General features: G+C 48.6%; 1 protein-coding gene across 3 annotated transcripts; it reads left to right on the top strand.

Moving 5' to 3' along the window:
- Nucleotides 1-55,668: 55,668 nt before the first annotated feature.
- Nucleotides 55,669-286,838, top strand: SYNPR (synaptoporin). Of its 3 annotated transcripts, none has more exons than XM_075938487.2 (6): nucleotides 55,669-56,064; nucleotides 56,161-56,226; nucleotides 232,432-232,556; nucleotides 268,075-268,273; nucleotides 281,379-281,570; nucleotides 285,043-286,838. In XM_075938487.2, exons 1-6 carry the CDS (start codon nucleotides 56,047-56,049, stop codon nucleotides 285,268-285,270), a joined length of 828 nt encoding a protein of 275 aa, XP_075794602.1. In that variant the 5' UTR covers nucleotides 55,669-56,046; the 3' UTR covers nucleotides 285,271-286,838. The 3 variants fall into 3 exon arrangements, with proteins under 3 accessions (XP_075794602.1, XP_075794601.1, XP_075794603.1); XM_075938486.2 differs by having other exon boundaries at nucleotides 55,684-56,064; nucleotides 284,986-286,837; XM_075938488.2 differs by lacking the exons at nucleotides 55,669-56,064; nucleotides 56,161-56,226 and adding an exon at nucleotides 191,598-191,895 and having other exon boundaries at nucleotides 284,986-286,837.
- Nucleotides 286,839-288,358: the final 1,520 nt, after the last annotated feature.

Below are 288,358 nucleotides of genomic sequence, written 5' to 3'. Positions count from 1 at the left end.
CCCACTGCTCGGTGTGGGAATGTCAGTGAACTATGGAACTTGGAATTTGAAGGTGAGTGAAAGGCCCCGGGCATGGGACCAAAAAGAATGAGATCATGAGAAAGAGGAATTGTCTGTGTGAAATTTAAAGTGACCATGGAAATACCAGTGTCATCTTAGACTAAGCTAAGCCATGCCAATTAAGAAAACATGGATCACTAAGCACCAAGTTCAATAAATAAATGCTTAGTGCAGTAGCTGGGAGAAAATACAAAATGAGGGAAGAGGAAAACCTTGAAGAGAGCAGCTTGCATCCCTATACTACATCAGCTGCCTTTAGCAAAGCTCCAGTAGTGAACAATGGCATCACTTGGGCATTAGCATCTAAAAAGCGAGACGTTCTAAGGGTCGTGGTGAAATTATTTCCAATATTAGAGTAACGCAATAATAATAACAACTCATAGCAATGCATCAGTTACTGGGTCACATTCCCAAGCTCTACTACACAACCTCACTAGCTCACGTCTTCCTTCATTTGGAAACTTTAAATAAAACCGTGAGCTCCAGATGTGATCACATGACTCCAGGAGCGGAGTTCCTACACATGGGCCCATACTGCCTGCCTTCATTGGGCTTTAAAAGGGGTTTCACTTTAAACCTCTTTAAGGTATACATTAGGCTATTTGTACGATTTTAACACTGTGCCTGGATGTAGAATGAACACACACACGCTGCAGGATTTGTCGTCCTTCGAATGTGAGGATCCCTACATTCATTTGTGTTTTCAACACCCCTGTAAGACAAATCTAATTTCTCTTCTAGCTTATCATTTGGTTATTAAAGAATCAAAGTATCTCACTGAAAATATACAGTCTTCTTTTGCAAGGCAGTATGGGAAATAATGTAAATCTGTAAGGTACGCTTGCTTCACTGAACTCACAGTGTAACTTTCTCTCTCCGAAAAGGAAACTAGGACATTTGGCCCCACCAAGTGGAGGCTGAATAAATTGCAAGGGGAAAGATAACCGGCTTAGCAGTGATTTTCCATTGAATGAGTCGAGAGAGCTATTTAAATAATCATGTATTTCCGCATTTCTCAAACTGTGGGTCCCGACCCCCAGAGGGGGTCATGAGCAATTTAGAGGGAGGTTGCAGTATCACAAAGTTTGAGAACCCTTGAGGTATTTAATTTCCTCGTCCCCGTGCTCAGCATTTTGGCTACATCTAGACTGCCGGCTTCTTTCGGAAGAACCTTTTTTCAGAAGAGATCTTCCAAAAAATCTTCTTCCGAAAGAGTGTGTCCACAGACCAAAGTGCATCGGAAAAGTGACCTGCTTTTTTGAAAGAGAGCGTCCACACTGAATGGACACTCTCTGGAGTGTAAGCTGTGATGGCTATGGGCCGAGTGACCACCAGGGCACCTGTGCTTTTTCCTCTTTCCTCTTCTTTCGAAAGAACTCCCTCTTCTCCATCCACACACACCTTTTTGCGAAAGAGCTCTTTCGGAACAAGGCTTCTTCCTCGTAGAAAGAGGACTACCAATGCCAGAAGAACCCCTCTGTCCTTTCGATTTCCTTTCGGAAGAACGTGATTGCAGTGTGAACATAACTCAGGTTTTGTCGGAAAAACGGCTGTTTTTCCAACAAAATTCTGTAGTGTAGACATGCCCTTTAATAACTGCAGGGTTGCTGTTGGCTTTCCAAAAATCCCATTCAGTGTTTCACTGGGCATTTGACCCATTTCTATTTTATACATAATGTCACTGGAACAAAAATAAGAGGTTATTTCAAAACAATCAGGGCTCAGAGACATGTGAGAATTTAAATGGTACTTGGGTGACCTTTCTACCCTGGGGGAGAGACAGACACTGGTTTGAAAATTCGCTCTGCTCTACAAAACTGCCCAAGATTTGATGGTTCTCTTCTCCTAAGATTTCCCCTGTACAAGGTTTCAATCTTTCCCTCTGGAGAAGGATGGATGCAGGGAAATAGTGTGACAGGATTTCAAGTGGACGAGATTTTTCTATGGATATTTCTAAGGGAAGGAACTACAGCTCTAACACAACGTGACAACACACCATGGGTGGGTCAAGCAGTCCTGGGGGCTGTATTTAGACTGAACCAACATGAGTCTATTTGTGATTAACAAGAATATGATCAAATCCGTACTCTCAGGTGGGTAGGGATTTTCTCTAGCAAGTAGCTGTCAATAGCTGAATTGGGCAATTATTTTCTCTGTTCTGCGCCATCTGTTACATTCAATTTCAGTCTAACAATTACCTCTCCCATGCAAATGAATGCAGCAGTCCAGAGAAGCGGAGATCTGCTGACATACAGCTGATTTGCTTCTGCCTTGGCAGGAGACAGCCCAGAGGGAAACGGCGGTTCTACTGCAAAACGTCAAGTCTTCCCATAACCCACGTTTGTGCTGGGGTGATGCACTGACCCCACTCACAGAGGGTTTGCTCTACAGCTGTGGTCACCAACCAGTCGATCGGGATCTACCGATAGATCTTGCAGCCTCTGACGGGTGATCCTGAGAGGTTTGCCATGTGGCTATCAAGTGCGGGTGCTTCAGCTGCTCCTCCTCCCATGGCTGCCCATCTTTGGCCCTTTGCCTTGGCGCTGCTCCCCCAGGATCCTCCAGCTTGCTGGGCAGGGGAGGGAGAGGAGGGTGCTAATGTCATGGTGCCCCTTTCTCCCACCCTGTCTCCTTTCTGCACAGAGCAGAGAGGGGGCACCACAGGACTAGGGATAGAGCAAGTTTCTTGGTTGCTTTTGGGAGTGGTGCAGGGCTAGGGAAGGGGAGAGCCTCCCTTAACCCCACTGCACCACCACCCAGGAGCCACCTGAGGTGAGCAGTGCCCAGCTGGAGTCCAAATCCTGAGCCCCTACCCAAGTCATGAATCGCCTCCTATACCTCAAGCTCCTGCCCTAGACCTGAGCCCCCCTGCATCCAAACACCCTCCCAGACCCTGCACCTAGAACCCCCTCCTGCAACGCAACTGCCTGCCCCAAGCTCAGCTCAGGGCCTTTCACACCCTGAATCCCTTAACCCGAGACCAGAACCTGCCCCCCAACCCTCTGCCTGAGCCTGGTGAAAATGAGTGAAGCGGGGGGGAGGGCGGGAGAATGGAGTGAGTGGGGGCAGGGCCTCGGAGAGAGGTGGAGCAAGAAGCACAAAGGGAGGTGGGCCAGGGTGTTTGGGTTTGAGGTAGATCTTACATTGCGCTTCAATTCCAAAAGTGATCTCGTGCTTAAAAAGGTCGGAGACCCCTGCTCTACAGCCTTAGCAGGGAGTCAGCTGCCTTTATAGCTCAAGCAGCGGAACAGGGGTAGGGAAGCTTTTTTTGGGTCGGGGGCCACTGACCCACAGAAAAATCAGTCGGGCAGGGCACAGTGGGGACTGCAGTGCCAGCGTGGGCTCCCTGTTGTGTGCGGGGGAGCTCTGAGCCCCAGGGGTCAGATCCAGGCAAGCCAGGCACCACATCTGGGCCTTTGGTTCCTCGCCCCTGTGGTAGAAATTCATGCACTAAGCTCCCGAGGTCCCTGGTTTGGTTCCATCCAGCAGCATTACATTCTGTTTCTTAAATCCAAACTAGGGGGCCCTCTTTGTTCACCCCAGCTCAACGTTATGGCTTTTGTCCTGAGCTGCACTCCGGGAAGGTTTCCACAGAAATGTTTCACCTATCAACGCGGTTCTTCTCCATTCCACACGTCTGTAATACTCATCACCTGGAAGGCCCGCCGGAGGTCACAAAACAAAAGGCAGCTCTCCACTCGCCCCCATACGACCTTCAGTTTGCTTTCAGTGGCGTGCGAGAGGCTCGCTGAATGAGGAGTCGATTCAATGACAGTGGAGAGAACTTTACTGGCCATGAGCTTGCGCTCTCCACCAATTAACTTACCATGTGAGGCCCTGTGCCCTGAAAGACAAACCTCAGGCTGGAAGCTCAGGCACTGTTCCTATGTTTATTTAATTTTTGACATAGAGAAGTTTCAACCTGTGGAACTCCTTGCCACAGGATGTTGTGAAGATCACAACTTTAACAGGGTTCCATAAAGAACTCAAGAAATTCATGGAGGTTAGGTCCATCAATACTTAGCCAGGAATGGGATCCCTGGCCTCTGCTTCTCAGGGGCTAGAAATGGGCAACAGGAGAGAGATCATGTGATGATTCCCTGTTCGGTTCCCTCCCTCTGGGGCATCTGGCATTAGCCACTGTGGGCAGACAGGATACTGGGCTAGATGGAACTTTGGTCTGACCTAGTATGGCCGTTCCTATGTTTTTATGTTCTTTCGTTCCCCTGAGGCTGCCCAGTTAAACAGTGCATAGGCCTTGGTCTCGACAGGGATAAATTTTGACTTCTAGGATCCATTGAGCAGAAAATTGCTTCTTCAGGTATATAGTCCATGATGGTTCTGCATTCACAGACCGCTCCCTCTTATGGGGGGAGGAGGAGGTCTGTCTCTTAGGAAGCAGTTGCCCAAAGCTGCTATGTGATGATCTTTGACTGCTCCTTCCCGGGAGACAGAATCACATGCTCTGTGCTACCCAATTGCAAACATTGAAAGGTGCCAGGTGTTTTAGGGGGTCTGTCAACAGTCCAGTGGGAGTGTGAGATTGCAGCGGAGGTAGACATACCTCAGCTAGCCTGGGTCTAACTCAGCACTCGCTTGGATATGTTAACACGTTCTTCAATCACACCTCCACGCAGGGCCACCGTTACGCTTTATGGGGCCCTACACGGTATTATTAAACTGGAGTTCCTATGCTTACCGGCAGCCTGGGGAAAGGGAGATGACTTTTAAAGATGTGATTTTATAATCTTCAGCAACTCGCTAAGATTTGAAAGCAAATGTTAAGCTAAGGTCCTGTAGACTAACACAAAGTAAATTCAGAAACGGACAGGATACATCCTCGATTGTCTTCGTTACCACTTTAATGACTCGCTTACAGACTCAGTGTTCTGGTAATCATAGAATCATAGAATAATAGGACTGGAAGGGACCTCAAGAGGTCATCGAGTCCAGCCCCCCGCCCTCAAGGCAGGACCAAGCTCCGTCTACACCATCCCTGACAGATGTCTATCTAACCTGTTCTTAAATATCTCCAGAGAGGGAGATTCCACCACCTCCCTTGGCAATGTATTCCAATATTTGACCACCCTGACAGTTAGGAATTTTTTCCTAATGTCCAATCTAAACCTCCCCTGCTGCACTTTAAGCCCATTACTCCTTGTCCTGTCCTCAGAAACCAAGAGGAACAAATTTTCTCCTTCCTCCTTGTGACACCCTTTTAGATATTTGAAAACCGCTATCATGTCCCCCCTTCATCTTCTTTTTTCCAAACTAAACAAGCCCAGTTCATGAAGCCTGGCTTCATAGGTCATGTTCTCTAGACCTTTAATCATTCTTGTCGCTCTTCTCTGTACCCTTTCCAATTTCTCCACATCTTTCTTGAAATGTGGCGCCCAGAACTGGACACAGTACTCCAGCTGAGGCCTAACTAGTGCAGAGTAGAGCGGCAGAATGACTTCACGAGTTTTGCTTACAACACACCTTCCAGAGGGCTAGTTCACTTTTAAGTTAACAGAAACATCGCCAGACTGCAGCAGCCGCAGAACAAGGGAAAGGAGCGGCAGGGGGTGGCCATTAAGACCCAGCGGTGCCCCAGATTTTCAGGTGCCCTACGCAGCTGCACATTCTGTGTATGGGTCAGGACCGCCTTCCCTCCAGAGTGGCAGGCCCTGCCTCCACGGTTGTGCTAAGTACGTGGTTGTGGTACTGTCGCAAATCTCGTCTCGTGGGACGATGCAGGTCGGCGGCGCCCTCCGTGTGCAGCCTGGCGACGATGTCGTCGGTCCTGCTCCAACCTGGTGCATGCTGGTCTTGTCAGAGAGCGCCACTAAGTCCTGCTGGAGATTGCCCTGCAGCTTATCCTGAAGTGCTTCCGCTCAGAACCCTGCCGGACCACAGATGTTGCCGGACCAGAGAATCCTGGCGAAGGCTCCGAATCGATCTGGTATTCTCGTGGGGTGGGGGAGGGGAAATCAGCCAGATAGTCAGCACACAGTAATGAAGCAGGGAAGAGATGCAAAGAGCCCCCTCCCACATAGAGTACATGAGCTCTCCTTGACCACATACAGCCCCTGACACCCATGTCCCAGGAGGGCAAAACCGAACCTGTGGCAGCTGAGTGATGCCATGTGGGTAGCTGTGAAGAGAAGGGGCGAGAATGGGGGGGGTTGTTCCATCTCTCTTTTCCTCAAGCACAGTTACGGCTGATGATCAGAGCGCGCCCAAAGCAGTCTGGCTCTGATCCTGATTGCTAGGCGGGCCGGTGGAGTGATGCTACTGGAGGATCTAGCCTGTCATGTTTTAGGCATGCTCTGCTAATCGCCTACACCAGCTGACACCGCTGGAAAACCAGCCCTTCATTTCATTTGCTGGGTAGCAGGTGACTTCTGCCCCTAAAATGCCCGCCGTGGCCCAGGTAAAGCCTCCATGTCTCTCATGGTCAGATACTGAAGCAATAGCCCAATTTCCGCCGAAAAAGAGCCCATTGCTTTCACGTTCAGACCAGGCAAATGTGCAATGGCTTTAATATGTTCACTGCCTCTCTTCCCGTTCCTAAGGATCTCAGGCAAGACCTCTGATCCGCCACAATAAGTAGAGCATGAAAATTAGGTTTGGGCTTGAATTTGATCCATGCCGTTAACTCTGCCTCCTTCCTTCTCCTCTCCTGCAGGGAAAAATCCTAGTCGGAAAGGGAAAGTCACTGCTAATACATTGGATGTGGATTTCGTCCCCCCCTCCCCCAAACCTGTGCAAAGTGCATGACAAAAATAGAAAGGATTTCTAGTTCAGAGCTTCAATGCCAGACTGATTAACCCCTCCGTTCCTTTGCAACGGTTTGGGCTAGATCATGGGTTCCCAAATTGGGGGTGGTGCTGAAATTCCAGGGGGGGCAGTCCCTCTCCCCTTAATCTCCCGTCCCTAAGTTTTGCTGCTATTTTTGTTTTTCACCCCCAGTCACTTCCTTGCTTTTCTTTTGCTCAACAAGTTTTGCTGCTATGGGGAGAGGGCGTGAGGATTTCTCAAAAATCAAAAAGGGGGCGTGACGTTGAAAAGTTTAGGAACGACTGGGCTAGATTGTCACGTGGCAATCTGTCCAGGGTCTCAGTTCTGTCCTCTGCTTTCAGCCTCCCTCCAGGGGGACGTGGTCTGCTGCCAGCCCTATCCGTGGGTGAAGGAAAAGACAAGCTAGAGGAGCAACGTATCTATCTGCTCTATACGATATGGTCGCTTTCCCTAGGCACTCTCGGTTTGACGGACTGTCCTATCCTTTGCCAGAATATCACCTGCGCTGAACAGATGCTGAGTAGTCAGCAAAGCAAATGTTGGGGGGAAAAGTTCACTCTTTTTATATACAGAGCTTGGATGATGAGACACAGAACTTGAGGTTTTTACTAGACTAGTTTACTGCTGACCCCATTTGATAATAAGATGAAGTGGGGGATTTCATATCCCAAGTTCTGCTTGTTTTTCTTTTTAACTCAATGTGTTCTAGTGGCGTTTCGGTTTTAGGATTATTAATCATTAAAAATTATTTTAAAACAAAGTCTAAATCTGGAGAGAATGGCCCTGGATTTCCCTCTAAAGTCTTCTATTGGAGGTGGGGGTCACACACACACACACACACACACACACACACACACACACACACACACACACAAAAGTGGTGTTCAGCCTGTAAATCTCAGAGCCACATGGAGATCACACGTTTCCATGCCATGTCCAGGACTTCCTGCCGTATCCCCCACTCCTTGATAGCCTGTCACCACTCACTTACCTCAGAGGGCTGGGCCTTCTCTGCCATCTGTCCACAAAACCATTTTCAAGAGTCAGCACAGCTCTCAGCAAACAGTTCCGTTCCTGAGGGGGAAAGAAAAACCTCTTGGGTCAGAGTTTGTCCTTCCAATTCCCCCCAAGCCAAGAGCCGCAGGGGGAATGGAACTTCTCCCACACTTGGAGGAACTCCACACGGAGGTATCTCTGGGTTACCTCTGGCTGGAGACGCTCCCAGCACCCTTCTCCAGAGACAGCAGAAGGCTGGAGGAGCCTCCTTTGCTCCCGCACCACCACATAGGGGTTAAAAACAACACTGGCTGGAACCTTCCTTTCTCCCCTACTTAGGGTTATGCAAGAGGACAACTCCAGCCCCCATTACACAAGAACACAACTCCAGCCCTCCTTACGCAAGAACACAACTCCAGCCCTCGTTACGCAAGAGGACACCAAATGAAGTTAATGGGTAGCTGGTTTAAAACTAATATAAGAAAGTTCTTCTTCACACAGCGCATAGTCAACTTGTGGAACTCCTTGCCAGAGGAGGCTGTGAAGGCTAGGACTATAACAGAGTTTAAAGAGAAGCTAGATGATTTCATGGAGGTTAGGTCCATAAAAGGCTATTAGCCAGGGGATAGAAATGGTGTCCATGGCCTCTGTTTGTCAGAGGCTGGAGACAGATGGCAGGAGACAAATCTCTTGATCATTGTCTTCAGTCCTCCCCCTCTGGGGCTCCTGTTGCTGGCCACTGTCAGCAGACAGGCTACTGGGCTAGATGGACCTTTGGTCTGATCCAGTACGGCCGTTCTTATGTAGACTAAGGGGGAATATGATAGAAGTCTATGAAATCATGACCGGTGAAGAGAAAGCAGAGAAAGAAAAGTGATTTACTCCTTCCCATAACACAAGAACTAGGGGTCACCAAGTGAAATTAATAGGTAGCAGGTTCAAAACAAACAAAAGGAAGTTTTTCTTCACTCAATGCACAGTCAACCTGTGGAACTCCTTGCCAGAGGATGTTGTGAAGACCAGGACTTCTATGGGTTTCAAAAAAAGAATTAGATGAATTCATGGAGGTTAGGTGCATCAATGGCTATTAGCCAGGATGGGTAGGAATGGTGCCCTTAGCGTCTGTTTGTCAGACACCCAAATCTTGGGGGTGGAGCCAGCACCACACCCAGGACCTTCACCCACTCACTGAGTCAGAGCCCAGCAATCTAACCTGACCCACAGCATGACTCCGGATCTTCAAAAAGCTTCTGAGACATCAGGCTGCCCTGGACTGCCTGGAGAGTCATTTGCAAAGCCTTTAATAACATTCTTCATTAAACAAGGCCATAATCCCCCCCCCCTCAATTCCGCTTGAGCAGCCCCCTCCTGTGAAAGAGAAGCTCTCGCCACCGTGAGAACCCCACGACGGACTGCATCAAAGGGATGCCAAATGCACTCCAGGCAGCTAATTCATTTCTCACAGCAGCCCAGCAGGATGCCATCCTGCGTGCCGCTCGCGCCGCCAGTGACGGGATCTGCACCATGGCTACAAAAGAGAAACGTGGCTCTCTCCAAAGAGCTGTCAGACCCAGTCAACAGCCCAGTGAATAGCTCTGGGTATTTCCATCATCTAACACCTCCTCCAAACCAGCCCTTCGCGAAAGCCTCTGTTGCTTGGTGAACATGAGAATGGCCGTACTGGGTCAGAGCAAAGGTCCATCTAGCCCAGTATCCTGTCTGCCGACAGTGGCCAATGCCAGGTGCCCCAGAGGGAGTGAATCAAACAGGTAATGATCAAGCGATCTCTCTCCTGCGATCCATCTCCACCCTCTGACAAACAGAGGCCAGGGACACCATTCCTTACCCATCCTGGCTAATAGCCATTAATGGATTTAACCTCCATGAGTTTATCTAGTTCTCTTTTAAACCCAGTTATAGTCCTAGCCTTTACAGCCTCCTCAAGCGAGGAGTTCCACAGGTTGACTGTGCGCTGTGTGAAGAAGAACTTCCTTTTATTAGTTTTAAACCTGCTGCCCATTAGTTTCATTTGGTGACCCCTAGTTCTTATATTATGGGAGCAAGTAAATGTTTCCTTATTCACTTTCTCCACACCACTCATGGTTTTACAGACCTCTATCATATCCCCCCTTGGTATCCTCTTTTCCAAGCTGAAAAGTCCCAGTCTCTTTAATGTCTCTTCATATGGGACCCATTCCAAACCCCTAATCATTTTAGTTGCCCTTCTCTGAACCTTCTCTCATCTCATATCTTTTCTGAGATGAGACCACATCTGAATGCAGTATACAAGATGTGGGTGTACCATAGAACATAAGAACGGCTGTTCTGGGTCAGACCAAAGGTCCATCTAGCCCAGTATCCTGGCTGCCAACAGTGGCCAGCACCAGGTGCCCCAGAGAGGGTGGACCAAAGACAATGATCAAGCGATTTGTCTCCTGCCATCCCTCTCCAGCCTCTGACAAACAGAGGCCAGGGACACCAATTCTACCCCCTGGCTAATATCCTTTTATGGACCTAACCTCCATGAAACACACTGCCACTTAATAAACACACTCCTTGTTAACCTCGTTGTATCCCTGGCCTGTTCTCACTCGCGGTAAAACTTATGATCAGGGTCACAGTTCCTTTTTCCCTCCCTGTAAGCTGCCAATGAAAACAGCACGTAATGCCGATTCGACTACAAACCAGTATACAACAGGGGCGGGTATAGTTGTATTCGTCACCTGCTCATTCATATTCCTTGTACGGGAGTTAACCTTTCTGAATAAGGGTTTAAGGAAAGCAGTGGTAGATGTGTGACTACATATTAAAATATATAAAGGAGAGGAACTGCCGCCAAATCTTTGCCACTTGGAACTGTGCTGGGGATTGGAGGTCAACGCGCGTGGGTGATAACGTGGTCCATCTACTCTTCTCCCAACACTCCTTGGGCGCATGGACTCTCCCGATGGCTACCTGCCCCCGGGAGTCCCACTCCAGTAAGGGGAGGTGTGACGGCGACGCCCAGGTGCCCCGCACGCCAGCCGCGCCATCCCCAGCATTCTGGGGAGAAGTGGCAGTGTCGTTCCAGCCCCGACTCTGCCGTGCATACTCCACGGCTGTCAGGGATGCCGGCCAGCGCACCTGCCCCCAGGAGCAGGCAGGGGGAGGAGCCGAGGACAGCGGCGCGGTGGGATGTTCAAAAGGAGCGACACCGGCGCAAGGAGAGGAGGCTCGCACTACGGGACAGACGGAGGAGGCAGTGAGCGGAGAAGAAAGGTAGGAAGCGGCCCAGGGTGCGACTTTTGGAATAGCCCGTGGGTTGGTGCATTGCGGGTCGTCACCCCACCAGCTGGACCCGGGAGTACGTCTAGGTCATTAGGGCCCTGCACCGGGGCTCGGAGGGTGGGCCCAAGCCCCCCTGCCTTTCCTCCCTGTGTATCCCCTGGTGAGGACTTCGACCAAGAGGACATAGCGGGCGGGTGCCGGCGGACCAAGCCCGTTTATTGATCAGCGGCCCCATGAACTCCAAACATACTGTGTGACGCCGGGAGGATGGGGTTATGGGAGGCGGGGGAAGGGCCCCCCTCGGAGTACCTTCCCCCCGCCTGGCTGCAGGAGGATACAGAAAAGAGACACGGCCTATTGGCTGGCCTCTCCTCCCTGGCCCCGCCCCCACCCATCAGTCTGTTTATGTGATGGGCAGAAGAGTCTTCAGTGAAGCATAGAGCCCCCTCCACAGGGGAACGGGTGCCCGGCCCAAGAGGCTGCGTGCAGAGCGCTCGGTGGCTGGGTCTGAGGCGCCTGCCTGGGCCTTGTAGGTTCTTTCCCCAGGGGGCTGGTAAATGAGGCTGGTTACCAGCGTTCCCCACACAGACCAGCTCGCGCGGTTGAGAGAGGAGCTGCTGAGGCAGGATTTCTTTAAGCCCGTCTGCCTTGAGGAAAGGCACAAAGCCAGAGACGGCCGCCGCCCGCTGGCATTTCCACGTGCGCTGCGGCGTGTTCCCGGCGAGCCAGCTGGTGGCGCCGAATCCAGGAAGTGCAAATCCGAAACGATTTTGTTGAGCCACAGAACAAGCGCCGGGGTCCTTTGGATTTGCAGGCTGGTGTCAACGCCAGGCTTTCAAGCTGGCCCCACACGGCACTGGCGCCGATGAAAAGCGCTTTCTCGGTGTATCTCCGTTTAGCTCTTGATGTCTCCTGTTCTGTCAGCCATTCTGCCTTTCCCCGGGGGTGCAGGCACAATTTGTACAGGGGGAGGGGGAGCCAAACTGTAATCCCTGCATGGAATGGGAACCACGTCCCCCAGCCCCTCTGGCCTTTCCTGTCATGTCTATCCTTTCGCATGAATCAGTCTGGGTGCAGGGCAAAACGCTGCATCGTGGGCACGCTCTCTCGCTTGGAGACTTTGCCCAGAGACCGTGGTCAGAAAGCATCTGTTCCCACTGAAGAGCCGTTACCCCGAGGAGAAAGAGCGGGGGCGTTTGTCACAGCAGCAGGGTCCTGGAGCTGACTGGGAAAGGTGGAGGACAGGGAAGCAAGTGGTGGTATACAAGCAAGGCCGGCGTGATTATTCGCGGGGCCTTAGTTCGGATGGCTCGAGGCTCCAGTTCTGCCCACGTTGGGCTGTGGCGGCTGCTCCCCCAGCAGCGTGAAGAGTTGGCAGCACGGTAGGGCAGGAGGGGACACCCTCACCAGCGGCACCCACGGCAGCTTCCTCTTCTCCTGTGGACTGAGGGCCCCGCTAGGCGGGGGAGGGGCACGCCATGTGCCGCCTGCAGCTTTGAGACGCACCTCAGGCAGGATGCGCCATCCAGGCAGGGGAGGCCAATCATAAAGCACGGAGCCTAGTGCGGGGGAACCGACTGCACATGCCTCGCGCCAGCTCAGCGTGAAAGCACCTTCGCCGAACACAGAACAGCACATCCACTGCTGTGGGCTACGCCATCAAGAGCCAGCAGTGCCCCGCTGCAGTGGATACTGGCCACACCGGACAGTCCCTACAACAACGGCTATACGGACACAAAGCAGATACTCAAAACGGTAACACACAGAAACCTCTTGGGGAACATTTTAGCTTGCCGGGTCGCTCACTCATGGATCTCAAGTGGCCATTCTCTGACAAAGGGACCATCGTGGAATAAGGAGCAACAGTTAATTCGAACTAAGGACTTAGTTTGAATTAACGTGTCGCTGCCGCGTGTAGCCGCGCGGCAGTGAGTTCGGGCTAGTGAAATTTCAAAATGGCGACCAGACGGGAACATGCAAATAAAGCCCAGGATATTTAAATCCTGGGCCTTATTTGCAACTCCGGTCACCTCATGTGCCTAGCTAGCTTGAATTAACGAGCTAGTATAGACATACCTCAACTAAAGAGAGAAACCAGGGAACTGGCCTTCACATGCAAATCTGACACGTTTAGCCAGGGACCGGACAAAGACTTTTCTTGGATGCGCTGTGATATTCATCACCCAAATGACACCGAAAGCTAAGTATCCAACACTTACAGCTGGCTCTATTAGCCTCATTTAGAGCGGGCACTTTAACTGACCAGGCTTTCTCCTCCTTCCCATCTCTCCTCTTTTTCTGCTATTGATTTGCACCTCTGGACCCCTTGCTCCATTTATCTGAAGAAGTGGGCTGTGCCCATGAAAGCTCGTGCTCCTGTCTATACTTTGGGGTTCATCTCGACAGTACTACAGGACCATGTGTTGGTTTTTTACGTTTTTTTCAAACCCAAAGCCGTTAGCAAGGTGTAATGTGCAAGTGGCAGTCCTAAGGGCACAAAGACCCTCCTTAGGAATGAAGGAACGGCAACTGATGACCCAAGGCCCAGTCAAAGATCTCAGCAGCTGCTGAGGTCCAAGGAAATGCCATTTACCAAACGTGGGGGGTGGAGGAAAAGGAATCTTTGAAGAACCCCCCCTCTTCCTCCAGGGAACAATCAACTGGCACATGTACATTGGCCTGGCCCGGCCCAGCTCTGCATCCCATCAATGGGGAGCTCTGAAGGGGTCGTGCTATCGGTGGGCTGAAACCGCTTTGAGCTCCCTGGGTGGGTGCTGCTTTCTACCGCCTATATGTCTGGCCTCACCTCTTTGGTGGATCCCAACGTGCAGCCCCTGCACACAGCATGTAGTCAACCTGTGGAACTCCTTGCCAGAGGAGGCTGTGAAGGCTGGGACTATAACAGAGTTTAAAGAGATGCTAGATAATTTCATGGAGGTTAGGTCCATAAAAGGCTATTAGCCAGGGGATAGAAATGGTGTCCCTGGCCTCTGTTTGTCAGAGGCTGGAGAGGGATGGCAGGAGACAAATCACTTGATCATTGTCTTCAGTCCCCCCTCTCTGGTGCTGGCTGCTGTCGGCCGACAGGCTACTGGGCTAGATGGACCTTTGATCTGACCCAGTATGGCCGTTCTTATGAGGACTGGGAGCTTTCCATGACTTTCCCCCTCAACCTTTATTTCCAACCCTGGACGAACCCAGGCCCACCTGTAAAATCCACACCTGTAAAATCCACTCCCCATTAAGCACTGCAGGAGCCACCCAGCCCTCCCACGGAAATGATCGCTAGGGAGCTGGCTCAGTCCACATCTCCAGTCCAGCCACCCCTCTGGGTAACTCATCTCACATGATTCAGAGGAACACCTCAGGCGCCTCAGATATACCAGCTCAAGGCCTCAATCCGATTGACGGGCACACTTGGCGCTGTCTGTTACTATGTTGCTTGACTTGATGTTGGCAACCGTGACTGGGGCTCTAAGGTGCTAATGTAACCACCACCAGGCAGATTTGAACCTGGGACCTCTGGAGCTCAGTGGAGGAGCTTCTGCTCCTGGCTCTCAGCTCCCATGTTCTTATCTCTCGCTGTAAGTGGTCAAAGTGCCACTATATGGGAGAGTGAACCACACTAGGGCTAGGTCTACACTCGCGGCTTCTTGCGCGAGTAATATGCAAATGAGGCTAAGCGTGGAATATCGCCGAGCCTCATTTGCATACCTAATGAGCCACCATTTTTTTTCAGAAGAGGCTCTTGCGCAAGAAGGGGCAGTTTAGACGCTCCTTCTTGCGCAAGAGCCTCTTCTGAAAAAAATGGTGGCTCATTAGGTATGCAAATGAGGCTCGGCGATATTCCACGCTTTGCCTCATTTGCATATTACTCGCGCAAGAAGCCGCGAGTGTAGACATAGCCTAGGGGTGTGGGTTACACTGCAACAGCACAAATACTTTACAGTAACCTTGCCTTGCCCTCGCTGCAAACTTGCCTGTGCACATTGCGGGTGGCGAACAAGGAATAGGTAATACTCGGCTGTGAAATGACCAGGTGGATTGTCAAAAATGCTTTCCTGTTGGGAAATACGTTTATTTCCAGAGAAATTCAGGAAGCCAAGGCACCTTTGTACAGAACGAATGCATGAGGGTATACTTCATAGGGGAGCTAGAATGTTATAGGATCGAATGCACAGGAAAGGAAGGTACCATTAGCAGTCTAACTCATGCGCCACACTTCAGAGAAGTGGATTCAGATTCTCCGAAAGCCCCTTCCTTCCCCAAAGCGTCCAGGAGTGGATTGCGATGCTGCCAAGTGCACTGATTTGCTGACGCAGGAGAGGACTTCCCATTGGCTCTTCCTCCAAGGCTGAGGTTGACCTTTTATAATGCCAAAGCCAGCAACGCTCCCCTTCCATTGTACTTCAGCGACGGGAGATGTTTCGGTTTCGCTTCTCATTCGAGGCTGACCCGGGCAGTTTACAGGCAGCTGGCGTGTGAACTGACATCACGATCCATCTTTCTTTCAACGCACCCTGGCTTTGCCATCTGAGAGCTCTTCTGAGAAGCATGCGCGTCACTTACGACTACGCAGTGTATTTGGGTTCGAGAATACAGAGGCCATCCTGTACCAACTGTCACGCCCAGGAGCCATGGCCGGAATATAAAAATAGCTTTTGCTGTCAGCATGGCTTTTTCTTATTTGCATTCCAAGTCTCATCACTTTGGCAGGCACAGGAAGCTCTTCTTGTTTGCATTTTGTTTTGCCTGCAGAAAATTCATCGTTCAAATGACTTCTGTATGCTTCATCGGGCTAATCGGATGACAAATGGGTTCACACTACCGAGACCTCAGACACTGAGAAAACTGTAACAGAAGAAACACATTCAATTATATTGTTTTGGTCAGAGTGAAAGATTTTTGTTCGGTGGCCACTATTCATGATTTAATTAATGACTTTGTCTGGCTTTGATGCCAAGAGTTGTGCAAAGCAAATCAAGTTATTTACTCCAGTTGCAGGGTTCTGTTGACTCAGACGATGCATCCTCCAGGGAGACAAAGCCCTAAAAATGTCCCCCATCCCTAACCAACAGGAAACAGCCACATGTTCTCTTTGGAACTGCAACTTCCTACTTTATGTCAGGTATATTTTAGTGACAGGGTTGGGTGCTGTCAGGATTGGGGGGTTAGCAAAGCCTGCAAGAGTGCTCTGTATTTTTGGACGGAAGATAGCAGCCGAGGGGTTTTTTTTGTCTTTCTTGTCATGCTGGTTGACCTTGCCTGGAGTAATATAGATCAAAGGCAGTCATGATACATTGCCCCCATCTGGAAAGAGCCGTCACACTGACTAAATGCTAGCATTTGGGCTTTGAGCTGCCTTTGGGAATACATTCACTCTTGATTTCTAGGTAGTATTAATTTTCTGATATTTCCTCCAACCAAGATTCCATTTTGGGCCTGCTGTTTGTGTTACAGACAGAATCGTGGCACCATCTTCTGGAGGAGTCCTCAGACAATTCGAGAGACAAGCTCAACGAAAGAGCTTTCTGTCTCGTTCCTCCTGACAAGAAGGGCTTGAATAGTCATTACATGCACTCTCCTGATTACAGTCGACTTTCAATGATGTAATTATGCAGTCCATTTTGGAAACAGTGCTAAGAGCTACAGTCAAAACACTTGATTACCAAATGGTATCCCAAGGGAAGCAAAGCGTTTTGCTTGTGACAAGCTACTTTCAACACAGAGGCTCATAAACAGGAAGAACCTCTTAAAATTTATCCCTTGGGATAATTTGCTAGTAGTTCAGTAAAAAAAAAAAAGACTTTTTTATTATTATTATACCAAAATGAATATTTGTATTGCTTTTTTGGCTGGCTATTGCTAACTCATGAATGTGGGTTTTTATTTGGATGGATAAAACATTAGCCATTAATAAAGTCAGCACTGCACATCTAAGGTATCAGCCTGCATTGAAGTTAGTGAAGTTATATCCTATTATAATGAGGATAAAGTCTAACAGACTCTTCTGCAAAAGCGACAAGGAGTCCTGTGGCACCTTATAGACTAACAGATGTATTGGAGCATAAGCTTTCATGGGCAAAGACCCACTTCGTCAGATGCATGTAGTGGAAATTTCCAGAGGCAGGTATAAATATGCAGGCTAGAGATAACGAGGTTAATTCAATCAGGGAGGGTGAGGCCCACTTCTAGCAGCTGATGTGGAGGTGTGAACACCAAGAGAGGAGAAACTGCTTTTGTACTTGGCTAGCCAGTCACAGTCTTTGTTTAATCCTGAACTGATGGTGTCAAATTTGCAGATGAACGGTAGCTCAGCGGTTTCTTTGGAGTCTGATCTTGAAGTTTATTTTCTGCAGGATGGGTACCTTTAGATATGCTATTGTGTGTCCAGGAAGACTGAAGTGTTCCCCTACAGGTTTTTGTATATTGCCATTCCTAATATCTGATTTGTGTCCATTTATAATTTTAACCTCGTTATCTCTAGCTTTTGTCACTCCTTGTCGCTTTTGCAGATCCAGACTAACACGGCTACCCCTCTGAAAATAGACTCTTCTGTATACATTGAAGTCAGTGGAGCTATGTCATCTGATATTAATTGTTAGTTTAGTTAACAACTAATGTGGCTTGTTTGATGGTTTGAACATAAAGTCAGTGGGTTTGTTACAATTTTTTGTTAACGATTTCAATATTTTCCCCCATAATATTTTATTTGTTTAAATAAAAAAAAAAAAAAAAGAAAATCCAAAAACTGCCACGCGAACTAGTGCTGCTTGGATAAAATAAAAATTTCACTTCCAAAGAAATTAAAAATGTTACATTTGGAATTTTGAAATTTCATGACATTTTGATTAATGTTCTTTTTGTAAAATCAAAAAAATCTCAAAGCAATTTGATTCCCAGTGGCCGGGGGGAGGGGGGTGGGGTGTTCTCTGAGAGCTGTTATGCTTAAAGAATCACACGGGATCTTTTTTCAGGGGGATAAGGCAACACGCCGCATGTATTGATAACATAACAAAGTAGCATACGTGTTCACACACATACACACATGTCCTGCTGATGGAATAGTTACCAGTCTGTTGCACGACTCAACCTTTTGGCCAGATGGATCGAGTATGAGGGGGAAGCCGGGTTCTTGTCAGTCCGGACTGATGCTCCATAGCCTTAGCAGGACAGAATCCGAAGAACCATAAACGACACCCCATCCTTTATAGGATTTTTCTTCCATCCATGTCTATGCATTTTGCCTTGGCAGGCCTCAGTCGGTCATTCAGCATCACAATCAGTTTTTCTGCAACATATGTTTAGCTGGAGGTTGTTCTAGCATTCATCTGATATCAGTGTGCTGAGGACCCCTCCTGGGTGTTATCTTCTGGTGAAACTTATTATCAGCTCCCTATCAAGGAGTGCTTGCCTAATATTAACATCACTATGTATTACAATATTCCATCTCTTCGCTTGAACATCAGAACATGCCAACATCAAACAGGGCAAAGCTACCTGGCCTGTCTGAGGCCTCCATCTTGTGTTTAAGTTTAATCCAAACCTTTTGCTGTAACATACATTCATTATGAAGCAAAATGCAGGACTATGTAGCACTTTAAAGACTAACAAGATGGTTTATTAGATGATGAGCTTTCGTGGGCCAGACCCACTTCCTCAGATCAAATAGTGGAAGAACTAACCAGACTAACACGGCTATATTCCTATTACTATTATACATTCATTATAACTAAATGACTTATTACTTACACAATTACAAGGCAACGGAGTTTTAAAATGGCAACAATTTCTGCCCTCTGATTGGCTAACGGGCATCCTTCCTTATTGTCAGGTTTTGTGGTGTTATTATTCTTTCTGGTTTCTATTAAAGCTCACACCATTACATAATGTAACAATAAAGCCCTGGTCTTCACAACATTCTCCGGCAAGGAGTTCCACAGGTTGACTGTGAGCTAACAACAAATTAGCCTTCTTTGGAAATGCAAACTCTCATCTGTCCAACATACTTATTTGGTCCGCATAAGCACCTTATAATCTGTAATGTATTTAAATTGATGACATCCCTGCAAGGTAGGGCAGTGACATTACCCCATTGTACATATAGGGACTTGAGGGACTAAGGGACTTGTCCAAGGTTGCTCAAGAAGTCTGTGGCAGAGAAGAGAAATTAAATCCAAATCTCCCAGGCCCAGGCTAGTGTCCTGATCATTCTCATCCAAGGGTCCACAGAGCCTCACTGCGAAAGCCTGGCTCCCCTCATGGCTGAAACTGGGAGCAGAGCTGCAGAAAGCCCCGTGCCTCAGTGCTCCCCACAGGGCTAAGCCCAGCCCCCGAAGCACCGGTGCTCCCTGCGGGGTTGAATCTGGGAGGGCAGGCTACAGCACAGGAGATGTAACGCCAGGCTTGACACACATACACCTCCCCTCAGCCAGAGCTACAGGCTATCATCTGGGCCCAATTCGGTAGCCGCCATTGTGCTTTTGAAAGCCAGGGCCCCTCTAGCAGCAGGGAGACAAATGGAAACAGGCCTGGACACCAAGGCTCCGTCTAGACTACAAGGCTCTTTCAAAAGGGAGCGTCTAGTTTACAAGAAGATTTTTCGAAAAAGCGAGCCGCTTTTTTGACAGAGCCTAGCCGCTCTTTCGAAAAAGCACAGTTTGCATGCGATGGCACCTATTTTCGAAAGGGTGTGTTCGAAAAAAGGCGTTATTCCTCGTACAATGAGGTTTACCGTGATCGAAAAAAACGCTGCGTTCTTTCGATTTACTTTTGAAAGAACGCGGCTGCAGGCTGGACGCAGGTGACTTTTTTCGAAAAAAGCCTGCCGTCTAGACACACCTCAGGCTGGTAGTGTATCAAAAACACACAGGAGGATAAAGGCCTGAGCTCTCTTATTCCCACCCAAAGAGCAGACGCAAACACGCACTGGCAAGGTCCGCCTGCACTGAGCGTCTCTGGCAGGTTAATAAAATATACTTAGTTACTACTTCTGCTCCTTCAGGGACTCCAGCCAGAGACCAAATTCGGCTTTCACTGTCCAGCTCCGCCACCTCACACGCCGAGGATGTATTATCGTTCCTTCGTAGCAGCCCCCAGTCTCTCCTTGGCAAGGCGTGCGCTCGTGTTTCTCGTTTCCATATGCTGAACAGCAGCAGCCGCAATCTCTGATTTCTACGGGTGGCTGTTAGGGAACGGGAGCCGTTCCTCACTCATCTTTTGGGTCGAATCATTGGGCTTCGAAATCGGAAAATTCCTCCTTTGCAGAGCTTGGCTTATCCTGAGACATGACTAAGCTCCCAGGCGCTAACGGTTGTCAAAATGCCCAGCCGTGAGTGCAAAGACCATGAGCCCATGATGATGAACAAAAGAGTTGGGGAGGCGAGAAGGCAAATCTCTTCCAGATTAAATAAAACCGATGACAGGAAAGGACTCTGTCATGGTCTCTCTCACTCTCCTGCCACAACAAATACAGCGGTGTCTAGATGACCCGGCTGAGAGCTGGGTCCCTTTGTGCTAAGTACTATACAGAGAGGCTGTGTCTACATTGGCACCCTTTTCCGGAAAAGGGATGCTAATGAGACACTTCGGAATTGCAAATGCCGCGCGGGATTTAAATATCCCCCGCAGCATTTGCATGAACATGGCTGCCGCTTTTTTCCGGCTCGGAGTTTTGCCGGAGAAAAGCGCCAGTCTAGACGGGATCTTGTGGAAAATAAACCCTTTTCCGGAAGATCCCTTATTCCTATTTTCAAGGGATTCCTACTTTCAAGTAGGAATAAGGAATCTTCCGGAAAAGGCTTTATTTTCCGCAAGATCCTATCTAGACTGGCGCTTTTCTCCGGCAAAACCCCGAGCCGGAAAAAAGCGGCAGCCATGTTCATGCAAATGCCGCGGGGGATATTTAAATCCCGTGTGGCATTTGCAATTCCGAAGTGTCTCATGAGCATCCCTTTTCCGGAAAAGGGTGCCAATGTAGACACAGCCAGACATAGGATGAGATCAACCATCGCCCCCTTCCCCCCTGTCTTGAAGAGCCTGTTTCAATAGACAGACCAGCATGGGGAAAGAGTATTGTCCCTGTTCGGGAGCTCAGCACAGAAAGGTTAAGTGACTTGCTCGAGATCACACAGGAAGTCTGATTTAAATCCCTGCTTCATGAGCAGTTTCGATGTGTCTCATCTACATCTCTCTGTCGACCGAGAGGTGTAGTCTAGACACAGCCCCAGTGTTTCACTGCCCTCCTAGGGAAATCGTTTTTCCTAATATCCTCCCCGACTGCAACTTGAGACCATTACACCTCATTCTGTCATCTGCCACCACTGAGAACAGCCTCTCTCCATCCCCTTTGGAACCCCCCTCCAGGTAGTTGAAGGCTGCTCTCAAATGTCCCCTCACTCTTCTCTTCTGCAGACTGAATCAACCCAGATCCCTCAGCCTCTGCTCATAAACCACATGCTCTTTTGTTGCCCTCTGCTGAGCTCTCCCCAATGCCTCCACATCCTTTCTGTAACTGGAGGCGTAGAATTGGACGCAATCTTCCTGTGTCATGTTGTGGACTGACGTACCCAATACTGACCTATTTCTTTCATTTACCATGCAGTTGTACACTTCTGCCATGGTATAAGAGACGTAAAGGCTTTAGCCAAGAGCACTGATTTTCTGGAATTGTCTCCAGCTTTAAAAATAACCCTCTCGGGTAATGCATTGACATTTTACCAACCAGCAAAAGGCTCTATCCTGTGACAAAGTCAATCCTATGGAATTTAAGCATCCCATTTTCTTGTATTTCTAATAACGGAAAACTTCAGGAATGAACAGCTGTGCCACAGATTGTGGCAAAATACCATGATTAGACAATCGAAATGCATGACCCTGGATTATGAGCTACAACTGAGGTATGCCTCGGATATTTGCAGTCCTCCCTTTTGAGTTTATACTCATGCACAAAGGTGGAGTGGATGGTCTTTAGAAATAGAAGTCCAAACAGATTTTTGCAGGTCTTAACTGTACAACGTGTAATGATAGGTTGGAAAAGCATAGCATCATAGAATCCTAGGGCTGGAAGAGACCTCAGGAGTCATCGAGTCCAACCCCCCTGCCCAAAGCAGGACCAACCCAACTCAATCAGACCAGCCATGGCTTGGTCAAGCCAGGACTTAAAAACCTCTAGGGATGGAGATTCCACCCCCTCCCTAGGGAACCCAGCCCAGTGCTTCCCCACCCTCCTAGGGAAAGAGTTTTTCCTAATATCCAATCTAGACCTTCCCCACTGCAACCTGAGACCATTGCTCCTTCTTCTGCCATCCGTTACTACTGAGAACAGCCTCTCTCCATCCTCTTTAGAACCCTCTTCAGGAAGTTGAAGGCTTCTCTCCAATCCCCCTCACTCTTCTCTTCTGTAGTCTAAAGAAGCCCAAATCCCTCAGCCTCTCCTCGTAGGTCATGTGCTCCAGCCTCCTCATCATTTTGGTCGCCCTCCACTGGACCCTCTCCAATGCATCCACATCTTTTCTGTAGTGGAGGGCCCAGAACTGGATGCAATACTCCAAATGTGGCCTCACCAGAGCTGAATAAAGGGGAATAATAACTTCTCTGGATCTGCCGGCAATGCTCCTCCTAATGCACCCTAATATGCCATTAGCCTTCTTGGCTACAAGGGCACACTGTTCACTCATATCCAGCTTCTCACCTACTGTAACCCCCAAGTGGTCCTTTTCTGCAGAACTGCTACTTAGTCATTCGGTCCCCAGCCTGTCACAATGCTTGGGATTCTTCCGTCCCAAGTGCAGGACTCTACACTCGTCCTTGCTGAACGATGTATGGCATGAATGTGAGCAATGTCTGAAGAGAATCGTTCATGGTTCGCGTAAAGAAAAGTCGTGAGCTCTTCACCCAGACAGCCTTTGTTCCCTCTCTCATCAGATGTACGTTCAGTGGACATATGGCTTATTTTCCTCTTCAGACTCTTCATCAGCTAAAAATCCAAAGGCTAGGTTGCTGCCTTGTAGTGAGAGCTGAGACAACTGTGAGGAAATTAAGTGCAAAAACAAATTTGTGAGCTCCAAACCGTGATCTGTGAATCACACGCCTGCTTTTCCACAAAAATGTGTGCCCGGTTTTTGTTTGTGCAAATGTTTGGAGAGGAGTTTTCATGTGAGCAGCTGCAGGGATTCACTCCCACATGGGCATATTCCTGCAAAAACAAGTGTATTTGAGCCAGAGGGTCTCCCCCGGCTGTTTTCTCAGTCTGTTTTGGCACCATTATGCGCAGGGAATGAGAGAAGGAAAATTAAATGTGAAATGAGCTAGACAATAAATACTCAGATGGTAACACTGTGAGATCCTGCAATGGGGTATACCAGGTCCTTGGAGACCCCCTGCTGGAGGCCTTTGTGGTCCTGCCACACCACACCCCAGAAAAGGAGCAGATAGGTCCTCCAGGCTTGCCTAGAAAGGCTGCAGGGAAGCAGCCAATCAGAACACAGCAGGCTCAGTTAAAAGGCGCTGCAGGGTCTGAATTCAGATGCTGGCTGGGACCTAAAGGGCTAAGAAGGACTAAGGAGTTGTGAAAACCCAAATGCCTGTTGCATTTGCCCCTTCTGCTTCTGGTTTGGCATCTTTCTGCGCAATGGCAATGAGAGAAGAAAGAACAAGAGAAGAGGCTGGAGACATGAGCAGCCTCTCCCCAAGACACAGCAAGACTCAGGCCTTGTCTGCATGGCCGAGTTTTGTTGCCACAACCTGCCTTGTGGCAACAAAAAAGCAAGAACATGCACACTGCCATGCGACTTTGGTCACAAAACACACCCCGTTTCAGCGACAAAAAAATTCCACCCTTATGAGAGCCTTTTTTTCTTTTCCTGTCCCTTTCCTGTCAACAAACATCTAGCGTAGACACCATGCGGCTTTTTCCCACTTTCATTCACCTTCAGGGAGTGTCCCACAAGCCCCGTGCTGCCACTCTGGTCAGGAGTTTGAACTGCGCTGCCCTGCAACCAGGGAAACAATCCACCCTTGCAAGCCCTGCGAATTTTAAACTCCATTTCCTGCTGGCTGGCCCAGCATGGAGAGGTCTCATGGCATCTATCCAGGTGACCACGGCTGGTTATGGTACCAAACGCTCTCCCGCTTGGAGCTGTTGGATCTGATCATATATGAGGAGAGGAGTCTGTGCGGTCCCAGCTGCGAGTGACCCACAGGTAGTGGGACACGTTCGGGCAAATGTCTTGAGATTTGTGCAAAAAGGGCTGTGATCAGGACACACTGCAGTGCAGAGTGAAGATAAAGGAGCTAGGCAAACCATCACTCTGATGCTGCACCTAAGACCTGCCATTTCTATAAAGAACTGGATGCCACCCTTGGTGGTGACCCAAGCTCCACCACCAAGAGCCCCTGGGATACTTCTGAGGGCACAGAGGCAGCAGAACAAGGACCTAACCTGGAGGATGAAATAATAGGTGAAGAGGTTGAGCTAGATGAGGATGCGGGGTCTCAGACAGCTAGGAACTATTCTCCACTCCTGAGGTTCATAGCCTGTCTCAACAGCTGCTTCCCAGGGAGCAGGGGACAGGAAGGAGGAGACGAGGCACAGGGTAAGTGACTATGGCTTGTGGTGTGCGGAGGTGGGTGAGGGGTATAAAAAAGTGGGCAGTTGGCTGTGTTTCTGTGAGCTGGAAACATGATTATGCCAAAATTATACCAAGTGCAGCATGTGGCTATGACCGTGGGAATATTATCCTCAGTAAGGTGTAGCCTGCCATGGAGACATCACCATCTCATCTTCAATCTTCCAAAGGTACAGTCGACCGCCATGTGGCACCTGCTCAGCCTGTTGTTCTAACACTCCTTACTGCTGTCCAGGTGCCCTGTGTAAGTTTTCACGAGCCGAAGCTGTAAGCTGGGTCTCCTAGGACTACTATGGGCATTTCCACATCCCCCACTGTAATCTTGTGGTCTGGAAAATAAGTCCCTGCATGCAGCTCCCTGTACAGACCAGTGTTACTGTAGATGCATGTAACAAGCACCTTTTCAGACCACCTGTGTAGATGTCTGAGAAACACCCATGGTTATTAACAAGCACCGGCAACTCCATGGAGAGGTATCCCTTCCTGTAGAACAGTGGTCCCCAACGCGGTGCCCAAGGGTGCCATGGCGCCCGCCAGGCCATTTATGTGCGCCCAAGGAGCAATCTGGGCTGGCTCCACCCCCAGGCGAGTAGCAGGTGCCAGCTCCAGGCACATGGGTGGCTTCTGCCCCGGGGTTTTGGCACATGCTGGTGCCGGACCCTGCCCGGGGTCGCAGCACATGCCGGTGCTGGCCCTGGCCCTGGGCGTGCGGTGCATTCTTGGCTCCACTCCCAGGCACGTGGCCTGTGAGTGGCCTTGCCACCGGACGCGCGGCGCGAGTGGCCCCGCCCCCAAGCTCCTGGCAGCCCCAAAACGTTGGGGACCACTGCCGTAGATGTACTCTGAGCAAGGCGGGTGTCAGCTTACGAGGGCAGGGCCCAACAGGGTTGTGGATTCACTTCAAGATAGAGTCAATTAGGGATAGTTGCTTTTATGAATCTGTCAGATGGTTACACAGCTACTGCAAAGTAATACGCCAATAAGCATAGGCAGAGCAATGCATAAAAGAGTAACTGGCACTTGGAAATGCTTACGCCCCTTCATTCTGCAGGGCATCCCATTCCGGTCACCTCAAACCCGGCTGCAGTGGACGTGGCTCCAGCTAGGGGAATCCAGGGTACCCTTCGAGGTCTAGGTCCCTAGTGAGACTCACCAGACAGGGGACTCCCTACACTAGTTATACTACAGTTGTTTACCGGGTGTGCACATACTGGCCCAATGCCACTCAACGTTCCCACAGGGCTGAGAACCGAGGTCCAGTTATTTAGCCCATACTTGGCTCTCAGCTAGCAAGCATAGGGAGTTGCAGCTGATGAAGGCCGTCTGATAAAAAACACCTGGTATTTTTGCCAGCAGGGCTCATGGCTGGCCTAGAGGAATACACATTTAACCCCTGCAGGCCTACGTATGGCTTTTGACAGCGGGCTGGAGGTAACATCGGAAAGTGTGTGCCCTCTATTACCCCTCTCCTGACACACACACAGTCCTAGAGTCACCGTCCTACGTAGCAGAATGTGATTCTCTGTCCCTCACACTTGCAGCACTGCAGCCCCAGCAATCGACTTCCTTACTGCAGGCTGATTTGCAACTGACCAGTAGCTGTCTGGACTTGCAGGCTTCCAGACAGCAATGGCCACATCTTGTCTACCGAGAGGGCAGCTCTCATTCTGGTGTCCTAGCGCCACAGGTTGGGATCCAGCTCAGCACATGGCTCCAGGAAGGCTGCTTTCTGCACCCTAAAGTTCTGTAGCCACTGCTCTTCATCCCACACCTGCATGATGATACGTTCCCACCAATCAGTGCTGGGTTCCCTACCCCAAAAGCGATAGTCTACACTATGCAGCTGCTCTGGGAATACCAAAAGCAATGCTAAATTGCTGCTGTCCATCTCACGCTGGACATTGGGTGTCTATGAGCCTTCCTCTGACAGTAACTTCACGATTAATGGTGCCACTATGCATGATGTCCTCACGACACGTAATAGAGCATAGGAGAAAAATGGAGGATCCACCTTTTCTCATAGACTCATAGACTCTAAGGTCAGAAGGGACCACCATGATCATCCAGTCTGACCCCCTGCACAATGCAGGCCACAGAATCTCACCCGCCCACTCCTGGAATAACCCTCTCACCTATATCTCAGATACTGAAGCCTTCAAATAATTTAAAGACCCCAAGATGCAGAGAATCCTCCAGCTGTGATCTGTGCCCCATGCTACAGAGGAAGGTGATGCTGGAGATGCTGGAGTGCACAGCAAAGACTGGTGCAAAAGGAAAATGGAAACCACCCAGCGGTGCCTGACGGGACTTTTTGCCCAGTCCTATGATACGCTGGGCTTCATACCGCCATCCCAAAACACCTGGAGGCAGATGCTGTTGCTAGGAACGGTGGGATACACACCCACAATGCATTGCTCAAGCGGTCGAGGATGGTGTCAATGTGGAGATGATCTGTCAACAGAGCGAGCAAGTGTGAACACGCTTTGGCCACTTAGCTATGGTCGATTTTTTGCATATCAACAGGCGTTTCATTGACAAAATGGTTGTTGTGCAGACAAGCCCTCCCCATGCTAGTGACTGGAGTCTCCTTAAGATTATGAATCCTCAAGGACTCTGACATCCTGTTCATGCATCACAGCCGCACAGCAATAGGGCGGAAACATCGGTTTTGATGAGGACAACCAGGGAGCATGGAGCTAGGGATGAAGGTGATTTTCTTACACCCTACAGATTTCTAACAGCCCCCAGCAGGGCCCAGGAGAGAAACAGCTGTGTATTTTCAAAATGGGGGGGTGGCCCATTATTTGTAATCCAGGGACCCAAAGGTAAATCAAGGCAGAACCCCACTGTGCTCAGTGTTGTCTAAGTGCAGTAAGAGACACAATCCTTGGCCCAAAGACCTTGCAGTCTAACTACCTTCTCCTGATGAATGTTTTCATTTTGCCAATACAAAGTAAAGGTCTGAAAGGGTCATATAGGGCTCAGCCCAAAGCCTACTGAAACCAGCGGGAGCTATTTTGCAGGTTTCAATGCCTTTGGATCAGTCCCTGGCATTTGAATAGATCAGTGGTCACCAACCAGTCGATCGGGATCTACTGGTCGATCTTGGAGCCTCTGAGAGCCTCTTGGCCAAACCTCTCAAGGTCACCTATCAAGTGTGGGCACTTCAGCTGCCCTTCCCCCCACTGCTGCACAACTCCTGCTCTTTGCCTTGGAGCTGCCTCCCCCCTCCACCCCCAGGAGCCTCCTGCTTGCTGTGCAGGATAGGGGACGGAGAAGGGGGATGCTGATGTCAAGTGCTCCCTCTCCCACCCTCTATACTATTTCCACAGAGCAGATTGGGGGCACAACAGGACTTGGGAGGGAGTTTGCTGGATGCTTTTGGGAGTGGTGCAGCCACCTGATGTCTGCAGTGCCAGGTCGGAGCCCAAATCCTGAAACCCTACCCCAGTCATGGACTCCCTCCTGCACTCCAAGCCGACCCTAGCCTTGAGTACTGCCATCCCAGCGCCCGCACCTAGAAACCCCTCCAGCACCCCAACTGCCTGCTCTAAGCTCAATTCAGAGCCCCTCTCACACTCCAAAACCCTTCATCTAAAACCAGAGCCTGCACCCCAATCTGCTGGCCCTGCCTGATGAAAGTGAGGGAGCATGGGGGAGAGGAGGAGGATGGAGTGAGCGGGGGGGGGGAGCCTCAGAGAAGGGGCACGAAGGAGGTGGGGCCAGGGTATTTGGGTTTGAGGTAGATCTCGGAATGCACTTGAATTCAGAAAGTGATCTCCTGCTTTCAAAGGTTGGAGACCACTGAAATAGATGAACGCCAAAGCGAGGGGGAGGAGGTTGACTTGTGAAACTGACGCACATGTGACAGAAGCGTCTGTTGGGAAAGGCCTGAAACGTGGCTGCAGATCCGCCTGTTCCTTAATCCACCCCGGGCCGCGACTACAGCCAAAGGTGCCCTCTGGGACGTGCGGTAGCACATCGTGTTCCCAACAGGCAGGCTAAAGGCTGTGTTTGCAAAGCAATATCCCCACTGCAAAGCAAGCCTGCCTGAGAGCCTTTGGGCCCCACATTCCATTATCACCGGCATCGGGAAATACCCTCGCTTCACGTCCTCTTCGTCACGTGTCTCCCCCCGACCCGACGCACAGACCGGTTAGAAACTACAGGTGAAAAGTGCCTCTCCCAGCCCTTCTCTGTCTTCCTGAGCAACAAAGAAACAAGGCCGAGAATGATTATTTGTTGCCAGGCTTGTCAAGTCAATGTGATGTCAATTTAGAGGAAGTTCTGCTAAAAATAGCCGCCATGACAAATTATACCGGTTCCAGAGAGCGGATGAATATTTATCAATGTTTCGGCGTCCCTGATTTTCACTGAGCACACTGCATCGTTTTGCCAGCTCAGATTAACATGTAAATATGCATATAATCAGGCAATCATATGCAAATATGCCGCTCGTCACCGGTTAACAACAAGGGTTTTTTCTTACCGCTCTGCTTTTCTGTAAGGGCTGATATATTGAACTCCCCTTACACTGCTCCAGTAAATTACTCCCATTGAAAGGCACCCTGAGGTCATGTGTTCACTACAGAGAAGAGCGACCCTCCAGGGGTCGATCTTCGGGCATCCGATTTAGCAAGTCTAGTGTAGACCCCCAAATTGAATGCTGAGGGCATCCCACGCCGGAGTCCTGTACTCCTCATTCTGGGAGGAGTAAGGGAAGCTGATGGGATTGTGTGCTCCTAGCAGCCTTCCACTGTGTAAACGCTGTGGTGGCTTCGCTTACGGTAATCCGAATCCAGCTACGCATTTTGCCTTAAGCCAACCTGCCAGGTCTAGTGTGGACCAGGCCTAACAGCATGGTGTCAAGGGACCTTAGCATAAAGAAGACTCAGCCACTATAGCCGATTGCTAAAATAGAACTAGCATTTCATCTTCATTCTGGATTATTGTTAAAAGCCACAGACAGTAGAAAGCAATTCATAATGTCCCATACTTTGCTTTGTTATAAGCACAAGCCAGTAAAACCTTTTCTTTAGCTTTATTATGGAAATAGACCAAATTTGTATTTTTGCAAAGCTAAAAAGCCTCTGAAGACACGGAGAATCATCATTCATAGATATCAATATCTATATCCATCTCTCTTAAATACAGCTCTTACAATGTCCAAAAGCACGCCTTTTCTTTCTGTCTTTCTATCTAATTAATACGAGCATACCTTTGTAAGAATTTCCTCTGTTGGAACAGAGTCTGGACACCGTGTTTGAAGCAAGCATGAGGGTTTATTAACACACAGAGCTGGTGGAGTGTCACTTTGCTTGATAGTCTTGATGAACACTGCCAGACAATAGGTTAGAATTAATTATATAGGATGCTGATAGGCGGAGGAAGAGATTGGGGGGGGGAGAGATCCCAGGCCCCTGGATAGGTGCTAGCCCTGAGGCAAAATGAGAGTAATAATCTAAAAGATGACACAGTGTTTTCTGCCCATAGCTTACAGAATACCTTATATATAGTAAAACAAGTACTTAAACATAGCAGAAGCAAAATGCAGGACAATGTAGCACTTTAAAGACTAACAAGATGGTTTATTAGATGATGAGCTTTCGTGGGCCAGACCCACTTCCTCAGATCAAAATCTGGCCCACGAAAGCTCATCATCTAATAAACCATCTTGTTAGTCTTTAAAGTGCTACATTGTCCTGCATTTTGCTTCAGCTACCCCAGACTAACACGGCTACATTTCTATCACTATTAAACATAGCAGACATCAATTGTCAATTATGTGTTAAGAGGTGATGTTAGCATCAGGATGGTATCTTTGCATGGATGTGATCCGTTGGTGTTGTGTCTGGGGAATTAAAGCAGAAGGCAGTAAGGGTAACATGACAATTGCACATTTGTTCCTAGCACCATTGAATGTGACAGTGTTATGTCCTGTCTTTCACCCATAGGGCCTTTCTCTGGAATGTGATTGTCTGGGTAGTTATCTCTAGGATGACCTTCCTCCAAAGGGCTAAGTGAGGGGGTGGGAAGGGCGGATGAGGGAGGTGCAGGGGGCGGGAGGGACCCTTCTACTCATGCAACTGTGCCTTTGACCTGTGTGTTTGTAGGCCTGTTCCAGACTTGAGATTTAGAATAGGGGTTTTTAACAGAATATCATAGCCTGCCTCAGAAATTTTTACCCTACACCTCCCTTGGATAAAATGTTTTTGTTTGTTTTGTTTTCCAGAATGTTTTCCAGAATATTTTAAATCAGTCAATACAATCATGGCCCCCTTCAATACTGGTTTAGCTGATCTGGGAGAATTACATCTGCAAGGCATTCAAACAAGAAAAATATCCCTGCTAGGTTCCTAACAACACTCCGAAACGGATTTTCCTCTTAGTCTGATGATTAGAATGTTCTGAAAATGCTCCTTAAATGTCTTGACTTTTCTCTCCCTGCATGCATGTAATTCCCATTATCGTTAACAAGTTTAACCAAAGAAAGAATATACCCTTTAGAAACATTGAGGAGGATTTTATTTTTATTTTATTTTTCTTCACTTAATACCTTATTAAAGTGCATAATAATTCTGAGAGACAGAGAGTTTGTGAAAGCCAAACAAGCAATCCTCTGTTATTTCAGATAAAGAAAAATGAACATGTTTTGAAATAATTCTTAAAAGTGCCTTTAATTGCCTGAACTTATCTTTCTAAATGAACGCAATTATTTAAATCAATAGAACGTTTAATACAATGACTGTACATGTCACTCCTGTGTTCTCTGATAAGCAATACATATTGTCAGGCGTTTAAATCAATAAATCATAGCAAGAATGCACTTTGTGCAATTACCATGGTCTCTAATACTCTCCAGAGCTTTGGAGAGGAAATAAGTCCAGGGCTACATCTACACTGGCAGCTTCTTGCGCTAGAACTGTTTTGCGGAAGAGTTCTTGTGCAAAAAGTCTTCCACAAGAGCGTGTCTACACTGGCATGTGCTTTTGTGCAAGAGCATCCATGGCAGTGTGGGCGCTCTCTTGCACAAGAAAGCTCTGATGGCCATTTTAACCATAGGGGCTTCTTGCGCAAGGAATTTACGTCGCCTGTCTACATTGCACTCTTGTGGAAGAGTTCTTGTGCAAGAGGGCTTATTCCTCATGGGGAGAGGAATATCTCTTCTGGAAGAAGCCCTGTTTTACAACGCTGTACTGTAAATTTACTTGCACAAGAACGCGCGTGCAGTGTAGACAGCCGGCAAGTTTTTGCACAAGAACAGCTGTTCTTGCACAAGAAGCTGCCAGTGTAGACATAGCCCTAGAGTCTATGAAGCTGTGTGTGGGGAAGTCTAAAAGCCCTGTGAATCAAGAATAGCATGGAGCAGGAGCTGAAAACGCATGTCCTTTCTCTGCTCTGTGGCTACAGCAGAAATAAGTGTTTATTTATCATTCCTTAAGGACAGAATTTACATCTATTATTTACCCATTGGCAGCCATTCCCTCGCTGTTAATACCTTTGATTAATTAAACAAAGAATTTTAAAAATCGAATTTACACTCATTTAACTGGTGCCAGTTTGTTCACTTACAATGTAAATAGTCCAGTCTGATCACAATGGCTCTTTCTGACCCGAAACTCTCTGACAATATGAATTTTTTGCACAGCAAAGACATGTCTGCACTACAGAGAAGATTGACCCTCCGGAGGCCGGTCGTCTCGATTTCATGGGTCTAATGTAACAGTATGTGAACGCTTTCTAGAGCTTCAGTTTTGTGATGCTTGATTTCTGAGGGAAACGAATTCTAGTGATACCAAATCTGTGGCAAGTGGATGTCACTGGAACTATAATGAGAGATACTCGGGAGGTCCAGATGCACTTTGATTTGATCCTTTGTATCTTCATCTTTTTGACCTGTAACAGATGGATAAATATTTGCTAGGTGAGCCTCGGGCGTAAGTTGAGGCAGGATCAGTGGTGGCCCGTCAATACAGGTGAATGAGGCGGTCGCCTAGGGCACCAAGATAAATGGTTGTTGAGGGCCAGGGGTGGATATAGGGCAGGGCGAGCGGGGCAGCCGCCCCGGGCCCCACGCTTCAAGAAGCCCTGCGCATGCGCCATGGCTCCACCGCGCATGCGCTGTGTCAAAGCGGGGGGCCCTGTGAAATTGTGCTGCCCTAGGCCCCACAAAATCGTCATCTGCCCCTGTTGAGGGCTTTGGAGGTGGGAGAGCCGATCGCACACCAATCACGCATTTCACCTAGGGCACCAGTTGCCGGTAGCTTGTCTAGGGCCGTTCCTGGGCAGGATTGTAACGAGCCTGTAAGAATCATTTGAACCAGGCATAAAGCCTCAAACCATTAGCATAAGCAGCTAACCAGCGGTAGCATGTCATCCTGAGAGATCCCAAGCTAGAGTGCGGTGGTGACTAAACAGCTGACTGATGGGATGCGAGTTTATAACAACTCTGGATATTTTAAGTTAGGAATATCAGCAGATACCTGGCCACAGGCGTGGCATGGTGACTTTGGTGCATGGGCTATTAAGCTTAAGGTAAAAGGCCTAGTAATGGGCCTTCTGAATCAAAGAAAAGAAATTTTGCTGAGTCTGGTTTTAGTGTTAAGTGTGTTTTAGTGATCTGGGGGTACAGCATGCACTGCCCCTCGTGACATGGAGATTCATAAGGGAACCTACTGCATAGATAAATATCCTTTATCCTATGCACCCACATGCGTCAAGAAACCAGCCACTCGGCAGAGCAGTGCTAAGCCAGAATGGGAGAGCCCTGAGTGCTATTTTACACTTGAGCCATTTTCTTCTTTTCTAATTCTCTGCAAATTGGTATTCCATGGACAAAGTCTAACACTCAGTTAACCAGCACCCCCCCTCCCCGCCCATTTTCCCAACATGCCGGCTAACTGAACTTTTACTGCGCACGGCTCCAGATAAACACATTCCAGATTGTCTCGCTGTACATTGCTGGGTGGGAATGTTTATAATTTAATTAACTGGGTCAATAAAACTATTGCCAAGGTCAGAAAGTTTTCCTAAGTGTGGCTGTTTCAGTCATGCCTATGGGGGTTCCCCACTGAACAGAAATTCAAATAAAACCAGGCCTGAGCTCAGAAGACGACCCCATAAAACCTGAGTGTTGAATGGGCAGTTTTAAGTAATCAATGGTTCAGGAAACTGCCCCCTTAGAAATGGCAGCTAATTAACTTCAAGGTACCTGTTCTGACAATCAGCTTCTCTGAACCCCCCCAGCTGTTCCCCTAATCTCCCCCTACCAAACCAAACCAAAAGCTGCCAGCAACCCCCAGGGAGCTATATATAGAGGCCCTAACTCTGCCCCGATTGGCTTGACCCTGCCTGTGGGTGGAGCTTCTTTTATAAAACTGCATCCTCCATGTTGAAGCTCTTCTGTATCTTTTAATCATGGCTGCACCTTCCGCCTGATTCCAGTCTCCCTTTCCTTTGCTGCTAGCCTCCTCGTCACTCATCCATTTGCCTTCTGCTGGTTTTCACTTCCCTGGTCTCTCCTCTTGCCTGTAGGCCTCGTTCTAGTCTCTCCTTCTTCATAGAGTCCTCCGTCCTATTATGGCTTTCACTGCAGCTTCTCCTCTACTCAGGGGTGGGCACCTGCCCCCCAAGTAATCATTGGGGGCACAGAGCTCCTCCAACCCCAGAGCTTCAGGGGGAGGGGAAGAGAAAACTCCTCTGGGGTGGGGTTAGGAAACAAAAACAGGCTACGGCAGTTGGGACTGGAGGCAGAAAAGAAGAGGGGAAGGAAGCTCCTGTCGGTGAAGGTTCACACAAAATATACCCCTTAGCATTAAATTTCTGCCCCTATCTCTGTTCTAAACAACCACCCTGTAGCAGCTAGCTGGGTTCCCAAGTAAGATTCCTTTTTCTTCAAAGTCAGGGAATGTCCCAAATGAAGCCTAGAAGTGATTTCCAATCCGGTCTGACACCTGACTGTCCACCGATAGCTCAGGCCAAGAAGGAATGGCTTTTGGAAACCATTCTGAGCCACGGGGCTGAATTTTCCACCCAGTGGAATTCCAGATGGGTGTTTTGCCTGGTTATCCTGTGATGTATGATTAATTAATTAATCATCCTCTCAATAAAGCTGCTACAAATATCTGGCAAGTAAAAATTGTACATTAGTTGCTTCCCCTTATGGTTTTATTTTTTAAATCTTTTGTGAATAGCTATTAGGTCCCCACAACAAGGGTGTGAGTGGTTTAGCTTCATGGGATCAAGAAACTGATTCTGAATAAGGCCTTTCTCCAGCCTGGGGACTATTTCCTGGAGGAAGGACAGCTTTGTGGATAGAGCATTGGTTTTGTAGCTAGGAGACCTGTGTTCATTTCCTGCCTCTGGGGGTGTCATGATTATGAAGGTTAGCCAGCAGCCTGGGGATTAAGGGGTTTAACTACACCTAGCCAGGTGGAGTGACCAATAAGAATGTAGGTGGGACTTTTCAAACTGGGACAAAGGAATTTGGGTTTTTTTTTTCTCTTCTCCCTTTTGTCTCTCAGAGAGTTCTCTGCAGCTACAGAGAGGGACAAGCATGTCTCTCTCTCTCCAAGACACCATTCTTCATTTTCTGTAAGTAGGGTAAAGTTTAGGTAGTTTCGTTAGGTTTTATTGTTTTAAGGATTGGGTATGGGATCTGAGATCTGGCACTGCTTAAAGATGTTTTGGCTTTTCTTTGTAACTAAGTTCTAGGCCCATGGAGTTTCTCCATGAGTATATTTTGTTACCTCCCTATCTAGTCATTATGTTTGCAACAGGAATATTGTTGTAATAATAAAAAGTTCTTTCTTTTCTTTTATTAACCTGGCAGTGGTTAATAGTGTGTCCTGATTTTTATTTGAGGGGTGAGATTTCCCAAATGATCTTTCCCCTGGTTTCTTTAGCAACATTTGGGTGGTGGCAGCGGAAGTTTTATTCCCAAGATCTAGGTTTTTAAGATCTTGGGGGAAGTTTTAGGCCAAAGCCTGGTAGATAAGGCTTTGGGGTACACTTGCTGGCCCCCACTTCTGCATTTATCATGCCAGAGTGGGGAAGGAGCCATGACAGGGGGTATTTCCTGAGCTGGGACTCCCCTACTGTAAAAGTGAAGGGATGGCCACTCTATTTTCCCACCTTCTGCATTCATAGAATCCTAGGGCTGGAAGAGACCTCAGGAGTCATCAAGTCCAAAGCAGGAGCAATCCCAACTCAATCATCCCAGCCAGGGCTTGGTCAAGCCGGGACTTAAAAACTTCTAGGGATGGAGATTCCACCTCCTCCCTAGGGAACCCATTCCAGCGCTTCACCACCTGCCTAGGGAAATAGATTTTCCTAATATCCAACCTAGACCTCCCCCACTGTAACTTGAGACCATTGCTCCTTGTTCTGCCATCTGTCCCCACTGAGAACAGCCTCTCCCCATTCTCTCTGGAACCTCCCTTCAGGAAGTTGCAGGCTGCTCTCAAATCCCCCCTCACTCTTCTCTCCTGCAGATTAGACAAGCCCAAATCCCTCAGCCTCTCCTCATAGGTCTTGTGCTCCAGCCCCCTCATCATTGCATTGTTGAATTCAGTGTGTAAGAGGGGGGATTGTCTTACCGGGTGTGAACATACCCAGCACAGTACAGCCGTGAGGCAGGTTACAGCTTCTAGTTGCCCCCCTAACAGAAATAATAATGCTGTCACTGCCATAAGCCTACAGGTTTGCTGTGAGGGCTCTCAGTTGACCCCTCCCCTGCTATGCAAGCTGGTGCTCCATACCCGGCAAGCTGAGAGGGGTGATGGTGAGGAGGACCGGCTTTGTTTTTTGTCCACTTTGTAAGTAGAGCAATTAATGGGGTTTGCTTGGCCCTTTACTTTTTCAAGGCTTCCTGAGAAAATGAGGAAGAACGGCTCGTGCACAAGAGGGGGTTTTTGCGCCAAAAGGATCTGTGTCACCGGCTCCTTTTACGCAAAAGCCTCTTGCGCAAAAACAGCCCCTGATTAATTATGCAAATGAAGTGTGGCAATATGCTAACCCGCACTTCATTTGCATAGGCTTTTGTGCAAGAGGAACGCAATGTAGACGTAGCCTAGGTGTGTGGGTTACACAAGGCTGTCGTGTCGCTGCTGGCTCAGAGCAGCGTTGGATGACAACACCGTAGATATATCCTTCTGCAAACCAGCCCCCAATGGATCTCGTCTGCTTGGAAAATAGGTGTGAAGCAACGTTTGACAATCCGCTCTTCCACCAATTAGAGCTATATTAGAGCATCCTTTCTTTGTTTATACCAGTGGTCCCCAACCTTTTGAGGTTGTCGGGCGCCGGGGGCGTGGCCGTTTGCCCGCCGGGCGCCAGGGGGCGGGGACACTTGCATGCCCAGGGGGCGGGCCCCCCCCAGCCGTGTGCCCGGGAGCGGGGCCCCCCCAGCCGTGCGCCCGGGGGCGGGGCCCCCTCGAAGGGCTGCGCGCCCGGAGCCGGCGCTCCCGCCCCTCCCCACCGAGTGCCGCGCGCTCCCCCTCCCACCGAGTGCCGCGCGCCCGGGGCCGGCACTCCCCCCCGCCGCGTGCCCGGGGCCGGCGCTCCCCCCTGCCCCCCCCACCGCCGAGTGCCGTGCGCCCGGTGCTCCCCCCAACCAAGCGCGCTCCCCCCGCAAGCGCCCGTGCGCCATGTGCCCAGGGCCAGGCCAGCCCCAAGCACCTGGCGGGCGCATTGAAATGCCCCCGCGGGCGCCATGGCGCCCGCGGGCACCATGTTGGGGACCACGGGTTTATACCATTCTTCCTCGTATCAAGAGCTTCACCTTCATGTAAAAACAAGTGGTTCTGTGGCACCTTAGAAACAAACAAATATATATGTATATATATATATATATATATATATATATATATATATATAGTACCATAAGCTTTCATGAGTAAAACCCACTTCCTCAGATGAGCTGGAGTGGATGATGAAGTGGGTATTACCCACGAAAGTCCATACCATATATATATAGATATATATGGTAGTCTCTAAGGTGCCACAGGACTACGTATTATTTTTAAAGTTATAGACTAACACAGCTACCTCTCTGAGACCCTCATTTATAACCATGGCAAAACATGCTAATTTTCTATCCCCTTTTTAGCAGTTTGCAAACATGGTTTTGTCCCAACGTTTCACCTCAGACAACTGAGGATTCCTTCTTTACCATCATGCTCATGACAGGGGGCACATCTACACAGCAGGGCTAAAGCCAAAATAAGCTACACAACCTGAGCTATGTCAACGGTGTAGCTTATGTCGAAATAGCTTATTTCGGCTTTTGGTGCTATCTACACGGCAGGAAGTCCAAGGGAAAGCACTCTTCCTCCCACTTCCTTTCCTCCTCATAAAAAGAAGGTCATGGGAGTTGGAGTAAAAAGTCCACCAGCTCACCATTATTTTGACATTATGTTGAAATAACTGCTTGTAGTGTAGACGCGGACTATGTTATTGTGGAATAATGTCAGTTACTCCAAAATAGTGCTGCTGTGTAGACATAGCCAGGGTGTACGAAGACCAAGCAAACTATCTCTCTCCTGCTACCCTGTGTGATGTAGTGGGGGTACCTGGCTGGTTTCTATGCTGCTGGCTCTGGGGTAACCCTCACTGGCTGCCGTGGGTACCGCAGCCCAAAAGGACAGGCCATGAGTCATTATGGAAAGAAGGTCTCAACCTGTCTGACCAGCCCCCCCCCATGGAGAGGGACAAAGGAAGGTGGATGCTGCCCTGGCTGGGGGGCAGGGCTGGAGGAGAGGGAGTTAGTTTCTGTCTGGGAGCATGGAGGAAGCAGCCTCAGCAACAGGCTGGGGGGTTTAGAAGCCGAGACCCCCTCCCCTATATCAAGGAGGGCTGAGGCATCCTAAACCTGCCCTGTAACCTGATGACATCTGTGCTGTGCTGTATCTTGGAGAAGCAATAAACCACCTCTATTCTACTGGCTGGTCGAGTCTGTTTGTGCCATTTCAGGGGTGCAGGAGGTGGGGGACCCCCAACGCGCCGTCACACCCTGGACTAGTTTTTGTGTGTGCTACTTCTTGTCTTAGTGGATTATGTCCAGTTGCTGGGCACGACATTTCAAGAAAGGTGTGGAGAAATTGGAGAAGGTCCAGGGAAGAGCAACAACAATGATGCAAGGTCTGGAAAACATGACTCGTGAGGGAAGACTGAAAGAACTAGGTTTGTTTAGTTTAGAAAAGAGAAGATTGAGGGGGGACATGATAGCCATTTTCAGGTATCTAAAAGGGTGTCATAAAGAGGAGGGAGAAAACTTGTTCATCTTGGCCTTGGAGGATAGAACAAGAAGCAATGGGCTTAAACTGCAGCAAGGGAGGTTTAGGTTGGACATTAGGAAAAAGTTCCTAACTGCCAGGGTGGTGAAACACTGGAATAAATTGCCCAGGGAGGTTGTGGAATCCCCATCTCTGGAGATATTTAAGAGCAGGTTAGATAAATGTCTATCAGGGATGGTCTAGATAGTATTTGGTCCTGCCATGAGGGCAGGGGACTGGACTCGATGACCTCTCGAGGTCCCTTCCAGTCCTAGTATTCTATGATTCTAAGAGAGAGTCTCTGCCCCAGGGAGTCTACAAAGTAAAAAGCAATGACAGGTGAAGCCAAGTCGCTGTTTCCTTATTTTTACCCATGAGGAAAGGCAAAGCAATGTACCAAAGGTCCCACAGTCGGTGGTAAATCCTAGAACTGAACCCAACCCTCATGAGCGTGAGCCCACTGCCCTCCCCACAAAACCATCCTGCCTCTGTTATTTTAGTTAACTTTAAAACTCCAGTTTTAAAAAAGCACAATGTAAATAAACAACCAGTGTCCGTAAGAAAGGCCAGCCTGGGTCAGACAAAGGTCCATCTAGCCCAGTGTCCTGTTGCTGACAGTGGCCAGTGCCAGGTGCCCCAGAGGAAGTGAATAGAACAAGAATCCCTCCCCTGTCATTCATTCCCAGCCTCTGACAAACAGAGGCTAGAGACCCCATTCCTACCCTTCCTGGCTAACAGCCATTCAGGGATCTAACCTCCATGGATTGCTCTTTTGTGAACCCTCTTACCGTCCCGGCCTTCACAGCAGCCTGTCTCCAGCAGCCAAGTGGCTCACAGCGGTGAAGCGGTTAGGCTGGGGAGCTCAGAGAGGATGAAATGTCATGCTAATTCACATGGAAAGGAATGCCTCTTGTGTTGTGGGTTTTTTTAGCAGCTGCTGTCTATTGGTTAAGTAATTCTCCCCGTGACGGATAATAAGTCTTCAGTTCTGAGGCACTGCTGATAATCTGGCCTCTAGATGAACTGGCAAATTACTCATCTTGCGAGCGGGATCGGAAGTTAAATCAAGCAGAGGCCCTTGCTAATACCTGGAGACACACAGCCGCCAGTTACTCAGCGAAACCATGCTTGTGAAGGCCGCTGGAAAACGGTAGCTAGTGCATGAGAAATAGAAGCACCACAGCATAGCAAATTAATTGCTTACAGATAAAGCAACCGCGGTGGGTGCTTATCCTGCCTGTCAAGGTTTTTTTAAAAGCTGCTTCTCTGTTTCCTTGTCTCAGTCCCATTTTCTGTGCTGCTCCGGGGCTATGGAAAAGAAGCTAATTGTGGCATTGGAGAGTTACCAGCTATTGGGGAGAACAGAACTCAAGGGCAACAGACACATTCTTGCTACCTGCAGGCAGGGACGGACGGAGCCGTTCCGGCACCCCGGGCAGACAGTTTAATTGCACCCCGGGTTGGGGGAGGGCGCGTGCACGGCTCCGCCCCCACCCGGCGCGAGGGGGAGGGTGCGCGGAGCTGGCGGCGGCAGGACGCACGTGCCCGGCCCAGCCCGGCTACCACTGCAGGCGCACAGCCCGGGGCAGGCCAAACCTGGCCGTGCAGGGCCCCGCGGGGCGAAGGGGGCAGCTGGCCGGTGCTGCAGGGGTTAACGCAGCCCCCGCCCCGGGCGGCCTCTGCAGGATGGCCGCTGGGAGCTGCTGCAGCCTGCGATCCGGGAGCCAGGCGCTCCAGGCAGCTGCCCGGCTAGCCTATGCCTTAATCCAGCCCTGCCTGCAGGCCTGTATGCAGGATATTGGGGGAGTGCGAAGGGTGCAAATCCCCCCCCTCATGGTCCCGCAAGTAAGCATGAGAGGCTGAGGGAAGGCAGGGGCGGGTTTCCCCCCCTCCTCTCCCAGGAGTGAGGCCAGGGGTGGGGCTGGGCCACCGTGGCATTGGTGGATATTTTTGCCCAGAAGTTCTCTAGAAGACTGGAGCTTCAAACTCTCCTTAGGGATATAGGTGGGGCTGCCTGGGGGCTGAGCGATCCGTTGCGGGGAGAGTGGGTTCGTCTCGGCTGGGTAGAATGAGAGACTGAGAGCAGGAAAGGGGGGTTCAGGGCCTGTGAGCCCCCCCAAGAGGAATAAGGCGTCTGCTCTCCATGTCTGTGCTAACATTGCTCCTATGGCCCCTGAGAACCAATAACACCTTCTACTCTACAGGCTGGCTCAGAGTCACATCTGGCTGTGGATGGGGGTGCAGGGTCGGGGGCTCCCCAACACACCGTCACAGCCCCATTTTACAGAGGTGCCACTGAGGTACCAGGGCCCCAATCCTACAACACTGTGGCTCCTAACTGAAATCAATGAGCGCAAGGAGCAGAAACACCTCAGAGGAGCCGAGCATAAGGAACTTGCTCAAGGCCAAGCAGGAAGGCTGTTGCGGAGCAGGGAATTAAATCGGGGCTCCCGAGTCCCAGGCTAAGCACTGAGCACGGATCGGTTTTGCTGCTCCGCAACAGAATCACGTTGGATTCCAGATAGCCTGTGTGCAAGAGAGGGCCGAAATGTGGCCCCGAGTGCCTGCCTGTACGGATAGCGAAGAACAGATTCCTAATCAATAATTCCTTGCGAGGTGCCTTTTGCCCCTCTCTCTGCTCTAAACAGAATAAGCAAGTTTGGGAAACAAACGAACAAAAAGGCCTCAGGGATTTGTGACTTTTCTCACTTTCTTGCTGCAACCAGAAGGTTTAAAAATACCCCGGCCCTGATTTTAAGGCTAGATCATGGCTTTAAACTAGAGGCAGGAGGGGTGCCAGAGGTGGATCGCACTGGCGGCATCTTGACAGACCAGACACATGCATTTTGTGGTGCTAAGGGGAGTGACTGGAGCAGTATGCGGCTGATTCTTTAATCTAGTCCACAGCAGGGCCCTTTATAGGGTTAAGAGCAAAAGGTGAGGCTACAGCCCTGCTCAGCCATGGTTTCCAGCAATGCTCCTTCCAATCTTGTCCACTCATGTACAGATTTTTTCCATTGTGTGCAGAATAAATTTTGTTAACTGCACCGAGGCATGTGATAATGTGCACCACCAAGAGAAACACAAACCTAGCTGTGGGCACTCTGCTAATTAGTTGGGCAGCACTGGAATCTCTCCTGAGCAGCTGCACAAGCACACGTCTTTGCTCCCTCACACACACAGGCAGATCGATTGCCTCTCGGTGCTCCTTGGCCGGACCTCCTTTCCTTTCGTTCAAGAAAAACGTAGCGTTTCAATGTTTGCTTTCACTAAAGGATTAAACAAGAAAGTAGGTCACATTTGAGGCTACCCGCCTTGACAGAATCCCTGGTCAAATTCAGAGAAACATTTTGAAATGTAAGGGAAAACGACTGTCGTTGTGACTGGACTTCACGTTCACGTGTTGCTTTCCCAAACACACGGCTCTTGTTTTTTTTTTCATTCTGCTATGAAAACCCTAACACAACTTCAGGATGGCTCATGGTCAATTATTCTCCAGTGCCTTTAATGAAGGCCTTTGATTAACAGTAATACTCTGTGTTGGCAGCATCTGCCTTTGCTAAGTGATAATTATATAGTGGTATTGTGATTGCTTATTTTGAAATTTAGCCTGATTTTACTAAAAAGAAATAGTAGCATTAATTTTTGCTTTGAAGTAGCCAAGGGGCAAGTCTTTAGCTAAATTAGCTGAAATTTACTAATTACAGAATGCTCTTCTTTAAAGTACCAGAATAATATAATCTGGAAACTAATATGTAAAAAGATACGATTGATTTAGCCAAGGGGTTGGATTTTAATAGGGAAGGGAAATGGATTGAATTTAAAATAACTGATCTCAATCTTTGCCTAAAACTGAACTTGAAGCAACTGATCTTTGGATTTTGAAAAAATGATCGATTGTGTCACTTTCCATTTAATTTCACCAGCATCGTAAATTGAGTTACCAAAGAAAAACCAATATGGCTATTTCAGGTTTCCCTAGGAAGCTGGAAAAAGAAAGGTAGCAAAAATCTTCAGACTAATTGTGAGGCTGGCAGTCTGTAGGCATTAGCTAAGAATGGACAAATTAACAGTTGGAGACCAGACCAGTTCACCTGTGGGCTAGTTTTCCTCAAAGTAGGTATTAGTCTTATAAAAAAAACAATGTATTGGAAAATAACAATTTCCTGAGACTAATTTGAATTCAGAAATACGTGATTATGTCTCAGGAATGTACAATGGTTTTCTACCAGATCTGCATTTCTGGTGTTCTTTTGCCTTTTGTTTGTATTTGTTTTTTGTAGAGTTATAGCAGCCTGTCTGCATCTTCCTATTTCAATACTTGCAGGCTGTCTGGTGGTCTTAGTACATTTCCTATTACAGGTTGTCTCTCGGATGGTTTGACGCCTTCTATTTTAACACAGATATTTGCTGCATGTTTCACGTATTGAATAAAAATGTGTAATTACTGACCGCTCTTCAAATCATTGTCCAAAAAGTTTCTTAGAATGACTATCCTGACCTGCCTCATCCGAGAGTTGTTGCCAAAAGCACATCGAGTTTTGTAAAGGGGGAGCTTGTATTTGGCCTTAGTGATTGTGGCATCAAGAAGAAACCCTCTGAAGCCGTTCTGGAGTTCTTGAATTTTTACTGACAGATGCTTGAAACGAACACGGAGCAGCTATTCCTACTTCATATGGCCAGAGGGCTTAAGCCCTGGAAAGACATTGTGATCCTTGTCTGACCTGCTGTCATGACCATGAGGGTTAGCCAGCAGCCTGGAAACTAAAGGGTTAATTGCATCTTAGCAGGTAGCCAATAGAAATGCAGGTAGGAATTTCAAACTGGGACAAAGGAATTTTTGTTTTTTTCCTCCTTTGTCCCTGGGCAGTTTTTCTCCAGATACCAAGGGGGACAGACAGACTGTCTTACTCCAAGAAAAGACTCTTCACCATCTATAAGTAGGGTAAAGTTTAGATAAATCCATTAGGTTTTATTGTTTTATGGTTTCGGAATGGGAATCTGATGTCTGTGCATTTAGAAATGGGTTTTCCTCTCTTTTGTAACTAAGCTTTGCTCCCCATGGGAAAATTCCCCATGAGTTTATTAATTGGTGGCTCTTATCATCTAGCCAATCCAACTATGCCTGTAACAGGAGTATTGTGGTGATAATAAAAGTTCTTTTTTATTAACCTGGTATTGGTTCATTTTTGTGTCCTGGTTTTACTTTAGGGCTGAGATTTCTCAAGTGATCTCTTCCCTGATTTTCTTACCATTCCTTGGGTGGTGGCAGCGGATTTTTATCCCCAAAATCTACATTTTTAGGATGGGGGGGGGGGGGGAGTTTTATACCAAAGCCTGGAAAGAGAAGGTTTTGGTGTACTTTTGCAGGCTTCCACTTCTGCATTCAGCGTGCCAGAGTGGGAAATCAGCCTTAACACCTGCATAACCCAGACCAAAGAAAATATTACTATGGGTAGCAGGTTTAAAACTAATAAAAGAAAGTTCTTCTTCACATAGCGTGTAGTCAACCTGTGGAACTCCTTGCCAGAGGAGGCTGTGAAGGCTAGGACTATAACAGAGTTTAAAGAGAAGCTAGATAATTTCCTGGAGGTTAGGTCCATAAAAGGCTATTAGCCAGGGGATAGAAATGGTGTCCCTGGCCTCTGTTTGTCAGAGGCTGGAGAAGGATGGCAGGAGACAAACCGCTTAATCATCATCTTCGGTCCACCCTCTCTGGGGCACCTGGTGCTGGCCACTGTTGGCAGACAGGCTACTGGGCTAGATGGACCTTTGGTCTGACCCAGTATGGCCGTTCTTATGTTCTTATATACATTAGGGGCCAACAGAGTAGAACCACACCGAGGATTTAGGGCGCCTGGATCAAAGTCTGAACCTGAAGGTCCCCTGCCACTCCATTAGAATTGACTGATGGAAGGCTGGGGGTGTTGAGCATTGACGTGTGAACCGGCACGGCGAGCACCCCGCAGCAGCAGCTCCTGCCCCGTGGGGCTGAGGCTGGCTTCCTGCTCGGGGCATGGTGATCTGGCGGGTGGAGCCGCAGCAATACTCAGGTTTGGCTTGTCAGGCCCTTGATGGAGCAGCTGCCACGTGATTCGGTGGCCCACTCAAATGGGCCAAACTGTCCCCTTTGCTTCCCCTTCTGGGCAGCCCCATAGAAGGAGGAAGCTGCAGGAGGAACCCATGGCATGGTGCGAGCATGGGAGCCGGATGTCTCTGTGCGTGTTAACAAGAAGGGTTCCCTCGACCTGTTTGTCCATCTTTTTGGATTATCCATCAGGCAGGTTCAGAGGTTGTGTGCTCTGTCCGTCCGGAGAATGAGGTACGGGCTCATGAAGCTCTGTAGACGGGTCTGATCACTAGTTTTCCTTAAACAAACAAGTCCTTGGTCCTTACGTTGGAATGTTTAACTCTTAAACCTCCAAGATTAGCATTTCTGCCATTTGAAATTTACCTTGATTTCTGACTCCAAGAAGGAGCAGAGATAAGAAAATAGTAACGACCTGATTGTAATTTCCCTCATCCGAGGTAACGGCGAGCTGGCACGGACAGTTCTCTGACTACCCTGTGGTAACGGGGTGGCACTCACCTTCTGTAAGTACCTCGTCTGGGCGAAAGCATGTGCCTGCACTCACTCTGTTCAAAGCCTTTTTGGCTACTCAGCCGTCTGGTCGAGTCACACAGGTTGGGATGAGTCACTCAAAACCCCTTCTGGGGAACACGCCGAACAGGCCCCATCCCAGTGCCCTTGCTAGTGTTCCTTGTGTGTGTCAGTTTGTCTCCCCACTCGGACAGAGAGTGGTGTCTTCAGAACTTCCTCTCCTGGAGATAGTGTCTCGGCCAAAGTACATCATAGTCTCTATTCAGTGCTCCACTTGGAGCTGTCTGTGGTGCTGCTGTTCCCTCAGCCAGCCAGTCATCACCCTGGTCCTCACTCCTTCAGGGTTCCAGAGACACTGAGCTGACTTTGGTCCTGTAGCTTCTTCTTATAGGCCTTCCTTGCCCTTAATTTGTTGGTTTCTCAGCAGCCTTTTTAGCCTCCTTGGAGGACTTCTCTGTGGCCCTTTTCTGGCCTCAGGGCCTGGTTTGTCCTGTCACACCTGTCTTGTGAAGGAGTGAGCAAACAAATTGGTTGGGTGAGAAAGGCAGAGCAGGAGAATTTTGGTCCCTATATTGTGAATGTAATCTTGGAGCAGTACGTCCATGTTTTGACACCCCCCTCCCCCGAAGGAGGTTTCATCTCTCTGAAACATTATTTTAACTTCTTTAGTCTCTCTACCCTTCATCCCAAAGATTTATAATTGCACCTCTTCTGCATTTATTTTGGGCCATGCTTGCCAAGCACAGTCATACAGGTGTGAAAACACAGAGAAATATAATTGAGCACAACCCTAATTTTAGTCTCTAGATCTTTACTCTCCTCTGCAGAGTTTCCAACTGCAGACCTCGCACATCTGCTTGTTTGAACATAAGATAATTTTGGTTTGAGAATTTTTTTCATGGAGTAGCAAAAGATTTGTGTCTTTGTTTTTTTTTTATTTTTAAGACCACATTGGTCAAGTAAGATTTAGTTTGGGAGCTTCAAAACCAATGAGATATTTCTACGGCTGATATGTGCAAGTTGTTCTGTGCAAAAGATCACCTCTGCGACAGTCAAAAAAAAAAGTATTTGTGCTTCACTGTGGCAGGATGTACCAACAATCATATCTGGAAGACTCAATAAAGGATAGCGCAGGATTTGACCTCTAAACCCCAAGCAGGCTCCATGGTTCATCTAAGAATGTCCATTCAAAGAGAGATCTGAACAGGAAGGTTGTGTCTAGACTATACCTCTCTGTCGACAGAGAGATGTAGATTAGGCACGTTGAAACTGCTAATGAAGCAGGGATTTAAATATCCCGTGGTTCATTAGCATAAACATGGCTGCCGCTTTTTTTTCACAAAGGAGCTTTTTCGGAAAAAAAAAGCAGTGTAGATGGGGATCTTTTGAAAAATAAACCCTTTTTCAAAAGATCCTGTAAACCTCATTTTTTGAGGAATCCAGGATTGTTCAAAAAAGGGTTTATTTTTTGAAAGATCCCTGTCTAGACTGCCGGGTTTTTTTCCAAAAAGCTCCGCTTTGAAAAAAAACCCAGCAGCCATGTTTATGAGAATGAAGCACGGGATATTAAAATCCCTGCTTCATTAGCAATTTCGACGTGCCTAATCTACATCTCTCTGTCGACAGAGAGGTGTAGTCTAGACATACCCGAACAGGCTCCAGGCTGGAATCGCGTCAAATGACCACGAACCACAACAATTCAAAACGAATGAAAAAAAAATTTCTTTCACATTTTAATTTCAGTAAAAGTTATTTTGCATTTGAACAATTGGTTTGAGGAATTATTTCTTCCACTTCTGTTGCTTCCTACTGATCTGGACCCAGGCTTATCACGGGGGAAGGAGGTAGAAGGAAGAGGGGCCCAGTGGTTGAAAGGGGCCCGTGGCTCCCAGCCACTGCCCCCACAATGACTGTGGCAAGGGCACAGACCAAGGTCGCAGGCCCTTTAAATCGCCATGGGAACGCCCACGGTGTGTGTCACCTCTCTGAGGGCTGGGGGCGGGACCAGCAGCACACTCTGGGTGGTCCTGAGAGCTGCCCGCCCCTGGTCCCGCCCACTCCAGGAGCTAGGCCCTCCCACTCCTGGTCCAGGAGTCCGCTGAGAATATCGGTTCCCCTGTCTGGATCAGATACAAATTGGTGGCCTTTAGATGAAAGAGTGTAAAATTACCATGCAGCTCTAAACAATTCTGTCCCCCCCTACTGTTCCTGACTCCTAGACTTGCCACAACCATCTTTTAATGCACTTTCTGTATTTGTTTTACAGCTCTTGATGGAAAAGGGCTTAGGGTTGCCAGGTGTCCAGTATTGGCCCGGACAGTCCGGTATTTGTGGTTTCAGTCTGATAGAAAAACAACCAGAAAATACTGGACATGTAAAATGTCCGGTATTTTCTGTTTTTCTCAGATGGAAGGCCACTTGGGACACTCTTCCCCTGCCGGGTCTGGTGGGGGCAGGAGGAGCATGGGAATTTAAAGGCGCCATGACTTTGTTTTGAGCCGTTGGTTTTTTTTTTGCTCAACAACTTTGGTCCCCATGGGTTTTTTGGCAGGGGGCTCAACCCATTTTTTTCCATGCCATGTTCGGCACTTGTGAAACTATCTGGCAACCCTAAAAAGGCTAACCAAATTACTGAGTGAAACTTGGGGCTGGGATTAGTTCTGTATGTGAACATAAGAACATAAGAACGGCCGTACTGGGTCAGACCAAAGGTCCATCTAGCCCAGTAGCCTGTCTGCCGACAGTGGCCAGCACCAGGTGCTCCAGAGGGGGTGGACCGAAGACAACGATCAAGCGATTTGTCTCCTGCCATCCTTCTCCAGCTTCTGACAAACAGAGGCCAGGGACACCATTTTATCCCCTGGCTAATAGCCTTTTATGGACCTAACCTCCATGAATTTATCCAGCTTCTCTTTAAACTCTATTATAGTCCTAGCCTTCACAGCCTCCTGTGGCAAGGAGTTCCACAGGTTGACAACATGCTGTGTGAAGAAGAACTTCCTTTTATTAGATGTGGAATAACAGCTTCCGATATTTAAAAAATGAAAATGTTTGGAAATGTGCTTAAGGCCCTAGATGGAGGAAACTGTAATGTGCTCAACTTGACTATCATTAATATTGAGACAATGTGTGGTAGTAAAATAAAGCAAGTGCCTCTATGTGTGCTGGACTGGGCCCTAGATCTGAGCATGTGCAGCTGTTATGTAACAGGATGCCCCTCCCTCCTTCCCTTTATTTTTCTTTCTAGCACAGGGGTGGGGAATTTAAGGCCCGGGGGCCAGATGTGGCCCCCAGCATGCCTGGATCTGGCCCCTGAGGCTCTGGGCTCCGTCCCCAGCATTGGGGAGCCAGTGGCTGGCGCTCCTGTTCCCCCCCCCCTCCTCCTGCCCCACCACATGGCTGGAGCACACAAAATCTACCAGCCTGGACATCCGTAGGCTCTGCTGTGTGAGGGGAACATGGGGAGTATCTTTCTGCTTCTCAAATGGGGGCCAAGTCAGTGAGGGGGTGGGGTTTTTAATGTAATTTAAATGTAATGTAATTAATGTAGTGATTTATGCTGCTTCTCACTTGTGTGTGGCCCCGACTGATTTTTCTGGGGGTCAGCAGTCCCCGACCTAAAAAAAGGGTTCCTCACCCCTGTTCGAGCAGGACATAATTCCATCACCCAGTTCCCTTTGGGATGTTTTGGTGTCAAAAGGAAATGAAACTCTGGCTGTGTGAGAGCATGATGTAAATGAGGGAAGACACAGGGAAATGCTCTCCACGCAAGGTTATATGATAAAGAATGTGTCAGGAAATGATGCCAAAAACATGGGTCTGCTGTCAAGGAAATGATTCAAACATGTCAGTGTTAGACGATGGGAAACATACATGTGTGTGGCACGAGAATTGTTTTGCCACCCTACCAGTGTCAGGCTAACATACTATGTGTTATGGGGCTGGGAATTATCTTGCGTTTTACCTTTGAAATGTCAGATGGTGCCTTAAGGGAACAGGTTGGGTGAAGATTTTTAACATCCGTGGATCAAAACGGGGAAAAGACGCAAAGAGCTGAAAACATTTTTTCCTCAACATTTTTCCCCACACAGAAAAAAATTTCAGATTTTCTGGCAAAACTCACTAAACGTGGGTTATTTTCACTGCTTTTCTTTCCTTTTCTCTTTCATAATCCTCCTCCATTGACCTTCCCCTCCCTTTACCTTTTCTCCTTTGGCAAGGAGAAACATACATCTGGGAAGGACTGAAAGCGGAGAAAAACAATTGAAGAAACAATTTGTGAACATTGGAGGGTTGTTCTGACAAACAAAAAGCAAACAAAAAAACCACACACAAAAACCACCCCACAGCTGGATCATTAAAATAACCCCTCCAAATATGTTGGTGAAAATATAATTTTTCATTTTAACTCAGGTTTTGAATACCCTTTCAGCCAGCTGTCGGGCAGCAGCCTCTATAGGGCCACGGAAGTGAAGGGGAGGAAGCTGGCTGTGCGTTTGCCGGATGGAGAACCAGGTGTTCCATGTCTCGCTGGCAAACCCAAGGGGCTATTAGATGGGTCGGTTTGTGGCTGGGTTTTCTGGAGTTACAGCAGATCGAAAAGGAGCCTGACCAATGTCTCAAAGCTCCAGAGCCAATGTAGCTTATCTCCAGGCCCCTGCATGTGGCTGGAACGCCCCTCCTCCTCCCCCCAGCCGAGCTACCGGTACCAGTGCCTGCTTCCCAACTCCACAGTGGGCTGTGAGCCAATGTCAGCTGGCCCCCTGCACTCCAGCCTCTCCTGTCGCGAAGGCTAGTGCTCCCCTAAGTCCCTCTCAGCCCTAGGGGGCCTTTCCCCACACCCCTCAGCAGGCATATAACCCCACAACCTCCCACCCCAAACGCAAATCTCCCTTGCTCCCCATCTCTGCTCCTCCACACTCTGAATCCCTATGTCTGCTCCTCAACCCCTGCAACTCAGCTCAGCTCCTGAATCCCCCGGCCCTCTCACCGGGCCCCTTCAAAGCTCCTGAATCCCCCGGCTCTCTCACTGGACCCCTTCAAAGCTCCTGAATCCCCCGGCTCTCTCACTGGACCCCTTCAAAGCTCCTGAATCCCCCGGCCCTCTCACCGGACCCCTTCAAAGCTCCTGAATCCCCCGGCCCTCTCACCGGGCCCCTTCACAGCTCCTGAATCCCCCGGCCCTCTCACCGGACCCCTTCAAAGCTCCTGAATCCCCCGGCCCTCTCACCGGGCCCCATCACAGCTCCTGAATCCCCCGGCCCTCTCACCGGGCCCCTTCACAGCTCCTGAATCCCCCGGCCCTCTCACCGGGCCCCTTCAAAGCTCCTGAATCCCCCGGCCCTCTCACCGGGCCCCTTCAAAGCTCCTGAATCCCCCAGCCCTCTCACCGGGCCCCTTCAAAGCTCCTGAATCCCCCGGCCCTCTCACCGGGCCCCTTCAAAGCTCCTGAATCCCCCGGCCCTCTCACCGGGCCCCATCACAGCTCCTGAATCCCCCGGCCCTCTCACCGGGCCCCTTCAAAGCTCCTGAATCCCCCGGCCCTCTCACCGGGCCCCTTCACAGCTCCTGAATCCCCCGGCCCTCTCACCGGGCCCCTTCAAAGCTCCTGAATCCCCCGGCCCTTCCGCCAGGACCGGTCCACAACATTTCAGCACCTGAGGCCCCTTCTCAGATCCTACCCCTGCCCTCTCACCCTGCCCCCTCCTCAGATCCTGCCCCTGCCCTCTCACCCTGCCCCCTTCTCAGATCCTGCCCCTGCCCTCTCACCCTGCCCCCTTCTCAGATCCTGCCCCTGCCCTCTCACCCTGCCCCTTCTCAGATCCTGCCCCTGCCCTCTCACCCTGCCCCCATCTCGACTCCTGGCCCCCTACCCTGCGCCCATACCTTCTTGGCCTGCCCCCTTCTCAGATCCTGCCCCTGCCCTCTCACCCTGCCCCCTTCTCAGATCCTGCCCCTGCCCTCTCACCCTGCCCCCTTCTCAGATCCTGCCCCTGCCCTCTCACCCTGCCCCCTTCTCAGATCCTGCCCCTGCCCTCTCACCCTGCCCCCTTCTCAGATCCTGCCCCTGCCCTCTCCCCCTGCCCCTTCTCAGATCCTGCCCCTGCCCTCTCACCCTGCCCCTTCTCAGATCCTGCCCCTGCCCTCTCCCTCTGCCCCCTTCTCAGATCCTACCCCTGCCCTCTCACCCTGCCCCCTTCTCAGATCCTGCCCCTGCCCTCTCACCCTGCCCCCTTCTCAGATCCTGCCCCCTGCCCTCTCACCCTGCCCCCTCCTCAGATCCTGCCCCTGCCCTCTCACCCTGCCCCCTTCTCAGATCCTGCCCCCTGCCCTCTCACCCTGCCCCATTCTCAGATCCTGCCCCTGCCCTCTCACCCTGCCCCCTTCTCAGATCCTGCCCCCTGCCCTCTCACCCTGCCCCCTTCTCAGATCCTGCCCCCTGCCCTCTCACCCTGCCCCTTCTCAGATCCTGCCCCTGCCCTCTCACCCTGCCCCCTTCTCAGATCCTGCCCCTGCCCTCTCCCCCTGCCCCCTTCTCAGATCCTGCCCCTGCCCTCTCGCCCTGCCCCCTTCTCAGATCCTGCCCCTGCCCTCTCACCCTGCCCCCTTCTCAGATCCTGCCCCTGCCCTCTCACCCTGCCCCTTCTCAGATCCTGCCCCTGCCCTCTCACCCTGCCCCCTTCTCAGATCCTGCCCCTGCCCTCTCCCCCTGCCCTCTTCTCAGATCCTGCCCCTGCCCCTTCTCAGATCCTGCCCCTGCCCCTCCCCCTGCCCCTTCTCAGATCCTGCCCCTGCCCTCTCGCCCTGCCCCCTCCTCAGATCCTGCCCCTGCCCTCTCCCCCTGCCCCTTCTCAGATCCTGCCCCTGCCCTCTCGCCCTGCCCCTTTCTCAGATCCTGCCCCTGCCCTCTCCCCCTGCCCCTTCTCAGATCCTGCCCCTGCCCTCTCCCCCTGCCCCCTTCTCAGATCCTGCCCCTGCCCTCTCACCCTGCCCCCTTCTCAGATCCTGCCCCTGCCCTCTCCCCCTGCCCCCTTCTCAGATCCTGCCCCTGCCCTCTCCCTCTGCCCCCTTCTCAGATCCTGCCCCTGCCCTCTCCCCCTGCCCCCTTCTCAGATCCTGCCCCTGCCCTCTCACCCTGCCCCCTTCTCAGATCCTGCCCCTGCCCTCTCGCCCTGCCCCCTCCTCAGATCCTGCCCCTGCCCTCTCGCCCTGCCCCTTCTCAGATCCTGCCCCTGCCCTCTCACCCTGCCCCCTTCTCAGATCCTGCCCCTGCCCTCTCGCCCTGCCCCCTCCTCAGATCCTGCCCCTGCCCTCTCACCCTGTCCCTTCTCAGATCCTGCCCCTGCCCTCTCCCCCTGCCCCTTCTCAGATCCTGCCCCTGCCCTCTCACCCTGCCCCCTTCTCAGATCCTGCCCCTGCCCTCTCACCCTGCCCCCTTCTCAGATCCTGCCCCTGCCCTCTCACCCTGCCCCCTTCTCAGATCCTGCCCCTGCCCTCTCACCCTGCCCCCTTCTCAGATCCTGCCCCTGCCCTCTCACCCTGCCCCCTTCTCAGATCCTGCCCCTGCCCTCTCGCCCTGCCCCTTCTCAGATCCTGCCCCTGCCCTCTCGCCCTGCCCCCTCCTCAGATCCTGCCCCTGCCCTCTCACCCTGCCCCCTTCTCAGATCCTGCCCCTGCCCTCTCCCCCTGCCCCTTCTCAGATCCTGCCCCTGCCCTCTCACCCTGCCCCCTTCTCAGATCCTGCCCCTGCCCTCTCGCCCTGCCCCTTCTCAGATCCTGCCCCTGCCCTCTCACCCTGCCCCCTTCTCAGATCCTGCCCCTGCCCTCTCACCCTGCCCCTTCTCAGATCCTGCCCCTGCCCTCTCCCCCTGCCCCCTTCTCAGATCCTGCCCCTGCCCTCTCGCCCTGCCCCTTCTCAGATCCTGCCCCTGCCCTCTCCCCCTGCCCCTTCTCAGATCCTGCCCCTGCCCTCTCCCCCTGCCCCCTTCTCAGATCCTGCCCCTGCCCTCTCACCCTGCCCCCTTCTCAGATCCTGCCCCTGCCCTCTCCCCCTGCCCCTTCTCAGATCCTGCCCCTGCCCTCTCACCCTGCCCCTTCTCAGATCCTGCCCCTGCCCTCTCACCCTGCCCCTTCTCAGATCCTGCCCCTGCCCTCTCACCCTGCCCCTTCTCAGATCCTGCCCCTGCCCTCTCCCCCTGCCCCCTTCTCAGATCCTGCCCCTGCCCTCTCACCCTGCCCCTTCTCAGATCCTGCCCCTGCCCTCTCCCCCTGCCCCCTTCTCAGATCCTGCCCCTGCCCTCTCACCCTGCCCCCTCCTCAGATCCTGCCCCTGCCCTCTCCCCCTGCCCCTTCTCAGATCCTGCCCCTGCCCTCTCGCCCTGCCCCTTCTCAGATCCTGCCCCTGCCCTCTCACCCTGCCCCCTTCTCAGATCCTGCCCCTGCCCTCTCCCCCTGCCCCTTCTCAGATCCTGCCCCTGCCCTCTCCCCCTGCCCCTTCTCAGATCCTGCCCCTGCCCTCTCACCCTGCCCCCTTCTCAGATCCTGCCCCTGCCCTCTCACCCTGCCCCCTTCTCAGATCCTGCCCCTGCCCTCTCCCCCTGCCCCCTTCTCAGATCCTGCCCCTGCCCTCTCACCCTGCCCCCTTCTCAGATCCTGCCCCTGCCCTCTCGCCCTGCCCCCTTCTCAGATCCTGCCCCTGCCCTCTCCCCCTGCCCCTTCTCAGATCCTGCCCCTGCCCTCTCCCCCTGCCCCTTCTCAGATCCTGCCCCTGCCCTCTCGCCCTGCCCCCTTCTCAGATCCTGCCCCTGCCCTCTCCCCCTGCCCCTTCTCAGATCCTGCCCCTGCCCTCTCCCCCTGCCCCTTCTCAGATCCTGCCCCTGCCCTCTCGCCCTGCCCCTTCTCAGATCCTGCCCCTGCCCTCTCACCCTGCCCCCTTCTCAGATCCTGCCCCTGCCCTCTCGCCCTGCCCCCTTCTCAGATCCTGCCCCTGCCCTCACACCCTGCCCCTTCTCAGATCCTGCCCCTGCCCTCTCCCCCTGCCCCTTCTCAGATCCTGCCCCTGCCCTCTCACCCTGCCCCCTTCTCAGATCCTGCCCCTGCCCTCTCCCCCTGCCCCCTTCTCAGATCCTGCCCCTGCCCTCTCCCCCTGCCCCTTCTCAGATCCTGCCCCTGCCCTCTCGCCCTGCCCCCTTCTCAGATCCTGCCCCTGCCCTCTCGCCCTGCCCCTTCTCAGATCCTGCCCCTGCCCTCTCGCCCTGCCCCCTTCTCAGATCCTGCCCCTGCCCTCTCGCCCTGCCCCCTTCTCAGATCCTGCCCCTGCCCTCACACCCTGCCCCTTCTCAGATCCTGCCCCTGCCCTCACACCCTGCCCCTTCTCAGATCCTGCCCCTGCCCTCACACCCTGCCCCTTCTCAGATCCTGCCCCTGCCCTCTCGCCCTGCCCCCTTCTCAGATCCTGCCCCTGCCCTCTCGCCCTGCCCCTTCTCAGATCCTGCCCCTGCCCTCTCGCCCTGCCCCCTTCTCAGATCCTGCCCCTGCCCTCTCACCCTGCCCCCTTCTCAGATCCTGCCCCTGCCCTCTCGCCCTGCCCCCTTCTCAGATCCTGCCCCTGCCCTCTCGCCCTGCCCCTTCTCAGATCCTGCCCCTGCCCTCTCACCCTGCCCCCTTCTCAGATCCTGCCCCTGCCCTCTCGCCCTGCCCCCTTCTCAGATCCTGCCCCTGCCCTCTCGCCCTGCCCCCTTCTCAGATCCTGCCCCTGCCCTCTCGCCCTGCCCCCTTCTCAGATCCTGCCCCTGCCCTCTCGCCCTGCCCCTTCTCAGATCCTGCCCCTGCCCTCTCGCCCTGCCCCTTCTCAGATCCTGCCCCTGCCCTCTCACCCTGCCCCCTTCTCAGATCCTGCCCCTGCCCTCTCGCCCTGCCCCCTTCTCAGATCCTGCCCCTGCCCTCTCGCCCTGCCCCCTTCTCAGATCCTGCCCCTGCCCTCTCGCCCTGCCCCCTTCTCAGATCCTGCCCCCTGCTTCCCCAATCTCTGCTCCTCGCCCCCATCTAAGCTCCTGAGTCCCCTCCCGACCTCCCCGTCCTTAGCTGCCCGCCTCCCGCCAGCTCCCCGCGCTGGCCGGAGGGCGCGCCCTGGCCTCTCCAGCGCCTTGCGCCCCGGGCGCGGGCAGCGCGCTCCTGCCCAGGCAGGCGGGGGAGAGGCGCCCGGTCCGCCCCTCCCTTGCCTCCGCCCAGCGCTTTCGGCTGGCGTGTGCCACAGCCCGGCGTGCCTGTGTGGGGGGAGCGCGGCGCCCGGCTCCTGGGTGGCTTCTCCGGGCGCGCAGCGGCGCAGGCACCGCGTCTCCAAGCGGCCTCTCCCGGCAGCTGCGCCCGGGCGCTGGGACGCGCTCGCTGGGGAGGGCGGTGAACTTCGGGGGTCGGGGGCAGAGGCGGCGGGGCAGCCATGGAGGCGGTGAACCAGGTACGGGGAGAGGGGCAGGGGCAGGGGCTGGGGCTGGCGCTGGCTCTCGCTCTCCGCCTGCTCCCTGATCCCGTCTTGTGTTTGCGTTCTCCCCAGCTCTCCTCCACGGGCACTTTCCGGGCGCTGAAGGAGCCGCTGGCTTTCCTGAGGGTGCTGGAGTGGGTAAGTGGGGAGGGGGAGGGGGATGTGTGGGGCAGGCCCAGGGCGGAGGATACAGCCTGGCGGGGTGTGGGGCCGGCCGTGGGGCTGGGGGCTGCGGCTGGCTGGCTCGCTCCCAGCGGGGGCATGGAGCTGTCCGGAGGGGGCGAGGCGTTTGCTGGCAGTGGTGCCTGTTTGTGTGCTGGGGTCCTGGGGATGGCTCCCTTCTGAACAGGCCCTTCCCCCCCTTCCCCCAGGGCTTGGGGGGGGAGGGTAGAGACGTGCCTTAGTGATGGGCTTGCTGCTTATCAGCTCGCCCCGAGCCTGGCCCGCCTCTGCAGTCCTGGGTGGGCTTTTGGCCATGGGGAAGGTGCTGTGGTCTGTGTGCGCACCCAAACCCTTGCTCTCTCTGCGGGGCATAGCCTGGATCGCCTCCCCCACCCCACCTGGAGCGGCATGCTGCAGGCAGGAGAGACTTTCCCAAAGTGTAAACACAGAGCAGGTTGTGGGCACATGCTCCCCTGGCAGCGATGGGCGAGGGCGGATGGGAATGGAAAGGAGACATGGATCCGGGGGAGAGATCGCGAAGGGAAAGGCAGATTAAGGCTGAATTAGCCCCCCCTCCCCCCACACACACCCGAGTGGCTTCCCTATTCGACCCCTGCAAAGTTCTTTGGATGTAGCCCTTCCTGCTTGGTGGGTTTCCCTCCCTACCTAGGAGATGTGTGTGTGTTCCCTTCCATGCTTCGCACGCCTAGAGGCAGGGGAGAATTGTGCTGGGTTTTCCCCCCCATCCTCTCCCATTTCAAAAACCAAAAGCCCCCTCCTGCAGTGAGCAAGTGTGTGTCGCTGAGGAGCAAAAGCGGCAAGTCATGGGTTAGCGGGCGCGGTTTCGCTGATCTTTATTCGGAGTGAAATCTGCAGGTCAGATGACACCCATGGCCAGTAGGTCTGGAGGAGGAGCAGAGGCTGTCTGAAGGGAAAGTTCCGAGCATGTCTTATGGGATTAATCACATTCTCCTGATGCTACTGGCTGGGAAAGGCTGTACGATGCATAGCGCTCTGTGTGTGTGTGTGTCTGTGTGTGGGGGGGGGGGTACCTCATTGGAAGGGGGATGTTCTGCTGTTTCATGGGGCTCTCGTGTCTCTGAGCCCGGCGTTATAATGTGCTGCCAGGGGACGCGTTGCTGCTGAGAGATGTTCTCTGCCCTGATTCTCTGCCCTCTGCTCTGGGATGTGTGTCCGTCCCAGCCGTGCTGGGCATTTGTACTCCAGGAATTCTGGGGCACTTGGAGCATCCGATTTTGTCCTGCCTGCATCGGTTTGTAACCAGGGGCTGGGCACTCATGGAGTTTTTGAGGAGAGGGTGTTTCCTGCTGCCGAATAAATACGATGGGTGGTTCTGAGTCACTGTGGCAGTGTCACTCCTGGCCCTTTTTCGGTGTGGATAATTCAAGGCCCGTCCGGGGATGCAGAGTGGAAAGCTTTGGGCGCTTTCACAACATGCTTTTCAAACCATACGGTAGTTGTGAGTCAGCTGGGTGCAAAACTTTACAGCTCCCCTGGAGGTACCGACCCAAATGACCATCCTCTGTCCGGAGGCCTGTGGGATATGGATGGGGGATCTTAGTCCATCCTCTGTCCGGAGGCCTGTGGGATATGGATGGGGGATCTTAGTCCATCCTCTGTCCGGAGGCCTGTGGGATATGGATGGGGGATCTTAGTCCATCCTCTGTCCGGAGGCCTGTGGGATATGGATGTGGGGATCTTAGTCCATCCTCTGTCCGGAGGCCTGTGGGATATGGATGTGGGGATCTTAGTCCATCCTCTGTCCGGAGGCCTGTGGGATATGGATGTGGGGATCTTAGTCCATCCTCTGTCCGGAGGCCTGTGGGATATGGATGTGGGGATCTTAGTCCATCCTCTGTCCGGAGGCCTGTGGGATATGGATGTGGGGATCTTAGTCCATCCTCTGTCCGGAGGCCTGTGGGATATGGATGTGGGGATCTTAGTCCATCCTCTGTCCGGAGGCCTGTGGGATATGGATGTGGGGATCTTAGTCCATCCTCTGTCCAGAGGCCTGTGGGATATGGATGTGGGGATCTTAGTCCATCCTCTGTCCGGAGGCCTGTGGGATATGGATGTGGGGATCTTAGTCCATCCTCTGTCCAGAGGCCTGTGGGATATGGATGTGGGGATCTTAGTCCATCCTCTGTCCGGAGGCCTGTGGGATATGGATGTGGGGATCTTAGTCCAGTTTCTTCTGGAAAAGTGCCGGCTTCACCGACACTCCTACCTTGGCCGTCTCAATAAATATCCCAAACAAGAAGCAGCCTGGCCTAGACACCGGGCCCTTCCGGCTTCTCCGAGTGGTTCCTCCCAGGTTGTCTGGCCAGTGAGTGTCATTGGGCTGTGACGGAGGAGCAGACTTCTAGGGCAAACCACCCAGCACTCATAGAGAAGAGCGCTTGTGTCGTTGGAGACATGAAAACTGTTTGCCCAGGGCCGGCTAGATTTGCCAGCTTGTGTGTGTGACAGAGACACGTCTCTTGACTCCACTGATGCACATTAGATCAGGGGAGCCCCTTGCGTTGAGAGAGCGGGCAAGTGGTAACGATTTTGCTAAAATGTCAGAGGGTTTGGGGAAGGACTGTTCGTTCTAGACAGGTGTGTGTGAAACTCACAACGTTTCCCGACGTCTGATGTCTACGAGAGCGGGGCAGATTGTAAAAACCTTCCAGATGACTCATTTTTCTGCTTTTCCCAGTTTGCCCTTCTTTTCCCTCCCCCAATCTTTTTCCTCTTCTCCCCATCTCCCCTTACAGTCCTTTCTCCCTGCTCTCCATCTAGTGCTTCCGTATTCCCTTTTTCTCCACATTCATTTCTTCAGGATCTTAATTAAAAAAAAAAAAAACCCACTCCTGCAGATTCTGTGGTAGCTCTTGAATTCCACAGCAGCTACACAGCCTTTGGCACACTTGATCAGAACAGTCAAATTACAGCCCTAATTGCTGGATTTACAGCTGTTTCATTTTGGGTGTTAAATGGCGTGTGAGTGGTTTTTGTTTTATTCGAAAAAGGCTGACCACAATGGGGTTGATCAAAGCTGCTCTTGTTGGTAGTGATGAGTTTTTCTGGACTTTGTAAGGGATAGCTTATAAGGAGGTGTGCACAGTGTTGTGTGTTGGAGATTTGATAATGGACTTTTAATGTAATAAATTGGACTTTTGAAATCTTAAAAGAATCCTTTAAAGAAAATTTAAAGGACGTTCTGGGGCCTTGTTTTTGCTCCTTATGGTGCATAAAGGAGGCCTACATTTTTTTTTCAGTCACCATAAATTCCGTAGCCTTTTTTCTGATTGTGGGTTTTTGTTTAACCTTTGCAATATTAAAAAGTCAAGTCTGGTTCCCCCTCCCCCCCCCCCCCCCCGGTTTTGCTAAATCGGATATTACAGATGTCTGTTGTGAGCTTCTTCACCATTGAATTGAATAGGCATTTGGAATGTTAGCCGAAAACATCCTTGTCTCCCAAAATGTTGCTCAGTCGGACTAGCTGAGGTAGATGTGTTTTTATTTCTAGAAGTAGACTGAAAATGGAATTTTAAGCAGTTGGACTAGCAAATTAGCAGCCCTCTTGTTTGTTTCACTTTTGTGATGTCATGAGGAGTGTTCCGGGAGAGGTAAGGTTTCCATTTCTAGTGTGAAACACTAACAGGAAAAATATTGAGTTGGGGAAAAGCTCTTTATATGTCATAAAGGAGCCAAACAAAAAAACAACCCAAAAGGAACCAAACTCCCTTTTCCTCCTTTGCAGGTCACCTCTGAATATGCCCCACTTGAATCAGAAATTACATTTGTGCATATGATTTTTCTTAGTTCACTTCCTGCTCTTAGTGGTGTTGTGGTCTTACCGTGGGATGTCAAGGAGCTGCCATGTTTCATCTCAGAAGCACCTGCCTTCTGGGGAAAAGCTGCCAATGCTCCCAGCAAAAGTGGTAAAGAAATGAATGAACTGGATTGATTTCAGTAAATTATCTCTCCGGAACGAGCTTTGGGAAGCCTTGAGAGTGGACAGTGCTGCAGTAACACTGGGTGCAAGGCTTAGTTATTGGGATGACTTTATCTTGAGCTTATGGTAGACAGGTGGAATTAAATCTTTTTTTTTTTTTTACTGGGATGGATACAGCAGCCACAAGTTTAGATGAGCACATTTTAAACATTATTCAGACTCCTATTTTGCAGTAAAACCCTTTCCGATGTATCAGTTAGGCCCCTAGAAAGAATGGCTCATGGGCTAACTCTTGCTAATCAACAGATACATTAATTATAAACACTGATTATGACAGAACTTTTGGAAGGGCTAGCAAACTCAGAAAGCCCATGACTGCTGGAGAGGTAAGCACAATATTTGCAAATCTCAGTGGAATGGGTTTAGAATCAAAACGGTGAAACTATGTCCACATCGAAAAACCACCACACAGCTGGGCGAAATTCAGCGTTCATGTCAATCATTTCTAAGGAGAAGAGACAGATCTTGAAAAGCAGGGCACCGGTAGATCGGTACTGGAGACACTTACCCAAAGTGTACTTGATGCATGGTTTCTCTCTGTGGTCCAGTATCATCTTTTGACCAGCACCAAATATCCAAAGAGATAATGCTGTAAAAGGAGGGATGTTTAAAAGGGCTGGTCTGTTTGGATGCCAATGCAAGTCTGTGTGTAATATATTTTCATTTATATCTCTCATGTGCATCATCAGTGCTGCTTTGTAATCTCATTTCAAGTCAAATTATGGAGTTGGGATTTAGAGCCTAAATTGGTTTAGGTCCTGAAAAACCAAGGTGAGAAAAGAGATTTGCAAAAGTTTTAAACTCTAACAAGCTATTCCTCAGCGGAGGTGGTATTACTGCAAATACAGAACACTAGCACTATAACACAACATTTACAGATCTGTCATTCATTGTGCAGTAAGACAATTAGAGATGGACAGTCTGGATTTTAAGTGTTTTGCTTTTTGGAATCAGTGTCAAAATGTTGGAAAGACTTACTAAAAGGCAGTTCTGTTTGCCATTCTTTAGACCCTTGTTTGTTGCCATTAGAAACATTTGCCTGAAAATAGGATATTTGTCTCTCAAGGGATCATCTGTTTCTATGGCTTATTTCTTTCACTGCAAGCCTCAGCAGCCAGTTGTGATGTTACAAACAGAGCCTTGCGTAGTCAGCTGAGAAATGCCTGTCTTGCCCGTAATGAACAATTTAGGGGGGTAAGGAAAAGCAGAATTCTCTCAAGCTATAGATATAGACACACAGTCTCACACCCACATGCATGGGTATATGCACAAAAATATACAGCATGTATTGTTGGCAGAATTGTTTTTAAATACATGGTGTTTCCAAAGTGCTCCTTAATTTAGCCATATCCGGAAGGATTTCTGCTGTTTCTCTCTCATTGGCGCACATGCAAAAAGTTCATCCCCCAAGGTGAAGTTGGATTCTTGATGTGTTCATAGTTCTGTCTATCAAAAAGGTCTGAGCCAACATAGCGCTTGTAATATCTACACCAAAATCCTGGGTAAACTGCGGAGAAACAAAAGGGTGAAATTGCTGTGGAGTTAAGAACACTGGGTGCTCTGATTGCCTTGCTAATCACGTTTCTGTTGTGTTTGTGGTTTTCAAAAGCTAGGTAGTAAGCTCTCCAGTCTGGAGAACCGAGTGTCATGTTGGCCTCGTCTGCACTAGGTTTATTTCTCAGTTTTCCCACCCATTCCCCTTCACCAGTGAGAAGGTGCAAAGTACCTTCCTGATTTGAACAGGATACAGACAACACCTGGCTACTTACAGCCCCTTCTACACTAGTATGACAGCAACAATGGGGCCATTTTTTGGGGGGGGGGGAAATGTAATGTAGATATCTTCCCCCCTCAGTGTAAGCAGGGACTCTTTTTACCAGGGATCACATAGGCCAGCTCTACGCTAGACCCTGCAGGTCCACTTAAGGTATGCAACTCCAGCTACATAGAATATGTAGAATACGTAGCTGGAGTTTGCATACCTTAAGCTGAGCTTGTCAGCATCCCCACAGCAAGAGGCCGACAGGGGCAAACACTCCCATCAACTTTCCTTGCAAGGAGTAAGAGCAGAAGTACCAGATGCCAGCAGAGGCACCCTCTGAGTTTGATTTAGCAAGTCTTAACTAGACTCACTAAATCAAACTCCAGAAGGTCGATCGCAGCCGTGTTGATCTTCCGCAGATTAAAGACAAGGCCTATGTCAATTACACGGAAGGACAAATCATTAGGCCAGAATTTCAAAAAGGCGTAGCATGTAAACCCTCCTCCCACTGATGTCACTGATGGGGTTATATTGACGGTGAATTAATTGGTATTTTTACAGCCTGTTAATTAGTGACAGAAAACCCTGCAATGTACATATGACTGGGAATGCCTTTATGACTTTAATTTGCCCACAGTGTAATGTTCTAAAAAATGTTAGGTTTAGTTTGGATGAGAGAGTTGGCATTTGGATCTGAGATCTTTCAGATCCAACCTGAGATCTTTCAATTTTTATCGTTGTTCAAAACTAAACTACTTGCAGGATTTCTGTGAGCACAGGGAGTTGTTATATGTGAGCATCTTTATTATATGTGGATGAGATTTCCAAAGGGGTCTAGTGCATTTGGATATCCAGTCCATCCCATTTCTCTTGGGAATGGTGCATTTCAATTCCCAAGATATCTTCAGAACTCTCAACCTCTATATGTTTACTAGCCAATTTGCCCGCCATAAGACGGGATTTTCAGGTCTCTCCTCCACGACGGTCTTCTCTCCTGAGCCTCCGGTCTCTCGCTCCGTCTCTCTCTCTCTCTCCTCCTCCTAATGCCTCCCCCCTCTCTCTCTCAGCTCTCCTCCATCTTCTGCCTCTCTCTCTTTCTCTTCTCCCCCTCCTGCCTCTCACTCTCTCTCCACTCTCCTCTGTCTCCATCGGGGATGCACGCTTGTCCAGGCCCCGCTCCCTGGGCATGTACGTCACCGCCCCACCCCCTTTCATCTCCCGCTGCATGGGGGTGCTGCATGGGGACCACGGCGCCCAAACGGCCGCTTGCTCCCCTGCGGCGGCCCGGCTGAGCGGCACAGAAGTCAGCCGAGGGCCATGGCAGGAGGCGAAGGACGTGACTCAGGCAACAGCGCCGCCCAGAGGCAACAGCCAGCATTTCAGCATTAGAGTAACAGACATTGGGCTACTATATATATGATAATGAAAACATTCCATGGGTCAGCTGACTGGTCAGCACAAAGAGAAGGGAGAAAGCTGCTTCTCTCAGTCTGTCACACATCACATTCGCCGTGGGTGTGCAGACTTTTGACTATGCCTTGCAAACCTTCCATAGCTCGCTAGTGTATATTTTAGAGAGTTTGTCTGTCTGTTAAAGAACTCGGAAATGGTAAAAACTAGAAGCATGGCATTCGGAATACAGCTTCCTCTTATCGTAACTGAAAGCAAGGTCAGCGGTTGGTTGTGCCAGGACAATGGGCTGTGCCTGGAATGGGATTGCTTCAGAAAACCAAACAGAAAAGAGAATCACCAGGCAGGTGAAAGTGGCTGGTTGTAGGTGCTCACCCCACCCCATCCAGGACTGCCCCAGCTCTGAGCCTTTCACCCCTGAGCTGCCCTTCAATGGGGGCTGAAGCGTACTCCCCCGGATTTGTACGGGGGCAAATCCTGTTCCCCTTTGTCATGATCAGGGAGCGAGGAGAAATGGACAAACGTAATTGAGTTAAGGACCTGAGCAACGTGGGGCGAATGTGCTGATGTGACAGAAAGTCAAAGCTCTTGACAAATTGGTAGCAGCAGCCTTGCTTTTGTTTCGGTGCCAGGGCTTAAATTCAGCAGGAGCTATTTTCAAGCCCCCTGAAGTTTTATAGCATGTTGGTGGGGGGAGGAGGGGTCTTTGGAAAATACTCAGAATTCAAGCCCGGCTCCGTGCTGTTTGTCAGCTGACCCACAGCATGTGTTCGCTTTGCTTGGTATAAAAGACATTGGTAGCGGAGTGTTCCCAAGTGTGTGGACATGACCTACGAGGAGAGGCTGAGGGATTTGGGTTTGTTTAGTCTGCAGAAGAGAAGAGTGAGGGGGGATTTGAGAGCAGCCTTCAACTGCCTGAGGGGGGTTCCAAAGAGGATGGAGAGAGGCTGTTCTCAGTGACAGATGGCAGAACAAGGAGCAATGGTCTCAAGTTACAGTGGGGGAGGTCTAGGTTGGATATTAGGAAAAACTGTTTCCCTAGGAGGGTGGGGAAGCACTGGGATGGGTTCCCTAGGGAGGTGGTGGAATCTCCATCCCTAGAAATTTTTAAGTCCCGGCTTGACCAAGCCCTGGCTGGCAAGGCCGCATTATGACTTTCGTGGGCCCTAGGCACTTTTCGCCTTCGTGGGCCCCTTCCTCCATACAAAAAAATTAAAAATTATTTTTGATATAACTTTAAATACATCAACATTTTTTTTTCTGTATTAGGCAAAATGTAATAGATTTTCCTGGGCCCTAAAAGTTTCATTTTTTTCTGATGAGAGAAAAAAATTAAAACATTTTCTTCAACCCTAAAAGTTTTTTTTTCTTCTGATTTTAAAAGAAATTAAAACCTTTTCTGGGCCCCTAAAAGTATCGTGGGCCCCAGGCACTGTGCCTACTGGATAGGTCGGCCCTGCTGGTTGGGACGATGGAGTTGGGGTTGGTCCTGCTTTGGGCAGGGGGCTGGACCCGATGACTCCTGAGGTCTCTTCCAGCCCTGGGATTCCCTGTTTCTAAAAGCCATCAGGAGGGATGGGCCCCTAGATAAACAGGGTCATCCGGCCCTTTGGGGTCACGTGGGTAAAACCTTAGCACCTGCTTTGAGTAAGACATTTCTGTGCTACAGGCCCACGGGTTTGAAATCAGCCTGGGTGAGTTGGATTTCTGCCACTCACCTGAGCTCCGCAAAGGGGCGGCTTAGACGTGGCGGGCCAGGAATGGGAACTGTGTCAGCTGGATGCAGAGATTTGATCCCAGTGCAGGGCCAGGACCAGCCCTTGGCCCTCGGCGTCCCAGATGAGGAACATCTTCACTGCCCCCCTCCATGTGTTAAACGACTTATTTTTGTGTTGCATGTGTAGCCCATTTCATGCCTTCTGTGCCAGGTTTGCAGGTGCGATTTAGCCCGGCCCTATCAGACAAAAGATATGCATGCTAGGAGCTGGTGAGTCTTGAACCTTGCACCCAGCCTCTTGTGGCAGGAGCCTTAAGAACAGATTTCGTCCTGATAACGGGCACCGTGACTCTTGCATATAACTTCCTTCGGAGCTCCCAGGGAAACTCTGCCACTTGCATTATTTGTGTGATTTGGGAGGGGCTGGCAGCTGGATTCTCCATTTAGAATCAGGGCTCTGTTACAGACCGGTCAGTTTAACATCTGTCCCAGGGAAGATAATGGAGCAGGTAATTAAGGAAATCATATGCAAACACTTGGAAGGTAATAAAGTGATAGGGAATAGCCAGCATGGATTTGTGAAGAACAAGTCACGCCAAACTAATCTGATAGCTTTCTTTGATAAGATAACGAGCCTTGTGGATAAGGGAGAAGCGGTGGATGTCATATACCTAGACTTTAGTAAGGCATTTGATACGGTCTCGCATGATATTCTTATTGATAAACTAGGCAAATATAACTTAGATAGGGCCACGATAAGGTGGGTGCATAATTGGCTGGATAACCATAGTCAGAGAGCTGTTGTTAATGGTGCTAAATCCTGCTGGAAAGGGATAACAAGTGGAGTTCCGCAAGGGTCTGTTTTGGGACCCGTACTGTTCAATATCTTCATCAATGATGTAGATATTGGGATAGAAAGTACGCTTATTAAGTTTGCAGATGATACCAAACTGGGTGGGGTTGCAACTTCTTTGGAGGATAGGGACATAATTCAAAATGACCTTAGCAAGTTAGAGAAATGGTCAGAGGTAAACAGGATGAAGTTTAATAAAGAGAAATGCAAAGTGCTCCACTTAGGAAGGAACAATCAGTTCCATACATACAAGATGGGAAGTGACTGTCTAGGAAGGAGCATGGCGGAAAGGGATCTAGGGGTCATAGTGGACCACAAGTTGAATATGAGTCAACAGTGTGATGCTGTTGCAAAAAAAGCAAATATGATTCTAGGTTGTATCAACAGGTGTGTTGTAAGCAAAACTCGTGAAGTCATTCTGCCGCTCTACTCTGCACTAGTTAGGCCTCAGCTGGAGTACTGTGTCCAGTTCTGGGCGCCACATTTCAAGAAAGATGTGGAGAAATTGGAAAGGGTACAGAGAAGAGCGACAAGAATGATTAAAGGTCTAGAGAACATGACCTATGAAGCCAGGCTTCATGAACTGGGCTTGTTTAGTTTGGAAAAAAGAAGATTAAGGGGGGACATGATAGCGGTTTTAAAATATCTAAAAGGGTGTCACAAGGAGGAAGGAGAAAATTTGTTCCTCTTGGTTTCTGAGGACAGGACAAGGAGTAATGGGCTTAAAGTGCAGCAAGGGAGGTTTAGATTGGACATTAGGAAAAAATTCCTAACTGTCAGGGTGGTCAAATATTGGAATAAATTGCCCAGGGAGGTGGTGGAATCTCCCTCTCTGGAGATATTTAAGAACAGGTTAGATAGACATCTGTCAGGGATGGTGTAGACGGAGCTTGGTCCTGCCTTGAGGGCGGGGGGCTGGACTCGATGACCTCTCGAGGTCCCTTCCAGTCCTATGATTCTATGATTCTATGTGAGGTGGAGTAAAAACACACAGGACAGTCTAGGCCAGTGGTCACCAACCAGTCGATCAGGATCGGCCGGTAGATCTTAGAGCCTCTGACAGGTGATCCTGAGTAGTTTGGCTGGGAGGTTATCAAGTGCCAGGACTTCAGCCTCCCCTCCTCCCACGGCCCTCCTGCTCCTGCCCAGAGCCGCCTCCTGGGAGCCTCCTGCTTGTTGTGCAGGGTGGGGGAGACAAGGGCAGGGGGCGCTGATGTCACTCTGTCCTCCATCTTCACAAAGTAAGGAGGGCGGGGCCTCAGAAAAGAGGCGGGGCAGGGGCGGAGCCTCGGAGAAGGGGCGGGCCAGGAGTGCTTGGGTTTGAGGTGGATCCAGGGCTGGCTTACATTCAAAAAAGTTTGGAGACTGCTGGTCTAGGCCCTCAAGTGCCCGGAATCTATTTTTAGACAAGATGCCACAGTTCCTAGGCAAGGTTAGGGCAAAGGAGGTAAAAGCAAGCAGAACATGTGTCGGGCTTCCGACTCTCAGGATATTTAGTGTTTTTTCTTAAAGCCTCAGCTGCTGGAGTCACGTGATTACATGTGATTTTTCAGCTTTCCCTGAAAAACAAAGGAACATTGCTAGTCTTCATGGCAACTAGAAGATGCAAACGCCCACGGATCAGACACCACAAGACAGGAGGACTGCAAAGTTCATTCTGGATAACTATCTCATTTCTGTGAGAATTTCAGGCTGTTTGAACAGGTGGGGCTGGCACACTGCACATGTTGACGTAGTTCAGCTCCATATGGGCACAAGCTGAGCTTCACTCAGGCCTTGCCGATAGGAGCTGCGCCAAGTTTTTTTTTTCCATCTGAAAATTACTAAGAACCTCTCTAGTCCGGCACCCTCGGGACCTGATCAGTGCCAAACCAGACAATTTGCTGAACCCTGGGAGGTCAGTTTTGTCTAGCTGCATCACCAACCCTTCCGCTTCTTGCTGGGCTCTGAGAAGACACCACGGGGTAAATCAGAGCTAAATCACAGCACAGAACACTGCGAGCCAGGACTGGTGGCTGTAAACAAACTTTATGGGACCGCGGGAAACTTGGCCACATCCATGATAAGCAAGACATCCGGCTCACTAAAATCATGCCAGACCCCGGATGGTGCTGAACTAGAGAGGTTCAACCTGAATTACAAAAGGAGCCTAGACAAAATAGGATTTATGGCTTTCAATTTTTTTTTGATGACTTGGACAAAATTTGGAGGCATGGGATTGTTCTGAATGGTTCCCTTTTAATTAACTACATGCTAATCTCAAAAGTACAGTTGACAAGAAACATTGGACCCAGGATTGATGTAATTGTGTCAGTAACTTTAGAATTAAAATGATCTGGGTACAGATGTCTTTGTGCTTGATAATTCAGTATTTGCTGCATTATTTCATCTGTTTTGAGATGGGAACTGAACATGTTTTTATCAATGGAGACCATAGTTGCTTAGTGTATTTGTCTGTGTCTCAAGATGCAAAAAAAATTGGCACTGGTTTTGATGGTGTTTGTCCGAGAGTTCAAAGAAGACCCTCAGCTTCCAGCAGAAAAGCCTATAATGGGAGAACAGAGACAAAGAGTCTGCTAGCATTAGCTACGTTCCCCTTTGCTTTTGTGACTCTAACCTGCAGGCAGCAACCGTGAGGGCAGGGGACTCGACTTGATGATATTTCCAGGTCCCTTGCAGTTCTAGTTTTCTGTGATTCCAAGTAAAGACTTGCAAAGATCAACTTTTAATGGGGATATGCTGTGCCTCTACATAGAAACGCATCACAACTGGCGATAAGCATTTCCTCGGATAGCTATCTACCTGCCTTGAAGGACCGAATTAGCCAGACCGTCTATAATAGTGCCCTCAGGTGATTGTTAATAACTTTATGATTAGAGCGGGTTCTGAATTTTATGAGGGGGCATATCAGTTTTAATGAATCTTCCGTTAGGAAAGTAAAGGTCCAGGATAAAGTCTCTTTTTCCAAGGGGTAGGAAAGGATTATAACACTCACATGTGTGTCTAGACTGGCAAGGTTTTCCGCAAAAGCAGCTGCTTTTGCGGAAAAACTTGCCAGCTATCTACACTGGCCGCTTGAATTTCCACAAGAACACTGACTTCCTACTGTCTGAAATCAGTGCTTCTTGCGGAAATACTATCCTGCTCCTGTTCTGGCAAAAGTCCTTTTGCGCAAAAGGGCCAGTGTAGACAGCTCAGATTTCTTTTGCACAAAAAAGCCCCGATCGCGAAAATGGCGATCGGGGCTTTTTTGCGGAAAAGCGCATCTAGATTGGCATGGATGCTTTTCCGCAAAAAGTGCTTTTGCGGAAAAGCGTCCTGCCAATCTAGACGCTCTTTTCCGCAAATGCTTTTAACGGAAAAGTTTTCCGTTAAAAGCACTTGCAGAAAATCATGCCAGTCTAGACGTAGGCACATGAGTCTCCCACATCTCAGGAAATGCCAACCACAGAGTGAAGAAATGGCGCAAAACAGGAAACTCTTTGGAGTTATGGAGTTTGTCTTCGAAGCTGGCGAGATGCGTTCTTGGTTAGGCTTCTTTCTGATGGGAGAAAAGCTGGTGTTAGAGTGTGTGTGTGTGTGTGTGTGTGTGTGTGTGTGTGTGTGTGTGTGTGTGTGAACGTTATAAGCATTCAAACGAGGGGCTGGGGAGAGAGGCTGATTAATGCTGAACATTTATTATATATGCAAGTGAAGAGTCTGTGAAGGGAAAAGCAAAAATGATTTGACTTTCAAAGTAGCATGAAGAGGCATGGAGACAGAACTGTGCCATTAGAGAGACACTCCAGCAATATGTATCAGAAGGATTCCTGCCAATTTATATCAAGGAGATGCTTCAGTCATTCCTTTCCTATAAATTGGCAGCTGGATAATTTCAGCCCCAGGATACAAAGCCCTGCAAATGGCCGTGTGGGTGCAAATCCTGCAGAGTGGGTTGGGAAAGGCTGGGAAGTAAGGGCATGTCTTCACTACACTGACGATCCGCTGCTGCTGCGATTGATCTTCCGGAGATTGATGTAGCGAGTCTAGTTAAGACTCGCTCAGTCGAACTCAGAGGGCACCCCTGAAGGCATCCAGTACTACTCCTTTTGTGAGGCATAAGGGAAGCCGACAGGAACATTTCCTCCCATTGGCCTCCCGCTGTGGGGACACCGCCAAGGAGACGCTTCACGTGGTGAGCAAGAGCTACTGTTCCCATTTGACGCCTGAGTTTTGGATCCCTGACTTGAAGGCCTTGGTAACTGTGGTTCCATTAACATTTTTTGTGCAATCACGTAGCAATCCAAAGAGAAGACATCAGTTCCTCCCCGCCTCTGAATGTTCACCGGTCTTAGAGAAAGGAAACCTTTAGTTTCGGGATGTAACAATCCCTTTCATTAGTTAACCCATTAAACGTTAATATTAAACGGTGGGCGGGCGGGTTGGAGTGGCCCCTGCACCGTGGACACAGGCTGCTCCAGACCAACTGCTTCTGACCCCATGCTGGGCTGCTAGCTCCCAGCCCATGCAGGCTTGCAGGCTGGGAGTCGGCAGCATCATGTGGGGCAGAAGTGGCAGCGGGGGAGAGAGGAGACTGCTGCATCTTGCCCCATGCAAGGCTGCCGACTCCCAGTTAAGGGTGATGCTTACTGAGTAAGGGTATGTCTACACTACAGCGCTAATTCGAACTAACTTAATTTGAATTAGTTAATTCAAACTAAGCTAATTCGAACTAGTGCATCTAGACCTAAAAACTAGTTCGAATTAGCATTTTGCTAATTCGAACTAGCATGTCCACACAGAGTGGACCCTGAACCGAGGTTAAGGATGGCCGGAAGCAGTGCTGGCAGGGCATCAGGTTAGGACTTAGAGCGTGGAGCTGCTGTCTCAGGCTAGCCGAGGGCTGTGTTTAAAGGGATCCGACCCCCACCCCGGACAGACAGTTCTCAGGGGTTCCCCGCTTGCAAAACAGTCCTGGCTTGGAGTGCCCTGAGTGCCCACACTCGGCACATCACAGCACTCAGCCATCAGCTCGGCTGCACTTGACACAAGCTGCCATCCAGGGGGGGTGTAAATCAGGGGGCTGCAAGAGAGCTTCCATCCCGAGGAGCCCACAGAGCCAGCCCAGTCCTCCCCATTGGGGGCTCGTACCCCATTCCTCCCTCACCTCCTTCCACTTACCCATCCCTAGCCCCCCTTCCTGATGTACAAAATAAAGGACACGTGTGTTCAAAAATAGAAACTCTCTTTATTGAACAAAACTTGGGGAGACTGGGAAAAGGAGGTGGGAGGGGGAAGAGAGAGGGTGGGAGAGGGGAGGGCAACTAAAATGATCAGGGGTTTGGAACAGGTCCCATATGAAGAGAGGCTAAAGAGACTGGGACTTTTCAGCTTAGAAAAGAGGAGACTGAGGGGGGATATGATAGAGGTCTATAAAAGCACGAGTGGGGTGCATAAATAAAAGTTCTTCATTAGTTCCCATAATAGAAGGACTAGAGGACACTAAAGGAAAGGAATGGGTAGCAGGCTTCAAACTAACAACAGAAAGTTCTTCTTCACAAAGCAAATAGTCAACCTATGGAACTCCTTGCTGCAGGAGGCTGTGAAGGCTAGAACTAGAACAGAGTTTAAAGAGAAGTTAGATAAATTCATGGAGGTTGGGTCCATGGAGTGCTATTAACCAGCGGGTAGAAATGGTGTCCCTGGCCTCTGTTTGTGGAAGGCTGGAGATGGATGGCACGAAACAAATGGCTTGGTCATTGTCTTCGGTCCATCCGCACCAGGGTCCCTAGTGTTGGCCGCTGTCGGCAGACAGGCTACTGGCCTAGATGGACCTTTGGTCTGACCCAGTACGGCCATTCTAAGCTCAGGGTTCAGGGTCGGGGGTCTCACTAGACCACCCTGATTTTCATGCAAACCTGCTCCTGGGTGGCCAGGCTGGCAGCTCTCCTGCCCTAGACAGCCACTTTCCTATGCCTAGTGCGGACGTCGTGGATGAGGTCCACGATCTCCGCACTAGACCAGGTGGGCACCCTCCTCTAGCAGACCTGGGCAGGCTCCCGGGAGCAACCAGCCTGGTCCCAGGAAGAGGCGGAGGGCTGGGTGGCAGCGGGTGGCTGGCTCGTGCCGTGCCAGGTGCAGGGTCTGCTGGCTGGGTGCTGGCAGGCTTGCACCTGGCACGGGCACCGTAGCCAGCCCGTGCCCCTTTAAGGGGTCCGGGGCCGAGAGGGGGACAGATGAGTTTCCCTGGTGGTGCCCAGAGTGGCCACTAGGGAAAGCTGGGGAGGGCTAGCCTCCCACTAGTTCGAATTAAGTGGCTACACAGCCCTTAATTCGAACTAGTTAATTCGAACTAGGCGTTAGTCCTCGTAGAATGAGGTTTACCTAGTTCGAATTAAGCGCTCCGCTAGTTCTAATTAAGTTCGAACTAGCGGTTTGCCTGTGTAGCGCCTATCAAAGTTAATTCGAACTAACGTCTGTTAGTTCGAATTAACTTTGTAATGTAGACATACCCTAACAGATTAATCGATATCCCTACTTTAGTCACTTTTTACTGAAGCGATCATATGATGGTACAGAAAACACATGATACTGTCCCAGGCACTGTAATCTAGGAAGAGGTTCCTTCTAATTTTTTTCCATCCATGTGCAGAATAAATTTTATGTGCACCGAGACATGTGCGGATGTGCACCACCTGTAGAAACGTAAGTTTCTGGCTGTAGGTGCTCTGCTAATTTGCTGGGTGGCATATGTATCTCTTCTGGAGAGCTCAAGTCCTCAGCTCACAGGGAACAGGGCTCAGTTCCACACTTATGCAAATGCACGCTTTCCCCTTTTGCATGAGAGACAGTTAAATGTCATAACAGGCCTGGCAAACAATGCATGAACTAGTGCACAGCTACCTTTGTGAGCAGTCGCACACCTTGCTACAACACAAGAGTACATGTCACTCGCATATTTTTATCTTGCCAGAGCATTTGCCGTGACTACAAACAGTGCGAAAGGTCACCGGAGATGCCATGCGGATGTGCTGCTTTTAACGTGTCTTGTTAAGAAAGGCTTGTGTAGGGCAAAACGTGACCTTGTTGCTAAGGTGACGGCATCTTGGGTTTTGACAGACATTGAACATAGGCGAATTGTAGATTGTTGCTTCATTTAATCAGCATTGTTTACCTTTGTGGCCATTTTGACAGAAGAAGGTTTTTCACATTCAAAAGATGTTACTTTGTTAACTAGAGTGGCTCCCTCCTTTTTCCCCCCTGCCATCCTCTTTAAGAAGGTGCTTAGAGTGTATATAATTATGGCTTTTTCAGTGGCTCTGGCTGTGATGCAGAATACGGCATTATACTCTTGGCAATGGGGTACTTTCAGCTAAGGACGTTTTTCTGAAGAAGGGCCGTACTGCATAAATCAAGAACTGGAAGCATTAGCAGCCCATGCGTAGCTGTGCATGCTCAACCGCCTGTCTGATTGGTGTGGGTGTGTCAATCTCTGAGTCTTAGCCGGATGCATGTGCAAAGCCCAGGTTGAATATGGACTTGGAGGCGCATACGTGCTAGGGATGTAAAAGGTTAGCTGGTTAACCGGTGGGGCTGGAGCAGGGCTCTGCTCTACCCCCCAGAGGGCTTGCTGGAGAGCCCCTGTCCAGGGCAAGCATGCCCCCCGGCGCCCCAACAGGTTACATGCTGGTTCCCTGGGAGCATGGTTGACAGAGGCTGCTGGACTGTTCCCAGTATGTCTGTGTGTGTGTATATAATTTATACATTACTACAGACCAGTCAGTTTAACTTCTGTGCCAGAAAAGATAATGGAGCAAGTGATTAAGGAATCCATCTGCAAACACCTGGAAGAAAATAAGATGATAGGGAACAGCCAGCATGGATTTGTGAAGAATGAATCATGTCAAACCAAGTGGAAAGCTTTCTTTGATAGGATAACCAGTCTTGTGGATAAGGGAGAAGCAGTGGCCATGGTACACCTAGACTTTAGTAAGGCATTTGGTACGGTTTCATATGATCTTCTTATCAATAAACAAGGCCAATACAACTTAGATGGGGCTACTATAAGATGGGTTCATTACTGGCTGGATAACCGTACTCAGAGAGTAGTTATTAACGGTTCACAATCATGCTGGAAGGGCATAACAAGTGGGGTTCCGCAGAGGTCTGTTTTGGGACTAGACAGTGCTTGGTGCTGCCGTGAAGGCAGGGGACTGGACTTGATGACTTCTTGAGGTTCCTTCCAGTTCTGGTGTTCTAGGGTTCTATGATTCAGAGGTCACACGGTTACATTTGAACCACCTTTTTACATCCCTAATGCGTGCTAAAGCACCTCGCTTCCCAAGGCCGTGTGCAATATCAGCTTTGACCGCTATGGTCCAGACTTCCATAGTCCAGCAACGTCTGTGGTCCGGCTTTTCCATGGGTGCTCCCAGGCTGGTGCACTCCTGGGGCAAAACTGGGCCCTGTGCTCAGCAACTCTTTTCCTGATCTCCTAGAGTTTCCAGAGCACTGCACATGTCTGTGCAGGGAAGAGCAGGGACAGTGGACACTCATGGGAAGAGGCAGGATGGCTGGAGAGCCCTGTGGCCGGGCACAAGGAGCACAGCTCAGCACAGAGGCCAGGAGCGCAGCCCGGCTACCATAGTGCGCAGTGTGTTCCCACGGGGCTGTGCTCCTGGGGCTCCACGTCCACCCTGCCTCTTCCTCTGAGCATTCCCCAGTCCCTGCTTGGTCAATGCCAGTGGCAGCAGAAGGCCAACACTGACCCCTCTTGGTTCAGGACCGGTCAAGTCTCAAAGGTGCCAGATCAGGGAGGTACAACCTATACAGTCCTGTACTCTCTAGTCCAGGACTCTTCTCTGGAAACATCCATGGCCCAGCATGATTTGAGTTAGCCAGATATCCACTTTCATGGGTGTAGCCAAGTATTCCACGGTCCCATAAAGTTTGTTGACAGCCACCAGTCCTAGCTCTCAGTGTGTTGTGCTGTTATTTAGCTCTAAGGCTGTGTCTAGACTACATGCCTCTGTCGGCAGAGGCATGTAGATTAGACAGATCAGCAAAGGCAAATGAAGCCGCGATTTAAATGATCGCAGCTTCATTTACATTTACATGGCTGCTGCGCTGAGCCGACAAAACAGCTGATTAGCTGTTTGTCAGCTCGCGCGCTAGTCTGGACGTTCCCCCTGTCGACATCAAAGCCCTTTGTCGGCAGCCCCGTTATTCCTCGTGGAATGAGGTTTACTGGGGCTGCCGACAAAGGGCTTTGATGTCGACAGGGGGAACGTCCAGACTAGCGCGCGAGCCGACAAACAGCTGATCAGCTGTTTGTCGGCTCAGCTCGGCAGCCATGTAAATGTAAATGAAGCCGCGATCATTTAAATTGTGGCTTCATTTGCCTTTGCTGAACAAACAAATCTACATGCCTCTGCCGACAGAGGCATGTAGTTTAGACGTACCCTAATTTACGTCTAAATGTCCTCTAAGCAGTGGAAGTGTTGGTAATGCTGCTAGACAAGGTTGATCTCCTATGATCTGGAAATTTCTCTGGCTCAGGACCAGTTAGGTCCCGAGGGTGCCAGATCAGGGAAGTACAACCTATAGTTGCAAACTTCCATTGTTCAGCATACATCCTGTCCTAGGAACCATATTGAACAAACTGAAGTTTAGCAAAGCCACCAAGTGCCTGAGGAGGGGCTGATGGTGTACAGGTGTAAGTCAGTGGGGTCATGTCCTGTGTTGTGAAAGGGGAACAGGGCACCGAAAAAAAGTTTCCAAAGAAGGGCCATAACCTGGAGCATTAGGCCAAGATGCGGGAGCAGAAATCGGCAGCACAGAAAGCTCTCTCACTGGGTTCATGCTCAGTTTCAGAAAGCAGGAAGTATGCACTTCCAGAACCAATGCTAGAAATAAATCAGATATGACTTGCCCTGTAAAACTGGTGGCCTGTCAAAGTGATCTTTATTCCAGGAGAAATACCAGAAAGTGCTGCAGACATTCAAGTCAAATATTAATTTAGAAATACATGAAAGCAAAGTACAGAGGGAGAAAATTTCCCCCAAACTTCACAAAGAGAGGAATCCTGTCTAAAATCCCTACGCTCTTTTATACCTGAGTGGAGGATCTACAGTGGCACTTCAATGGAGTTTTGAATTTCAGATAAACGTCGGTTGCATTCTGGCCTTCTGGCTTCCGTTTCTGCTCACCTTAATAGTTTGCCTTAATGTCCAACTCCTGGGATGATGCAAATCCAGCAGTTCTGTGGCTTGAAATTATAAAATGTAGCTCATAGCTCCTTATACTGCTGTGCAGCAATTGGCTAACTGAATGGGACCCAGTGTTTGGCTGTAGGGTTTGTTACGCATTGACTTTTCCCCCATTGTCTCTTTTTATTGTCATAAGGAGTTGAGCAGATGTGTAGTTCTTGAGTCACACCCTGGATGTAGGAGAGTTGGTAACATTGACAGGCGAAATCAAACCTGGGACGTCTGGAGCTTAGTGCGTGAGCCTCATCCACATGAGCTAAAAGCCAGCTGGCTCTCAGCTAAGGCTGTAGAGCAGACTCATTATTCTCTCTGTAAGTGGTCGCTGTGTCTCTAGAGGGGTAATACATCACACCCATGGGAGGACACATCTCTGAGCTGGGATGTAGCTGGAATACCAGTGTACTATGGAAAGCTAATTGGGAAACATGAAGAACATTTCCCAGATGCCTTCAACTCGTGGTTTCCTGTCTGGGCTAGTAAGCTTTGTGCCCTGCTAGTCACAGTTATATGTGAAGAGCTCACACTGGCTGCTCTTTGGAAAGCAGCCTTACTGTTATTGAGCCTACAAACCCTGAGAGCAATGCTGCATATTCTTGAGTATCTTCTACCGGCACCTTATCTGTTACCTAACATTGACCTCTATACAGGTGCCTGTTTGTGTGATGTGTAGCTAATAATGCCTGGCGGGACAGGCGTGGAGTGTGGCTTGTAACTCCTGGCGGGACGGGGGCGGTGTGCAGCTAGTAACGCCTGACGGGACGGGGGCGGCGTGCGGCTGGTAACGTCCGACGGGACGGGGGCAGCGTGCAGCTAGTAACGCCCGACGGGACGGGGCGGCGTGCGGCTGGTAACACCCGACGGGACGGGGGCGGCGTGCAGCTGGTAACGCCCGACGGGACAGGGGCGGCGTGCAGCTGGTAACGCCCGACGGGACGGGGGCGGCGTGCGGCTGGTAACGCCCGACGGGACGGGGGCGGCGTGCGGCTGGTAACGTCCGACGGGACGGGGGGGCGGCGTGCGGCTGGTAACGTCCGACGGGACGGGGGGGCGGCGTGCGGCTGGTAACGTCCGACGGGACGGGGGGGCGGCGTGCGGCTGGTAACGCCCGACGGGACGGGGGCGGCGTGCGGCTGGTAACGCCCGACGGGACGGGGGCGGCGTGCGGCTGGTAACGCCCGACGGGACGGGGGCGGCGTGCGGCTGGTAACGCCCGACGGGACGGGGGGGCGGCGTACGGCTGGTAACGCCCGACGGGACGGGGGCGGCGTGCGGCTGGTAACTCCCGACGGGACTGGGCGGCGTGCAGCTGGTAACGCCCAACGGGACGGGGGCGGCGTGTGGCTGGTAACGCCCAACGGGACGGGGGCGGCGTGTGGCTGGTAACGCCCGACGGGACGGGGGCGGCGTGCAGCTGGTAACGCCCAACGGGACGGGGGGGCGGCGTACGGCTTATGCCACCGGATTCCTGGCTTGAGATGAACTTTGTGCTCTGGAATCTTCATCCAAATCTTCTACTGACGGAATAGAGGCCTATGTTTCTCCTACATAAGTCGCACCAACGTGTGTTAGTCTTGCTTTCCAGGCCACTAGCAGCTTGTGTTATGCCCCCGAAAACTATAAGGCAACCTTCATCTCTCTTATTTCCTTGGCACTGCAGGTGGCTTGTGGTGGATCGATGTCACCTATCATTGTCCCAGCTAATTATGCACAGACGGTGGTAGTGTGCTCAAAACCCAAGCTGTAACACTCAAGGAAACGTCGTGTGGTTTAGGTTCCTACCTGGCCAACAAACCTAGTATTTCCAGGAATCAGAGCCCAGCGCCATCCCCGATGTGAAGTTTGTCGGTTGGAACTGCCCATGAGACATGGTGTGCAAGTTGGGTGGTTAGAAGCACTCGGTATTGAGCATTTTTCCCCAAACCCAAAATGATACCATGCCCGAGACAGCTTTAAAACTCCTTGGCTCAAAGGCCAATGGCAAATGAACCTGTTTCGTGGGACCTGTTCTGTGTGACCTTTACAGGGCTTAAAGATGGATGCAAAAGTTCTTTCCCAAAGTTTGTTGTCTCCTTGTTTTTAGCCTTAGACATATCTGCAGTATTAAATCCCCACTTTCTTGTTTTCCCTAGAAAACCAAAGAAATGGGGTGGGATGGTTTCATTGATATGGATTGAAATTAGAGAGGCCACTCCTCTGTCAGCTCCACCAGTGAGACTGGAGGATGCTGAGTTTTGCAGACAATTCATCTCCCACCTCTTGGGGACTTGGAGGGGATGAGGTTTCTTATTACAATGCACATTCAAAACAGGGGGCTCCGAACTGTCTAACTAACCAGCTTCTCGGCTCTCGAAGGAGGCCTGGGAAAGTTACGGCTCAGCCTTCAGTCTGTGCTAAACGCATGCGGGTTTCTTTCGGTCCCCTTTTTTGGCTCGCTCCCATCAGAAGTGTATGAACCTGCTAGTGCACCTCCTGTAAGGGCTTTGTTCTGTAGCCCATGGTAGAGCTCACAGAGGCTGTGCTGGGTTCACACCCCACTGTCAGTGCAGGAAGTCACTTTATATTGTCCTAGTCCCGCCTGTAGCAGTCAGGCGTCACTGGCGGGGTGTTGACCTGACACGTCTCCTGCTCCGCCAGTGATGATCACCGTCTGGCTGCGTTTGCTTCCCCTGTTTACTGCATTGACCAGGTCCAATTAGTCACACAGCGGATTTAGAGAGACCCCAAAGACCAGTGCCAGGGATGAGACGCTGCCCCCTAAGCCAGACAAAGGCTCCTCTTTGGGGTTCACTGTTACACACAGGTACAAACAAGTCACACATCACTCCGGACATATCAGGTTGCCACCTCCTGTCGCTTAGTTACTACCCTTTACCTCATACAAGGGGGGTTCGATCACTAGCATGCTGTCAGTTTAGACCCAGTCCTGAACCTGGGAGGGTATGTTCCTATTATCTGGGGGGTGGGGTGTTGGTACTGAGATGTTTCTTCATGAGGTGGTGTGTTACCAGCCCTCTGGAGTGTGTGTACAGCCTGTGCCTTGTACCTATTAGCTCTGAGTGTTTTATCAGCCCTGTGCTTGCCCACTTCTGTGCACATGGCCTGTCTCTTGCTCACAGCTTCACTCTGCTTTACATGAGCAAAGTCTGAGCATTGCTAGGTAGGCCTCTCACCTGGCCTGTGATAATGGGCTTATGTTTCAAGCCCTCCTCTTACTACACCGCCCACCTGCCAAAGCACCCACTTGCAAAAATAAAACACAGGACTTGAGGTGTCATCGTTTGAATCTTTAAAAAGAAAATTACAAAGAAAATCAAATTACAAAATTAAAAAGCGGTGTTTTGTATGTGGCAGGGGCCTTGTTACTCAGGCCCAAGGATAGATCCAAGGCCTTCTGCCCAACAAACATCAGCCCTGGGAGGCAGAGTGTAAGAACCAGGCTCTGTCGCTGGGGGTTATAACACACACCTCATGTGCGTTGGACACGGAGGGGTATGTCGCTCTCTCTGACACATGTTTTATATGGCGCTTTATCCATCCATAGTGTGGCACAGTTCTGGCCACGTTCCATGGGTCTCGTGTGACTGGCGGATAATATTAGCCTCAGAGATTTGCTGTGGTCCTATACACAACCCCTTCCTCGTTACAGGAGGCAGGGTCCACACCTTAGTGAGCCATACTCCTCATAGGCTAGTCTGTGGTTTGGGGGTGAAAATCCCTTGATAGTCCTGCTCTCCCTTCTTGGGACAAGCTTCTTGGCATGGGGGAAGCCCGGGCCTGCCTCCTACTCTGGGATCCGGCCCAGGGCCCCTAAAGTAACAGCAGCTGTCAAGGTTGTTTTTCTGTCTGACTTGGCTTTTTCCCCTGGACCCCTTCCCCAAACAACCCCTCCAAAATGTCTCCCCCTGGTACCTGTTGACCAGCTCTCAACTCGCACACAACTTATTCTGGTTCCTCCTTTTCTCCTTCCAGTATGTCCCTCTTTGTCTTCCCCCTCTCCTTAGCTAGGGAAGGCCTTTTAAAGCAGCCCCCCTGGCTGTAATTGGCTACGGGTGTGGAGTGACTTGTGTGAGGGTGCAATCTAGTTAATTAGCCCCAGGTGTTTTCCTGCCTTCATTTTATTGCAGCGGGTTCTGGTAGTTTACTCTGGAAGGAGAAAACCACTCCAGTGCCCTGTGTACCTGCCGCCACCCGAGTGTGGCAGGCTGCTGGGTTGAGTCTGTCACAATAGATTTTAAAATGCTTTCCAAAGGACATAAGGTGCCTTTGCCCCTGCAGTGCTGCTGTAGGCAGATTGAGCCCAGCCGCCTAGAAAGGCAAGGTGGGCGAGCGAACACCGTTTACTAGACCAGCTTCTCTTGGTGGGAAAGACAAGTTTCCCTGCTCGTCTGAAGAGCTCTGTGTGAGGTCAGACTTGCCTCTCTCGCTGACAAACACTGGTCCAATGAAAGACATTACTTCAGCCGCCTTGTCTCTCTTGTCCCCATTGTACAGCTGGGGAAACCGAATGACAAAGACACAAGTGACGAGCCCAAGATCTCACAGTACCTCAGTGGCAGAGCAGAGAAGTGTGTCGTGGCCCAGGTGTCATAAATAAACACTACAAGCAAGAGCCCAGACACATTTTTTTCTTTGCTTTGTAATTCACCATCAGCCAGTTTTAGCCACGAGATGTCGTTTGTGTCAGCGATGGTGCCACAAATCCATACAACTCTTTACTAACTTTGAGTCTCCTCTTCACCGGCAGCACAAATTACTCTTGATTTGTGCTCCTTGTTCTTTTGTCTTTGTCTTAGGCTACGTCTACAGTACAGACCTTCCAGCAGCACAGCTATAGGGCCATAAGGCCAGGCTTACACTCATAGGGAGCGTCGGCGCAAGACACGCAACTCCAGCTAGGTTAATTACGTAGCTGGAGTCGATGTACCTTGTTTCGCATTCCCCCTCCATCCACACAATGTGAGGCCAACAGGAGCAAATGCTCCCATTGGCTTCCCTTATTTCTCACAAAAACAGGAGTACCGGCACCAATGGGGGGCGCCTCTGAGTTTGATTTAGCGAGTCTTAACTAGACCCACTAAATCGAATGCTGGAAGATCGATCGTGGCAGCGGCGATCTTTCATTTAGTGTAGACATGGCCTAAGGTTTCCCGTATAGCCACTCTTTGCATCATTAACTGACTCCCAATCAGTGACATTAGCTTTGTCAGCCCGGGAGCTCTCTCTCTCATTCAGTCTGTGAAGCTTATATCAGTCCGGATGTGCTTTTTTCATGGTCCTGACCAACAAAAGTGCGAGTGTAGACAAAACCTGGATATTCACGTGAATGAAAATCTACACGGGAATTAGTGTGGTCTCCTGAACACCAGCCACAAATTCTGGACCGGGCTCTGACACAGCAGTGGTGGCTGCCTGGGGCCAGGGCTGTAGAGTCGGAATGATTTTGGTCACTGCCATTCAGACTTAAGAGGGAAGAAATGCTTCTGCAGGACTTGGCCGACCTCACCCACAGCTCGCGCCAGCACACCTGGGGTGTTAGCAATAGCAACCGGAAAGGGAACCATCCTGACTTCACCACCCCCTACCCCCCCACACAGACACACACACAGACACACACACACTCTCCCCTCCCCCCCCCCCCACTCTCCTCCCTCCCCTCATGCTTGTTCATGAAAGGTTATGAGCTCTTCTTGGAGGTGCTGAGCACCCAAGATGAAGCTCACCCTAAAACCAGTGAGTCCTTTGATTCTTGTAGGGTGGGGCCCCAGGCAATGAGGAGTTATTCAGCTGAGGACTCGTTTTCTGTGTTAAGCAGCAGGGGAGAAATGACCCAGGCTCACTCCTGCAATTAGCTGGGTGTTTACAAGAAATCACTTATGTATTGTGGCTAAGTGGGAGCAAATTGCTGCCTGGAGCACTGCTGAGGCCTGGCTGGTCCTGGCCTTTCCAGCTCTGGCCCTGTCCCTTCCCAGAGTGCAGAACCAGCCCCCCGCCCCGTTTTCCAGCCGCTCATGGAAGCTGTCAGCCCTTTGGACTGTGAACTAGTGTTGAATCTTAAGGCGTGTTCAACCCTCGCACTCCACCCTGGAGCCAGAGTGGCAGGTGCTCAGAAGCAGGGACTACCTGGGGAAGATGTCTGTATCAAGGAGTCCAGGACAGATGGGGGCCAATCCTGAGGGCATCATAGTGCGGGAGACTTAGACTCACCAGGATCACAGCCCCATGTTGGAGACTGCAATCACTCTGTGGCAGGGACTGCCTCTTGGTGTTTGTACAGCACCCGGCACAATGGGGCCTGGATCTCCCTTGCAGGCTTTGGCTGCTCCTGTAACACAATTGTGTGTGAATGAATGAAAATCCAAGAGGGGTCGCCGTGAGAGGCTGTAACTTTAAAAACGAATAATCCTGCAGCACCTTAGAGACTAACATAGTCACGAGGAGTCATTCTTCCGCTCTACTCAGCACTGATTAAGCCTCAGTTGGAGGATTGTGTCCAGTTCTGGGCAGCACATTTCAAGGAAGATGTGGAGAAATGGGAGAAGGTCCAGAGAAGAGCAACAAAAAGGATGAAAGGTCTAGAGAACATGAGCTGTGAGGGAAGACTGAGAGAATTGGGCTTGTTTAGTTTGGAAAGGAGAAGACTGAGAGGGGACACGATAGCTGTTTTCAAGTATCTAAAAGGGTGTTACAAGGAGGAGGGAGAAAAATTGTTCTCCTTGGCCTCTGAGGATAGGACAAGAGGCAATGGACTTAAATTGCAGCAAGGGAGGTTTAGGTTGGACATTAGGAAAACGTTCCTAGCTGTCAGGGTGGTTAAACACTGGAATAAATTGCCTAGGGAGGTTGTGGAATCTCCATCTCTGGAGATATTTAAGAGCAGATTAGACAAACATCCGTCAGGGATGATCTAGATGGTGCTTGGTCCTGCCATGAGGGCAGGGGACTGGATTCAATGACCTCTCGAGGTCCCTTCCAGTTCTATAGCTTTGGTGGGCAAAACCCACTTCATCAGATGAGCTTGAGTATAGAAAAGAAGGGTGACCCTCAGAATAAGAAGGGAGAGGGAGAAAAGAAAAAGTCCCCGTCAATTATAGTCCCGGTGCTAATGAGGCTAACTGAGTGGGCTGGGTGCCCCATACTTACCTTTTGATGTCAGTAGGGTGCTGAATGTGAGGGAAGCTGGTTTTATAATATGTTAACCAGTACACAGTCTTCTTTGTACAGGCCAAGGGAGACTGTGTCAAATTTGCATATGAAGATTAATTCCTCTCTCTCTCTCTCTCTCTCTCTCTCTGTCTCTGCAGTTGGTTTGTGAAATTCCTTTGTAGGAGAATGGCTGCTTTAAATTCCCTTGATGAGTGCCTAGGCAGGTTAAAATGTTCCCCTAGAGGTTTCTGTGTGTTACTCTTTCTGATGTCCTATTTGGGACCATTTATAATTTGTAGCAGAGACGGTCTGGTTTGGCCAGTATCCATGGCAGAGGGTCTTGATCGCATAGATCCCATGAGAAGCTGTGCAGTTGTCTGAACCTCTGATGTGGCTTATGTGGTTAGGTCCTGTGACTGTGTCGCTAGTATAGTGCAGACAGAGTTGGCACTGGGGTTTATTGCAGGCTTTTGGGCGAGTGTGTCTGAGGTGTGATGCGTGACTGCTGGAAAGAACTTGCTTGAGGTTGGGGGGGGGGGGTCTGTAGGCGAGGATTGGCCTTTCTCCCAAGGCCTATGAGAGAGGGATTGTTCTCCAGGATAGGTTGTGTATTGTCAAGGTGCTTCAGGACTAATCAATGAATGTTTTAAAACTGAGCGGTTTCCACAACCGCTGTTCAGGCCTGTCATTTGAATAGGTCCCTCCAAAATCAAAGGCAAATATGTGGTGGGTTTTTTTTAAATGCAGCTTCTGATAAATCCAGCCAATCTCTTGTGATTATCGTCTACAAGGAGGGCAAGAGCATCTGAGTCGAATTTCGATCCCCGTTTGAAATCAGATGCCTGCCAACAGATTAAACAATAGGCGCCTGCCTGCTTAATTTTAACATTTTAATTAAATTCTTTGTTGCTGTGTCTCTTTGATCTCAGCGAGCTGATAAACGTAGTGTGTCTCATTGTATTGGAATAGTGTTTTATGCTAATCCTGCCTAAGGAGCAGGGATACATTTGAGTGTGGATGGTTCTGAAGGTACAGAAGATCCGCTCTGTCAAGCATTGAGTGGGGGCACAGAGGGACCTTTCAAACTGATCCCTAGAATGGTGCACTCCAGAAATTGTTCATGAATGTTTTGGAGACGTCTAAGGCTACGTCTGCACTACAGTCTTACATGGGCCTATGTTAGGTGGACTTAGAGACACCACATTAATTGCTGTAGGGGCGAGGCATGAAAATCCCGAGGAATCAGTTAACAGGTTAAACGTTAACATTAACGTGACATTAAACTGGTTACCCGGCCGGGGGCACGTCTAGACTAAGTTCTATTTCCGATCCCTTTTTCGAAAGCGGGTCTTTCGAAAGTGAAAGTAGTCTGAACGCGGTTTTTTTCGGGAAATAAAAAGAAACCTTTTTCAAAAAACGGTTCAAAAAGGAGGTTTACATGGTTTTTCGAAAAAGGGGGTTTTGCCCCGAAAAAAACTGTGTCCAGACTACTTTCACTTTCAAAAGAGTCGCTTTCGAAAGAGCGATCAGAAGAAGATGCGCAAATTCCCACAGAAATTGCATATCCTCTTTCGAAAATAAAATGTCGTCTAGACGTGATCTAAGCGGGACCTAGCCCCGGGGCTGGGGCTGTCTCTACAGCCAGTGGTGGCAAAAGGCTCCCAACGCTGTCCCTGGAGATGGGGCTGCCTCTGGCTTCCAGCCCCACTCCGGGATAAAAAGGGTTAAAAGCGAGCTGGGGAGGGCCTGTGGAACTTGCCAGTCAGGGTGGGGAACAGCCAACCAATCAGGGCCAGGCTGGGCTGTGGGTGGGGGGCTGCTCTCTGGCAACTGGCCCCGGGTAAGTCAGGGCTCTCTGTTCCGTCCAGATCCACCCCAGTAGCCCACCTGCTCCTTGAGGGGTTGGCCTTGGAGGAAGAGAAGATGCTGGGGAGCCAGCAGCCGCGTTCTTGTTACTTCACAGCTCCACATTCCACCCGTTTTTCGCTGGAAGCTGATTTTTAAAAGCAGGCCGCAGAGAGCCTGCACGACCCTGGCCAATCACGGTAGGGAGCAGCCGGCCAATCAGGGTGGGGAGCAGCCAGCCAATCAGGGTGGGGAGCAGCCAGCCAATCAGGGCCAGGCTGGGGCCTATAAAAGGCTGTTGAGTTGAAGGAAGCTCATTCTTGCCCTGACCAGTCAGGGAGAAGAGCCTTGAGGAACTGGCGTAATTCAAGCTCAATAGACGGGACTAGCAAGTGGCTGTAGTTATGCACTATTTGGCCTGCTGTGCCCGTTGGCTGGGTTTTCTCTGCCCCCCTCGCTCCAGCGATCAGCTCCCATTCATGGCCATTTGCTCTACAAGAAGAGTGACTGGGCCAGCCCAAACTCTGCGGGCCAAATTGCTCTTGCCCTGGCTTCAGGGAGAAGCTCAGCTCGCCGCATAACTGGAAGCCTGCTGCTTCGGAGAGAGTCCGAGATTCCCAGGGAGAGGAGAGGTCACGTAAATGTGCCCCCTTGCTCCCGGCTGCAGTCCACTCTTGCCTGGTCAAAGGCCACACGTCATGCCCTGGGGGAGATGCATGGGAAATCAGTTGGATTTTTTTGCCATGCTACGCACATGCTACAAAGAGCAAGCCAGAATCCTCACATCCCACAGATGCTCAGAGATTCCAGGGTTGGAAGGGACCATTTTAGGGGTGGGAAACCTAACACCAGAGGCTGGATGTGGCCCCCAGCATGCCTGGATCTGGCCCCTGGGGCTTTCCCCCCACCGCTCTGATTGGCCATAATCCTGGCCAATAGGAGCAGCAGGGGGCGGCCCCTAGGGGCAGCGGGGGCCAGAGAGCCATGTGTATCCCTGGAGAGCTGTGCCAGGTAAGCACCCCTCCTTTGCTCAGGCTCCCCATCCCCACCCTGCTCCTGCACCCCCTTTCTGCCCAGACTCCCCACCCCCACCCTGCTCCTGCACCCTCTTTCTGCCCAGACTCCCCACTCCCACCCTGCTCCTGCACCCTCTTTCTGCCCAGACTCCCCACCCCCACCCTGCTCCTGCACCCTCTTTCTGCCCAGACTCCCCACCCTCACCCTGCTCCTGCACCCTCTTTCTGCCCAGACTCCCCACTCCCACCCTGCTCCTGCACCCTCTTTCTGCCCAGACTCCCCACCCTCACCCTGCTCCTGCACCCCCTTTCTGCCCAGACTCCCCACCCCCACCCTGCTCCTGCACCCCCTTTCTGCCCAGACTCCCCACTCCCACCCTGCTCCTGCACTCCCTTTCTGCCCAGACTCCCCACCCTCACCCTGCTCCTGCACCCCCTTTCTGCCCAGACTCCCCACTCCCACCCTGCTCCTGCACCCCCTTTCTGCCCAGACTCCCCACTCCCACCCTGCTCCTGCACTCCCTTTCTGCCCAGACTCCCCACCCTCACCCTGCTCCTGCACCCTCTTTCTGCCCAAATCTCACACCCAAGCCAGCATCCTCCTCCACACACTGAACCCCTCATTTTTGGCCCACCCCAGAGCCTAGGCGAGCCCACAAAATCGACTAGACCAGCCCCCTAGGCTCTGGTGTGCAAGGGGAATGTGGGGAGAGTCTTTCTTCTGACTGATTTTTCTGTAGGGCAGTAGCCCCTCACCCAAAAAAGGTTCCCCACCTCTTCTAGTCAGATGTGCCATGCAACACAGACCAGAGAACTTCCCAACAGGCCTGCCGCTGGCGGGGGAGTGGAGGGGAAAGATGGTAACTGCTCCAAGGCCCACGACACAAAAGAGCCTGGAGCTCGTGGCTGGTGCTGCTGCTACTGCAATAGCAATGCCAGGAGCGGCCTGAGGCCGGCTGCAGCAGCTGGCACCCTAGGCGGAAGGCGTGATCGGTGCCCCCGCCTGCACGGCCATCAATGGCTGTGACGTAATCATGGGGCACCCCAGCGTTCCCTGACGTCATCATCAGGCGCCCGGGCCAGTGGCACCCTAAGCAACTGCCTAGTTTGCCTAGACTCACGGGCCGCCCTGGCAATGGTAGCCAGAGCTCTGGGACCTTTACATTGCTGATGGAGCCCTGCATGGCATATTTCGGGCAGCTTTGAGCAGGCCCTATCGGGGAGGCCAGGAGGGCCATTTGGCCTAGGCCTCAGGAGACAAGGGGGCCTCAAAAGCTGACATTTTTCTACCAAGTCATTTCCATTTATTATACACCTTTCAGTTATAATAGATACAACAAAACAAGTGAGATATACCGGCAAAAAATGATTTACATCTTTGTGGGACCTCCGGCCTTCACCAGTTTTTCAGTCACATCTGAGTTTTCATCTGCATGACTGGAGTAGCTTCTGTGATTAGGGTTGCCAGGTGTCCAGTATTGACCCAGACAGGCCGCTATTTTCACCTCCTGTCTGGTAAAAAAAATTCAGAAAATACTGGACACCTAAATTTTCTGATTTTTTTCCCCCCCGGCCAGGACGTAAAAATACCAGACACCTGGCAATCCTAGCGGTTGGGTCCGGGCCCAGCCCCTGGCCATCCATCCTCCCCCCCCCCCCCCCCAGCCCAGGTCACCCCCAGGCTCCTGCCCCCAGAAGACCCAATGCTTACCTGGTTCTGTAGGGAAGCTAAGTTCTGGCTTGAACAAGAACACAAAATGGCCGCCAGCAAAAAAGCCTAAAGACCAAGGGGAAGCAATGCCTTCCCTGGATCTCAGTGTTCAACCACTCCCCTGTTCCTAGCCCTATTCTAACGCTGCACTCACTCTGAAAGGGACCATGCTGTTTTAATGCTGTTTTATTATATATTTATTTATTTTATTTATTGCTTAATAAGTCCCCCCCCCCCTTTTTTTTTGCTAAACAACTTTGGTCTCCTCCCCCTTTTTTTTTCCTCAGATTTTTTTCCCTGGTTTTTTTTGGGGGGGAAGGGGGAGGAGAATGTTCATTATTTTGGGTTCAACCATCTGGCAACCCTATCTGTGATTTGTGATTCTACATTATGAAATGCTGTTTTCAGTCTTTGCATAGTTTAGAGGTTTTGAAAGTTGTAATTAATTCTGTTACTGTAATGTGAGTTTGCTTGGTCTGAGGGTGAGTTTAACCTTTAAATTAGATGTTTATCTCTGCATAGGAGATTTTCGTATTTGTTTTTTCTCATGTCTCTTCATATACAATAACCATATCAGGCTCAGTTGTAAGCTACCTCTTTTGTCCAGTTTTAGATTAAACTTTAAAGACTTTTTGGGATGATTAACTTTTAATTCTAGTTGTTTTAATAAACTTTATATCTACTCAGGCAATCACCCTGTGTTCATATTCATAATAACGCACTAGTTATTAGTGGAATTTAATAACAGGAACATGTTAACAGACAAAATTTCAAGACTTTGAAATAAGGCTATAAAGGCTATAATAAATAACACCCCCAAACCGTTATATAATATTCATTGCAAAGTATATACAATTACATTTGTTTATAACCAATAGCCTTGATTGCGCTGAATCATGCAAGGAAACAACCACTTACTTTGGAACAATCCAGCAATTGTACAACCTCTTCAGTAGCAGTCCTTGAGAGTGGGAAATTCTGATGCAGCATCTGCCTGTTTTCCTTCATAGCATGTTGACAATGAGATGGTCCACACGAATTGATGGCTTTAAACCAGTTGCACAACATTTGGATTCTGTGAGAGAGGCTTTAAGTGAGCTTGAATCTCTTACTCTCACAGCACAGGCTTACACTGAGCTTAAGTCAATTCAGAAGTATACATCCAAATTTGAATGCTTTTCATGTCATCCATGTGGATGAAACTGCTAAAAATGATAGACAAAACTAATCTTGTAATTGAAGTTTGCCTTGCTACATTAGATGTTGAGCGGGCTAACATTGAATGACTTCCTAAAGATATTCAAAAGATTTGTGATGAATGAGAGGCAATCCTTTCTGACTCCAAATCAGTCGCACAGAGTATTGACGTTACATCTGAGTTTTCCACCAATTGCAGCTTAACATGTCAATCTGCTGCAGAAAGGCACTATCAAGTCAATGTGTTTTTTGTTATTGTTGACTCCATCAAATCTGGTGTTACACATAAATTTGTACCCTTTTTGGATTCCTTTGGGAGTTCAGAGAGAACTAAGTGATGAAGATCTATATTCAGTGGCTAAGCAGATTCAACAAAGGTACAACAACAAAATTTCAAGAGATCTCTGTGACGAGATCATCTTCCTGAAACGTATACTTTCCACCAACTTTAAATCAGACTGCAAGCCAAAAGAACTGCTTCAAGAAATATTCAATCTCAGCCCGTCAACTGTATTTCCTAATATCACAATTGCGTTATGTATCTTTGTCAGTCTCCCTGCGTCCGTGGCTTCAGGTGACTGCACATTCAACATGTTAAAACAAGTGAAGAACTATCATCATTCTACAATGGGACAAGAGTGTTTGAATGGGCGCTCAGTGCTTAACATTAACAGTGATGTTTCACGTAAATTAGATATTTCTTCAATTATGACCGAGTTTACACACCACAAAACCAGAAAAGCATTCCTAAAATGACAAGTGTTGCTTTCAGTGGACACCCACGATTACAGTTACATTTTTAACATACATGCTATTAGCATAACGAGTTTATTGTTAATAAATAAATGTCTCAAGGGTTCATTGTCATATATTCTTTTGGTTTTAGTAGGACCCTGTGGATGAGAAGTTAAATACGTCGGGGGACTGGGCTGGGGCCTCTAAACTCAAAGTGGCCTGGGCCTCTTCCATTCTCTGAGAAGGCCTGGCTTTGAGGCCTGCTTGGCATAGGCACGGTACTTTCTGGGCACCTCTGAGAGCTGCCTAGCCCCGCCCCTTCTGCCCAAGGCCCCGCCCCTTCCAGGATCACAGACAGAGGCCCCACTGCTTTGCACTGGAGCCTGGCGAGGTTGTTGGCCCTGCTGCTTCCCAAACATCATTCCTAGAACATGCGTGTTAAAAAAAATCCAATTTCAATTTAAAAACCATGAGCGATGGAGAATCCACCATGACCCTTGGAAAACTGTTCCAATTTGTCTCATGTGGTCTCTCTCTTATGGTTCCATGTAACTTCTCAGGAAAGAGTTGTAGTAGGAGTGCTGAAGCAAGAGGTTGTATTAAAAAAAATTAAAAATTAAAAAAAAAATTAAAAAAAGAGGGCGAGAGAAGCTACACTGCTGTACATTTCTCTGTAGTATCTGAAATATCCTATTCTGTGCTTGTTGAAAGAAAAAAGCACAGCCTGAGATTTGGCTCTCTTGGTTTTCATTGGTAGCTTTGGCACTAATTGAAAAATTTTTCAGTGGGGTAGCCAAGTTAGTCTGTAACTGGAACAACTTAAAAAACAACCAACAGTCCCGCAGCACCTTAAAGACTAACAAAGCATGTTTTGATCGTCTTTAAGGGGCTCAAAAAAATTTTTTCATTGTTTTGATTACTCAATTTGCAAGTTTTGCATGTTTGCACTGGGGCTCCCCAGTTGTTCATGTGAGCAAGTGAAGTTTTATTCTGTAAAAAAATGAGCGTGGCCAACTTTCAATACTAGGGGAAAACTACCTACGATTACAGAGTACACGTGCAAATGCATTCTGCTGCTGGAATGATTCGAGGTAGGGGAGCTAACCCCAAGTGTGCGCTTTCTCCTGTCTCCCGCAGGCTAGCTGTCGCCAGCTTTACAAAAGAGGGCACAAAGATGTGGCGGGGGGGGGGGGGAGAGGAAGTCCTGTCTGACCAACCCCAATTGTTAAAAAAACCCACACGTGATTGGCATTACAATCTTGAGATTGAAAACAAAAAAAAATCCATTTTTCATGCTCTTTTTTGCCTCCAGGTTTGCCTCTACAGACTGTATTTGGGTTACAGGCAGTCCCCGGGTTACGTACAAGATAGGGACTATAGGTTTGTTCTTATGTTGAATTTGTACGTAAGTCGGAACTGGCTCCAGATTCAGCCGCTGCTGAAACTGATCAGCGGCTGACTACAGGAAGCCCTAGGCAGAGTTGCTCTGCCCCGGGCTTCCTGGAATCAGCCGCTGATCAGTTTCAACAGCGGCTGAATCTGGACTCCTGGGACAGAACAGCTGGGGCACTGCCGGGTAGGTCCCCGCAGGACCAACCCGGCAGCACCCCAGCTGCTCTACCCCAGGCGTCCCGCAACAAAAGCCTGGTCTGCTGGGGGGGGAGCGCACTAGCTGCGCCCCCTGCCCCCCAGCAGACCAGGGAGACCCGAGCAGAGGCGCGGAGGTCCCGCCGTGTCTGTGGCTTTGCTCCTGTCTCCCTGCTGTGCTCTCTCCGCATTCTGGCTCTTGGGGATGGATAAGTTAGGGGAAGAGACACTGAGGTGTTCTGTGCCCCACAAACATTGACTAATATCTCTACATTCCCCAGTTGCTACCATTTCTGTCGTACCACCCCCTGTTTGCCGTGGCGTAGGAACTATGGGATCTGTGGAAACAGGAAGGCCGTGGCCTGTCCCTCGACTTCCTTGCACCTCAGCCTTCTTCCAGAGTCTATGAGAGGCTGATACGTTCTACAGTACATAGGGGTGGGACAGGCCCACATGCAGGCAAGGGGGATGACAGAATTGTCGAGGTGGAAGGGGGCCCGACTCCATGCTCCCGGAAGGGGCGGGGCCTCAGGTGCAAGGGGCGGGGCAATTGATTCCTTTGCCACTTGGACCATACCATGCTTCCCACACCCAGCCAGCCCTAACACTGCCCTGAGTGCACCATGCAGGGCTCCAGTGGCAATTTAAAGGGCCCAGAGCTTGAGCTACTGCTGCAGTTGTGACAGCCGGGGGCCCTGTGCCTTTTTGAATTACCAGGCCCCAGGGAAGTTGCGTCTTTTGCCCCTCTCGCCCACCTCTCCATTGGCTGGTCTGTATGCAGGGCTTAAATATCATAGCAGTCCTTTGCTGCTGCCTGCCCCCGGGTGACTTTCACCCTGACTGCAGTCATGATATCAACGAACTATCGTATAGTAGAACCTCGGAGCGCCACATCTGGGAAATGCAGGTTGTGCGTAACGGAAATGTTCGTAACTGTGAACAAAATCTTATGGCGGGTCCTTCCAGCGTTTACACCCGAACACTGACTTCATACAGCTTTGAAACTGTACTCCCCAGCAGAAAAATGCTGCCTTTAACCTTCATTTTAAATGAAACAAGCTCAGAAGCCGTTTCCTTACTGTAACAAATCTTTTTTATTTTGTAATGTATTTTGTTCCCTTTATTTTGAATACTTTGTTTAACACAGCACTCGACTGAATTTGCTTTTTGCAAGGGATGGGTCCCCGCTGCCGCTTGCTTGCATGCTTCTGCTTCCACACGAGGGGTGAGGTTGACTGGTCCGCTCGTAACCCTAGTGTTCATAACTCCGCAGCTCTGCTGTCTGAGGAATTAAACTAATGGGACAGCGATGTAGCAGGCAGGTGTGTGGCTTCAGTTGTCGTGTTCTCCAGTGCGATAGCTCTGGCTGCCTATTCGCCGCCAAGAGGTAAAGCAACATACACGATGTAACCCGATTGCATTTAATTTATTTTATGTCCATGGGTCAGTAACTTTAGATAGGATCTCTGGTGTGTTGCATCCTTTCATGCGGTGCTTTCTTTTGACGTCAGTAAAATGTCGTACTCAGTCCCACATTCTTCTGATTTGGAAGAAGAACGAAAAGCTACGAGTGCCCCTTCAGGTGTTGCTCGATGTACAGGAAAAATCTGATCCTCGAGGTAGCGACAGATCACAAGGAGACGGATTGGTGTCTGGAAGGAGTCAGACCCAGTCAGTACGTTGTAGCTGGTTACACAACAGAAGATAGCCTGTGTTGGAACCTTCTTATCGCACCTACAGCCGGCCAGCAGAACTGACATGAAATTTGTCCCGGATGTTCCAGACCAGCAGACAAGGACAGTTTTCATGTCCGTTCTGCTGGGCAGCTGTAGGTGCGATGAGAAGGTTCCATCTGGGTAGCAACATAGGGTAGCCTGAGGGCTGCTCTCAGTGGTGCTGGCTGCAACAACCGGTCCCGTCTAGCTAAAAGCTAGGGATTGCTGATGTGTAGTGTCCCTTCAGTCCTGCCTTTTAGACCCAAGAGAGACCTGCAACACTAACTTCCAGCCCTTAGCAGAGTGGGCTCCTGGTCTATGACCCGACAGGAGTACAAAGGACTAATAACTGGAGGATTCACGTGGCCAAACTCCCAGCTAGGGTTTTAAGCTGGCTCTGTCTGTCCTGTGCGGCTGGAGTGCCTCACACCAGGCTTAACATGGTTTCAGATCCAGCCTGTGTAGTTGCCTGGGTCGCCTGATCCTTTGTAGAAAGACTCTACAGAGCTGAATGAGAAAACGCTCCCATGAGCACTGCAATATCTGACTGGTATCCGGTGGTCAAGATTCAGAGGGGGAGCTGTGGTAGTCTGTATCAGCAAAAACAACGAGAAGTCCTCCGTGGCACCTTCAAGGCTTAAAAAGGCCGATGTTCAAATAAACGTGTTAGTCTTTACGTGCCACAGGACTCCTCGTCATTTTTAGTGGTCACGATGTGTTGCACGTCTTTGCCCCCGCCCCCGAAGGATCCACCCACCCAGGTCGAGTCTGTTAAAGCCCCAGCAACACAGTCTGGCTTCAGCAGGGAAAACTCATGCGTTTTAGGTGTGGACGTTTCTAGTTCAACCCGTGGTATTGGCCAAAATGGCAGTGGTCAGACACATGATGCAGCATTGTTAGGGGGAGAAGGGGAATGAACAACCTTCTATTTTCAGGCTACACGTGTTCCTAAAATCATTGCAAATGATTAGTGTGAAGCAGTTTTGAAACCAGTTTCTTGCAAGTGTATGTTTCCTCATATTGCTCCTCTGGAACACAGCTGATTCTAGGGCTGAACTTTGTTTAGGTACATAAACATAGCTGTGATCTTACTGTATATTTAGGCTTTGGTAATCAGAATGTACATTTAAGCATCTTAAATCCAAGTGGTCAGGGAGTTTATAATATTAAACATATTAAGGTCTTTAACCCATGCAAAAAACTGGTTGTGTTTTCCCTCCGTCACTCTCTCAATTGGCACTGGGGCTAAAATTAGATCAGCTGCGGAAAGAATGCCTCTCCATTTACCCTTGCTTTACTTCTTCGGAAATGGCTGCGTTATAATCTTAGGAGATCTCCCTCTGTCCCAGGGAGCATGAAAGTTGCATTATTTGCACAGCAATTCACTACAGACTTCACCAGCAAAAAGCGTGATGGTGTTAAAGCGAAGTAAAGGAAAGACGGCGGGTCCCATACGTGCCTTCTGCATTCTCTCTGTAAACAACTGGGTGCAAACATTGCAAACCACCTATTCTAAAGCATTGCTTCTACTGTGGGCAGGAGAGCATTCTGCTGAGCTTGAAAGCGATTCTAGTGATTTTTTTCTCATCCCACCAAGCACTTTGGGATGTTTTCAACCTTCTCTGCTGACTAGTGCTCCGGAGGAAGGAAATAAATTATCATAAATTAGAATAGATTACGCTCGTCAGCATCATTACATCTGTCATTGTTTCTCTAACAGTTCAATTTATTTAACATTTCGACACGCTTTTGACAGCAGTTACTCATGTGTCTGTTATAAATATTGGCGAAGTAGCAGATAGCAACCCAGTTCCAGGTAAATGTTAGATTCCGTTTGCTGTGACAGATTTGTAGGCTGGTGTGCGGAGAAGTATTAAAGGCATCGTTTACAGTACTGCTGTAGTACTATATTTGCTAGGCAATGCGCACGGGCATGCCAATGTGTTACTTGGTAATGGTGTTGCTGAAAAGTACAGATGGCCTCAAAGATAAAATGCCTGTTTCTAGCTATTCAGTTCTTTCATTTCCTTCCATTTTGAGATCATTCCCAGTACTTTGCTACACGTAGATAAACTAGCAAATAACTAGCAACTAACTAGCAAATAAATAACTAGCAACTAGCAACTAACTAGCAAATAGCTAGCAAATAACAAATAACTAGCAAACAAATAACTAGAAAATAGCAAATAACAACTAGCAAATAACTAACCAGCAAATAGCTAGCAAATAACTTTTTCTAGAGTTTTAGCATTTGTCTGCATTGTGTTATCAGACTGCAAGGTGGAGAATGTTTGACCACAGAAGCAAAGGTTGTATGCAGGGTTTGTGACACCAGGAGAGACTCAAGCAAGGCAGGTCGTTCACGCAGCTTCTCCCTTGGGCGTCATCAGAAAGAGATGAGAGATCGGAGGATGGCTGGGAATTCCCCCAGCATAGACTCTGAAACCAGTAGCTACAGAAACATGCTGACAGCCCCTTTGGTTGTCCTGTTTCAGGGTGTGTGAGCGAATGCAAATCACTTATTAGACGTGTCTCTAATTAACATTGCTTGAAAGCTTTGCACAACAAATTGGTCACAGTGAAATCTGTTTAGGTGACTGATCCAGGGGTAACGTCAAAGGGCACCAGCGAGGGGAAATGTGTGTGCTTTGAGGTATGGTGGGACGGTGGGTGGAAATACATTCTCGCAACAGTGAAGAGCAGGCTAATGAGTTTTCGTGGGCTCAGCCAGCACTAATGAGACACACCTGTAAGGCCTGCTCTGTCTGGGGGAGGGAAGGGTCAAAAGGGAAAGTCTGCAGCAGGACCGGGTGGTGGGTGCAGGAGGAAGGGAGGAGGGGAACAGCTGGTTTCAGGACAGCTCAGCGAAAAGAGAGATTTGCAGCCCCTGCAGCCCATGAGCTTCTACGGACCAGGTATACAGCGTATTTGGGGGTGTTACCAAGGAGGGTCTGGAAGCAGACCCCAACCAGCGTTCCCTGGAAGCTGTGCGCTTGTGCGGCCCCCCAGGAGAGAGTCCAGTGCTGCCCAGATGATTAGCAGAGCCCACAGCTAGGTTCTGTGTTTCTGTTGGTGGTGCACATTCACACATGCCTCGGTGCACATAATAAAAACGTACCTCGCACATGGATGGGAAAAAATCTGCACTCGGATGGCAAAGATTAGAAGGAACTTTAGCTGCCACCTCGATCAGGGATGCTGGAGCCCACAGATCAGCCAAACCCTAAATGGGTGACCAAAGAGTCCCTAGGGAGTTAACCACCTGTTACTCTAATTCTCCCTCTCCCGGGTAAGGGGAGGGGGAGAGAAACGTGCTCGGTTTCCTTTGGAGAATCCCTTGTGTGCCTCAGACTGGGGAAGGACTCTAAGCAGCCCGAATTGTGGTCCAGTGGAGACTTAGAGAGATGGGATGTGGGGAGGTTCCCTTCTACCCACTCGCCACAGGTGGGTCCTAAGGTAGAAGGCTGCCTTGCAAGGGTGATGGTTTGTATTTCACTGCCCTTGTGTTTGTCAGCTGGAGCCTCTTGACCACTTGACTCAGTGCATGGCAGGATTCTCTAGGGTGCCTGCATGTCTTGGGCCTCCTGTGCATCCCTGCCGTGGGCTACGGGTCAGCACCAGCTGCATTGCCCGGGGGAGGGGAGGAAGGGAGCTGTGGCAGCAAAGTGCTTAGCTCATCTAAATCTTGGTGAAACATCTGCCTCGTGCCTTCCCCAAAGTAGATTTTCCTGCCGCCATGGTAGCACGCTTCTGAATCTGTAGACGCTTTACTTCCTACTTATAATGCAATGTAAGTTCCCTAGGAGGGTGGGGAAGCGCTGGGCTGGGTTCCCTAGGGAGGGGGTGGAATCTCCATCCCTAGAAGTGTTTAAGTCCCAGCTGGACCAAGCTCTGGCTGAGATGATGGAGTTGGAGTTGGTCCTGCTTTGGGCTGGGGGCTGGACTCTGACTCCTGTGGTCTCTTCAGCAGATTCTATGATAAAGTAACCTTGCTATGTGAGCCGATGCAAAGCTTGACGCAGATGGGGACGTGCTCTTCAAACGTGGCCTAGCTCACTTTTAGCAAAGCTTTTGATACGGGCGTGCATGACTTTGTAATGGACTAACTAGGGATATGCAACCTAGATGGAGAAGCTTTGTAATGGGTGCATAACTGGTTGGAAAAGTGGTCCTAGAGAGTGCTCCTCCACCCAGAGGCTAAGCCTTCCTGTGGCTGCATGGGAAACGGGATGAGTGCGGTTCCCCTCCTGCAGGCAGGCTAATTCCCCCCCTGGTCCCAAGAAGACCCCCCCAGGACAGTTTGAAATGCAAGGCAAAAACAAGTCTTGTATACCCCGCGGGTTATATTTGTGTGCAGGTTATATTAGCTAATTTACGGTAGTTATCAATGGTTCAGTCATGTTGGAAGGGGATAACAAGTTGGATCCTGCAGGGATCAGTTCTGAGTCTGGATCGGGTCAATATCTTCACCAGAGATTTAAGTGATGGCATAGAGAGGACACTTCTAATGTTTCCAGGTGATACCAAGCTGAGAGGGGTGGCAAGTGCTTTGAAGAACAGAACCACAGTTCAAAATGATCTGGACAAACTGGAGAAACGGTCTGAGCTGATTAGGGTGAAATTCCCAGGGACAAATGCAAAGTGCTCCATGCAGCAAGGAATAAACCATTTTCCCCTTAACTTGCCTTTTGAAATCAAAGCCAGAAAATGACCGGATAGCTCCCCCTTTTGTGTGGATCAGCAGCGGCTGGGCCAGAGGGCAGGTGGGGAACCCGCAACTTGGCCAGGGAACTCCTGGTGTCAACGGGGCGAGGTGCCGGCTGGGGAGCTTCCGTCCCTGTTGGGGAAACCCCGTTGGGGAAACCAGCCAGCCAGGGAGTCCCACCCTGAGCTGGCGCACCCCTGGCTGCAGTGGGGCTGCCAGCAGCAGGCAGCCCGGCTGGGGAATTCTGGGAAACCCCTTTTGGCAGCAGGGCTGAGGTGACCAGGAAGCCCTGGTTGGGGGACCCCCCCACACCTGATGCTGATGCTGGCAGAGATGGGCGGCCCAAGCCAAGGAACTTCAAGGAGTCCCCAATAGCAGTGGCGCCAGCAGCAGCCAGGCAGTCCTAGCCAGGAACCCCGGGGGTCTCTGAGGCACTGGCGGGCAGCAGGGTGGGGAGCCCATGCCGGGCCAGTATTAGCAGGGCCAGCGGCAGGATAGGGAGTCCCAGGGGGAGGAGCCTGGGAGGAGGGCAACCAGCAAGGGAGCACTGACCTCCCGTAGTCGGGCAAACTCCCTGGTCTGGGGCAGGGCAGGTCCCAAAGGCGCTGGACCAGGGAAGTCCAGCCTGTCGAAGTTTTCGGTTGGTCCTGAGTAGAGCTGTGTCAGTAACTGACTTTGTGGCAACTCGCTGAACTGACAAATAACAATCAATGTGGGGCTGACGGGAGAGTTTTGTTCAATCCAGTCGGTTTCGGTTTTTGAGTTTTTCACCTTTTATAACATTGAAACCTAGAATTTGCCACAAAATTGTTTAGATTCTAAGAGTTGTTTTTCAGTGTTTTGGAAATGAAATCTCTCATTTTTTCTGATTTTTCCTCCAAACCTCCATTGTAACAATTTGGCAAATTTGCGGCACATTTGCAAAATATTTCCATTGAACCAAATCTACGTTCTTCAGAGAGAGAAAGAAATCTGTCTGAAAAATGTTGCCCAGTTCGGGTGCGTCTACACAGCAGCCTTACCTCAAAATAAGCTACACAATTTACGCTGAGCAAATTATGTAGCTTATTTCAAAATTTGGCAGTCTACACAGCACTAAATTTCAAAATAAGGCGCTATTCCAAAATGTTCCTTAACTCTCATGAAATGAGGTTTACAGGAACGTCAGAATAATGAGACCATTATATTCCAATATAACGGGCTTGCTCTTAGGACACGGAATAGCTATTTTGGGATACCAGAGGTATCCCCGAAGAGCTCGACTGCGTAGACATAAATTTCTGAAAATATAGAATTTTAATTTTCATTACCCTTTGCTTTTGTAGGACAAATTCTCTAGTGTGTTACTGCTTCAAATATATCATTTATTTTCCTAGGGAAAGTGCTTATATATTCTGTTTGTGTAAACCTGCTAAATCTTCACTTTTCCACACTCCTACATCTGTGTAATAAAGTGATACGGTAGGTGTGTGTAAATCTTATTTCCTTTTGTAAGGGCCTAGAACTTCTCCCTCCTTCTCTCCCGAGAAAGCTTTGATAAATGGCATTACCTATCTATTTCTCCTTTAAATTTTGGGGTGTGCTTTCTCTTTTCAAATCAAAAGACCATAGTACGCTGTAGCCTCCTGGTATGATGAGAGCTCTGCATGCCTTTTGGACTCAGATCAATGCTAAATCTCAGGATTTAAAAATATTGCAAGTGAAAAGGGCACCTGTTACTCATACAAACCAGCTCCACAACCCATTCATTCTAAGGAGAATGTGCCTATCACAGAGATTTTAATGAATGTGGTGATAGACGCATCTAAGGTTTCAGTTTGAAGTATTTAATCATAAATATTAGACTCTTGTCAGATACACAGTGAGATCTAACACATGACAACTAAATGTCACTAGTTAATAGACTGTGTAGAAACAATCACAGCTTGAACTTCTCTAGTTCGGCGCTCTGGAGACCTGAGCGGTGCTGAACCAGCGAATTTTCCAGACCACTGGAGGTCGATATTGTCTAGCAGCATTACCAACCTTTCCACTGCTTACTGGGGTATGAGAAGACATTGAGGGGTAAATCAGAGCTAAATCACAGCACAGAATGCTGAGAGCCAGGACCGGTGGCCGTAAACGAACTTTATGAGACCACGGGAAGCTTGGCCACACATGCTAAGTAGACATCCGGCTAATGAACATCATGCCGGATCACAGATGGCGCCTGATTAGAGAGGTTCAATTTGTACATTTGCTTCTGTAAAAGGCAAGAAATCCACTAAAAACTAAAGTGTCGTTGTCTGTGTTCATGTGCTCCACTGATTTCAAGCTGGTCCTCTTTTAGGGCGGGATTTTAAATCTAACCACCTGTCTGTCTCAGGATCTGGTACTGTAAAGATTTCTCACGAATGCGGAATCATGGGACAATGGACTAAAGAAATAGATTAGCTGAGTGTTTATAATTCTTTCAGTGCTTTCTTGCCCTCTGGTTTGGGTTGTTGTTTTCTTGTCACCCTCCAGCAGGTAGAAAGCCTTGATTTTGGGTCAGTGAGACGCCCCGATAACTAACTTGCATCCCTCGTTCAAGTCTTGAAGCACATTAAATGGATCCGCATCCCAGTTTCACCGTCCTGTGCAAGATTAATGTTTTAAAAGGGACACTGGCTACTTAAGTGCTGAAAATATATTTAAATCTGGCTCCCTGTCGCAGAGATCAGAGTGTTGCGATAACCCAGACGACTGATAAAATCACATTAGGGAATGCGCTTCACTTTTACAGGACTAAAAGGTTTGTTGGAGGGATAATTTTGCCCACACTTTAATGTCTTCATTAAATAATCCCTTTAAATATTGGGATGCTTTGGGTATTGCTTGTAAGTCAGGGTAACCTATCGCTTGCATGTACGTGTGACTCGCTGGGGAGCGTGTGTTTCGGATCCCTCTTGACACCTGCTCTGCAAAGGCTAGGAATCCATCACAGCTCCAGCTGGAGCGCCATGGCTCTTGGGTGCAAGATGTAGCAGCTGATGCTTTTAGCATGGGAGATCCCCAGTATGTCAACCAAGATGGCGACATTGAGGCTCCGATTCTGGCATCTGATCCATTTGGGCAGACCACTGCCCCTCAGCAAAGCCCCGTTGGCTTCAGCGGAACTCTGCTGGGGAGAACAGTCTTGTGTGGGCAGAGCCGGAGATTGGCTGTTCCCTTCGTGCACAATTTTAGACTCGTATTGAAACCTTTGAGCCTTTCTCTCACTTGCTCCGTCTCCACTGCGAGCCTCTTCCGCAAGAGGAAATGCAAATGGAGCGCTCATTTTCTGAGGAAGAACGGCTCTTGCGCAAAAGGAGGTTTTTGCGCAAAAAGGAGCTGTCTACACAGCGCTTTTTTGTGCAAAAACCTCGTGCGCAAAAGGGAGCCGAGGAGGAAATGCAAATGAGAGTGTGACATATGCAAATGAGCACTCCATTTGCATTTCCTCTCGCGGAAGAGGCTCGTAGTGTAGACGTAGCCTAAAAGGACAGAAATCACGGTGGCTTTTTTGCAGTATTCTGGAATAGCGTGTGTACTGTGTTCCCGCCGTGTCGTTCATGCATTCCAAAGGACGGGGGCTTCTTAACCAGAAATAACGCCTCTTCTCGCACATATCTGTCCTGCATGGCCTTTCGAGGGCCTAAAAGCCTGTGCAACGTGATATGAAATACAACAGGGACTTAGTTGCTCTTCATTTTTAGAGGCCGTGGTCTCGCTACCAGTGCCCTTTGAGGTGTGCCTGATAGGAAAGCAGAAGAAATTCGCATACTAAGCCCACCAAATAGTTCTCGCCTAGGTCTGAAATCTGCATATGGGTCTTAGCGGGAACATACCTGGGGACACGATGCAAAATTAGCTTTTTTTTTTTTAAAAAAAAGATGGTTGAAGTTTTCTCAATTATTTCATTATATTAGGAAGGAACAAAGCGGAAGAATCGGTCTGCTCAGTTATTACATCTCCATACAGAGAAATGAGTGAGTCTCTCACTTCTCCGAGGAGGATTAATCCTCCTGTGCTCTATTTCAAATGTCTCCTAGAAAAAAAGAAAGAAAGAAAGAAAGGCTTATCTTCTCGCAAACACATGGTCGTAATCGCCCAGGTCTGGCACGTTCGTGAATGTACAGCCGGCCAGTAGACTCTTAGCTGGTCATTTGTAGCACACAAATCCTGTTCAGTTTATTTTTAATCACTTTATCTTGGTTTTGGCATTGGAAACCTTGAGCCTCCACTGTTCTAGGCTCCAAGAGCGGATAATGGGATTGTTTTGCTGTCATCTGGAGGCAGTTGCCTGCAGGTAGGCTCAAAGGGCGTGTGGCTTAGTGGGTGTCGCACTGGACAGACATGCCTGAGATGGGTTCTAGTTCTGGCTCCGCCACTGGCCTGCAGGGTGACATTGGGCAAGCCTCTTTGTGCCTCAGTGTCCCCTTCTGTTGTTTGTGTCGTCTGTTTAGCTGTGTAAGTTCTCTGCTTAGCTTGCCTCTGGTGGCACCCCGACCATATAGATCATTGAAAAAGAGCAGAGCTCTGGGAAGACCCGCACTGCCATTGGCTTCCTTCTGTGGAGAGCCAGAGGACATGGATCCTACAGGGCTCCCACTGGGAAGGGGTGGGAGAATTGTCAGGCCCGGAGAAGGTGCAGGACAGGGGCAGAGCCTCAGGGGGAGGGCTGGGACTAGTCTCCCCCGCCATCCCTTCAGTGCCGCTGGGAGCTGCTGCCCAGGGCTCCGGCAGCAATCACCACTGAGTCCTGAGGCACCCTGGCATGCCGGTTCAGTGAGGAGCTTGTATTGGTGTGTCGGGGGTGGGTAGCCTGTCCCCTCTGGGAGACCGGCAGGGTGCCTCACCTGAAATCTGACCCTGGCTATAGCCTCTGTCGGCCAGGCATTACGGCTCAGCGGCCTAGTCTGTAGTGCCCCCAGTCAATAAGGCCCGGTGGCCAAGTCTCTAGTATCCTCCGTCAGTGGGGCTGTAAGGTCCAGTGGCCAAATCTCTGGTACCCCAGTCAGTGGGGCTGTACAGCCCAGTGACCAAGGCTCTGTCACGATAGGTTTACCCCCCTCTGGGGATCAAGGGGGGGGATAAACCTCCCTGTCTACCAGGCCCCAACCCAGGGCTCTGTCAGTGGTAGGCGTATCCCACCGCTGGCTCTTCGGGAAAGTTGATAGAAACACACTGAGCTCACCGGGAGGCCTCCAGCTCCCTGCCCTGGGCTATTTCCTACCTTGTCTGCCAGCCGGTGTCTTCCCCACCTGTGTCCTCCAGTTAATTGCTCTCCCAGTCGTCCTTTTTGCCATGGTATCTGTGGCGGCAGTGGCGGTGGCAGTGGCAGCTGCTCCTATCTTCAGGCAGGAGCTCCTTCCCCTCCCGTGGTCAGCCTTGACTGAGCTGTTCCCCCGGCTTTTATACTAGGCCTGCAGTTGGAGCATGCCCAGCAGGGCTGTGGGGGAGGGGCCTTTTTAGCCAAACAGGCCGGGTTAACCCCTCCCGGGCCAGTGTAGAGTTGGTACATCCCGTTACAGTGTGCAAAACCAAGAACCCAAATGATGCAGGTTGAGAATCAGCATCTCTGAAGGATTCTGGTACAAATCATTGCACTGAAATTCAAAACTCTCTTCCCATATGTGTTCTGTAGTCTCCCTCCACCTTCCAGGTCCTAACCCTTCCCTGTTAGAATAACGATCGGGAGTGCAATAAGCACAGACGTGAAGAGGATTTGTTGAAACGTCGGAAAAAGTCTGTGGTCTTTTCTTTTCAGGGAGTCCTCCAGCCCAGTTAGATTAATTTCTAGGTAACCAATAACACTCTGGAATGCACATGGGTAAGAGCAGAACATTTTAAATATTATGCTTATTACGGGCTTGTGAAGAGTAAATATGTAGCTGCATTGTGGTGTTCTACGTACGTTACATTTCACGTATTCAAATTCCACATTGGATTTAAGGGCCTGGTCCAAATCCCACGCAGGTCTTTTTGTTGATTTCAGTTGAGTTTTGGATCTGACGTCAAAGCTAAATGTTTGTCTTTCAACTGCTAAAACGTGCAATTCAATGTCGCTCGTTAACCGAATTGAAGGGAGCATTTTAAAATGCCACGGTTCCTTTTCCGGGGGCAGGCCAGAATGGCATTTTATTGGATGTTCACAGTTGACTGGATGGATACATGTCTAGCTGAGCACTGGTGCAAACATCAGATGCTGAAAGGGCAAACATTTGTGTGTGCCGTACACTTCCTGCCCCCCCAAACCAGGAGTGCACTTTTGCGGAGGCAAATAACATCTGTGAGCTACGGAGTTGGACTACTGCACCAAAAGCCCACCTCTTGGTGCATAAGAAACCCACCCAATAAAACATGAGGCCCAGATAATGAAGGACTGTTCTCTTCAGTAATGATGGGGAAATCAGACGTGAGTTTTGAAAACCAAAGAATGACAGCTAGCAAAGGGGGAGTGCTTGATTCTATCAATTATTTTGCGTTATAGGGATTGCATGACTCCTAGCCATTTATTAAATAGCTACTATTTTATACTTTCCATCAAAAATACAACAATCCATACAACTCACTATGTGTCATGCAGTTCCCAAACCTCTGTCCTCAAATTGTGGTCCGTTCGTGTTGCCTGTGGCTAGACATCTTCTTATTCATGATGACAGTAACTGGGGGGCATGGGACAGGCTACTGATAAATCACCTGATTACGCGGCCAAAGAAAACCCGGAGGTAAAACCTCTGTTATCAGAATAAATTGGGATTTTTCTGCCAGCGAGTGGTTGGTGAAGCTTGCGGTAATGTTAGTTTCTGCTAGATGATGCATTATGGAAGCCAATTATCCTTTGCTGTGATCAAGTAGGCTTTGATTAAGCAAATTCAGGTGCTTGCGTTGCAAGTACCATGGATTACTCCTTGGACGTGCAAGAAGAATATTGTATGTGAGTGACCTATTTAAAAGCCGGATTTTGGTTCACTCTCGCTCGTCAGTTGCTCCGGCAAATGCATCTAATTCAGCAAACGCAATTGACTGGCTTCAGGAGTTAAAATAACGGAGCCTGCTGTGGTGGGTAGGGAAAGAATTGAAAACGCATCGTGCTCTCTAGCAAGTTTGGGGAGCTCTGGACTGGCAGTACTGTGATTCCAAACCTGACTCAATTGGGCAGCGATCCTGAGCTGATCACAAGCTGTGCCGATAAAATGTTTCTCTGTTGCCATGGGCAAAGAACTCTTCTTCTGCTGAATGTGCAGCTCCGAGCACTTGAAAGGAATTTGTTCATTGACCCAATTAGCGCCCAAACAGTTTGCAGTGTGATCCTGGATGGAACAGTGTAATGCAAAGGATGACTGATTTAATCCCTTGACTTCGGGATCTGGGTTTCATGTGCTCCTTATTCACTGGATGATGGGTCCTGGTACACCCAAGAAGTTTTATCCTCTTTTAAGAAGACATTGTGATGCGTGTGAAGTTGTCTGGCTTTCTCAAACATGTAGCTCTTTGGAAGTTACCCTTGAACCTCTTTAATCCGGCTCCCTTAGGAAATAAACCATGCCGGATTGTGGAATTTTCTGGATGATGGGTGTTTTCAATAATGAAGGGTAAATGAAGCCTACCTTTGAGGGAGGGAGAGTGCAGGAGCATGCTGGGGGTGGGAGTGTGGGGTGTGGGAGGGAGGAAGGGTGCAGGAGCACGGTGGGGGTGGCAATGTGGGGTGTGAGAGGGAGGGAAGTCGCAGGAGCACGGTGGGGGTAGGAGTGTGGGGTGTGAGAGGGTGGGAGGGAGCAGGAGCACGGTGGGGGTGGGAGTGTGGGGTGTGAGAGAGTGGGAGGGTGCAGGAGCACGGTGGGGGTGGGAGTGTGGGGTGTGAGAGGGTGGGAGGGAGCAGGAGCATGGTGGGGGTGGGAATATGGGGATGTGAGAGGGTGGGAGGGTGCAGGAGCACGGTGGGGGTGGGAGTGTGGGGTGTGAGAGGAAGGAAGGTGCAGGAGCATGGGGGGGTGGCAGTGTGGGGAGAGAGGCTGCGTGAGGGAGTTGGGGGTGGGGTGCTTACCTGCTGCCCCAATCCCAGGGGTACATGCGGCTCTGCACCCCCTGCCGTACCCAGGCATCACTCCTGGGCACTATGGGAATGGTGAGGGAAAAGCCTGCAGAAGAGCGCTTTGCTGAGCTGCCGTTCCACCAGACGGGCAGAGGGAGTGGCAGTACACAGAGCCCCTTCCTCCTCCGCCTGCCAGGCTCCGGATCAGCGAGCCCCAGATTAAGGAGGCCCACGTGTAATTTAGACACATTGTTGCACTTCCGAATAGCTGACCTGTACTATGCCGGGTCAGGTTACTTAACACCAACCTACAAATGGTTCCATCCTGCCCTTAGAAAAAATGGGCAAGCAAAGAAAATGTGCTTAGAAGCAGGAATTCCTAGATGTAACGAGCGTATGGGTCTGGCTGTAGGAGCACTTGTGTAGGGCCTTTTGCACAGGTTAACGGCTGAAGGTACGGGGCAGACTTCCAGCTGACAGCCTCAGAAGCTCTCTCTCTCTCTCTCTCAGGGGCCCCAGTTCAACGAAGCTCTTAGGCACATTTGTAACCTTAAGCATGTAATTAGGCAGGAGAGGGCTCTCACTGAATTCAGTGGCATTCAAGTGACACATTGGCTTAAGAGCTGAGCTGATCAGGAAAGCCCCACGTGGACACAAAATTGGCATCCGCAAAATGAGCCGCGGATACCTGCATCGACATCCACAGATCCAGACGCCCACGGCTATAAAGTAAATATCTGCAAATGTTCAGGGTTCTGGATATGAAATTTGTATCTGCACCCACATCCATGTCTGCAAAAAGCTGTGGATATCTGCATCCACATCCACGGATGCAGATACCCGTGGATATAAAGCGAATATCCATGGATATGCAGGGCTCTACTGATCGGGACTTGAGCATCCCCCGTTCAAGGTTTCTTGTTTACCCAACCTGGCAAAATCCTTTGTATTGGGCAGAGAAAAAAGATAAATTATCAGCTTTCTTCTACATTCTATCATAGATCCTTATACAGTACAATTCTAAAAAAATCATAGAGGGCCAAAATTGAGGTATATAAAGAGTACTCACACTCTCTTAATCATGATAAATTGGTAGAAAAGGTATAATTTTAAGCAAATTGTGACTTTATTCATAAATGGATAAAGTGTGTATATTAAAGCCAGCCACAAATTATGTTTTGTGTTTTGTAACATACTCATATTCCTTAATCAAATAAAGACGATATAGTTATTTATTCTGCATCTTTTATAATGAGCTGATGTGTGTGTACTTGCTTCTGTGCACATAAAACCGGGCATATACATCTGTCTCAGGTCATGTCTTCACTTCCCAGATTTTCAACACTGTGGCAGTTGATCTTCTGGAGTTTGATTGAGCGGGTCTAGTAAAGACCTTCTAAATCAAATGCTGAGGGCACCCCCATTAACACCAGAACTCCTACTCCTCCCAAGGAGTAAGATAAGCTGATGTGAGCACTTCTCCTGTCAACCCCGGCTTAAGGTATGTCGACTCCAGCTACATTTTTTAAGAAGCTGGAATTGCGTACCTTCAGACGACCTCCGGCTGTAGTGTGGACCTGGCCTTAGTCTCTACTGAATTCAGTGCTTTGCAACAGAAAGGATTGCATGTGGCTATAAAGGGCTTGAAGTGAAATAGAGTTTTGCTAATTATAAAAGTGTCTTACATAGAATCACGGACAGTGACCCAATAATACATGCTGGAGCATAATTAAGATTCTGAGAATTATTTCCTTATCAGGAGAGATACTGTTCTCTGGGGTATTGGTGCAAATATGTGTGCTGTGCTGTAATGAAAGAATAGCAGAGCTATTTACAGAGAACAATCTCTTTATTTCTGATGTAAATAGCAACCACTGATTAGAGTACATCTATTTCTTTGGAAAATGTTTGTCTGTTTTGGCTCTAAGACTTAGCTTTTGCCCCCATAGGTTATAGATGATTAGACAAAAATCTCTTAACTTCAGTAGATGAATGATTTTGAGACAAAATGTAGTTAATGTGCAGCTTCAGCATATAATGGTTGTAATCCTAGAACTGGAAGGGCCTTGAAAGGTCATCGAGTCCAGTCCCTTGCCTGCACGGCAGAACCATGATAACATAGATGATGATATGCATTGGACCAAGGAACACCCAAGTTCTTAGGCATTTTGAAGATTTTCAAAAGGGCAGATGTTTTCAGAGCCAAGGGCCATTCATATAGTGTCTGGATCAGCCTGCCTACTTTTACCGGTTTCACACCATAAAACTCATAGACTCACAGACTTTAAGGTCAGAAGGGACCATTATGATCATCTAGTCTGACCCCCTGCACAGTGCAGGCCACAGAATCTCACCCACCCCTCCTAGAATAATCCTCTCACCTATATCTCAGATACTGAAGCCTTCAAATACTTCGAAGGCCCCAAGATACAGAGAGTCCTCCAGCTGTGACCTGTGCCCCATGCTACAGAGGAAGGCGAAAAACCTCCAGGGTCTCTGCCAATCTACCCTGGAGGAAAATTCCTTCCCGACCCCAAATATGGCGATCAGCTGAACCCTGAGCAAGTGGGCAAGACAGACACCCAGAAAGTTCTCTATAGTAACTCCTATCATCCCTCCATTGACCTATTTCCCACTGATAATGAATGGTCAATTAGTTACCAAGATCATTTTATCCCTCAGCTTCTCAAGGCTTGAATGTTTTGGTTGTTCACTGCTATATCTGTTCAATGTTTATTTTTTTTATCCTGACCAGGTGGACCATAGGAAAAACGTGCTCTGAAAAAAATGTTTCCACTCTTTTTTTTGTAAAATGTAGTAGTGAATTGCTGTTTGAGAGTCCCTTGCTGCATAACACCTTTCCTCTGCAATTAGTCCCATCCCATTCTATGGGCATGATTAAGTATTATTCAGGGTCACGGTGGCAAAAGCTGACCTATTATTACGCTAGGAACAGAACGCTGCTTTAAAGCATGTTAAGTGTTTATGAAATGGATCATCCCTGCTTACCACGTTTCACCGACACTGCCCTTCTATCAATTACACTTTCCCTCCTGCTCCCATTTTCTCGGTGAGACGAGTCTTGGTAGAATTCCTGCCGGGTTGTTGACTTGGGGGTGTGTGCATCTGCTCATCTCTCCGCATGGTGATTTCAGATGATGTAGCCAGGGTCCAGAGATGAATTCAAGTAGACACGCATTTTACTGTCTGGTTTGCTGAAGAAAAATAACACATTCTCCAGCCATCATTGGATGGTGCAGGAAATTGGTATTCACGTATTCACATACACGTCACAATTAAAATTGCATTGATCCCTCATTAAAAAGGTCTTAGAAGCAGCATGTTCGTTACTTTTTAATGCACGTATATACTGGGGCTGTTAAATATTGATTAATTGAATAGTGGATTAACCTCATGAATTTTTAGCAGTTAGGTGACTATTCTATAGTCCCTGGGGGCGGGTCTGGCAGCCAGTGTGCTCCGGCCTAACTCCTGAGGAGCCCCCTCCCACTCTGCGTTGCTGCCTCTGTATCCGAGGCAGCAGCACAAAGTGCCAGCAGGGAGTTGGCCTGTGAGCGGACCCAGTTTAAAAACCAGCTCCCCTCACGGACTAGCTGCCTTTTGCCCAGTGCTGCTGCCTCTGATAAAGAGGCAGCAGCATGGGTTGGCAGCAGCTCCTGTCCAGGGGAGGGAGTCAGCACGAACTGGAACTGAGCCAGGCTGCCTGCCCATCTGACTCTTAATACACTTTAAATGCAGAGTCGCATCAGGGGTAGGTCCCGGACTGGGGGCGGGGGAGGGAAATGCGGGTAGTCTCTAGCATTAACCTATAAGCTTTTGCTTGTCAGTTAATTGGTTAATCGACTACGCTATCACATCCCTGCCATATCCATAATACAAACCAGAACAGAACTATAGCATTTTGACGGCACTGCTGGACCTGTTTTATCAGTGGGTATTTTCAGAACATTAACGATCCCATTTTCCATTCTCTTTTCAAATCCACTCTGACATATTTTGTGTTTTCTTCTGTGCTAGATTCAATGCTGACCTGTTATCTATTTTTTTTTTTTTTTTTTTTTGGCTCATGGCAAACTCTTGGAAGTTAAATGAGGAATTTCTGGTTGCTTAGAAATACAGGGTTATTTAAACCTGTTTTGACTCGTTCTGCACTGAAAATATTTGAGTCTCTCCATGATGGGGAAATGGGCGATCTCCATAGACAAGGCTTTACTTCCTTGCAACTACATCATTAATAACTATGGGTCGGGCCTTCCTGGGACGGCCCCGTCGGGATCTGAGCAGTCCGAACCAGGGAAGGTCAGTCCTCCCCTGGGTGGCCACTGGCCCTGCTCCCGACCGCCAGCCATGCAGGCCCCCTTTTGTCCAGGAAGGTTCCTGATCATTGGTCCTGCACCTCTGCGGTTGCATCTTCCTGGCCCGGCTGGAGCTCCTGGCGGTGGCTTCCCTGCACCAGCCCCCCACCAGCCCCCCTGCAGCCGGTTTGGACAGGAATCCTCTGCTGCCACCAATTTCCTGGCTGCTGCCAGCCCCCTAGTGCCCACCCTACTGGGGCTTCCAGCTGCCACCAGATCCACTGCAGCTGCCCCCTTGGCCACACTGCTGCTGGACTCCAATGGGCTCCTGCTCCCAGACACCGGGGCGCTCTGGTCCAGCAGCATCCATGGTCCTTCCAAACCACCGATGTTGCTGGACCAGAGAGTCCTGGATTTCAGAGGTTCAGCCTGTACAGTGAATAGCATTTACAGTTTTATCATTGGACAAGAAGCAATGGGCTTAAATCGCAACAAGGGAGGTTTAGGTTGGACGTTAGGAAAAAGTTCCTACCTGTCAGGGTGGTTAAACACTGAAATAAATTGCCCAGGGAGGTTGTGCAATCTCCATCACTGGAGATATTTAAGAGCAGGTTGGACAGACACCTGTCAGGGATGATCTACATAAGCATTTCTTAAACTGTGTTCTGCAGCACACCGGTGTGCCGCGAGGCAGTCCGAGGTGTGCCGCAGAGATACAGTGACCATACATCCCTTTCTTTCCAGGACAGTCGTGGATTTAAAGACATCCAGCGCTAGCATGGCGCAGCAGCAACTCCCCGCCTCCACCCAGCACCTAAGCGGCTCCCTTGGTGCTTTGCACAGGCACCCAGGGCCGCTGCCGGTGACACTCACTGTCTAGAACTTCGAGCTCCCATGTAGTACGCGCTGCTGTCCGGCAAGCCCCCACCATCGCGTGGCCCTTCTCTCCAGTTGCGGGACTGCCTCCACTGTGTGCAGCTGCCAGCCCAGTCACACCTCCTCCTCCATACACTGGCGGCTGCCACCGCTGCCAGAGAAGAAGGGGCACTGGTCGGAGCCAGTGAGCCACTCTTGGGAGCTCCCACTGGAGTCCTGGCAGAGACCATGCAGAGCCCAGCTGGAGCACTGCAGAGCGGGGTACATTTGGGCTCTGCCGGTGTGCTCTGTGCATGGCCCTTTCTCCCCCTGCCCCTTCCCACCCCGCTGGGGGAGCGGCAGTGCATGTGCCCCCTCGCTCTGCCATGCTCCACAAGCCAGATCTGGGAGAGTGGGGACTTTCTCCTCTCCCTCCCTCTCTCTCCCCCCCCCCGCCCCAGCGCTCCTCCTAATGGGAGCAAAAGCTGGTGTGGGGACTGGAACGCAGCACTAACATTAGCACCGTGGGCGGCCCAGCTCCAGGCCTGGCAAGTGGTCCTGCCTTGGAAACATCTGGGGCCAGGGCTGTGGGGACTTCGTAGGCCCGACCACAGACTCCAGCCCCACAAACTGGAAGGCAAAAGGTAGGGGAGGGGCTCGGAGAGAATTAGGGGGAAGAGGGTGGGAGAGGAAGGGACTTGCGCTGAGGGGAGGGGGGCAGGGCAGGAGAAGAAAGGGGAAGGCACCAAGGGACAGGGTGGAAGAGAGACAAATGCCAGGGGGCCAATGGAGACAATGAGGAAAAGGGCAGGAGGGAGGGAGGTGTCAGTGCGGGTGGGAGGGTGGAGGGGACAAGGTGATGCTGGGAGAGGAGAGAGGAAGGGCATGGGGGGCAAGAGGAAGCAAGGGGAGGGGGAGATGCTGGGAGGAGAGTTGAAAGGGGGGGTGGGCATGAGGAAGGTAGGGATGCAGCCAGTCGTGTGAGGGCACAGAGGGGCATGAGAGGAACTGGGGCAGAGGTTTGTGAGGAGATGGGCATCAGGGAGAAAGAGGGCAAGGGGGAGGGGCAGTGAGGGAAGGAGGAAGCACCAGGAGGGTGCAGGGGTAAGGGAAGGTGCAGATGCCAGGGGATTCTGGGGGTGAAGCAGAAGGGCAGACACCTGCAGGGGAGAGACCAGCACCAGAGGCCAAACTCATCCCCTATGGGTAGGAGGACGGTGGGAAAAGTTCTTAGAGGGGGTTACTTTTACTTCTGGACATGTGTCCATCTTGACCCTGAGAATCAGGGGCATAGCGAACAGAGGTCAGGGAGTGTCCCTAATTCAGAAAATATGGTCACCATACCCAGAGAGAACAAAGTTCAAATGGCTGTCCTTGGTTAAAAAGTTTAAGAAACACTGATCTAGATGGTGCTGGGTCCTGCCACAAGGGCAGGGGACTGGACTTGGTGACCTCTTGAGGTCTCTTTCCTTTCTATGGTCATGTTGGTTAGGGTGGGGGAGGGGAGGTTTGCTTTCAGGTTTCCAAATGAGGCTTTTTTACTGTCTGCGCTAGCAGACTTGCGTCGGTTTCACTATGTAGCACCTGCAATATATAAGACTTTCTGATGACTGGGTGTAAAATGTCAGACTCTCTCGTTCAGTGTGTAGATGGATGCATTTGGGAATTTTCTTGCATATAGCATTCAGAACAGCCTTCCAAAAACAGTGTGTCATTTCAGGGGAAGAAGGTCCTTGGGTAAGTATTGGAAAAGGCAACATAAAGAGACTATGGCTTAAGAGTGTCATGTACAAACTGTGGATGAATTAATACCCACTAGTAGATAGCAGGATCCTGGAGCGGGAATGGTTGTTTTTAAAAAGTCAGCTTTTGAGAATATCTACTGTAGAATGGTATGTTACGGTGCGTTGACACTGCACCATAACTCGAAATAAGATACGCAATTTCAGCTACGCAAATCATGTGTCTTATTTCAATGCTTTTTCAAAATAGCTTATTTATAAAGCACTACTCCGAAACATCTCTTACTCCTCATCGATTGAGGTTTACGGGGACGTTGGAAGAGCAAGCCTGAAATAATGGGCTTGCTGTTCAGACGTGAGATCTCTCTTTCAGGGTACTCTGGTATCCCGAAATAGCGTTGCAGTGTAGCCTTAGATTGCAAGGTTGTTTGCTGTTTTTAGAAGGCAAGTTCTCTAGTAATGGTGTGATAACATTTGGTAAATGTTGACTTTTGATTGGCTGCTGCTGGGGTGTGACGTAATGTCAAGTCACATGCTTCATTCATTGCATGGCGTGCACATCTGTATATGTCCGAATTACGTGTATATAAAAAGCCTGCTTGGCAGGTAACTGTCACATCAGCTTGCTTTAGGAACCAGCAGCTGCTGGGACCGGTACAGATGCTAATACCATTGCCCCTAGGGAAGGATGATTAAGTGGTATGGAATTGGGGGCCCCTTCTAGCAGTTGCTGGTCTATGTTGAGTGCAAGCAGAAGTATGTTGAAGGAGGAGAACGTAAGAAGAGGCATAGCGAGCCCAATAGCCTGTCCTCCAGCAGTGGCAACGCGTTAGATGGAATGAGCAGAACAGGACAAGTACTGAGTGATCCCACCCCCAGTTTCTCGCACGCGGAGGCTGAGCGGTTGCCGAGTGTGGTTTTGTACCTCTGACCATCTTGGCTAACAGCCATTGACAGACCTATCCTCCATGAACTCACCTAATTCTCTTTTTCTGCTCATGCCTGTTTTTGGTTTTCACCTCACAATAAGTTCCCCAGGAGGAGTGTGTGGTGTGCGAAGAAGCACTCCTTTTTTGGGGGGGTGTTGTGTTTTCTTTAAACATGCTGTCCATCATGGGCGGCCGGTATGCTAGGCTAGGGGAGGCGTTGCCTTCTCAAACTGCCCACATGGCCCTGCCCACACTCTGCCCCCAGAACGCCTGCTGTAGGTGTTCTGGGGGCGGCGTGTTGCTGCCCCCTGCGTCTGCTCTTCCTGTGCTCCGAGGCCGGGGAGGTTCAGGATGCGCACCAACCACCCTCCCCATGCTCCTGGACCGGGGAGGCTGCTGGGGCATTCACATGCATCCGCCCGCCCTCCTCCCCTCCCTGTGGCAGGGGCCGGGGCCCTGGCAGAAGGGGCGGGGTTGGAGGGTTGCCTCTCCCAGCCTACCTTCACCGACCTCCCATGCTGTCCATTAGTGTCATCATGTGACCTCTAGTTGTTGTAGAATGGGAAGAGATAAATAACATTGCCATATTCACGTTCTCCCCACCATTCATTATTTTATTGTATAGATCTCTAGCAAACCCACCTCCCCCCCAGTAAGCGTCTCTTTTCTAAGAGGAACAGACCTAGAGAAATTTACATGGAGGGAAAAAGTCACTGAGGTGGTTTCTGAAAAAATCTGAAGAACACAAGCCTGTGTGAAACAACCCAGTCTCCTGTCTCAGGGAGATAGCCAGGTCCGTTGGCGTGTGTAACCCACACATCTTCTGGGTGTGGATCACCGTTCCATCGAGTGGCACTGAGACCTCTTGCCAAGACAATAATGAGCCTGCTCTACCGTTTTGGTGAGGGATGTACGAGTTTAGCCAATTAACTGATAAGCTGACCTTATTGGTTATCAGCAGGCCCGTGGTATCGAATGCCCAGATAGCCAAACAGGGCCGGGAGCCATGGTGGCTCCGGCAGCCCCTGTTACCGATACCAATTTTATCGGTCACACCGTTAATATTTTTTAAATTTTTGTACACCCCTCGTCTTAGCGGAGAGCCAGCTGGCTTTGAGCTCATGTGGAGGTTCGTGCACTAAGCCCCATGGTCACAGGTTCGATTCCACTAATCGGTGTCACAGGCAGGGGATCACTTGTCACACCACTGACAGGCGGAACCGCACTGGGGACCTCTGGAGCTTAGTACAGGAGCCTCTCCCGCAGGAGCCAAAAGCCAGCTGACTCCGCGAAGGCTGTAGAGCAGACGCATTATTCTCTCTCTAAGCGGTCTCAGGGCCACTCAGTGGGACAGTGCACGACCCCATCAGGTCTGTGGGGTACACACGTGTTTTTTTCCATAGTCCGCTGAAAGAGGAAAAACTCTTGCTCTGATGCAAAACAGAAAATCCATAGGAAGACCTGGTGGTTAGGCTTTACTGAGACATGATGGTGTCCGTTGGTTTAAAATCCAGATCTTAATTTTATTTTCCCTGAAACTCTCATACCCCTGTAACCGAGTGGGCATTCTACAGGCTTGTGCAGGCAGGAAGACAATGCAAGAATGCAAGGAACGTTTACCGTATTCTTGCTAGTATTTGAGGCGGTGTAGCTCCTCGAAGTAGGGCTCAAGGTCCCATTATGTTAGGCACACAATACAAATCAAGACGGACATAGTGCATGCCCTGAGAGAGGTTTCATAGAGCAGATACACCATGTGAACATCTGGCACTTGGAAGCCGTATCACTAATTATTTGTTGTTGGGTTTTGTACGGGGAGGGGAGGGGGTTAAAAGTGACACTGTGAAATCTCATTAATTGGTACAAAAATCGAGCGCTGACAGGAAGTTGAAGCCAGGAATACTAAAAAGACAGAGACCTCACTGGAAAATGCTGGCCAAACAGCTGTTCATGCCCCCTATTTAGTGTGAATAGAAGACAGTTCTGACTGCAGCTGCTACCTAGCATTTTGTAACAGACTGGGGCTGAGGATTACCAGATGGTTAACTGTGATTAACTTGTCTCCATGGAGCAGGGAGGGGACGGAGCGGGGAGAAATGAAATATCTTAAATGTAATGCACATGCTAGGTACGCAGCTTTTTTTTAAAAAAGAGAACGAATGTGCCAGATTTGTTTACATGCTTTTCAAATAAAATATGGCTGCTAGTTTGACTGAAGACAGACATCTTTACTAAATACGCCGTTGCAAAGCCTTGCTCTTTTGGTGGTAGGTGTGGCTAATTTTTCCCCCCCAAATGCTGTGATACATTATAAAACTGGCTGACAGAATGTTGATTCCTCAGCGCCGAAAGAAACGGCACAGAGGGGAGTCAAAGAGTTGCCTTGTTAGGGTGGCCAGATGTCCAGTTTTGAGCTGGACAGTCCGGTATTTGAGCTTTCTGTTCAGGAAACAAATTGAGAAAATAGAAATGTCCAGTATTTTCTAACTCAGATGTAACGTCAATGGTGATGTCATGTCAAGTGTGTCCGGTATTTTTGTTGAAAACATCTGGCAACCCTAGCCTTTTATGATGCTAACATCGCGGCCACAGTGATGTAGAAATGAAAACGGAGCTTGGAATCCCTGTATTTCTGGAATGGCTATGAAGTAATAAAATGAGCCCCTGGGAAAAAAAAAGGAAGATAGATGAAACCATGATCTCCATAGGTTCCCTGTAGTTTTTACCACCCAAAGGAAAGGCACAGCCACTTATGGCAAATGCAAATCTATGGCTGTGTCTACACTGGCAAGTTATTCTGGAAAATCAGCCGCTTTTCCGGAAAAACTTGCCAGCTGTCTACACTGGCCGCTTGAATTTCCGGAAAAGCACTGACGATCTAATGTAAAATCATCAGTGCTTTTCCGGAAAAACTATGCTGCTCCCGTTCGGGCAAAAGTCTTTTTCCAGAAAACTGTTCCGGAAAAGGGCCAGTCTACACAGCACAGTAGTCACGAAATAACGATCAGGGCTTTTTTGCAGAAAACCGCATCTAGATTGGCCACGGACGCTTTTCTGCAAAAAGTGCTTTATTCAGGGCGTCGTCTTAGGCAGGTGCCTAGAACACACACATGCGCTTGACTTTTCCCACTTGCTATCCGCTCATGGTGGGTACAAAGGTGTTTTAACCTCGTAGCTCAGGACCCGGGCCTAGGTGTGTAGGGGCGAGAACCAACAACTTCCATTTGCCTAGAAAGCAGGGAGCGGGAGGAGGGACTAAACCAATTTTTATAGCGGGGCGGGGGGGGGTGCGGGACATCATTGACCCAAACTGCAAACCCTTTAGAGCTGTGGTTCCCAAACTTAATGGCATCACGCCCCCTTTTTGATTTTTGAGAAACCCTCACGCACACCCCCCCATAGCAGCAAAACTTGTTGAGCAAAAAAAAGGAACTGACCTGTGCCAAAAAACAAACTAGCAGTTTAGGGGGAGATTAGCGGGGGGGCTGGGTTGCCTCGCGCCCCCCCCTTAATTTCTTCACACCCCCCAGTTTGGGAACCTATGCTTTAGACGATGGAAACCCCTTCCAATCAGGAGATGCGGCAGCCCCCTAGCTCCAGCTCCTATGCTGGAAAGATCTGGAGCTGTTGAAAGAATCCTCTGAGATGTAGCAGGATTCAGTCCGGACCAGTGAATAGTTGCCCCACCATGCCCTGTAACAGGTGCCTGTTACAATACCTTGCTGTTGTAGCCTCCAGCCTAGGGTGCTCACAGGCAGCCGCCGGGATGTAGGTCTGTGTGTGCTGCAGCCAGCCACACTTGAGGTCCTACCAGCCTTGGTTATGCTGCAGGATGTCCCCCACACTCTCTCAGGTCCAGCTTTTCCCCCAGAACAGCACATCCCGTATGGCCCGGCCCTCGGCTGGATGGTACAAATGGGTTAAGTCTGAAACAGTTCAGAGAAGGGCAACAAAAATGATTCAGGATTTGGAACAAGCTCCATATGAAGAGACATTCAAAAGACTGAGACTTTTCAGCTTAGAAAAGAGGAGATTAAGGGGGGATATAATAGAGGTCTATAAAATCATGACTGGAGTGGAAAAAGTGAATAAGGAAAAGTTATTTACTTGTTCCCATAACATAAGAACTAGGGAGACACCAAATGAAATGAATAGGTAACAGAATTAAAACAAACAAAAGAAGTTTTTCTTCACATAATGCACAGTCAACCTGTGGAACTCCTTGCCAGAGGATGTTGTGAAGACTAGGACTTTAACAGGGTTCAAAAAAGAGCTAGATAAATTCCTGGAGGTTAGGTCCATCAATGGGTATTTGCCAGGATGGGTAGGACTGATGTCCCTAGCCTCTCTTGGTCAGAGGCTGGAAATGGGTGACAGAGGAGGGATCATTTGATGATTACCTCTTCTGTACACTCCCTCTGGGCACCTCGCATTGGACACTGTCGGCAGACAGGACACTGGCTAGATGGACCTTTGGTCTGACCCAGTACGGCCGTTCTTCTGATCTTTGAAGGAATAACATAAGGAATAATAGGCACAGAACTTGTCACTGCCCACAGCTGTACCCAGACATTTCAACGGGGACGCTCCGCATGAAATCCAACAACAAAACAGGTCTGTTCACCACAAAGTGGTTTGAAGCGAGGACGAGCAATGGAGTTCTCAGGGCTGTTCTCCATTCTGGCACTGCAAGCGCAGAAAGTGCAGGCCCGCCAGAGATTTACAGATATCCTGCCACTAACGGCTTGTGTTCAACTGCCCCCGGCCAGAGGTTCCCTGGCCTTGGAGCGGTATCAGTGCCACCACCCAAAAGCAAAACCCCTTTGCGAAATCAGGCAGGTGCCCTTGGGAATTCCAAGTTCCTTTAACTCTTCCTCTGAAGCAGGGGTGGGCAAAAGGGCCTCCAAAGGCCGGATCCGGCTTGCCAAACGGGTGGATCCGGCCCGGGGAGGCCTTGCTGGTCCCGCGCCCCCCGGCCTTAATTGGCATGGGGGCGGAGGAGTGCGTAAAGCTTCCTCCTGCTCTGCCTGGAGCACGTGGCACTCTTGCGGGGAGAGCAGAGGAGGCTTTGCATGCTTCCCCACCCCCAGATCCTAATTGGCCTAGGGGAAGGGAGCTAGGGAAGTCTCCTCCCACCCCAGGGGCACCTGGGGGGGGACACAGGGTGGGAGCAAAGGCGCTCCCTCACCCCCAGACCAATCATGGTCTGGGGGTGGGGAACCTGGAAATATTTTGGCCCTGCCCCCTTCCGCTCGATGCCCCGCCCCTTCCTGTATGGCCCAAGGCCACTTCAAAAGTTTTCAAAGTGGCCCCAGGCAAAAAAATATTGCCCAGCCCTACTCAGGAGAGAGCTTGAAAACTTAGCTGTTGCGATGCGCTGAAAAGGAAACTTCAATTTCTTGGAGTAGTTTGGCTGAGTAGTGGTGTTTGTCACACGCTTGGCAGAGCACTCCGTGGTTGCTGGGCGTTGCAGAGCAACTGCAAAAGAATTAAAAACACAGAGAATTGCATCCCTGGGATCCAGTCGGGAAGGTTACCGCATAAGGGGGGAGTTACCTGTGCTCAGCACAGAGCAGTCCAACAAGCTCAAAAATACAGGCGATAACCATGGGCAGTGGGGGAAGCTGCTGCTTGGGAAGACAAGCTTCCCAGCCTGTAGCTCCTCCTGTACCTCACCCCTGCTTCGTCTAGGCCCTGCCTATCCCCACTATCCTACCCCATCCCAGGGGTGGCCCTAGACTAGCTGCTAGCAACTGGAGCCTTAGGGAACCACGCTATCAGTGCCCCTACCTCCAAACCCCTCGATGATATTCTGCTTGAATTTGGCACCCCATTTAACTTGGCACCCTAGGCGACTGCCTAGTTTGCCTATATGGATGGGCCACTCCTACCCCTTCCTCACTGTCTTCCTCTTCTCTCTGCACACCCATTCCAGCCAAATCCCTGATCCCAAATGTAGCAAACGAGGAGTTGAGGGAAAAAACCTCACTTTTCTAAAAATTCTTGCTAAAGAAAATGAAGCATGTTTTCCTCTGTATGCCAGATTGCAATAATTGGTCATGTCGAAAGTACTTAATTAAAAGCACTAAATTTGGGAGTAAAACATGTCAGTCACACAGTGAAACAGACATTTTTTTAAACTACAGGGCGTCCCCTCTATAAGTCGCCCCAGTATACATCCCTTTTGTACTCAAGTCGTTGATGCTTGTAGGAACTGATGCATTATGAGTCCCCTTATTCCGTGCTCTTAAGTCGTGCAAAAAAAAAAAAAAAAAAAAAAAAAACCTCCACAATTTGCACCAATAGAAGTCAGCCGTGGGGAAAAAAATTCCCCGCTTTAAGTTGTTTCACTATACGTCCCAAAAACCTTGCACTTATCTTGGACTTTCAGCGAGGACGGCCTGTGTGACGTAGTGTGGGTACCCTCTATTCTACTGGCTGGTGGAGTCTGTTCGTGCCACTACAGGGGTGCAGGAGGTGGGGGACCACGCCGCGCCGCCACAGCCTGTAATCGGTCAGAGCAGTTTAGTGTGTTCGTAACTAAGTTCATTGCTTTTAGAAAAAGGGAACAGTAATTTATTTTGTGTGGTTTTTCATAATAAGGGTTGTTTATGACATTTCTCTATATGTTTACCTTAAAATATATTTCCAAAGATTTGAGGCATATACAAGGACTTTATATCTTAATAAGATACTGATTTTGGTGAAGGGTTCTCTTAACACGTTAAGTTTAACAGTTAATTGATTAAATGGGGGCAGGGGGCAGCGGCTTCTGTATCCTGGGTAGCGGCTGTTCCAGGCCCAATGGGGCCTCAGGCTCCCACCCACATAGGTGGGGAGTCGGCAGCCTTGAACAAGGGGGCTGGAAGTGGAGGGGAGGGCTGCCAGCTCTCAGCCCACGTGCTCCCTGCTGCTTCCACCTCCTCCCTCCTGTGCGAAGCTGCCGACTCCCAGCCTATGCAGGCTCGGAGCCTGCAGCCATGCAGGGCTGATGCAGCCTCTACTAGTGGTACAGAAGCTTCTCCCATGCAGGCTGGGAGCAAGCAGCCCTATGGGGCTGGAGCAGCCTCAGCCCACAGTGAACTGCAGGCAGGGGGGCTGCTCCAGGATAATGGTTATAAAATCATGATGGGTGTGGAAAAAGTGAGTAAGGAAAAGTTATTTACTTATTCCCACAATATAAGAGCTAGGGGGTCACCAAATGAAGATAATAGGGAGCAGGTTTAAAACAAACAAAAGGAAGTTTTTCTTCACTCAGAGCACAGCCAACCTGTGGAACTCCTTGCCAGAGGATGTTGTGAAGACTAGGACTTTAACATGGTTCAAAAAAGGGCTAGATAGATTAATTGAGGTTAGGTCCATCAATGGCTATTAGCCAGGATGGGTAGGAAAGGTGTCCCTAGCCTCTGCTTGTCTAGAAACAGATGACAGGAGAGGGCTCAGATTATAATTATCTGTTCTCTTCCCTCCCTCTGGGGCATCTGGTATTGGCCACTGTCAGCAGACAGGATGCTGGGCTAGACAGGCCTTTGGTCTGACCCAGTCTGGCTGTTCCTGTGGTGTTCATTACCCAGTAAGCAGCACTCGTTAAGCATTGCTCATTCACACCCCTACTTCAAACTTTGGGGCTGTTTTATGAGGCTGAGTTGCTCTTTGTCTAAATTTTTCTGTTGGATATTTCCGTCAGTTTTGGGGTTACATTTTGTGAAACCCTCCACACCAGTGGAATTACGGGGGAAGTGTTGTGCTCTTTGAAGTTTCCACCGGATGATTCCCCAGTGTAAAATGAAAATACTTTTACGCATGGGCAGCGGGTAACAAGGGAAGGCCTTGCCAACCCAAAAGCAGCTACGTTCTCTGACAGACGCACGGGAGGGCAGGGGCCCCGGTCTGGCAGCCCGGCTCTCCAGGCACACGGGAGGGCGTGGGTCTCAGTGTGGCAGCCTGGCTCTCGAGCCACACGGGAGGGCACGGGTCTCGGTGTGGCAGCCTGGCCCTCGGGCCACACAGGAGGGCAGGGGCCCTGGTCTAGCAGCTCCGCTCTCCAGCCACTCGGGAGGCCGCAGGTCTCGGTGTGGCTGCTTAGCTCTCCAGCTTGTTAGGAAGGATTGTGCTGCTGTGCGATCCCATGGACTCTGGTGCTAGTTGCTACATTTCAAAGGAAAAAGCACTGTGGGGAACACGGGGCCAACGGTGGCCTCAAGCCATCCCCCGCTGGCCCCATGCCTCCTGTGGGGTTTCAAAGCAGCAGCACTGCAGGGAGCCCAGGGTCAGCGGGGGAATCTGAGTTCCCAGCTGATCCCAAGCTCCCCACGGCACTGCCACTTTGAAGCACCCCTCCTCTTCCCACCCCCTTGCTGCCTCTTTCTGATAGAGGCAGCCAGAGGGATGGGGAAGCGACAAGTCGACTAATGTGTCAACTAAGCAAATGCCTATTGGGTAGTCAACTAGTCGACTAGTTGTTCACTTCTCTAGCAGCAAGGGCTAATATTTGGCAGTTCATTTAGTGCCTTCCATTCAAGAGATTGGAAGTACGTTGCAAAGAGTGATGAAATAAGCTTCACAGCACACCTAGGTGATAGGTCCCTGTTACAGGCCGTCCTCACTAAAAGTCCAAGATACGTTCCAAAAACTTGGACTTATAGCAAAACAACTTAAAGTGGGGAGTTTTTCCCCCCCGGCTGACTTCTATTTGCACAAATGTTTTTTTGCGCGACTTAAGAGCGGGGAATGGGAGGACTTACAATGCATCAGTTCCTGAAAGTGTCAATGACTTTAGTGCGCAATGGATGTATGCCGTACTCCTATTTCACAGCTGGTGAAGTTGAGGTACCAAGATTTTGATTTCCATGGTAAGCGTTGGATAGCGCTGACTTTTGACTTCGGACTTCAGCTGTGGTTTCTGAGTGAACTATAGTGCTGAGAAATGTTTGTGTATGGATTTCTTTGTGCTGCTGTTGTGATGGCAGCCGCCAAGCATTATCCAAATGTTAACAACGCTTTGGCAAGTGTTTCAAGGTAATTAGGAAACCTTAATGTTCAATATAAATGCAAGAGTCTAAGTTTGTGCTGTGTTGGGGAGACCCAAGCCAGTTGGAATAGAGAATGTCAAGCAAGTTGGGTGGTATTTACTTTGGAGACACTGAGGCTACAGCTACACTGCTGTTTTTTGGCGGAAGAAGATGTGCAAATTGGATTCGCATTTGCATATCTTCTTCTGATTCTTTTTGTGGAAGAGGTTTTGTTGCTATTTGGCCCCGTATAGAGAGGGCCAAATGTCGCAAAAAAAAAAAACCCTCTTTCGCAAGACCCTGTAAACCTCAATTTACGAGGAATAAGGGGTCTTGTGAAAGAGGGGGGTTTTGCAACATTTGGCCCCGTCTAAATGGGGCCACATAGCAGAAAAACCTCTTTCACAAAAAGAATCGGAAGAAGATGTGCAACTAAGAGCGTGATTTGCATATCTTCTGCAAAAAACCCAACAGTGTAACCGTAACTTGAGTGAGAGGAATCATTGTAATGGTGCTCTCTGTTGGTGGAAAAATCAATGATGCAAATCTGTTTTCTACTCGCTCATGAACCTGCTGCATAATCAAGTACGAAGGGCTGTTAGAAAAAAGAATCATTTGTTCCCTCCTTAACGGGACCAGATCTATCCCCTCCCCCCCCCAACCATTTTTTTTCCATCTTTAAACTTTAAAATATTTATGTGACCGTAACATTCCTTGAAAGCTGTTGACTTTAAAGTTCTGGGCTCGCATTTCACGTGTCCGTAAAGAAATCAACAAATCACCTTTTTGCCCTTAATGTTGTGCTTGAAAGAAGCACACAAGATCTTTTTCAGGGGGATAAGGCAACACACCACGTTTACTGAGCATACATAGATCAATCAATACTTTATCATATGCATATGAATACATTACGCTCATGCACACAAGCTCACTCCATCTCGCTGTTACCAATAGTTGCTTCCCCTAACTACACTGGCCAGGTGAGTTAGATGGGGGAAGGGTGGAGCCGGGCTTTATCGATGCTCCAATGTTGACAAGACAAAAACTCAGCCCCCCCCCCCCCCCCGCAAGATTACCTCGTATTCTTATTGTCCTTGGATCTGGCTCCCAGCACCTCTCCACCCTTGCAACTGCTTCTCCATTCATGCCTCATTCATTTCAAAGGGGAGAGATCTATTCCACTCTTAGAAAAAGACATTTTTCTTTACCTTAACGATTCCTAAAAGCCTACAACATAAAGGGCTTGATACAAAGTTTCTATGGAAAAGACTGGATACAAGGTTTCTCTTAATACAAGGGATTCTATAAGAAGGCTTAACACAAAGGTAGAAAAGGACTTACAGAGTTTCTCTTCATACAAAGTTATAGGAGAACGATACATGATCATATGGCAATGTTACAGAGATGTATTCACATTAGCATACTTCTCTAGAGTTTTCAAACTTTTTTTCTCAGGACTTTATTGGAGAAAATTGTTGATGCCGCAACCCAACATAGTTTGACTAAAGTGTGGGCCCTGGGGTGGGGCTGAGGATGAAAGGAGGGGGGCCAGGGCTGGGACAGGAGGGACTTACCTTGAGCAGCTCCCCAGTGAAAAGGGGCTGCTAAGGCAGCTTCCTGCCTCTCCTGCCACCACAGCCCAGGCTGCGCCCAAGAAGCTGACAGCAGCAGGAACCCAGCCAATGGGAGTTCAGAGCTTGTGCTCTGGGCAGGGGCAGTGTGTGTGTAACTCACACACTTAGTGGATGTGGGTCACTGTCCCATGGAGTGGCACTTTTAGACCACTTACAGTGAGAAGCAGCTGGCTTTATAGCTCAAGGTGTAGAGCATGGGTTCCCAAACTGGGGGCATGAAGAAATTCCAGGGGGGACCCAGCCCCCCTCCATCAATCCCCCCCCAAGTTTTGCTGCTGTTTTTGTTTTTCAGCCCCCATCCGTTCCTTTTTTTCTTTTGCTCAACAAGTTTTGCTGCTATTGGGGGATGGGAGGCATGAGGGTTTCTCAAAAATCAAAAAGGGGGTGGGATGCCAAAAAGTTTGGGAACCACAGAGACTCCTACACTAAACTTCAGCAGTCCCAGGTTCAAGTCCACCTAGTGGCGGCTACACAGAGTGCCCTGTGTGCTATTTCCCTACCCCACCTCGGAAACAGGCCTGCTTCGGGGGGGGCAATGCAGGTAGCTGTCTTAGCACTCCCAGTACTGGGTCATGACCTATTGATTGAAAATTGCTGCTCTAGAGAGATTTGAATGTGTGAATCCCCTACTAGATGTGAGTGTGGAGAGCAGGGGAAGCAATAGCTGAAAAAGGAGACCCGCAGAATATTGCCTACAACTTGCTGATGACACTGATCTGAGGAAAAAATATTCTCCTGTTTCCTCAGACCAAAACCCGACAAACAACGCAAGATACGAACTTCTCAGGTGCGCAGGAATTCTAAATGTCCCAGGTATGGCTGTGCAGTGCTATTGAAACAATACTGAAAAAGAAATTGCCTGATTCAGCCGCCCCTCCCAGACGATTGTGGAAGCTCAAAAAAAAATTCTTCCACAGTCAAGCATCAATCAGGCTCTTATTCGGTTGATTGAAGGGGGATCGAGGGCCTCGCATTGCCGCACCGCTTGGTAGAATTCTCAGGAAATTGTCTCTCCACATCTGCATCCAATTAGCAAGAGAATGTTGAAATTTGCCCGGCGCAGGAGGAGGAGGGGTCAACACGAGCATGTGTTTTACACAAAAAGAGACTGCAGCGAGGCACTCCATGTACCAAAGCAACTCGACGGCAGTTTCAGGGATTTGACGGATGACGGGCTGATGACCCTATTGTCAGAGTCTCTGGGGAAGAGACGGCGTGATCGGCTTAACAACCCAGGGCGATGGACCCGCAGAGGGACAAAACCAAAACATAGGTCAGAGGAATGGTGGAAGTGCTCCTTAGCCTGCCCGACTGGTCCCACAGAGAAAGGGCCACAATTGGAGCCTGAGAGATTGAAACATGTCTGGGCTGACTTTTAATGTCAGTCTCTCATGCTACCACGAAATGAGCACAGGGGAAATTGCGTTAACTGGATCCTGAATTTTTCTAGCTTTAGGACCTGACATTTTATAGGCAAGGGAAGTAGTGGTACATAGGGTGCTGTAGCACCCCCAGGTTAAGAACATAAGAACGGCCATACTGGGTCAGACCAAAGGTCCATCTAGCCCAGTATCCTGCCTGCCGACAATGGCCAGCACCAGGTGCCCCAGAGGGGATGGACCAAAGACAATGATCAAGTGATTTGTCTCCTGCCATCCTTCTCCAGCCTCTGACAAACATAGGCCAGGGACACCATTTCTATCCCCTGGCTAATAGCCTTTTATGGATCTAACCTCCATGAGATTATCTAGCTTCTCTTTAAACTCTGTTAGGGTACGGCTACACTAGCTCGTTAGTTCGAGCTAAGTAGGGTAATGAGGGCAAGCGGAGTTGCAAATGAAGCCCTGGATTTAAATATCCTGGGCTTCATTTGCATGTTCCTGGGCGCTGCCATTTTTAAATCCCCCTTAGTCTGAACTCCGTGCCCGTGGCTACACGTGGCATAGACTAGGTAGTTCGAATTAAAGATCCTAATTTGAACTACCGTTACACCTCGTGGAAGTGGCTGGACTGAGGGGCTGTGACGCTGTTTCCGAGAAAGGGGGAGCATGGAGCATGGCGCCACTGGAGGGCCATGTCATGAAGAGGAAGCCACGGCCCTTGAAATGACAAGAGTTCAGGGTAGAAGCAGTGGTTGTGAGGCACCACCAGAAAAGGGCGCACTGGTGAGCAGAGCTAACCCCTGGGATAGCCAGCAGGAGGCGCCACAGTAGTGAGTGGACACCCTCGACACAGTCCACCCAGATCGTGCCCTCTCCCCTCACCACGCTGCGTGGGGCTCTGGCGGCGATTTAAAGGGCTCGGGGTTCTGGCCGCTGCTGTTGCCATAGTAGCGGTGGCCGTGGGCCGTGGGCCTCTTCAAATCGCCGGGCCCCAGGGCAGATCCTCCCCTGTTGGTGGGCCTGTATGTAGCTGTGCTGTATAAGCACCGCTGTTATTTATATGGTTCCTGCTTGGCTGTAGATCATACAGCAAATCCATGTTAATAAAATGCCACTGAATCTGCCCTGGAAGATCAGTGTCTGTGGCTTTCATGTCATTTGTCTGTTGTAAATACCAGCAGAAACGAAGAGGCATTTGTAGCATGTTTCTTCTGTGTTTTATTCCATCCCATCTCACGTTGAGGTGGGATCGTCCAGTGCCTGAGATTTTATTTCTCTTTCATTTGAAATTAAAACAGTGGCTGCTCATCCACAGAAACCATCAATCAGGGGCTGCATATAAGTGAGAAGCAAAACATAAAATAAAACTCACAAAACCAAACCCTCGACGGAGAAGGAGAAAGACGCTCCCCATGTTCCCCTCACACACCAGAGACGAGGGTGGTGCAGGCTAGTAGTTTTTGTGTGGTCCAGCCCTGGGGTGTGGCAGTGGGGGCGTTGGAGCGCCAGCACAGACTGCTCAGTGTTGGAGAGAGCCCTGAACCTTGGGGACCGGCTCCGGATGAGGTTCCTCACCCCTGCCATATAGTTTTAATTTCAAATACTGGTCTAGCTATTACCAAAAGCTTAACAATTAACTTGCTCTATGCAGGAAGCAGAGTAGACGTGACTGTTTTTATTTACTGAGCTCCATCCTTGGAAAAAACCCAGCTCCCCTGTGGTTTTTACCTATTTTTTATTCAACTTTTTTACTAGCAGCATTACAAACCCATCAGCTCCATGTCATCTCATCCCGGGCAGCTGGTTGTGAGACATTTTACTTGCAACGTTTCTGAGCAGAGGTTTTGCTCCCCCGGCACCAGCAGCAGCGTGGAAATGGATTTATGCTTTCTTAGCTCAAGGCCGAGCACAGAGTTGTGGATAACAGTTCACCATAAATAGCAGCTCGATGGCAAAATGTCATGTGACGAGGGTGTTCAGCATTCTAACCCCTAAATTGGTCTCCAAAAGCATGTCGTGAATTAATTTTCCAGCTAATACTGATAAGGGGACATATCTTAGTAGCAATGAGACTTATCAGTAGCAAAACCTGTCTGACTCCAGATTGGACCTCCCTGGCTTGGCACTCTTGGGACCTGGGAGATCACAAACAAGGGAGTTTGCTGGGCTAGGGGAGGTCAGTTCTGGGCCCTCTACTGATGGACTCTGGGCTGTGGAACTCATACGTGGAACTCCTCGCCAGAGGATGTTGTGAAGACCAGGAGGGTTAAAAAAAAATTAGATACATTCCTGGAGGTTAGGTCCATCAATGTCTATTAGCCAGGATGGGTAGGAATGGTGTCCCTAGACTCTGTTTGTCAGAGGCTGGAAATGGATGATAGGAGAGGGATCACTTGATGCTTACCTCTTCTGTTCACTCCCTCTGGGGCATCTGGCTTTGGCCACTGTCAGAATAGAGGATCCTGGGCCAGAAGGACCCTTGGCCTGACCCAGTATGGCCGTTCTTATGGCTCTCTCTGGGTTCCTCAGCAGATCCTCCCGGGTTCCCCTCCTGGCCGCCAGCCGGGCTCTGCTGCCAAACCCGGCTGCCGACCCAGCTCCACTGCCAGCCCTGGCATCCGCACCCCCAGGCTCTGTGCCCCTGGCCCTCCGGTTTCCCTGCTGTGGGACTCACAGCCACTTGGCTGTCTGGTCCAGGGGCTCTCTGTTCCAACATCATCTGTGGTCCTGCCACACCATGGATGTTACCGGCCCAGAGAGTCCCAGCCTGGAGAGGTTCAACCTGTAGTCAGATAATGGAAATCCAGACCAGCTCCATGTGATTCCTACTGGCTGAAAGTAACATCGGGCTTTGTTCATATTTAGAGCCACTCCAGTGTAACGGTAAATTTGCTTACAACGTTAACTTCAACTGGTGCAAAAAGTGCGGGCATTCTTTGTTGGACGTAGCTCATTCCGTTCGAGTGTGGGGCAGTCTTCTAAAAGGGTTCCAGTGACTTGGAAGCAAAAAATACTTTTGAAACTTCTGCCTGGTCTTTTCTTAGTAGGGAACTTTGGGTCCAGCCCCAGCCCTTTCCTCTGTCAGTATTTAAGCAGAGCACGTCGGAAGTTTAGCAGAAAGCGATCGGCTTGGGAGGTGGCAGGCCTTTGCCCTAATCTTAGTAGGAATGGTGACTGGATCAACTTCAATTCCAGATTTTCTGGATCTATACTGACCAGCCTTTGCAGAATGGAGGGGGAGGGGTTGGTAGGAACACATAGGGTTGCAAGGTGTCCGGTATTTTCGGCTCCTGTTCGGTAAATTCAGAGAATACCGGACACCTAAAATGTCCAGTATTTTCTGATTTTTTTCCCCCCTGGACAGGCGGCAAAAATGCCGGGCACCTGGCAACCCTTCAAACACTCAGCGCCTGGCCTCCCCTCCACCCCCCCGAGTTCCCCTCTGGCTCCCGACACCCCTAGCCCCCCGACCACAGCCCCCATGCTTACCTGCTTCCCCAAGGCTGCCAGCACAAAATGGCTGCTGGCTAAAAGACCTAGGGGAAGGAATGCTTTCCCCTGGGTCTTAGTGCTCAACCGCTCCCCTGTTCCTATCCTTGCACTCACTCTTAAAGGGGACATGCTGTTTTATTTTAACTTTTGGATTTGGGGGCAGGGTAGAATTTTTGGAATCCTTTTTTTTCTTAACAACTTTGGTCTCCCTCCCCCCCTTTTTCCCCTTCAACAGAATTTTTTCCCAGTTTTTTTTGGGGGGGGGGGAGTGTCGGTATTTTTGTTTCAATCATCTGGCAACCCTAGGAACACACCTTGTTGATTTTTAAAGTAGACAGACCTCACACCATTCCTGGGGGCATAGCGGGTCTCAGCAGACAAACCTAGCGGAGTTACACTTGGTAAATAACTTCGGGGGTTGCCTTTTACAGCAACATTCTTTAGCATTTAGAGCCGTAATGCTCAACACGCGAATCTCTTTTGACATCTCTGCCCTTTCGGTGACGCTCTTGTCAATAGTCGGTGCTCAGCCAAACTCCATCCATCCAGGCCAGGTTGGGAATGCTTTCCCCACCCAGTACACTTCAGATGCTTAGACCCCTGGAAAACTTAGAGCGGCTTTCAGGCATGAATCTGAATGGCCTTTGGGGAAGACAACCAGATCACATTGCCTCACCAGGCTGCCTTTGACTCCAAGGCTGTGTCTAGACTACATGCCTCTGTCGGCAGAGGCATGTAGATTAGACAGATCAGCAAAGGCAAATGAAGCCGCGATTTAAATGATCGCGGCTTCATTTACATTTACATGGCTGCTGCGCTGAGGCGACAAACAGCTGATCAGCTGTTTGTCGGCTCGCCGCTAGTCTGGACGTTCCCCCTGTCGACATCAAAGCCCTTTGTCAGCAGCCCCGTTATTCCTCGTGGAATGAGGTTTACCGGGGCTGCCGACAAAGGGCTTTGATGTCGACAGGTGGAACGTCCAGACTAGCGGCGAGCCGACAAACAGCTGATTAGCTGTTTGTCGCCTCAGCGCAGCAGCCATGTAAATGTAAATGAAGCCGCGATCATTTAAATCGCGGCTTCATTTACCTTTGCTGACAAACAAATCTACATGCCTCTGCCGACAGAGGCATGTAGTTTAGACGTACCCCAAGTGGAGGTACACATTTGAGCTGTTGCCGAGATGTCTAAACAAGCAGCCTAAGGAAGAAGGGAAAGATGTGTAGGGTTGCCAGGTGTCCGGTGTTGAACCGGACAGTCCAGTATTTTCACCTCCTGTCCGGTAAAAAAATTCAGAAAATACTGGATATCTAAAATGTCCAGAATTTTCTGATTTTTTCCTGAGCAGGAGGCAAAAATCCCAGGTGCTTATCGGGTTCCGCAGGGGAGCTGTCTGGCCCGGCGCAGGGAGGTAAGATGGCAGGCAGCTGCCAGCAGCTTGTTAGGGCCAAAAAGCAAAGCATTTCTTAAAGGGGCCACGCTGGGTTTTTTGTTTGTTTTTTTTTTGCTTAACAACTCTCGGGGTCCTGTTTTTGTGGGGTTTTTTGCTCAACAACTTTGGTCTGCTCCTTTTTTTTTTCTCAACAGAATTTTTTCCCTGTTTTTGGTTTTTTGAGGGCCGGTGTTCGGTATTTTTTGTTAAACCATCTGGCAACCCTAAAGACGTGCGAGCTGGAATACGGCAGGTGGGAATTTCAAAGGCCTCTCTGGGAGTTTGGTGCCCGGTTCTCCTTGAAAGGGTGGGGAGTTAGGCCTTGAATGTTGACTCAGAAACTTTTATTGCAGACTCGCTGCTGTGGGCCATTAGCCCTCCCCTCTAACCATCGGCCTGTGGGTTGGCATACGTGCAGTGCGGAGGGACGCATGCTGGTTCAACCTGCTCTGTAATGGGACCACGCTTTCTCCTTGAGCGCTGCCGTCCTTTCTGCCTGCAATACTCTCATGGATGGAAAGTTTGGCTATCTGCCCTCCCCAGCCCTTTATGTAAACTACCGTATGCGGTTTTGCAATGATGCACCCCTTTACCATTGCACAATGCCGTGTGGTTCAACATGTAGTCCCTGCAGACCTGGGTGCACACACCTCCTTAAGCTCATCTGTAAAATCCGGCTGATTGATGCTAGCCACCCAAACGGAAACATTTCAGACTTGGGTTTCAACACCCGTAAGCAATTGTCACCGATAGCCCTATAGCAGTGGTGCCCAAACTTTATTACATCACGGACTAGCAAACCTATTCACAAACTTTGGACGGATAGGTAACATTTTATTTGTGTACAGGCAGTCCCTGGGTTACATGGATCCGACTTACATCAGATCCCTACTTACAAACGGGGTGAGGCAACCCCGCACTAGTTGCTTCCCCCCCAGCAGACCAGGGAGACGCGGAGCGGCTTTTCTCAGCAGACACCTCAGCTTGAGAATAAAGGACTGAGGGAAGTGAGGTGTGGGAGAATAAAACTGAGCTCTGGAGAAATGTTTGGCTAGAGTTTCCCCTATAATATGTACCAGTTCCGACTTACATACAAATTCAACTTAAGAACAAACCTACAGTCCCTATCTTGTACGTAACCCGGAGACTGCCTGTATTTGCACACTTCCCTAGTGTGCACAAAGGGCCCGATCCTGCACTTGTTGCATGCGGGCACAGCAGTGCTCCTACGCACAAATGGTTACAAGACTGGGACAGAATTTGGGAGATTCTTGCATCATCTCCACATGTTGATATAGCCAGAGTCAGGGTACCAACTAGTTCCGGACACTGTGGAAGTAGGGTTTGCCATGGAATCCGCATCTTGCTTTTTGTGTAGCAGTCTTGTGTTTCATTACAACAAATGTTTCTAGTCCTTCATAGGTTGTAAGAGTCTCTTCCAAGGGTAAAAGTGACATTCCTGAGACTGCAGGCAGGCTGAAACAATATGACCACATACTTTTGTCCGAACATGCACCCTAAAACCTAATAATAAATTAACAGCAAACGTTGATATCAGTATCTCTACATTGAGAGCTATATGACCACAGCCATTCAGCTAAAGTGTTTCTCCAACGATCACAAACCATCCTCTGTTGCTTTCTGGCTGTAGAACGTTCTGGTTGTTGAGCAACCTGAGCCTACAGCTTTCCCCCCATAACGTATTCTACAACGAATTCTAGAATGTTTGCATTGCAGATGCCTTTTGTATATATCACATTTGCAGGCTGCATAATATCTTCATAATGAATATAGATCTAGTTTGTGTTGCTTGAACAGCTTGCGTTAGTCATTTTCATACTGAATTCAATACAAATCTCCAAACGTTTTTGTATGTGCCTGCTACTATGGCACAATTTTCATGTCTCTTGGTCAGGGCTGGGCAAAATACGGCCTGGGGGCTGGATCCAGCCTGCCAAGCCACCGGATCCAGCTTGTTGACCACCCTGCCAGGACCGTTAGGAACACAGCTGCCACAGTTTAAAGCACATTCCATGAGGCTCTTTGCTCTGTGCGATCTCTCCACCCCCAGCCCAAACCTCAGCTCCTCTTGGCTGGAAACAACCAGCCAATAGGAACTGATTCCAGCCAATCTCTCAGCTCCTATTGGCTAGAGACAACCAGCCAATAGGACTTGAGAGATTGGCTGGGATATGAGAGCAATGCAAGCGTCTCTCTCCCTCCTGGAGCTGAGAGCCATGTGGAGGAAGCAGCCTGTATTTTCAAGCAGTCCGGGGCTGAGCAGGAAGGGAGGCCAGCCTGCCTTGGCGGGTGCTGCAGGGCTGCTGACCTGGAGATACGTACGTAAGTGCTCCCCAACCAGAGCCTGCCTCTGACACCCCAACTCCTTCCCTCAGGTCACCATCCAAACCCACTACACCCACTTGCCCCAGGTCACAACTCTGTCCCAGATCCTGTATCTCCTTCTACACCCCTCCCCCAGGCCAGAATCCTCTTCTGCACCCAAACACCCTCCCTGACCCAGGTCACAACTTCTCCTTCACCCAAACTCCCTCTCAGACCTCAGACTGTCTCCTGCACACCAGTCCCTTACCCCGGGCACCTTCTGCACCCAGCCTCCTTCTAGACCCCACATCTCCACAGAAAAGTGCGGCCCTTGACCACTTTCCAAAACCTTGGAGTGGTCCCCCACCAAAAAGGATTGCCCACCCTGCTCTTGGTGTAGAACTTTGTTTAAGCTTGTCCCAGGGAACTTGGGAACATTGGTCAGGGTTGCCTTCCAAAAGGGAAACATTTCAGCAGGCTGTGACCCATACCTCGTAGTTGGGTTCTTTGGGGTTTGGTATCTGTTTCCGTAACTCACCATCTATATGTGAGTCTGCACAAATTTGTGGTCTCCTTGGGTGTCTTCTACAGAGCTGCTCCTGACCTTATCTGTGCCTTTCCCCAGCAAGGCAGCTTGGTAAGTTACCCAAACAATAGCAAAGAACATGGCGAAGCTTGGCAGAATTTGCTTTTTTATAATGGTAATGGACAGGGCTCAACAAACAATACAGTCTACTCACCTGTGGCGAGTAGATTTCAGCCACGCGCCCCGTTCATTCCTGGCACGCGCCTGCGCAATGCGGCTCTTGCACATGCGCAGTACGGGGCTGGCGAGCGGTTTTCGCCACCGTTCATCAAGCCCTGGTAATGGATAATCCGTGCCAAGCATTTTTTTTTTAATTTTTATAAATGTAAATTTCACAGTTGTGCAGAGAGCACGTTGGGGTTGTAAGACAATGGGAAGAGGAGACATCGGTTGTATGACAGTAGCTGCTGAGATACAATTAACGTTTTTTTTAAAGGTACACAAATTGTCAACCTCGTCTGTCAAAATATACTTTGTAAATATCCTTAAATCAAACTCCAGTCAGTTCAAGTAGCACTTTTTGCCTGTCAGTAAATTTCTATTGATGGAAATTTTGTCTGTGTACAGTGAAATTGAGTTTTAAATAATAAAACAGCCTAAACACAGCAGTGTTAACCATAGCAAAAAGTTTACCCTCACTCAAGAGATGAGTGACAAGCCTCTTTTCTTTGAAGCTGGCAGGATTTCCATTCAGAGAAAGAAAACTGCTTCTGAAAGGGAAAAATGAGCATATTCCCAAATTGGGTTTGGCCTTGTTCTGCAAGATTTTATTCCCTTCCGCAAGGGCTCTTAGGAGGGAAAGTTACAGGCCCTGATAAACTTCTTTATCCATGATAGCACAGATCAACACTGAACAAACAAAGAGGTCTGAGCTCCTAGAGGGAGCATCTTTCCTCTGACACGACCGTCAGGATACTGCAAAAATGATCCCTTGCTGATCATCTTCAAAATGGCTTCTGCATAGCTGTGCCTTTCAGCATTTAGTGCCAAGGCAACATGTCCGGAACGGGTACCATGAGCCTCTTGCATGTATGACCTCCCTTTGTCTTTTCTCCCTGTGCTAGTACAGACTGGAAAATTGCCCCTCTTCGGATGCTGCCTCTTTTGCGGATCCCCGTGAGGTTACTAATACCGTCTCTTCCGTATATGAAGAGAACGGTATTTTAGAAAGGTCACGTGGACTAATATAGAAGAATATCCAAAGGATGCTTTTCTTTTCCGGTCATTGCTTTTCCTGGTGTTCAATGATCCCATTTGTTGCTGTGTTAACTCTTTGTGCTTGAAGCTTGGTTTGTCCTGGAAGTACCAACGACTGTGCACACGGAATAGATTTGAGCACACGTGGTCACCATTTTTTTTCTGAAGTGCCCCTAAAGTTGGTGGGTGAGGCTGTTACGCATTGCTTTAGGCCAGGTCTACACTATGGGGCAATGTCGAACTAAGGTACGCAACTCCAGCAATTTGAGGAGTGTAGCTGGAGTCGACATATGTCAGTTTGACGTATCTCACTTACCTGCGAGGACAGGTGAAACTCCCCTTGCTCTCATCAATCTGATGGAGTACCAGAGTCGACGGGAGTGCAATCGGTGCTCCATTTAGTGGGTCTTTACTACACCCACTAAATCAGTCCCTGGGAGATTGATCCCTGCAGCACTGATCTCCTGGTAAGAGTAGACCAGGCCTCAGGACCCAACTTGCAGGACTGGAACGGCAGATGTTCCGCACCTCTGAAAATCTTCTAAAAGTGGACTCCCAAGATGAGTCCACTCTGCCTCAGTTTCCCCATGCAAAGCATGACTAATAATACTTGCGTACCACACTGGAGTGTTTTGAGGTAAACCAGATAAGAAATATGTTTGAAAAAAGAGATTAGAGCGTTAACATCTTGCGGGCGAGGGATGCCTTAATGTTAAAATGCTTTTTAAAGTGCTTATATACAAACACCAGTGTGACGTAGTGGGGGTACTTGCTGGGCTGTGGTGACCTCTGCTGTCTGGAGCAAGACCCGGCAGGGAAAACCTCATTATGCAAAGGTGAGGCCAAACCTGTTGAACCAGACACCCCCCATTGGAGAGGAACAAAGGAAGGGGGAATGCTACCCTGGCTGGGGGGCAGGGCTGTAAGAGTGTGGGTGAGTTGCTGTCTGGGAGCATGGAGGAGACAGCCTAGGGAAAGGGGCTGGAGTTTAGGGGCCCAGTCTCCCCCCCATCTCAAGGGGGCCTGAGGCATCCTAGCCCAGCTCTGTGACCAGACTACATCTGTGCTGTGCTGTATCCTGGAGAGGCAATAAACTTCCTCTATTCCACCGGCTGGTGCAGTCTGTTTGTGCCATTTCGGGGTGCAGGAGACGGGGGACCCCCAACGCGCCGTCACAACCAGAAGTCTAAATAATAAGACGGGTGAACTAGAGTGCTTTGTATGAAATGAGTGTATTGATATAATAGGCATCACAGAAACTTGGTGGAATGAGGATAATCAATGGGACACAATCATACCAGGATATAAAATATATGAGAAGGAGAGGCCAGGTCGTGCTGGTGGGGGAGAGGTGCTATAGAATCATAGAGCTGGAAAAGACCTCAGAAGGTCATCAAGTCCAGCCCCTTGCTCTAGGCAGGTCCAATCCCAACTAAATCAATCCAGCCAGGGCTTTGTCAAGCCGAGACTTAAACACCTCTAGGGATGGAGACTCCGCTACTTCCCTAGGGAACCCATTCCAGTGCTTCACCACCCTCCTAGTGAAATAGTTTTTCCTAATATCCAACCTGGACCTCTCCCACTGCAACTTGAGAAGAAGGCATATAATCAAATTAAGTGAAAATCTTAAATGGACCAAAGTGTTCCATAGAATCTGGATAGTAATTCCGTGCTCAAATCCTATGAATATAGCAGTAGGGTTATTCTACTGACACATGACCAGGAGACTGATAGTGACTGTGAAATGCTAAGTGAGATTAGAGAGGCTAGTAAAATAAAGAACTCAATAATAATGGGGGATTTCAACTATCCCCATATTGACATCACCTCAGACTAGGCTATAGAGATAAAGTTTCTTGACTCCTTAAATGACTTCTTCTTGGAGTAGCTGGTTCTTGAACCCATGAGGAGAGGCAGTTCTTGATTTAATCTTAAATGGAGCGCAGGATCTGGTCCAGGAGGTGAACGTAGCTGGACTGCTTGGAAACAGTGGCAATAATATAATTATAATTAAATTGAACATCCCAGCAGCCGTTTAATTTCAGAAAGGAGAACTGCACAAAAAATGAGATTGGTTAAAAACAGAAATTAAAAGGCCCAGTGCCAAATTCCCGCAAGCTGCGTGAAAACTTTTCAAAGACACCATAATAGAGGCTCATGCATACCCCAAATTAAAAAACACAGTAAGAGAACCCCAAAAGTGCCACTGTGGCTTAACAACCAAGCTACAGAAGCAGCGAGAGACAGACATAATTTAAAAAACGAAAGTCAAATCCTAGTGCGGAAAAGAGAAAGGAACATAAACTCGATCAAATGAAGTGTAAAAATATAATCAGGGAGGTCAAAAAAGAATTTGAAGAGGTTAGCCGAAAACTCAAAAAGAGCAATTATTTAAGTACATCCAAGCAAGAAGCTTGTTTAGTTTGGAAAAGAGAAGACCGAGAGGGGACATGATAACAGTTTTCAGGTATCTAAAAGGGTGTCAAAGGGAAGGGGGTGGGAATTGTTCTCCTTGGCCTCTGATGATAGGACAGAAGCAATGGGCTTAAACTGCAGCTAGGGAGGTTTAAGTTGGGCATTAGAAAAAAAACCTTCCTAACTGTCAGGGTGGTTAAACACTGGAATAAATTGCCCAGGAAGGTTGTGGACTTTCCATCACTGGAGATATTTAAGAGCCTATTAGACAGACATCTATCACGGATGATCCAGATGGTGCTTGATCCTGCCATGAGGGCAGGTGACTGAACTTGATGATTTCTCAAGGTCCTTTCCAGTTCTAGTGTTCTAGGATTCTATGATTATAGAAGCTTATCGGGTAGTCAAATAGTTGATTCTCAAGGGATGTAAGTGAGCAAAGTGGAGTTGCCTTATCTCAAAAAAAGATATCTAAGCACTGGAAAAGGTTCAGAAAAGGGCAACAACATTGTTGGGGGTTTGGAACATGTGCCGTGTGTAAAGAGATTAATAAGACTGGGACTTTTCTGTTTGGAAAAGAGATGACTAAGGGGGAATATAATAGGGGTCTATAAAATCGAGACTGGTGTGGGAAAAGTGAATAATGAAGCCTCAGAAGGGTCGCCATATTAGTCTGTAACTTTAAAATCAATGAACAGTCCTATAGCACCTTAGAGATCTACAAATATATTAGATCATGAGCTTTCATGGGTAAAACCCACTTCATCAAATGAGTACATATAAAACATATTTGCTAATCTATAAGGTGCCTCAGAACTGCTCATTGTAAATAAAGAAGAGCTATTTACTGCTTCCTAGAGCACAAGAACTAGGGGCCACCAAATGAAATTCATAGGTAGCAGGGTTAAAACAAACAGAAGGAAGTATTTCTTCACACAGTGCATAGTCAACCTGTGGAACTCATTGCCAGAGGATGTTGTGAAGGCCAAGATGTTGACAGGGTTCCAAAAGATCTAGATAATGTAATGGAGAATAGGTTCATCGATGGCTAGTAGCCAGGATGGGCAATAATGGTGTCCCTAGCCTGTTTGTCAGAAGCTGGGAATTGCTTGATTGATTCCCTGTTTTGTTCATTCTCTGTGGGGCACCTGGCATAGGTCACTGTCAGAAGACAGAGTAGTGGGCTAGATGGACCTTTGGTCTGGCCAATTTTTGCCGTTCTTGTGTTCTAAAAAAAATACTTTGAAATGGGCAATGAGTGTGTGAGGGAACTTTGGGGACATTAACTCCAGTCAGAACCAGGAAACTTGTGCTCTGTTTTCCATGAAGCTTGCTTAGAACCTCTGACAACGTGTGTTCCAACCATTAGCTGAGCTTCCTTAGCCCCTTGGGAGGTAAATAAAGCAAACTGGATCTTTTATTCTTTTTGTAACTGGTGAAAAAATCATAGAAATGTGGCATGAACAAAATAAACAGCCAATAAAGTAGCTGCCAGGACACTCAAATAACGAAAACTGTTGACAATAAACCCCCACAACTTGAATTTAATAACAGAGGGAGGAGGGGTTATTGCTTTTAATTTGTAAATGTGGAAGATAAGACCCTTAAATACGGTAAAGAAACACTTGAGAATTTGATCTTTGTTAATCTAGAAGTTGGTGACACCTGGTGGTAGACTATATAATGCCCTGTTGTAATTAGCTTTCAGACAAACGTATCTACTATTAGTTGACCTGCTTTAGCCAATGGATCCCTTTTCATTCCCTCCCACAAAACGTTTTGTTGTTGAGAGGGAGGATAAAATGAAGCAAACAGTATTTCTGTTGACGGTTTTGCAGAATCAAAACCTGGCGTGTTTGCAGAGCTTGGTAATGGTAGATAGCAATAACCGAGTTTCGACTTCTGCGTGGTTATTTATCTTGTGTTCATAGGGAAGATTATGCATCCGAGATTGCCTGAGTTTGTTCCCAGCTGTTTCAGTTGAGATGAGCACCCCAGTGGCCCATTGAATGTCTATACTGTAGAAGACGACATGTGAGGAAGAATTTCACGAAACTGAGTCAAACCTCAGCAGTGTTAGCACCGGAGATACTAGGGCATAAACTGGCATAGATAAGTCCTACTTATATTAACCTCAGGGGTGAATTACAAATGACCAGGGGGGAGATAGTAGGTGCTATGTCTCTTAAAAACAATAGCCTGCTCCTCCACCAATGTCTGCTCAATTTTGGTCAGTGTCTGACTGCTCAAGGAGTGCCTTTGTGCTGGAATACAAAGGCTCTGATGCTGCATCTCTGCAGGTTGATAGCAAAAGCAGTGACAGGGCCTGAAGTCTCTGGCAGCTCAACGTGAGCACACTGATGGCAGATTTTGAAAAAAGCATGGAGTGAGTAGGTGGGAGATGGTTTTTTCCCCCTAGTTTCCCTGATTGTGCTTGTGTCGCTAAGGAGACCAGATGGCCCAATCTTAGGGGCTTTGTGTTACATACACAGCTGTCCCCCATGCTAGTTTTTCATACTTCGTCTCTGATCACCCTCACCAGCGATAAGGGAAAGGATTCGAACGGGGCTATAAACACAGCCTATGTGGAAATTAGAACCGAGGGCCAAATTTGAAACACATAAATAACTGGAAGACTCCAATGTCTCCCCTTTCTACCCAGACCCTCACCCTCTTTGTGCCCAGGAGACTGCTCACAAACTCAATCACACATGTAAAGAACCAACCCGGCAATAAATGAAGAATACACTAAGGGTACGTCTAAACTACATGACTCCGTCGACGGAGCCATGTAGATTTGTTGTTTTGGCAAAGGTAAATGAAGCCGCGATTTAAATAATCGCGGCTTCATTTACATTTCATGGCTGCCGCGCTGAGCCGACAAACAGCTGATCAGCTGTTTGTCCGCTCAGCGCGCTAGTCTGGATGCTCCCCTGCCAACATCAAAGCCCTTTGTCGGCAGCCCCGGTAAACCTCATCCCATGAAGAATAACGGGGCTGCCGACAAAGGGCTTTGATGTCGGCAGGGGAGCATCCAGACTAGCGCGCTGAGCGGACAAACAGCTGATCAGCTGTTTGTTGGCTCAGCGCGGCAGCCAGCCATGTAAATGTAAATGAAGCCGCAATCATTTAAATCGCGGCTTCATTTACCTTTGCCTATGTGTCTAATCTACATGCCTCTGACGACAGAGGCATGTAGTCTAGACACAGCCTTAGTGGTGGAACATAGCACGTTACATCTTGCTCTCTGTTTGGATGAACAAGAGGCTCTTGCTGGTAAAAATGAGTTGCTTGTATTTTTGTGGGGAGCATAGACACAAAAAAATCTAATTTTGGAGTATTCACAGAATTGTATAGGGCCTGCTGAGATGACCAGACACCTCAAAACTATTGACAGATTACTGGATTCCCCCTATATTCAAGTCAATTTTCAAGGTTGAAGTGCCTGCACTGTAATGAAAATCAGCATATGTGGATGGGGTCCCGTACGGTCCAACTTGGATCCTACTGAAAGACCTGTGGACTCAAGTGGTATTTAAATGGGTCAGGGGCCTTGTGGTAATCCACTGTCCAGAGGTGAATTTCACCCTACCCCTATCTGGTGTGGGATAGGAACGTTAAAATTAGACGAGGTTCGATTAGTCGATAAGGGCACTTCCGCCTTGGAAATATAGCAAGAGCCCGGCCGGCTGCTGTTACATTTCAAAGGCGGAAGTGCCGCGCAGCAGGAATCTTGTACGTTTCAAAAACTGAAACTCCACATGGAGCCTGGGGCCAGCGGGGAGTCTAGTCGATTTCTAATGTGGAACGCCACCGCTGCTCCCCTGTCCCCTCCCATGGCGCTGGAGCCTTCTTTCCCCCACCCTCCCTCCTTGCTGCCTTTTTCTGATAGAGGCATCAAGGGGGGGAAGCGACTAGTCAACTAGTCAATCAGTCGCTTACATCCCTACTATGTGAAGTGGACAGGGCTGTGTAGCTGGAGTATGCAAATGAGACTCACAGTCAGTCATTCAGAATATTCAACGTGAAAACCCCGTCTACAAACACTTTGCATTTAATGTAAAATATGTGCAAAAGCAAATGTTTGTGTCATGAATACTCACTGGCTTATGTAACTAGTTTGAGATGCTTGTTTTCCAGCCACAACGGAGAGAAAATTGGGAAGGACGTGGAGAGTCCATAGGTGTGTGTTGTGGCCTCGAGGTGAAAAGAGACAGTCAAGAAGAGCAGGCCTTGAATTTGACGTGTCTTTTAGTCATATTTTGATTGTGTCCTGAGGTTTTGGTGGGCTGTCCGCCATCAAACCCACCCTGCTTGTACAGGATCTTTCTTAAAGGACACTATAATTGTCACAATTCATGCCATTATTTGTGCTCTACTATGGCACAGCCAGACGAAGGCTGGCTTTTTTTAGCCCTTGGAGCAACTTGGTTTTCATCAGGCCTGCTCAGATTGACCATTCCCCTCCCTTCACCCCAGTGTAAACAATTCCCATCCATCTAGGGTTACCATACGTCTGGTTTTTCCCAGACATGTCCTTGTTTTCACTTGTGAAATCTCCGGCCAGCCGGCTTTTTGAAATGGCAAAACATGTCTGGGATTTTGCCCTGCAAAAGGGGTTGGGGAGGGGGCAATGGCGGCGGCATGTGCCTGTCAAATGGAATGTTCGGAGCCGTGCGCCCAGACCGTTTACGGACGCTCTACACTCACGCCCCAGTGCCTTGTGGGAAAAGCACGTGGCTGCGGCGGTGGCAGCTCGGGTGAGACCCAGAGCAGGTCCGATGGGGGGGGGGGGGGATGTTGCCTCTTCCCATGGAGTCACCGTGTTACCCCCCCGTCCTGCTAGGTTATGTCCCTGGCTCTGAGGGAGAGGTGGGGCATTAGGTTAGAGCAGGGGGGCTGGGGATGTCTGGTTCTAGGGGAGGGGTGGGATGGAGCAGGGAGATCTGGGGGTGCCTGGTTCTGGGGGAGGAGTGGGGACCCAGTTTGGGCCTAAAAACTGGGGAGCAGCAGCTCGCGGGGGCAGGCTTTTCTTGGGAATGGGTGATTTCTTTCTGGAAATGAGCCAAACCGCGGCTGCTACTCGGCGAGTGAGCCGAGGGCTGGCACGCACCTGCAGCTACTGGCTGCACGACTCCTAAGGGAATAGGGCAACTTATGCACATACTAGTGAGCCTGAATTTGAAACTTAAGATTTGCTGTTTCTACCATAGCTCCTGCTGCTAAACCGATTAGCTGAGAGATGCGCACACAGTGAATACAGAAGGGGTGTCGGCTACTCTTCTGCAAAGTTCCGGGGGGGCAGCTTGCAGCACTGGGGGTGTCTGGTTCTGCAGGAGGGGTGAGGGCATTGGGTGCCTGGCTCTGAGGGAGAGGTGGGTGCATTGGGTTACAGCAGGGAGGTTGGGGGGGTGCTGGTTCTGGGGAAGGGCAGGGGCCCTGGGTTAGAGCAGGCAGTGGGCATTAGAATGTCTGGCTTCTTTCCTTCCCTGTCGGTGGGCAGTGGGTCTGTTGGTTACAGTTGGGGGGTCTAGGAGGACTGTGGGAGCGGGTGCCTGGTGGGGCAGGCAGGGGAGAGGAAGGGATTCTGGGAAGCAGGATGTCTGGATTCCTTTTCTAGCCATGTCACTTCTCCTCCCGGTGCCGTTAACTTCATGCCCCAGGACGGGCCCCGACCAGCAGCCTCCTCGCCCCCCACTCTCTCTTCCTGGCCCCACAGCAGCCCTGGCTTGTTGGGCTGTCGGGCATCTCGGGGCGGTGCAGCAGGGAAGCGGGAGCCTGGCATGAGGCGTCCCCTCGCACCATGAAAGCCAGCGGGGGCGGGGGCAGCCCCAGCAGCAGCGAGGCGGCGGCCAGAGCCCCGAGCGTGGCGTGCGTGGGGACGGGTTTGCCGGCTCCCGAGCCCGGCCACCAGGTGAGTGGATCAGCTGCCGCCACCATGGCATCAGGTGTCCTCTTGTTTGAAAGTTCAAATATGGTCACCCTACGTCCATCCCCTGCCACAGAGCTGCCTTGCAGAGTAGGGAAAGGTACAGGACATGATTGTGTTGGACATCCCCTCCGGGGAACAGGCTGAGGTGAGGCTAAAAGTGTGCTTTGTGAGGGAGGGGACTGAGAAGGGGAGCGCGGAGCTAGCGCCTCATTTTGCTTGTGGCTTTTAGGTCTGAAGTTTCTATTCTCACGCTTCCCACTTCGAGGGCGGCAGAGCACTGCACCCCCGTAGCGCTTTTTTGTCTTTCAAAACATGACGGCCACTGTTAAAATTCCAAATATTCGCCTCGTGTCAATATGAGCCGATTTTTAGTCGAGTGCAGGGGGAAATGGCGACAGCACGTTTCAATGAAGTTGGAGATGGGTTGGCATTCCCTTCCCCCCTCTCTTAACATGTCTGTAATTGAAGAGTAAAAACGACTCTGGCTTGTCAGGGCCCCAGGAATCTCAGAAATCCATGACATGCACGATGAATGTAAGGCTGTGTCTAGATTGCAGGTTTCTTTCAGAAGAAGCTTTTTTGGAAGAGAGCTTCTGGAAAAACTTCTTCTGAAAGAGAACGTCCACACTGCAAAAGCTCATCGAAAAAGTGATCCGTTTTTTTTCCGAAAGAGAGCATCCGCACTGAACGGTCACTATCTCGCATGTAAGCTGTGATTACTCTGGACAGAGTGGCCACCGGGGCACCTGTGCTTTCTCCTCTTTCCTCTTCTTTTGAAAGAGCTTCCTCTTCCCCGTCCACACACGCCTTTTTCCAAAAGAGCTCTTTCGGGAAAAGGCTTCTTCCTCGTAGAATGAGGATTACCAATGTCAGAAAAACCCCTCTGTTCTTTCGATTTTTTTTCTGGAAGAATGCAATTGCAGCATGATGTTGTTGAAGTTTTTTCAGACAAACCACTGTTTTTCCGAAAAAAAAACCTCTGTAGTGTGGAACTCCTTGCCTGAGGAGGTTGTGAAGGCTAGGGCTATAACAGGGTTTAAAAGAGAACTAGATAAATTAATGGAGGGCTAAGTCCATTAATGGCTATTAGTCAGGACGGGTAAGAAATGGTGTCCCCAGCCTCTGTTTGTCAGAGGGTGGAGAGGGATGGCAGGAGAGAGATCACATGATCATTGCCTGTTCGGTTCCCTCCCTCTAGGGCATCTGGCATTGGCCACTGTTGGCAGACAGCGTACTGAGCTGGATGGACCTTTGGTCTGACCCAGCATGGCCATTCTAATGTTCTTACCCTTAATGACAATAGACGACAGACCAATCTGGATTAGATTCTGAGCGGTGCAGCATGAATCTTTTCCTGGGTGTGTACAGCCCCTAGCACAAGGAGGGCCCGATCCTGAGAGGTGCCTGGAAGCCTTGCCACGATACAAATAATAGCCACTCATAATGCCCCTAGGTAGGGCCTCCTGGACATGGTGGGGAGAGATTGAATGTGTGGCAGGCACAGCCAGGAGCAAGCAGTGTCGTGTGAGGACGCCAGATCCTTTGACGTTCGTCCTCCGTGGCTCAGGGGAAGCTTGGGCCAGCGCTGGAGAGCAGCAGCTCTCCGTGGTGGGCTTTTCTTAGGAATGGGTGATCTCTTTTTGGAAATCAGCCAAACCGCGGCTGCTGTTTGGCGAGTGAGCCGAGGGCTGGCATGCATCTGCAGCTGCTGGCTGCACAACTTGCAAGGGAATCGGGCAACTTATGCGCACACTAGTGAGTCTGAATTTGAAACTTAATATTCACCGTTTCCACCATAGCTCCTGCTGCTAAACTGATTAGCTGAGAGATGCACACACAGTGACAACGGAAGGGGTGTCGGGTACTCTTCTGCAAAGTTCTGGTGGAGGGGGGGGACAGCTTGCAACATGCTGTGAACATGCCGTTTGGCTATGGCGGGGCTGCTCTCTGGCATGGAGAGTGTGTTTAGCTTTTTTTCTTTTTCAGTTGCACCTCTCTGGTCCCTAAGGGTGTGTCTAAACTACATGGCTCCATCGATGGAGCCATGTAGATTAGGCTGATCGGCAGAGGGAAATAAAGCCGCGATTTAAATCATCATTTAAATTTAAATGGCTGCCCCGCTCTGCCGATCAGCTGTTTGTCGACAGATCAGGGCAGTCTGGATGCTCCCCTGTCGACATGAAAGCCCTTTATCGACCTCCCCGGTAAACCTCATCCTACGAGGCATAACGGGGAGGTCGATAAAGGGCTTTCAGGTCGGCGCGGGAGCGCCCAGACTAGCGCGCTGAGCCGACAAACAGCTGATCAGCGGTCGGCTCAGCGTGGCAGCCATTTAAATTTAAATGAAGCCGTGATTATTTAAATCGCGGCTTCGTTTCCTTCTGCCGATCAGCCTAATCTACATGGCTCTATCGATGGAGCCATGTAGTTTAGACACTAATAGCCATAGGTTCTGATCCCAGCTCCACTGAGCACAGTGAAACTAACAGGGAATGATGGATTCTGTTTGTCCAGTTATTAGGCACATTAAAAATATATACGTTCCCTCTGCTAGACTCCATGCACTAATAGATCATCATATCTCACATGAAAATACCTGAGCTATCCGTATTATCTTTGCACATCTCGTCAAAGAAATTTCACACTGCGAAGAGCATGTTCTAACCTGCGATACAGACATTTGCTAAAGCCTTGTCTATACTCACCTGAGAGGTCGAAGTAAGACACATGACTCCAGCTGCATGAATAGCATAGCTGGAGTTGATGTACCTTAATTCAACCTTCAGTGCTGTCTCCACAGCATTCGATTTAGTGGGTCTCGATTGAACAGGGGCGCCCTCAGCGTTCGATTTACTGGGTCTCGATTGAGCCGGGGCTCCCTCAGCATTCGATTTAGCAGGTCTCAATTGAGCAGGGGTGCCCTCAGCGTTCGATTTAGTGGGTCTTGATTGAGCAGGGACTCTCTCAGCGTTTGATTTAGCAGGTCTCAATTGAGCATGGGTGCCCTCAGCGTTTGATTTAGTGGGTCTTGATTGAGCAGGGACTCTCTCAGCGTTTGATTTAGCAGGTCTCAATTGAGCAGGGGTGCCCTCAGCGTTCGATTTAGCAGGTCTCAATTTATCTGGGACACCCTCAGCGTTCGATTTAGGGGTCTCGATCTTCTTGGTAGTGAAGACGTGACCTATGCAAAGCTGACTTGTCCAGAGCTCTAGATTTGAAAGATCATGTTATAAATCTGAGGCCTGGATTAGTCTCCATGGGCCAGAATTTCAAATATTTGGCCCCCAGAAAACAGGGCCAGAGTTCTGTTTCCATTGTGACAATGCACTGGGCTTTTCTGAAAATCTATCCATTTGAGGGGGGCTCAGATCTTTTACATACCTGGTCCCATCTCTCTCAGACAACTCGGCAATCCTAAGGGAACAGGAAGGATACTGCTGCGAGGATGTGGAGTTGGGGTTCTGTGTCGTGTCTCTTGAAGAAATAGTGAGATTTGTTTAATCAGACAGAGGGCATTATTCTCAGTGCTTGGGGATAACAAATGCACAGTTCAGAACGGTACAGATGGCTGTAATGGTGAATCAGGACCTTGGAAAGCTGCCAAAGAAAGAAACCTTCCCTTCTGAAAAGCCTGGAAATCAGCTCAGTCATAATTACATACTTCGCCATGATGTAAATGGATCCAAGCTCTTAATCTGAGGGCTGTTTCGCAGATGTCGGTCATTAGGAGGTTTAGCTGTTTTTCTGACTTGCAGTTTGCTGTTTCTTCATTTGCAATCAATTTGAACAGTGAAGGGACATATGAATAATGCACATGCCTCACTTTGGAATAAGCTTTTTTCCCTATATCATTGTGATGTCATCAATGGGATGAATTGGCTGCATTCTGAGTGTGAGCCTCTTATCATACAAGAGCTGACCCACTACATCCGCGAAATGGAATTCGTTTGCCTCAATCTGTGCATACAACCCCACTGACAATGAATTTGAATGTTAGGAAACTCAATGAGGTACGAACGGGAGTATCCCCCATTAAAAATGTTGCCTGTGGGTACCACACAGTAGCATCTGACAGTGTTGTCTTCAAGTCGTCATTGTCAAGTCCAAGTCGAGACTCAAGTCACTACAGTTCAAGTCTCAAGTTGAGTCTCAAGTCCCTAAAGTCACTGTCGACTCAAGTCCCAAGTCGAATCTTGAGTCTTAATTTAAAAATGTTAAGTCGCTTTTGTACAAGCCATCAGTATCGGCATTTTCAGACCATTTTTTCACCAAGTCGATTTAACAAAATTAGCAAGTCTCAAGTCGAGTCTCAAGTCACAAACAATGAACCCGAGTCGAGTCTCAAATCGAGTCACCTAGGCAACTTAAGTCGGACTCGAGTTTAAGTTGTGGGACTCGAGTCAACAACTCTGGCATCTGAGAACCGCAGGTTTTCCCTGTACACAGGCTATGGGAGACTCCTGCAGACTGGGAGTTAATGTTGATGTTTGAATGGCTTTTCCATACACTACTAAAAAGACACCACTTTCTTTGTGTGTATTGCCAGGTGGATATTGCAAGTGATGATTATAGTGCAGATATCTGAAAAATGGGCTTTGCTGCTGGGCACATCGCATTCTCTGTTCCAAGATCATAGCCCGTGGGGTGTGAAGGAGGGAGGAAAACCTCCTATTTGCTGCATTTTCCTATTGCAGCAGCCATGTGTATGTCATGAATTCTTCTCCCCCTCCTCTCACTCATCTATTCCCCAAACTCCCCTCCAAGCTTTGTTAAAAGAACAGACCTGGAAGAAAGAACCTCAAAGTGCTTATAAAGCAGGGATGGGAAAAAATACAGCCCAGGGACTGGATCCGGCCCACGGACTACCCAGCCGTAAACCCCAGGCACGCAGCCACTGTGGTTTAAAGTGCAGTCCTTATGTTTCTTTGCTCTGCAGGGAGGGGGGAAGCTTCGTGTGCTCTCCCTGCCCTCACTCCAATCCTCAGCTCCTATTAGCCAGAAACAAGAGGCCAATAAGAACTCAGCTCAGCCAATCTCTCAGCTCCTATTGGCTGGCTGTTTCCAGCCAATAGGAGCTGAGAGATTGGCCTGGGAGATGGGGACAGAGCAAGCCTCTTCCCCCACCCAGAGCTGAGAGCCACGTGGAAGGAGCCTGCTTGTGGCACCCCTGCCCCTCCGGCACCCCAACTCCCTCCCCCAGGTCACCAGCCAAACCGTCTGCACCCCCTGCCCCAGGTCACAACCCCCTCCTTCACCCAAATGCCCTCTCAGACCCCACCGCATCTCCTGCCCCCCAGTCCCTTACCCTGTGCTCCCTTCTGTACCCAGCCTCCATCCTAGACCCTCACCCCCTCCACAGAAAAGTGTAGCCCTTGACCATTTACCAAAATCTTGGAGTGCCCCCCCCCCCCGCACCAAAAATTATTTCCCACTCCTATTATAAAGGAACGGACACTACTTTTGAAGAGCAGTGGAGCTAACGTTTTTTATAACCCTTCCTAAGTTTCTCTGTGCTGGTAAATTAGTGGCCCAAAATGGATAAGCCATTCTGAGCACTTTCATGTTGCATGACTCTCATGCGGATAATGCATCTCCTACATGGGAGGTAACCTTTTCAGTACAGTACAGTCCAGATTATCCGACCTTCGCTAATCCGACATTCCATTTGATCTGACATAGCCGTATAAACCCTGGAGTGCCATGCCGCATGCAGCCTCCCCGGCTGAAGAGGGCTCCAGCAGCAGCCCCTGAAAGTAAAACTAAAACCCCACGCTGCCCCCGGCCGCCTGCCATGTGACCTGGCCCGTTTCTCCTTCCCCAGCTGCTGACGTCCCTTGAATTGCAGCACCCGGCGGGCGATTGAGAATCTAGCCCGCGGGTTCGAGACTCCTGCTGGTGCCTCTCGGTCCCCATTTCTGCCTGGCCCCTCCCCTCCCTGCAGCCCCCGGGCGTGGGCCGGGAGAATGGCCCCGCTCGCTGCCACGTCACTCCGGGGGCTGCAGGCAGGAATGGGGACTGAGCAGCTGTGTCAGGAGGAGCAGCAGCAGTGGTGCCCAGGGTGACGGGGCAACGAGCGGGGCCATTCTCCTGTCCCCGCGCCCAGGGACTGCAGGGAGGAAAGGGGCCAGGCCACCCGAATCAACTACAGGTACAACTAATACTCCCTATTACCTGACATTTTCGTTAATCCGACCACCTGTCGATCCCATTTAGGTCGGATAATCGGGACTCTGCGGTACTTGGATTTTCTCTGTCCAGAGCCTCGCACAATGGGATCCCAGTCTCATTCAGAGTCACTGGGGGCATGTCTAGACTACATGGCTCCGTTGACAGAGCCATGTATATTAGGGTTGTAGGCAAAGGGAAATGAAGCGGCGATTTAAATAATTGCCACTTCATTTAAATTAAAATGGCTGCTGCACTGTGCTGATCAGCTGTTTGGTGGCACAGCGCTATAGTCTGGACGCTCTGTGGTTGACATCAAAGGCATTTGTCAACCTCCCTGTTATGCCTCATGGGAGTAAACAAATCTACATGGCTTCATCGATGGAGCCATGTACTCTAGATGTGCCCTGGGTGCAACTCAGGCCTTGTCTACACAGTAATGTTTTGTCACCAAAATCTGCCTTTTGGTGATAAAACAGTGAGAGCACTTACACTCCAAAGTGACTTCTGTCGGGGAAAACACCCAGTTTTGGTGACAAAAAAACTTCCAGCCCTGAGAGAGATTTGTGGCTTTTCCCCTCTCTTTACTGTTGACAAAGAGCCAGTGTGGATTCTGTTGCTTGTTCTGTTGAAAGAACTGGCTTCCGCCAGTATCCCACAATGCCTGCCCTGATGGCTCTGCGCAGTGTCTTGTGATCTCTGCTGCCCTGCAAGCCTACACCCCCCCTCCCCTTTCAAAACCCCATGAAGTATCTGACAGATGAGTGAGGCGACTACTTTTGGGAACAAAAACCAAATCATTGGAATTGTTCCTGTTTTGCTTCTGCAGAGAGAGGGCTGGAGAGACGGCTATGCTGCTTTGACATCCCTCAGCACGGAGCACGCACAGAACCACGAGGGAATCCCAAGAAGCGCACGGATCAGCTCTGCCTTCTCACCACAGTACTGTGGGATGCTTACCCACAACGCTTTGCTCTATCTGTCCACAGGGGAGCTAGCAATGTGGCCATGAAATGTTGACAATGGGAGGCAAAACCTGGTTTGACCAGTTTTCACTTTTGACAATTTTTGCATATCAACAGCACTTTTGCCGCCAAATCTTCCCAGTGTCGACACAGCCTGATGCACCATGAGATATAAAGATTAAGTGCACACCTGGGGACAGTTGAGGAACCTCGGGAATTCAGACAGAATATTAGTGAAATGAGGCACACTATACAAAACTGAAGGAATAGGAGGAAGAGAGCCTGACCGAATCTGACAGAAGAGAATTGGCACAGGCAACTTTAAAAAAACCCACACACTACTGAGAGAATGATCTACCCAAAATTCCATGAGAAGGATATCCTGTTTATCGTGCGCAGGGAGTGTTCCCCCAGAAGCACGAGTCTTAATTTTGTGCTCTTAGCAACCGAATTAGGGAAGAGAAATGTGCTGGTGATCTTGTGTCTAACCAAGGTTTGGGATACTTTGGCTATGCCTAGACTACGCGGACGATTCGAAAGAGGAATTCCCATGGAATTTGCATATCTTCTTCTGCTCTCACTTTCTAAAGCAGAGCTTTCGAAAGTGGAAGTAGTCAGTATGCGTCTTTTCCTCAAAAAATGAGGTTTACGCGGCTTTTCAGGAAAGGAGGGAGGTTGCTGAAAAAGCCACGTCCCAACTACTTTCACTTTTGAAAGTGGAGATTGGAAAAAGATATGCAAATTCTGCAGGAATCCTCTTTCTGCAGATCCACTTTCAAATCTTCTGTGTAGTCTAGATGAGCCCTTCATGTTCTCAACATTCATTAGTGCTCACGAACAGGTGACAGCCGCATATAACTTGCTGGAATCATTCTGCCAGTAATTTAGAGCCTATCTCGGAGAAGGTCGCAGTCCTGTTTGCGAACAGGAGGACTTCCCTTTTGCTGGACAAATGGATTGTTTATGCAAATCGATGGCTGGACATTTAGAAGCATTCATGATTGACAATAGAGAGTTATGATCATTTTATGGCGCTGTGGTATCACAGCCTTTCCAACCAGTGGCACGTGGGAAGATATGTATAGTGGGTTATTCGTGAGTAACCTTTAATGTGTCCAAGAAGAAACATACGAAGGTAAGAAACTGCCAATAGCTTGGCTCTCTATCTTTTTGCTCTGCGTATAGTCAGCTCTGATGAAGGTATCTGTCTGTGCCAAAGCCCTCCTGGCCCTGAGCCATGGCTGGATGCAGGTGCTTTTAGCAGGGCTCCTTAAATTCCCTTTCCGCTGTTCATAGACATTGCTGGGTCATGGCACACATGCTGCTGGATTTCTCCAAGCTCATCAGCTGTCTCTCTGGCTGGCCAAGAGGTGCTTACAAGCCACGCCCAGATGCTGAGGCAGGGATTTTCAGAAGGCCAACATGGCTCTGCTTGCGGCTGCTCTTGCCAAGGAATTCAGTGCTCAGCAGCTTCCAACACGGGGCTGCCTATTGGGTGCGGTGGCAGATTTACGGGCGCGAGCTCCCACTCTCCAGCAGGAGGGCGGGGCCCTGCGAGTCCACCGCCTCAGTTTACCCATGGGAGATGGGCTGAAAGGCGCAAGCTTCCACACTCTGGCAGGAGGGTGGGGTCCAGCGAGCCCACCATCTTAAATGTCTGGGGGGGAATCTCTGGGGTCTCTCAGCCCCTAAGTCCTGCCCCTTCTTGGGGCTCAATAATGATAGTCTCTGCCCACTAGGCCAATTGACTGGCAGTACTCAATACACAATTAGAGTGCAGTGTGGGGGAAGGAGAGGGTTTAGGGGGACCCGGGCTCTCCCTCTCCACCGGGTCCCAGCCCGGGGCCCTAAGGGTTCAGGGTGTCTGACCCCTACTCAGCTGACAGGGTTCCACCCCAAAGCGCATCAGCCCATGGGCACCAAAAGCACTCTGCCCGGGGCTGCTTCCTGTCCCCCTCCTGAGTACTGACCCCCCTGGGTTTGTCCACAGGGCTTACCAGTCCAGCGCCTTCTCCGGCACTTTCGTTTCTGCTCCGAGCTTCCGGGGGACACGGGCTGGTCCTCCACTGGGGTGGAAGATGTCGCTCCCAGTTAGAGGGGTGCCCGGTGACTCCAGCTCCGCACGCTGCCCCGCTGCCCTCTCAAGCGGCCCGCCGATGGCCACTGCTGGACGTTGCTCCGCCCCCTCAGCGTCCCACCGCTCTGGGGAGGCGCGGGTTTGCATTGGGGCCCCGGCCCCGCACACTGCAGCCCTCTGCCAGCCACACAGCTGTGGCAGTTGCCGGTCACTGCTTCCCGGTGTTGCGTTGCCCCGCCCCCTTGCCGACAGAGCAGGCGGAGTCCCGCCGGACCTAGTGTGGGCCTTAGCGGGCCCATTTCAGGTACCTAAATGGTAGCTGAGTCTTTCTGAAAATCAGACCCTTATAGGCCCTGGGTGCTGGTGAAAATCTAATCCTGAGCCTGTGAAGTCTGCCACCCCTCCTTCCTCCTGGTACGTCTGAGCGCTTGCGGGTCCCTTCCAGTGCGGCAGGGGACACCTGACCACATCAGCCAGGCCACTGCGCCATGCTAGATTTGGGCTTTTTTTCATTCTGAAGTGCAAGAATTAAGTGAAGAATAATATGTAATGTGGAGAACAAAACGAGAGCATGGACTGATCTACAATTTTCATTGACATTCTAAGTTCTCTCCAGGCTCACTTAGAAGTCTTGCTTCTGCTACAGCAACGTATCCTTCCTGTTGGCCAGCAAGCCTTTTTGCTCCGTGACTCATTAAACCTCCGCCGTTGCCAACGTTGTAGTGCAGTGACACCTCTTCTTCCCAAGGTGCTGCTGCTGAAATCCAAATTAGCATTGTTTCCACTGTGTTGGAATATGCAAAGTTATTTGATTTAGGACTGTCTCTGTACATGAACGCACAGTTCTTCCAAGGGGCATGTTAGCTGGTCTAGATATTTGCTTAGTTTTCCATCAGGCTATATTAAAAGCACTGGCAAAGTCAATCCAAACTACAATTTCATAGATCAAGGATTTGTTCATACCGCTCTATACACCATACACTAGAAAGTAGGCATGCTATTTATATCCCATCTGATTTATTTTATAATTATACCAGCAGATGTACCCGGCATTGCTCAGGTCTTGAACAGAAGTAATTTTTTTTAAAATAAATGAAAAATGTACATGCTTTATTTCAACCATAGTATTTTTTTAAAATCAAGGGAAATGAAGGCTGGAGTGAGAGTTCAGGGATGAGGACAGGCAAGGGGTGGTTGGCTTGGGGCAGAGAGTTGGGAAGTGTGGGAGGGGGGGCTCAAGGCAGGGGGCTGCCAGACAGGGGGAAGGAGGTGGGAGTGCAGAAGTCAAGGCAGGTGAGAGGCAGGACTCAAGGTAGGGGACTAGGAGAGAGGGCTGGGAGGGGGACGCATACCGGTAGGGTTGCCAGATGGTTTCAGAAAAAATACCAAACAATAAAACCAAATAAAGAAAACACCAGGAAAAAGTTTGTTGAGCCAAAAAAAAAACCAACCCCAATGTGGCCCCTTTAAAAACCGCATGGTGAGGCTTTTTGGCCCTAACAGGTTGCCGGCAGCCGCCCTCCATCTGACCTCCCTGCGCCTGGCCAGACAGGTCCCTAGTAAGCACAGGGATTGCCAAGCTGCCTCCGTTTTGAGCCAGGCAGCCGGGATTTTCGCTTCCTGGCCAGGAAAAATCAGAATGTACCGGACATTTTATGTGTCTGGTATTTTCTGAATTTTTTTACCAGACAGGAGGTGTAAATACCAGACTGTCTGGTTCAATACCGGACACCCGGCAACCCTCCTTACCGGGGCTCCCATGGTGGAAACGATGATGCTGCTCTGGTGGCAGCGCCTCCCAAAGGGCCGGAGGTGTGCTCCCTGGAGGGTTGCGCCTCCCAGAGGGGAGATCTGGGTTGGTGCATTTGTCAAGAGGAGATGGGGCTCTGCAGATGGACCCTGGCTTCCAGCTGCCGTCCCCACCCTGCAGCTGGTCTGGGGAGGGGGCACGTCAGGGGCTATCGCTGGCCTCCAGCAGGCCCCTCCATCATGCAGCCTGTTCTGGGGGGTGTTCCGGGGGCTGCCCTTGGTCTTCACCCCTCCTCCCTGCAGTCTGCCCTGGGAACGGATAAAGCCGGCACCTGTGGTCTCTAATGTCTTTTCCCAAGTATTCTGATTTGCTTTGCTCTCGTGTTGGATTCCCCGAGTGTGGAAGCCAGCCTTGGAGACAAGGTCTCAAGCTGAGCTGTAGCCCAGGATCCAGCAGGCTAAAAATGTGGATTTCTTCTTCAAATACCAGGTTTTTTGCCCCAAATCTGAAATATTTTGATTCTAAAGTGCTGCTGCCGTGTTTCCTGGGAGTGGTCTCTGGATGTCTCCAGCTGCCATTCTCTACTGGACTGTCTCTCTCTTGCAGGGGAAAGAGCCTGGCCCAGGAGCTCCCGCGCTGAGGGAAACAAAGCACAAGGCCCTGCCATCGAAACACTGTTGGGTTTTGCCCAAACTGGTTTATTCTGAGCATTTTTGGTGTTTTGTTAAAAAAAAAATCTGCAGACAGCTAATTCCAGCAAAGTCCCAAATGGACGCTTCTGACCAAGGATGTTTGGTGGAAAGCATTTATCCAGCCCTATTCTGGGGATGTATCTGAACATCTCTGCCTGGAGAACCTGCTGGAGCCTTACACCTCAGCATGTCTCCTGCAGGCTGGAATGCTGTGAATATTGTATGGTTAATTTGGGACCTTTGCAAACTCCATTTATTGTAATGTAATATGGAGCTATGCCTATCTCATAGAGCTGGAGGGGACCTTGTGAGGTCATCAAGACCACTCCCCTGCCTTTACAACAGGACCAAGTGCCATCCCTTCAACTTCCTGAAGGGAGGTTCCAAAGAGGCTGGAGAGAGGCCGTTCTCAGTAGTGATGGATGGCAAAACAAAGAGCAATGGTCTCAAGTTACAGTGGGGGAAGTCTAGGTTGGATATTAGGAAAAACTGTTTCCCTAGGAAGGTGGGGAAGCACTGGGATGGGTTCCCTAGGGAGGGGGTGGAATCTCCATCCCTAGAGATTTTCAAGTCTTGGCTTGACAGAGCCCTGGCTGGGTTGATTTAGTTGGGAGTGGTCTTGCCTTGGGCAGGGGCCTGGACTTGATGACCTTCTAAGGTCTCTTCTAGCTCTGTGGTTCTATGATCCCTGATAGATTTGCTCCTGATTCCTAAACGGGCCCCTGAAGGATTGAACTCACAACCCTGGGTTTAGCAGGCCAATGCTCAAACCACTGAGCTATCCCTCCCCGCTCTATGTGGTGTAAGTTGTGGATGTGCAGAGTCCACAGCCATAGCGACTATTGTACGTCCCCAGCTGTCCATACCCGTTTTTCGCCTCACGTCTTAGACTTAAATTGTAAGCTCCTTGGGACCTTTTTATCTCTTCTACAGCGCTTAAACCCAATAACGTTTTGCTCCTTGACTAGGCTCCTACGCGCTACAGGAACACAAATAATAATCTACCTTCCCTTGATGGCATGGTAACTAGTCTAAAAAATGTAGATGGGAAGCCTTTCTAAAATACTGTCTCTGTATTTTAATTGGCTATGGCAACATATTTTTTATTTCAAAGTTGCTGTTTTCTGACATTCCAGCAGAGGGCACGGATGCCTTTTGGATGCTGCGTATGCAGGCATCCTAAGATTTTCTTCCTGAAAAATGCAGCATGCCACATGTGCAGCTATTAACTCCTGCTGTGTCAGAAAAATTCTCAAAATGCATTTTTCGTAGCCTCTGAAGCCATTTTATTTTGAACCACATAACGCATGCTTTGTTGTACTCACAGCATTTGATTGGTGAGTTATCAACGTGTATCCCGAAATCCAGCTGACATTAACACTGGAAATATACCACTTGATGCTTTGAAAATTCACCAATGAATATTCAACTGGCAATTGAATTTCAGAGAGTGATCCACTTAGCGGTCCACTTAGTTTCTGGCATTTTACTATGTCTGTATGTATACACGTGGTCTTATAAGCTATTGTATGGACTCCTTGCAAAGCTGAGGTAGTTTTAATCTTGTTTTTTTTTTAAGTCAATGCACCCAATGTATTTATTAACAACCTGACTTATAATTCATGAAGGAGTTCTGGTTACAGTGTCATTGTTCATTTAGGCCATGTCTACCCCACTCAGAAAGTCGATGCTGCTGCAGACAATCTTCGGGGTTTGATTTAGCTAGTCAAGTGAAGACCCACTAAATCAAACTCAGAGGGCACTGGTACTCCCGCTCCTCACAAAGCCCTTCTTTGAGTCCCTGTATGTAAGGCGTGACAAAGAAAGTCCAGGTTCCTGCCTGCTCCTGTGGGCCTCCTGCTGTGTGGACAGCACAGAAACTCAATTTAAGATACGTCGGCTCCAGCTCTGTAATTAATGTAATTATCTTAATTTGACCTTCTGCTGTAGTGTAGACCAGGCCTGAGACGTAAAAGATCTACCAAGTCGCTGCTTGATTTTGTCCATCAAATTGTCAGTAGTTCTTTCTGCTTTCTTGTGGTTCAGTGCGGTTTGTTTATAGGCCAAGACTGGGGGGGGAAAATTGCTTCCATTTAGTTTAGTTCAATATCCCATTATGAAGCATGTAGGGTTGTCAATCAAGAATAGAGGCCTACTTTGGCCTAATTATTAGACCTGATGTGCCCAGACCTAACCTGGAGCAGATCGAGTTGTTTTTCCATCACCACGCTGCCCTGAGTCAGAACTGCCACCCATCGGGTTGGCATTAAGGACCTCACTGGAACAGCCCTGCCCCTCATCCCCCTGACAGGGCAGGGCGCCACTACAGTCTGGTTGGGCCCATGGCACGCCTGAGGCTGGGGGGCTCCAACCCAGCCAAATCCCACATCCATGGTATCCCGGGTAAGCAGATAACTGGTTAAATGTTACGTTTAACTGGTTAACTGAGTAAATGGGATTTTACATCCCTAGTTAGCACTGCAGCAGCTGCCTGCGTGACGGGTTCCCCCTGTGCACTCCTGTGCACCACCTAATGCATTGGGATACGACTGAACCTTCCTGTTCCTACTGCCTAGGCTCCCTCACCCTGTCCTGCGGAGCCAGGCCCTCAAGCCTCTTCTAGCGCACAGGCAGGCAGGGACGCACCCGGCTGCAGAAAGGCACAGACACTGAACTCAGCTTTGCATGGGAGGACTCGGCGAGAGGGTTGCTCAGCACTCAAGTGCCCGCTGCCTCTGTGGTGAAAACCCAACATTGTCTTGTCTTGCGCTGCCCAGAGAACTGTACAACGTGAGCCCATGGACTTCGCCCCCTCCCTCAATGTGGAGGAAGACAGGCGAACTACCTGTTAAACCTCATTCCAGGAGGAATATAAAGTAGTTCGAACTAGGGCTTTATTTCGAACTACCGGGTCCCTGCCACGTGTAGACGCGGGCAGTTAGTCCAGACTTGTAAATTTAAAAAATGGCGACTGGCCGGGAAGATGCAAATCAAGCACGGGATATTTAAATCCCGGGCTTGATTTGCAATTTCGAATGTCTACATTAGCCTCCCTAGTTCGAACATACCCGTAGTGATCTTCCTACAGCATACGCCTTGAGACAAAAGGTAGGTGAGATAATACATTTTAGTGCTCAGAAGTTGGTCCAATATTTTCTCACTTGCATTGTCTCTCTAATAACCCTGGGACTGACTTGGCGACAGCTACACTTCAGAAGTAGGCCTTGTACGAAGCACCTGTTCTTAAAGTATCGTTTGAAAACTCATTGTTTGCTTTTCAGTATTGTCCTGGTAACGTGTGGCAATGTGATATGAGGCGTGAGACGATTTCCATGGATGACGTGTTTACCCCACGTGTTCCAACCCACGTGTTCTGCTGAGGCAGGTGTCAGGTGTGCCCTAAACAAAAGAAGGGATGTCTGCATGCCATAATTAGCAGTGATTTGCATGTAAACAGTAAACAAAAACTCATCATGGACAAGGGAAACAAAGGAAGTTCGCACAAGTGAGAAAAAACCAGCAGGGAGCATCCTTCCCCCATCTCCTGGATCTTAGCCAGGAATGTTTTTTAAGGAGGGGACAAACTGTAAAAAGGAGAGACAAGAAACCAAGCAACTCTCTCCCTACCCTCTTATTCAGCACACCTAGAAGAGGAAAGGAACTAGCCCTTGGACTCTGGGGAAGGGGTCCTGACCTGAAAGTTTGGTCACTAATCTGCTGGAGCAGGTGGTGAGTTTGCTTTACGACCACGAGAGTTTCCTAAGTAAATACTAATAACCACTTCTCTTTATTATGCCATTTATGACGGTCACACCTCATTGCTTGCTCTCACTTGCAATCTGCTTTTGCGGTTAATAAACTAGTTTTACTGTTTTATCTAAACCTGTGTGTTTAAGCAGGAGTGGCTGGAAAACTCTAGTTAAAGGCAATAAACTGGCCTATTATTGCCTTAAAAGAGAGGGCTGTGATAGCCCTCCAGGATAACCCAGGCTGGCGAGAGCCAGGGTGGAGCTGGCAGGTGGCAGCTATACATAGATGTTCAGGGTGTGGCTTGACAGCAAGAAGACTGATTGTGAGTGTCCCAGGAGGGAGCTCTTACATCAAGGTGTTGAGAGAGCTAAGGGTGTGGGACAGAAGTAACACAGGACCCCTCTAATATGGATTGTGGCCCAGTGTGTCACAACAGTACCTGGCCCAATGGAGCCCTGATCTTGGCTTAGGACCCTAGGTGTTCCCAGTGTAGAAAGAATTAGTAGTAATCAGCATATCTCTGTGCATTGAGTACATGTGATAAAGCCTTGCAAAGTTATGTATAAAACACTGTAGCCATCGTCTCCTCAGATCTCATTTTCCTGTGTCCTCAAGTGCAAGAAATAGCAATCGCACAGCAACATTTCAGTACCTCGACTTCGGCGAGCCTTTCAGCTCTCAGTACGGTGAGAGGAGGACTTTCCTCGCAACGCTACTTGCAACATCTGGTCTGTGACCAAACTGCCTGGTCGAAAGGGGACTCTGGCCGCTCCGGTCCTCACAGCTGACTGGGCTAGTAAAGTCCAGCCAGCAGCACAACGGGGCTCAGGTAGGCTCCCTGTCTACCCTGGGTCTGTGTTGCTCCCAGAAGTGACTGGCATGTTCCTGTGGCCCCTAGGCTTAGGAAAGCTCCATGAGCTGCCCATACAGCAAGTGCCAGCTTTGCAGCTCCCATTGGCTGGGAACTGTGGCCAATGGGAACTGCGGGGGCAGTGCATGCAGGGGTGGGGAGCCTGCACCACACAAAGCCACCTGGCCATGCCTTTGCCTAGGGGCTGAATATGTTGCCCGCTTCTGAGAGCAGCATAGAGACAGGGCAGGCCTGGGAGCTGCTTGAGGTTAGTGCTGCCTGACCAGAACTTGCACCCCAACTCCTTACCTCAGGATGGAACCACCTCCCACACCGTAACTGCTTCCCAGAGCCCGCTCCTCCTCCCACGCCCCAGTGCCCTGCCAGAGCCTCCACCCCAATCTGGAACCCTCACCCCTTCCCTCATCTCAGCCGCCTGCCCCGGCCCAGTGACAGCATAACTGGGAAGACAAGAGAGCAGGAAGAAGTAAAAGTTTCTCCAGTGTGGAAATGAGGCTTGAAATGTTTGAACGTCTCAGAGAGACTGGACTAGGTGACCTCTTAAGGTCTCTTCCAGGCTTCCGTTTCTGTGATTCTGGGTTGCTAGAATGCGAGCTTTGTGGATGAATCTCCCTCGATAAAGAGGACTCTGCTATTCTATTTAGGGAGGAAACTGGTCTCCCTTTGGCTGGATGTAAAGCCTTCCTTGCAGAGGGGAAGAGTCGTGTCCTATGACTCAAACAAAACTTATCCGGAACAGAAGCCTAGAGGGGAATCTCAAATAAGTGTTACAGCTCTTTTCCTTTCTGGGCTTGGAGACTTGTAACGCAACATGAAAGAACAGAATCTAATTTTTTCTAAAAAGTCATAGCTGAACGACTTGAAGCATCCCTAGGCTAGTCCAAACTCAGCTTGGTTACAACAACTTGAACTTGCCCTTTCAGGATAACAGCGCTCCAAAGAAAATCAAAGCAGGGACTGGAGAAAATTAGTCTGTGAATTCTGAAAGGCCAAATGACTACAGAGTTATTCAGGGTGTTACATTGCCTGGGGCTGAGATCTGAGTTCGCCATTTAACAGGCTTTTATGTGAACTGGTATTTTGTGCTCCTGTTTCCCCCATCCTGTGCGGTGTCCGTGTGTGAACTTGCTGTGCAATTTTAAATAGCTTAAGGCTCTTATGTGTGTGTTGAAAATGTGACTCACTGAGTTTCCTTTTGCATTCCATTTTATGTTACAGTAGAAAAATTGCCTCTAATTTTACTGTATCACATGTATTGCTAGTCTTCCAGTTATACTACATCTTGCTAGGTATTTTAGAACTGTGCGTCTGTCTGTCCATCTGTGAGTCTGTCTGTTGCAGAACTTCCTCCTGAATGGGAAGAGCTAGAACCACCAAATGTGGTATGCAGCTTCCTCTTATCCTAACTTTAAAGCAAGCTCAGGGTTTGATTGTGCCAGGACAATGGGATGTGCCTGGAATGGGATTGCGTCTCATAAAATAGAAAGGGAGGGATCCGGTAGGAGGAACAGTAATACTGTAGAATGACCACAGGGGGGCATTGAGTGCTCTACCAAGCAGCCGGTAGCACTCACCACCCCGGCCTGCCTCAGACAGCAGCAGCCGCATGACCCCACCGCCGTGGGCCTGCTCCAGAGCACGCCAGCAGGCAGCCTCCCCTCTCCTCCGGGGTGGCCCCAGGGACCGCTGTCGGCTCCAAGCTCCCATGCCGGCCACAGGAAGAAGTCAGTGGGTGGGGTGCACAGCCCCCTCCCATGGCTAGGTGGGCCCCAGGGAGAAGCCAGTGGCCACCCTCTGCCCTGGGTCCCCCTTCTTCCAACCCTCTACCCTGACTCCTGCACCCCACACCCTGCCCTGAGTTCCTCCTCAACCTCCAATCCTGACTCCTGCACCCCCACACCACCAGCCCTCTGCCCTGAAGGACCTGAGCAATGATAAGTCTTCTAATGTCTGATAATTGCAGGTTTATTCTTCCTTTGCCGCCCCAGACTTGCTGTATGTCGTAATGAAGACATAATATGACACTTGGCCCTTATATTAACTGCTTCTGTCCATAACAGGGTACAGTCGCCTTTTATGTGTATACAGCAGTGAAGGCCTTTGCCCCCCTATTCGCCTAGCAAGATTCACTTACGTTGCGAGGGCTTACGTGGCATGTCGGCCTCGTTTTGGCTCTCTGCATCCGAGTGAATTTGACCTGCTGTCTGGAGTGCAGCACGATCAGTACTAGAGAGAGCTGAAAACAAACTCTAGCACAGGGGTCTGCCCCCCATGGCTCTCGAGCCAAATATGGCTCCCTACGGAACCAAATACGGCTCTCTTGCCATTCCCAAAATACAGGCAACTTTTTAAATTAAAATGAAAACTTAATCATAACATTTAAAAGCGTGTCGTTCCTTGGGTCGCTTGAATGCGCGCCTGAACCTGAATGTGACCAGTTATTATGTCAGCTTCAAAGAAATGTGAAAAAGATGCAGCAGCAGAAGTCCCATTAAATAAAGTCTGTGAAGAGAATGTTTCGTTGATGCTATTATTAATCGTCATGGCCATTATCCATAGTATTAAGTTGTATATTTCCAGTCATGGCAGTGGGCGTTCTTAGACGGCCCTTTGTGGAATCTGAATTTTGATGTTGTTTGGCTCTTCGGTTTGAAAAGGTGGCCGACCCCCGAGCTAGCATCAAACTCCTCTGAACTGCGAAGAGGCTGACCTTGGTCCTCAGAAACTGCCTCCGAAGTTTCCTAGTGGCTGCTAGTTCTATAATGGAGCGGGAGGGAATCTCCAGAATTTTCCCACTTGGGCCCATCTCCTGCGAGCAGACCCAGGGACGGCTGCTGGATAACCGAGACAAGGAGCGGCTCGCCCTGCAGCACCCCCTGCTGGCTGCCCCGGAGATTCGCGCTGCTCACCAGCATGCCTCTCTTCTGGCGGTGTCTCACTGCTGTCTCTTCTGCGCAGGGCCGTGCTCAGACATAGGCAGCTGTGTGTGCAGCAGACGCCTAAGGGCCTGTTCTCTGCCGGCAGCGGGGCTGCTTTCTCCCTGCCCCCTCTCCCTCACCCACTTGTTCTTCTCAGTCAGCCAATCACTGGGGTTGGAGAGCAGCCCTCAGCTTCTGCGACTTCGCTCCAGCTCCACTGTCCCCCTCCAGACTTGTACCACTTGGGGGCACGAAGGGGGGATGGGAGAGCCTGGCACAGGCCTAGGGGCTTTAGCTGCTGCATCAGGGCCCATGTGCTTTCAGGCTGGTGCCAAGCAGTGCTGGTGGGAGGGGGCTGCCTATGGAGCGCCTCTGGCTCCCGCATGCACCCACCATAGCCCTGCTGTTCTGCAGAGGTGGAGGCCGGGGAGTGTCTGGGCCCCAGTCCTGCAGGCACGGGGTGGCACCGGTACCCAGTGGTCAGACACTCCGACCCCTGGGTGCTCCTTGCTCCAGTAAGCCCCCTCAGCCCAAGCCCCACAGAGCAACCCGAGTCCCTTCACTTTACCCCCACCAGCACTCCTGGGGGACACACAGGGTGTGTCTAAACTACATGGCTCTGTCGACGGAGCCATGTAGATGAGGCTGATCTGCAGAGGGAAATGAAGCCGCGATTTAAATAATCGCGGCTTCATTTAAATTTAAATGGCTGCCACGCTCTAACGACCAGCTGATGATCAGCTGTTTGTCAGCAGATCGGGACAGTCTGGACACTCTCCCATCGACATGAAAGCCCTTTGTCAACCTCCCCAGTAAACCTCATCCCACGAGGCACAATGGGGAGGTCGACAAAGGGTTTTCATGTCGACGGGGGGGCGTCCAGACTGCCCCGATCTGCCGACAAACAGCTGATCATCAGCTGGTCAGCAGAGCACGGCAGCCATTTAAATTTAAATGAAGCTGCGATTATTTAAATCACTTCCCTCTGCTGATCAGCCTCATCTACATCAACGGAGCCATGTAGTTTAGACACACCCACAGTTTCCTCTGCCCCCAGCAGCACCCCTGGAGGACACTGGACCTTCCCTAGTTCATCCTGTCCCATCCACCAACCAGCGCCCCAGGTTTAGGGAGGGATATGGGTCTGGTGCTGATTGGTGCAGGTAGGGATGGGGGTGTGGTCTGATGTGGAGGGATGGCCAGGCCTTTTGGTCCTGAGCCTAGTCCCTCTGCCTCTGCGCGGAGGGAAGCATGAGCAAGACTCGGAGGAATAGTGATGCTGTGACCAAACATTTTCCAAATGGTTAAACGAGGTTTTTTTAACTTCCCCCCAATTTCCCCCCGAATGGAACCCGAGCCCTGGTAGCGCATGTGAAACACACAAAGGATGAGCTCGCGGGATGGGTCCCAGGTGGAGAAAATGACCTGGACACAGGATGCCCTGGAGTTGCTCCTTGCTCCCCACTCATAGCCCCTAGGGGAGTGCGGGGCAGATGTGCAGCAGTTCCAGGGGTAGCTATTGCAATGTGCTTTCAGGTCAGTGTCCCTATGTGGGAGCGAGAGGACATGGTGGAGTAGGAGTGAGCAGTACAGGCATTGGGGCACAGGAGGGGAGGCTCCTTTTGACCTTTCTTTGATTGGCTGCCTCCTGCTCAACTTCCTTCAGGGCTTCTCTTAGTGTAGGGTGAGGCAGATGCCCGATCCCAAAAACATATTACCAAATTCTGTGGGAGGATACATTTCTTCAGGGCTTGAGTTGTGTTCTGACTCAGCGATTTGTGCAGAAATGCAATAATAAGAGTGTTTAAAGAAAAGACTCAGTGCATGTGAACGACATGACTCAGTGAAATCTTTAGCATTGCAAAGATTTTTCTATCGTCTTTTTTGCTCCTGACTTTTTTTTTTAGGCACAGAAGAGCATGCTTTCAGCATCAATGCCTCTGATCTACAGTGCACGTATGTCATCTATTCCAAGTGCAATGGTTGCCTCAAAACACGCCTCAAAATCCCTTGAAATGTCTCATGCACAACACTAAGGTTGTGTCTACACTGGAAAGGTTTGGCGACAAAAGTGCTGTTGACATGCAAAAGTGGGAAAATCGGTCAAACTCGGCTCCCGTTGTCAACGTTTCATGGCCATATTACTAACATAACAATGGCCAGGCTGAGTCAGACCAAAGGTCCGTGTAACTCACTATCCTGTCTTCTTACAGTGGCCAATGCCAGGTGCCCTAAAGGGAGTGAACAGAACAGGGAATCATCAAGTGATCCCTCCTCTGTCATCCATTTCCTACCTCTGACAGAGCTTAGGGATACCATTCCTACCCATCCTGGCTAATAAGTTTTGATGGATCTATCCTCCATGAATGTATCTTGCTCTTTTTTTAACCCTGTTAAAGTCCTAGTTTTCACAGCATCCTCTGGCAAGGAGTTCCACAGGTTGACTGTGAGCTGAGTGAAGAAAAACTTCTTTTTGTTTGTTTTAACCTTGCTACCTATTAATTTCATTTGTTATGGGAACAAGTACATAACTTTTCCTTATTCACTTTTTCCACGCCTGTCATGATTTCATAAACCTCTATCATATCCCCCTTAGTCTCCTCTTTTATAAGCTGAAAAGTCCCAGTCTTTTTAATCTCTCTTCATCTGACAGTTGTTCCAAACCCCTAATCATTTTTGTTGCCCTTTTCTGAACTTTTTCCATTGACAATATATCTTTTTCGAGATCAGGCAACCACATCTGAACGCAGTATTCAAGATGTGGGCGTACCATGGTTTTATATAGAGGCAGTAAGATATTATCTGTCTTGTTCTCTATCCTTTTTTAATGATTCCCATCATTCTGTTTGCTTTTCTGAAGGCTGCCGTGCAGTGAGCGGATGTTTTCTGAGAACTATCCACAGTTGACTCCAAGATCTCTCTCTTGTTGACAGATAGAGCAAAGCAATGTGGGTTAACATGCCACAGTGCAGTGTTGTGGGAAGGCAGCAGAGCTGATCCCTGTGCTTCTTGGCATTCCCTCTTAGCTCTGCGAGCTCTCTATGCTGAGGAATGTCAAAGTAGCACTGCAGTCTCTCCAGCCCTCCTCCTGCAGCAACTTTCTGCCTACCGCTCTGTTTCCAGCGGAGAAGAACAGGGGCATTCCAACCATTTGCTCTTTGTCCCCAAATAGAGCAACTCACTCAGCTGTCACATAGAGCTTTGAAAGGGGAAAAGGGGGGGGGGGGCACATGCCTGCAGGGCAGCAGAGATCACAGAACACCTAGCAGATACATATGGGCAGACATTGTAGGATACTGGTGGAAGCCAGTTCTCTTGACAAAACTAACAGAATCCACACTGGCTATTGTTGACCATAAAGAGAGGGAAAAAGACAAAAGTCTCTTGTAAGACTGGACGTTTTTTCTCGCCAAAACTAGGTGTTTTTCCCAACCAAAGTTACACTGTAGTGTTACACGCTCTCACTATTTCGTCAACAAAATAGGTTTTGGCAACAAAACATGCCAGTGTAGATAGGGCCTAAGATGATGAAACTAAGTTGTATGCTGGAAAGTCATTTCTGGTTCTTACCTGAAAGTCCTCCTTACAACTGTAATGATCAGTTGTAAGTGAAACTGACAGGCTGGAAACATTCCTACAATACCTTCAGGCAATGGTAGAATGTTGGAGAGCTATGCAAAACCTATCCGCTCATATTAAATCACTTACTTCGATCTAATGTCTCCACTTAACGTTCTCTGAAATCAAATAGAAAATGAAAATGAGGAGAAATATGTAAATAAAACATGGCAAGGATATTAGACAGTTGCAAGACAGTAGGTGCCTAAGAAGATGAAAACAAGACTACATTTAAAGCCATGGTCTGGCAAAAACCAAGCAAGAAGCTATTCCAGCGGTTATAAAAGATGTTTGAAATATGATTTTACTTTTCTTTATTAGTTAAAAAACGCAATGTTTGGGATTACTAAGTATCTTCTCATTTCGGTGGAAATGGGGTAATTCATTTGCAGAACAAGAACTGCAGAATTAAGAACGGTTCTTTGGAAAGTGATTGTCAATATGGCACCTTCTCATATCCTAGACCTGCTCCTCATGCAGTCAGTTATTTCTGTGCGCTTTAGTGGCTAAAGGCTAAATTTTTTACTCATTATCGGTAGCATTGCTCTAGTCTTAACTTCAGCCTTGTTATGCCTGGAGACTTCACAGGTATTCTTCTGGTTGGTAATTTTAAAGAATCCTAAGGTTGGAAGACATCACGGGAGGTCATTGAATCCAACCCCCTGTCCAAAGCAGGACCAATCCCAACTCAATTATCCCAGCCAGGGCTTTGTCAAGCCAGGACTCAAAACCTGTAGGGATGAAGATTCCACCACCTCCCTAGGGAACCCATCCCAGTGCTTCCCCACCTGCCTAGGGAAATCATTTTTCCTAATATCCAACCTAGACCTCCCCCACTGCAACTTGAGACCATTGCTCCTTGTTCTGCCATCTGCCACCACTGAGAACAGCCTCTCTCCATCCTCTTTGGAACCTCCCTTCAGGAAATTGAAGGCTACTATCCAATCCCCCCTCACTCTTCCCTTCTGCAGACTAAACAAGCCCAAATCCCTCAGCCTCTCCTCGTAAATCAAACATACCATCTTGCAACATGCTTTAGCACTTAGGCCAACAGAGTTGTTGAAGAATGAAATGTCCATCTTAATTTTAAAATGCAAATGTTCACCGGAGGCCTCAGACCTCTGTATCTGTGTGTTCCCCATACAAACCTTGCCTGTATGATTTCTAATGGGAATTTGTATGTACAAAGTATTTAGGCACGCAACTACCGGACGTGTTCTTACACCACCCGACAGCAGAGTTTGCACGTTCACATGGGTTGTGCCTGTGGAGTGTTGTGTGTTTAGATATGCAGCGCAGTTTGGGACCAGCCAAAAACTCAGCATTTAATGCTGTTGCTTTTGTTGGTTTGTTACATTCATTATGTTGTTTAGGTCTCCTCTTTGTTAAATTGTTTTATACTGAATTCTAGCATTACAATTTCTCTTTTGGTTAGAATTATTCTTTGGCAGGTGATAACACATTTGGATTATTTTTACATGTATTACTTGCCCACACACTCCTCCAACATTTGAAACTCACTTTTTGAGTGTGATTAAGATTTACCAGCTCCAGAGATGAAATGAGCTCTCTTCTCAGCGACCCGATGAATTTGCTGGCCTCTTGTAAATGTTCTGCATTTCTCCACAGGCCTGTTGGCATGACCCAGTCACAAGTGACATGGTAACCTCGACAGCTGTGACAGCAATTAAACTAACGTGCCAGCTGGTAAAATACTTGAGTTTAATCTCCGAGAAGTAGCTAATTCTCTCCAACAAAAGTGAATGTGGGGCTAGAGGTGACGTTGACTTTAATGCTCCACCGGCCAGTGTGGAAGGATGGGCCCTTGCTCTGCACTGTATAAACATTTCACTCATTTATTTGCCACATTGGTTGCAAACTTAACACATACATGTTATTTGGTTGCAAAAAAAAAGTGGGCTAAGCTTTGCATGCCACTTGGGGGCCGAGGGCCAGGCTCAGGGCCAACCTGTTCCGATGCAGGCTGGATGGCTTCAGCCCCTTTTTGCTGTGAGTTTGGGGGTTGTAAGAACCAGACGCTCAGGAAGGGTCGGCTTCTCTAGGCCAAAGCAGCAGCTTCATGCAGCTGCATTGCTACTGCTTCAAATCAAGAAAGGGCCAGGCCTGGGGTGGGCAAACGCTGGTCCGTGGTCTTTTCACCTAGCCTTTAGGATTTCCAGTCCGGCGGCATGCTGGGGCTAAGGTAGGGTTGCCAGGTGTCCGGTATTTGCGCTCTTTGTCCGGTAAAAAAAAATCAGAGAATGCCGGATATGTGCTATGTCCGGTATGCTCTGATTTTTCCGGTTGCGCACCCGACGGAAGTCTGGCATGGGCGGGGGGAGGGGCTGGAAGGCGGGGCCACGATTGGCGCTCGGAGCCTGTGATTGCACAGAAGCCTGGCGGAGGCGGGGGGAGTGGCTGGGACTCTCACCCACTCCCTCCGCCCCCGCCAGGTTTCTGCGCAATCACAGGCTCCGAGCGCCAATGGTGGCCCCGCCTCCCAGCCTGGGAGTCCCAGCTGGGAGGCGGGGCCGCGTTCGCCGCTCTGGGTGCTTCAGAAGCCTAGCCGGGGTGGGGGGCAGTGGCTGGGAGTCCCAGCTGGGAGGCGGGGCCGCGTTCGCCGCTCTGGGTGCTTCAGAAGCCTAGCCGGGGTGGGGGGCAGTGGCTGGGAGTCCCAGCTGGGAGGCAGGGCCGCGTTCGCTGCTCAGGGTGCTTCAGAAGCCTAGCCGGGGTGGGGGGCAGTGGCTGGGAGTCCCAGCTGGGAGGCTGGGTTGCGATTGCTGCTCTGGGCGCCCCGTGTATCCGGTATTTTTTGGGAGACCATCTGGCAACCCTAGGCTAAGGTAGGCTTCCTGCCTGCCGCAGCCCCATGCTACTCCTAGAAGCAGCCGGCATGTCCCTGCAGCCCTGGGAGAGAGGGGCAGAGGGCTCTGCACACTGCCCTCACTGGCAGGCGCTGTCCCTGCAGCTCTCATTGGCTGGGGATGGGGAACCCCAGCCAATGGAAGCTGCAGGGGCGGTGCCAGCAGCCTGCAGAGTTGTCTGCCCCATCCCCTACTCGTTATTGCTGGACATGCCTGCTGGTTCAGGGCGTGGCAAAGGGCCAGGGCAGGGGTGGAGCCTGCCTTAGCCCCACTGTGCTGGGAGCCAACTAAGGTCAACAGTGCCCAGACGGAGCCCGAATTCATAATCCCTCCTGCAGCCCAACCCCAGCCCTGAACGTCCTCCTGCTCCCCAACCCTAAGCCCCTTCCCACATCCCTCCCAAAGCCCAACCCGCTGCCCCACCATACAATCGCCCCATCCAGATGTGGGCCTTGGGCCAAACAGAGTGCCACCCCTGGGCAAGGAGACGGCATAGAGCATGGGACCATGGGGCTACGTCTACATTGGCACCCCTTTCCGGAAAAGGGATGCTAATGTAGACTTCGGAATTGCAAGTTCCGCGGGGGATTTAAATATCCCCCGCGGCATTTGCATTTACATGGCTGCCGCTTTTTTCCAGCTTGGGGATAAGCCGGAGAAAAGCCCCAGTCTAGACGTGATTCTCCGGAAAATAAGCCCTTTTCCTACTTGAAAGTAGGAATAAGAGATCCTCCGGAAAAGGGCTTATTTTCCGGAGAATCACGTCTAGACTGGCGCTTTTCTCCGGCTTATCCCCAAGCCGGAAAAAAGCGGCAGCCATGTAAATGCAAATGCCGCGGGGGATATTTAAAGCCCCCGTGGAATTTGCAATTCCGAAGTCTACATTAGCATCCCTTTTCCAGAAAGGGGTGCCAGTGTAGACACAACCTGGGACTAAACCCAGTCTTAGCCTCCTAGGTGTAGCTTGTCTGCCACAGGAGACAAACAGGGCGATGAAGGGGAGCTACATCCACTTACCTCAGCGGTTCTATGGTTTTTAGGAAGGCAACCCGCCGCTGGCTCTTGGAGCGTGCCACCTGGACCCCACTACCACTCAGAGAAGTGTTTGTTCGGCTAGAGCCCCATGGAAAACCTTCCCGTGACCCACCGTGTGGGGAGCGGGGACTCACACCACAACTGAGTTCAGTCCCTGCTCTTACTCCAGGGGGCATTCTGTGCCAAAACATTAACAATTCTGCGCACAGTGTTTCAAAATGCTGCCGATTTAATTTGTCCAATTGCATCAAATAATCACCCAGTTTCAATCACTTTGGTAGTTCATTTCAAAATACCTTCAGTTTAGAAACTGAACTGGACTCTTCAGTTGAGCTACGCAGATTGCTGATTTCGCTTATTTTGGAATAGCTTCTCTCGAAATGGGGCACTGTCCACACAGCACAGAGTGCGAAATCAATTGCACTTCATCAGGTGAGCTGGAGAGGGTTTTACCCACGAAAGTTCATGATACGATCTACATCTTTATTAGACTCTGAGGTGCCACAAGACTACTTGTTATTTTTTTCATGTCATTTCCTAAAGAAAGACACCCTGTGCCAAATATCAACAGTCACTACATTTAAAAAAATACCCTTGAATTCAAGGTACGTCAGTGCCTACACACGCTGCCCGTTTCTCTCAAGCAGGGGTGGCCAACCCACAACTCTCGAGCTGCATGCGGCTCTTTGATTAAGGACACTTCTGAGCCACGTGCCCGGCCTGCTCATGGATGGCTTCTCTGCGAGGAATATCTGGTTCTGGGGGAGAAGAGGAGGATTGGGTTAGAACTGGTGGGCTGGGGGTGCCTAGTTCTGGGGGAGGGATGAGGCATTGGGTTAGGGCGGAGGAGGTAGGGGCTCAAGAACCTTAAACTCAAAGGGTGCGTCTAGTCTGGCCGCTTAAATTTGCGCAAGAGCACTGACTTTATAATGTACAAAATCAGTGCTTCTTGCGCAAATACTTTCACACTCCCGCTCTGGAAAAAGCCCTCTTGAGCAAGAATACTTGTGCAAGAGGGCCAGTGTAGACAGGGAAGAACAGTTCTGCGCAAAAAATCCCCGATGGACAAAATGGCGATCGGGGCTTTCTTGCGCATAATCGCATCTAGACTGGCCATGGATGCTTTTGCGCAAAAGCGCTTTTTGCAGAAAAGCATCCGTGCCAATCTAGACGTGCTTTTGCGGAAATACTTTTAGCGGAAAAACTTTTCCGTTAAAAGTATTTCCGCAAAATCATGCCAGTTTAGATGCAGCCAAAGTCTTTGTGGATACAGAATAAGGCAGCCAACACAGATGTCATATTTAAATTCCAGGGCAAAAAAAGAATCAGCGTGTACCTGGTTTACACTATGTTTCTTTAAAGAAAATTCAAAGGCTATTGTTTGCCAGGCTGAAGCAATTATTCTGAGGTATGAGTCTCTCCCTTATTGTTTTTGAACCTGTCATATTTGCAGTCTGGGACAGACCTGAATCTTTAGAACTGTAAAAAAGCCATAATCTTCATAAATAAAAAAAAAACGAGGAAACCATACCAGAGATCAACAAGCTGGAGTGAAACAGACACTTCACATTGTGCTAATTTACTTCTCAGTTCAGCTTAATTTAAAAAAACTCACAGGGCATAATAGGGCAGTAGTGTTAAATGTAAAATACATGGCGGGGATGCTTTTTTTGTGTGTATAAAAATATTACTGTAGTTTTAAAGGTTTTTTTGATGTTTGTTCCTTGTCAAGTTTTCTGAAGATCTATGGATTGGCCGTGATTTTTTTAAGTGACTAGAGACTTTTTTATTGGATTTGTCTGAAATGTCCTGTAACGTTATTTTTATCACTACATTTTGTGTACTCTATCTTTCTATAGATAGATATATAAGATTAAATATATAAATATATAATACATGGCTCTTCGCATTCTATCCACTGCTATTTTGGCTCTTCATCTCTTAACTGGTTGGCCACCCCTGCCAAGGGTATGTCTACACTGCATCACTATTCCAAAATAACGTAGTCCACATCTACACCGCAGGCAGTTATTTTGAAATAGTGTCAAAATACTGTCAAGCTGAAGGACTTCTTACTCTGATTCCTGTAACCCTCATTGTACGAGGAATAAGGGAAGTCGGAGGAAGAGGGCTCTATTTCGAAATAAGTGCTGTGTAGATGCTCCCTATTTCGAAATAAGCTATTTTGAAATAAGATAGGCAATTGACACAGCTCAATTTGCGTAGCTTATTTCGAATTAAGCCCTGCAGCGTAGCTGCACCCTCAGGCACTTAAAGCTACAAATGCACTGCTGTTTTCCTGGACAACTTGATCCCCAACTTCCACGGCAAATGTCCCCTCTCCTCCTGCTTCCCCCTCTTCCCACCCCTCCTTTCAGTGCTTAGTCTCTGTGGTAGTGAAGGCTGAAGGGGAAACTGAATTTTCTCTAGCATCATCCCTACAAACTCTGTCCTCTGTCAAGCTGACGCAATATAAGCCGAGAGAGAGACCAGCGGAAGGAGAGGAAAATTAAGAGGCATGAGCCAAGAAGAGAGAATTTGTTTTCAGCAGAGACGTTAGATGAAATGGAGAGTTAACGAAGAGGGGGTGTGAGAAGCTTTTCCATACGGCAGGAGCAGGTAACAAGTTCTTGCACCACAAGTAGTGAGGTTGTTGAAAGAGAAAGACTAGGGTTGCCAGATGTTTGAACCAAAAATACCGATCATCACCCCCTCCCCCCCAATAAAAACATCAGGGAAAAAATTCTGTTGAGGAAGAAAAAAAGAGGGGGGAGACCAAAGTTGTTGAGCAAAAAAAAAAAAAAAAGGAAATAATAAAACAGCATGGCCCCTTTCAGAGTGCGTGCAGAGTTAGAATAGGGCTAGGAACAGGGGAGCGGTTGAGCACTAAGACCCAGGGAAGGCATTGCTTCCCCTTGGTCTTTAGGCTTATTTGCTGGCGGCCATTTTGTTTTCTTCATCAAGCCAAAACGTAGCTTCCTTGCAGAATCAGGTAAGCAGGGAGTCCAGGGGCCGGAGGTGTCGGGGACCCAGGGCAGGGGAGAGGCCGGGGGCTGGGCCCAGTTGCCAAGTGTGTCCTAGAATTGCCAAGTGTCCAGTATTTTCACCTCCTGGCCAGGAAAAAATCAGAAAATACTGGACATTTTAGGTGTCTGGTATTTTCTGAATTTTTTTTACCGGATAGGAGGCGAAAATATCGGACTGTCTGGTCAGTACCGTACACCTGGCAACCCTAAGAAAGACCCCTAAGAAAAAGAGACAGGGACCATAAGGGGATTAGAAACACTAGGGCCAATATTTTCAAAATGCATGCTTAAAATTATGTGGTTTGAAAATCAGGCCGCGAATTAGCCCATTTGTAGCCAGCTGTTTCTAGGCTCCCAATGTCTGGTCCTGGCTGAGATCATTTTTGGCCTTGTCTGCACTGTAGAAGCCGCCATTTTGGAGGAGCCACATAAGCGCAGTAAAACCTGTTCTGTGACCCCAGTGAAACACTGTGAGTCTTCTCAGAGTAGCTGAGAGCCCTTGGGGAGACCAAATCTAACCACCGCCTCTACCGGTTTAGTAATGCAGTCAGAACAGGCCCTCGCAGGTGGATCCTTTGAGTGATCTTTTCCCCTACTACCAGAGGGTTACTTTGTAAGCTGAAAACAAATGGATGTTTGCTGGTTCATTTTACCCACAATGAGGCCTGTGGGGAGGGCCTGGCTCCATGCTCCCGGAGCGGGTGGGCCTTGGACAAAAGGGACAGGGTTGGGGAAGCCAGCCCTCAGCACCACCTGGGCCGTTGTGCGCCTCCCCCTCCAGCCCGCCCTTAGCGCCTCTCAGAGTGCACCGCTCAGGTCTCCGGTGGTGGTTTAAAGGGCCCACGGATCCAGTCTCTGGGCCCCAGTTCAGGTGCCCCCTTTACTCCCCGTACCAGCCGAGCACGGCGCCTGTCCTTGTCTGTCTCCATCATCTCAGTTCAGTGCACACTCGTGTCCCACAGACCCAAATCCTCATCTCAGGACCAAAGCCAGCATTCAAAGGCCAGGCCCATGAGACCTACATGGGCTTGGAAGGAAGACGACCTCGGGCCCAGGCAGCTAACGAGACAGCTCCTCGTACCTTCCATGGATGTGCTGCTGGTCATATAAGTGCTCTGGGTACTTTCATTATGAGAACCTCCATCTCGCCATGGGCAGCCATTAGTTGATTCCCTCTACCTCCATTCATTTAGGGGAGTTCTGCATGAAAACAAAGGCAGGGGCCAGGTCCAGCTCAGTCTTCGGATATGTCTACACTGCTGTTAAAAACCAGCGGCTGGGCAGGTCCAGCCCACGCAGACTCCCAGAGCTCGGGTTAAGGGGCTGTGTAATTGTGGTGTCGACGTTCTGGCTCCAATTGTGGGGGGGTCCCAGAGCTTAGCTGGCAGGGGTCAGCTGGGGGTGTCTAATTGCATGCCCTTGGAGAGATGTGTGGGGGAGGGATTCCCACACTTGGCCAGAGGCATTGCGGTCCCGCAGCAACAGTGCCGTGCTCAATGAATGTGTTAGACTGGGAAGTGGTTAGCTATATTTAGTCAGGTCTCCTTCCCCATGCAGCATTACAGCTCTCTGTACAGTGCTCTTCCGGGAGGGGGGCGGGTCTTCCCCTCTGTTTTCTTCCAAGCTAGACTGACCTTTTTCCTGGGTGTGTTTGTCCCTGTGCGCCACACAGCTCTGCAGCCCAGCAGGCCATATTTTGCAGTTAGATCCAGTCCTGAATATGGAAGTAGGCACTAGCAGTGATCAATTCCCTCTAAGCACATGTGTTTCCTCGAGGCATGGCCAAGGGAACTCATACAACAAGCAGCTGGGTAGTTAGAGGAACCCGAGATCCATGCTCACATTTGTTGTCTAATCCGTGGCAGTCTCAGCTCTGATAGCACTGGCTCGTTCCACATCGCTGTCTTTGTCACTTGCCCAGTTAAACCTTCGGCTAAGTTGGACACCGGTGGGCTGCTAAGTGTGGTGAACAGTAATAGGCTGTTAGTTTTAGCCTGAAATAAATGGGTTGTCCAGCTGCAGTTGCTGTGGAGAGGAAGTTGAATGTTAATGAGATGCCAGCGCTAATTATGGTGATTATGTACTTTTTGAGTAGCTGTTGGGAATAGTGCAATTTACATCCAAGGAGTCCTGGGCATGACATGCTAATCGCCTGAAGGAGAGACGGAAGGAACTCTTTGTTACTAAAGAAATGATAGCGAAACAAAGCTGGAGTGAGAGAGAAAGCTGCAAAAACGTCTCTCTAGAGCAGGGGTGGACAATAATTATCCAGCAGGGGCCAATTATCCAGCCTGGGCCACTTCAAAAAATTTTGAGGTGGTCGCGGGTCGCCCGTATGGGGTGGGGCCTCGGGTGGAAGGGCGGAGCCTTGGACGGAAGGGGCGGAGCCTTTCAATAGCAGGCGTTGAAAGGGCTCGTGCCTCCCCCGTGGCTACCAGGCATCACGTGAGCCAGAGACGGGCGCTATTCCTGCCTTTGAAAGGGCTCGCTGTTAGCACGTTGCCTGGGAGCCGGGGACACGCGGGCCCTTTCAACTGCTTCTATTTAAAGGGCCTGCATGGCTCCGGCTCCCAGGCAACGGGCGAGGGGGCGGGGCCTGGAACAGCCGCGTGGGCCGGATGCAGCCCATTGAGTGGCTTTCGCCCACCCCTGCTCTAGAATCACCGCAGAGTGGCAAGAAGAGCTGCCTACAGAAGAAAGCAGAGGCAGGAGCGGGAGCGGTTCCACGACTATTGTGTCTTCGTGACTACCGGACCTCACGTGCTCGGGACAAGGGAAGAGAGACCTTCCGATGTCCAGCCCCCTCAGCCTGGGATCGGAAAGACCCCAGTTTCTGTCTCTCTGCCTCACGCTCCGCAGCCCTTCAGACCCTGCTCTCGGAACTCGGGGACCTGCGCCGGGCGCCCCACATGGAGCAGAAAAGGCTGCAGGATGGTGTCTGTTCTGTAGTCGTGAGGGGAGAAACACTTGAATGTTCGGCCCCGATGCTGAAAACTTGCACATGCCTAGCTTTACCAAGGGGACCAGTTGCATGGACTGCAACAGGACGACTTGCCCAGCAGTCCCTCCCCGACCATAGTGCGTGAGAGATTGGGCCCTGAGAGCCTCTCCACTGAGTTGGAAGACACCTGGGGGACAGTCAGGGAGTGGCAGCCTCTCTTCGGGGCAGGTCAGTGCTTTAAAGCCGAACATCACGCAGAAATGCACTTCTCATTCCCCAAGTCCTACAGAGCCCTTCCGAAGCCGGCACGTTTTACCTGCTCAAGGTAGACTCTTCTGATTAAATCCTCATTCCAAACAAGCATGACGAGCTCCAGACTTTCCTTTCTGGGGCTGGATATTTTGTCAATAGCAACTTGATCAGTTGGGGTAACAACATTAATAAGACAGTTTGTTAAAAAAATCTCAAACACTTTAGTCCATCTTGTTTGCAGTGATGACATGTATCCAAGTATGATGCAGGAGACTTCAGTAGGGGAGTTTTCTCTGAACCCCTGAAGAACAGGCAAAGGGAGGATGCTTTTGATGACCTCAACAGTAGCACCAAGAGACCCCTCCAAAAGCAAGGCTCCATTATGCAAAGTGAGAGACAGTCTTGACTCCCGGCCTCGGAGAACTAGACAGGCACAGTCAACCTGTGGAACTCCTTGCCAGAGGATGTTGTGAAGACCAGGACTGTAACAGGTTCAAAAAAGAACTAGATAAATTCATGGAGGTTAGGTCCATCAATGGCTATTAGCCAGGATGGATAGGAATGGTGTCTTTAGCCTCTGTTTGTCAGAGGCAGGAAATGGGTGACAGGAGAGGGATCTCTTGATGATTCCCTGTTCTGGTCACTCCCTCTGGAGCACCTGGCATTGGCCACTGTCAGCAGACAGGACACTGGGCTAGATGGACCTTTGGTCTGACCCAGTCTGGCCATTCTTCTGTTCAGGGAAAAATGATTAAGGATGATTATCCCTAGTTCACTGGTGGAAAAGTGAGGCCCAAATAGATGTGGTACACACAAGCCCAACTTTCCTTTCCAAACCATTTTGAATGTGCTTTGTTTGTTTTCAGATGCATTTGGGGTTGCTTTGCATGTTCATTGCCGGACATTTCATGGAAACAGAATGTGGAGTGAGTCTGAGACTCTGTTGGCCGAAATGAAGTTGTATATTTCATACTCTAAACTTAGATGCTTCCTACATCGATGAGGGGCCTTTTCTGTCTCTTTGGAGGTGGTAGCTAAGTTGACAGAAGAATTCTTCCGTTGACCAAGCCTCCTCTGCATTGATAGCTGAGTTGATTTCGTTATGGTGCTTAGGATGTGAAATCTTTCACAGCCTTGAGTGATTGACCATATCTAGATCTATCTAATTTTTGAGTGGAGACCAGAACTAACAGCTATGCTTGTACAGTCAGAGAACAGAATCAGTACCCTATAACCTGCATGTCCAGGGCTGCCCAGAGGATTCAGGGGGCCGGGGGCAAAGCACTTTCAGGGGCCCCTTCCATTAAAAAATACAATAGACTTCAGACATGCTCGTGGGGGACCCTGTGGGGCCTGGGGCAAATTGCTCCACTTGCCCCCCGCTCCCGCCGAGCGGCCCTGTGCATGTCTAATCAAACATAGCTGAAATGTGAGAGGTCTTGGTTAGCATATCATCTGTGTAAACTGCTCCCAAGTAATCACCAGGCCAAGAATTATTTTGCAGAATAATTTTGCATACGGAATAAATTGACCCAAATCACTGGCAAGTCACATGCAGAAAAGAACAATATGTTGATTGTGTTATCAGACGGTGAATGATTTGATCTAATAGAATATGCATCCTTTCACAGGATGAAATCTTTCCTTTGGGATTTTTGGAAGATGGTGGTCCGTATGATCCCAGTACCGTACTGTGACTTCTCCGTAGGTCCTTCCATGGAATAATAGGAGACTCTTGAATATTATACCTCCCAACATGTGCACAAGTCGAATACCAATGACATGATTTACACAGAAAATCTACGTTGGTTGAATTTGGACAGACCCAATGCTTTATAGGAAAAGGGCGCTCCAGGAAATGCCCTCCCTAAAGAACTTGTACCACCAGTAACTCACACACGAAACATACATCATTCCCCTTAGTTCACAGGGGACAGGTAGGACTTCTGCACATGACCCTAGTGTTGATACTACTTGGGAGGTTTATGCTGTTGATAACCCAGGTGGATCCTTTCCTTTCTTTTGGGCCCTGGTCACGTTGTTCTGTCTCAGGGAGATAGTTGGATTACCCACATTGGCACTCTACAGGATTCTTCCCTATGGCTATGTCTAGACTGCAGGCTTCTTTCGAAAGAGCCTCTTTCGAAAGATCGCGTCTAGACTGCAGGCGGATCTTTCAATAGAGGAAATCCGCTTTTTCGAAAGAGAGCACCCAGCGAGTCTGGATGCTCTCTTTCGAAGACGGCCTCTTTACATTGTAGAACGCCTTCTTTCGAAAGAGGAACTTTCGAAAGAAGGCGTTCTTCCTCGTGAAACGAGGTTTACCGCCATCGAAAGAAAAGCCGCGTTCTTTCGAAATTATTTCGAAAGAACGCGGCTTGAGTCTGGACGCAGGGGAAGTTTTTTCGGGAAAAGGCTACTTTTCCCGAAAAAAAACCCTGAATCTGGACACGGCCACAGTGTACAGGGCAGTGATGTCTCTCCTAGAATTGAAATAGCTGCCTAACCCATGGCTAGCTCTAGGTTCTGCACCCGGCTCAAGAATTTCATAGCTTTTCAATACCACACGACATCTGCCTGCTTCCTTGCAGCACCGTTTGGGAAGATCGAGCCTTTCACTGAATGTTGTAGCAGTTACCTCTCTCCTGCTTCCCTTTTTCTCCTTCCCATCTCCAGTTTCCCTCTTTCTAGGGTGCTCAGTGGTAAAGGTTTCCCACCCAGCAGCAAATACACTCTTTCTTAATTCCTTACGAACGGGAAAGACGAGAGTTTCTTTGATGGCTTCTTTTATTACTTCTGAAAGGTGGAGTGAAAAGCCCGTGGCGAGATAAATCGTTGGCTTTCACGTTTATAATTCCTGCACTAACCAGATTGAATCTTACCAGGAGCTGTATTTCATTGAACATCTCAACAGAAACAATGTCTTACACCCTTCTTTGGCTATGTCTAGACTGCAAGCCTCTTTCAAAAGAGGCTTTTTCAAAAGATATTTTCGAAAAAGCTTCTTTTGAAAAAGAACGTCTAGACTACAACCAGTGCTTTCAAAAACGCAAGCCGCTTTTTCGAAAGAGAGCACCCAGGCAGTCTGGATGCTCTCTTTTGAAAAAGCACAGTTTGCATTACATAGCGCCTTTTTTCGAAAGAGTGCTTTCGAAAAAAGGCATTCTTCCTCATAAAATGAGGTTTTCCACAGTTGAAAAATTACCGCATTCTTTTGATTTACTTTCAAAAGAATGTGGCAACAGTCTAGATGCAGGGGAAGTTTTTTCAAAAAAAGGCCACTTTTTTCGAAAAAACACTGTAGTCTAGACACACCCTTTGCGGTGTTGTTGAAGTGGCGTTAGTCCCAGGATGCTAGCGAGACTAAGTGGGGGACGTGATCACTTCTATTGGACTACTCTTGCGGAGAACAGCTTTTTCACCTCTTTCATCGAGAGAAGCTGGTACGCTAAAAAAAAAAATTACCTTACCCGCTTTAGCCCTCCAGTTGAAACAATCGGCTTTTCCCATTTCACCCTGTTCACCTAAAAGAATTCATTCTTAGGACAGGTGAAGTCAGACCCAGCCCAAACTATCCCACAAGCTCATGCCCTTACAATGAGCGCTGAAGGTTAGGATCAGAGGCACTGACTTTCTAATTTCCCTAGGGGTGCTTGATCACCCCATTACATCCCATCCCCCAAGGACCTACGCCCAACCTGCCTCTTCCCATCCTGCCCCACTCCTCTCTAGGGGTGTAAATGACTAGTCAACTAGTCAACTATCTGATACGCTTATTGGATAGCCAACTAGTCCCTTGACTAGTTGCTTCCCCTCTCCCCTGCTTGCTGCCTCTATCAAAGGGGCATCCTCTGAGTTTGATTTAGCAGGTCTTAACTAGTCTCACTAAATTGAACTCTGGAAGATCAATCGTGGCAGCATTGATCTTCCTCGAAGTGAAGTCATGGCCATGAAGACATGCCTCTATCAGAGGCAGCAAGGGACGAAGCAGAAGCCAGTGCTGGGGGGAACTTGCTTAAAACCCGGCTCCCCCGAGCACCGTCTCCACGGGGGGGCGGAAGTCAGTTGATTCCCAGCTCGTGTCCAGTCTCAGATGCTGCGCCTCTGCTTTTTAAATGTATGAAGAGCCTGCCAGCAGGTCACGCCGAGCTGTAGGAGTTGCTGCCTTCTCTTCCTCATTCGGGATTTGTTAGTAATTCCCTTCGATGCCCACCAGAGAGCAACGCCGGCACAGGGTTGTCTGAATCAAAGCGACATGCAAGCAGTTGGAAGGCTGGCTCTGTGAGATTAGCTGATGGCAGAGCTGAGAGGCAGAGGAGCTGAAAAGCACATCCTGTGGCATGTGTGGATTTGGTTATAAGACCAAGTCTCTCACCCTCTCTGCTCTCTGATCACCCCCAGCAAAAGGAGGTGAGGAATGAATCCAAACACTGCCCTCTGCTTTCATTGGCACACCAGCATCACCACGGCCATGTCTTCACTCCAGGGAAGATCAACGCTGTTGCGATTCATCTTCCAGAGTTTGATTTAGAGAGACTAGTTAAGACCTGCTAAATCAAACTCTGAGGATGCCCCCATCACCGGCCAGTACATCTGCTCCTGTGAGGTGTAAGGGAAACCGACGGAAACGTTTGCTGTCATCAGCCTCCAGCTGTGAGAACAGCGAGAAAACTCAAATCAAGGTACGTCAGCTCCAGCTACGTAATGAACATAGCTGGAGTTGTGTATCTTGATTTGACCTTCCCCTTTAGTGGAGACCTAGCCAAAGGCAGACTAAGTTGTATCTTTCTGGAGAGTCACGCCACAGCCATTGTACTCTCTTGTGCCGTGGGAGCCTGGGGTATGCAAGAAATGAAGAATGGGGGTGAAGAATATATAAAATAGTTCACAGGGGAGGTATTTCCTGGCTTAGAGCAGCAAGCCACCTGCTAGCTGAAAGAGAGCTGCAGGTCTGCGATTTAGCAGAGGAGAAAGCCTGGCTGGCTTACCAGGAAAGAATCCGACATGACTCTAACCAGGGACCAGAGCTTTCAGAGTGGACCATGCAAAGAGCTTACACACTATGAAGGCACGTAAATAAGTGGCCTGTTTTCTAGGAGAGCTGTGAACAGACAGTTCCCACTGATTTCAGGCCATTTATTTGGCTTCAGGTGCCTACGCATGGTCTTGTGTGAGAGATGCTTGTCTCACAGTAGGGGAGTCATGCCATCCTCTTTCGATGATGCCCTGCTTTGGCAAAGCCCACGTTTAAAGTAGGGCTTGATCACAGGTGGGAATCTATTACTGAGCCTATTGGTTGCATAAAAGGGGAGACTGAGCCCCAAGAGAGTCAGGGAGGGGAGAAGAGACACAGCTGCTTGCTGGGCTTTCTGCCCCCGGCGTCATTTGGTGAAATCCGATTGGCAGGCTCCGTTAGGAAGCCAGAACGGTGAGGTTTTTGCTGTGAGTAAAATAAGAGCGCGGATGGGGGAAGAGAGTAAAAGAGGCAATTATACAGTAGTTTTAATAACAGCTTCCTGCTTGCTGCATAGCTGCAAATTTAAAGCACCGTTGACAGTAATTAGGTTTCTTACTTTTAAATACCTACGGGGAAAGACTATAGAAACGGAGCCGATAAATTCTTCTTCCACGTTGTTTTCACCCGCACGCTGCGTGTTTGGCCTCCGGGTGGTTGCTCAAAGTGCCCAGTGTTTAAGCCGTACAAAGAAAGGGTTTCATGGTGGGAACTGGCTTGGCACAACTCTGGAGCAGGACAATAATAATGAAGTGTCGGTGGCCCCGTTTTGAACTTGGGAAACACAGTGGCGGGTCGGATGGAAATGGATAGCTTTTCAAATCTACATATGCTAATTACCGGCTAGATTTTCAAGGGCAAGAGTCACGGGAATAATTGCAAGTCAATTAAAATGAGTAGAGAGATTAGCCGCGCTCCTCCGCGGTGTTTGCTGGAGCTCCTTAAAAATCCTCCTAAATACAGCAGGTAATTTTTAGAGGGTGGAGGGGGAGGGGAAGCACACCTGTGCCTCCCCTGCCAACCTCTGTTGGAGGATGCAGTTTAGCTCCCGGACTCCCAAACAGCCCACGGCAGTAACACTCAGGGCACAAATGGAATTGGGTGTCTTCAGCCCTGTCGGAAGGTGCCTCATGGAGGGCTCTGGAGGCTGCCGTCTGCACAGAACAGCCCAGGCAGAGGCAGGCAGCCCGGGTGTCATTGAGCTGGTCCATAAACTGACCTCTTCTCTGATCCTGGAGAAGCAGCGGCCCAGCCTCCATCGACTTTACCCGCTGATGAAGATGTTCTCGGTGCCCCCGCTGGGCGGATGGGGAATGCACCTTCTCTACGCCAGGGAGGGGACGGGGAGCTGTGAGGAGACAGGAAAAGGGATGTGCTCTCCACCAGTGCCCTGCCAAGCCTCCAGGCCGGCTCGCGCCTCGACCTCTTCCCTGAACGGCCCTCCATGACTTCCGGAGGGGGGCTGGTTCACGCTGGGGCAGACGTCAGCCCAGGGGGAGCGGGACTCACACCAGCCCGGCATCCCCACGAATCTCTGCCAGGGTGCTAGGGCAGCTGCCTCGCCTTCATCACCCTGCCCACGCCACGGCTGCTTTCCTGCCGAGACGGGGTTTTGCGGGGTTTGTGCTGAAGATGATTGAGTTGGGGTTGGTCCTGCTTTGGGCGCTGGACTCGGTGACCTCCTGAGATTCTGTGATTGGATGAAGGCAGGGCCTCTGATGGGAGCGGGAGGGACAGTTGCCCTGGGGCTGGGCGATTTAATAGGACCCGGGGCTCTGGAGCACCACCGCTGCTATCGTGGCAACAGCAGCCAGAGAACACGACCACCCCCTCCCCCTTGCCCCCGGCCTAGCAAAGTCTGGCACCAGCCCGGACTGAAGAACATGCAGTCTACAGCCGGGGCTTTCAAGCTATTTTTCTCGTGGCCCAGTTGAAGGAAATTGATGCCCACAACCGAACCTAACTCTGTCTCTTGACCAGCCTGTGGGCTCTGGGGGAGAGGGGAGGAGGAATGAGGCATCTGGGGGGTAGGAGGGAGCTCTGGGTTGACGGCCTCAGTGTGGGGGGGATGGAGTTGGTGTTCATGGATGGGCCAAAGCTTACCTCCAGTGGCACCCAGTCAGTGGTGCGGAGGGGGGTGCTAAGTCAGGCTTCCCGCCTCTTCTGGAAGCGGCCAGCAGCAGGAACAGCTCACAGGCGGAGACGTACAAGCAGCGTTCAGACCCTCCCCCAGCTCCCATTGGCTGGAAATTGGCCAATGAGAGTGAGGAGACGGTGCTCAGGGTAGGGGCAGTGCACGGAGCCCCATGCCCCTCCCCGCTTAGGAGCCAGACCTGCTGCTGGCCGCTTCTGTGGCACCATATGGTCTACGATGCCAGGACAGAAAGGAAACGTGCCTTAGCCCCCTTCACTCGTCACCGAGTCACCCTACAGCAAGGTGACCTAGTCCCTGGCATTGTGCAACCCGGTGCTGGATCGCAACCCATCGTCTGAAAAGTACTGATCAAAGCATCGCCTCTTCCAAGTGACACCGGCACTTGGCACCTGTGTCTGCCGTCCTTGGTACCCGACGGCTCTCTTACTAGTCTGTATCTCACCAGGACATTCTCCTGTACCCGCAGCAACACCAGCCCGATGGATTGGTTTAACAATTGTGTGGTTCGGAGCTTAGTCCTTGATGTGTGGCATTTCGGCTGCCTACGATCACAACTGGAAAGCACCAAGCAGCGTCCAGGGAAGGCGCGGTACGAAGGCTTGCTATCAAGATTTAAAGTTCATGGTAGGGTGGCTGGCATGAATGTAGTTTCTCTCCTCTGCGCTGAACACCACAGAAGAACCAGGGGTGAGGAATGATTTCTCTGGTATTTGAGATCGCAACAGGGTGCTTAAGGGATCTCGTTTTGAGTGGCTCCTGGCAGGATCTTTGACAGATGCATCTAATGTTCTGATCAAGATCTCCCTGAGCATTACTATGTAGCACAGCTCTGTGTTTTTTCCCCTTTTCCATGCCATGCTCAGTTGGCGTTTTAATGCTAAATCCATAAGTCCCTGTGGAGTTGCTCTGAATCAGAGGTACGGGGAAGATACATGGAGATACACATTTTACCCTTACTTCTTAGGTAGGTTGGCAACAGAATGCCACTTCTGGGCCTCAGCGGGCCCCTGGGGCAAAGTGTGTGTGGAGGGGTGGGGGACTTTGTGCTCCTGGAAGGGGCGGGGCCTAAGATAGAAGGGGCCGGGCCAAGGGCAGTCAGCCCTTAGCACTACCCAGGATACAGTGTGCCCCTCCCCCCGCAGCTCTCAGAAGTGCACGGAGTATCAATTCAAAGGGGTCCTGCGCAGTGGCCGCTGCCACCGTAGCAGTAGTGTTTGCCAGGAGCTCCGGGTCCCTTTGACTCTCCCAGCCATGGGGCCATTGCTCCCTTTGCCTGTCAACAGGCCTGTGTGGCCTCCGTACATGATTTGGATGGTGCAAATGAGATATTTGATTTTAACCCCCTTGGCTTCCATTAAATCCAGTTCAACTCCAGTAGGTCCTTTCCGACGCGTGTTGATTTTAATTCACTTTCCCGCCCCGAGCTCTGGGCCAAGGGGGCAAACCACAAAATTAATAAATGTTCCTCCCCAAGTCCTCTCTCTGTAACCACAATGAACTGCTCCATTCACGTACCCCGCGAGCAGTTCTTTGTTCTACCACCCGTCCTTCTGGCTCAGTGTTTCGTGGCTGGACTCTAAAGGTACATCTAAGGGCCAAAAAACCCCAACAAAACCAGGCCTCTGGAACATCTATAGGGCTATCTTTAGTGCCGTAGTGTGAGCTCAGGTCTGTAGATCCAAGCTCTGAACTAACTGCTGCGGGGAGTGGGGGTAATTTGGATTTGGGGCAAGGGGTTGCAGTGGAGAAGTATTGTCGAGGGGTCTGTCAAATAGTATGTGATCCACTAGATTGTCCCCAAAAACTTCTCCAAGCCCCATCTATAATAGGCGTGTCGACGAGTACTCAATTATATGATTAGCCAATAAGCCTGGACGTATCGATTAACGACTCGCATTCCCCCCCCCTTTGCAGCCTCTATATCAGCACCCCCAGAACCAGCTCTGCTGCCACCCCCTCCCCATGCTGCCTATCAGAGGCAGCAGCATGGCGGTGGGGAGGCTGCCGCAAAGCAGCCCCTGTCTGCGGGGAATCCACGCTCCCCACAGACTGAGGCTGCTCTGCATCCCTAGGCCCCGCATGGACAGAGGCGGCTTTGCAGCCACCTCCCCTGTGCTTCTTTCTCCCCCCCAATAGCAGCTTCTGTCTGGGGGGAGTTCGGACTCTGCGGACAGAGGCTGCTGCCACCCTGCGCTGCTGCCTCTGTATCAGAAGCAGCAGCGGGGAGCAGCAGGCTGCTGGTCTGTGAGGGGAGCTGGTTTTAAAACTGGCTCCCCTCGCTGACCGGCTCACACCCGGCACCCCACGCTGCTGCCTTTGATTCAGAGGTAGCAGTGTGGGGTGGCAGAGGGCTCCTTGGGAGTGGGGTTGGATTGCACTGGCTGCCAGCCCCGCCCTGGGGCCTATAGAATAGTTGAGTAACAGAAAGATTTCATGCGGTTACACGACTGTTCAACTAACCGATAGCTAACATCCCTAATCTATAACGCAAGAAGGTCCCCTTCTCGGCTTGCCCCTGCACCGCTTCTTTGATTATAAGGTCTGACTCTTCACTCTCCCTGGAGTAAATCAGGAGTACCACCGTTGAAATCAACAGCACAGGTCCCCGGAATGCTCACACAACATGCTCCTTCTTTCCAAATGCTTGTAAAGTGGATGCGTGCGGCTGTCTGTGTTTATATCTGTCACGCCAAGAATCACTAGTGCAGACTCCCGCTTACATAATGTGTTGATATTGGTCTCCTCATTAGCATTGCAAACTTCTGAAATGAGCTGGAGATTGATCAGCTCCGCGATAGTTTGCATAGAGAGACGCGCGGGGGAATGTTTATTAGAAAAGATACCATTTCCAAAAGAAAGGCGCGTGAGTTCCAGTTGCATCTCAGACTTAATTAATGTTAATGTCTTTGCAACATTTCAATACAAATCGAAAGGGAAGCGTGGAAATGCATCTCGGCATGATGGGAATCCATTTTAATATTCCTTCATGAAGCTCACGGGTTATTTGCACCAGTGTATCTCAATGAACTAATATTTGTGACTCATTATTTTAGTGGCAGAGGCTGAGACATCAGCCCGTTCTCGGTGCAAACTGCTACCTCTTTTAACCCTATGAGGAAACTGGCTCTGTGTGTGTACATGTAGCAGGCACGGTGTCTCAGGCTCCCACTCAGTGGATCCAGAAGGCCAAGGAGATAAGGAGATTGTGTGAGATTGTATATTAAGAACCAAGCATCTACAGTGTGCTAGGCACAGCACAGAAATGGAACAAGGGTGACTAAACTCCCAGTGGTGTCAAAGTGGCATACAAGAGGGATAGCTCAGTGGTTTGGGCATTGGCCTGGTAAACCCATGGTTCGGAGTTCAATCCTTCAGGAGGCCGTTTAGAGATCTGGGGCAAATCTGTGAGGGATGGTACTTGGTCCTCTTGTGAAGGCATGGGAATGGATTCAATGACCCTTTGAGGTCTCTTCCAGGAGATAGGTATATCTCCATTTTCAAGTTTCTAGTCACATTCCCAAGGAACCTACAACCAAAGGCTCCCCATCCTGAAATGGGAGTTTCGGTGATACTCCATGGATCCTGGGGTGCATGTGAGCAGATTCCCTGGCAGGATCAGGGTCAAGATGAGGAGTTCACAGTCCAAATAAACCTTCTCCTCCTGGAATTGCCGTATGGTAATACTGAAACAACCTAGCAAGGGGGAACAGTTACCCCAGGAGGAACTGATGCTGAGTTGGCATTGTGTTATAAGAATGGGGCTGAGCTTTTTCAGGCTTGACACTTCAAATGTAATGGAGTGTAGCAGGCTTTCCCCACAATTCAGCTTAAAATTGGGCAAGAGGAAGTCATTGAAAAACACCTCCTTAACAGTATGTGTCTTGTGTTAGCTGGGGCATCTGTCCCGAACAAAATGTTCTATGGAGGAGTAAGGACAAATGCAAAGTGCTCCACTTAGGAAGGAACAATCCGTTTAACACATACAGAATGGGAAGTGATTGTCTAGGGAGGAGTCCTGCAGAAAGGGATCTAGGGGTCAGAGTGGACACCAAGTTAAACATGAGTCAACAGTGTGGCGCTGTTACAAAAGAAGCAAAAATGATTCTGGGATGCATTTACAGGAGTGTTGTGAGCAAGACATGAGAAGTCATTCTTCCTCTCTACTCTGCTCTGATTAGGCCTCGATTGGAGTATTGTGTCCAATTCTGGGTACCACGTTTCAAGAAAGAAGTGGAGAAATTGGAGAAGGTCCAAAGAAGAGCAACAAAAATGATTAAAGGTCTAAAGAACATGGCCTATGAGGAAAGACTGAAAAGACTGGACTTGTTTAGTTTAGTAAAGAGAAGACTGAGAGGGGACATGCTAGCAGTTTCCAAGTATCTAAAAGGGTTTTATAAGGAGGAGGGAGAAAAATTGTTCTTGGGAGCTGAGAGGCTCTATGCCTGCAAACACGCCACGTGCCTAAAACATCCTTGGGCTTAAACTGCAGCAAGGGAAGTTTAGGTAGGACATTAGGAAAAACTTCCTGCCTGTCAGGGTGGTTAAACACTGCAATAAATTGTGGAATCTCCATCACTGGAGATATTTAAGAGCAGGTTGGACAGACACCTGTCAGGGATGATCTAGATGGTGCTTGGTCCTGCTTTGAGGGCAGGGGACTGGACTTGATGACCTCTCGAGGTCCCTTCTAGTTCTAGTGTTCTAGGATTCTAATGTGGAGAGGGACTTTCTCACAGTATTTCCAGCTGAGCGAGGTTGTCTTAGATGAGATATTGAGATGGAATACAAGGCTAGAAGGCCTCTTCCTAAGAAACAGCTCAGTCAATAGCTGTCTGCCATGATTTTTCTTACGTCTTTCCATGAAGCGACAGGAGTCTAGCGGTAATGGGTAGCAATTCACTGTGAAATGTAGCCAGTTTTCACACTAGCCAGAAAACAGAGCTCTTGATGAATGTAGTGGGAGAGGACATAGATGATCAAGATATCTCAGCTGGGAATTCAGTTACCCCAAGAGTCTGAGTATCCTCCAGAAGCCTTGAAGAGCAGGGCATGAGGCGGAGCAGGAGAGAGAGCCTTGTAAATAGAAATAGAAGGCCCAGAGCCTTCCCGTTCAGCTATAGGGGGGATATTAGGTGGTAAGTTCCACGTATCCATCGGATTGTGACTATCCCAGGCATTTTATTTCTGGGCTGTTTGGATCAAAGGGACGCCGCTTCGTGTTCAGTCCATCTTGAATGCCATATGCAATGCAGTTTGTTTATTGTCCCGTGTGCATTCATTAGTTGAGACAGAGTATTGGCTCTGTGCCTCAGTGCAGTCATGTAGTTTGTTAATGGCTGTTCTGTATTTCCTATAGGTAATGTTCATACAAAACCTCTCCTGTATAGTTGCTACTTCTCTTTCTCTTCCCCGCCCTCCTTCTTGCCATCTCTGAAACACAGCGAGAGTCGAGAACGCCCCCAAACGCCTCTGGGTGGAGGCGAAAGGAAAGACTTGTTCCCCAACTCCCACTCCTGGCATGTCCCAAACTGATCCCACGTCTTACGAAGGAAGAAGGCCCCGTCTGCACTGGCGTTGCTTAGCTCCTTGTCGGAAACGGCATTCGCTCGATCTGTAGCGTGTTAGAAGGCTGCTCGCTGCCTGATTGGCGAGGCCGTACGATTCGAGGGCTCCCATGTTCTGCAGATCAAAGGCGCGGAGGCTGCTCTTTAAACTGGGTGCCTGGGACTCCAATTGCCACCCTACATCTCCTTGGTCAAATCCTTCCCTTCCCTTTTCGACACAAGCCCCGAAGCGGCCTTGCAAAGTGTCTCCCAAGAGGGCTCCCTGCACGCTCTGTGTCCCACTGGGCAGCCTGGAAGCCAGTTACACTGTACCAGCTGGAAGCCCTGTTCCGCCATGGTCCACACCCTCTGGAAGGGCAGTATCACACACAGCAGCATGGCTTTACTGTAGCATGGCACAACACCTATCTTACAACAAACTTGTGGACCTTCCCCAGGTTTGAGTTTAAGAGCAGAGAGGCTGCAAGGCTGGAGCAGCTTACGAACATCGAATCATCCAGCTAAGGCAACCTCCTTCATTTGTGTCCTCTAGGATGTCCCAAGAAAGAGACGCAGCTTCTCTTCCCATTCTTACCAGCGTAAATCCCATCCCACTCCGGGAAGTTAGTGGGGTAAAATCAATGGCCCGCCTATGCTGACCAGTGCTGCTCTGGAACACTGAGCACTCCAGGGTCTTTGTGGAGTTGCACTGGTTGAATGTAACAGAATCTAGCCCCGGACCTCCCCGTGTTGGGACTTTTTCTGTCCAGCTTTTGGAAGTAAATGGGCTTCCGTCTACCTTTCCGACTTCGGTTGTCCCGCTGTTGATATTTCTACACAAGAGCTAACAAAGAAGAAGGGGTGTTCTTGTCTTGGTTTGCCTTGTTTGTCAGTAAAGTTCCAGGAGCGGCGCCTGCAGATCCTCACTGCAGTGTTTAGGGAAGACGTCAGATACGGAGGGTCAGGGAATAGCCGGGCCATGTACAGGAGGGGAGACAGCTTTGCAAACAGCATGCCAGCAAAGTCTGTGCAAAACACCGCGGTTGTGGCCTGGGAGCGTTCCACACCCACAGCCGAAGCTATGAGCCACATCCGTCGCCCAAATGAGACACAAACGCTTCCTATGGAACCTGACGAAGGAGAACTGAGGAGGGACACAATAAACTGCTCAATGTAGGCAGCTCAGCTGCGATGGGCTGGTTTTCCTTTTGTCCCTCCTTTAACTGTGGAGAGGGAACAAATGTGAGGAACTGGTTAGGTCAAAGAAGGGGAAGTTCTGGCAGGAAGACGGGAATGAACCGAGTGCTGCAAAGCACGGGGAGTTCTAGGTATGTCTACACTACAATTAAAACACCGGTGGCATCAAGTCTCAGAGCCTTGGTCACTTGGCAGGCTTTGGGCTAGAGTGCAGGCTCTCAGGCCCACTCCCGTAGCAACGTTGCAGAGCATGGGCCCATGTGTCTGCTACTTTTAGCCCCCTGAGCCCGATTCAAGGGAGCTGGACCAGCCGCCGGTGTTTTATTGCAGTGTGGATGTACCCCTGTGTGCCTCTTTCCAAGCGAATTCCATGGAAGTGCTGTAAAAATCCCCTGGATCCAATCTGTGAGCCGTGTTTGTCAGATGGAGTTAACATACCATCTTGCTCTTTCTCCTCCCTCCTCTTTATCTGGCTGGAACAGGTACAGAGGTGACATTTCAGGTTGGGGAGGGTGAGCTTTTCCCTACTTTTCTCGTACCAATGGAAAGCTGTTGAGAAAAAAACGTTTTATGTGGCTGCTCATTGGGATCGATTCTTTAGTACGCTGGACAACCGCGAGACCCATTACAGCCCCCGGGGATTGGACTTGGTCAACACTTTCACAACTGGGCCGCTCCGTGTGTTTGATGTACGTGAGAATCGGTGGAGACCTACAGACCGTACGTCTGTCTAGAGCCGGGGGTTTCAAACAGCAGGTCGCGATCCAGGACCGGGCCATGGAATGTCGGGTGCTGGTTCTTGTTGCTGCAGGGGGATCACATGACCTAGGGGGGAAAAGGGGGGTTAAGGCAGCTCCTTGCCTGTCCTGGCACCACAAACTGTCCTGGGCCCTGGAAGTGGCCGGCAGCAGGCTGGGCTCCTAGGTTGGGGGGCAGAGGGAGAGCGCACAGGGCTCCATGCACTGCCCTTGTCCTGAGCACTAGCTCCGCACTCCCATTGGCTGGGAGCCTGCTGTTGGCGGCTTCTGGGGCGCAGCACGGTCTGCGGGGCCAGGAGAGGTAGGAAGCTGCCTTAGCACCCCCTCTGCACTGGGAAGCCATTCAAAGTAAGCCCCTCCTGTCCCAACCCTAAGCCTCACAAAACCAGACCCCCCTCCTACACCCCAAAGCTCTCCTCCGCCCCACCCCCGAGCCACACTCCAGTCAAATTATGTTGGGACACAGCATCGATCATTTTCTTCAACGGGGTCACGAGAAAAAAAGTTTGTGAAAACCCCTGGTGCGGATGCAGTAAGCACCCAAAGATGAACAATGCCCCATTAAGGAACATGTTGATTCCTAGCAAGTATTCCATTTAAACCCTTATTGTTCCGAATCAATCTTTAGGATTAGCACAAACCCAGGAGGGACAAGCCGGAGGCATCTTTCCTATAGCTTGTTGATTTAAAAAAAAAAGCAATCTTGCTGTTACTATGATGAGTAATGAGCTACATTTTCTAGCACACCATAGTGGTAACTACATCACTACAAAGCATTCTTCCTCTCCTCCAGGGGCCAAGTGTTAGATTTCTTTCCTGAGACCCGGTGTAGTCATTGTCTAAGAATATGACCATTTTGCCATCCCTCTGCAAATAAGGCTGAAGCTGCTGCCTGATTGGTATATCATCTCACTTTCTCTCCGCATTGATTTTCTTGCTCTCCTTATTTGCTTCATAAAAAGAGAGAGAAGGAGCTGGCACACTCTCCCCTGAGAAGCTTTTGGGAGCCTTTATTTTTAGTATGAGACAACCTTTGCTTTATTTCAGGAGAGGGAAGTTGGATTACCACTCCTTTTGTAAATGTGTATGGTGATATTTGCTCCGGTAAGTTATATCGGTGTATGCATGTGTTGTGTGTTGTTTTGGGGTGGGTTTTACATTATTTGGAACTCTCCGCTTATATGAGGTTGGGATTCTTTTCATTCGCATTCTCACCCCCGTGGATCTGTGTGTGCTTGCAATTCATGTCCAGGAAACTTTCCATTTCATATTTCGTCTCTGATCCGGGGGGTAACTATTGTGGAAAACTTATTCTGCGCTTCCTTGTAATGTGGAGGGAGGGAGGGAGGTGGCAAGAGGGAAGGGAATGTGATGGATCACTTCACTTTTGGCATTTCAAATCAAGAAAGCTTTAAAAAATGGAGCTGCTCTGCTTGAGTTATTAAAAAAACCCCATTAGAAACTGCTTCACACTGATTGAATTGAGGCATGCGAATACCTTTTTATGAAGATGTAAGAAAAAAATGTTGATTAGCAATGAGGCTTTCTTTGTTTTACAAAGGTATTCATGAAAACTAAGGTATGCTTTGAAGGAAATAGCTCTCTTCTTGCAGAGTGTAAGATCGTTACTCAAGTTGGCATACTGTTGCTTTCTCTCCTCCAGCTTGCTTGTCTATAGCAAAGATTCTCTCATCCCCTTAGCGTTTTGTATTATTCCTACACCTCTTTGTTCACCTACAAATGAGGAAACATTGTTTTTATTTGTCTGTAGAGTGCTGTGCACCGGGATGGGGCAATATAAATAGTGATTATGCCTAGGTATCTGAGCAAAACAAAATCTGATTGGATTGATGGGGTTGCACTGTAAACTTTTGAATTTGTAGCATTACATTCATTCATTCATCCCACAATTCTTTCATATTAGAACAAGCAAAATAGGAGTCATTCTTCTTTTGATGCTTCTTCAAAAGTCCGGAAAAAGACCTGATAATTGTTACCTTGTAGTCAAAAGAAAATGTACGAAGAAATACATGCATGTAATATCACAATATTAGTTCCGGTCTAAGCTAATTACTATCATGATATCAGTCATATAGGAATGCTGGTCATGAAAATAAAAAGCAGACTTTGATGGGATGTAAGAAAACCACAGGTGGGATTATATATTTCTAGGGAAAGTTTAAGATCTGGAGTCTATTAGTTTCACGTGAGTTGTTTTCAGAAAGGAAATTCAATGCGGCAATAATTGGTTTGCAATCTCAAAGTCTGTTTTTTGAAGCTATTTAAACATTTGTTCACGATGAATTAGTTTTGCATTCCTCCTTATTGTGTGTACACAGAAATCAATATTCATTTCTTCAGATTGTCCCTTGTACTGAAAACTGTATGATTTGCTTATCGATTGGTGTAACATTGGAATAAAGCAATGGACGGACATGCTACCTTGCAGTTAACAAGAGAAATGATGTCGTATATAGGACCCTGAAAAATACAAGCCCAAACTGGGCAAACTCAATCCGATTTGATTCCTTTTGAAAAGGATCCATTTTATAACATTCTTAGTAACTTCTGAATATTTAGCCTGCTAGCATTTTATAAATACTATGTGTTTATACCTGGTGCCTATTTTTCCATAACTTTCTGTGCAAGAAGACTCATTTCTTAAGTTTGTAGAAGATGGTGTATATCAAAATAAATATCCGGTCACCTTTTTTTCAGAATCATTAGGTTATTTCCGCTAGGGATGGCCTGGCTGTTTCAGAAGCACAAATCGAATACATGCTGCAGAAAGTTAGGTGGACCAAAAGGCAATATTCAGTGAGGATAGTTGGTAGTAATTGAGGGGAGTCTTGATATATGAAATATCAGACTCGGAATGCCCTCAGAAGGAAGGGTATGGGGGGGGTCAAATGTCTGATATCTCACCACGATGGGGGGTTCTCAGCTTATCCATTGGTTTGAATATAGTGCTCAGGAAACACACCCGATTGAGAGCCCTGGACTCTGATGGTCTCTACATAAAACTTCAGTCGCTGTTGCTTTCGAATAAGCTCCTTGATTCTGATGCAACCCCGTCCTAGAGGAGTCTATGTAGGGGGCAAAAAGAGAATTAATTCAGATTCAGACACTGGCTTCTCTGTTAAGCGAAAGTTGAGAGAAACTTTCTTGGCTGGTTTTCATGGCTCTCACCGAGCCCTTTGCAGCTGGCTCCTAAGCCCCCTGGATCTCCTGGGGTTCAAAAAACGGTAGTCCATCTGTGAGGCCATGTTCAAGGAGTGTTGCTATCAGATATGTGGCAGATCCTGAATAGCGAGGGAGTGGAATCCTACGGAGGTATTGTTACCCCCCTTTCAGATGGCTTGCCCAGTTCGCTCATGGCTTAGTCATTTGCCAGAGTCGTCTCCATCCCAAACTCATCCTTTCAAAGCCGTCTAGCACTCCACTCAGTCTGGCACTCTCTCGCACACCCTTCTGGTGGTCTAGAGAGTTCGAGAGCACGATGGTTAGAGAGGCATAGCTGGAAGGTTGCTCAGGTCCTTACGTTTTGTTTTTCTTCATTTAAATCATTGCTCTGAGGTGGGGCTGGGGAGGAGGGGTTCAGGGTGCAGGCTGCCTTGGGGAGAGAGGACCTCTCTCACTGCAGCCGCTTGGGGCCAGGTGAGAAGCACCTCTCCATGGCTGCTGCAGCCAGGCGCGGGATGCATGTCCCCTGGCTGAGGGATAGACACAAATAGACAAATTCTCTGAAATACAGAGTAAATAGCTGTCCCTTTCTCCACCCCTCTGCCCTGCTGGCCCAATGGGTCTCCTTGTAGCTGTCCTGGTCTCCTTGCTGCCCCCCTCTGGTCATTCTGCAGTATAGCTGTCCCTCCTATCAGACCCCTCCCTTTCCATTTTATGAAAAACAATTGGATTCCAAGCACATTCCATTGTCCTGGCACAACCAAACCCTGACCTTGCTTTTAAGTTAGGATAAGAGGAAGCTACCTACCAAATTTGGTGGTCCTAGCTCTTACCGTTTAGGAGGAGTTCTTGAACTAACAGACAGATGCCCATTTCTAAAATATATAAGAAGATAATATGTGTGTGTACCTAATCATGTATGTGTATCCGTTCTTCCAGCACAGTGACTTGTTTTCATAAGCTTGTATAGTGTTGTGAGCAGCTCAGCTGCTTAGCTCATCCCTTCCTTCAGAGCTCTCGGATAAATAATACCCAGTTCTTTGCACAGCCTTTAATTTATCTGTGTGGTCCAACACCTTCACTCTTGTCACTGTGATCTCCGACAGTGCTTCATCTTTATCTACTGGCAAACATTTGGGGGGGTTGGGATCTGCTTCCTGCTCATCTATCACGGCCATGAACGCGTCTCGCTTTTCAGACCTCTGAGTGGTTTTTAGCAGCTGCCAGGAGAAATATTCCTTTCTTTCCCCAAACATTCCCCTGGGTTGAAGTGCAGAGCAGGGACGGCTTAACAGCTCAATACTTCACAGTCTGCAAAGGATAGAAATGTGTGTTTTATGAAATTGGGATTGGCAGCGTCAGGTTTCTGTCACTGATGGGACCAAAGGGATCGTTCCATGGGGAAGGAGAGGGGAATATTTTAGGCAATTTGTGGAGGGTTCTAAAGTTTTAGTTGGGCTTTCCTGAGCCCTCTCTAGCATGCCAGGTGGTAATTAAAGGAGCCAACGGAGACCCACACACCAATAGCAAAATATTTAACTTAAAAATTCCTCAGATAATTGTTGCCTACGGCATGAGGCATACGCAGCAGACAGGGTCTTACCCTGGAGATACTTGTGTAGGTGAGCGATGTGACTCATGTGTGCTAGTCCTGCAGAGACTGGTAGTGCTGCAACACTGAGTCAAGTTAGTTGCGTGCTAGGGACGTCAAATCCTGTTTAATTTAGTTAACCAGTTAAACATTAAGTTTAATTGGTTAACTGATTAAATGGGGGCGCTCCAACCCAGCTACTTCCAGCCCCCACAGAGCCAGAAGCAGCAGCCCCAGGAAGTGGCACTGGAAGTGGCAATGGCTGGAAGTGGTGAGCTGCAGGTGGAGAGCTGCTCCCTGGGTGCACATTTGGAGGATAGGGTCCAGTCCTGCGTGGACTCCACATTAACAGACCTGCAGCCACGTGGCACCTACTGGAGTTCTGTCCTTGTGGAGTCTGTTCAGGATCAAGGCCTTGGATCAGCACCTCAAGTGGGAACTGTCTCTAACTATAAAATTGTACAGCACCTAGCGCAGCAGGGCGCCAATCTCTGACTAGCACCTTCCTCAACACAAATACAGTAAAACTCCAATTGTCCAGCATCCAGTGGTCCAGCACTCCTGATAGTCCGTCACCAACTGGAACCCGGAAGTGCTCCGGCCAGCTGGACCATTGGAGCTGCTCTGCCCCCGGATTCCCCAAGTCCACTGCTGCTGAAACTGACCAGTGGCAGACTTGGGGAAGCCAGGGGCAGAGCAGCTGGGGTGCTGCCGGGTTGGTCCCACAGCGCCACCCTCTCCCACGCTGCGCAGTTCCCCGCTGACTCCCCCGCCCCACCCCAAACCCCACATAGCCCCCCTTCCGGTACTCCAGCATATCTGATTATCCAGCACCCCCTGGGTCCTAAAGGTGCCAGATTATCGGAAGTTTACTGTACTAATTGTTTTGCTCAGGTGAGGTTTCATGGGCCTCTGTAGGGGAGCAGGCACATAATCTTCTCCAGTGTCATGGAGGTGATATAGACGCATGCAGCAGATAAACAGTGGATCTGAGGACACCCCATCTTATGCGTTCTCATCCTGGCCATACACAACACACACGCCATAGCCAGCCTGAGCAAGACGGTGGCAGTCATCTCCTGTCTCCTCTGTTGCTGTGGGGTGGGGTAGCCCTGGCCCAGAAGGAGTTCCCCCGTGTCATGCGTATGCTATACACCCATCCAGTGTGTATTCTCACACCTACCTGGACTAATAGCGCCATTCAGTGCTTGCTGCTTTTTGTACTTTGTTTTCATATTTTGTTTGTTTTCTTCCCAACCCCCGCTGGACCTTCATCTGCCAAGGTGGAGAGTGTGTGTCCCTGGGGTGGATCCCGTAAGAATTCTGAGCTCTTTCCTGAATTCCTCCTGACTTCAGTAAGTGGGAGTGCAGGACCGGGCTCACAGGGTGCTATAAGTCCTGCTCCTTCCACGTTCCCCTCTCGTCACGTACAGCTTTCCTGATTGGCAGAAAAAGCCATGGGCCAAACTGTACTGTGCAAAAACAAGATGGCAGGGGGCGGGATTTGCAGACTGTGCACATGACCTCCCCACCATTTGCTTTCTCTGTGGTATGTTTCGCCAAGCTGCATGGATGGCGGATAATGTAGGCAAGGAGAGGCATTGCCTTCCCAAAACTGCCTATGTTGCCCAGCCTCCTGGAAGGGGGTGGGGCCATTCCACGTGCCAGTCCCCCGCTCTCAGCTGGGATTGGGCAGCACTTGGCTGGGTGGAGGGAAGGTTGTGGAAGAGGCATGGTCTGGGGGAAAGGAGGTGTGGCTTCGGAGAGAAGGGGTGGGGCTTCAGCCTGTCTTCCCCAGCTGGGCCTTCCCCCGCCTCCCATACTGTGCTCTGTCCTTTCTCCCCAGCCTTTGACAGTGTTGATGGCCTGAGCCGTCATTTCATCTGTTGGAAGTTTGATACATTTATCAGGCGAGTTAATCTGTAAAAAGAACCCAACTGTCACGAACCCTCCCCAAGCTCGCTGGCATAAACAAAGCTGACGTGCAGCAATAGCCTCCCAAGCCTTTAACATCTGGGCACCAGCTACTCATTAACTGGCTGATTTCAGCGGAGGGGATGGGAAGATTAGGGTGTTAATTAAAAAGGAGATCACACTTGCGAAGAGTCGCTGTGCAGGAAACATACTTATTGGTGTCGGTGGTTTGGCCTGAGGGTCGAGTGGGAGTGTCAGTATGTACATTTTGTGGCCAGGTCCCAGTCCAGTTAGGTGGCTTTTCCCCACCTCTGAGCTTCCTGACCGTGGGACCCTCAGGCTGCGAAGCCACATTAGAGAGACGATGATGAATCAGCCTCCTGTTGAGGCATTACCAAACCTGAAACTGATGGGAAACCCACGCACTTGCACATTTCATTTACAACGGGTCAATTACCTAGTACTATCTCTTAGTATCACAGTGTCTAGCACAGGGGTAGCAACCTCAGGCCCAGGGACCGCATCCGGCCCCCAGCTTGCTTGGATGTGGCCCCCAAAGCTCAGGGGTCCCCACCCAGCACTGGGGAGCCTGTGCTGGCAATCCAGTCTCCCTGATGCCCCACCATGGGGCTGGAGCATGCAAAATGTACTAGCCTGGGTCTGGAGTGCAAAGGGAATATAGGGAGTCTCTTTCTCATCACTTGGGGGCTACGTCAGTTAAGAACATAAGAACGGCCGTACTGGGTCAGACCAAAGGTCCATCTAGCCCAGTATCCTGTCTACCGACAGTGACCAGCACCAGGTGCCCCAGAGAGGGTGGACCGAAGACAATGATCGAGCGATTTGTCTCCTGCCATCCCTCTCCAGCCTCTGACAAACAGAGGCCAAGGACACCATTTTATCCCCTGGCTAATAGCCTTTTATGGACCTAACCTCCATGAATTTATCCAGCTTCTCTTTAAACTCTGTTATAGTCCTAGCCTTCACAGCCTCCTCTGGCAAGGAGTTCCACAGGTTGACTACACGCTGTGTGAAGAAGAACTTTCTTTTATTAGTTTTAAACCTGCTACCCATTAATTTCATTTGGTGTCCTCTAGTTCTTCTATTATGGGAACTAATAAATAACTTTTCTTTATCAGCCCTCTCCACACCACTCATGATTTTATAGACCTCTATCATATCCCCCTTCAGTCTCCTCTTTTCTAAACTGAAAAGTCCCAGTCTCTTTAACCTCTCCTCATATGGGACCCGTTCCAAACCCCTAATCATTTTAGTTGCCCTTTTCTGAACCCTTTCCAAGGGTTGGTTTGTTTGTTTGGTTGGTTGTTTGTTTGGTTGGTTGGTTGGTTGGTTTATTGTTGTTTTGGGTTGGTTTGGTTTGTTTTTTGCTTCTCACTTGTGTGTGGCCTTTGACTGATTTTTCTGTGGGTCAGCGGCCTCCAACCCCAAAAAGTTTCCCCACTCCCGTTTAGAACTAAGAGACCCTGATCAGGGGATCTAGATGGTACGATAAGGCAAATCGGTAACTATGGCTAGTCTATCATCCTCTCTTTGGGAGAACCACTGTAATTAGATTGATCTATTTCTGAATTTACAGCATGCTGGGTCACTTATCATTCTGCTTGTGTTTCCTTTGCATCCTGGTTTTATCTGCTGGGATTGTGTTTGCAATCAATAGCCCTGGATCAATGGATATAAAAACTACACACACACACACACACACACAGAGTTCCAGAGGTGGTGACAGAGCACTGTGAAAAGTGTGGCCGACAAGCCCATATTGATGCATTATTGGCTTTAAACGAGTTTCTCGTTCTGTCCCTTCTCTGGCAAGAGATGAAGCTTACTGGGAAGCAGCAAAGCACATGCACAACTGTTAGCAGCAAGAACATGTAAAATGAAATCTGATTATTTGAGTTTGCAAATATTTTGGAACAGAAAGTAAAAATTATAATAGAATTCGGGAGACTCCCAGTGGAGGTGGAAGGTTTCCCGTATTTCCTATGCTCCCAAGATTCTGTAACTGCAGGATTTTTCTCCCACCCTGAACTTCAAGTATGAAACCTGAATAAAAATACGTGGAAAGAGACCAAGAAGATGTGTTAGGAGAAAAGTTGTGAGGACGAAGCAGTAGACGAAAGAGGAGTGATGCTAGCAGGCAGCATATAATGCTTCAAAAGTAGGCCATAAAAGGAATTTTTCCAATTTTTAAGGACCCCATTATTCTTTGTATCATCCTGCTTAAAAATTAGTTCTGTTTTTTTTATGTCTTGAGCTTTACAAGGCAATATTGAGAGTGAAAAACAATTAAAATCTCATTCAGTGGAGTAGATGGAGGGGCTGAGATGCACAGGAGGAAAAACATTTTAGTTGTGCACATTTTTCTTTGCTTGAAACATGTACAGCCAGTCCCCGAGTTGCGAACGGTTGACTTACGACCATTTGCAGTTATAACCAAAGCTGTCGTAAATGGCAGACCCCAAGTTACGAATGCGATCCGCCCTTATGAACAGTGCGGCCGCGTGTAACTCTATAGGATCCAACTTACGAACGAACCGAGTTACGACCAATTGCTTGGTCCGTAACCGGTTTGTAAGTTGGGAAGAGGCTGTATACTCTCTTTATTCCCCAAGCTTACAAAGAGCTATATTTTTAAATTTTGGATGCCATCTTTTTATATATATATATATATATATATTTGAATAAGCCAAGCTATTTCCCTTTGTATTTAGCCCAGAAGATGTTTTTAATGTGTGCACCAAGATTCAGCATGAAGTAAGTTCTTATAGCTGGGTTATAAGCAAAACTGAGCAAACCTATATGTTTTCTGGCTTCCACTGAGTCCCCCGACTGCGTGGGCCCGGCTCAGCTCTTCAGAGTTAAGGGCAGTGGCCAATGATGAAATCCCATTCAACTTTGGGGCTGCTGCATCCCTGCCCCGTGACCAGCAGCTTCCGAACATTTGCGGACAGAGCGAAGAAGTATGCCGCTTTGCAGAGAAGCTTCCAGGCCTGGCACACCAGGTGCTGATCTTGAGCGAATGCTGTGTGGGAAAGCATGTGGGCCAGTCTGAAATTTTTAGCCCTTTTCTGAAAATAGAAGTCCTCAAAACTATTGAGGCCTCTGCTTATTTTGGCTTCATACTTGCAGTTGGCTTCAGAGTCCTTATGTGCTTCCAGTCAGATCCCTTTTCCACACACACAGCCTCCTCTGTCACCGATGGGTCATGCATTGATGGCAGCGTCGTGTCCTTGAGGAGCCATGAACTTGACTATCCGTTCAAGCAAGAGGGTGTTTTGTTACCCCCTCACGGCCCTTGGATACCTGAAATAACTTTGTTGACTGTTCCCAGTCTGGTTCCTGACAGTCCGGGCAGTCTCACATATCGCATGTTATCCAGCCTTTGGGTGGAATTCAACTGATCAAAATCATCCGCTAAGAACCACTCTAAATAGAGCGGTGTGGGAATTCCAGCGGAGGGAAGGTTGCATTATAACCTGTGTCTACGGTCAACCTTTATAAGTCCTCTAAGGAAATCAGCAAGCTGAGCTGGAGTTCTCTGGCAATTTAGTGTACGTCTGGAGGGCTCACGATAGAGTAAGTGGGCCAAATTAAGAGTCATTTGACTGAGGGGGTCCAGAGAGGCAACCATTTAAAAAAAAAGTTTCTAGTTGTCTTTCTCTCCCCCACTGAGCTAGGGTATGTCTACACTACCCCGCTAGTTCGAACTAGCGGGGTAATGTAGGCATACCGAACTTGCAAATGAAGCCCGGGATTTGATTTCCCGGGCTTCATTTGCATAAGCCGGGCGCCGCCATTTTTAAATCCCGGCTAGTTCGAACCCCGTGCCGCGCGGCTACACGCGGCATGGAGTAGCTAGTTCAGCTTAGGCTTCCTAATCCGAACTAGCTGTACTCCTCATTCCACGAGGAGTACAGCTAGTTCGGATTAGAAGCCTAATCCGAACTAGCTACTCCGTGTCGCGTGTAGCCGCACGGCACGGGGTTCGAACTAGTCGGGATTTTAAAATGGCGGCGCCCGGCTTATGCAAATGAAGCCCGGGAAATTCAAATCCAGGGCTTCATTTGCAAGTGCGATATGCCTACATTACCCTCCTAGTTCGAATTAGGAGGGTAGTGTAGACATACCCCTAGAGGCCAAACTGCTGTGGGTCAAAGTGGTGTGAGTTTTACCAAAGGTCGTGCATGGCACTCATTAAAACTTTGAGAGAACCAGACTGAAAATAGGACACGGTCCTTTGGCACCTTTGAGCAGACCAGGACTGGTGCCAGTCTGGAGAGGGTGCCACTAGGACCCAGAGTATAGAAAATTGTGTCTGCTGCTGGTGCCTATGTATTCTCTCTGCTCTAGATGCACAGAGATGGGGGAGTGCTGTGCTGGAGGAAGGAGGGCACAAGAGACATAACAGGCAGGCCGGAGAAAAGGAGGCACGGGGGCGTCATTTGAGCTCCCCACCTCAGGTGCCAGAAAGTTGTGGGCTGGCCCTGGAGCAGGTCTGCTCAAGAAGCGGCCCAGGGGCCGGATCCGGCCCACCTAACACTTTGATCCAGCCCGCAGACTAGATCTGGCTGATTTCTATTTATATTCTGCTGCCCATGCCACCAAATTTCCAGGGGGTGGCTCAGGTAGTCGGATCCTATTTAAATGGCTCCCGGTCATGGCACTATCCTGGCAGGGACCGGACCTGCGAGCCCTTTGCTGTGTTTTTAATTCAAAGCATCTGTCTCCAGCCCCACCCCACCCCCTTCCCCAAAACCCTCCCCTTTTGGGGGTGGAGCTGGCTCGGGACCATGTACCAAAATTCATTAATTAGCCCCCCTGCAAAAATTATTGCCCATCCCTGCCTTAGAGACTAACACACTCATTAGGTCATGGGCTTTCATGGGCAAAAGCTACTTCAGCAGTGGGTTCCACTCCAACTCATCTGATGAAGTGGGTTTTAGCCATGAAAGCTCATAACCCAACCAGTTTGTTAGTCTCTACGGTGCCATAGGACTGCTCCTAGTCTGGACGCTCCCACGCCAACCTGAAAGCCCTTTATCGACCTCCCTGTTATGCCTCGTAGGATGAGGTTTACCAGGGAGGACAATAAAGGGCTTTCATGTCGACAGGGGAGTGTCCAGACTAGCGCGCTGAGCCGACAAACAGCTGATCAGCTGTTTGTCGGCTCTGCACGGCAGCCATTTAAATTTAAATGAAGCCGCGATTATTTAAATCGCGGCATCATTTCCCTTTGCCAAACAAACAAATCTACATGGCTCCGTCAATGGAGCCATGTAGTCTAGACGTACCCTTAGTGATCCAAATGTGGAATCATTTAACCAAGGGTTCCTTGAGTTATAGACCTCCCCAAGTTTACTTCTGCTACCCAAAGTTGTGGCCATGTCTATGCCAGCAAGCCAAGGTTCCCTCTACGCTGCGCGGCAGCCTGGCCACCCAGCTGTTTAATGAATTCCACCCTGGAGCTCAGGGCTGGTGCACAGAGAGCTGCCAGGCTGGAGGAGGGGCACCTCTCCTTCAGCTGCAGTAGCTCCCTGCTGGGGACAGCGAGTAAGTAGGGGGCATAAGGGGGAAGGAGGGAGTCGGTGGGGAGGTCAAGATATCTGGTCTCCCAACTGGGCTGCAGCAGCCAGGAGAGGGAAGGAGAGACATTGTGCTGGTCACAGCAACTGGGCTTGTCTGCAACTGCTTATGAGAAATCCAGCTCTCTCCCCCATCACTAGGCTGGGCTGGCGGGGGTGCGGGGCAGATTGCATGGGACAGGCGAGGGAAATATGGGGTGGGAGGGTGCTGGTATTAGTGAGGTTGGGGAGGGGAGTTTGTTTGGACCATCCTGACTCCCATTTGGGCTGCAGCAAGAGTCAGACCCTCTCACTGCCAGCAAAGCATGGGTCCTAATCATTAGTTTAAAATATCCACCTCCTGATGGTTTACTTCCCTTCATATTTTCAGTGTTGTCATTTGCTTGTGGCTTTGCTGCCTGTGTTGCTTTATTACTTATTTCTACAGTTCTATGTGTGTGCACTATTCATCAAATTAAGAGTTTGAAAAGACACTTTATAAGCCTGAGTGAATGCCTTTTCCTCTCCTTTTCACTGTCAGTAAAAATTGTATTAACGGGAGAGCCTGGAGAGCATTAATATGCAAGGAAAGCATGACTATTTCTAGTTAACTCATAGATTTGTTTAGCATCTTAACGCTGAGCTTATGTGCAGCTAATATGCATGCAAGAAGGGAGAGTGTTCTGAACTGTAAAAGTGTGTAGCATGCTAGTGTTTTGGCATATGCTTCATTTTTTGAGAGCAGCTTTAGTGGAGTTTCTGAAGATTTAGTAGTGTACAGGAGTAGGTTGTTAAATTGGGGCTCTGGTACATATTTTTTATGCTTTTATTTAATGGCCATGTCTTTGATTTATCTATATAGCTGTTTTCAGTATGCCCCATTTTGGTGTGTTTACTAGCTGGTGTTGTTAGAAGGGATGATAAAATACATGTGCTCCTCCAAGGGTAGTGTTAATTTTCTTTTTATTTGATTCCATAGTAAATCAGGGGGAGGCAATAAAACGATGGCGATTCACCAGGATTAGACCCTGGGGAGCTGCTGCTGCTATATTTACCTGTGCTTCCATAGGTACAGGCAATTGCAGCTCCCGATGGCTGCAGATCACCGCTTCTGGCCAATGGGAGCTGCGGGAAGTGGCACAGACCGGGACACCACTTCCTGCAGCTCCCATTGGCTGGAAACAACGATTCGCAGCCAATGGGAGCTGCAATTACCCATACTTGTGGAGGCAGCAGCGGTGGCCTGCCAGGGACTAACCCTGAGGCACCAGATACAGTCCGTGGGCTAGTATTTTGCTCACCCCATATTAACGAAAAATATCTTAAAAACATAAGAACGACCATACTGGGTCAGACCAAGGGTCCAGCTAGCCCAGTATCCTGTCTGCCGACAGTGGCCAATACCAGATGCCCCAGAGGGAGGGAACACAACAGGTAATCCTCACATGATCCCTCTTCTGTTACCCAATTGCAGACAAACAGAGGCTAGAGACGCCTTTCCTACCCATCCTGGCTAATAGCCATTGATAGACTTAACCTCCATGAATCTATCTAGCTCTTTTTTTGAACCCTGTTAAAGTCCTAGTCTTCACCGCATCCTCTGGCAAGGAGTTCCACGGGTTGACTGTGTGCTGAGTTAAGAAAAACTTCCTTTTGTTTTAAACCTACTGACTATTAATTTCATTTGGTGACCCCCCTAGTTCTTATATTGTGGGAATAAGTAAATAACTTTTCCTTGTTCACTTTTTCCACACCAGTCACGATTTTATAGACTTCTATCATATCCCGCCTTAGTCTCCTCTTTTCTAAGTTGAAAAGTCCAAGTCTTTTAAATCTCTCTTTACATAGAATCCGTTCCAAACCCCTAATCATTTTGTTGCTCTTTTCTGAAGCTTTTCCAATGCCAATATATCTTTTTTGAGATCAGGCGACCCCATGTGTACTCCATATTCAAGATGTGGGTGTACCATGGCTTAAGCATTTCTCTTTGTTAATTATCCCTTGTTTTAATAATGTTTCTTTTAGACCTATGAATGTTTTTAAAATGTCTCTTTATATCTAGGGCTGTGTCTAGACTGGCCAGTTTTTCCGGAAAATCAGCTGCTTTTCCGGAAAAACTTGCCAGCTGTCTACACTGGCCGCTTGAATTTCCACAAAAGCACTGACGATCTCATGTAAGATTGTCAGTGCTTTTGTGGAAATACTGTGCTGCTCCCGTTCGGGCAAAAGTCTTTTTCCGAAAAACTTTTGTGCAAAAGGGCCAGTGTAGACAGCAGAGATTTATTTTCCGCAAAAAAGCCCCGATCGTGAAAATGGCGATCGGTGCTTTTTTGTGGAAAAGCGCGTCTAGATTGGCCACGGACGCTTTTCCGCAAAAAGTGCTTTTGTGGAAAAGCGTCCTGCCAATCTAGACGCACTTTTCCGAAAATGCTTTTAATGGAAAAGTTTTCTGTTAAAAGCATTTCCAGAAAATCATGCCAGTGTAGATGTAGCCTAGGTGTTTTGTTTGTACTGGGGGTGCACATCTACACAACGCCTCCATATTGGTGAAGCACATAAGAAAATTTAACCTGCCCAAAAGAAAATTCAACCCGCCCAAAAGAAAATTCAACCCGCCCAAGGATTGAAAATGTTAGAAGGAGCACTGTTGCACACTGCTCTAAGATCGCTTCCGTAGCTGCTCTATGCCAACAGGAGAGCTCTCTCCCATCAACATAATAAAGCCACCTCAAGTGAGTGATAGTAGCTACATTGCCATTTCCTGCCAACATAGCACTGTGCACACTGCCACTCTTGCTAGCAAAAGCAAGTTTGCTCTGTGGCATGTTTTTTTTTCTCCCATCTCTGTAGTTAATTCACCATCCCAAGAGGCAATAGCTACGTTGACAAAAACAGTTCTTCCATCCATCTGGTGCTGTCCACACTGAGGGGTTATATCAGTATAGCTACATCGCCTGGCAGTGTGGATTTTTCTCACTCCTGGCAGCACCATTGGATTGATCTAGTGTCAACAGAGAGGTGCTAATGATGGGATAAATCCCAGACTACTTGATTGTGGTGGACTCACCCTCCTATTAACATCTAAGGGCTGGTCTGTGCTGGAAACTTACTTTGTCATAGCTACTCCCAAAATCTACACTGCATAGGAGACATAGTTATGTCAGATTAATCCCCAGTGTAAACAGCACTGGACATATGGAGGATCTCTTGACTTCACTGCCACTTCTTGGGGAGGTAGATAACTACGGCAACAGGAGAACCCTTCCAATCTCTGTAGGGGGTGGAGGAGTGAGGGAATATAGGAAGAGGAGTTGTGTAAAGGGTGAATTAGACCCAGAAGCTCCCTGCTGGAGACCTCTGCATCCTGCCATACTCAGGCCAGGAAAGGAACAGGAGAGGAGCAGTGAGGTCCTTCAGGATATGAGTCACCAGTGTGCCCTTGTAGCTAAGAAGACTAATGGCATATTAGATTGCATTAGGAGGAGCATTGCCAGCAGATCTAGAGAAGTGATTATTCCTCTTTATTCGGCTCTGGTGAGACCGCATCTGGAGTATTGTATCCCGTTCTGGGCCCCCTACTGTCGAAAGGATGTGAATGCATTGGAGACAGATCAGTGGAGGGCAACCAAAATGATGAGGAGGCTGGAGCACATGACCTATAAGTAGAGACTGAGGGTATATCTACACTACCACCCTAGTTCGAACTAGGGTGGTTAATGTATTCATTTGCATCTTGCCGGGCGCCGCCATTTTTAATCCCCGTTAGTGCGGACTCCGTGCCCACAGCTACACGCGGCACGGAGTAGGCAGTTTGAATTAGGCTTTCTAATTTGAACTACCGTTACTCCTCGTTCTAATTCTAACTACCTACTCTGTGCCACGTGTAGCCGCAGGCACGGAGTCCGCACTAATGGGGATTTAAAAATGGCGGCACCGGCAAGATGCAAATGAAGCCCGGGATATTTAAATCCTGGGCTTCATTTGCAACTTCGAATGACTACATTAACCACCCTAGTTCGAACTAGGGTGGTAGTGTAGACATAACCTGAGGGATTTGGGTTTGTTTAATCTGCAGAAGAGAAGAGTGAGGGGGGATTTGATAACAGCCTTCAACTTCCTGAAGGGGGGTTCCAAAGAGGCTGGAGAAAGGCTGTTCTCAGTAGTGACAGATGGTAGAACAAGGAACAATGGTCTCAAGTTACAGTGGGCGAGATGTAGGTTGGATATTAGGAAAAGCTATTTCACTAGGAGGGTGGTGAAGCACTGGAATAGGTTACCTAGGGAGGTGGTGGAATCTCCATCCCTAGAGATTTTTAAGTCTTGGCTTGACAAAGCCCTGGCTGGATTGATTTAGTTGGGATTGGTCCTGCCTTGAGCAGGGGGCTGGACTTGATGGCCTCCTGAGGTCTCTTCCAGCTCTAGGATTCTATGAGACAGCACAGGATGCAGCCAGATGGAGGGTGGGATGCTGCAAGGAGCCGACCAATCAGAAGGTCTCAGATTAGTCTAAAAGGAGCTGAAGTGCAGGCCAGCGTCAGTTCCTTGCTAGAGCTAGAGGAGGGTGGTTGGTGCTCCTGGCCGGCCAAAGGGAACTACAGCACCATGGACAGCTCAGTGACATCAAGGAGCCAGGGAGTGAGAAAGCTCTCCTGCCTGGCAGCTGGGCCTGAGCACAGAAGAGCCCTGAGGTAAGGGTGAAGCATTGGTGAAGGCTGGGGCCACGGAACTGAAGACTTGAGTTAAAGGGACCCGGAGCAGTGGGTGGGCCTGTGACCCTCTGTAACCCACTAGGGAAGTGACCTATGACTGGACAGCGATAAACCCCTGAAGGGATCTAAACTATCTGGAGCCAGAACAGTCCAGAGTGGGTAACGAATCTCTTGGGAGGAAGCCCTGGCGGAGTGCCCCTACTGCATGTCCCCTACCAGGGCCAAGAGCACTTTAAAACTTTGGTAGAGTAAAACCCCAAAAGGGAGGAATTATGTTCCATAGAGACTGAGGGACTTAGCAGGAGGGCTGAGCCTCTAGAAACTGCCAGAAAGGGTCACCATAAACTGAGAAAAGTACACACATGCCTGACCAGAAGGGGGCGCTCACGAGAGGTGGGTACCACGTTATTACAGACTGCAGTGATGAGAAGGAAAGTTGTAGGAAGGGACATAAGTGGGGATGTGGGGTCAGATGAGGGAAATGTAAAGTACCCTAGAGTCCTGCCAGGGCACCCCAATCCTCCTGTAGCCCCAGAGTCCTTTGGTTGGGAGCATTAGACATGTGAAGGCTTCCTAGGAGGGAAGGGATAATTAGGGGGTGGCAATATGGTGAAACAGTCTGTTGATGTACGTTTAAGTTTGCTTGGTGATATGTTGTCCGCTTGTAGAACATTAACTTGAGCAAAAGTCAAGCTTCTGAAACCAGGAAATGAGAGGTCCAAGCAACCTTAACTCTGCCCTCTTTCAGCAATCTCGCAGCACATCCTGTTTATACACCAATCATAACTTAGCCAGCCCTTCAGCTATTGTAAGACTCATGGAAACATTGTCAGAGTTGGTGACCCTGGTCTGTCACTGGAGGAAGAATGCCACGTGGCAAATTCAGACTATAAACATGCGTTCAATTTCTAATGGAGAGAATAATTAACTATAAGAACAATTGCCTGAAGACTGTGGTGGATTTTCCATTGGTGACCATTTTTTAAAACACAGTTGCATGCTTGTCGAAAAGATCTGTTCTGAGAATTAATTTGGAGACGTTTTCTGGAGAAGTTTAACAGTTGGTCCCTTCTTGCCTTGGAAACTCTGAATCTTGGAAGGTGTGTCATCGGGCAGTTGGAAAGCCTAATTGCTTTACTGATTGTAGAGCTTTCAGATGAAAGGGGCTGTATGTATCTATGGTACCATTTCATGAAAGCTATTTGCACTGAGGTCATCCTCTTAATCGAGTTCTGGCTTCCTCGGCCCCATCTAGGGAACGTACGTACATTGTCTTAAGCTTCCCTGATACATGGAAAAAACCCTGGGAGGAGAAAAGCAAACAGCACTAAGCCAATGTGATAATGCTAACAGCTAAAAGGAAGATATTAATGGCTTCTAATGTGCACTGCCATGATGGTCTGACAGGGCAATAATGAGGTGAATTCCCTTTCACTCATCCAGAAGCATCTCTGCAGAAGTACAATTTAAGGTTGCCGCTAAGCAATAATTAGATCATAAATAATGCATTGCGATTGAAGGACAGTGGCCTTTCCTGTAATGATAACTTTTTAGTCCATTGGCGCTGTGGGAGGGTTTTCTTTCTTTCTTTCACCCTTGCTGTGTCTTACCTGCCTCAGAGGCTGGTATCCCCCCCATTTTCGAGTCTGTCATCTCTGCTCTGTACATTTGGTGGTGTAAAAATGTTAACCAAACTACCAGGTAATGCCGGGAAAGATGAAAAGCAGCTAATGGAGAGAACAAAGAAACACAGATAATGAAGTGATTATAGCACCCATTAGGTTCCATTCCCCTGGAGACATTATCGGGCTGGAAATGCCTGCTGGACTTTCAAAAAGCACAGCTGTACAGAGTAACTTGCGTTGTTGCTATTCCCAAACTTTGATAGAACTTCTCTTCCCTCTGTAATGGGTTACCCCCCTTCTCGGGTGACAGCTGATATACCGTAGTACCACCGACCCTACCTGTTCCACCAGTCTGGGCGCTCTCACCCTGTGCTGGTGAGCCAGGCCCTCAAGCCTCCAACAGCACACACAGGGTTATGTCTATACTGCACCCGTTTTGTGCAAGAAATATGCAAATGAGGCTAAGTGTGGACTATTGCCATGCCTCGTTTGCATAATTAATGAGCACCCACTTTTTGCACAAGAGGGTTTTGTGCAAAAAGGAGCCATCTACACAGTTCCTTTTTGTGCAAAACCCCCCTCTTGCACAAGAGCCGTTCTTCCGGAAAAAACTGCGGAAGAACGGATGCAATATAGACCAGATAGGGACACCCCGCAGCTGCAGAAAGACTTGGACCCTGAAACCAGCACTGCATGGGAAGGGCCTGCTTGGGAACTGCCCTGCACTCAAGTGCACAGCCCCTCTGGAGCACAAACCCAAAATTGTCACGTCTTGTGCTTCACAGTGGCCTGCGCTATATAAGCTAATTGAAACTCACCTCCTCCCTCAATGTGGAGAGAGAGCGGCACAGCCTTTTGCCCTCCCGACGCCAGTGGTGCGAGGTGTTGGTATGGTACGGTCTGCTGTACCAGCAAGTTAATTTTCACTGGTAGAGCATGGAAAGACTCCTCGGCCTGCTCTCCTAGCCCTGTACACAGACATGGCAACTCTGTGGAGGGGGAGGGGGAAGGGCTGGCTGTTCTGCTCCTTTCCCCGCTGGGAGGGGCAGAACTGCCACCCATCCCCAGCCTCTCAGCACAGCTCTGCCTCTGTGTACAGGGCTGAGGGGGACAAGGTTAGCCCTTCTGATTCTTCAGGGAAAGGAGCCAAACTCACAGCAGTTCCTGCAGCTACCGTAGTACCTCCAGCCCCTTGCACCCCTCAGGTAACGTGGGATGGGGCGGGAAAAAGCATAGGGGTCCCATGCTGGGCGGGGAGGTGGAGTCACATGGGGGGGTCATGCACCCTTCCCCTCCCCTCCCTCCCCCCGCTGTTGGGCCCTCCTCTCCCATACCACAAAGGATTTTTTTCACTGGCATCACTGCCCCACCCCTAATTCTGGATAACACAAAGGCCATGTCCAGACTCAGGGTTTTTTTTGGGAAAAGTAGCCTTTTCCCGAAAAAACTTCCCCTGCGTCCAGACTCAAGCCGCGTTCTTTCGAAATTATTTCGAAAGAACGCGGCTTTTCTTTCGATGGCGGTAAACCTCGTTTCACGAGGAAGAACGCCTTCTTTCGAAAGTTCCTCTTTTGAAAGAAGGCGTTCTTCAATGTAAATAGGGCTTCTTCAAAAGAGAGCATCCAGACTCGCTGGGTGCTCTCTTTCGAAAAAGCGGATTGCTCTTTCGAAAGATCCGCCTGCAGTCTAGACGCGATCTTTCGAAAGAGGCTCTTTCGAAAGAAGCCTGCAGTCTAGACATAGCCAAAGAGAACAAAAACAAGCTACTTACATACAAAAGAGACATTTGAAGTGATTATAAGGAATAGCCAACAGATCAAAGCAGAATACTGAGCAAATACTGCAAATATGCAAACTAGGCTTAATACACTAAAGAAACGGGTAACACGTAGTAATTTATCATTCTAAGTGTTGTTTTGGGCATTTCTTTCATAGGCCAGACACCTTTTCCAGCCTGGGTTCAGGCCTTTCTTGACCTTGCAATATCAAAGCTGCCATGAGTCAAAGATTGTTTGCAGCATTTCGGGAAGTGGGAGTTTAACATCCCCAGAGTCCTGGTGTGCTCCTGATGATTCATTTACTAACCCACCAGGCTGATTGCAGTTTCCCTGGTGGGCGTTCCCCAGGTGCAAACACTTCTGTAATTGATGCACAGTCAATAGTCCTAATTTCAGCTTCCCAAATGATACGTGTCTACAAATAGGCTAATCACATTCAATAAAACATAACCCTTGCAAGGATATTTCACATGAACCATCTTGAATAAACTACAACTTAGTGATGCCAGAAGCATATCTCTCTGACGGATATGGGGCATAATGTCACACCCTCCATACCACCCCCATTTCTTGCATACGGCTCAGGAGCCCAAATTGGGAGCTACCTGCATAACTCCCTGCAGATGTCAGTTTGTGCACAAAAATGTAGGGTCTAGTGGATGGAACTGGCCTTCATCCATTGCTGCAGATGCAACCGCCACCATGGCTTGGAAACACGGCTATAGGTCTGGGGAAAAGTCAACAGGGCATATAAGGAGTCTTAACCCACCTGGTAGTATTTAGCACGGGTTTTCTTGGATAGAACTAGAATCTGGAGTAGAGGTTATCACATTCTAAAGACAGCAACAGGGAGATATTTGATTCCGGTCTGCCTGCCCATATAAGGTTTGTGACTAACTGGAACGTATTACTCCTGATTCTTCCTTGTGGGTTCCTGAACAGTGCTCGATGCCTCTCCAGCATTTACAGCTTTCAGATATTTACAGATGTCACATCTAGCTGCCGTCCACGGTATCGGGATTTAATGCAAGAAGGGACGTGGAGATATTTGGTTTTCCTTCAGCCCTCAGCGTTGTGCTCACCCTCCACAGTCATGATCTCTTCTGTTGCGCTTTTCTTTCCGAAGCATTTCACAAGCCCTGGGTTCAATTCTGCCATAATGTGAGATCCTTACAAACAAGGAGAAAACGCTGCAAACTAGAACTTGGATCGCATGCAGCACAAGTCTGTCCATCTCATTTTATATTGCTATCTATAGACAGCAAGCAGCCATTTAAAAAAAAATTAGATCCCATTTGTATTTCTGTCCCCAAGAGGTGGGAGTGGCCTAGAAGATGATCCTTCCCTTTGTATGTGGTACATGGGAGACTAATCTCTCATGCTAAGGCAACATATATGCAGAATCTGGTGCACCAGGATAGAATCATAGAATACTAGGACTGGAAGGGACCTCGCGAGGTCATCGAGTCCAGTCCCCTGCCCTCATGGCAGGACCCAATACTGTCTAGACCATCCCTGATAGACATTTATCTAACCTACTCTTAAATATCTCCAGAGATGGGGATTCCACAACCTCCCTGGGCAATTTATTCCAGTGTTTAACCACCCTAACAGTTAGGAACTTTTTCCTAATGTCCAACCTAAACCTCCCTTGCTGCAGTTTAAGCCCAAGGATGTTTTAGGCACGTGGCGTGTTTGCAGGCATAGAGCCTCTCAGCTCCCAGTCATTGCTGTTAGCCATTCCAGGTCAACGGGAGCAGCAGGAAGCAGAAGCCAGCACGTCCCCTGGCCCACTCTGCTTCCACAGCTCCCATTGGCTGAGAACAGTGAACAGCAGCCAATGAGAGCTGAGAGGCTCCGTGACTGCAGCCAGCACGTCCCTCAGTCTGTGCTGATGCTGAAAACTACATCTGGAAGTCTATACACTGCCAGTATGGAGTCAGTTTATAAATGGGTCATTGTCTTATGAAAAAAAAAATCTGTAAGTTTGGGGATTGGGTTATGTTTGAGTATATGTGGTATATTACATATTAGAGTACATCTCATTTGCATAAATATTATTTCACATGGCTGCGAACTCTAATGTAGCACGTGGGCATGTCAACTCCAACCACACCCATTCATCAGACGATCAAAAGTAACTGCAAATCGATAAATATTGCTACTTGGGGGTTGCAATGCCAGCTCCACGTAGCCCCATTGTGGTAGCTTTGGTGGGATAGAAGGTGCAGTATTTCAGACTTAGCCCTAACACGGACTCCAACAATGTAACTTTTTTCCGCCTCTTTTGTGTCACTGGTTTAGCACCAGTTTCCAGTGTACAGAATAATTTTACTGCTCCATCAAAGCGTTCCTACTCTTGGCGTGCATCAAGACCTCAGGTCTTCAGCATCTAATCGTACAAATTTGCATTGAACCTTTGCCTTCCTCTTTTTTCAAAGAACAGTCCACAAGGATGTGTTTGTAATGAATGCCTGGGCAGAGCTGTAACATCTACCCTAATTCGAGTCGGGAACAAAATGAACTTCATTCTTTGAACACTTCAGTTCCGACACATTGTGGGATACCCCAGCCTAGTTATCAGACTGAATTTCCGTATATCAGGTAGCGCTCTGAGGGTGTGTCTACACAGCAAAGTTATTTCGAAATAACAGACGTTATTCTTAAATAACTATGCAAGCATCTACACAGCCATTCCGTTAATTCAAAATAATTTCAGAATAACTGACAGCTTATTCCGACTTTTGTAAACCTCATTCTGTGAAGAATAACGCCTACTCTGAAATAGCTATTTCGAAATAAGGCACGTGTAGACACTCCACTGCTGCTATTTCGAAATAGCCCCTCACCAGGGCCATTCTAAGTTATTCCTCCCCACTGCCTTCTGGGGCTCTAAATCGAGATAGCACATCTACATTTGGGAATGTAGACTAATGTAGACTAACAGACTAATGTTAAGGCTTTTCTGCAGTGTAAATGTGCTATTTCGAAATAAGCTATTTCGGAATCACTATTCCAAAAAAGCTTATTCCAAAATAACTGTGTAGTGTAGACATAGCCTCAGGTACTCTGAAATCTCTCTTAAGTGTTTATCAAGAGATCTGGGGGTTTTGGAAAACAGTGTTCTGGTGTCTGGGTTAAAAGCCACTAATGCCGTAAAGGGAAGGAAATGGAACACAGAAAATCATGTAGCTTCTTCAAGTTTTGGGGGGACCAGCACATTTTATGTATACTATGGAGAGGACTGGAACAACTTATCATTTTGCATAACTTAACTAGGTTTGTTTTATGACAACCTTTGCTTTCACTAAGGCCAAGAAGATGTTCTTAGGGGGTGTTCTAAGTATGCCGTTATTGTCTGCATATTCTCTCTTCTGTGGATACTGCCACCTTAGCATTAGATTTGATTTTATGGCTGACCCATCAAATACCGAATGATGAAAGAGCTGTCATTAGCTCACATTACATTTTTAGCTTAATAGGAAAAGCAGTACAGAGAGTTCTGTCTGGCCGTCTGAAGGAACAATATTCTTTACCTCAAAGACTGGGTATCTAATCTTCTAGTATACGGCTGGGTTTTATTCTATTAAAATATAATGAGAGAGGACTAGTATGCCATTTTGTGGGGGGAACTAAATGGGTTTTTTAGAATAATCAATGAAATATGATTAAGAAAGATGATTTTCTTCAAAGGAAAAGAGAATTCTCTGCTTGAGAGTAAAGTATAGTAAAGTTAAATTATTGTAACAGCTTTTCTCACTTAGACCGTCTCTACTTCAGTCCCAGAAACCTTCTATTAAGAACCAAATTAAATATATATTTTTTTCGTTTTAAAATGTATAGCGCTGAAGGCTGGAGTATTGTAGTTCTCTGCAGGTGGGTCTCTGGTTTTCTCCCTTGCCTCAGCGAGGAAGTAATTTGAACTAGTCCTGTATGTCTGTGCTGAAGTAGTAGCGCTGGCTTGTGTGTTGAGCAAGGGTAGGGAGGGTTAAGGCTTTACTAAATGGGAGGGAGAGAAATAACCCTGTAGAAATCATGCTGTCCCCTACTCGGCTGCCTGCAAGACAGGTAGCCTGTAGGGATGAACAAGTGAGAACTTTTCTCCCCTCTCTGGGCATGAAACACAACCCAAAGTTTTATCATAAGGGGCGTCTGGCACTGGTCATAAATTGATCAGCAGTTTGCAGGTAGCAAGTTCTCCCACCCTGCTGGATGACTTTGAACAGCGATGGGCAACCTAGGTTAGTGAGCAGGCCACATAGGTAGCCCTAATTCATCTCCATGGGCTGCCAGATTGTCGGAACTAAGACGGTTTCCTGGGATAGGGTCATCTGAAGAAGTGGGCGGTGCCCACGAAAGCTCATGATACCGTCTACGTGTTTTGTTCGTCTATAAAGAGCAACCAGACCATTTGTTGGGTTTTAAGTTGTGCTAACGGCATTTGCGTACCGTGTCGATGGAACCACAGCAACGCTGGGATTGAATACAGAGGGAGCACCCGGCTCTCACAGTCAGTGTGGTGTGCAATCAGCCCACCCCTCACTTCACGTGTTACTGTTGTAATACTGGTAAGGAAAAAACCTCTCAGTGGATGGAAGCCAATGGAACTGTGCACACGAGCAACGGTAAACAAAATGTCTCGCGGGCCACTCAGAGAACCCCAATGGGCCGCAGGTCGCCCACCACTGACTTGGAAAGAAAGGTCTCTGCCCTGTTGCACAGCTCCACCGCCCCCAAGTGGCCATGGCTTCTACTAGTTAGATCCACCAGCCCGGGAGAGGGCCAAGACATTGGAAGCTGGGTGTGTGAATTCCAGCCCACGCAGACCCAGCTGCAGTGGGACAGACAACAACAAAGAGGGGCACGAGCTAGCTGCCCCGTGTATGTGCCCAGAGGGTCCAAGCAGATTTCTGCCTGGAATGGCTAGTCTTGGCAAGCGACCGGAGCGTGTCTCTGATATTTAGTGAACTCTTTCAATGAGAACTAGTGCGAGCACGTCCACAGGAGATGGGAATCCCACCCCAATCCATTTAAAAGTGCCCCGATGACACACAACCGTGCTCTACCCCACCGCGGGTTAGTGCATGAGAATGACTTCCCGAGAATCCTGGGTCGATAGGAGGCTGGGTTACCCCACAGAAAGCACGTCTGTCCTATAGGGTTCCCAGGTAGCTTCAGAAAAAATACCGGACACACCTGATCGGGGGGGGGGGGGGGGGGATCAGCCGGGAGGAGAGTGGGGCTGGCCGGGAGGAGGGGGGGGACAGGAAGCAGGGCTGGTGGGGCGGGAGCGGGTTGGGGGTAGTGGGGCTGGCCAGAAGAGATGGGGGAGTGGCCGGCGGAAATCAGGGCTGGTCGGGGGGTGTCAGGGGCAGCAGGGCTGGCCGGAGGAGATCGGGAGGAGGAGAACTGGCCAGCAGGGCTGGCCGGGAGGGGATCAGGGGGAGCGGGGCTGGTCAGGAGGGGTCGAGGGAACTAGGGGGAGAGAATCAGCCAGCGGGGAGCGGGACTGACCCAGGAACATGTAGATCCCAGGGCGCTGCCTGTCCCGCGCATGGTCCCGGCAAAGCACAAGCGAATCCGGCTACTGCTCCATAACACGCTTGACCAGCGCTCAGGAGCACGTCCAGGGCTTCTCCTCTTCCCCAAAGCGACACTCCTACATCAGGCGCAACCAGAGGCTCCCACCACTGATCGTGCCCCGCCTCCCAGCCACTCGCCCCACCCCGCCAGGCTTCCATCGGGCACCCAGCCAGAAAGCTAGAAAATACTGGACATTGCACATGTCTGGTATTTTCTGATTTTTTTTACCGGTCAGAGGCCCCAAAAACCGGACTATCCAGTTGAATACCGAACACCTGGCAACCCTCCTGTCCTAATGCCACTGACCAAGATTCTCCAAAATGGCTGATTCCCGGGGCCTCCGTTTCTGGATGCTTGATTTTCAGAGGCTGGGTGTCTTGCTGTTGGAAAGTCTGGGCCCTTGACGTTAGACCTGCTCTAGCATATGTTCTCGAGCGGCTCGCTTGGGCTGTGCTGATGCAGTGGACTCAATAGAATGGCCATGGGAATATAAGCCTGGCCAGATGGGACCCGCTAATGGGACCGTCTCATTGCGCCTTTCTCTCTAACAAGGGCCAGCAACAGCAGGTTCCGACAAGGGTCTTTGAAGTGGGTCTTTATGAAGATTTTAAAACTTGTGGCTCCCTGCTATTGCCGGTGCCTATTCCTTAGTCCGGGGTGGGGAACCTTTTTTGGGCGGGGCCCCTGACCCGCAAAAAATTAGCTGGGGGCTACACAAAAGTGAGAAGCAAAAGAAAAACTAAACCCTCTCTGATGTGGCCACCAGACCTGGGGGGCCCAGCGTTCAGAGTGGGGGGGCTACCAGGAAGCTGGTTTGGGGTCTGGGTGGGAGGGAGCAGATTGGAGGGAGAGCTTTGAGCCTCAGGGACTGCATCCAGGTAGTTTCCCCACCCGGCCTTAGTCGTTCATGATGGAGAGTTACCCAGACCAACGCTGTCGACAAACTGCAACGACTTGACCTGTATCTTTGTCCATTATGCTGTTGCTGTTTGTTCACAGAAGCCAGGCTCAATCCTGGCATTTCTTCATCAGTTCCGGCCACTCTTTATTTTCCACTGGGATACAAATTATCGCAGCAATCTATGTGGGTAGCTGTGGGAGGGGTGCAATTCATCCCCCTCCCAGCACTAAACAAATGCGATCATGTTCACTGGCTTTAATTCATCAACCAGTCAAGTTTATATAATTAGGAATCCCAAAGTCAATAATCTGATCATCCGCCCGGCTTGCGGGATAAGTGATTCCAGGAAGCGCACGTCTCGGATTGGCATGGGGAAAGTGCCAGCATTTAAAAAAAGAAACAGAGATGAGGATGAGAAGACGCTCCTTAATCTGTCACCAGAGGCGTTTTGGGGGGTCAGCTCTGCTTTCAATGCTTCACCGTACATTGCTTCAGTGCGCGTGAATCTTCCCATTACTATTTTCAGTTGAGTTGCTTTTATGTTTATTTTAAACAAATTATAACGTTGAGACACACGATGGGAGTTATACTGTGTCATCTGCGAGCTATGCGGTAAAGCCAAGTCTGTCCAATGCACAAACATGAGCCCTGTATGTGTCTGACTTATTTTGAGGTAACTCTATTGGCATTAGGTGAGAGAAGATGTCAAACAGTACAAAATTTGTCAGCCATTTTGCAATCTCTTTATTATAGAGAACTGGAACAAGGATATGATGACAGGTCTAGAGAACATGACCTATGAGGGAAGACTGAAAGAATTGGGCTTGTTTAGTTTAGAAAAGAGAAGACTGAGAGGGAACATGATAGCCGTTTTCAAGTACCTATAAGGATGAGGGAGAAAAATTGTTCTCCTTGGCCTCTCAGGACAGGACAAGCAGCAATGGGCTTAAATTGCAGCAAGGGAGGTTTAGGTTGGACATTAGGAAAAACTTCTTAACTGTCAGGATAGTTCAGCGCTGGAATAAATTGCTTAGGGAGGTTGTGGAATTTCCATCAGTCGTGATGTTAAGAGCAGGTTAGATAAGTATCTAACAGGGATAATCTAGACCAGGGGAGGGTAATAATTTTTTACTGGGGGCCACTTCAGAAATTTTTTAAGTGGCCCTGGGCTGCTCTGGAAGGGGTGGAGCCTGAGGCGGAAGGGGCGGAGCCAGGATACTTCCCTGCTTCCCCACCCACAGACCATGATTGGTCTGGGGGTGGGGGAGCGCGTGAAGTCTTTGCCCCTCCCCCCCCCCCGAGATTCCTCCTAGGCATCCATGCCCCTGGCAGTGGGAGGAGACTTCACGCACTCTCCCTTCTGCCCCCAGGCCAATCAGGGCTTGCGGGCGGGAGAGCGAGCAAAGTCTCTGAATGAAGAAGGCACTGAATGAAGATGCCCGGGAGTCATTTCTCTAGATCAGGGGTGGCCAACCCATTAAACAAAGAGAGGCGAAACAGCGTTGAAAAAAATGTGAATTTGTTGAGCAAAAAAAAAGTGCTCCCCACCAGCCCCCAAGTTGTTGAGCAAAAAAAAAAAAAAAAAAGACACTGCACCTTTAAAAGGCGTTTTGGCCACATCGGGCTCCTCTCAGAAGACATCATTTTGAATCGCTGCACCGATAGCTTCCCTGCCCCGGTGAGCACAGGGAGCTGGGGGCCGTTTCTGGGGGTATGGGGGAGGCTTCACACGGATTTGCCACCCCTGCTCTAGACGAAGTTGAACAACCTTAAGGTTCAAATATAAGTGGTTTCACTTTCTGGGGTAGCAGGAAGGCGATATTAGTAGGTAAAGCTGAAATCCTACCTCTCCACTTGGCAGGTATTTGGGGTCTACAGATGCCAGCTTTCTTTTCACATTTAATGTGGGGCAGGGATCCGTCATTGGACATTGTACCTCACAGACCTGATCAGACCAGTCAAAGTTAGAACTATCCACAGACTCTTGCAGAAAAGAAAACCCGTCTGTGCAAAAAGCCAGCGGTTTATATAATGTTTCAACAAATTTAAGTGACAGTTTGCTTCATGATAGGATGCTTAGCTGCCATATGCTCTACAGAAGCCTTTTAACTTGAGATGCGTCAGAAATGTATATATCTGCTCATGGCTCAATGGAAAAAAAACCCCATATAATTCAGCAAACCTCAAAGAAAAATATTTTGAAATCAAACGCAGGGTAATCTATTCCCCCGCCCTACTCCACTTTTTTAAACATGGGATGATAGGGTGAGTGAAGGTTGAGGTGTCGTGATAAGGACATGCTAATTTTCTTACATACTGCGTGGACTCCAGACCTCATTTTCTATGTCTGCCCTCTCTTGCTGTGAATCAAATATTTGAAAGTCTGAACTTTCTGAAGGTTGGTTCATTTGCGAATACAAATGTTTGCATCCCCTGAGCGGACCAAGAGCCATTTAGTGACTGGCAACATTTCTGTGTATTCTGTAAACACGAGGGCAGTAGATTTCAGGAGCAAAATTAGAAGGCTGGGCTGTTGTCCTGTGGAAGATTTGGTCTGATCTGAGAATGGAAGACAACCGTAAGTGCTTCTAATTGATCTAAGTAAATCAGCTATTGAACCTTTGCATCTCTTAAGTGTGGCATAATATTACTCAGAGACGTAAACGGTCTGTAGGAAGTCATAGCTTTTTCCTCAAAGCAATTAGTAACAAATGGGTCTTTATAAGTGGGAGTAAAAGGAGTTCTGGAAGTGTATTATACATTCATAAGAACATAACATAAGAACAGCTGTACTGGATCAGATCATAGGTCCATCTAGCCCAGTAGCCTGTCTGCCGACAGTGGCCAGCACCAGGTGCCCCAGAGAGGGTGGACCGAAGACAATGATCAAGCGATTTGTCTTGTGCCATCCATCTCCAGCGTCTGACAAACAGAGGCCAGAGACATCATTTCTATCCCCTGGCTAATAGCCTTTTATGGACCTAACCTCCATGAAATTATCGAGCTTCTCTTTAAACTCTGTTATAGTCCTAGCTTTCACAGCCTCCTCTGGCAAGGAGTTCCACAGGTTGACTACGCACTGTGTGAAGAAGAACTTTCTTTTATTAGTTTTAAACCTGCTACCCATTAATTTAATTTGGTGTCCTCTAGTTCTTCTATTATGGGAACTAATAAATAACTTTTCTTTATTCCCAGCCTATTCACTAGGCACTGGCTACTTACTCGTTTTTCATAGTGTAACACATTCCAGGGATAACACAAGGCAGGCACTACTTGGAGATTTTTTACAATGGAGTTCACATAGCTGAGACGATGTCTAGACTGCAGGTTTCTTTCGGAAGAAACTTTTTTCAGAAGACATCTTCCGAAAAAATGTTTTCCGAAAGAGAGTCCACACACAAAAGCGCATCGAAAAAGCAATCTGCTTTTTTGAAAGACAGTGTCCACACTGAATGGACGCTATCTCGCATTTAAGCTGTGATTACTATGGGCAGAGTGGTCACCAGGGCACCTGTGCTTTTTTCCTCTTTCCTCTCCTTTCGAAAGAACTCCCTCTTCCCCATCCACACACACCTTTTTCCAAAAGAGCTTTTTCAGAAAAAGGCTTCTTCCTCATAGAAAGAGGATTACCAACGCTGGAAAAACCCCTCTGTTCTTTTGATTTCTTTTTGGAAGAATTGATTGCAGTGTGGACGTAACTCGGGTTTTGTTGGAAAAACGGCTGTTTTCCCGACAAAACTCTGTAGTGTAGACATACCCTGAGGGAGGAGGATGTGCTACCTTTTGAAAGAAGATGTGCTACCTTTTGAAAGAAGCAAAAAGCACAGTCAAGACACTAGACTGGGTCTTAGGAGTATCCAGGTTCAATTGCAGCTCTGCCACAGACTTCCTGCCTGACCTTGGGCAAATCACTCAATCTTTCTGTGCCCCAGTTCTTCATCATTTGTGAAATAGGGATAATAATCCCTCCTTTCTCTCCCTCCCCCTCCCGGCCTAGTTAGGGTGTACGTGTTTTGGAGTAGGGACTCTCATTGTGTGTATGTGCAGCACCTTGCACAGTAAGGCTGTAATCTCAGGGTTCGGTTAATCTGTATCATTGTCCCCTAGGAAAATGTGGGCTAGTGGTACGTGGCAAATTAAGCTTGGATGTTGGGAAATCCCAACGATCTAGGCCACGTTCTCTGTGGCACACAATCACGGGGTTTCCTGAGGGTTTTACCTGATTACTGGTTATTGAGCGTGGGTGTTTGGCGACCTGGGCAATAGCGGACGCCACGCTGGTTGTGGTGGCCTCAAATGCTAGGCCACGCTCTATGTACACGGTCACCGTTCAGTCGACGCTGCTCTGGCTGTCTCCCCAGCAGGGCTGAAAGAGGCCAGGCTCCCCTTCAGGCCCACTTAAGGGCAACGTCTGCGCCCTTGTGCTGTCCTGGGAAGGGAACGTCTTTGACGCAGGGCAGCTGTTCACCTGAGTCGTCCTCCCTCCCTCCCGCTGCTCGTGGCTTCTTCAGCCACACGGCACTAAGGCTGAGCGAGTGTGACTCTCCCTCACCTGGCCAAGCAGGAAACTCAGGCGGTGACTTCCCCAGCAGCATGCCCATGCGACAGGTCCTAGATCAGGGTGGGCAAAAGGGCCTCCGTGGGCTGGATCCGGCCCACCAAGCGGGTGGATCCGGCCCACGGAGGCCCTGCTGCTCCCCCTCCCTCAGACCAATTAGGGACTGGGGGGGTGCGCACAAAGCCTCCTCCGCTTCGCCCCTGCCCTGCGAGCAACACTCGGCACTTTAAAACCAGGCTAATTCGCCGGGGGTGGGGGAGCAAAGGAAGCCTCCTCCCGCCCTGCCAGGAGCACGTGGCATTTTGAAATGCTGCTCGCAGGATGGGGGGAAGAGCAGAGGAAGCTCCGTGTGCTCCCCTGCCCTGAGGCCCTAATTGGCCTGGGGCAGGGGAGCGAGGGAAGTCTCCTCCCGTGCCAGGGGCATGGGCACCTTAGGGGAACACAGGGTGGGGGCAAAGGCACTCCCTCACCTCCAGACCAATCATGGCCTGGGGGTGAGGAACCTGGAAATATCTTAGCCACACCCCTTCCACTCGATGCCCCGCCTCTTCCACTCAATGCCCCACCCCTTCCTGTGTGGCCCGGGGCCACTTCAAAAATTTCCGACATTACCCCCTGTAAAAAATTATTGCCCATCCCTCTCCTAGATGCTCCTTTGCATGTAGCAATTGGGAGGATGCGGGCGGAGGTGCAGAGCTGCCAGAAATGGGCGGAGTCTCATCTCTACCACGGGACAAACTGAGCAGGGAGCTGCAGCCTCTCCTGGGTTGTACTCTGTGATTTCCTGGCGTGTGACCCTCCGAGTCAGTTCCCCCGGAGCAGGGCTGCTTCCCCATCACATCTTGCTCAGGCTATGGCGAAAGACACGGTCTAGTCAGAGTGGCTCGTGGCAACTACGTGGGAGGAAGAGGGATTAATATTCAGAGGATCCGTGGCATGCATATGAAACCCACACGCCTACTGGGTGCATTGTCCCGTGGAGGGGCACTTTCACCACGTACACCGAGGAAGAATGAGTCTGCCCTATAGCCGTAGCTGAGAGCCAGCTGGCTCATGCACGAAGCTCCAGAAGGTCCCAGGTTTGGTTCCGCCTGTTGGCGTTACACATGCACAGCAGAGATGGGCATATCAGTGAGTGTGGGTAGGGAATAAATAGGCGCATCGTGAAACATGCCTCTTTGCCAATAAACTTTTCAATTTCAGAGGGCCGGGTTCAAGAAAACGATCTTCCAGATGGAGTTTTTATTGCACCTGGCCCATCAAGTTCCCATTATGGAGTTTATAGCTGCAATTTGCACAAATCCACTGACAATAAAATACGGCACTCCTGCAAAGTTACAGCACAGGCAAAACCTCTTCCTTTAATAGGTCATATACTCGACTGATTGCATAAAGCGGGCAAAGCAAAAATAGAGGCTAGACCAAGAAATGTGGCTTGACCAAAAGGAAGAGCAATGCCTACAAGTCTGCCATGATACCTGGGGGAAATACCTATTATTTGCAGCCCGATGTCCCCCTCTGCCATATGGCAGGTCGAGCTTCTTCCAAAAGGTGCTGTTTGTGTATTTCCTGTTGCCGCCACCAGACCAGCGGTGCTCTTGTTAGCCACGGTCGATTCCAGGCGTTAGCAATAAATGACTCCCCAGCAAGTGACACCGAAGTAGGCAGGGCAAGCCTCCACTTTTATTGACCTTTCTGTAAGTCAGACATGTGGAGCCCTTTCCAGGTACCTTTTCGCATGTGGCCAGGAGCCCATGTCGCCACCCTTCCCCCTCTCCCCCTCCCGAGCGTCTGAGCAAGCCCTGAAGTCTGCTGGAGATGACAAACGGCATGATGAATACTGCGTACAGATGTGGTCGCCTCATGTCAAAAAAGAGACATTGGCATTGGAAAGGGTACAGAAAAGGGCAACAAAATTATTAGGGGTTTGGAACGGGTCCCATATGAAGAGAGATTAAAAAGACTGGGACTTTTCAGCTTAGAAAAGAGGAGACTAAGAGGGGGGATATGATAGAGGTCTATAAAACCATGACTGGTGTGGAGGAAGTGAATAAGGAAAAGTTTTTACTTATTCCTATAACATAAGAGCTAGGGGTCACCAAATGAAATTAATAGGTAATTGAAATTAATTGAAAACAAACAAAAGGAAGCTTTTCTTCATGCAGCGCACAGTTAACCTGTGGAACTCCTTGCCAGAGGATTTTGTGACGACCATGACTTTTAACAGGGTTCAAAAAAGAGCTAGAAAGATTCATGGAGGTTAGGTCCATCAATGGCTATTAGCCAGGATGGGTAGAGATGGTGACCCTAGCCTCTGTTTATCAGGGGCTGGGAATGGGTGACAAGGAAGGGATCACTTGATGATTACCTGTTCTGTTCACTCCTTCTGGGGCACCTGGCATTGGCCACTGGCGGCAGACAGGACACTGGGCTAGATGGACTTTTGGTCTGGCCCAGTATTGTTCTTATGATGAGCAAGCATGAGAACTGGCATGGTGTGGTTAGGCTGTGCTATTGCCTGTGGATGGATAAAGAATTTAAAGAGGCTGTTCATAGTGTCTGAGGGAGTGAGCATCTCAATGGATGAACCAGATAAGGAGCATCAGGCCTCGGCTAAGCCAGGTTCCTGCCCAAAGGGGTAGGGAACCAGGGGTAGCCTAAACAAACTCTGCCACTGAAAAGAAGGCATCAAAGCAGGAGAGAAGTGCCAACATCTCAGAGCCGAAATCAGGATGCTGCTCCCTCCGGAATGACAGTAGCTGTGGCTGTGGATGGCAAGTTCTTTATGAAGAGATTGATCTCTTCACAGATTCCAAGGCCAGAGGTGGCCATCTAGGTTGGCCTTCTGTATCACTCCTAGACTATGTCTAGACTGCAAGCCTCTTTCGAAAGAGAGCGTCTAGACTGCACGGAGAAATTTCGAAAAAGCGGCTTGCTTTTTCGAAAGAAAGCATCCTGTGAGTCTGGATGCTCTCTTTCGAAGAAGCCCTATTTACATTGAAGAACGCCTTCTTTCGAAAGAGGAACTTTCGAAAGAAGGCGTTCTTCCTCGTAAATTGAGGTTTACCGCCATCGAAAGAAAAGCCGCGTTCTTTCGAATTAATTTCGAAAGAACGCGGCTTGAGTCTGGACGCAGGGGAAGTTTTTTCGAAAAAAGGCTACTTTTTTCGAAAAAACCCCTGAGTCTGGACACAGCCCTAGAGCAGAGCTTTTAGAGAAACATCCCATCTCCGTTTAAACAATCCACCAGAAGAATAGGGTTATAATTCACAATGATCTGGACATACGGGAGAAATGGTCTGAAGTAAACAGGATGAAATTCAATAAGGACAAATGCAACGTACTCCACTTAGGGAGGAACTATTCATTTCACACATACAGCATGGGAAGTGACTGTCTACGAAGGAGCACGGCAGAAAGAGATCTAGGGGTCAGAGTGGACCACAAGCTAAATATTGAGTGAACAGTGTAACGCGGTTGCAAAAAACCCCACAACAAACAGACATCATTCTGGGATATATTAACGGGAGTGTTGTTAAGTAAGCAATGAGAAGTGATTCTTCTTCTCTACCCCGTGTTGATTAGGCTTCAACTGGAGAATTGGATCTAGTTAGTGCTGGGTGCCACATTTCAAGACAGATGTGGAGAAATTGGAGACGGTCCAAAGAAGAGCAACAAAAATGATTAAAGATCTAGAGAACGTGACCTGGGAGGGAAGACTGAAAGAATTGGGTTTGTTTAGTTTGGAAAAAGGAAGACTGAGAGGGGATATAACAGTTTTCAAGTAGTTAAAAAATTGTTACGAGAGGAAAAATACTTTCTTTAACCTGTGATGAGAGGACAAGAAGCAATGAGCTTAAATTGCAGCAAGGGAGGTTTAGATTAGACATGAGGAAAAACTTCCTGCGTGTCAAGGTGGTGAAGCTCTGGAATAAATTGCCCCGGGAGGTTGTGGAATCTCCGTCACTTGAGATATTTAAGAGCAGGTTAGACCCACATCTGTCAGGGATGGAGATGGTCCTTAATACTACTAAGAGTGCAGAGGATTAGACCTAAGGACCTCTCAAGGTTCCTTCCAGTTCTAGTGTTCTATGATTTTGTCCTATCCAGGGGAAAGCATTGCTCCAATGTGTAATTACCCTCAATTAAAAATATGCCTTATTTCCAGTCTGACTTCATCTAGCTTCACTTTCCAGCCATTGGCTTGTGTTAGACATTTTGTCTGTTACACTGAAGAACCCATTTGATATTTCCTCCCCTTGGTGATACTGATACACTGTCATCAATTTACCCCTTGACTAAAAGGGGCTCCTTCCATTTAAATGGCACAGATGTATACGATCCTGCAAAGCTTTAGCAAAACAGATACACCTTGAATGTGCCCAGGCCCCAAATACAGAGCAGCCCAACTGCCTGTGAAATGGAGATGCTACTGTCTATTTATAGAAGGGTTATCTCTTCCTGCTCTCCTGGAGCTCCCTCTTTACTTATTGTGGTCTATTCATCTTTGTAGCTCCCCGCATAGCCGCAAAACTCTTGCATTCGAAACCCCGTTAATTAGGCCAGAAAGCTGCTCAGCTCCGGTATTTCCCAATCTCCTTAAATCTATTGTTTTATGACTTTGCCTGGCGAATTAAAGCATAATGATTAATACCAATTTTCATTGCTATTCTGTGGGGAATTTAATTAGCTCCAAGTGCAGAATAACTCCTATTTACAAAGGAAAGGTTGGAGCCTTATTCATGAGGAAGGCCTGTTATTTGACTTACAGTCGCCACATTTTCAGGATAAATATTTAACCAGCTAACGCACAGCAAATCTCAGCTTTTACCTGCTTGGGTTTTTAGTTAGCCCTGACATTTAAAAATTGAGTTAGTAAATGTTGTATTATTCCTTTCTATTACTGTTGTTCATTATTCAAAACACAGTGGCAGCTGGAGATCCGTATCAGGGCTACATTGTACGAGGTGCTTTCCAGGCCTTTAACTAACAAAAAAGAAAGACTGTTTCTGCCCCGAAGCACATATGATCTTATGTCAAGGCATAACTGGGGTAAGAGAACTGAAGCGGGGAGAGATGGAAAGATAATGGTGGAACATGCTAATGTATAGTCAGCAGTACTCGTTCAATATTAGCATATCTGTAGACATCATAGCAGAGGTAAATTTCTAGGCTCTGCCCAAAAGAAAGTGAATAAATAATATTCTTTCAAAAGTATCCACTCGTTAACGGTACTGGTCTGGCCCCATTAGTTCAGTATCAGAGCATCTCAGGCTCTTTTTAATATATTTATTTTCATAACAACCTTTCAAGTTAGGGAGGGGCTGTTATCCCTCTTTTGCAGACGGGGAGCTAAGGGGCAGATTTTTAAAGATATTTCCGGTGCCAGTAGATGTAGGCAGATGTCGAATGTGGTTTTCAAAAGGGCCTGGGAACTTATCTTCTGCTGCTTTCAAGCTTTTGGAGTAGGGCCTGTCTGTCATTTGGATCTTGTATAGTGCCAAGGACCTTGTCAGCACTTAACAAATACTCAGTAAGATGGTGGGAAAAGAGAAGACATAGTATGCTAGCATTGGGATACCTATGGATAAGTGTTATGGTACAAGCCCAGCTAGGAAGCCTTGTGTCTTTAGCTCAAATTATAGCAGTTCACGGGTTTAGTTCAGAAACCCCCTTGTTCAGTCTCTGTGGGGACAATCAAGATGGCGGCCATCATGTTGGCGCAAAGAGAATCTATCTCATCCCCCTTCACTCCAGTGACACAGAGGTCAAGACTCCATTCCAACAATGGCTATTGCAAATTTCCTGGCGTGCCCTCTGATTTTTCTGCTCATTTTGGCTTTAAACTCTTTCTTTGATCCGGGCTAAAATCACCAAGAACCGGGATTTTCAGGTGTTCCGGAAGTTATTGGTCATCCTCGCACCGTATAGATTTTCCTTTCAGCGCCCACCCTTCACTGACTGAAATCCCATTAGGATTTAAGCAGGCGTGTGTGCTGTAGGGACTCTGCCATGAGGGAGTCACGTCTTATTTATTATTTCTGTGGCGATAGAGCCTAAAGACTCTAAAGAGCTACGGTTGTGGAATCTCCATCTCCGGAGATATGTAAGAGCAGGTTAGACAGACGTCTCTCAGGGATGATCTAGATGGTGCTCAGTCCTGCCACAAGGGCAGGGGACTGGACTTGATGGCCTCTCGAGATCCCTTCCAGTGTAGAATCATAGAATGCTAGGACTGCAGTCGGGGCTCTGTTGTACTGTGCAGATGAACAATGCAAACTCTCCGCATTGGAGACTAAGAATGGTAACCCTTCATCTTCATGCTGGGTTTGTTGGGAGGCCAAACTCTGCTGGGCCAAGTCTGCCGACAGGGGGAACTAAGGAGCAACTGCTCCGGAGCCTGGCGATTCAAAAAGGCCCTGAGCCCCAGGCGTTTTAATCACCGCTGGAGCGCTTCGGGCTGCCTGCTCCCAGCCCCTCTCTTCCTGCCTGAGACTGTGCTCATTCTGGGAGTGCGGAACTCATAGACTCATAGACTTTAAGGTCAGAAGGGACCATTATGATCATCTAGTCTGACCCCCTGCACAGTGCAGGCCACAGAATCTCACCCACCCCTCCTAAAATAATCCTCTCACCTATATCTCAGATATTGAAGCCTTCAAATACTTTGAAGACTCCAAGATGCAGAGAATCCTCCAGCTGTGATCTGTGCCCCATGCTACAGAGGAAGGCGAAAAACCTCCAGGGCCTCTGCCAATCTACCCTGGAGGAAAATTCCTTCCCGACCCCAAATATGGCGATCAGCTAAACCCTGAGCATATGGGCAAGACTCACCAGCCAGACACCCAGAAAGTTCTCTATAGTAACTCCTATCATCCCTCCATTGACCTATTTCCCACTGATAACGAATGGTCAATTAGTTACCAAGATCATGTTATCTCATCAAGCCATCCCCTTCATAAACCCATCTAGTTTAATCCTGAAGCCAGATAGATCTTTTGCCCCCACTACTTCCCTTGGAAGGCCGTTCCAGAACCTCACTCCTCTAATGGTTAGAAACCTTCGTCTAATCTCAAGTCTAAACTTCCTACTAGCCAGCTTATATCCGTTTGTTCTTGTGTCCACGTTGGAATTAAGCTTAAATAATTCTGGCTGCCAGCTCCCCTCTGCTCGGCCCAAGGCCCATCCCATCCCACACAGATAGCCCATCAAAAGGGCCACGCTGGATCAGATCAATGGGCCACCTAGCCCAGGATCCTGTCTTCAGTGCCAGACGTTCAGAACAGGGCAAATATCGTGTGAGCCATCCCCCGTTGTCCAATCCCAGCTTCAGGGAGTCAGAGGTCTAAGGACACCCAGAGCGTGGGGTTGGGTCCCTCCCCATCTAGGCACGTAGCCATCGATGGAACCGTACTCAGAGACGTATTATAAATAACATCTAATCAAACCCAAATGTCCCCAATTTGGCCTGAATTTATTTCTCCAGGCGATGGGCTTGTGGCCCTTTGACTAGCTGCTGAAGTGTTCCCATTTCCTCCCTTTTCATGGCGCCCGTGGCAAGACAGTTTTGGCCCTCTCCGTGCTGGAGGCCTGGTTCTACACGACTTGGCCTGACTCCATGCAGGCGGGGGCCCACGTGTCACCCACACATCTGCGGGGGACCCAGAGGGGTCGGGTTCCTGTCAGTCTGAAGTGGCTGCGTAGGTCCTAACAGGGATCTCCAAAATGGAACTGGAGTCTACCCCCGTCTCCATGGTGATGAGGGCAGGGAACGAGAGCGATGTGGAGGCCTTCTGCAGTCCCCTCCTCAAGCCATGCTCAGGTGCCATTGCTCATTTTGTTTCTCTTAAGCTGGGGCCCCAGAGCCCACCCTCCTCTTTCCTGCTGTAGGAGTGACACGTTGGCCCTAAAATGGAGAAAAGAGAGGAGGAGAGGCTAGATCCAAAGAAAATGGCTGGGGGAATGGGTCAGGATCCCCATCCCACCTCTAACCATCTTAAGGCGCCTTCACTCCACTGACACAATCAATTGCAAGGAGTTGTCCTTACTGCCTTGTTACAAAGACCCATCTCTTCCCTGCCATTAAGCACAAAATATTACTTACGTGGGGAAAAGGCCAAAATATTCACCTGTCTAATAGCCGGTCTCTCCAAAGTGTCGGCTTTGTTCGGCTCCGCGTGCTGTTCCTCTTCTGTTGAGCGCTCCCTTCCCGCACAGTCTCAAGTGCCCATACAAACACTAGGGTGTGGCTTTGTTCTGAGTCACCCTGGCAAATCGTCTTGCACTAGCAGAAAGCTTTTTCCATTGCAAATACTCAAGAATAGGCCAGGTAACCTGGCAACAGGTGGCAAAAATATACAGATGATGAAACTCCCAGTTTGGCTGGAATTGTGCCGTGAATTGGAGAGCCTGGTGGATCGAAGGCACACTGCTGATAGTGAGAGCACTGACTGGGGTTACGTATGGTCTGGTTTTCTGTGTCTATGTCTTTAATGCAACAGTCGTTCTCTAATTCTTCATCACATTTATTTTTCCTCTTGCTGCCCACTGTGTTTTCAGTGCCTACGGACAGGTTCCGCTTTTCTTGACATGTATGTGCTGTGCATATAGTCATCCTTAGTCACTGGCCCATCATTTATTTAATTGTAATATGATTGTGACATGATCTAGGCAGCCAAATTCCACTCTCATTTACAATAGATCTGGAGTAAGTCCATTGAAAAGACTGGAATTACTCCAGATTTTCACCAGTGCGAGTCAGAGCAAAAAGTAGCCTAGCGTGTGATTTTTTTATTTAAATCAAGGGACAAATACAGAATCGAGTGCCTGACATGTTAAGTTTTGGTTTTGCAAAGCATCTTAAATGGCCAATTGCAAATCCCATGCCAACTTTGGCCTTCTGTGTTTAAAACAGAGATGGAGTGAAATAGAATAAAAAGTAGCAATGCTACTTCCACCATGCTCATTCACCTTTGGGAACTGAGGGTACGTCTACTCAACAACATTATTTTGAAATATCTACCGTTATTTCAAAATAACGTCTGCATCGACACAGCAAGCAGCTATTTTGAAATAATGTCAAAATACTGTCAAGCTGGAAGACTGCTTACTCCAACTCTTGTAACCCTCATTGTACGAGGAGTAAGGGAAGTCGGAGGAAGAGAGCTCTACTTCGAAATAAGTGCTGTGTAGACGCTTCCAATTTTGAAATAAGCTACGCAATTGACATAGCTCCATTTGTGTAGCTTATTTTGAGTTAAACCCTGCTGTGTAGACGTACCCTAAGATGAAATTGGACCTGGATTTGAACACCTTAACTTTTGCCCACATCTAGTTGGACTGCTGAATTTATTCTGTAACTTGCTTTGCTTTCCATAGAACGGATTTATTGCATCTCCATATGTATCTAAGATTATAATAATGATTCAAAAAAACTAATAAATAGTGTTAGTCTTTTATTCAAAGTCATCTGTGGCTTCATTAAACACTGATGAAGGATAATGTGATAAATTTTGCAGGTTGTGGCAATATGCAAACATGAATCATTTTACAGTGATTTTACTTGCAATACTTAAAAGGGTCTATTGTACGTGGTCGCTCTTCATTCTTTCTTCATTTCCTAGTTTTAACTTGGGCCTACATTGTCTGGTTGTCATTTGTGGCAATGAGAACAAGAGAAGCTTATGATTATGCCTCCTAATTATGAAATTCACTTCCTATGACTATTGAGACTAACCAGTCTGTTTGTGTGAAACCCAGCTTGGAGTAGTATTGATTCTTGACCACTTTGCATTATTGATAATCTGAGGGGGTCACTTGCACAGCGATCTCTAGGGTTGCCAGGTGTCCGGTTTCTGGTAATAGCACCTTCTGTCTGGTAAAAAAAAAAAACAGAAAATACCAGACATGTAAAATGCCCAATATTTTCTGTTTTCCTTGGATGGAAGGCCAGTGGGGACATTTTCCCCCTGCCGGGCAGGGACAGGAAAAATGGGGAGTGTGGGAATTTAAAGGTGCAGTGACTTTTTTTTTTTTTTTTTTTTGGTTTAAGAAGTTTGGTCTCCCGTTTGTCCTTCTCCTCCTCCCCCCGCCATGTTCGGGATTTTTTGTGATGATATCTGGCAACCCTAGCGACTTCTGGCGCAAGAAAACCTCTTCAATGAGACGTGTGTTTGGGTCACTGCAGTAACACAGAAATGTCATTTGTTTTTGACAGCTTTTTGCCATCTTTGCCTTTGCAACATGCGGCGGGTATTCAGGAGGCCTGCGGCTCAGCGTGGACTGTGCGAACAAGTCAGAGAGCGACCTCAGCATTGACATAGCCTTTGCCTACCCTTTCAGGTAATCCCTTTTGGTCCTTGGCAGCTCACATTCAGGGCCTGGTCTGAAATGCTGTTGTCATCCGTGGGTAGACTCTCACTGGTTACCATTGGCTTTGGATCAGGCACCTGTTTCAGAAAGATTTGGACAATAAGTGTAGCAGTTTCAGAAGCACTGAAGTGACATGGAAGCCTACATCCCAATGGGACGTAAACCCCTCAGATCCAGGTTTTCAAAGGTGCCTAAATGCAATATTCAAAAACAGTTAAACAAGGTAACTCAATGGAAGTTAGGTGCTAAGATAGATGGGTGTCTATCTGCATCTCTAGGCATCTAAGTACATTTTAAAATCTGCCACCAAGTACCTTTTAAAAATGTGACTTAGGCTCCTTAATTCACTTAGATGCTTTTAAAATGTTTACCCTAAATATAAGAGGAAGAATGTGGGTGAGGTAGCAGGTTTAAAACAAACAAAAGTAAGTATTTCTTCATGCAATGCACAGTGGAATCTGTGGAACTCCTTGACACAGGATGTAGTGAAGACCAGAGTTCGCAAAAGAACTAGATCAATTCATGGTGGTTGGGTCCATCAATGCTTATTAGCCAGGGTGGATAGGAATGGTGTTTGTCAGAGGCTGGAAATGGGTGACCGGAGAGGGATCACTTGATGATTCCCTGTTCTAGTCACTCCCTCTGGGGCACCTGGCACTGGCCACTGTCGGCAGACAGGACATTGGGCAAGATGGATCTTTGGTCTGACCCAGTCTGGCCATTCTTATGAGATCTTTTTATTGGACCAATTTATGTGGGTGGAAGAGACACAGACAAGCTTTTGAGCCACAGTGAGCTGAAGAAGAGCTTGTCTGCCTTTGGCACCAAAAGAAATTGGTCCAATAAAAAGGTTTTCTTACCCACCTTCTTTCTCTCCTACCCTGGGACCAGCACAGCTACAGTAACACTGCAAATACTAAACAAGAGAAAGACCCGGGAGGTAATAAAAGTTAACATTGAAAAATGCACTTGCTGTTACAGATTCTAATTCTGTTCCCCTCTGAGTGAAAGTGAACACCCCCCTCCTCACGCACACACTCATCACTTTTAAAATATAAATCAGGTACACTCTAGGAATTTGTACAGTCATACTGCATTTCTATACAGCCGTTCTCTTCAAGAAATCTTGAGGTGATAAAAGAACCAAGAAGGATATGTGACCCACGGTATGTCTACACTACAGAGTTTTGTCGGAAAAACAGCTGTTTTTCTGAAAAAAAACTTCAATTACATCCACACTGCAATCACATTCTTCCAAAAGAAAATCGAAAGAACAGAGGGGTTAGTCATCTTTACAGGACTAACTGAAATATGACATCTTCTAAACTATATACACTGCCGGTGATTTCTTGATTTGCTGTTAATTTATGGTAAATTTATATTACTCCAATGAACCATATTTCCTTTCTTCAAATGGTTTTTTTTATTTTACTATTCTTCACAGTCCTTCTCTGGTTTTTAATATGCATGAGATGGGCTCTGCAAATTGAGTTATGTGAATTTATAATGGGGTAATCCTCTTTCTACGAGGAAGAAGTCTTTTTCCAAAAGAGCTCTTTCGGAAAAGACGGGGAAGAGGGAGTTCTTTCGAAAGAGGAGGAAAGAGGAAAAAGCACAGGTGCCCTGGTGGCTACTCCGTCCACAGGAATCACAGCTGAAATGCGAGAGAGCGTCCATTCAGTGTGGATGCTTTCTTTCGAAAAAGCAGATCGCTTTTTCGATGTGCTTTTTATGTGTGAACGCTCTCTTTTGGAAGAAGTTTTTTCGGAAGATCTCTTCAAGAAAAGCTTCTTCCAAAAGAAGCCGGCAGTCTAGACATAGCCTCAGTCTCAAATGAAGTACACAATCACCCTCTCGGAAATTGTTACATTGATTCTAGAAATCAGAAGCTGTTTTGCTTATTACTTCATTATGCGTTAATATGCATAATAATGTGTTCATCTTTACAGGACTAACTGAAATATGACATCTTCTAAACTATATACACTGCCGGTGATTTCTTGATTTGCTGTTAATTTATGGTAAATTTATATTACTCCAATGAACCATATTTCCTTTCTTCAAATGGTTTTTTTTATTTTACTATTCTTCACAGTCCTTCTCTGGTTTTTAATATGCATGAGATGGGCTCTGCAAATTGAGTTATGTGAATTTATAATGGGGTAATCCTCTTTCTACGAGGAAGAAGTCTTTTTCCAAAAGAGCTCTTTCGGAAAAGACGGGGAAGAGGGAGTTCTTTCGAAAGAGGAGGAAAGAGGAAAAAGCACAGGTGCCCTGGTGGCTACTCCGTCCACAGGAATCACAGCTGAAATGCGAGAGAGCGTCCATTCAGTGTGGATGCTTTCTTTCGAAAAAGCAGATCGCTTTTTCGATGTGCTTTTTATGTGTGAACGCTCTCTTTTGGAAGAAGTTTTTTCGGAAGATCTCTTCAAGAAAAGCTTCTTCCAAAAGAAGCCGGCAGTCTAGACATAGCCTCAGTCTCAAATGAAGTACACAATCACCCTCTCGGAAATTGTTACATTGATTCTAGAAATCAGAAGCTGTTTTGCTTATTACTTCATTATGCGTTAATATGCATAATAATGTGTTCATCTTTACAGGACTAACTGAAATATGACATCTTCTAAACTATATACACTGCCGGTGATTTCTTGATTTGCTGTTAATTTATGGTGAATTTATATTGCTCCAATGAGCCATATTTCCTTTCTACAAATGTTTTTTTTTTTATTTTACTATTCTGCACAGTCCTTCTCTTGTTTTTAATATGCATGAGATGGGCTCTGCAAATTGAGTTATGTGAATTTATAATGTGATTCTCTTTCCAATAGATTTCACCAGCATTTATTAAAGAAGTAACTATAGTACAGTAAAGAACTTTTAATTTAAATGATTATAAAACATTATTTTATGTAAAACGTTGTAAAAGCTGAATGGTAATTAAGTTACTGAATAGCCTTAGAAGAAAGTAGAGTATTGCTGTAGAAGAAAATAACCAGGTATACTGTATTATTATTCATTGGGGAATGGTGATTAATTGGCAAATAACTACTGAGAAATTGCACCTTTCTAACAAACATGAAAAACAACTTGTCAACATGATGCCGCTGTAGGAAGGAAATCTTCTACCAGAATGACTTAAATTATAGGACTTACAAGTGCATATAGTACCACATCCAAAAGGAGACGTCATTTATCCAAGGGGAATCTTAGAACAGAGACTGAAGATACTCAAAGTGGTTTTGCAAATCTGACACTTTCACGCAAAGGTCAAGTATTTGCATGCATAAAACAGGTCCTCAGAAACATCGGCACACAGTCTCCTCTCCTCGTTTTGAAAATCTGTCCTTCTGCTTTCCCTGGAAGCCAGCTTTGTTTCACTTAACTAGTTTTTCCTATTATGACTGTTACTCACAAGCGTTTCCTCCCTCCTTTCTCTTTAATGCTCCTGTCAAGCGACGGGATAAGGTGCATTTGTACAGGCTGTCAAGATGGCTAATGTCACTCCTGAAACAATGACAAGCAATCTGCGTGCTGAGCTCTCGCTTATTTGCACGGCTCTTTCTTCTGTTCTCTCGCAACCCTGGTTCTGCAATTGGATTTGCACAAGGGCAGCTCTGACCGCTAACTTCTATGGGACTTAACAGAGGGCCACTCACACCGATTTTATTTCACAATCAGCAGCCTGCATCCCAAAGAATGTGGGCTCTGGGCATGCTGCGTGAATTTCCCCTCCTGAGTCCCTGCCCGAATACATCTCTATTCACACAGCAGTTTCCATCAAGCTGCCTTTTGATGTCTGATCACCGGCTGACAACTGGAGGAGGTGTGGGTGAACGTCAGAAATGAGAGGCGCCGCACAGAATCGGGCTGTGCACAGAGCCGTCATGGCTGTCAGTATCGCATTGAAGCATTTGACTAAGGGAGAGCTGTAGTTTTTAAAACCTGTGCCTTAAACGTGCACGGGTTTCAGCAGCTGTCTTCCGTTCTATTGTTAGTAGCACTTCAGGATTTCTCCTTCTTTTTCTCCGACGTTGCAGTCACCAGGGCTATGTCTAGACTGCAGGCTTCTTTCGAAAGAGGCTCTTTCGAAAGCATCTTTCGAAAGAGCCTCTTTCGAAAGATCGCGTCTAGACTGCAGGCGGATCTTTCGAAAGAGCAATCCGCATTTTCGAAAGAGAGCACCCAGTGAGTCTGGATGCTCTCTTTCGAGGAAGCCCTATTTACATTGCAGAACGCCTTCTTTCGAAAGAGGAACTTTCGAAAGAAGGCGTTCTTCCTCGTGAAACGAGGTTTACCGCCATCGAAAGAAAAGCCGCGTTCTTTCGAAATTATTTCGAAAGAAGGCGGCTTGAGTCTGGACGCAGGGGAAGTTTTTTCGGGAAAAGGCTACTTTTCCCGAAAAAAACCCTGAGTCTGGACACAGCCCAGGCCAAGACTGTTGAGAGTTTAATCCAGGGGTGGACCTCCACGGGCTGGATCCAGCCCGCCAAGCAGGTCGATCCAGCCCGCGGAAGCCCTGACGCTCCCCGCCCCAGGCCAATCAGAGCCTGGGGGGTGGGAGGAGCATGCAAAGTCTCCTCCCACCCTGTAAGGGCGCAGCGCTTCTAAGCACCACTCGCTCCTTGCAGGATGGGGGCAGGGCAGGAGGAAACTTGGCACGCTCTCCCCACCCCAGGCCAATCAAGGCTTGGGGGCGGGGGGAGTGCACAAAATCTCCTCCCACCTTGCAAGGGACTCAGCACTTAAAAAGAGCTGCCAGCTGCTGCTCAGCTGGTGGTGGATTCTAAGCATGGCGCTCCCTTGCAGGGCGGGGCACAGAGAGAGCCACTTTGTGTGCTTCCCCTCCCCCAAGCTCTGATTGACCAGGGGCAGGGGGCAACATGCGAAGTCTCCTCCCACCGTCAGGGGTGCGGGTGCCTACAGGGAACCACCCGCTATTCGGAACAGCCAGTGGTTCTCTCTGAGGGGAGCAAAGACTTTGCACACTCCCTCACCCCCAGACAAATCAGGATTTGTGGGTGAAGAAGCAGAAGTGCCCTGGCTCCGCCCCTTCCACCTGCGGCCCCTCCCCTTCTGGGGCGGCCCAGGGCCACTTCAAAAATTTCCAAAAATTATTGCCCATCCCTGAATTAATCGATAAATGTGAACAGCTTCAAGCAAACAAACGAAAATTGAGAGTCAAACGCTTTGACTTGGCAAGTATCAGCTGGCAAGCGTCTCCTTGGAAAAGAGGGGATTTGCACGTAAGCAATGTGGCAGGTTTTGTGAATGTATTAAAGTGGTCTGAAGTTGATAAGAGGAAAAACATTTCAAAAGTACTCAAGTGATTTAGGAGTGGGCCAATCCACTCCTGGGTTCCAGCTCAGGGAACTTATATCCAGCATCTACTATCTGCTTGTTCCCAAGAGACTGTCACTATTGCCCTACACTCTTTCCTACTCCTTTTTCTATCGCCTGTCCCCCAGTTCACTGGCCAAACTCCCGCCTTCCTGGGGTATCTGAAGGCTACTTCCCCTCTTTGACTTCTTGCCCATCTCTGTACCTTCAAACCTGCAACAAATCAGGGCTCTTACCAGCGCAGCGTTAAGAAGTTATTAATCAAGTCATTGATTTCTGCTCACTGCGTTACGGAAATGAACTATGGAAACTACATTAACAGTGCATCCACTTCGCTCAGGAATTGTCCCCAGAGGTTCATATCTGTGCATTTCAAGAGATTAAAAAACACTTTTCTGAAACCTTATTTGCATCTCATGCCCGACTGCACAAGAGGCAACAGTGCTGTGGAGCAGTGGGTATATTTCAGTACAGATCCTTATCATTGTGGCAATCTTATCACTCCCTCTTCGCTGGGATTGGCAAACCGCCTGCTCAGAGTCGAAGCAGCGGATTATCATGCCATTTTGGTTTTCCCTGCTATCCTGGTGTCCATAAGCACTAGTTCTCTGCAGCCAAGAACCTGCCGTGGTTTTTAATCCCGAGTTTCCATTATTCTTTCAGAATCTGATTACATTTTGTAATGTATTTTGCTATTCTTCCAGGTCACTTTGAAATCCGGTGGTTGAATAATAAGCCCTGATAGGCAGATATTTAGTACTAGCATTGCTCAGGTCCTTAAGGAGGAGCTCAGGGCAGGGTGCTTGGAGTGGGGGGGGAGTGCAGGAGTCAGAGCCGTGAGGTGAGCACGGGCTCTGGGAGGGGACTGTGTATGTGTAGGGGGATAGTAGGGGCGCCAAAGCCTCTCCCCCCTACGAGATTCGTACCAGGGCTGCTTGCTCTTCCCCTTCCTGTCCCTGTCAGGGAGCGAGAGCAAAGTACGTAGCTCACCTCCATCCTGCCCTCCCCAGCCAGAGTGAGGAATACACAATGCACTTTCCCCTCGCTCCCTGATGAAGGGGAACAGCCAGCAATGTCTCATGTCGATCTGGCCAGGGGAGCTTTGAATGCATTTGATCTATGGACAGATGAGCCTCTTCAAAGTTGCTGCAACCATTGTCAGCGGCGTACCGTGTTTCTGAATTCCTGTCTTTGCGCCGCGCACAGTCACTTCGTGATTGTCCACATAAAATCTATTTAATGTGATTTTTCTTGTAAGTGGCAAAGCCGCACGAACACGATCCGGCTTTCCTAGCTGCTGATTTTCATAAACTTTTCTCACCGCAAAATTGCTAAGCAATGTAAGGTGTTGTCCTGCAATGGCATTATCTCGACCCATCAGAGTGCCGGGATGCTCTGGGTTAATCACCCGTCCTAACAGTCTGATTCTCTCTCCGTTTACACAAATCCCAGCATTGTGGCGGATGCGGAACTGACCTGACTGAGAACTGTGGTTAGAGCTCAGTAAACACTGAATGCAAATCCCTGTGCTCTGGCTGGCCGAAGGTCATTAGCCAATCAGAGTGCAGAAATGTGCCTAATAACCATATCGCTGTTTCATGCCAAATGATTGGCTAGTGAACCAACATTCCGCATTCGTGTCTGCGCAACGAATATGGCTGCCTCTCCTTCCTACCTCCCTGTCTGCTCAGTTCTGACACCCACCTCTGCTCCTCTCGGTAGCCCACCCTCACCCCATCTGCTGCTCCGTGGGCTAATTCTTTTTTAATTTAAATCCCTCTTAATTGACAGGCTCTCTCCAGCCCCCACTGGGCGCTGCACTGATAGAGGAAGAGTCTTTCACCCTTCCCTAGTCAGTGTTCCAAAAAAAACCCACCTTTGAAACAGGAGAAAACTACTCTTTATGAGAAGGCACAAAGGAAAAGCTGGAGGGAAGGACAATGTGTTATGTAATGGAACATATTGCAAATCATGATTGTGAGAAGATGGTGTGCTCCTTCCTAAGGAACAGGAGTCTGCATTTTAGTATCGTCACTTAAAGATACCACCTGTTAACCCTTGAGTCAGATACTTGTTTTCAGTTATCGGATTGGAGGAGCCCAAACCTGGTCATCTAGGGACACCCTCCAGCTAAGTATGTGTGACAGACCCAGGGCGGCTGGCTACACTAGCGTGGTGGAGGGCAGACATGCTAGGAGCTGAGTGAGTGGTTTTTTTGTTTCTTTGTTTCCTGAGTGAACTGCCAGAGACGGCTGCCACATAATCAAGGCAGGCACCCGAGGCTAATTAAGAACTTGCCTGAAGCAGCAGGCGAATCAGACACCTGTAGCCGGTTAAAACCTGTGGGGCTGTTTTAAAAGGCTTCCCCCAGGTAAGGGAGGGGGAATGAGGAGAGGGACGGACTGAGAGGAGGAAGTGTGCTGCTGAGAAAGGAAAGATTCACTCGTGTACCAGGGAGAAGGTGCTAAGGGAGCGTTTGGGGAAGTGGCCCAGGGAAAAGGCTGCGAGAGGAAAAATTCTGTCCGTTGCTGCTACGTAGGATCCCTGGGACAGAACCTGGAATAGTGGGCGGGCCGGGTTCTCCCCAATCCTGCCCACACCACTAAAAACATCTGATCCTGGAAAAAGGAGGCTCGGGATTACGGAGGGGGCTTCCCACCATCCTTTGACTTTGCCAGTGATGAGAACGGCTCAGGAAGGTGTGACCCTGGCCTCTAGAAAAAGGCAAAAGGCAGCGTGGAGGATCATAATAACCGCCTGGAAGCTTAGGACCCACAGAGCACGGCTGGAGCTTTGCCACATATTTCACTTTGGCGCTGTGCGTTGACCTATGGATTCAATCCTGCAAGGTGATGACAATGTGGGTCCAGCAGAACACATGCTTAAATATCAACACATGACTCATCCTCTTAGCATAGGCACCACAATGCCTCAGGTGCCCCGGGACCGGGATTCCTCACAGAATTTGCTCCGCTGGTTGGATCATTAGTTTTGCTAGGCTGGGCCAGACACTGACGGGGAGTGCGACAGGATACTGATCCGTGTAGGCCCCCCTGAACCCGGTGTTAACATTCATCTTGTGCAGAAGTGCTTACAGGGTTGGGCCATATTTATTGGCAAGATGCACCTGGCTGGTGTGGAAGGCCTGAGAAGCTGATGAGAAGGGAATGTGATGGGTTTTCCATGATCATTTCTGTGCACCTCTGCAGTGAACAAAACAGGCATTAATCTTTGCCGTCCCAGTTCAGTATCTGTTCATTGAAACATCCAGTGCCTCTCCAAATAACTCTATGCCAGTTAATGAAGTCAAAGAACTGTGTCTGACTGGACTTTTTCTCTCCGAGTGCCTCTTTTGAATAAAAATTCCCTGCTGACTGCCCTTTAAAGTTTGTATCTTGTCAGCACAGAAAGGCTGGACTGGTATTTTTATTGAAATATGGAATCCAGGCCTCATTACCAGATCACAAGACACAGATGAGTATTATTAGAGAAATAGTGGCTAACCCAATGCATTTAAAAAAATCATCTTTTCAAAAAAATCTGCTGCTTATTTGTCTGTTTCTGTCCCAAAATAAACCTTTTTTTTTTTTTTTAGGTTTCGCTTCTTCCAAATCAATTAATTTTTTTATAAAAGTTTTTTTTCTTTACTTTTTCATTATTTATTTTAAAAAATTATCCGGAAAGCACAGTTTTGTTCCAACGCTGGCATTTTATTGGTGGGTTTGAATTTGAGAGTTTGATAAGGGATCGTTTGTTCTGCTAATCTGTGGGCCTCTAGAAAACCAGCATAAAGGCCTTGATGCATTTGACCTACTACACTATAATGTTTAAAATTAAGAGCAGTCTTTCTTTGCAAGCAATTATTTCAGGGTGTACAATCATGGCCAATGAGAGAATATTTGCAGGAATGTCACTGTTTACAGCAGTGGTGTACCTGTGTTGGTGCCAGGACATGAGAGAAATAAGGGAGGTGAGGAAATAAGGGAGGTGAGGTCTCTTTCAAGAGCTCTGAGGAGCTCAATACTACCTTGCCCAGCTTGTCTGTTCAGTTTAGCACCATAACAAATGAATGACACACATGCAAAACCTTTGCACGGGGTGCGGGGCTGTCAGGTGACATGAGTCAGACCTGACAATTCCCAGCTCTGTAAGGCAAGTCTAGGAAGCACATTCCGAACTGTATTTATTACTTGTATTCTAGGAACCATAATCCTGGACAAGAACTCCACTGTGCTGAGCACTGTACAGTCACAACCATATGAGACTGTCAGCACCCTCAAAGAGCTGATAGTGCATGCGGAAGCGTGTACATTCAGTTACTAGGATGTATTTAAGGGAGTGGAGTTATCCATTGAACAGAGCTAGCATGGGCAGGAGGAGATGAAGGAATAGAATCAAAGAATCCTAAGGCTGGGAGAGGAGGCATCGAGTCCAACCCCCTGCCCAAAGCAGGACCAACCCCAACTCAATCATCCCAGGTAGGGCTTTGTCAAGCAGGGACTTAAAAACCTCTAGGGATGGAGATTCCACTGCCTCCCTAGGGAACCCATCCCAGTGCTTCGCCCCATCCTAGGGAAATAGTTTTTCCTAATATCCAACCTAGACCTCCCCCACTTCAACTTGAGACCATGGCTCCTTGTTCTGCCATCCGTCACTACTGAGAACAGCCTCTCTCCATCCTCTTAGGAACCTCCCTTCAGGAAGTTGCAGGCTGCTCTCAAATCCCCCCTCACTCTTCTGCAGACTAAATAAGCCCAAATCCCTCAGCCTCTCCTCCTAAGTCATGTGCTCCAGATTCCTAATCCTTTTGGTTGCCCTCTGCTGGACTTTCTCCATTGCGTCCAAATCTTTTCTGTAATGGGGTGCGCATAATTGGATGCAACACTCCAGATGCGGCCTCACGAGAGCCGAAGAAAGGGGAATAATTGTCTCCCTAGATCTGCTAGCCATGCTCCTCCTAAGTCACCCCCATGGACCGTTAGCCTTCTTGGCTATAAGGGCGCCTTGTTGACTTATATCCAACTGTCATCCCTAGGTCCTTTTCTGCCGAATAAATTGTTCTCATTATTTCAGCCTGCTCTTTACAGTGGTATCTTCCAATCATCGTTCACTTTTGCACGTGCGTGCAGTGGGATGGGAGGGTGACACTCTTGCATGGTATGGCAAATAGGGAGGGCACATGGTACGGCTGTTCCCTTAATGAAGCCATTTTCTCAGACTATCCCTAACTTCTACCTGGGATGGTTTGGGCCAAATTTCAGAGCAACCAATGTCTGATTTATGTTCAGAGTGCTTTTTTTTTATCACTCACCACATTGCAGCCCGAATAATGTCCCTGAACGAGAGTCAGACAGTACAATGCCGGTCTAGGAAGCCAGCCCAGGATCTGGCATTTCGGTCTGTTTGCCAGCCATCTGGGTGTAATGCGAGTGAGAGGTCAGTGAATGATAAGATGTCTTTGGTGTCATGCTCTCTAGACTATTCTCTTTGGATCCCAGCAAATGTACACATTGAACTCCCTGTTTTCTGTCCCTGTAACAAGATCTTGCAAGGTTTTTAATGGAGGGAAGCTCGCCAGCCCTGTAGCTGGCACATGCGCATTCACTAAACAATGTTGTGTTATTTTTATTTAACATCTTCGGGCTCATCTAGACTGCATTCCTCTTTCGAAAGAGGAATGCAAATGAGGGAAATCGAAAATGCAAATGAAGCGTGGATTTACAAATCTGGCACTTTATTTGCATAATCACATGAGCGCGCTTTTTCGAAAAAGGGTTTTTCGGAACAAAAAACCCCGCAGTCTAGATGGTGTTCTTTCGGGGGAAAAAACCTTTTTCGGAAGAACCCTGTCCACCTCATTTTTTCAGGAATAAGGGTTCTTTTTTTTCCCCGAAAGAACCACGTCTAGATTGCTTTTTTCCCCCCCGAAAACCCCTTTTTTGAAAAAGTGCTCAGACGCGATTATGCAAATGGAGCGCGAGATTTGTAAATCCATGCTTCATTTGAATTTTCGATCTGCTTCATTGGCATGCCTCTTTCGAGAAAGGAATGCAGTCTAGACATAGCCTGTCACTCACCGAGGATGCCCCCAAATGTCCTGTGGAATGAAGTTTAAAGTACTGAGGGCTGCATGGTATAAATGGCAGATATTAACGCACTGGGCCCAGCCGTGGGTCTGGCCCAGCTCTGTAGAGCGTGTTCCCAGGGCAGACGTGCAAATGTGACTCTGTGCCACCTTTTCCCCCTCCTACTTTTAGGCTGATGGGGATTTGGTGTCCAGGGTACATTAGAGCAGCCTCAGGGCTACTCTACATTTTACAGAAGGTCACGTGCCTCTCCTCTGCTCCCACCTCGACAGCTCTGGGAAAACTGGTTTTCCGGGAGGTCACAGAGAGTCTGCTTTGCTCAACCCCGCCCGTTGCACACTGGGGAATCCTACACCGCCTGGGAAGACAGTTTTGTGGCATTGCTAAAGTAGCAAAAAGGAGCAGATGTCGCATAAGCCAGGACCTGGCCTATTGCTCAGTGGCTAAATTAAAGCAGTGGAGACAAATGTATGTGGAATCAGCAACGATTTGTAATGGTATTTGAAGATGTTCCCCTGGGGGCATTTAGCTGAAGGTGTCTGAGATGAGGCCAGGGCTTTGCTTGGCCCAGGCGAGCAGTTTGGGCGAATGTGGAAGGCTGTTGAAGAGATTAAAGTAGACCCTTATGTATGGTTGAGTCTCCACAAGATTCAAGTGGTACTTAGGGGTGAGGGTAGATATAAGTTGACCCAGGCGAAACGGCTGAGGAAACCGAATGCTGTACCGATGGTGACTCCCAAAAGGTCTGGGGTGTAGTGATGAAAAAGGGCTGGTTCCTCAACCCATTGGCTGAGCAGCATGGAATTGGGACTGGGGGTCGGGGGCAGGGAGAGAGAAAGGGATGAACAGTGGCAGAGTGTCGTGAACAGGGCAGTGTTAGAGGAAAGGAGCTGATTGCCATAATGGCAATGCATCGGGTGGAGGGGAGGGAGATGGCAATTAATAAGAAGAGGTGGATGAAAATCCTGGGCAAATAGTCAATACATCATAAAATGCATTTGGGGGGAGGGGCACGTTTAAACTAGTTGTGAGTTTGGGCTGAATTTAGCAAATCATTTCAGCCGGAAAAAAGAGTTTGGAAATGTCTAGGCATTTTGTTCTGATAATGATCAGAGGGGTAGCCGTGTGAGTCTGAATCTGCAAAAACAATGAGAAGTCCTGTGGCACCGTATAGACCAGTGGTTCCCAAACTTTTCAGCATCACGCCCCCCTTTTTGATTATTGAAAAACCCTCATGATCCCCTTCCCCCAAAAATAGCAGCAAAATTTGTTGAGCAAAAAAAAGAAAGAAAGAAAAGAACTGACTGGGGCAGCAACATTTAATGGGGAAGGGGGAGCCGCGGCGCCTCGCGCCCCCCCTGGAATTTCTTCATGCCCCCCCGGGGGGGGCACACACCCCAGTTTGAGAACCCATGCACTAACAGATGTATTGGAGCATAAGTTTTTGTGGGCAAAGACGAAGTGCGTCTTTGCCCACGAAAGCTTATGCTTCAATAAATCTGTTAATCTATAAGGGTTTGTCTACACTGCCACCCTAGTTCAAACTAGGGTGGCTAATGTAGGCATTCGAACTTGCAAATGAAGCCTGGGATTTAAATATCCCGGGCTTTATTTGCATGTTCCCTGGAGGGCGCCATTTTTAAATGCCCGTAGTTCGAACTACCGGCCCGTGGCTACATGCGGCACGGACTAGGTCGTTCGAATTAAAGCTCCTAATTCGAACTACCGTTAAACCTCCTTGCAGGAGGAATAGCAGTAGTTTGAATTAGGAGCTTTAATTCGAACGACCTAGTCTGTGCCGCGTGTATCCGCGGACAGGTAGTTCGAACTACGGGCATTTAAAAATGGCGCCCTCCAGGGAACATGCAAATGAAGCCTGGGATATTTAAATCCCGGGCTTCATTTGCAAGTTCGAATGCCTACATTAGCCACCCTAGTTCGAACTAGGGGGCTAGTGTAGACATACCCTAAGGTGCCACAAGACTTCTCATTGTTTTTGTTCTGAGAGTTTGAAAAAAATCCGTTGCAACAGTTTCATATTGAACTGTAGAGTTTTTAAACAAAAAGTTGAGTTTTTTCCCAGAAAATGTAGTTATTGGCTCAGGTATATTATTAAGCAGAAGGGGAAGCTGATTTTTTTAAGTGACTAAATTCTAAAAGCAAAAAGCAAGCAGAAGTTTGGTGAAAGAAGAAGAGGGTTTGGGTTAATATTGTCCTCTACATCTCTGTAAAACAGATCTTCCTTTTATTAGTGAAACACTTTAATTGCATGACCCTTAAGGGATTAGCATTATCCACTGTACTGGGATTTAATAGAGCACATTGCTGGTAAGCGGATTTCCGTCTCAGCTTGTAAAATGTATTTTTCTGACTGCTGCCAAACAGGCTGCAGTAACGTTGCTTCCCTTGGACATGACTCCTGGGGGAATTCTGTGCCAAAAATGAAAAATTCTGCAAACAGTATTTTAAAATTCTGCATATTTTATTCCTTAGAAGAACACAGTATAATCATGGTTGTTTTGGTTATTATGGGAATTCCATTAAAGTGCAGTGGATGGAGAATGGGGTTGGGGTGCATTGGAGGAAGCCCTCTCTGTCTCATAGTAATGTAGCTTGTTGTGACCCTTTCCTGTGGGTTATTAGTTAACAAATCTATGCAGCCATATGCTCAGTGTTACATTCTGGGCAACCGAAGAGCAAGTGAAGACTCAGGAATTAAACGTACAATTTATTAAACAATGAGTAGTTCTGTACTTGGAGACTAACTTATATATATCTATCTTTCGTGGGCAACACCCATTTCCTCAGATATTGACTCCTGGCCATCTCCGGAAAGGTGAGTTGCAAACAATTCATGGAGCACATTTTGATATAAATGTTTTCAGTCCAAACATTTAGACCAGTCCTAATCACTAAATATAAGGCCACAGTGTCCTTTACGGTAAGGCTCCTTTACACCACTCTAGCAGTGTAAAGGAGCCGTAACCATTTTTCACCTGTTTTACACTCCAAGGATTCACTAAGAAGAATGGGAACAATTCACTAACGAGGCTCCTGGTTCCTCGGAACCACCCCAGGCTCCTCGGAACCTGGTTCCTCGGAACCACCCCAGGCTCTCCCACTCCATGCCGAGTGTGCCACAAGCACATAATGTCACACACACACACACACACACACACACACACACACACACACACACACACACACACACACACACACACACACACACACACACACACACACACACACACACACACACACACACACACACACACACGACTGCCCAGCCCACCTGCCTCCAATGGTGATTTTATGTCTCTACCAATTGCTCTGGGTCCCCAAACCAAACGGCCTGCACTGCTGGGGAGGGACTCCTGACTGTTTTTGCAGCTCCCCTTGACTTCCCCCTCAGAAGTCATTTTTCTGCACGGAAGCAAAGAAACCGGCGGGAGCCGTGAATTCTGTGCACACGCAGTGCTGCAGAATTCCCCTAGGAGTATGGGCGTGCTCGGCATTGCTTCTTGCAGCATGGCGCCACCCTCTTCTGTGAGGAAAGATGTAAGCAGGCGTCCAACTGGGAGGCGTCTCCCGTTAGCAATGGCGAAAGAGAATGTGGAAGTTACACACTGGTTAGTGGGTTTTAGGGAAGCCATGTCTACAGGGGAGGTGGGTATAATAGGTGGGGGAAAGTACTGCTGTCTCAAAACTGCCACCTGGCTCCACCTGTACCTCTCCCCCAGAACACCGACAGTAGGCATACTGGGGGGTAGAGCGTTACTGACCCCAAACTCCTGCTCTTCCTGTGCTCCAGGATCGGGGAGGCTTGGACCACATGCTGCCTGCCCTCCATATGGTGGGAGGGCTGCGTTCCTGTGAGGGGCGGGGCCTGAGCAGAAGGGGTGGAGCTGGAGGCTTGCCTCCCCAAGCCCTACCTTCACTCACCGCCCATGAGTGTCTAACAGATGTTATTCACACAATGGAGGGCCATAAGGGAGAGTTGTAGCGGTAAAAAGACAGCCAGTGTGCATTCAAATAGGCTTCCCTCTGCATCTGCTGCTTCCTTTGGGGTCCATTCTCCTTTGCCTGGCGCTTGGTGCAACCATCACACCAAATCAGAACAGCGACTTCTGTCACTCGCCTTCAACAGGCTTCAGTGACTGCCCAAGGCAGGGGAGAATTGGGCCTTTTGTGCTAAGCCCTTGGATTCAAGGGGTGGGGGGGGGTTGCACTGGGGTAGCTGTGCCAGTGAATGACAAGGCTTCCATCGGTGGGACTGGTGCAATGGATTTGTGGTTGGGGTTTGTTACACCAGTGTGAACAGACCTCGGTTAGACAAGCCTCAGCACGGAATCAGACTAGAAATTAGAGTCGCTTTTTGGTTTAAACAGGGAGGGTTATTCATCATTGGAACCACTTCCCATGGGGAACGGTGGATTCTCGGCCACTTGACGCCTTTCAATCAAGAAGGGATCTCTTTCTAAAACATGGGCTGGATGTAGGACCGTCACTAGGGGAAGCTCTCTGGTCTGCACTGTGCAGGAGGCCAGTCGAGAGGATCATGCTTCCTTCTAGCCTTACTCTCTCTCAGCCTGCGAAAGTCTCCTGCCAGCCAACTCACCAAGATGTGACCTTCTTACCTATCGCCTCTGTGCTATACCTGTTGATGTGACAGGCTTAATATCCAATTCCTTCTGGTTCTGTTCAACAATAGATCAGTAAAGCTGGAGACATTGAGCTCTGTTGTGTAATTATATACAATTAGGATGGATACTTAGGAATAGGTCACTGCTTATATTACCTTCATCCACGACGCAGCTTCATAGTCTGCCCTCGGCAATGCCTTTTATGCCTAATTTCAGTCCTCTGTGGATAGAATTGCCCAATGAGTCTTTTTTTTTTTTAATAGCTGAGGTGCAAACTGGAAGTGAAGTGAATGAAGACCGTAACGTTGCATCGCCCTGTGCCAAGTTGAGGAGGAGAATCCGCCCGGGCGCACGCTGCTCTAATTGTGACATTTTAACAATCCCCATTTCGTTTTAATGTGGTCTAATACTACAAAGCCAGCTTGAGTCTTCAGTATCTTGGTTTTGCACAAGAAGACATAAGTATTAGTTTATGCTGCTTTTTCATTTAACACCAATTCATATCCTTTGGTTTTGCACAAAAAGACATAAATATTCATTTATCCTTTGGCTGTGCACGGTATTGCTGGAAAGGGGGGAAGTTTTAATTTTTTTAGTAGGATATTTCAGAGTGCTGACCAGTTTTTCCATGCATAATCACATCCAAAGTATAATAACCTGGGGCTCAGATTCACAACTGTTGTAAATGAACACCGTTTTGTTGAAGTGAACTTCAAAGTTCATCGATTTCAGTGACACTACACCAGTTTCCACTAGCTGAGCATGTGGCCCATTGGTTTTGACTGGGATGATTTGGGGAATCTGTCTGGCTGTGTCTAGACTGCACCCCTTTTGTGGAAAAGGGATGCAGATTAGACACAGTGCAATTGCAAATGAAGCGGGGATTTAAATCTCCCCCGCTTCATTTGCATGAACATGGCTGCCGCTTTTTTCCAGCTCGGGGCTTTCCTCTTAAAATCAGGAATAAGGGATCTTTCGGAAAAGGCTTTATTTTCCGAAAGATCCCCGTCTAGACTGGCGCTTTTTGCCGGCAAAGCCCCGAGCAGGAAAAAAGCGGCAGCCGTGTTCATGCAAATGAAGCGGGGGAGATTTAAATCCCCACTTCATTTGCAATTGCGCTGTGTCTAATCTGCATCCCTTTTCCGCAAAAGGGGTGCAGTCTAGACACAGCCTCTATGTATAATGTATACATTCTGTTGGATGTGCAATTGCTGAGTCATTGAATGCCTCTCTGCGTGAGTGGAAACCATTGTTTTCTGTCAAGGATGTAGAGTGCATTTCCCAGACCTGGGGAATGGAGCATCGTTAAACCTTGATGGCTCAGGTAGAGATAGCTGAGGACAATGGAAGGCTGAAGCCTTGGGAAACCAGTCCAACCAAGTCAGCTGGAAGGGGTTTAGAGCAGAGAGGCTCAGAGGGACTTGTGGAAACAGAAAGCTTGGCCAGGAAGAAGGAAGAGAGGGGCACATTGTCATAGCCGAATGGTCCTTTGGAACGGCAGCACCAGGCATGGAGGTAGGAGTCTGGGGCTATGTCTAGACTGCAGGCTTCTTTCGAAAGAGGCTCTTTCAAAAGATCGCGTCTAGACTGCAGGCGGATCTTTCGAAAGAGAAATCCGCTTTTTCGAAAGAGAGCACCCAGCGAGTCTGGATGCTCTCTTTCGAAGACGGCCTCTTTACATTGAAGAACGCCTTCCTTCGAAAGAGGAACTTTCGAAGGAAGGCGTTCTTCCTCGTGAAACGAGGTTTACCACCATCGAAAGAAAAGCCGCGTTCTTTCGAAATAATTTCGAAAGAACGCGGCTTGAGTCTGGACGCAGGGAAAGTTTTTTCGGGAAAAGGCTACTTTTCCCGAAAAAACCCCTGAGTCTGGACACGGCCTAGCTGCCCAGAAGAGAGGAAGATTCCATGATTCCGAGGAGACTCTGACGTCTACCCAAAGAACACTCCAGAGTGTTGAGGAAACTGAGGCAGACAAACACATTCACCTGGCTGATGGTTTACTCTCAATCAGCACATTTCGTGTGCTAGCTAACCTACAGAGTGATTGGTCTGGGGGAGCCTTTCCAAAGCCCATCTGTCCCAGTGCTTTCATTGCCACATTTCCCTGAAGAGGTGAACCATAAATTCAGGGCACTGGCCAAGTTGGAGCTCTGGGAAAGGGGAAGTTTCAGCCATGGGTAACAAACTCTGGCTCGCAGCTTGTAAGGGCAAGCCACCAGCTGGCTGTGAACTGCTTTGTTGACCTGTGCCTCCACTGGTATGGGTGATCGTAGCTCCCATTGGCCACGGAAGGCCGTTTCTGACCAGTTTGAATGGTGGGAAGCAGTGTTCCGATCCACACCAAACAGAGGAAGGGGCATTTGGATTCCTAAAATGGCACTAAACTGCAGGCTTCTCTGTGACAATTTGATGAATTGGGCCCTATTGTTCCTCACTGGCTCCTTTCTTTTAATAGACATGGTATTTTATGCTGGTTGGGGGCCAGAGGAGACATTACTAATGCTTAACACGTAGCTGATTGTTAAAGTGTGAGTAATCTTTGGATTTATTAATGTATTCCACTCTTTCCCCATTTCCATTTCAATATATATTCACGCAAGGTCTCTGTAGCATTCTACATGTCATTGTGTCTGTCACACGGACTTTCCTCTGAAAGCGAGACTTTTTTTCAAAGTTACTTCTCTTGCAGATTTTTTTTTACATGTTGCAATGGTACTCTTTTCTCGAATCGTTTTGAACGTTTCAAGCCTGGACGTCAATGCCAGAACGTAAGCAGCCAATGCAAATGTAACCCAGAGGCACTGAGAAGGCAGAGTAAAATTTGCTTTGCAGACTTACCTAAGAGCCAGTTGAGTTTTAGCTCATGTGGTAGAGAATCTTGGCTTTAGTTCCTAAGGTCTCAGGTTCAGTCCCACCTGCCGATAACCCGGATCTATCGTCTTTACCCAAAAATGCCCTACCTACGTTACTTTAGTTGCTATTTGACTGAATTCCCATTGAGATTATGTGGTGTCAATGTACTGAACAAATTGTCCTGCTTTTCCTTCTCCCTTCAAAATATGTGTTCACGTTACTTCCCTAGAATACCATTTCAAAATTTGGAAAGGTGCATCTACACAGCACCCTACACTCAAAATCAGATAGGCAATTTGCTATATGCAAATTGCCTATCTTATTTTGATTGTATTTCAAAATAGATTATTTCAAAATTTGGCACATCTACACAGTGCCAAATTTTGAAATAACGTGCTATTTCAACATGTCCCTTAACCCTTGTGGAACAAGGGTTACAGGAGTGTGGAAATAGCTCACCCATTATTTCGAAAAATATTTTGAAATAACAGGTGTGGATAAAAGACCGAAATAGCCCCACTGTCTAGACGTACCCAAACAGCCTACAGACCCATTTGAGAACCTTTCACAAGATTGTTTTGGTCTGTTCTATTGTTACCCATAGCATAGGCTTGAAGTGATTTTCCTATAGTCCAGTGAAATATTTCTATCCACTGTTAATATGTTATTGGGAGTGTATGTAGGATCTTTGCTAATCTGGTCACAGTCCTTGTGGACTCTAGTACTGCTCCTGGATTCTCAGGTACCTATTGTGGCACTTTGGGTTCTTAAAGGTATTTAGGTGTCTAATTCCCTTTGGTTTAATTTAAATGCCTAAATATTTTGGGGGATCTTTGAGCTTCAGCGCCTTCTTCCAGCAGTGGCTGACTTCAGCTCTTCCTGTCTGAGGCTAACTGTAGTTTGTCCATGTGTTACCTGTAGACAAAACAACAGAGCAAAGAGTCTTCAGGTCTGTGATCCTGTCTTTAGTATTGACAATGTCGTATTGGTTCCCACCCACCCTCTCACTCAACTCATCTCTTAGCTAAGACTAAATATGAAAATGTGCATGGAACAAAATTAACGTTTATTGGGATTCTTGTAAATCTGTGCCAGGGCCTAAACTGATTTGCTTAAAATTCTAGGGAATTTAAGGGGTTTTCTTGTATTGAATTTGAAATGCACTGTTTCAGGAAAGAACATTACTGTGTTTTAAGTAGCCTCATGCTCATCTGAGTCTGAGCTGCTCTTGGCATTAAGATTTCTGTTTTCTAAACCTAGGCCAACTTCCCAGTGAACACCTTTCTCCCATAGCTTCTGGCGACAGATTTTGGGTGGAAACACAGCTCTGGCTGAACACCAGAGGGAACCACAGTGGTTAGGACTGAATTTCCCTTTAAGAGGTTATTGTTTGGTTTGGATTTATTCAGACCTGAAACAGAAGGTGAGCCTCGGGAGGCACAAAGCTTTGTGAACGAAAGCAGCAGCGCAAAGAGCATTGGCTGGACTCACCGCAAATATGAAGTGTGATTTATTGCACAAGAGGTTGGCCCGCACGCACACACACTCCACACGCACCAGAAGAGTAGATTCAACTGCTTTCCGGATGACTTCATTCGCTGCTCATGTATTTTTCTTATCGTTGTAGCATTTGCTGGTTGGCGAAGGTTTTTTGGTTGTTTGAGGGGTTTTGAGGGGTTTTAGTTGGGACAACTTCACTTGTCCTGACAGAAGAAAGCTGGTCTTGTGCTAAATCAATGGACTGGGATTTGGGAGACCTTCGTTAAACTCCTGGCTCTGCTACAGTCTTCCTTTGTCACCACATAAGTCAGATTTTTAGAAGCATTTCAGTGTAGCATTGTAGCAGCCAACTGATTTAGGAGACACAATTTCCTTTTCGAAAGGGCCTTAGGTTCTTAGTTCCCCAATCCCATTGTCTAACCATGAGATTTTGGGTCTTAAGAGCCTAAATCCCTTTTGAAAAGGAGTCTGAGGCATTTAAATCATTGATCAGAGGGGTAGCCGTGTTAGTCTGAATCTGCAAAAGCGACGAGGAGTCCTGTGGCACCTTATAGACTAACTGAAGTGTAGGAGCATAAGCTTTCGTGGGCAAAGACCCACTTCCTCAGATGCTCCTACACTTCAGTTAGTCTGTAAGGTGCCACAGGACTCCTCGTCGCTTTTGTTAAATCATTGAGGCGTTGTAATGCTGGGCCCAGCAATGCCTCAGTGCATTTAAAAATATAGTCTCGTGTGCCAGTTCCCCATTTGTAAAATGGAAACAACAAAACTTCCCTGCTTCACAGGGGTATTTACAGGCTACATTCATGAGGCATGTGAGGCACTCAGAGATAACATGGAAGGTGAAATGAGTGATGCGAAGTCTGGGAATTTTCATAATGTAAATTGTTTGTGTTACACTATATGTGCCCAACAGATGGGGTCTAACGGTATGTGGGAAACACCTCGTACAGAAATCTCAGCCCAGACACCAAAACCTTGTTCTAAAATGCAAACTCCTGTGCTCTTTGCCACGGTTCCCCCCACAAAATGTGTGTAACAAAACTAACAGCGGCGCAGAGGTATTGCTCTCCTCCATCCAGCAGGGAAATTCCAACTTGCGTTCCACCAAACAGACTCATTGCGAACGTATCTGAGGAGAATCTGCCAGACACACAGTATGACTTCAGACCAGGTCATAGTACTGTGGACGTGGCTTTTTTCATCAGGCAGGTCCAGGGAAAATATTGGGAGCAGAACATGGACTTTTATGCAGTTTTCATCCATTGGCTGAAGTTTTTGAGAGAATCAGCAGGTTATTCTACATGCACTGGGCTGCCCCAAACGGTTCATACAAATCCTTCATCTCTTCCATGACCACTTGCCAGTGCAAAACTTGCCAGGGATGGCTTTTCTGGTGCATTTGCGATCCCGAATGGAGTGAAGCAAGGCTGTGTGCCTGTTCCAGAGATGTTCAACTTCTTTGCCTGTCTCCTCAGCCATGCCACACGGGACTTGGATCGGGGGACATACATCTGCTACCAACTTGCTGGCTCCCTCTTTTCTTTGAAGACTCAGTGCTAAGAGAAGACGCCGGAAAGATTTCTCATGAGGGCACTTTTTACAGGTGACTTCTCCTTGATGGCTCACAGACACGACAACCGTCAGGTTATCATTGATAGATTTTTCCGAAACATCTCTGCTCTTTAGCCTCACCATCAGTCTCAGGAAGACAGAGATCCTACTCCAAACAGCACCTCCTTCCAGTGCACTAGTGCAGCACCATCTTGAGGAATGGTTCCCTTAGTAAGGAAATTCTCGTAAAGCCAGCCAGGCCCCTGGCTGACTCTGAGCAAAAGTTCTTAGTCAGCACATTTGTCTCTCCACCAAGGGTGTGTCTAGACTACATTCCTCTTTCGAAAGAGGAATGCAAATGAGGGAAATCGAAAATGCAAATGAAGCGCTGATTTACAAATCTCATGCTTCATTTGCATAATCTCGTCCGATTGCTTTTTCGAAAAAGGCTTTGTCAAAAAAAAAGCAATCTAGACACGTTTTTTTTTAAACCCTTTTTCGAAAGAACCCTGTAAATCTCTTTTTTTTGGGGGGGGGGGAATAAGGGCTCTTATTTCCCTGTATTCCAACTGGAAGTAACCCAAGAGAAAATACACTTTGAGCAAAGTTTTTCCAGCTCAAATGCTGGTGATGTGCTACTTTTTTTTATATGGAATTGCACCCGTAGACGCCTGCGGGCAGTGTCCTAGGAAAATGGGACCCTTTAGAATCACAGAAGCCGGCTATAATACAAATGAGATGTTCGGTGTTGGGGACTGGCCCTACGTTTTAGGATATGTCGGTGATGCATACATGCAAGTACTTGCAGGGTTAGGCAATAAGGTGAGTTGACGTATGAAGAAGAGTGGCTCGTGATGTTGCCTGGTCTTAGGAAGACGTTTATGAAAGGATTTTAAACGCAGACATTTTTTGGACTGCGAACAGTTGAAAAAAATACAAAGGACCAAACCTGTGGCAACTAGATCACGTGCTCAAGTGACACGTGACTTTTTTTGGCCTGCACTCACAAAAGGCATTGGGCCGGATTTGCGGTGATGTGCACATAGCGTAAGTTAGATTCCCTTACACTCAGATGCCCCTAGACTCAGGTACAAGTGAGCTGCTGTCGCATTGTATCTGCAGGGGAGATGGAAGAAGGGATAAGTAAAGATGAGAATTGGGTGCTGGACATCTCTGAAAATCAGGCCTAAGGTCTCTCGAGGGGAGCCCCCTACAATAGAAGTCCCCAAAATTGCTGGATACTTCTGAAATAAACACTCTGTGCTGGTTAGGCCTCAGCTGGAGTATTGTGTCCAGTTCTGGGCATCACATTTCAAGAAAGATGTGGAGAAATCAGAGAGGATCCAGAGAAGAGCAACAAAAATGGTTAAGATCTAGAAAACATGATCTCCGAGGGAAGACTGAAAGAACTGGGCTTGTTTAGTTTAGAAAAGAGAAGACTGAGAGGGGACATGATAGCGGTTTTCGGGTATCTAAAAGGGTGTCACAAGGATGAGGGAGAAAAATTGTTCTCCTTGGCCTCTGAGAATAGGACAAGAAGCAATGGGCTTAAATTGCAGCAAGGGAGGTTTAGGTTGGACATTAGGAAAAACTTCCTAACCGCGAGGGTGGTTCAGCACTGGAATAAATTGCCCAGGGAGGTTGTGGAATCTCCATCTCTGGAGATATTTAAGAGCAGATTAGATAGACATTTATCGGGGATGATCTAGATGGTACTGGGTCCTGCCATGAGGGCCGGGGACTGGACTCGATGACCTCTTGAGGTCCCTTCCAGTTCTATTGTTCTATGATTCTATGGGTAAAGAGTGCTGTGAAAGGTAGTCTTATCCCTATCAAGTTGAAGTAAGGTAGGCAACAATGGAGGAGAGGAACATTCAAACACAGTTAAGCATTTGTTTTCTACTATTTTTCCCCAGAGAAGACACACGGGAGTACAGGGTTGGAGGTGACCACCTACAGTTGTTTCATGGCTTAGCAAATTAAGTTTTCTTCCTTCCCAAGAACCTTCTCAAGGGAGATATTTCTGAGAAGGGGAATGGTAAGAGTATTGGAAGAGGTATTTCTTCTGAAATCACCTGTCAGGCCCCTTTTATCTTTCCTCTGCCTGCTTAACCACACCATACCTTCACAGAATCCTTTGCTTCGTCTTACAGCTGTAGGTATTTGACCCTGGAAGGGCAAAGAGTATTTCAGCTCTGAAAGCCTTTGAAAAGATGAAATGCGGTATTAAGGAATCCTCTTTCTTTGAAAATACATCCTGCTTGACAGCTTCTTGATTCTGAGACGTAAGGGGTGCTAGTGGGAGTCACTGCATAAAGGTTATAATTACTAGGAAGTGGACAGAGAATGGCAGGGACAATGGAAATAGTCCACATTTTGTAATAAAGCTCCGTTTGCAGGTGTCCCTGTTATTTAAGAATGCTTTCTGGGAGCTCTTACGATCACCTCAGTGCTGCAATCAAAGATTTCCCCGTTGGAAGAAATCCCTCTTCAAAGGGCACACTTTAGAAAGGAGTGAGGGGCATGCTAGGGATTCAAGTCACAGCAAACGACTTGTTTCATTGTTGTTCAGATGTTCCTTTTTCACAAAAGAGCACACCTGAGCCTAATAGGGCTAATTGCAGGAATCAAACAGGTTACTAAAAGCTCCAGAAATTAATGACAATCAATACAGCACAGTCAAATAAGTAGACTGCAGATGGATCTGACCTCTTACCAGTAGCTGTTGGCCTGGCTGATTGGCTCCATCTCCCTTCCTGATTGCTATAATAGACCCTGCTTCTTGGGTGGCAGCTAGCAGAGCACCTTTCTGATGTAAAGGATTGGTGTATTAAATATGGCGAAAAGCCTAGCACTGGAAGAAGTTACTTTCCTGCTGAGGTAAGAACGACTCTCCTTTGCTCTGTCTTTGGAGACCCACGTTGAGGGAAGTCTTGGTGCTTCTGAAGATGTTGGCTGTGGAACAGTCAGATTTGGGGGATGTCAGAAGAGTGGAGACCACTCCTTGTAGCCGAAGAGCTTGGAGCACTTCTAAAGTATTGTTCCTTCATCAAAGGAGTAGATGTAAGAAGCTGCTTCTGGGAAGACGATTTAGTCAGTGGGGCTTGTCTACACCACTGAGAAGATCAATCCTCTGGAGGTCTATCTTCTAGCGTTCAAATTAGTGGGTCGAGTGAAGACCCGCTAATTCAAACTGAGAGTGCACTTCTGTCAGCTCCGGTAGTCCTACTCCTCACGAGGAGTAAGGGAAGTGTTTGCTCCCGTCAATCTCCCACTGCGTGGAAGACCCAAAACCACGATTTTTTTTAACTCCAGCTATGTAATTACAATAGCTGGAGTGGCATATCTTAAGTCGACTTTCTCCTTTAGTGTAGACCAGGCCTTAGAGGCAGAGCCAACCAATGCAAGGTCAGCATATGCCCACATCTGCCAACGTTCTTCAAATGGCACTTGTGAAAGATTTCCTATTCACCCCCTTTGTTAGACGCACTGCTCTTCAGTATGCACGGGTTCCCAGAAAAGGCAAGTCCATTGTCTGCATGCTCGGGGGAAGTGATGGGAGCCACTTTGTTTCCTAATGTCTCTGAAACAAGTTTCTTTGCTTTGTTCGCTAGGAAAACGTAGACGCTTAATTTTTTTTTATCTGTTTTCTCACCAGGGAGTGGGAGTAGCTGTATGGAGTCTATTCATTGTATTTCAGAACAGTGCCTCCCCTTGTTGAGCTTACCAACCTAAAGGAAATGTTTCACAACACGTTCCTACAAGGATTCCTACCTGCCATCGCTAGTTTCCAGAGCTCTCTGTCTTATTCTGGTTGTTGTTAATCCTTTTTTCGTTTAAAAGGCCAAGCCAATTGATAATCAGGGTACGAGATAGAAACAAATAATGAGGGGAGGGGAATTAAAGCACAGATGCAAAGAAGGAATTGTAATTTTGACTTTCCATGGGAGCTTTTGGACCAGACAAGATCAGTGTGTAATGGGGTAGTCTGCCCCCTAAGAGCAGTGCAGCCTACTGGCCAGTCTTTCACAAGGCATGGGTGGCCTGATCCACACTGCCTGAGGAAATCTGGGGAGAGTCAAGGAGGTCCTGGCAAAACTGAATTGCCAGGGCCTGGATTCTGGAGCCAGACGATGGGAGGGTACTACAGGGCTCTCAACTTATGCAGCCTGTAAGGAATGAGCTGGGAAGAGAATTCAGCATAAAAGTTCCCCAGGGCCATCCTTACCCAGACACAGAATGTGCAGCAGCGTAGGGTACCTGAAAATCTGGGGCACCGCTGGGTCTTAATGTCCACCCACCCGCCTCTGCCTATCCCTGCTCTGTGGCTCTGTTTCCTCCAGAGAGGCGCTAGGGAACTTACACGTGACAAAGTCTGCACCAGAGCTAAGAGCAGCACATTGAACTTGCGAATGAGCCACTCAGAAGGTAATGGCCCCATTTCACAGGCGTTTGCCAACCCCAGCTACAGACTGTCCGTTTCTGAGTTGACTCTCTGGGCCGACAGGTTTCAAATTTGCTTTCAAGCTATTTCATTCGTGTGTGGCTGAAGATTATAAAATCCCAGCTCTAAAAAATTGCCCCTCCCGTAGCTGCCGTTGAACACGGGGCACCAGTTAATCGTAGTAGTTGAACCCCTCTAGTCCAGCATTCTCTTGTCTGGCAACACCCCGGTCCAGCATCATTTTAGTGAGCTAGATGTCCACTTTGGTGCGGCCAAGTTTCCGCAGTCCCATAAAGTTTGTTTATAGCCACCAGTCCTGAGCCTAATTTACCCCAAATGTCTTCTCAACACCTACTGGAAGGGTTGGTAATGCCTCCCACGGTCTGGCAAATTCTCTGGTTTGGCACCGGTCAGGTCTCGAAGGTGCACGGCTAGACATGGGTGTCAGGTAGGTAAGGTGGGGGAAGGCTCCGCCTTCCAAGCGGCCAAGCATAGCCCCACCCACACTCTGCCCCCAGAACGCCTGCAGGGCTGAGGAGGCTGGGGCCATGCCGTGGCCATACTGCACACCCTCTGACTTCCTCTGGGGCTAGGGAGGCTGGGGCCATGCTGAGGCCATGCTGCATGCCCTCCAACCTCCTCCAGAGCTGGGGAGGCTGGGGCCATGCCACGGCCATGCTGCATGCCCTCCAACTTCTTCCAGGGCTCGGGACATTCCATGTGCCGTCTGCCCTCCTCCCTCCCCAGTGCTCAAGAGGCCTGTTGCGTGGACCACCCACCTTCCTCCACCAGTGCTCCGGGGCTGGAGAGGCTGGGCTGAGCCTCAAAAAAGAAGATATACAGGATCTTGCGTAAAAAGGGGGTTTTTTTGCACAAAACGGCCCCTCTGCACTGCTAGTTTTTGCACAAAAAATTCTTCCGCAAAAAGCATCTGCAGAGAATATGCAAATGACAGCGCGATAAATGCTAATGGGCACTGCATTTGCATTGTCTCTGTCAGTCAAAGGTTGCAGTGTAGACGTAGCCTATGTGAGCCCTACGGGGGGCAAGCAGAGGGGGGTGAATTGCAGGCACGCTCCAGGAGAGACGCTTCCTGCCGGGTGTGGTTGGGTATATTCATGGAGGTTCTGTCACATGACATAATCTCGAATGCAAGATTCATCATTACTCCCTAGAGACTCCAGGGCAATCCTGAAGCGCTGGCAACCCTCTCAGTGTGTCACATTTTGTGTGTGGTGTATTGTGTGTTGGCCAGTTTGCAAGTTGCTGTTGTAAGAAATAGGGACATTTACCAAAGCGGATAGTGGCATCAGGTTGTTTTCATTGCCACGTCTGCTTTTCTGTTCTTTTCCAGTAGTGGAATGGAGAAAGACCCCTCCTTCCAAATTTCCCTTGCCAAAAAGTGTTCGCATTTTGCCTGGAACGGATCATTGCCCTAACTCAGGAAAACAAGATTCTTCTCTATACAGCCAAAACCTTAAATGCAAGGTTAATGTTCAGTATATGTCGCAGTCCCCTCAGCCTCAAAATTAAGCCCATTCTTAGCTGAACAGGGATGTCTCCCACCTATAAGAGGAGAGCACTGAGAGTGAATGAGATGCTGTAACGAGGTATGGAATGGGACCCCTTCCATAGAATCCGACGGCTGGAAGAGACCTCAGGAGTCATTGAGTCCAACCCCCTGCCCAAAGCAGGACCAATCCCAACTCAATCATCCCAGCCAGGGCTTGGTCAAGCCGGGACTTAAAAACCTCTAAGGATGGAGATTCCACCCCTCCCTAGCAACCTATCCCAGTGCTTCCCCACCCTCCTAGGGAAATAGTTTTTCCTAATATCCAACCTAGACCTCCCCAATTGCTACCTAAGACCATTGCTCCTCGCTCTGTCATCTGTCACCCCTGAGGAATACTGCCCCTGTGCCCACTGAAAGTGCCTAGAAACATCCTACTCTAAATCCTCAGTGTGCAAAGGCAACTTCAAAGAGGGGCACCCCGCAGAAAGCTCTCACACGCACCCCGCAAACTGGAAACAATTGTGATCGCCCTTACTCTGTGCTCCGATCTCCAAACGTTTGTTTCCTAGGGCCATGCAGTGGCGAGACAGCAGTGCTTGAATAGGGAAGAATCCATTTATACAAACAAAAAAAACCCTCAAGTGCCCTTTTATGATATTGTCAAGTGAGACAATACAGCTGTCTTGTCATCACGCTGCTCTTAATGTGCAAAGCTGCAGGGGAGAAAGGATGTAAAAAGTTATGCTGTGGTTGTCTGATCTCGCACAAGGCCTGCTGTCAGTGGGCTTATTATATAAGAGAGATCCTGATACAAAACCTTGGCTTGTCTTGGTTTCCATGGCTTAGAACCATAGAATCATAGAGCTGGAAGAGACCTCAGAAGGTCATCAAGTCCAGCCCCCTGCTCTAGGCAGGACCAATCCCAACTAGTGGTGGTCAAAAGGCCCCAGGAGCGAGGTATTCTTAAGGGTGCTATGCTGTTATAACAAAAAAACAGTCAGGTGAATCACTCTGCTGTGCATTTTTTAGGACATAAAGTCAGGTTCTTGTTCATCATGACACATCACACACACAGAATGGGAAGCGACTGTCCAGGAAGGAGCACTGCAGAAAAGGATCTAGGGGTCAGAGTAGAGCACAAGCTAAATATGAGTCAACAGTGACACTGTTGCAAAAAAAGCAAACATGATTCTGGGACGCATTAACAGGTGTGTTGTGAGCAAGACAGGAGAAGACCTTCTTCCGCTCTACTCGGCTCTGGTTGGGCCTCAGTTGGAGGATTGTGTCCAGTTCTGGGCCCCACATTTCAAGAAAGATGTGGAAAAATTGGGGACAGTCCAGAGAAGAGCAACAAAAATGGTTAAAGGTCTAGAAAACATGAGCTGTGAGGGAAGACTGAAAGAACTGGGTTTGTTTAGTTTGGAAAAGAAAAAACGGAGAGAGTACATGATAGCAGCTTTCAAGTTACAAGGAGGAGGGAGATAAATGGTTCTCGTTGGCCTCTGAGAATAGGACAAGAAGCAATGGGCTTAAACTGCAGCAAGGGAGGTTTAGGTTGGACATTAGGGAAAACTTCCTAACTGTCAGGGTGGTTAAACACTGGAATAAATTGCCAAGGGAGGTTGTGGAATCTCCATCTGTGGAGATATTTAAGAGCAAGTTAGACAGATATCTGTCAGGGATGATCTAAATGGTGCTTGGTCCTGCCGTGAGGGCAGGGGACTGGACTCGATGACCTCTCGAGGTCCCTTCCAGTCCTAGTGTTCTACAGTTCTGTGATTATTAATGTTTATTTATTACAGCACATTTACCCAGTGTTGCTTGGGTCCCATAAGGAGAGGCTCAGAGCAGGGGTGTGGGGATGCTGCATTCAGGGTTGAGGGCTGAGGAGGGGTTCTGGGCAGGGGACTGGGTGTGGGGGAAGAGGGCTGAAGCCCTCTTCCATGAGATCCATACTAGGGCTGCTTGTTTTTTCCCTTCATGTCCCTGTCAGGGAGTAAGAGCAAAATTCACAGTTTGTCTGCCCCCTGCACTCCCCAGCCAGAGTGAGCAATGCAGCAAACTGTGCACTTTCCCCTCGCTCCCTGATGAAGGGGAACAGCCAGCAATGTCTCTGTATGAATCTTCCCCCCCACACACACACACGCACACTCCCTACAGGGCACCTGAGGATGAGAGGTTCAGGGCTGGGTCAGTCTTGCCCCCAGCCAGCCCCCTTCACCTGCCTGGTGATTCTGTCTCTTTTCTGAATGAGTTTAGAAGCCATCCCTTTCCAGGCACATCCCATTGTCCTGGCAAAACCAAACCCTGACCTTGCTTTCAGTTATGATAGCAGGAAGCTGCATCCCAAATTTGGTGGTCCTCACTCTTACCGTGTAGGAAGAGTCCTTGAACACACAGACAAGCAAACAGACAAACTCTCTCAAATATCTAGTAGACTCAGCAACAGTGTGTTTGGTGCTGTAAGAGACACAAAATATAAACAGTCCCTTCCTTGAAGACCATTCCTTCTAATTTGGGGAGCAAGTTTTTAGCATCTTTTGTGACTCCCAGTGCCACCTGCTTGCCAGTTAAGAGCTTTTATTTCTGAAAGGGCCAGTAGCTTTTCCTTGAGCTACCCAGCAATCAGTGAGAATCAGTCTGGCTAACACAGACCAGCGATGTGCCTGCCAAACTCACTAAGCACTGTAGCATACCTGCTTTTATTCAGTGCTGAGTTTAATGAGAGAGCAAGATTCAGGTTGAACCTCTTTACTTTGGCAACATCCATGGTCTGGCATGATTTTAATTAGCCGGATGTTCCACTTCTCATGGGTGTGGCCGAGTTTCCTGCAGTCCCATAAAGTTTGTTTACAGCCCCCAGTCCTGGCTTTCAGAGTTCTGTGCTGTTATTTAGCTCTAATTTCCCCCTAAATGTCTTCAAAGAGCCCAGTAAGCAGTGGAAGTGTCGGTAATGGTGCTAGACAATACTGATCTCCCGCGGTTCGGCAAATTCTCTGATTTGGCACCGGTCAATTCCCAAGGGTGCCGGACTAGAGAGATTCAGCCTGTACTGCAAAGAACAGTTATCAAGATCATGAATATTTTTAAATTGCTGTCTCCTCCTCTCCCTCCTGGTGCAGGAGGACTCTGGCAGAAAGTGAGAGAAGTAACCCTCGTGCACGCACAAGAGATGAACCACAAATTGTCGTGAAGTTTAAAACAAAATAAAAGATGAACTGTGGGGCTGAGCATTACCAGGGTGATTAAACTGTGAAAAATCCAGGTTGGTGTGGTGTCAGGATCAACAGTCTGAAATTTGTCATTGCTTCCTTATGGACAGGCTTTGAACCTGTTTTTTTTTTTTCTGGTTTTCTTGCTCCAGCTGGCACACTAAGGCCAGGTCTACACTACAGAGAAGATCTTCCGGGTTCGATTTAGCGGGTCTAGTGAAGACCCACTCATTCAAATTGAGAAGGTGCCCCCATCAACGCTGGCACTCCTGCTCCTCACGAGGAGTAAGGGAAGCCAATGGGAGTGTTTGCTCCCGTCGACCGCCCGCCATGTGGTCAGCCTGAAAACACAATTTAAGAGACATCGACTCCAGCTGCGTAATTAACATAGCTGGAGTTGTGTATCTTAAGTCGACTTTCCTTTTTAGTGTAAACCTGGCCTCAGCGACAGAACCTTTGGGCAAAATTACTGAATCAGCTGGAGACTTTCCCGCAGAAGGGCTACGGGGGAGGGGCATCAGCTGTCAAGAAAGATGGGTCAAAGTTTCAGGCCTGGTTGGAGCAGGGCTTTCAGTGTAGCTTTAGAGCTGAAGCCTGGAGGCTAAAGTCCCGTCATAAATCGGAATTTCTCCCACCTCTAGGGTTGCTTGGATCCGGGCTGAGTCATGGTCTGTTTCTGAGCCCTTCTGCTCAGCTGATGTACAGCTGGATTGTTTGTTTGGGCTGAGATTGGGTGACCACAAGTGGCTGCGATGAGGTGGGCGCAGTTATTGCAGGGGCTCTCTTCTAGGCTGGAAAAATCTAAGCATAAATGCTCATGGGTAAAAAGAACTTCATGAAAGATGACTGGCATGATCCCAATGTATCCAGTATCCCTGTAAGTCACTTGGCCCGGAAGGGACTGCCAGACAGAGCCGGGGCTAGACATTGAAAACAAACCCTGCAGGCCTACGATGGGTCAGAGCAAAGGGCGCAGTCAGGGTGCATGGAGGGGAGAAGAGGGAAACGATATCGATTTGTTTTTCACAATTCTCAGCAAGATGGCAAGATCTATTTTGAGAGACTCGGGGCAGATCATCCGACTTGAATGGCACAAAGCCAGTTCGAACCCACTGAGAATCAGCCTTAGATACACTGGAGGAAGCTTTGCAGGCCTGACCCTTCAATGTGATGAGAATTGTGTACTTCCGTTACTTTCCTTTTGCTCGCCTGTTTGCTACCCAGGTGAATTGCCTCCAAATGCTATTTCGGGACTGCAACAAGGAAAGCCAGGTCTGGAAATGTATCCTATTAAAATAAGGGCAGATTCCTAATATTACCTCTTTAGTCTTTCTTTTTCTGCCTCACTGATGTTATTGTTTTACCAAGCACCGTTCCATGACGCTTCAAAAATGAATGCCGGGGCTGACGTGAAATTTGCAAGTCATGGTCGTGTGGGTTTGCAAGTCTGTTAACAGTGTTAGCATACAAACTGCCCAGGCGGCTCTGATCATCAAAGCAAAAGCAGTCTCTTAATAATTTCCTTCTTCCCCAGCTCTGCCTGGCTGGTAAATATATGCATCAGACTCCTATGGTGGTTGCCATTAAAATATCACCACGGTTTCGGCAGAGTCATTTCAGATCCATGAAGTCCTAGACAAGCATTCAGTACACTGATCTTAGATAAATAGCTGGCAACTTTACCATCAAGTTCAGAGGGGCTGAGGACCAAATGGGCACTGGACACTATTCCTAAAGTGGTGGTTCTGAATTAAGATACTTTAGCAAAGGATAGAAAAGGAAACTTGGAGAGCTGCTAATTGTGCTGTTTCTGTTCCGTGGATAAATAAAAGCCTTCCTCTCTCAGACTGTCTATTTTAACAAAGGTACAGGTTGAACCTCTCTAGCCTGGCACCCTTGGGACCTGACTGGTGCTGAACTAGAGAATTTGCTGAACCACGGGAGGTCAATATTGTCTAGCAGCATCACCAACACTTCCACGGCTTGTTAATCTCTTAGAAGACGCTTAGGGTAAATTAGAGCTAAATAACAATACAGAACACTGACAGCCAGGACTGGTGGCTGTAAACAAACTTTATGGGATTGTAGGAAACTTGGTCACACCCATAAAAAGTGGAGCATCCATATAAGTAAAATCATGCCGGACCACGGAAGTTGCTGGATGAGAGAGTGCCGGATTAGAGAGGTTCAACCTGTAATTAACCTGATTGTGGAATCAGAGGGTGGTCATGCCTAGTAACTGATCCAAAGACTGCTGAGGTCAATGCAGAAGTTCCTGTTGATTCCAATGGGCTTTGAATCAGCTTCTTATTTCCTGTGCGCCTTCTGGATAGATACAGCACACAGAGAACGTATGTGTTGCTGTCGATGGCCGCACCACCTTAGAACAATCTCTGGACATGTCTACATTACAGCGTTATTTTGAAATAACAAGGGGAGCATCCACACAGCAAGTCCGTTATTTCAAAATTATTTTGAAATAACAGGTTTCTTATTTCGAAATAATAAACCCTCATTGCATGAGGAATAACGCTTATTTCAAAATTGCTGTTTCAAAATCACAGTTGTGTGGGCGCTTCACTGCTGCAATTTCGAAATAGCTCCTCTCCAAGGCCATTCAAAGTAATTACTCCCCAGCGCTTCCCGGGGCTCCAAACGGAGTTAGCGCATCCACATTAGCGGAGCTTGCCTCGGACTAATTTCGAGGCTTCCCTGTAGTGTGGACGTGCTATTTTGAAAGAGTTATTTCGGTAGTTATTACTCCAAAATAACTTATTTTGAAATACCCTTGTAGCGTAGACATACTCTCTCTTACCTTGGTTATGTTGAGAAAGGAAACTTTTGTACCCAGTACTTGCAGAATCCTACTGACAGGTATGAGGAGCTATTTTATTTTTTCCCATGGAAAGACAATGAACCTTGATGAAAAGTGTTTGAATAACAGAGACAGAAAGCTTTCAAATCAAGTCGGAAACCGCTCGGAATATGCTCGGTATCTCTCCCATGTGTTCAGTTTTAATCAGACTTTGTTGGCTGATGGGGGAGGGGGAGAGAGCGAGAGTCTGTTACTTATACATCTCCAGACCGCTACACTCTAAGGAGACAGATGAATGTTTTTTAGCCATCCCTATGTTATAGCAGCAGGAGCTCAGTGAAGAATACGTCTGCAGCCAGTAAATATCTTTAAGCCGCAGGCAATAGGAGGGATCCTTCTGTGCATTTCCTTGGGTTTTGTGTGGGTTTGTAGAAGAAAAGCCATGCAACCCTTCGATGTTCATTAATCTACCCGCTGAGATTTTTACTGCACCAACTTTTCATTATGTCAGGGATCGGGAGAGTGCTTGACACCCCCCCTCCCACTCCAGGCCCAACCCCCACTCCACCCCTTCCAGCCTGGGAACACCCCTGGAGTTGGCACCTGAGCTTCTGTGGGTACGTTCTGTTTCTCTAAGGGTATGTCTAGACTGCATGCCTCTGTCGTCGGAGTCATGTAAATTAGACTACCCAACATAGTCAATGAAGTGGGGATTTAAATATCCCCCGCTTCATTAGAATAAAAATGGCTGCCGCGTTGTGCTGGCTCAGCTGTTTGTCGGCACGAAGCAGCAGTCAAGCCGGGGATCGGTCGGCAAGGAAAGCCTTTGAGGACCGATTCTGTAAACCTCGTTGCACAGAGCGTAAGGAATCGATCAGCAAAGGCTTTCCTTGCTGACCGATCCTCATCTTGACTAACAAAACATGTCAGTGGTATCATGAGCTTTTATGGGCACAGTCCACTTCTTCAGATGAATGGAGTGAAGAGGTCCAGTTTCCAAATAAATAGCAGAGAAAGAGATGGGATGGGATGGGATGGGAGAAAGAAAAAGAAGGGAAAAAAGGGGGGGGGAATTGTCCATTAAAGTGTCCATGCTAACTGTGGGTACTAAGTGCTCTTAAGCTCATTTTTGTATGTCATTAGGGTGTGGAATGTAGTGGGCTGTCCACGCTAGGTCTTTGTTTAGACCTCTGTTGCAGGTATCAAGCTTGTACATGAAATTAAATTCTGTAGCCTCCCTTTCAAGCTGGTTTTTGAAATTGGCTTGCAATAATACGGTAACTTTGAGATCCATTAATGAGTGTCCAGGCAAGTTAAAATGTTCCCCGACAATTTCTGTGTATTACCTTTTCAAATATCTGATGCTCGTTAATCATTTATCGTAGACCGCTCACATGCAAAAGTGACTGGGGCTTAGATATACCAGCATTTAAGGGACACAAACACAGCTTGTGCGTGACCATCTTACTAGCAGGTAACAAATCCCTAAGCCTTTCTAACTCATCTCTCCTTCTTGGATTTTTTAGGTTGTATAAGGTGACTTTTGATGCTCCCACCTGTGAAGGCAAACGACGAGAAACGCTCTCGCTAATAGGGGACTTCTCTTCTTCGGCGGAATTCTTCGTCACTATCGCCGTCTTCGCCTTCCTCTATTCCTTGGCAGCCACCGTGGTTTACATATTCTTCCAGAACAAATATCGTGAAAACAACAGGGGGCCTCTAATTGTAAGTGGGTGTTTTCAGCATCTGTACATCTGTGTCTTTTTCCTGTTGGATTTTTGGTGCTTGGGTTTGTTGTCTTGTCGGACAGAGTGGCTGAGTATCCCACTTCCTTGTGTGGCTCTTGACTCAGATACTTCCAGGTCTTCATGTTGATTTAATCATTTAGGACCAGGAGAAGAGGGGATGAGGGAAACCACATGACTCGTGTAAATAGAATTTGGTCTCCGGCCTGTGAGCGCACGTGCAGTATTCTTTGTAGTGACTTTGGCGAGACTTTTCCATTTTGTGGTGCTTTCCAGAGTGGGCCTTTAGTGGTGAAGCTACGGGTGGGATGTGGGGGAGGGATGAATGGATGATCCGGGAAGGAGAGACCGCTGAGGATGGGAAGAAGTATGCTGATGGGAAAGCAGAGGGAGAAGAGAAATCTCTAGGAGTAACACAGACCTCTTAGAGCAGGAGTGGGCAAGAGAGCTTCCGCAAGACGGATCCAGGTTGATCTGGCTCGCGGATGCTCTGCCACTCACCGCCCCCCGGCCAACGGAGACCTAGGGCTGGAGGAGCACATGAAGCCTCCTCCTCCCCACCAGATTTGAGCAGCTGGTGATTCGCTGCAGGCTCCAGGCGCCCCTTAGAGGGCTGAGGCAGAGGATGAGAGACTTTGCATGCTCCCCCACCCCAAGGCCCTGATTGGCCTGGGGGTAGGGGGAACACACAAAGTCTCATCCCACAGCCAGGTTTGCCCCGAGAAGGACCTGCCAGCTGTTCAGAGCAGCTAGCGGTTCTCTCTATGTGGAGGAGCTGGGGACAAAGGCTTCACATGCTCCCCTGCCCCCAGCCTATCTGTGGGCGGGGGAGCACGGAAGTGTCCTGGCCCCGCCCCTTTCTCTCGAGGTCCCGCCTCTTCTGTGTGGGACCTGGAGCCACTTCAGAAATTTGTGAAGTGGCCCCTCCCTTCTAAAATTATTGCCCCCCCCCCGCCTTACAGTGACCTTAACATGCCACTAAATGTCAAAAGCAGGGGTGAGCAACCCGTGGCCCATCGGGGTTCTACGGATAGCCCACGAGACATTTTATTTCCTGGTTCCCACGCGCAGGGTTGCCAGATTCTGCTGGTCGCCGTCCGCGTTGGATTTTTTTCCTTCCGGTATTACTAAAAGCGACACACACGTACAGCCAGGACACGTGACACGTGTCCTCCCTCTGCGTCCAATCACAGTGCTGCTACAGTCAGGGCCGGCTCCAGGCACCAGCCAATCAGGCAGGTGCTTGGGGCGGCACTGTGCCTGAGGCGGCATTTCAGGTAAGCAGCCAGTGCCGCCCCTGGCAACGCCTAGCCCCGCCCCGCCGATTTAAAGGGCCGCGGCCCGGGAAATGCCGGGAAACACCGCAGCTGCGCACAGCCAGCTGGCAGGACCAATGCGCCCAGAGCCTGCTGGCCGCCCTTATCTCCTCTCCGTCCTGCTCCTCCCCTCCCCTGGCAAAGCCTAGCCCCGCCGTGCCCCGCCCTGCCGATTTAAAGGGCCGCGGGAGATGCTGCGGCTGTGCAGGCAACACTGGCACCATGTGCGCCTGGCCCCAGAGCCTGCTGGCCGGCCCTGTCTCCTAGTCCTGGGTCCTGCTCCTCCCCGGGGGCCGCTTCCTCCTCCAAGAGCCTCTCCACTCCAAGCCATCAGCCACCCTCTGCCTACATCGTATGGAAATCCCAGGTAAGATGCCCCCATTCCACCTAAGGTTGCCAGGTGTCCGGTATTTTCGCCTCCTGTTTGATAAAAAAAATCAGAAAATACCAGACACCTGCAAACCTATGAACACTCAGCCCCCAGCCTCTCCCCCCCCAGGTCCCAGCCCCCAACACCCTCAGCCCCAGGAACCCTTTGAAGTCTGTTCCTAGTATATTTCTCTTGTTCATGTTTGCAGTACAAGTAGAACCAAACAAGGATCCAGCGTGCGCGCGCGCGCGCACACACACACACACACACACACACACAGAATATTAACTGTTTGACATCCTTCAAAGAACCACACATGCTGTTTCCTAGATATTTCTTTAAAGAATTAAACTTCGTTGATCTGGGTAAACTTTTGTGTTTGAGGTCTCTATGGCAAGCTTCATTCCATATATAGTTGTATTGGGCACATACAACTCTCCGCTCCCTCTAACACCTCATAAACTTGAATATATAATGGCTACTAACAAGATGGACACACAAAAATAATGTGCAGATGACAACATAGATGTGTTGGAGCCACATAAGGAGCCACTGCATTCCGAAACAAATCTAGTTTAACGATACAACTATTTATTGATTTACTTTAGATGTCTTATGTGCTATAGTTACCATAATTGGTTGACAAGTATGTTAAAACAGAGTGGTATTGTTAGCTGATTGTAGTTGGTTGGAAGATTGATTAAGTATAGCCATAAAGTATTTGGCTGTGTCTACACTGGCATGAATTTCTGGAAATGCTTAAAATGGAATACTATTCCGTTTTCAGTTTTTCCGGAAAAGGAGCGTCTACATTGGCAGGCTGCTTTTCCGGAAAAGTCCTTTTTCCGGAAAAGCGTCTGTGGCCAATGTAGACGCGCTTTTTCAGAAAAGAGCCCCGATCGCCATTTTCGCAATCGGGGCTTTTTTCCGGAAAAGACTACTGGGCTGTCTACACTGGCCCTTTTCCGGAACAGTGTTCTGGAATAAGGACTTATGCCCGAGCGGGAGCAGAATAGTTTTTCCAGAATAGTGGCTGATTTTGTATAGTAGAGCATCGTTGCTTTTCCGGAAATTCAAGGGCCAGTGTAGACAGCTCGCAGCTTATTCCGGAAAAGCGGCTGATTTTCCAGAATAAGTGGCCCAGTGTAGACACAGCCTTTGAGTTTTAGATGTGGCACAAGTTCTTCCTTCTATTTTTGGTACTTAGTTAAGGAAATATAAACTATTTGTGTTAATAGTTTTTCATGCATTCAAACCACAATAAAAAAGTAGCCTATTTCTATAAGAATAATAAAGTAGAGATTTAAGGTACATTTCCCACTCTTGAAAAAGAGCTTTGTGTGAACTAGAAATCTTGTCTCTGTCACCAAAACACAACAACAACAAAATTGCAAAGTACAAACGTGTAAAAGCCAACAAAGGGGGGGAGGCAGCCAAAAATGTTTTTGCTTGGGGCAGCAAAAAACCTAGAGCCAGCCCTGGCGACAGTTCCATTGGCGTCCCCCACTCATTCTAGGTACACAAGCGCAGTGAGCAAAACCTCCCAATCCCGGGAGACGGTCTTGATTACGACACCAAGATGAAGGAGGGCCACTCATGCGGCCCACTCACTAGCCTCGTTTGCCCCTTGCTGGTCTAAAGCGATGCCAAGGAACCTAAGTGTAACCTGGCAGACAGTCTGTTTGCTGGTTTAACAGTTACCGCCACATCTAAATTGTAGACTTGTGGAGAGCACCACCAGGGACCAAAACCACAGTGTGACCAGCTAAAAATCTGGGCTGGGGTGTGTCACGTTTAGCTGTGGAATGTTTCTGTGGCTGGTTTTGTGGCATCATGCTGTCCTCCGTGCTGAGTTTGCAGTGGGGGCATGGTACCACGATGGATAGTAGTTTATCCCGCTATTTAAGCTAACCGCATTGTGCAGCTACTGTTTCAGTGCACCATAGCTGTGAGGATTTCTCTACGACGAATAGCTGCTTTATTATAAATCAGTCTTTTAGGGCCGTTTTCTTCCTGGGTTCCATGAGCACTGGGTGCAGCAGGAATCAGGAGATGCCCTTTCGTCTGTTTATTCAGACAGTCGCTACATGTTTGACCCTCCGTCTCCACTGGCATTTAATTGGTTCTCTGAATATTCAAGCTTTCAAGGGAATCCGCTCGTGTCTAGTCTCCTTATTAACATATGGAAATCTGCCCTCCAAAGATTGCAGGGGAGGAAAAGGGTACTCTAGGGTGCGTTGTGAAATACAAGGCTGCTGAGAACAATTAAATTAGAGAGGGGCTTAAGGGAAACAGCTCAGCTCTGGATTTCGAATACCCAAAAGTTCATTAGCATCGGCGAGATCCAGATTACTTGGTTCCGAATTGTTTCTATGACGACTCATTGTTTGACATGCATAATAAAAACCCCAAGGCAAGTAAAAAGCAAAATCACATTTGTCATTTCCTTTTTAAGGGACAAGACTGTTTTACTTTGCACTTCGTTAAAATAGAATATGCATGCTCTCTTCCAAACAGGAAGATCCCAGAATATCTGTCATGTTCTTAATGTTCCAAACTATCCAGGATGATCACAATGACGTTAAACCATCACACCTGAACTGTTATTTTATTTCGCTGTTTAAAGAAGTTACTCGGTGGCCCATCTTTCGTTATTCATCGTTTTAAACGTAGCTGCAGATTTACTTTGGGAAGGGGGCCAGAAAAAGAGCCACCTCAGCATGCATGTAAAAGGCAGAGTCTGGAAATTGTTCTTTTTCCTCTCAGATGGTCCCTCCGTACTTTGTGAATATGGCAGACTGCCAGCTAGCTCTCCCAGGGTTATGTCTAGACTGCAGGGGAGTTTCTGGATACCGGAGGTATCCCGAAAAAACTCCACCGCATCCAGGAAATGTGTTTGCTCTTCTGCTTTTTTTTTTCCCAGCAGTGCATACGTGCTCTTTCAGAAGCCGCTGTCTTCCTCTTTCCACGAGGAAGAAGGGATCTTCTGAAAGAGGGTTTTTTCCCTGAAATTTGGCCCAGTGTAGACAGGCCAAATTTCAGAACAGCCTCTTCCGAAAAAAAAGCAGAAAAAGGTACGCAAAACGCACAGCGCATTTTGCGTACCTTTTCCCACAAAAACGTTGTAGTCTAGACATACCCTCGGGGAAAATGGCAATGAGCACAAAGACCACTGTCTGGATTTCTTTCCCTTCAGCTTTATACTCTGGTTCAGGGGCTTCCATCCTCAACCTGAGAATTTGCTGATAAAGAGACAGGCCTCAATTCTGACAGGGGAATCCATTTTGCAGTCTTGTTGGAATTGACAGGAGAAGGGCTGACTAGCACCCAGTGACTAAGGGGTTAAACTCAGGTAGCTAGCAAAGGTGTTGGCCAAGGGGCCGGGAGAACCAATCAAGACAGAGGGTTGAAATTTGAATTGGATATAGATTCCTTGCCTGCTTTCTTTGTGAGGGAGAGAAAAACCAGGAGTTGAGACAGAGCCGGCCCAACGTACGGACCAACCGGGCTACTGCCAAGAGCGCCCCATTGTAGGGGGCGCCGCACAGGGCTGCCAGGCCAGGCGGGGGCAGCACCACGCATACTCCGTGCGCCCAGGGGCAGAGCTGCGCATGAGTCGCACTCCCGGGGGTGGTGCCGTGCTCCCGGGGCCCGGGCCGCACGCATGGCTGGGGCCGGCCCTGAGCTGAGAGACACAGAATGATTTAAATCCAGGCAGGATTACCATGTCTCTAAGGAATTTGGGGCATGGGAATGGACTGAACAAAGAGAAAACTGGAAGTAAGTAAGGGGGGAAATGAATCTAGTCGCGTTCAGGGTAACTTTTCTTTATTTTGTGGTTTGGTTTGAACTGCCCTGTTCATGATTCTATGCCTCCTCTCCCCCTTTGCCATCTAAGCATTGGTCCCAGAGACTTTTCTCTGTGTTTTAATTTGTTTTCCTTAGTTGCTCTATAACATCTAGCAACCAAGTATGTGTTATCAAGTATATCTTTTGTTTTATAATAAAAATCACTTTTTTAAGGTGATTATTTTATTCATGTGTCCTGGAAGGTACTGGAGGTCTGTCTGTCTGTCTGTGTCTACCTGCCTCAGACTAAGGGGTCAGCTACAAGAGACTACAGCTTGTTTTTTTCTTTTCTTTTTTAAAGCTCTTTTGGCCCCAGTTTTAGGGATAAAAATCACTTGATGGTGGCAGCGATTCCCAAAAATCTGTGTGTTGTGATTCTGAAGGGAAGATTTTTTTGTAACCAGCACCTGTAGAGGCAAAGGGTTTTCTTTTCTTTTGAGCTCTTTGCAGGTCCCCATCTTCTGCACTCAAAGTGCCAGAGTGGGGAACAGCCCTGACACTTGTCAACTCTGCTCCAAGCCGTTGCTTATCCCTGGGCATAGAGATCTTGTACAAAATCTTAAGACAGATTTAGAAGCGATGTCTCTTCATCATGGTCAGATTTACGTTGGGAGAAATTCATCTGTTCAGTGAATATTTTCAGAACAGTTTTATATGACAGGAGGCAAAAGATGTAGTCAATATACTACCTGAAATTAAAAAAAAAATAGGCTTACTGCTTCTCTTAAAGGTTAACCAAAGAGGAGGCGAAGACTCATGTAGCTGTGATTTTGGCATGGAGGAATGTGATTGCACGCATTAGCATATTGTACATTTCGTTTCTGAATACTTTCTTAATGGTTTGCAAAATGTAGTCTGAAAATCTGAGGAAGTTACATGGCACCTTGCAGACTTTTCAGTAGAAGTTGAAATTGTGCTTCCATATTGAACCGAAGAACCGCAAAGGGACCATGTGGAATGTTTATTCTAAGGACAAATGTTTAGTAAATATCATTTTTCAAAATCAAAATAATAGTCTGACATTCCGATAAATGCAAAAAAGCCCTTCTGTCATGAGGCGTTCAACAAGAATCAACACCCAAGTGAAGACTTTATGTTCCGAGCATCCACAAAAAGCTATAATTTAGACCTAGGTCACAATCTTTTGTAACGAGGAGCATCTCCGTGGAAAATGTTGGTAGGTATTATTATGTTTCATTCATTTGAATCACAGTAGTGCCAAGAGGATCCAGCCATGCTGCTGAGATCAGGGCCCCTTTGCACTAGGTGCTGCACGTTTATTTCATAAGAGATCGCCCTTGAAGCGTTTACAGGCTAAATACACAGAACACAGGCTGGGAGAGAGGGAATACCGGAGACCCTTGAGATGTGCAGAATCGCTATTTGTGGTTCTCCTGTCCCAGCTGGTGAGGCGGGGACGCCAATGCCACAAGGAACTCACCATGGCTTCTGGCCTCCATAGTGAGTTCCTCTTGGCTCCCAGCAGCTGCAGCGTCTTTGGGAGCCGCGAATAGCTCACCACGGGTCTGGCAGCGCCAGCTCCCGGTATTCGTGAATTTCGCCATTTGCGGTGGATACAGGAACGCAGCCACCATGGATAGCGAGGGTTTCCTGTGCTACTCTCCCCACTGTACAGAAGGATAATTTTTCTACCCCACACTGGAACATGCTAATCTAGAGCTGACTTTGTATCCAGCCAAGGAGCACTTTGTACGGCTGAAAGAAAGGGCATTTTCTGGCAACATTTGCCTGCTTTTTGGAGGGAAGCAAAACAGAAGTGTAATGTCTTTGTTCAATCAGACCCCTGGGAGATGTTACAAAGTAATGGGGAGTGAATGGTTTGTGGCTCATTCACATTAATTGGCCTTGTAATTAAAAACTCACAATGATTTATCCATATGTAGAGCTGATGGACCCAGTTCGTTGGTAGGTGGGATTGAACCTGGGACCTCAGGGGCGAAAGCCAGGAGTCTCTACCACATGAGCTAAAACCCACCTGGCCCTTAGCTAAGGCTGTAGAGCAGCCTTCACTGTCCCTCGTTAGTGGTACCAGTGTTTCTGGGTTACACATGGAAGCTGTACTATCCGATTCATTTTTATCTAAAATATTCTGATGGGACCCTACCAGTATTTGGGGGGTGGCATTGGAGAAACAGCCACATAACTGCACCTGACCCTTCTCCAAAAGTAGGATTGGCCTTACCCTATTGAGTGACAAACATTAGGAACTTGTCTCCAGCAGCACCAAATATCCTATCGAAAGACCAGAGGAATCCCTATAAGACTCTTTGCCATTATTTTAATGCAGCCACAAGGGAGGAAATTGTTTCTTGAGTCCTGCGATGCTCTAAAGTCTGCTGTGGGTTTGCACCTATCTTAACGTGCCTCAGAACAAACGTTGCAGCGGTTCATCAAATTATGCCTCAGTGACATCTGATTCGGGGACTTCCTGCCATGGTAAATTGAGGGAGACGGCCACTATCACGGCAAAGTGGTGTTTGTCATTTGGACTGCCGCAGGTTGGCGTGACGCCCTTGTTCTTGTATTCTGAGGGCAGGGAGCATTTTGAATGCCTTCGTCTGTCCTGTGGCCGCTCCTCGTAGTACGGCTTTGTCCTCTGATTCATGCGGTTAGCAAACGTCCATGCCGTTGAGCCACAGAGAGAGGGGGAGGGACCATTACACTATGGGACTGCAGCGACGTGGGCTAACACAGAAGTGAAATCCAGCCACACAAAATGGATTAAGGCTGCAAAGACTGAGCATCAACCGCTGCTCGTCCCTGGTGATGCACACGCCGTGTAGCATCCTTGTAAACCAGCGGGAGCGCTCGGAAAAGATCAACCACTGGTGGAAACTGGTGCAGCTTCCATGGAGCCATGCTGCCTGGCACCCACTGAAGATGGAGTCCTGTGAGTGTGCATGTAACGTGAACATCAGTAGATTAACAGAGAGCAAATGGAATTGAGGGTTTTCAGCTCCTCCACTGTTATAGAATCAGAGGATCCTAGGGTCGGAAGAGACCTCAAGAGGCCATCGAGTCCAGCCTCCCTGTAGACAAGGGCCTCAGAATTCTGACACACCTGTATCCTAACGTACGATCCCATTAGAAGGCAAAGAAGAGCCTTACAGAGTAGATCCCCCTTTCCTGAATGTTTTTATACAACTTATTAAAACTGCCCATACCTCTCTGTGCACTGCATCGCAAGGAATAATCCGGGTTGGGATTCGGAGAGGTAGCCGGATTAGCTGGCTGTTCCAAAGCTCTCGTCCAGAGGAAGGTCTCTCCAATTAACAACCGGACAAGTAGCACAGTCAGTTTTCTGCACACCTTTTGGGAGCCTGCACCCTCCAGTCCTAATTCAGTGTCCTTGGTTGTGAACTGTCTGCATGAAAGTCGGAAAGATCCAATCAGACTTGCCACTGTGTCGATGTCAGGGGAAGTCATTTTGCTCACGCTAATGAAAGCAGCTCCCTCCTTTTTAACACGCTGCCTGAGAATAATGTAAAGAAATGTCTCTCTAGCCCTTACCTCCTCATTTGAAAAGTTTTGAGTTTCAATAATAATGCATAATTTGCATAAGCTCTTGCAGCTCAGAAAGCTGCTGAATTTCAGGGAGTTGCTCCCTTTTAGGTTGAAGGTACATATGCAAATATTTAGTCAAGCCAAGTGGGTATTAATGAATGGAAAAACTACCGAGAGGATCTAAATGAAAACAAGAGAGAGTTGTTATCCTTAGCAGTTAAGACCTTGTGAGATGGAGAAAGGAGAGTTAAATGCATAGCATGTGTAATGCTAAATTGCATGTAAAACTTAAAGACAAACTCACTAGGGCTGGTGGAGGATGTTCCATGGGTTTTTGTCAATTCAGTTTACACCGTTTTTGCATCTTCGACATCTCTATCTGAAATGTTTCTAGAAAGTTCTGCACTCCACGTTTCATGGGCAAGTGCTATGGAAGCCATGTCTAGCCAATTTGGAAATTTTGCCAGACTCAATGCCAGACAAATTTCAATTTAGAAAAAGAAAAGCAACACAAACTATTTTGCTCTGACTATTAAATGCAGTTCTTCAAATTACCCTGTTGGATCCGCCCAGTATATTTCAGATCTAGATTTCTGCTTTCTCTGCATGTCCAGCCTCCACCTATAGGGGAGCAGAGTGTGTGAGCCAAAAAAAAAAATCTTTGCAGCTAGGCGTGAACTGTAACCATGCAACAGCATGGCCTGAAGTGATCTGTAGACCTCATTTGAGGCTAGTTACTAAAAAGGCTTATTTTGTTGCAAAGAAAAAAACTCACTAAGGGGCCATGAAACAGTCAAAGTGTAAGATTTATTTTAGAATGCAGAAACCCGGGGCTTTAACTACCGAGGCACAATCCCCAACCTCAGCATTAAACCACAGAACAGCTCTTAAATTGAAATCCTCTTCCGTTTTCAGTGTGTCGTTATCTTGCAGCTCTGTTCCACCCAGGCCGGTGCAAACACTCGGCCAGAAACCCACACCCACTTGAAGTCAGAGTGGGTTCCGGTTCTAGCCAAAACCACGACAATCAACCCAGATGGGCAAATCTTCAGTAGTTCTCTGCTCACACAGTTGTTCTCTTCTACCCAGAAAGCACAGTTTTGGGGCCTTGCTCCCTGGACTTTTGGGAGATTTGTCTTCTATACTGCTAAAAATGCAGATTCAAACACAAACTGAGTTACCCTCTAGGCCTGTATTCTTGACAACTATTTGGCTTCAGGCATGACCCACCTTCTGTGCTCTGCAAAATAAGGCAAGAGTTTTCATGCCGCACCGTAGCTGCCAGTGACCCACCTTCTGACATACCGTTTCTGTCGGGATACATGTGCACGCCTCCTTGTATCTTTCCTGCCTGTGCTTTGTGCCCCAGTGAGGAGCTGCATTTTCCTGGATGCCTCTCCCTAAATCAGGGTCTCATTTTACAACCTCAGACTGCCTTGTCATTTGTACTACAGGTTGCACCTCTCTAGTCCGGTGCCCTCGGGACCTGATTGGTGCTCAACCAGAGAATTGCATAGACTCATAGAACACGAGAACGGGAAAGGACCTCGAGAGGTCATCGAGTCCAGGCCCCTGCCCTCCCGGCAGGACCCAGCACCATCTAGACCATTTTGCCGATCCACAGGAAGTCAATATTGTCTAGCAGCATTTCCCACATTCCACTGCTTACCGGGCTCTTAGAAGACATTGAGGGGTAAATTAGAGCTAAATTGCAGCACCAAACACTGACAGCCAAGACTGGGGGCTGTAAATAAACTTTATGGCACCACGGGAAACTTGGCTACACCCATGATAAGCAGACATCTGATTAACTCAAATGATGCCGGACCACGGATGTTGCTGGACCAGCGAGTGCCGAACTAGAGAGGTTCAACCTGGACTTGATCCAAAACACGTTTAACCTGCTCAAATTTCAAACCTGCTTGTGTTAACCCGCTCCCCACCCACCTGCAGACAGTGCCAAAGCACCTGTGCAGCTGCAGAACAATCGCACAGGAGTCCCCAAACTGCATCCCGGCAATCCAGCAGATTTCAGCTGACGGTGTTGCCAGCTCTCGTTCCAGGTGGAGCTAGAGTAAGGAAAGGGATTCGCCAGGATAGGGAACACTACATTGGCTCTAAAACGTCTCCAGCTGTAGGCACCTGTGGGAAGTGCTTTGCCAATTGTTAAGCTTTCCTTTCTCAGCAAGTTTAATCCTCATTATCAAGTTAGTTGCATTCGATTTGCCTCCACCCAACTCAAATTTCTACCCAAGGTTATTTAAAAAAAAAAAAAAGCTTGACTTCCTCAGCTTGATTTAATTTCCAAGATATTAAAATTCTGGCACAATGAAAGAAAATGAGAAAACGAATTATCCTTTGATACGAGAGGCTTGACTTGGAACCCCAGGTGAGGTTTTATGAGCGGTGTTGGTGCACAATTGGATTTCCTACCAGGCCGCTTGACAGTGGATCTCAGGAAATAAAATGTGAGTTGTGCTAAATGTCAATTTAACAAGTATCTTGCCATTTTCAGCCCTGGTTATGATTTTTTCAGGAAGACAGTTGCCTTTCAACTGCACCTCTAGCAGCTAGGATGTGATTGTTTTTTAAGTCTTCAAAGAGCAACGTCTTAGATTGGAGGTCTCCTTGAGAATCAACGAATTGCACTCGGGCCTAGCATTTTTAGCCACAGTGAAGCCCTTGGGTGCTGATATATTTGTCATCAATTCTGTAGCACAAGCATCAAGAGAATTCCCCCAGAAAGCAAGAAGCGAGGTCAGTGTAAATCAAAGCATCGTAGCGCGACCATTTAGCTGCTTCCGCTCTGTGTGTTAGGGCGGTTTGCCATTCAAAAAGGAGCTAGCTTTTGGTGCTCCGTTGAGGTACAGTGAATTTAGTCTTGTTTGTGAGAGTGAATAAATTACTTCCTTGGCTATTTCTGATAAGGACAGCTTTGGGATTTACGTGGCTTCCTGCATCCAAGGAGGCCGGACACCTGCCTCTAAGTGTAAAATATAAGTTATGCGCTGCATGGCAGCCCACCATACCGCACTGTGTACCACATCCTTTCCTTCCAATCAAACCTGTGGTAAAGGAAGGATTGTGGAGGGGTGGGAAAGGGAAAACAGCCTGCCTAGGAGGTGATGGCGAGCCCAAGATACAATCACGTTATGAGCCATACATTAGACGTGCAACCATCTGCTGCCGACTGACAGATGGGAGGAAGTGAGACAGTCGAATGGCTTCTTCGTTTTAGCAGGACATAAAAAGCTTGAAAAGTAACACGGTTGGTTTTTTTTCCTCCCGAGACCCACACAGTAGCAACAGAGTCTGGCCACTTGTTCCTGTAAAAAAAGTGAGCGGTGTATGGATGTGTCTAGGCATGTCAGAAAAAGGGCAAAGCAGTTCAGAATAAAAGCAGGTTTGGTTGTTTGGTAGCCCAGAAGTTCACTCTCTCCTGGCTTTCCCTGGGTAGGAAGTAGGGAATCAAGCCCATCTCATGTTTTTGGTTGGTTGGTTTGCTCTTTGTAGTCATGAAGGACTAGTCAGTTTCAGGTGGCGCTCAGCTGAAATACAGACACGCGTTGACAGCATTTTGCAAAGGAGTTCCTCCATATGCAGCACATGGGAAATGAGCATGTGTGGGGCTCTTGGCATGGCCAGACTGCTGACAGTCCCCCTCCTCCCTAGACATCTCAAGAAGGGCCAGATTTCCAGATTGACTCACCCCCCAGCAGCTTGTGTTGTGACACGTAGGGACTGATCTCCAGGCAGATCGGCATCCAACAGGTGGGATGGACTCTTCTGAAAATCTGGCCACTTGCATGGGAACTTAAATTGGACCTGTGCTCATAAGTCTCTAACTGGCGGCACTGAGGACTTTTGAAAATTCTGTCTGTGGGTCAAAACCAGCATATTATTGCCAGGAAATTGCCAGATTTCTTTCTGTCCTGAAGTGTGATGTTTTGATATATTTGCTCTGATGCTTCCCTGCCAATAGAGACATCTATGGACTCATGCTTTTGTCTGATCTGGTTTGACAGGACTTCATCGTGACCGTGGTCTTCTCATTCTTGTGGCTCGTGGGCTCGTCTGGTTGGGCAAAGGGACTGTCAGATGTGAAGATTGCGACCGATCCAGGAGAAGTGTTATTGCTGATGTCAGCTTGCAAACAGCAGTCTAACAAATGCATGCCTGTGCGCAGTCCCGTGATGTCAAGTTTAAACACTTCGGTTGTAAGTAGATTTGCTTTCATTGTTTTTTTTCTTTTGTTTTAACTCTTTGACAAAGAATGTGTGTGTATCTATTTTCAGCTCTCCAGACATACAAATTAGGCTGGATCCTCAGCTGCTGTAAATCAATATACATCATGGAATCATAGGGTTGGAAGAGAACTCAGGAGTCATCAAGTCCAGTCCCCTGCCCAAAGCAGGACCAACCCCAACTCAATCATCCCAGCCAGGGCTCTGTCAGGTCGGGATTTAAAAACCTCTAGGGATGGAGATTCCACCCCCTCCCTAGGGAACCCATCCCAGCGCTTCACCACCTTCCTAGAGAAATATTTTTTCCTAATATCCAATCTAGACCTCCCCCACTGCAACTTGAAACTGTTGCTCCTTGTTCTGTCATCTCTCACCACTAAGAACAGCCTCTCTCCATCCTTTTTGGAACCCCCCTTCAGGTAATTGAAGGCTGCTCTCTAATCCTCCCCCACTTTTCTCTTCAGCAGACTAAATAAGTCCAAATCCCTCATCCTCTCCTCGTAAGTCATGTGCTCCAGCTCCCTAAGCATTTTTGTTGCCCTCCGCTGGACCCTTTCCAATGCATTCACATCCTTTCTGTAACGAGGGCCCCAGAATTGGACGCACTACTTCAGGTGTGGCCGCAACAATGCCGAATAAAGGGGAATAATCACTTCTCTTGATCTGCTGGCAATGCTCCTCCTAATGCACCCCAATATGCCATTAGCTTGCTTGGCTAAAAGGGCACCCTGTTGGCTCATAGTTCACTGACTTCTTTGGATGTTCCTAAAGTGTTGCCAGCGATTTTGCCTGAAAATGCTGCCTCACAGAGACAGTTCCCATGGAGAAAAAATCGAGATTGACTCGCAGGCAATTTCATTCAACAATCAGGTTGTTTTCAAAATGAAACATGGGGATACTCCTATAAAACAAGAGTAGTTGTAAGCTTGTATTGCCCAGAGGTGTGGTTCTGTAATATGCTGAATATTTATGCCATACCAAGGCAGAGATATGGTCCCTGCACCAAAGATCTTACAGACCAAGATTTAAATATAGGCCTTGACAAGTCATTTCCCTTCCTTTGACACTCCGGTCACTTCTTATCTATCCAACTGGAAGCTCATCCCCCATAAGAACATAAGAACGGCCGTACTGGGTCAGACCAAAGGTCTTTCTAGCCCAGTATCCTGTCTACCGACAGTGGCCAGCACCAGGTGCCCCAGAGAGGGTGGACCGAAGACAATGATCAAGTGATTTGTCTCCTGCCATCCCTCTCCAGCCTCTGACAAACAGAGGCCAAGGACACCATTTTATCCCCTGGCTAATAGCCTTTTATGGACCTAACCTCCATGAAATTATCTAGCTTCTCTTTAAACTCTATTATAGTCCTAGCCTTCACAGCCTCCTCTGGCAAGGAGTTCCACAGGTTGACTACACGCTGTGTGAAGAAGAACTTTCTTTTATTAGTTTTAAACCTGCTACCCATTAATTTCATTTGGTGTCCTCTAGTTCTTCTATTTAGGGAACTAATAAATAACTTTTCTTTATCGGCCCTCTCCACACCACTCATGATTTTATAGACCTCTATCATATCCCCCCTCAGTCTCCTCTTTTCTAAACTGAAAAGTCCCAGTCGCTTTAACCTCTCCTCATATGGGACCCGCTCCAAACCCCTAATCATTTTAGTTGCCCTTTTCTGAACCCTTTCCAAGGCCAAAATACTTATCCCACAATCGACCCTGCAGAGATCAATCTCCCTGGGTTTGATTTAGTGGGTCTTGTAAGGACTCGATAAAACGACCGCTGATGGCACCCTCGTCGATTCTAGTACTCCTTGGTCGCTAGGAATAAGAGACGTTGACAGGAGAGTTTCCTCCCATCGACCTCTCACAGTGGAAATGCCTCAAATATTCAACCTAAGGTACATCAACTCCAGCTACACTATTCACATTGCTAGAGTTGTATATCATAGATTGACTTTCTCCCCTAGTATAGACCTGGTCTAAGTCAGATCACTGGCCACTAAGAACATTCTTCCACCCAGTCATTCAGTAGTCTGCTTTTACGTTGCCTTCCCCTTCAAACAGCTTTCTCCAGGAACATTAAATTCTGCACATCACAGCCCAGTGGTAGTAGCAAAATGAGTCACACAAAAGGCAGAATTGGTACTGTGCAAGCTGACGCTGCCTTTCCTATGCACAGTGAAGGTTCTGTTTGCTTTCCACTGGAATCCGCTATCACCTGTCAAAACTAAAAGGCTCTGGGCTTGTTTTAAGTAGAGCTGGAAGGAAAATTTTCTTCCTGTCCTGGGAAAATGTCCAAGATTTAGACATTTCTTTCATACCTCACATCAGTTGAAATCTGAAAAATGGTCATGAACAGATGATCCAAACATTTCCAGGTTGGGTCAAATGAAACTTGGTTTCAATGTTGATTTTATGTCGACGATGAATTTCTAACCCGAGTCATTTCAAAGCGAGAAGCAGAACTGTTTGTTTGAAAAATGGCGGGGGTTGGCAGACATATGTGAAACTGACCCATTCCAGTGAAAAGCTTCTGTTTCAGCATTTTTGACAGGAAAATAGTTGGGTGAAAAGTTTCTAGCCAGCCCTAATCTTAAGAGGAAAGAGGCAGTGTCCTAAAACCACACGTGTAACATTTCCCAAAGCATCAGCATTCCATTCTCAAGAGCGAGTTAGGCACACAGAGCCTACGATCCATTGACTTTAAGTGAGAATGAAACTTCTGAAAATGCAACGTAGGTGCTTCTGAAAGCTTTACCCATCTTCTTTCTGCACACTGTGTCATTGGCATATTTAACCAGTGATTTGCTTATTTATTGCTGCTCATCGTGGCGTACAAAAAGGTACCCACCAGCTACCTTGTGGGCTTTTAACACTATTTAATATTACAACAGCAAAACCTTCAGCCACCGACATAGCAAAATAAGCCAGGCTTTCTCTATCAGTTCCCATCCCCAACAAGCTCTAACTTGACAGTGACGTGGGCAAAAAAAACGGGCTTGAAAGCCGCTGTCCCTGACTGTTTGGGGCTAAGGGTGAACCCTTATTTCACAGCTGAGGGTTCAACTTCCTGAAGCTTTTGGGAAGAGTTGCCTATATATCCCCGGCTCATTTCATTTAAAGAAGGGTATTGAATAATCGTAGAATCCTAGAACACTAGAACTAGAAGGGACCTCGAGAGGTCATCGAGTCCAGTCCCCTGCCCTCGTGGCAGGACCAAGCACCTTATAGATCATCCCTGACAGATTCCTATCTAACCTGTTCTTAAATATCTCCAGTGTTGCAGATTCTATAACCTTCTTAGGCCGTAGAGTTGAATATTACGTAGATATTAGGCCACAAAAATCCGACTTTGGCACTGATGAATTGCTTTGGTTCTTGTTTAGGTCTTTGGATTCTTGAACTTTATCCTGTGGGCAGGAAATATTTGGTTTGTTTTTAAGGAGACGGGGTGGCATTCCTCAGGACAGAGACACCCGCCAGACACCATGGAGAAACAATCCAGCAGCTACAACCAAGGTGGTTATAATCAAGACAACTATGGCCCATCTGGAGGATATAACCAACCTGCAGGCTTTGGCCAACCAGCTAACTATAGCCAGGTGGGTGAATATGGCCAGCAACAAAGCTATAGTCAGAGTGGGCCCACTTCATTTGCCAATCAAATTTAGCAGTCATCAAGTTTTCATTCTTACCCCCATTCATGTAGACAGTGTAACAACTCAAGGTTGCTGTGGCACCAGATTTGTAAAGAGTTTAAATAAATAAAACTCCAGCAGAGTATTTAATGTAAATGAAAGATCTACCAGTACCTACTGAGGCAGGCAGATGGTGGCTAGATTGTTATTTTTGTGATTAGACAACTGATGATGATGTATTCATCGCTGGTGGTGAACTGGAGTAAGTATTGTTGTATGTATTGTATAGATAACTTTATGGTAGTTTGTACGTGTACTAAAATGGTAGAAGCACTTTGTAGCCTCAAGTCTCTAGTACGTAATAGGCATAACATAATGAAGTGGAATGGAATTTTTCTTCTGCATTTTGGTGAGAAACAAAAGTGTTTTCCTCTGATTTCTAAAGATTATTCGGTATATCGCAATGCATGTAACATTGTTCCTAAATTCTCAAGACTGCCTGTTTGTGACGTTTTGGAGCATTTGTTCTTAGTCTACTTTTTCAGAGGATTTTTTTTTATTATGATTTTGATTAACCAATTCACATGTGACTTAGTGCATGGATAAGCAGTTCCACACCAACAGAATGTTTTGGACCATGAATATGGAATTTTTCAATTTCTGTCACGACTTTTTGGGTTAAATGTATGTTTAAGAAAATGTGTGTATATTTTATATATTTTGCAGAGTTGGATATATGGCTTACCCAAGTTCTGAAAGCTTTGTAACTAAAATGTTTTTCCTTGAAAAAGCATTCACTAGCATCAACGGTACCTGACCAATGTTTATTCCAATTAACTAAGCTAAGTATTCATTCTATAAATCACTATTTCTATGGATGTTTTGTGAACCTTTTAATGTGAGCTGTGAAAACTTAAGGACCAAGTAACTGTGTTATATGTTTACAAAGGTATTTATTTAATTAGGATAAGAGAGGTGCAGATATCAGAAACCAAAACCATGTGAAAAGACACCACATTGTGTCATAGATCTAATATAACAAAACATGGCATAGCATCACAAGGCTTAATTATCCCTTTAGACTAGATGGAAATATTTCTGGCTATGCTATTTGGAAATCATTAAATCACAGCTTTGATCCATCATTCTGCTGAATACTGGTTTTGGTGCTATCAGTAAATGCGAGAAAGCTGTCAAAAAGCAACATCTAAAAAAACTCATCTTAAAATATATAAAGGCCAGATTCTTAGCAGATGTAAATTGGCATCATGTCACTGAGAATTTGGACTTTACTTCCTACAGTGCATGGGATTTTGTGTAGCCGAAAAGGTCACCTTAAATACTCTTTGCTTCACTCAGTTTGAAGCTAGAAACACAGCATCATAATCAAAACTGATCATCTGCATTTCTAAATAAAATGTATCCGTATATAATATTGTACAAGCTGTAATGTTAAAAGCATCTTAGCATAAAACAGCATAGTCTTATATGATTGTTGTAACCAATTTATGGCTACTCAGTGGATGGATCTATATTGTGATATCTATTTGACCCTAATAAAGTTTATTGCATACAATGTACGTTTGAAGAGTATGGTGATATTAGAATGGTATAAAATAAGCCTGCACTAAACCAGAAGTCGATACTATTTTATTAACTGTGTTTTGAACTTATTGGACTCGTTTTGAGTATTTTACAAGACTTTTACAAGGATTTTACAGACATACAACTGGGGACGTTATGTATTTCTGGTAAGTCAAAGTCACAACATGAGTATAACCAATTTTAATGGACGCAGTACAGCTGCTATGTGTTCTTCTCTCTCCAAATATCAATACATTGATACTCTCTTGTTTAATTGTGAGGAACAAAACAGAAAACTGGAGAGGGGAGGTGATCTTTGCCTTCCAGCCTTGTTCTTGAGTTTGGTGCCTCCCAGTTTCTTGAACCAGGAGACAGACAGTCTCTTGGCACTTAGGATTTTCCGTCCTGCCTGCCTTAAATTTAGAACATTCTGGCTACGTCTACACTGGCAGCTTCTTGCGCAAGAACAGACGTTCTTCCGCAAAAACTTGCCAGCTGTCTACACTGCACGAGCGTTCTTCCAGAAGTAAATTTACAGTACAGCGTTGTAAAGGGCTTCTTCCGGAAGAGTTATTCCTCTCCCCATGAGGAATAAACCCTCTTGTGCAAGAGCTCTTCCACAAGAGGCCAGTGTAGACAGGCAACATGAATTTCTTGCACAAGAAATCCCTATGGTTAAAATGGCCATCAGAGCTTTCTTGCGCAAGAGAGCGTCTTCACTGGCATGGATGCTCTTGCGCAAAAGCTCATGCCAGTGTAGACGCACCCTTGTGGAAGACTTTTTGCACAAGAACTCTTCGGCAAAAGAGTTCTTGCGCAAGAAGTTGCCAGTGTTGATGTAGCCTCTTTCTTTATATGCCCATTTTTTTCTCTGCAGTACAGATCCCAGTCCAGCACCGCTGCAGCCTATGAGTCACAATGGAATGTCACTGGGACGTCGGCTCCAAATATTCAAAAATCCCAGAATCATGAGAGAGAGAGAGAGAGAGAGAGTGGGGAGGAGAGTTATTTCTTTCTATTTGCCTTCTCTTTTCTGATTTTCTGATTCTGGGACTCAGCTCATGTTTTCAAGCTTTCCCTCACAACCATGAGGGTTAGAAACTTACTTTTTAAAATATTAGCTGAGTGTCTCGCATAAGCGCAAGACATCAGAAGCTGCGGTTTTCATGGCCCATGAGAAAATCACAAGTTGGCATCACTGTCAGGATCTGCATTTGAAAATCTCAGCATAGATTTTGGATCTGAGGCAGGCCTGGGCAAAATACAGCCCAGGAGCCAGATCCGGCCCACAGGGCACACTGCCAGGACTCTCAGGCACACAGCTGCCACGTTTAAAGTACAGTCTGTGGGCTCTCTGCTCTGCAGGGAGGGGGAGGTTTCATGTGATCGCCCCACCCGCAGTCCAATCCTCAGCTCCAATTGGCTGGAAACAGTCAGCCAATAGGAGCTGAGAGATTGGCCTGGGGGATGGGGGCGGTGGAAGCCGCTTCCCCCTCCTGGAGCTGAGAGCCACATGCAGGGAGCAGCCTGCAGTTTA

The sequence above is a fragment of the Pelodiscus sinensis genome, chromosome 11, assembly GCF_052426305.1.
Source record: "Pelodiscus sinensis isolate ZL-2025 chromosome 11, ASM5242630v1, whole genome shotgun sequence".
Lineage (NCBI taxonomy): Eukaryota > Metazoa > Chordata > Testudines > Trionychidae > Pelodiscus > Pelodiscus sinensis.
Note: the sequence above shows the minus strand (reverse complement) of the source record. Positions and strands in the feature narration are given on the sequence as shown.

Bases quoted from the DNA above. Each gene is read 5' to 3' on its own strand.
- SYNPR (XM_075938486.2), top strand. The intron at 56,227-232,431 runs GTAAGTGGGGAG...TGTTTTTGACAG, and splicing joins TCCTGAGGGTGCTGGAGTGG to CTTTTTGCCATCTTTGCCTT. The intron at 232,557-268,074 runs GTAATCCCTTTT...TGGATTTTTTAG, and splicing joins GCCTTTGCCTACCCTTTCAG to GTTGTATAAGGTGACTTTTG.